General features: G+C 38.7%; 1 protein-coding gene across 3 annotated transcripts; it reads right to left on the bottom strand.

The window, feature by feature from the left end:
* Window positions 1-147,045: 147,045 nt before the first annotated feature.
* LOC128663527 (beta-1,3-galactosyltransferase 2) lies at window positions 147,046-271,418 on the bottom strand. 3 transcript variants are annotated; one of them, XM_053717901.1, is made up of 2 exons: window positions 271,225-271,418; window positions 147,046-147,586 (listed from the first exon to the last, which is right to left on the bottom strand). In XM_053717901.1, the coding sequence occupies exon 2, from the start codon at window positions 147,573-147,575 to the stop codon at window positions 147,177-147,179; it is 399 nt and encodes a 132-aa protein (XP_053573876.1). In that variant the 5' UTR covers window positions 147,576-147,586; window positions 271,225-271,418; the 3' UTR covers window positions 147,046-147,176. The 3 variants fall into 3 exon arrangements, with proteins under 3 accessions (XP_053573876.1, XP_053573874.1, XP_053573875.1); XM_053717899.1 differs by lacking the exon at window positions 147,046-147,586 and adding an exon at window positions 160,974-163,748 and having other exon boundaries at window positions 271,225-271,352; XM_053717900.1 differs by lacking the exons at window positions 147,046-147,586; window positions 271,225-271,418 and adding exons at window positions 160,974-163,748; window positions 183,339-183,442.
* Between the last annotated feature and the right edge of the window lie 16,940 nt (window positions 271,419-288,358).

Genomic DNA, 288,358 nt, shown 5'->3' with positions numbered 1-288,358 from the left:
GAGGTATTGGTTGTTCTTTGCAGTAATCTTTTAGTTCAGTGAGCATAGTAGAAGTGAGTCCAATAAAACATTCCGGGGGAAGAATCTCCTTTCTCAAAGGGGGTTCGTTTGGTTTGTCAGGTAAACGGGATAAGGCATCAGCTTTAGCATTTTTATGTGCTGGTCGATAAATAATATTGAAGTTGAAACGGTCGAAATACAGGCTCCAACGAACCTGTCTGGCAGAGAGGGTTTTGTTGGATTGAAGATATTGAAGGTTTTTGTGATCTGTGTAAATGTTAATTGGTATGGTAGTGCCTTCTAGGAGATGTCTCCAATGTTCTAGAGAGCGGCGAATGGCAAGCAATTCTTTGTCACCAATAGCATAATTCCTTTCTGCAGGAGACATAACTTTAGAGAAATAAGATATAGGATGTAATGGTTGTGACAAACTTTTTTGTTGGGAAAGCACAGCACCAATCGCAAAATTGGAGGAATCCACCTCCAACGTATATTGATATAGAGGATTGGGAAATTGTAGAATAGGTGCTGTAGTGAACCTAGATTTGAGGTATTGGAAGGCTGTTTCGGCTTCAGGATTCCAGGAGAATGATGTTGAGGAACCGGTCAAGACTGTCAAAGGTTTCACGATTTTGGAGAAGTCTTTGATAAACTTCCTATAGTAATTGGAGAAACCTAGGAAGCGCTGTAACTCTTTTCTAGTAGCAGGTCTTGGCCAAAGGACAACAGCTTCAACCTTTTCTTTTTGCATTTGAATTCCAGAAGGAGAAATATCATAGCCCAAAAAGGAAACCTGGTTTGTATGGAAAGTACATTTCTCAAGTTTTGCGTAGAGTTTGTGTGCTCTGAGTCTGGAGAGGACATGACGGACGTGTTTCACATGTTCTTGTGAAGTCTTAGAGTAAATTAGTATATCATCAAGATAAATTACTAAACACACGTCCAGCAGATCACGGAACACATCATTGATGAAGAATTGAAAAGTGGCAGGGGCATTGCAGAGGCCGAACGGCATTACGAGGTATTCAAACAGACCATATCTGGTCCTGAATGCCGTCAGCCACTCATGCCCCTGTTTGATCCTGATAAGATTATATGCCCCTCTTAAATCCAGTTTGGTGAAAATCGTCGCCTCAGAGAGTCTTTCAATCATCTCTGGAATCAGAGGTAGAGGATAGCGATTTTTTATAGTGCACTTATTAAGTTCACGGTAGTCAATAATCGGTCTAAGAGTAGAGTCTTTATTGCGCACAAAGAAAAACCCTGCACCAGCTGGGGATGAGGAGGGCCTAATGAAACCTTTCTTAAGGTTTTCGTCTAAGTATTGTTTGAGGAACTCTAGTTCAGGATTACTTAATGGATACAGGTGTCCATAAGGAATCCGAGCGCCTGGTTGCAGGTCGATAGGGCAATCATAAGCCCTGTGAGGGGGCAGGTTTTCAGCCTCAGTCTTACTGAAAACATCGGTAAAATCTTGGTACTGCACAGGTAAACTGTCAGTATGACAAGTAGAATGTAACACAAAGGAAACAGGGAAACATGTGTCATTGCAATAAACAGAATCAAACTTTATTTGAAAAGGGAACCAAAGAATAGTAGGGTTATGTAGTTGCAACCACTTCAAACCCAAAACCAAAGAAAAATGTGGAGAGGGCAACACATCAAAGGACAATTTCTCTATATGTCCAGAAATGTTAATTAGCAAAGGAACAGTCTCATGTGTTATGGGGCCAGAAAACATAAAGGAGCCATCTATAACTTTGATGGGTATAGGAGTCTTCTTTTGGATCAGAGGGATTTTGTTCTTTTCACAGAAAGCATGATCCATATAATTTGCAGAAGCCCCTGAATCTATAATGGCATCATCAATCTTCAGAAGACTTTGTTCCAGCTGTAGGGAGAGAGATAAAGTGCAGTAAGAAGGTTTTACAACTTGTTGTAAAGAAGATAACAGATAATTGGACTTACTTTTCTTGTTTTTGGACAAAAGTGAACAATCCTGCACGCTATGTGTGCTGCTTGCACAGTACATGCAAAGGTTTTTAAGCCTTCTACGTTGTTTTTCCTCTTGAGAAAGAGGTCCTCTCAGGAAACCTATCTCCATAGGCTCAGCTTGTAGCTTAGAACTTGTAGTAGAGGTGGGGGTTGTGGAAACATAGGTAGACTTAGGTTTGGAATCGGAGGCGTACTTCTCCGCTTTTCTTTCGCGTAAGCGACGGTCGATCTGTGTAGCCATTTTCATGAAAAGGTCAAGTGTTTTTGGCAATTCAATCCGGGCGAATTCATCTTTTAACTGCTCAGAAAGTCCCAGACGGAATTGGTTTCTGAGAGCAACAGGATTCCAAAGGGAATCAGTGGCGAACTGTTTAAAGTCCGTGATATACTCTTCGACTGGTCTCTTTCCCTGTTTGAGATTCCTCAAACAAGTCTCAGCAGTAAGCTGTATATCAGTGTCCTGGTACATTTCATCCATCGCAGCAATGAAATCCTCTAATGAGCCCAATATAGGATCCTGGGTCTCTAGGAATTTATCAGCCCAAGTTCTTGGGTCCCCCCTGAGAAATGAGATTGTTGTCATGACCTTCACTCTCTCAGTGGGGTAGGTTTTCGGTCTCATGGTGAAGAGAAGGTAGCAGGCATTTTTAAACTGCCTGTAAGTCTTTCGATTACCAGAGAACAAATCTGGGAGGAAAATCTGTGGCTCTGGTATTGCTTCAGACTGAGTAGCTTTTAATGCTACAGACTCTTTTATAATGTTCCTTAAGGAAGCATTCTCAATTTGCATGTCATGTAAACCCTGGGCCAATTGATCAACTTTTTGTGTTAAGTTGTAAACAATCTGGCGTAGGTCTGCTGGTTCCATTTTGTACAGGCTTAGTATTATATAACGAATCGACAAGCTTTGGCTTTGGAACACAACTGCAGATCCTAGAGCAAATATATATATGTCACACCTGATTGCTTGAAAGCCTTTATTACTGGAAAGGATTCATGCAACCAAATGATTATAATTAGGGTTTACAGATTACGTGGCAATCTCACACAGTATGCGCTGTAGAGAGTTAAGGTTATTGTGAAGGAAGGAGATAATGCCAGGCGGAAATAGATCAAGGCCAAAGTCTCCTGCAAAGCAAACACACAACACCAAAACACAAAAACGATGCAGCAAAGTAAAAAGTCCAGGGACTATAACACTTCAAAATAATGGGAAGCAGGTTTAAATGTTATTAGGCAGTTCAAACATAGAGGTCAGTAATGTCACAGAAGTGCTTTGTTAAGCGGTGGTACCTGAGACACAGAGGGACTGTTTTAGGCGTCTTGTTCCAGAGCTCCGGTGTGATGTGTGGAGCTGAAGCCGGAGAGACCGGAAGTGACGTCACAGAGCAGCGGAGCTGTGTGAAACTGACAGGCAGCTTGTAATACCTGGTGAGAGAGGAGCTGCAACAAACGGTAAGATTCCCAGGTGCTGAATAAAAACATAGTACTTTACCCCAGTGAGAATGAGTGGAATAAGGTGATGCAAAAGATTCAAGTTGCTGGAGGGAAATTGCTTGCTGAGTAGATTTGGCAACCTTGATTGTAGAAAGTATCTTAAGAGAGTTGAAAGCAGCTTGCGAATGAGCTTGCTATGCTGGCTCAAGAAATGAACAACAATACTAAGCACAGGGTAATTGGTGAACACTTGTCTTAAAGGACTTGCAGCCAATCAGGAAGAAAGGGCTGTAACTAACAGGAGGAAGAAGGCAGGAACCCTGACACTTGTATTCCTTGTTTCTCTTTTTCTTTATTTGTGATCTTCTGGTTTTGGATTATTTATTCTTGTTTCTAAAGGGATCCTTTGGATTTGGATTTTTTTGCCGCTAATTCGTCTTCAGAATCTTCCAAGGAGGATGTTGCCCCGAAACACTTTCAGAACAGGTAGAGGCACAAGAGCTATTATGTACGGTTGTAGGTTCTAAATCAGAGGAATCTTGTTCAGTTGATGAAAAGGCCACCTTTTTGAAGGTTTTTTTCTTTCAGTATTAGTTTCGGAGTTGTATCACTTTTGTCACCCTTGTCATCACCTTTAGAATATTTTTTGGTGTGTAGCCTTGAATATCTGACCCGCCTCTAAAGTTGGGTCCATGTATGAAAAGACCCCTTTTTTTTATAGAATTCCTTGAGGGTAACCCCTGTGAGTGTCAGATACGGAAAATTATAATTTGATAATTAGGCCCATGATTTTTATTCTCCACCTTCCTCTTCTAACCCGCATTTCAGGACACACAGCCTTAATTTGAAGCTGAAGTAAAAACTCATACTGTGCTATGAGTGAATTATAATTAATCAATGGTAAAATTAGGAAGCAAAATGTTTATTATGTGTATTCCCGAAACCTTTCACCCTCATGAGAGTAAAATGCTGGGTAGGTAAAACTAAGATGGTAACAACTTCAGAATTTAAATTCTCTCTCTATGGGAGCACATTGGAGGCCAGGTTACATGGCCTGTGTGAAAAGATTATTGCAAGGAATATTGCAGGGTATCAGAGTTGTAGAGTGGGGGGTAGCAGCAGGTCAATTTTGGTGATCTCTGAACCTCACGCTGGTTCCTGTTATACCCCCCACTTCTGTTTAGTTTTCACAGGTGATGGAGACTTCTGTAGAAGCTTTTGCTCATACCAGCAACACTAATCCACATTCACTTGCGCAGTCTGCAGCTACTAGGTTCTAGAGCAGCTACAGAGTTTTGGTGGAGCAGTCTTTTAGAGTGACACCTTTGGTAACCATCATGTTCAGCAGGTTCTTCAGGAGCTTTTGAGTCTCTCTTTACACAGCACAATAGTGATAATGATTCCTATTCCACAAGTGACTCCAATAGCTGTATGGGTTTAAAAGACAAGGACCAGTGAAGTAAGTGTTAGCTGTCTCTGGTCAGGTTGCTGGCCATGTGACCCCTTCTGTGTATCAGCTGTGCAGAATGTAAGTCATGCAGGGTTCTAAAAGTGGGGCTTTTCTATTATTTTCATTTTCTAGTTAGAAGGTCAGTGGTGTTGGCATCTGTCACACATAATTTACCTTCGGCCTATGAGTTTCCTCAAGTGCTTCAAGAAAAGATACATAAGGCAGTAGCTTTAGGAAGGATGGCAGGACCCTTTCCATCTCCCCTTTTAGTAATCTGGTGATTTCTCAACTAGGTTTCATCTGAAATAAAGAGGCCATGCTCTGTATAGAACATTGTGTGACATGTAGGAAGGATATACTGGTAAAGCAACAATGATTACAGTTTAATGACTGGCTCTATATAATTGCCAGTCTAACTGATCTGTTACACTCTTAGCTCCATGATTACAGCACTCGCCTTACATGAGAAGTCAATCAATATTGGTGCAGATTACAAGGTCACATCCACTATGATGTGGGAACCACGCTAGTCCATACAGAGTTACTCCCAGATTCACTCAAGATAGAAATTACTCCTGCGGCCAATCGGCAATGCTGGAAGCTGAGCCGGTCCCACGGCTCTTATGTAATTCTTTTAAAATCTAGAAACTTACAAACATACGGCTTCAACCTGGGGAATGTCCAAGTAAGAGGTTGGAGCTGTATGTTTGATAGTTTCTTTCAATGACAAGAAGAGAGAGGGAGGAGTTCAAGACATTTAGGCCCTGATGTTGAAAACTGCATTGATTGCCACATCAGCATCGCAGCACAACGGTACATTGGAATGCTAAAAAAAGGAGTCTGTCTGAGCAATGCCAGCAAGCTGCGATGTTGCTCCCATAGAAGTCAATGGGAGTGTGATGTTACCGCCCACATCAAAAAGATTACAGCTTGCCAACAGTTTACTGCGGGTGGGGGGGGGGGGCTATTTGAATTGTGCTTACATGGTGCAAACATGGAGCTCACTGAAACTAAAATTAGTTTCTGTGTAGATGCACTTCAAATATTGCCATGGGGACCTAAATGTATTTACACCTACATTAACTAGCTCAGGGGATGTTGTCTCTGCAGCTGATAGCTGGTGATAATAACTTGGCCACTACCCTCCTTGCATCCTGCACATGCAGGCTACTCCTACTAGCACGCCTCGCTAACTTCCCCTGAATGCCTATAACTACACCACACCTAAACTTCACTCCCCCTGCTCTGCCTTGCTACCTTCCATCAACCGCCTACACCTACGTCACAGCTAACCTACACCCCCCCTGCAACACCCAGCTAACTCCCATAGACCGCCTACACCTAAGTCACGCCTAACCTACAAATCCTAATACAGTCCCTAATACAGCCTACACTTATATCATGTCTAAACAACATTTCCCTGTAGCACCCATCTAACTGCCAAATATCAAAAAATAGCTAAGTATAATAAACTATACTATAAGTAATTAAACCTTATTATAACTATATAGCTATTTCACAAACATTATCATCAATGTTTAAATAATGTGTCACAGAAATGTGCTAAAATGCTGGCGGCACCAGCAAAACCTGCTCAGCCTATCCAGGCTCCTGAAGCTCAGTACTGGACCAGAATTGAGCCCTGGACTGCCTGCTGTGACTGACCACAGGAGGACTGGCAAAACCTGCTCTGCCTATCCAGGTTCATGGAACTCATTTTTAGACCAGAATTGAGCCCCCGACCTCTGGAAGACCGGAAAAACCTTCTTGGTGGTGGTCCGTGGCTCAATTCTAGTCTGGGACTGAGTTCCAAGAGCCTGAATAGGCCAATAACTCTTTTCTGGTCCTTCGGTGATCAGCTGCCGCCGGTGGTCTGTGGTTCAATTCCGGTCTGGCTGTGAGTTCCAGGAGCCTGGATAGGCCAAGCAAGTTTTGCCAGTGCCATCGGCATTTTAGCATATTTCTGTGACAAAATATGCATTGTCATGTAAAATGTAGATTTAAAGTATTGGAAATATCTTAAAAGAAATGTAATAGCTGCTTGCTATTATTTCTAACTATAGAAGCTAAGGCCCAAAACATAAATATTTAATATTTAAATGACGCATAGTTATGTACAATGCATAATGTTTAAATATTTGCATTTAAATTGAAATGTGATTAATGTTGCTTTTGTTTTATTATTTCTAATTTAAAAAAAGTGTAATTAACATTATAGATCTACATAACTGCATGCCTGTTGTTATGTAAATATATAATTTAATGATACTGACTACTATAACATAAATATATATTAACATTTTTATCTATGTTTTTCCTAATAAGCACAACAAGCTTACATTAACACATTTTATTGTATATGCAATATTTTAACCATTATGCAATATACATGCATCACTTTTTAAATATTGAATAATGCAAGGTCTGACTACATTATATCTACAATATTTGAAATAAAATGCATGGTCATGTATAATTCATAATAGTTTAAGTATTGGATAAATAAATTAAAATGTAAATATTTTTGCTTGATTATGTATGTGGGGTTGTTAGTTGATTAAGGCCTAATAAATGGTAACATCATTAATACAAATGCAGGAAATGAGTGTCCCCTATAACGAAGGTAGTGAAAACATTAAGCTTTATTCCAACATCCTTAAAAACAGTAGTGTTGTTATGTATATCGGTGTGGGTCCAGATGGAAAATATCTAACACTTTTTAGCTGTATTAGCCGTACTCATAGACATGATTGTCTGTCTTTGTGCAAGTCTTATATACCTGTGTGATTAAGAACTCCTGACAATCACCTATATCTTAACCCTTAATTGTATTACTTTTTAACTCACTGTTTTTCATAGTGTTATCATCCTATTTTTTTATCTAGATCTCAAACTCTTTTTAAATGTGCAAATGTTTCTTTTTAAATGTGCAAATGATTTTCAAATTTTGTTTCCCTATTTTTTTTTTATTTTAATTTTATTTTCTAAACCAGTGTGTGGCAATCCCCCCCCCCCCATTATTTTAAACATCATATTAGATTTGTATCTTTCTTGTGTAGTTTCTACCCTGAGTTTAAGTCCAATAGTTAATTAGATCAAATCTGTAATTTAAAACCGTGTGGAATTCTTGTGTTTAATTTAAAAATCCAGTAGATTTCTTGCTTATTTTGGTGTTGCTCTAAATCCCCTCCTCTCTGATTCAATGCAACTTTCTCTATTATATTCTAAGAGAAGGTGTCAGTTCTTCTATTGTATTGTTCAATAAAATGTCTTGATAAAGGTAAAATTCTTTCTTCCCTTTTCCTATTGTCTGTGGGGGAAGAAGTATTGTTTGACAAATGTTCTCTAAATCTTACTTTGCATGTAGTTTTCCTTACATACTGTAGGTGGCCCTCTAAGCATATTATAGGATATACAACCTTTGTAGTTCTGCAATTTACACATGTAGCAATTTCAAACTTTTCACCAGTGGAACAGGATACAACATTGTTACCACTTTTTACATATTTACAAGCTTTGCAATTGGTGTATCCACATCTATAGATTACTTTAATTTCCAGCCATGAAGATTAAATTTGATCTCTTTTTGGTACTTTTGGGGAAATCAGATTTCCTATTGTTTTACCTCTACAATATGAGAAGTTGCAGCCTTTTTTAACTATGTGTTGTAATTTGTCTTCTGCTGCTAACATAGCTTACAAACTATATTACATATTTGTCTATATTGAAATGAAAACTGTGTAGTAAATGTTATTTTATCTCTGATATTCCTCTAATTAGATTTATTTTATTTTTTTTATCTTGAATAAGGTTTTCCCTATCCAAAGCAATTACTCTATTTTTGGCATTTGTTATAGTTTGTTTAGAAACACCCCTGTCTATAAAATGTTGTTCTAAAATAGCTGTTTCCTGCAAGAAACAATCATTATTTGTACAATTTCATTTTAATCTCATAAATTGGACTTTTGCAATGACCATAAAAACTTGTTGTGGATGATTGCTCCTTGCATGGAGCAGTGAATTCTGTGAGATGGATTTTCTGTACACTCTTGTCTCCACTTTATTTGTGCTTCTATTTACATACAGCAATAGGTCTAGATAATTGATTTCAAAATCGTGAGTTTAAAAAGGTAAATTTCAAATTCATATAATTTGAATTAAGGTATTCTTGAAACTTTTTTAGAGACTTTTCATCCCCTTTCCATACGAAAATCAGATCATCTATAAAACATCTGTATAAAGCTACATGATCTTTGAAAGGATTCTTTTCTCCAAATATGTAGGACAGTTTCCACCAACCCATTTAAAGGTTAGCATATGATGGGGCAAATTTTGCCCCATCGCTGTCCCACACATTTGGAGATAGAATTTTCCATCATAACTGAAATACTGTAGTTATATGTTAGTAAGTATTCAATAGTCCTCAATACATATTCTTGAAATTTATCTAGCTTGTAATTCTTTTTCATGTGGAATTGTGCTATATAGGGATGTTACATCAACTGTTAGTCATTTATTTTCTTTTGACCAGTTTATGTGAATTAAATGTTTGGAATCTCTGAGGTAGCTTGACAGTTCTAATACTATAGGTTGCAGAATGGAGTCTATCTATTCTGAGATAGTTTTCTATTAAGGATCCTATGCCTGATATGATAAAACGTCCCTTCACATTTTCAATACTTTTGTGAACCTTAGGAAAAATATGAAACACTGGGGTCTTTGGTAATCATTTAACAAAAATGCATATGTTGTTTTATCTATAAAAGCTTCAGCTAGCCCCTCACCCATCATGTGTGTTAACTGATGTTAATAAATGTTCACTGGGTTGGTTACTAAAATGCAATAACTATTTGGGTCATTAAGTTGTTGTTCACTTCTCTCAAAGATCATAAGGAGTCTTTTTTTCTGGAGACATATGCTAACCATCATTAATCACCTAATCAACCCCTATTCAAGTATGAGGGGTGGTTAGTTGATTATGGCCTTATAAATGGTAACCATTAATAATCATCTAATCAACACCCATGCAGGTATGAGTGGTGGTTAGGAGATTAAAGTCTACAAAATCCTAACTAACAATCACGCAATCAACATCATACAGGTATGGGGGGTGGTTAGGAGATAAAAGCCTAAACCTCCACCTCCCAACGCAAACTAAAACTACACTCACAACTAAACCCCCTCTAAACAGACCACCCTCTAAACTAAACCCCCCTCTAAATTAACCCACTAAATTATGAAAAATAAAATACATGTGTTACAGAAAATAAAAAATACATGATCCAAAATAAAAAAAATATACCTAACTCTAAACTACATGCCCCATAAAATAAAAAGCCCCCCAAAAATATACTAATCCCTAACTCTAAAATAAAGTACAGTAGCCCTTAAAAGGGCCTGTTGCCCTAAATTGATCAAAGCTCTCTTGAATAAAAAAATAAGTTACAAACCCCCCACCTACATTAAAGTAAACCCCAAAATAAAAAAAGTCTAAGCCTATTCTTAAAAATAAAAACTCATCCCCAAAAAACCCTAACTAACCCTACATGTGTCACAGTTGATGGGGACTCCAGCACCTCTTGATCCTTTGTGGGCCTATCTTCATCCATGGCTCCAGGTACCAGGGGACAATCTTTACAGAGGCAAACTTAGGTTGCCTCTTCCATTGCCTTCACTCTGCAATCTTCATTATCGGCAGGAACCATCTTCATCCAGGCACCAGGGGCCCATCTTCATGGAGGCAGATTTCAGCAGCCTCTTCCGCTGCCTCCACCCTGCAATCTTCATCACTGGCAGGGCCCATCTTCATCCAGGCTCTGGGGGCCCATCTTCGCAGGGGCGGAGTCAGACTTTGACGGCCTCTTCCTCCGCATTTTATTTTCTTCGGCTCTCTATAGAAGCATGGAACCCCAATCTATAGGGGTACCACTTACTTCCGATTAGCTGATTTCAAAGCAGTCAATCCCTAAGAAGTTTTTTAAACTTAAAGGGACAGTCTACACCAGAATTTTTATTGTTTAAAAGGATAGATAATCCCTTTATTACCCATTCCCTAGTTTTGCATAACCAACACAGTTATATAAATACACTTTTTACCTCTGCGATTACCTTGCATCTAAGCTTCTGTAAACTGCCCCCTTATTTCAGTTCTTTTTACAGACATCCATTTTAGCCAATCAGAGCTGGCTCACTGGAACTCCACAGTGTTATCTATATGACACACATGAACTAACACCCATTAGTGGGGAAAAACTGTTAAAATGCCCTGAGAGAAGAGGCGGCCTTCAAGGACATAGAAATTAGCATATGAACCTCCTAGGTTTAGCTTTCAACTAAGAATACCAAGAGAACAAAGCAAAATTGGTGCTAAATGTAAATTGGAAAATTGTTTAAAATTACATTCTTTATCTGAATCATGAAAGTTTATTTTGGACTAGACTGCCCCTTTAAATTTTAATTTCCTCTTGCTATTGGCTAAATCAAATCAAGGTAAGGGGTTCTGCACTTCTGAGTTTCAGTTTGCAGCCGGGAATTGCATGCAGAATAGGGCTCCCCGAAGAAAGTCAAAGAAAATAAGACGCGGAGTGGAGGTGGCATAGGGGGTTAATAGTTAGAACTTGCGGTGGGTTCATGGTGGTGCAGGGGTAAATAGATAGTATGTATGGTGGGTATGTGGCAGTTTAGAGATTAATAGGTAGAGATTTGCGGTGGGTATGTGTCAGTTTATATATTTATTAGTTTACTTTTAGTGTGCGATAGTGGGGTACTTTAGTTTGGGGATATTAGGAGTAGAGATTAGGCAGACGCAAGTAATATTCCAGGGATCGTTTACTATACATCGCCAATATGGTCTGCAGGATGTTGCTTAAACCAGCATCGCAGACCAATGGGGTGTATAGTAAATTCCTCTCAGTGATGCAGCTATGTCTGCAGTATTCCGACAAGCTTGCTCGACATATCGGCAGATCACTTGGAATATTTTGCCGCCTCATAGCACTTTTGAACATTGGGGGCCTATGTTGACCTAGGGGAAGGGGAAATACCCCCTGATTTCAGGCTGCCCCTGTCATACTGCCAACCCTACCGCCAACACACCTGCACCCATGTCATTTAGGTGCAATCCTTAATGTACAAATTGTACCCAAATGAAAACTTTTAAAAAAGTAAAATCCCTAATTTTTCACAAGTTTTTAACCAATAATTACCCTTAGGTTTTTAGCTAGATTTAAGGAATATATGTTTATTATTAAAATAAATGTATAAAAAAAGTGTTTTAAAGAGGTATGTGTACATCCGTATGTGCACACATGTATACAAATACATACACACTTACACTATATATATATATATATATATATATACACACACATACACACACACATATACACACACACATACATATATACAATCAGAGGAGAGGAATGTTCACTGATCCCATTCATCTCCTCTGATTGAAGGGACACTGTCTACTTGAACTGTATTTGTACCATTATTCAAACCCTTTAAAACAACATAAAAAAATACTTCAAATAGCATTTGGGGATTTCTACCTGTAATATACATGCAATATCTATATCTGTATATCAAAATTCAATATATATATATCCAAATTGAAGATTGCAGCACTCTCACAAACTCCGGCAGACTCAGCTGTACTCAGACCAGGGTGCATCAAGGATGCAATAAATGAAAGAAAAGAATGCACTCTCTGGATTTAAAAGTTTCAAAATAGCTTTACTGTGTGACGTTCGAGGCTTTCACCCCTTCCTCAGACAAAGAAATAATGAACAGTGAAACATTATAAAGATATACATAAGACCCTCCCCCCAGTGCACCACCAATCAAATGTGAGTTTGTGCCCATAGCAACTAACTAGGCTGATTAGTCTTGAGTCAAATGTACATTTCATCGTATAACAAAAGGATATAATGCAATACAAAACCCAAAAGAAATATATGGCCAGATACACATTCAATCCTGATACAAAAATAGAAATAAAACCACATATGTACTGATCAAACGATGTATACTTGTGTGTATTTATTTACTTAATACCTAATCACAAATTGAGGCCCTGTCTGAGCTGCACAGACATGGGCAAGATTATGGGGGGTAGTTATCAAGCCGTCAACCTCAAATACGCTGGAATTCCGCAGTGTATTTGTGGCGAGGCTGATTCGCCTTAGTTATCAAAGGCTAGAGACCGGCAAAAGTAGAATTTTGTGACGTAAGCTTCGATCCGCCGGACTCAGTCCGACACAGATCGATTCTTACGTCACTACAGATGTTCCGCACACAAGTGCGGCACAATCTGACTACTTTTGCTAGTTATCAAAAAACTAGCAGGTACGCTCGGCACTTTTCCGGCCCAGCGTACCTGGTTTTCAATCCGGAATAGGAATCAATGGGAGTCTGACCATAGCGAAAGTACAAGTTCGCTGCTGCCAGACATCCCATTGATTCCTATGAGAGCTGTCTACACCTAACACCCTAACATGTACCCCGAGTCTAAACACCCCTAAGCTGTCCCCCCCCCCTACACCAACGCAACTAAATAAAGTTATTAACCCCTAAACCGCCGCTCCCGGAGCCCACCGCAAGCTACTCTATACATATTAACCCCTAAACCGCCGCTCCCTGACCCCGCCGCAACTATAATAAATGTATTAACCCCTAAAGCGCCGCTCCCGGACACCGCCGCAACCTACATTATACCTAGTAACCCCTATCCTGCCCCCCCCTATACCGCCGCCCTCTATAATAAAGTTATTAACCCCTATCCTGCCGATCCCGGACCTCGCTGCAACTAAATAAATAGTTTAACCCCTAAACCGCCGCTCCCGGACCCCGCCGCAAACTATATTAAACTTATTAACCCCTAATCTGCCCCCCCTACACCTATAATACAATTATTAACCCCTATCCTGCCCCCCTACACCGCCGCCACTGTAATAAAATTATTAACCCCTAAACCTAAGTCTAACCCTAACCCTAACACCCCCCAACTTAATTATTAATTAAATAAATCTAAATAATATTTCTATTATTAACTAAATTAATCCTATTTAAAACTAAATACTTACCTTTAAAATAAACCCTAATATAGCTACAATATAAATAATAATTACATTGTAGCTATCTTAGGATTTATTTTTATTTTACAGGCAACTTTCAATTTATTTTTACCAGGTACAATAGCTATTAAATAGTTATTAACTATTTAATAGCTTACCTAGCTAAAATAAACTGAAATTTACCTGTAAAATAAATCCTAACCTAAGTTACAATTACACCTAACACTACACTATACTTTAATAAATTATTTCTATTTAAAACTAAATACTTACCTGTAAAATAAACCCTAAGATAGCTACAATGTAATTAATAATTACATTGTAGCTATTTTAGGATTTATATTTATTTTACAGGTAACTTTGTATTTATTTTAGCTAGTTAGAATAGTTATTAAATAGTTATTAACTATTTAATAACTACCTAGCTAAAAGAAATACAAAATTACCTGTAAAATAAATCCTAACCTAAGTTACAATTAAACCTAACACTACACTATCATTAAATAAATTAACTACAAATAACTACAATTAAATACAATTACATAAACTAACTAAAGTACAAAAAATAAAAAAAAGCTAAGTTACAAAAAATAAAAAAATAAGTTACAAACATTTAAAAAAATATTACAACAATTTTAAGCTAATTACACCTAATCTAAGCCCCCTAATAAAATAACAAAGCCCCCAAAATAAAAAAATTCCCTACCCTATTCTACATTAAAAAAGTTCAAAGCTCTTTTACCTTACCAGCCCTTAAAAGGGCCTTTTGTGGGGCATGCCCCAAAGAAAACTACTCTTTTGCCTGTAAAAGAAAAATACAAACCCCCGCAACATTAAAACCCACCACCCACATACCCCTAATCTAACCCAAACCCCCCTTAAAAAAACCTAACACTACCCCCCTGAAGATCATCCTACCTTGAGTCATCTTCACTCAGCCGAGCCACCGATGGAACCGAAGAGGAGATCCGGAGCGGCAGAAGTGATCCTCCAAGGGGCGCTGAAGAAGTCTTCCATCCGATGAAGTGATCCTCCAGGCGGCGCTGAAGACGTCTTCCATCCGATGAAGTGATCCTCCAGGCGGCGCTGAAGAAGTCTTCCATCCAGTCGATGTCATCTTCCAAGCGGGGTCTTCAATCTTCTTTCTTCAGGATCCATCTTCATCCCGCCGATGCGGAACATCCTTCTTTCCCGACAGACTACCGACGAATGAAGGCTCCTTTAAGGGACGTCATCCAAGATGGCATCCCTTCAATTCCGATTGGCTGATAGGATTCTATCAGCCAATCGGGATTAAGGTAGGAAAAATCTGATTGGCTGATTGAATCAGCCAATCAGATTCAAGTTCAATCCGATTGGCTGATCCAATCAGCCAATCAGATTGAGCTCGCATTCTATTGGCTGTTATATGCCCCGCAATAGGCCCTTTTAAGGGCTGGTAAGGTAAAAGAGCTTTGAACTTTTTTAATGTAGAATAGGGTAAGGAATTTTTTTATTTTGTGGGGCTTTGTTATTTTATTAGGGGGCTTAGATTAGGTGTAATTAGCTTAAAATTGTTGTAATATTTTTTAAATGTTTGTAACTTATTTTTTTTATTTTTTGTAACGTAGCTTTTTTTATTTTTTGTACTTTAGTTAGTTTATGTAATTGTATTTAATTGTAGTTATTTGTAGTTAATTTATTTAATTAATTTAATGATAGTGTAGTGTTAGGTTTAATTGTAACTTAGGTTAGGATTTATTTTACAGGTAATTTTGTATTTCTTTTAGCTAGGTAGTTATTAAACAGTTAATAACTATTTAATAACTATTCTAACTAGCTAAAATAAATACAAAGTTACCTGTAAAATAAATATCAATCCTAAAATAGCTACAATGTAATTATTAATTACATTGTAGCTATCTTAGGGTTTATTTTACAGGTAAGTATTTAGTTTTAAATAGGAATAATTTATTAAAGTATAGTGTAGTGTTAGGTGTAATTGTAACTTAGCTTAGTTTTTATTTTACAGGTAAATTTCTCTTTATTTTAGCTAGGTAGCTATTAAATAGTTATTAACTATTTAATAGCTATTGTACCTATTTAAAAAAAATTGAAAGTTACCTGTAAAATAAAAATAAATCCTAAGATAGCTACAATATAAATATTATTTATATTGTAGCTATATTAGGGTTTATTTTAAAGGTGAGTATTTAGTTTTAAATAGGATTAATTTAGTTAATAATAGAAATATTATTTAGATTTATTTAATTAATATTTAAGTTAGGGGGGGTGTTAGGGTTAGTGTTAGACTTAGGTTTAGGGGTTAATACATTTATTACAGTGGCGGCGGTGTAGGGGGGCAGGATAGGGGTTAATAAATGTATTATAGGTGGCGACAGTGTGGGGGGGGCAGATTAGGGGTTAATAAGTTTAATATAGGTTGCGGCGGGGTCCGGGAGCGGCGGTTTAGGGGTTAAACTATTTATTTAGTTGCGGCGAGGTGCGGGATCAGCAGGATAGGGGTTAATAACTTTATTATAGAGGGCGGCGGTATGGGGGGGGCAGGATAGGGGTTACTAGGTATAATGTAGGTTGCGGCGGGGACCGGGAGCGGCGGTTTAGGGGTTAATACATTTATAAGAGTTGCGGTGGGGTCTAGGAGCGGCAGTTTAGGGGTTAATAACTTTATTTAGTTGCGGGAGGCTCCGGGGGCGCCGGTATAGGGGGTAGAACAGTGTAGTTTAGTGTGGGTGCTTAGTGACAGGCTAGTAATAAAGCTGTCAAAAAGCCGAAGAGCAGCGAGATCGGATGAGTGATAACTCTCACAGTCCGCTGCTCATCGCCCCGTACTTGGTGCGCGGCTTTTTGACAGATTTATTGATAAATTTTTTCAGGTCCGCGGCTGCGAAGGTAGGCGAGCTTAGGCAGGCGTATTGGGCCGGCGAAGGCAGGAAAGTTGACACGTTGATAACTAGGCCTCTATGTCTGAAACTGTATGGAATTAAATAAATGTGTACCAGAGGGATTAGATCTGCTTGTATTCTAATGTGGAGTCATGTTAATAACCATTATAATACTCCACTCTGAGCCGTGTATCTACCAGCCCATATTAGGATACCTTGATTCCTATTGAGAGTAGCTTGTGTAAACAGCCTAGGACGCCATCCATATTAGCTGTACAACCGCCTTGTGGTTTTAAATCCAGAGAGTGCATTCTTTTCTTTCATTTATATTCATAGCTGTACGCCGGTACAGCTATACCGCTAGCGTTTTAGCCTTTACTCAACTCTCCATTCCGCACTCAAAAAATGGCTTTTGAGTTCAGGATTTTCATTGCGCCTGTATTACAGGTTTTGCGGTCTGGCTATTAAGCTAACGTTATAGCTTATACTGCCCTGATCAATTCCGCTATCTGAGATCAGTAGCTATGGATTTTGCAAAACAAAAATGTTTCACAAAACTCATAACAAAAATGTTACAAAGTACGCTAACACCCATAAACTACACTATTAACCCCTAGACATGGCCGGACTCAGTCACTGTGAAATTAATTATGGCAATTAAGGCAATCCGCACCACTCTATAATTTGGCTTAGGCTATAAGGGCTATATTGGCTAAGTGATTCGTGATCGTGAACTGACAGTCACAGTGAGTGAGGAGTACGTAGTTACCAGTTGTGGACTCTGCAGAGTCAGAGTGAGGCAGCAGTGGTCGGACGGAGAGGGGGTTAAAGGGTTAACAATATAACTTAGAAGTTTAATAAAATAATAACAACTTTTACTACATGGATGCTGCAGCAGTGGGGACTAAATACTAACGGATAGATTTAGAGTTTTGCGGCCAAAGGGGTGCGTTAGCTACGCGTGTTTTCCCCCCCGCACCTTTTAAATAACGCTGGTATTGAGAGTTCTCTGAAGGGATGCGTTAGGCTCCAAAAAGGGAGCGTACAGGAATATTTACCGCCACTTCAACTCTCAATACCAGCGTTGCTTACGGTAGCGGTAAGCTGGCAAAACGTGCTCGTGCACAATTCCCCCATAGGAAACAATGGGGCAGTTTGGGCTGAAAAAAAACCTAACACCTGCAAAAAGCAGCGTTCAGCTCCTAACGCAGCCCCATTGTTTCCTATGAGGAAACACTATCTAAGGCTGCACCTAACACCCTAACATGTACCCCGAGTCTAAACACCCCTAACCTTACACTTATTAACCCCTAATCTGCCCTCCCCACTATCATTGACTCCTGCATTTTATTATTAACCCCTAATCTGCCGCTCCGGACACCGCCGCAACCTACATTATGCCTATGTACCCCTAATCTGCTGCACACAACACCGCCGACCCCTATAGTATATTTATTAACCCCTAATCTGCCCCCCACATCGCCGCTACTTTACATACACTTATTAACCCCTAATCTGCCTACCAGACCTCACCGCCACTATAATAAATGTATTAACCCCTAAACCGCCGCACTCCCGCCTCAAAAACCCTATAATAAATAGTAATAACCCCTAATCTGCCCTCCCTAACATCGCCGGCACCTAACTTCACCTAATTTCAAGTATTAACCCCTAATCTGCCGACCGGACCTCGCCGCTACTCTAATAAATGTATTAACCCCTAAAGCTAAGTCTAACCCTAACCCTAACACCTCCCTAAATTAAATATAATTTTAATCTAACAAAATAAATTAACTCTTATTAACTAAAGTCCTTCCTATTTAAAGCTAAATACTTACCTGTAAAATAAACCCTAATATAGCTACAATATAAATAATAATTACACTATAATGAATAATTATATTGTATCTATTTTAGGATTTATATTTATTTTACAGGCAACTTTGTATTTATTTTAACTAGATACAATAGCTATTAAATAGTTATTAACTATTTAATAGCTACCTAGTTAAAATAATTACAAAATTACCTGTAAAATAAATCCTAACCTAAGTTACAATTAAACCTAACACTACACTATCAATAAATAAATTAAATCAATTAACTACAATTACCTACAATTAAATAAACTAAAGTAAATTACAAAAAAACCCACTAAATTACAAAAAATAAAAAAAGATTACAAGAATTTTAAGATAATTACCCCTACTCTAAGCCCCCTAATAAAATAACAAAGCCCCCCAAAATAAAAAAATTCCCTACCCTAATCTAAATTAAAATAGTTAACAGCTCTATTACCTTACCAGCCCTTAAAAGGGCTTTTTGCGGGGCATGCCCCAAAGAAATCAGCTCTTTTGCCTGTAAAAAAAACACAATACCACCCCCCAACATTACAACCCACCACCCACTTACCCCTACTCTAACCCAAACCCCCCTTAAATAAACCTAACACTACCCCCCTGAAGATCTCCCTACCTTGAGTCGTCTTCACTCAGAAAAGAAGACATCCGGAGCGGCAGAAGTCTTCATCCTATCCGGGCAGAAGAGGACATCCGGACCAGCAAACATCTTCATCCAAGCGGCATCTTCTATCTTCATCCATCCGACGAGGAGCGGCTCCATCTTCAAGACCTCCGGCGCAGAACATCCTCTTCTGCCGACGACTACCGACGAATGAAGGTTCCTTTAAGTGACGTTATCCAAGATGGCGTCCCTCGAATTCCGATTGGCTGATAGGATTCTATCAGCCAATTGGAATTAAGGTAGAAAAAATCTGATTGGCTGATTGAATCAGCCAATCAGATTCAAGTTCAATCGGATTGGCTGATCCAATCAGCCAATCGTATTGAACTCGCATTCTATTGGCTGATCGGAACAGCCAATAGAATGCGAGTTCAATATGATTGGCTGATTGGATCATTGGCTGATTGCATCAGCCAATCAGATTTTTTGTACCTTAATTCCAATTGGCTAATAGAATTCTATCAGCCAATCGGAATTGAAGGGACGCCATCTTGGATGACGTCCCTTAAAGGAACCTTCATTAATCGTTAGTCCGTCGGGGAAGAAGGATGTTCCGTGTCGGTGGGATTAAGATGGATCTGGAAGAAAGAAGATAGAAGATACCGCTTGAAAGAAGACATCGCCCGGATGGAAGACCTCTTCTTTGCCGCTTGGATCAAGACTTCGCCCGGATGGAGGACCTCTTCTTTGCCGCTTGGATCAAGACTTCTACCGGATGGAGGACATCTTCTTGCTCCGCTTGGATGAAGAATTCGGCTCGGCTGGTTGAAGACGACTCAAGGTAGGGAGATCTTCAGTGGGTTAGTGACATTTTTTTTTAAGGGGGGTTTGGGTGGGTTAGAGTAGGGGTATGTGGGTGGTGGGTTGTAATGTTGGGGGGGGGTATTGTATTTTTATTTTCAGGCAAAAGAGCTGATTACTTTGGGGCAAGGCACAGCAAAAAGCCCTTTTAAGGGCTGGTAAAAGAGCTGATTACTTTTGTATTTTAGAATAGGGTAGGGAATTTTTTATTTTGGGGGGCTTTTTTATTTTATTAGGGGGCTTAGATTAGGTCTAATTAGTTTAAACTGCTTGTAATTCTTTTTTATTTTTTGTAATTTAGTGTTTGTTTTTTTTGTATTATAGAATAGTTTATTTAATTGTATTTAATTGTAGGTAATTGTAGGTCATTTATTTAATTAAGTTAATGATAGTGTAGTGTTAGGTTTAATTGTATCTTAGGTTAGGATTTATTTTACATGTAATTTTGTATTTATTTTAACTAGTTAGCTATTAAATATTTATTAACTATTTAATAGCTTTTGTACCTAGTTAAAATAAATACAAAGTTGCCTGTAAAATAAATATAAATACTAAAATAGCTACAATGTAATTATTAATTATATTGTAACTATATTAGGGTTTATTTTATAGGTAAGTATTTAGTTTTAAATAGGAATAATTTAGTTAATTTTAGGAATATTATTTCGTTTAATATAAATTATATTTATGCTAGAGGGGTGTTAGGGTTAGAGTTATGTTTAGGGGTTAATAACTTTATTATAGTAGTGGCGATGGTGTGGGCAGGAGATTAGGGGTTAATAATTGTAGGTAGGTGGTGGCGATGTTATGGAGGGCAGATTAGGGGTTAATACTATTTATTCTTGTGTTTGCGAGGCGGGTGTGCGGCAGTTTAGGGGTTAATACATTTATTATAGTGGTGGCGAGGTCAGGTCGGCAGATTAGGGGTTAATAAGTGTAGGTAAGGTAGCGGCGATGTTGGGGGGGCAGATTAGAGGTTAATAAATATAATATAGGCGTCGGCGGTGTTAGGGGCAGCAGATTAGGGGTTCATAGGGATAATGTAGGTTGCGGCGGTGTCCGGAGCGGAAGATTAGGGGTTAATAGTAATATGCAGGGGTCAGCGATAGCGGGGGCGGCAGATTAGGGGTTAATAAGTGTAAGGTTAGAGGTGTTTAGACTCGGGGTTCATGTTAGGGTGTTAGGTGCAGACTTAGAAAGTGTTTCCCCATAGGAAACAATGGGGCTGCGTTAGGAGCTGAACGCTGCTTTTTTGCAGGTGTTAGGTTTTTTTCAGCCAGCTCAGCCCCATTGTTTCCTATGGGGATATCGTGCACGAGCACGTTTTCCCAGCTTACCGCTACTGTAAGCAACGCTGGTATTGAGAGTTGAAGTGGAGCTAAGTTAGGCTCAACGCACCATTTTTTGAGCCTAACGCAGCCCCTCAGACAACTCTAAATACCAGCGTTGTTGGAAGGGTGCGTTGGGAAAAAAAGCAGCGTTAGCTACGCGGTTCTTTACTGACAAAACAAAAAAATATAGCCGATAGTTAACTCACAAGAAACCATACTTAAAAAGCAAGAGCTGAAAATTAATAATATGCAGATACGCTTGGATGATATGGAAGATCGTTCGAGACGTAATAATCTAAGGATAATAGGGTTTCTCCCCGAGAAACCTGAATTTGAGGATTTGATTAAAGTTACTTCTGTCTTACTCCCAAAAGCATTAGGATTTCCACAACAGTTGTTGCCTCTTGATATTGAAAGAGTTCATAGAGTTGGACCTTTAAAAACCCTCTATGATGGAACACCCAGAATTAGAATGTGCCTCTTTAAATTACTCAAGTTCCAAAATAAAGTTGAATTATTAAAATTGTTTAAAAAAGCTGGAACATGTATGTTGGGGGAAAATAAAATATTATTTTTTCAAGACTTTTCTAGTGAAACTTCTACTAAAAGAAAACAAATGGCCCCTTTTTGTACTCAGCTTATAAATAGGGGATTAAAAGCTCGGATTGTTTACCCGGCTAAAATAATTCTTGATAACAGTGGTAATAAATTAATGTTTAATGATGTTAACGAAGTTAAAAAATACATTGAGTCACAAGGAGCTTCTCAAGTTTAATGTTGATAGTAGGCAAACCTGGGATTTTCTGTAAAGTAACTCTGTTAAATAATAGAATATGTAATAGTTGCTTGCCACAAAGTAGCTTGATAGTAGCTTGATAAATATAGTAATTATGATAGGTGTGATATTTGTATCTATTTTATCTTTTTTCTTTTCTTTTCCTTTTTTTTTTTTTTCTGGCTCTCCACCATCTGGCATAACTTAATATCAATAAAAAATAATAAAGTGATATGAAGAAACTTACTATATTGTCTTGGAACGTCGGAGGAATTTCCTCCCCGGCCAAGCGTAAACTCATTATTAAACATCTGGCTAAAGATAAACCTGATGTAGTATTATTGCAGGAGACACATTTGAATAAGGTAGAATCTGAAAAACTGAAGATTAAATGGGTAGGGAGGGTTATCTCAGCACCCTCTATTAATAGAAAATGTGGGATGGCAATACTATTGGATAAAAATCTAGCATATTCAATCATTAATATTGATGTGGACCCAGATAGCATATTCAATCATTAATATTGATGTGGACCCAGAGGCCCGTTTTATTATTTTACAGGTAATAATTCAAGACATTAAATATATATTTTGTAACATCTATGGCCCAAATGGGATTTTTCCCAAATTCTGGGAAAAGATAGAAAATAAACTGTATCCTCTGATTAATGAAAATATTATAATTGGTGGAGACTTTAATATAATGCCCTGCCCAGCACTTGATAGGCTTTCGGGTAAAAATCTAAAAAATTATAATAGAGCAGCCAAAATTTTTAAAAAGATGTGTTATAAACTTAAATTGATTGATATTTGGAGACTCAGAAATCCTGATTCGCAGGTTTTTACCTGCGAATCTAAATCTTTTAAACTTTTTCCAGAATTGATTTATTTCTAATATCAGAATCTTTATCTATCCAAAAACTGTCTACAGCCATTAGTGATATCTCAATATCGGATCATGCGGTGATTTCTCTTACTTTCTTATCTATATATAGAATCAAGAATAGAATACCTAGATTCTTTTTTCAGTGATTTCTGCTCCATAATGTTACATTTTCACTCTGGTTAAAACAGAGATGGAAAGATTTTTCAAACATTAATATTGAATATTTCAATAAAATAGAGATTTTCTGGGAAACTGTGAAGGCGGTACTTCGGGGCAAAATAAAGGCTTATATGAATATTCTAAACAAAAAAAATATGCGGCAGAAGTCCAATATACTAATCAGGTGAGAAATACCTATAGAAAATTTCTGATTGAACAATCAAGTATTAATTGGAATGCATATAAGGAAGCTAGAAAGGAACAAGATATTTTTTTTAAACAAAAATCTTTGGAACAGGAAATAAAAATTAATATCCACTTTAGGGGATTTCGTGGTTGTTCGGCGAAGCATCTTTCTAGAATTACAAAAAATAGGAAAAAAAGAAATTATATCTCAGCTATTCAAATAGGTGATTGGCCGCGAGTCTGCAGGGGGTGGTTGATTGGCCGCGAGTCTGCAGGGGGCGGCATTACACCAGCAGCTCTTGTGAGCTGCTGGTGCAATGCTGAATACAGAGAGCGTATTGCTATCCGTATTCAGCGAGGTCTGGCGGACCTGATTCGTACGGTCGGATCAGGTCCGCCAGACCTTGTTAAATAGAGGCCATGGTGTGGAAGGCAGGCAGCATGTAGACACAGGAGCATACAGTACCTTGGGTCACGCACACTTGTGGTGGGCAAAGTATATTGTACCACATAACAAACAATTTAAGTAGACACAAGCAAGCAGTATAAAAACTTTGTGACATATTTGGGCCAGATTACGTGTGGAGCAGTATTTATCAATCCAGCTTGCATGCAAACTCCGCTAGAAGTAAGCTTTTTGCGCATGTTGGTAGCTCTAGTATTACAAGTTGAAAGTAAAAAGTTTTTGCTTGAGCGCTAACCCGTGTGCAAAAAAGTTTGATAATCGCAACCACGTTAACGTATTCCCCCATAGAGATTGCTAACCCGACATGAAAATATTAATATTTCACATTCCAATGTTCTTCACATAGCAGAATATGTTTTCTTTATTTATAAATACATATTTCTGTATATATCTGATGGTATTTTGGTACAATATAAATCTATACCTATATATATATACTGTATATATATATATATATATATATATATGACTATAGGTATAGCTATTATAGCTATATAAAGATATATGTAGGAATATCTATTTAAAAATACTTAGAACATATTCTGCTATGTGCAGAACATTGGAATGTGAAATATTTACAGTAAATACAGTGTAACACTTTATTGAATATGATTATTGCATAAATATGAATTTTCATGTTTTCATCTACTTGACTGCAAAGGGTCCAATGTATATATGTATACATATGTATTTATATGTTTATATGTGTATATATGTCTGTAACTACATATATATACACATATAAATGCATATGTATACACATACAAACATATCTATACTATAATTGCGTTTGTAACGCGTCCACCACCGTCGGCAGTTGCGCAGTGGGCAAATGGCAGATTAGGGGTTAATACATTTTATTTAGTTATTGCAGTGGGGGGATGGTGGTTGAGAGGTACATATTGCGTTTGTGCTGGCAGTTAGGTGTTTTTGTTAATACTTTTGTGCGGGCGGTTAGGTGTTTTTGCTAATACTTAGTGCGGGCAGTTTGTTAATACTTTTGCGGGCTGTTAGGTGCATTTGTTAATATTTCGTGCGGATGGGCAGTTTGTTAATACTTTGTGCCCCGCATATGTATTCTTGTCCCAGGTGGATTTGTTTGGCTGCGCATGCAGCCAACATTCTTTTGGCTGCACGCGCAGCCAAATGAATCCAACTGGGGCGAGATTACATATGCGGCGTCGCACGCACAAATTATTAACAAAACGCCCGCCCACACACACGAATATTAACAAAAACACCTAACCGCCCACACAAAGTATTAAAAAACCACCCGCCCACAAGAAGTATTAATAAAAACACATAACCGCCCGCATATAGTATTAACAAAAACACCTAATCGTCCCCCACAAAAACTCAATATGTACCTCTAAACCGTCAACCCCCGACTGCAATAACTAAATAAAATGTATTAACCCTTAATCGGCCATTCACCCACATTGCAATCTAACTAATAATCACCTAGATTACAAGTTTTGCACTATAGAGGGTGCGAAACGAACGCAACAAAAGTTGCGTTATTTCACCCTACATAGCGCTGCCATTACAAGTTTCTAAAAAGCCGCCTTGTGCGCGCGATATGGTGGCGATGAGCTCCATACTGCAAAAAATCCAAGGGCTGCTTTGACTTGCTTGTGCACACTTTCCCCATAGACATCAATGGGGAGAAGGTTTTAGAAAAAAAACTAACACCTGAAGCGCGGAATGCGATCACCGTAACGCAACCCCATTGATGTCTATGGGGAAAAAAAGATACGTTTAAACCTAACACCCTAACATAAACCCCAAGTCTAAACACCCCTAATCTGCCGCACCCGACATCGCTGACACTTAAATAAAGTTATTAACCCCTAATCTGCCGGTCTCAATATTACCGCCACTAATAAAAGTTATTAACCCCTATTCTGCCACCCCCGACATCGCCGCCACTATAATAAAGTTATTAACCCCTATTCCTCCGTACACCAACATCGCTGATACTATAATAAAGCTATTAACCCTTATCCCGCCGCTCCCCGACATCGCCGCTACTAAATAAATGCATTAACCCCTAAAAAAGATACGTTTAAACCTAACACCCTAACCTAAACCCCAAGTCTAAACACCCCTAATCTGCCGCACCCGACATCGCTGACACTTAAATAAAGTTATTAACCCCTAATCTGCCGGTCTCGATATCACCGCCACTAATAAAAGTTATTAACCCCTATTCTGCCACCCCCGACATCGCCGCCACTATAATAAAGTTACTAACCCCTATTCCTCCGTACACCAACATCGCTGATACTATAATAAAGCTATTAACCCTTATCCCGCCGCTCCCCGACATCGACACTACTAAATAAATGCATTAACCCCTAAACCTCTGGCCTCGCACATCATCGCCACTAAAAAAAAACTATTAACTCCTAAACCGCCAGCCCCCCACATCCCAAAAAACAAACTAAATTAAACTATTAACCCCTAAACCTAAAAAACCCTAACTTTAAATTAAAATTACAATATCTCTATCTTAAAATAAATTAAAACTTACCTGTGAAATAAAAAAAAACTAAGTTTAAACTAACATTTAACCAACACTACTAAAAAATGTAAATCTAAAATTACAAAACATAAAAAATCCTAAATTACAAAAAATATCAATTGAAATTATCCAAAATGAAAACAATTATACCTAATCTAATGGCCCTATAAAAATAACAAAGCCCCCCAAAAAAAACACACCCTAGTCTACAATAAACTACCAATAGCCCTTAAAAGGGCCTTTTGTAGGGCATTGCCCTAAAGAAATCAGCTCTTTTACCTGTAAAAAAATACAAAGACCCCCTAACAGTAAAATCCACCACCCAACCAACCCCCAAAAATAAAAAACCTAACTCTAACAAAAACTAAACCTAAACCTGAAAAGGGCATTTGTATGGGCATTGCCCTTAAAAGGGCATTTAGCTCTTTTGCATTGCCCTTAAAAGGGCATTTAGCTCTTTTAAAAAAGCCTAAACCCTGATCTAAAAAAAAACCCACCCAAAAAAAGTTAACACTAACCCCCGACGATCCACTTACAGTTTCTGAAGTCTGGACATCCAGGCGGCGAGAAGTCTTTATCCGGGTGGCAAGGTCTTCATCCATCCAGGTGGCCAGTGGCGTCACTAGGGGGGTGCAGGGGGTGCGGGCCGCACCTGGGTGACACCCTCCAGGGGGTGACACCACAAAAAAAAATTTTTTTATTGAAATTCAAAGAAATACAATGTAGAGATGCATAGATTTTATTATTAGAGGGGCCAGAATTTGTGAACATTAGTGGGACTGAGGAAGTTGTAGACACTTTATTTTTTTGCCACTTGAGCCAGCGCTGCAATTTCAACAAATAGTTTTCCCGGCTGCTTTTGCTTGTTTGTACTTTGCTCCTCCCCTGCCCAATTTCACTATAAATGTTGTGGGTGTGCCGTGGGGCTTGTGAAGTTGCGCTGCTAGCCTAAACCTGCCTGCCTATCTGTGCTCACTGCTCAGTGACGCGTGGAGCAGTGGAGTCACTCACTACTGTGCTATCTCTCTAAACGGGGAACTGGGAAATCATGAGGGGGATGCCTGGCACCTGACCGCATGACTGTCTGACACTGTCTCTAAAGTGAAGGAGCCACGTTAGATGCCCACCAGACCGGTATGGTTATGGTACACTAAGTGCACACTGAAGAGGTAGGAGGGGAGGGCGGACGGGGGTCTGGGGGTGGGAAGAGTGCAGAGTTGATTGGCCATAAGAAGCGGTAGGCATGCAACCAGGGGGTGTGCACTGACAGACTTGGAACAGAGTCAGAGAGCAGAATTTTCATAGTTTGCGCGCCTAAACCTTTTCTTCAGTGATTTATTTTAGAGTGCTCTGTTTATCTTTCATTTGATGCTCTGCTGAGCCAGGGAGCAGCTGTAGGCATGAGCTTTATAATTAATGCAGTGCAGTTTACATATTTTGTATGTGTGTGTGTCTGAGTTTTTGTGTGTGCGTGTCTGAGTGTTTTTGTGTGTGTGTGTGTGTCTCAGTGTTTTTGTGTGTGCGTGTCTCAGTGTTTTTCTGTGTGTGTGTTTTTGTGTGTGTGTCTGAGTGTGTTTCCGAGTGTTTGTGTGTGCATCTGACTGTGATTTTAAGTGTGTCTGAATGTTTGTACGTGCCTGTGTTTTTGTGTGTGTCTGCTCTCTGGGGGGGGGTGACACCATAACTTACCGCACCGGGTTACACCAACCCTAGTGGTGCCACTGCAGGCGGCATCTTCCATCTCCATCCCGGCGGTGTCTTCTATCTTTATCCCGGCGGCGAGAAGCGGGTCCATCCTTCCAGACATTCCTATTGGCTGATTTGATTTTTCAAATTCAAATCAGCCAATAGGATGAGAGCTACTGAAATCCTATTGGCTGTTCAAATCAGCCAATAGGATGAGAGCTACTGAAATCCTTTTCGCTGACTTAAATAGCCAATATAATTTCAGTAGCTCTCATCCTATTGGCTGATTTGAACAGCCAATAGGATTTCAGTAGCTCTCATCCTATTAGCTGATTTGAATTTCAAAAATCAAATCAGTCAATAGGAATGCAAGGGATTTTGAAAAGGCTCCCTTGCATTGAAGATTCAGTGTACGGCGGCGACTGTATGAAGAGGACGCTCCGCATCGGATGACTTGAAGGATGGATCCGCTCCACACCGCCGGGATGAAGATAGAAGATGCTGCCTGAATGAAGATAGAAGATGCCACCTGGATGGATGAAGACCTCGTCGCCAGGGTAAAGACTTCTCACTGCATGGATGTACGGACTTTAGAAACTGTAAATGGATCGTCGGGGGTTAGTGTTAACTTTTTTGGGTGTTTTTTTTTTTTAGATTAGGGTTTAGGCTTTTTTAAAAGAGCTAAATGCCCTTTTAAGGGCAATGCCAATACAAATGCCCTTTTCAGGGCAATAGGTAGCTAAGGTTTTTGTTAGAGTTAGGTTTTTTTATTTTGAGGAGTTGGTTGGGGTGGGTTTTACTATTGGGGGGTCTTTGTATTTTTTTACAGGCAAAAGAGCTGATTTCTTATGGGAAATGCTCTACAAAAGGCCCTTTTAAGCGCTATTGCTAGTTTATTGTAGGCTAGTTTTTTTTTTATTTTGGGGGGCTTTTTTATTTTTATAGGGCTATTAGGTTAGGTGTAATTGTTTTTATTTTGGATAATTTCATTTGTTATTTTTCGTTATTTAGTGTTTGTTATTTTTTTAATTTAGTATTTTTTATTTTTTGTAATTTTAGATTTACATTTTTTTAGTAGTGTTAGTTTTTTTTAATGTGTAATTTAGTTTATTTAATTGGTAGTTATTTTAATTTTATTATAATAGTTGTTAATTGTTAGTTAAAACTTATTTTTTTTTTAATTTTACAGGTAAGTTTTTATTTATTTTAAGATAGGGATATTGTAATTTTAATTTAAAGTTAGGGGGTTGTTAGGTTTAGAGGTTAATAGTTTAATTTATTTTTTTGCGATGTGGAGGGCTGGTGGTTTAGGGGTTAATAGGTTTATTTAGTGATGTGAGAGGCCAGAGGTTTAGCGGTTAATAACATTATTTAGTGGCTATGATGTCGGGAGCGGCGGAATAGGGGTTAATAACTTTATTATAGTGTTGGTGATGTTGGGGTATAGGGGTTAATAAATTTATTATAGTGGTGGCGATGTCGGGGAGCAGTGGAATATGGGTTAATAACTTTTATTAGTGGCGGCGATGTCGGGAGCGGCAGATTAGGGATTAATAACTTTATTATAGTGTTTGCGATGCTGGAGGGTGGCGAAATAGGGATTAATAGGTAGTTTATGGGTGTTAGTGTACTTTGTAACATTTTAGTTATGAGTTTTGTGTAACAGTTTTGCGGCGCAAAACTCATAACTACTGGTCTCACATAGCAGAACGGATTGTGCCGGTATAGGCTTGAACGCAAGCATTTTAGCCTCACTGCACAACCTGTAATAATGGTACTATGGAAATCCCACGCAAAAACTTCATTTTTTTGAGTGCGGGATTGACGTTGCGTTACATGCTAAAATGCCTGCAGTATAGCTATACCGACAAGACTCGTAATGGCTGCGTTATGGTTTTTTAAACTGAAATGGACATTTTTTCAGCATTAAAATCGTAACGCAATACTCGTAATCTAGGTGAATGTGATAAACCCCTAATCCGCCATTCACCCACAACACAAATAACCTAATTACAATATTAACCTCTAAACCGCCAACCCCCCACAATGCCAACTACCTAATTACACTATTAAGTCCTAAACCGCCAACACCCCACAACGCTAAGAATTAATCTAATCTCTAAGCCCCCTAAATTAACCCCAATTACATAAAATAAAATTAATTAAAAAGTACCAAAATAAAAAAATCCTAACTTAAAATTAAAATAAAAAACCTAACATTACATTAAAAAAAACTAAGATTAAATTAAAATAAAAAAATGTAATATTACAAAAAGTAAAAAAATCTAAAATTACAGGAAAAAATAAACAAAATTATCCAAAATCATTTTTTTAAATCTAATCTAATACCCCTAAAAAAATAAAAAAGCCACCCCAAAATAAAATAAAAATACCCCCTAATCTAACACTAAACTACCAATAGCCCTTAAAAAGGCCTTTTGTAGGGCATTGTCCTAAAGCAAATACACTTGTTTACAGACTCCTGCTGGCTGCTGTTTAGGTTATCTGGCTTTCCATATAAATGGAAGGGGGATGGGGGTGTATGCTCTTCCAGGTTTCCCAGACCCTTTTCGGGCTAGATTACAAGTGTTTTGTGCAAGCAGTATCCTCTTTTCACCAGTCTTTTTCATTGCGCTGATATTACAAGTTGAGCAATCGCCATTTCATACCTCCCAACGTTTCAAAATTCAATAGAGGGACACCCCCCCACCCCCGGGACAAATGCGGGACAGAGGTGAATCTTCCCGGGACAGCGGGACAGACCCCAAAAATCGGGACTGTCCCGCTAAAATCGGGACAGTTGGGGGGTATGCCATTTACACTTTCATTCCTAATTGCAAGCTGTGGTTAACTGTTTTCTGAAACAAAAAAGTTGTTTTCTGAAACAAAAAATACATAACAAAGTACAGTTACATTCATATTAACACTATCTAATAAAAAATATTATTAAAAACATTATGCACAAAAAAGGGCTCAAACATATGAGATCTCGGGTGTTAGAGAAAAAAAGGCAGGCAAATGGCTTTAACATTGAGACACATACATGTACATTACTAAAGATGTATTTGTATGTATATACTGTATATGCTTATATATGTGTTCATATATATTAATGTATTTATATGTGTATATATGTATTTACAGTCATATATACACATATAAGCATATAAATACATATGTACACATATAATTATAGACATATATATAAGTGCATTAGAGCCCTTTGTCATTAAGTAGATGAAAATATGAACATATTTATGTAATATTCATATTAAATATAGATTTTAACTATGTATTTACTGTAAATATTTCACATTCACTAATGCGAATATGCTATGTTGTTTGCGCAATGTTTTGTTTTCAGCAATTTTTTTCTCCATTAACTTCTATGGGGAATGCGAAAATGCGATGGTGTTTGCGCGATCTTTATAGGGGAATACATGCACGCTATTCGGTTCGTTTTTTTTTAACTTGTAAAACGAACACAACCCGACTAGCGCAAAAAGCTTAACTCTAGCAGAGCTTTCCGTCTGACAACCTGTTCCCCTAGCCTCAACAAACTAGTCTCAGTTGCAGCTCCAATCCTAAAAGAGTGTGAGCAAAATTCTGAAGCTACAAAACCCACCACAGCCAGAGCCCTCCTCAAAAAAAAAATAACAAAAACTCAAACTGAGAATCACATAACCTCAGCAACACATGACCAGGTTCTTCAAAATTAAAAAAAAACACGTCTTCTTGAATCACCCAAACTCCCCTTCTTTGTCCAGCCCCTAGCCACTAAACGTATTACAAAAGCTTTAGTTACATCCTCCCAACCCAATATTTGAAACAGGAAGACCATAGCTGATAACCTCCACTGCACCATTGCCCTAGAAGCTCCTCAACTTGCCATTCTCGCATTCACTTTAGTAAGGCTTGCCGTCTATCCCTCCTCATACCTCTCTTTTCTTACTCCCTCAAAAATATCCACCACTGTTTTCATATCTGCCAGTATGCCTTCCACATCCTCTGAGCTAATGCTCCCCTCACCAAAACTGCTAAGTCTGAAACGACATGGGCCACAGTACCACCAGGCATTGATCTTCCACCTCTGCCGCAGCCAGGGCCAATACACAAAAATTATCCCACTTTAAATGGGAAAGAGCATTAGCAATCCCATTATTCTTTCCAGCCACAAGCACAGCTCTAAAATACACATTCAGCTAGATTACAAGTTTTGCGTTATGAGTGGCTCGGTAATAACTTGCAAATTATTGCCACCGCTCACCTTTAATAGCGCTGCTATTACAGGTTTGCAAAAACCCGGCGATATGGTTGCGTTGAGCTCCATACCGCACACAAATACCAGCGATGCTTTGAGCTGCTTTGATGTGCTCGTGCATGATTTCCCCATAGACATCATTGGGGAGAGCCGGCTAAAAAAAGCCTAACACCTGCAATCAAGAAGCGTAAAGCTCCATAACGCAGCCCCATTGATGTCTATGGGGAAACAAAAAGTATGTTTACACCTAACACCCTAACATAAACCCTGAGTCTAAACACCCCTAATCTGCCGCCCCCGACATCGCTGACACCTACATTACACTTATTAACCCCTAATCTGCCACCCCCAACGTCGCCGCCACCTACCTACACTTATTAACCCCTAATCTGCCTCCCCCAATGTCGCCGTAACCTACCTACACTTATTAACCCCTAATCTGCTGCCCCCAATGTCGCCTCCACCTACCTACACTTATTCGCCCCTAATCTGCTGCCCCCAATGTCGCCGCCACCTATATAATTTTATTAACCCCTAATCTACCTCCCCCAACATCGCCTCCACCACTATACTAAAGTTATTAACCCCTAAACCCCTGGCCTCCCACATCACTAACACTAAATAAATATATTAACTAATCTACCTCCCCCAACATCGCCGCCACCACTATACTAAAGTTATTAACCCCTAAACCCCTGGCCTCCCACATCACTAACACTAAATAAATATATTAACCCCTAAACCTAACCCTAGGTCTAACCCTAACCCCCCTAACTTTAATATAATTAAAATAAATCTAAATAAAACTTACTATTATTACCTAAAAAATACCTATTTAAGACTAAATACTTACCTGTAAAATTATCCCTAAGATAGCTACAATATAACTAATAGTTATATTGTAGTTGCTTAGGTTTTATTTTTATTTCACAGGTAAGTTTGTATTTATTTTAACTAGGTTGATTAGTTAGTAAATAGTTATTAACTATTTACTAACTACCTAGTTAAAATAAATACAGATTTACCTGTAAAATAAAACCTAACCTGCCTCTCACTAACACCTAACATTACAATAAAATTAAATAAATGAAATTAAAAAATACATTTATCTAAATTACGAAAAATAATAAACACTAAATTACACAAAATAAAAAAAGAAATGATCAAAAATAAAAACGAATTACTCCTAATCTAATAGCCCTATCAAAATAAAAAAGCCCCCCCCCAAAATAAATAAACCCTAGCCTACACTAAACTGACAATAGCCCTTAAAAGGGCCTTTTGTGGGACATTGCCCCAAAGATATCAGCTCTTTTACCTGTAAAAAAAAATACAAACAACCCCCCAACAGTAAAACTCACCACCCACACAACCAACCCCCCAAATAAAAACCTACCTAAAATCAGCCAATCAGCCAATAGAATGCGAGCTCAATCCTATTGGCTGATTAGATCAGCCAATAGGATTAAAGCTCAATTTTTTACCCTTTAATTCCGATTGGCTGATAGAATTCTATCAGCCAATCGGAATTCAAGGGATGCCATTTTGAATGACCGTATGAAGAGGATGCTCTGTGCCGGATGTCTTGAAGATGGAGCTGCTCCGCGTCGGAAGGATGAAGATAGAAGATGCCATATGGAGGACGACTTCTTGCCGCTTGGATGAAGACTTCTCCCGGCTTTGTTGAGCACTTCTTGTCGCTTGGATGAAGACTTCTCCCGGCTGGATGAGGATGGATGTCCGGTCTTTAAAAACTGTAAGTGGATCTTTGGGGGTTTGTGTTTTTTAAGGGTTTATTGGGTGAGGTTTTATTTTTAGATTAGGGACTTTGGGCACCGTAAAATAGCTAAATGCCCTTTTAAGTGCAATGCCCATACAAATGCCCTTTTCAGGGTAATGGGGAGCTTAGGTTTTTTAGGTAGGTTTTTATTTGGGGGGTTGGTTGTGTGGGTGGTAGGTTTTACTGTTGGGGTGTTGTTTGTATTTTTTTTTACAGGTAAAAGAGCTGATATCTTTGGGGCAATGCCCCGCTAAAGGCCATTTTAAGGGCCATTGGCAGTTTAGTATAGGCTAGTGTTTTTTATTTTGGGGGGGCTTTTTATTTTCATTAGGTGTAATTAGTTAAATTAGGTGTAATTAGTTTAAATATTTGATCATTTCTTTTTTATTTTGTGTAATTTAGTGTTTATTATTTTTTGTAATTTAGATAAATGTTTTTTTTTATTTAATTTATTTAATTTTAGTGTAATGTTAGGTTTAACTGTAAGACAGGTTAGGTTTTATTTTATAGGTAAATTTGTATTTATTTTTTACTAGGTAGTTAGTAAACAGTTAATAACTATTTACTAACTAGTCTACCTAGTTAAAATAAATACAAAGTTACCTGTGAAATAAAACCAAAACCTAAGATAGCTACAATGTAACTATTAGTTATATTGTAGCTAGCTTAGGTTTTATTTTACAGTTAAGTATTTATTTAGTTTTAAATAGGAATAATTTAGGTATTAATTGTAATTTTTATTTGGAATTATTTTAATTATGTTAAAGTTAGTGGGTGTTAGGGTTAGGGTTAGGGTTAGACTTAGGGCTAGGTTTAGGGGTTAATTACTGTGGTATAGTGGTGGCGACATTGGGGGCAGCAGATTAGGGGTTAATAAGATTTAACTAGTGTTTGCGATGCGGGAGTGCAGTGGTTTAGGGGTTAATATGTTTATTATAGTGGCCGCGATGTCCGGAGCGGCAGATTAGGGGTTAATAATTTTATTTTAAAGTTTGCAATGTGGGAGGGCCTCGGTTTAGGGGTTAATAGGTAGTTTATGGGTTGTTAGTGTACTTTGTAACACTTTAGTTATGAGTTTTATGCTATAGCTTTGTAGCGTAAAACTCATAACTACTGACTTTCAGGTGGCGGTACAGATCTTGTAGTTATGGGCTGTACCGCTCACTTTTTGCTGGACAGGCAAACTCGTAATACCGGCGCTATGGAAGTCCCATTGAAAAATGACTTTTTGAAAGGTGCGGTAGTTACGTTGCGTCTAACATTCCTGACTGGAGACTGAGAGTTCTTCCATTAAACTTATCCAAGAACGACAACCATACCCTCAAGTTGTCCTTGTGCTACTTTGAAAGGCGCATGTGACAATGTGGCTCTTTCACCACAGCTATCACCAGCGAAAACCATCTCGAAACACTTTCCCAACCGCTATGAGTCGACAAGCAAAAAACAAGTTTGCCAAGCAAAGACTGCAAATCTCTTAAAGTCACCTTTTGCCTACTCATCAAGGCTGATAAAGATGACTTTAGATCTGCTGGTTTGTCGTCCAGCAAACTGCACTACATCCTAGCAGAATCAATACGAATTCTCACAAAGTTGAGGGAGGTGCTAGGCCCTTTGTTTTTTTTCCTCTACCACTGGGATTCCAAAATCTCCCTAAACGTACCCAGCAGCCGCTGGCATTCAAATGCCATACAGCAGACCCACAAAAAAAAAATCATCAAGGTAGTGGACTACGGACTTACAGTGTGCCTGCCAGGTCACTACCCATTCATAGAAATAACTGAATTTTTCAAAATACGAACATCAAAACAAACAAGCCATAGGCAATGCTAAATCAACAAAATATGACCTGTCAAAGAAACAACCTAACAAATGTTATTTGGTCAGGTGCACCGGGAGCAGCCAAAAGTCTGCCTCCACATCCACCTTTATCAAGATGGCACCCACTCCTGCCTTCCACACAAATTCGGCCACCCGATTAAAAGAAGCTTACCTTACCGCCGCCAATGTCAGATCAATCCCATAATTAACCAATGACCCCTTCGGATATGATAAGTGGTCTATAATCTGGAACTGACCCTTCCGCATTATTTGGAACCACTCCCAATGGGGGACACCTGCAAATTAGCCAGAGGCCATTCTGCAAAGAGGCCAGCCATTTGTCCCAACATCACCTCCTTTTTTAGCTTGTCCTGCACTTCATGGTCGACTTCAAATTTCCATAAACCAGCTACTCAGGCTGTTCAGTGAAAGTAATATAAAACCATGAACTAAAACCAGTAAACAACAAATCTGCATCCACTCTCTTGCCCTTCTTACCGTACATTTTTATCCAGGGCACCATCCGATCTACACAGGTTGAACATTTGTTTATACTTACATGCATTCCCAACAGGACCATCATTAAACTGGGAACAGAACCCTTTTCTAATGGACATGGTTGTCCCATTTGCCTGTTCTCCCCGTAGCCACTTCCTGAGCCCTGAAAGGACTGATTCCCATGTCGCGGTCATTGCACCGAATATCTGGCCTGACTGAAATTGGTTGCCAAAATTGTTCATCATACCACCACCAAGCCATCCCTTCATATGTCCTAAACACTGATACAATCTCATCATTGTAGCAAAACAAACCTGGCCCTTGGTCTGGAAACTTCTCCGCAATGATGCTGGCAAGTATACAAAAGGCCCTGGACCAATTTGCATTGATTTTGTCAACTTCCTGTATCTCTTCTTCCTCTCCTCCTCCTCCTTCTTCCCAGGCTTCACTTTTGAGTCTTCCTTTATCTCCACAAACTGAGCCAAAGGCAGCAGTGAGAAAAATTCCAAGAACTCCCTTTCCAAATCTTGTCCTTCACCTCCGCCATCAGATGCAGACCCAAAGGCCCAAAGGAACAAAGGCACAGCCGTCTAAAAGTTTCCTCAGTAACCTTCAACCCTGCATTTCCAGACTTAATAGCTGCTGCTGTGGGCCCACCTGTTTCCCTCAGCCCCGTGGCCTCCCCCTGTCCAGGCCCCGCTGCTGAAGTACCTGCTTCTCCAGTGCCCTGTCCCAGTGCTTGCCATTCCACCTGAGCTACCAACTCCTTGAGACCCCTCAAGGGTACAATGCATCCTGCATGCATCCCCTCATGCACGTTATTAGGAGCAACAGTCTGTGACACCTCACCTGATGATGTGGGTGCCACCGTTGGCCCGGACACTGGCGCCGTCAGACTAGGCATCTTTTCAGTCACATCACTCACAGGTCTTGTCTCCCTCACTCGGCTGGGCCCTTGCCCCATGCTCCTCCTTGATACAGAACACCTCCTTGACCAGAAGCTTGACCTATGTACTCTGGTCCGGTCCAAGCACTGCAAATCCAGCCTTGCTGAGCTTGGAGAAATGCGGTCCCTGTCTCTGCCTCTACTGTATAATGGGAATCATGGTTGACTCCTAGAGTTCTGCTCTGGACTGGTCACCCCACCTTTCCTTAGAGACCTCCCACTCACTCCAGCAGCCCTGCCTGTTCACTGATAGCCTTCTCCCCAGGCCAGAGCCCCCTGCTCCACTGTTAACTCCTGCTGAAAAAGCCTGTAGCAAATCAGACAAGGCTGCAGCGTCACTCACCCTGCCCTTTTCAACCTGTCCGGCCGAGGTCCATCATCTCTGAAATAGGTGTATCAGTCCAATAGGTGTAGGGAGTCCCCCTCCAACTGCAGAAGTTCTACATTCAGGCCCTGTGCTGCTGCCGACCTCCCTGGGTCCACTTTGTAATGAAAAGACACTGTGAAAATTCCCCCCCAGCAGCCCCCCCTCAAAGACCCCCCCCAGCCACCCAGTACAGAACCTACTCGGCCTAGGTTGTCATCAAAGTGAGAGGGCTCCCCCCTGCATCACCTATGCTCATTCATTGATTGAGTCATTCCCTCATCCGCCTCTCCCCATGCCCCTTATGGCCATATTGCACTGCCCCCCCCTGGTCAACCTGTTATAACCCCTTAAGCAGCCCCTTTGCCGCCTCAACTCACCCCCTGATCTTGTCCCAGACACATTAGTGGTCCAGTGCTACTTACCACCGCCTTCAGTAGACGAGCTGCTCCTCTGTGTGGCGGCCAGTTGCTGCAGCCCAGCCTCCACTCCTGCATCAAGCCTCACATGCTCTTCAGGCTCCCTGCCGCTCCTCCTTCCTTCTCTGCTGATGACACTGCCCGGCCCCTCCTACTCCTTGATCCTATTGGGGCTGACCCATCTCTAGGCTTCCTCTGCACCCCAGCCTCAGGGCTCAGGCGCTCCAGTGGTTTGGAGCTCGGTGTTGGCCTTGTCCCCCTTTCCGCCGACACTGATACCGCCGCTCCCTCGCTTCCTCTGCCCCTCTCTCCTGTGACAGGGAGGTCACCATCTTCAACAGCTACTGCAACCCTTTGATCCTGCCGTGAATACTGGTGCTGTGCTCCCAACTTATGGTGTGTCAGCAGGTATGACTAGTTAGAAAAAGCTTCTCACACAGCTTCTTATATTTTATGATCAAAAACGAGGGTTCACTTCCTGTCTAACCCCCTTTATTTAACCTTAACCTTTAATCCACTGAATTCACATGGTTCAGGCTCACTTTCTTTTTCGTTTCATTTTTGTTTTTAGATGGTTTCATTTTCAGTATACAAAGAATATAATGAAAATGTAATTTTCATTATTTTCTTTCATTTTTCTGATAAAAAATGCACATTCCTAGTAGTAAGATATTTGTATTGATCTAAATCTCTCAACAAAGGAAAATAATTACCAAGTACAGGAAGCAATGAAAGTGTTATTCTGTGTTTAGAACAGGTGACTTTTTTCATGTTATAATGTATATGCAATTCATTGTTAATTCAATTTTAAATGATTACGTGTTCGGTAGCTTTTTTATTTTTTAATTACTTGGCAAGCCAAATGTATACACAGCTGTCCATTGAACATGTTGGCAAAGTGACAAAGCGGATTAAGAGATTAAATCACAATTCTGCATTATTTCTTTGGTTTATGGGCTTAAAGTAGGATGAGACACAAGAATAAAAATGTAGTGCAAAAAATCTATTGTTGGAAAGCAGTAAAATATGTGTCTGTTAATATGCCCAATGTAAACAGTTAATACCCGTCTGCCAGAAGCAGGTTTTTTTCGCAGTCCATTAGTTAAAAGGAAACTAAAACATCAAACAAGACCGCTGCTACTTAACTATCATTTCAGACGAGTCTGAAAAACTGGTCTCCGAAGCAGCAATCACTGCTTGGTAAATGGAGCCCTTTATGTTGAAGCTGATTTGGTTTTTAAATCTCCTCTCAGATGGCAGAGTTTAGGTTATTTTCTCAATGAACTAGTTAATATTTACAGAAAGAATGAGAGGTAGGAGACAGAGAATTGTTGAGGTCAAGGTAAACCAATGACAGAGAGATAGAGTTGGGCCATCTAGACATCTTGTTGAATGACCAGTTAGTGATGTAGCGATCATTCTAAAGCCTTTACCTTCTACCCTCTACCCTTTACCCTTTGATGCGGGGGTTTGAGACAGATGCACAGATACTACACTAGCTGAATATTGTTGAATATAACTACAAACTTATTTTTAGTTGGTGGTGTAATCATTTTAGACTGGCCAATAGATGTTAAAATGGCTGACAGGAAGTTAACACTATCCAGCACCTACAAAGCTGTTGAATTTTTGTTTTATGTTATCAAAATTATGGCAGTGGAAGGAAGTTTGTTTTCGGTTCCGATTGTACTCAAAAGGTTCTGATTAATAGCAAGTAGACAGCATTAAAGTAAATTAAAAATAAACAAATACAACTAATAAAAGTAGTGCACAGGTTAGAGGGAGCAGTGGCTGCAAGCCCCCAAAAAGGATGGCATAGTAGCAGTGGCGACCCCTGCAACCCCTGTATTTATGTCCCTGTGTGGGTCCTTTGTCCAGCTCAGCTGTGATCCTTATATCCGGTGTGCTTACTGCCTTGTATGGCAAAGGTTTATGTGTAATCAAGTATACCTTGGTTCCTCTCCAACCTAGGTGTGGGTGTTTTTCCATGTCCAATTGTTGGTCTTTTGTCCATCCTAGCTTTGACACTGCTCTGTGTTGTGTTTCCTGTGTGAATTGTTGCTAATCTGTAAGACTCCTTCTAACAATTTAATATTAATCCTGTCTACTAGCCTTTATCTCAACTTTATGTTACTGCCAAGTTTCTAATTAAAGAAACAGAAATAAATTGGCACTATGACAGTAATATCTGTAGGAATGAAAGGATTGAAGAATCCCTGGTGCTTACCCTTAAACTGACATGTAATATATTAAAAGGAGAGGGGAGATGGGACAAGAAGGGGTTAAATAGCACTCATTCCAATATATATTGTAATACTTGTTGAAAAATTATTTCAACTAAAGAGTTTAGGTAATTTAAAAAATTTAATTTTTATTGTACACTTATTAAAATGTAATTAATACAACCACTAGTAAATAGATCCTAATATATTAGGTATAGTCTCCCAAAATACCAAATAATGCGGCCACTATAGAAAGAAAGGAGAGCACAGTGCAACCACCCCCCTGTATTACTGGCCGGTATCAGGATACCCCGGCTTCAGGTGACAGGGATGGCCAAAAGCACTGAGTTGCTTAGATAGCCGCAAGCTAGAAATTACGGAGACTGCTAATATAATTCAATTTAAAATCAACAACCATTCACACCATCGCACAAATGCATTTCGGCCGAGTAGCGGCCTTTCTCAATGTGCTTTTAAAATTTGACAAGACGAGTCGTATGTGGGACGGCCCTTAAATACCCTATGTTATTCCCCAAGAAACAATCAGATCGCATGCATCGTTAACGCCCATCATTGAGCGAATCATATGCGATGTGATGTCACAGGGAGAAGAGAGGGTGTCGTGCATGAACGTGTATGTTGATAGGCTGCTGGTATAATATACCTTGACCAATCCCAAGCGCAACACTTCTAGTATTGTTTACATGCAACATTATCGCTGCTATACCACGATCATCATGTTTAAGTCCTTGCCAAATACATCAAATTTATTTTCCAAGCTTTGCGTGCACTTTAGGAAGCCAATGCTTACGCCACTCTGTATATCCCAAATGAAAGTGTTTTATTATGTAATATGCTTATTAGGATTACATTAATAATTATTACTTTCGTAAGTTATTTGCGGCGAAGCAAACCTAGCTATCCATAAAATGTGTCAAAAATAGCCGTGAAATTAATGTTACAGCTTCTTACACAGTATATATTGTGATAATCATTATGAGCCACATATTATTTAAATAAATTGTGTAGTACTTGAAATCACAGGATGTAATTAAACTGTTACGATAGAAATTATTTCAGACATATCTCTGTAATTTAAAAGATTATAATATCTTTACAGTAGAGAAACTTCAAAAAGTATATATATCTGCAAAATAAAGGATTTATATTGGTGTATGATAACTGCTATATATATTGGTATCACGGTGTATTCCCCATCTATGTGCACTTTTATTATATACCTGTGCATAATAAAACACTTTCATTTGGGATATACAGAGTGGCGTACGCATCCGCTTCCTAAAGTGCACCCAAAGCTTGGAAAATTTTATGTATTTGGCAAGGACTTAATAATTTAATTATATTAGCAGTCTCCGTAATTTCTAGCTTGCGGCTATCTAAGCAACTCAGTGCTTTTGGCCATGCCTGTCACCTGAAGCCGGAGTATCCTGATACCGGCTAGGAATACAGGGGGGTGGTTGCACTGTGCTCTCCTTTCTTTCTATAGTGGCCGCATTATTTGGTCTTTTGGGAGACTATACCTAATATATTAGGATCTATTTACTAGTGGTTGTATTAATTACATTTTAATAAGTGTACAATAAAAATTAAATTTTTTAAATTACCTAAACTCTTTAGTTGAAATAATTTTTCAACAAGTATTACAATATATATTGGAATGAGTGCTATTTAACCCCTTCTTGTCCCATCTCCCCTCTCCTTTTAATTATATTACTGCCAAGTTTCTATCACAAGGCCCTATGTTCAAATGATTGTCAGATCTGCGAGATATTCTCATTTCAGTATCGCCAGCCTGGCAATCTGTTTGGCAGGTAAATTGTTGTAAAAAGTGTATAATAGAGCATTCCAAGAGGAAAATCTGTTAAAATCTTAAATATTTTCCTTAAAAACAGTGCTATAAGTGTATTGCCACACAGGCTATAAGGATCTGTGTGGTTATGATATGGATTCCTATTGACTGCTGCAGTCATTTTCAACAAACAAATTTGGATTATAAATTCCTTCAATTTCCAGAAACACAATTCTAAAAAAAACAAACACATTAAATGTATAATTATCTTTAACTATTTCAGCTGTAAGAGCACCGTATATGGACACACCATGGGTATAAAGATGGAGCCACAGTAAACAAACTTTATGGCTGACCTAGAAAAAAAAGAGTTCCAAACAGCTCATTCTTACAAATACTAGAATATAAGACCTCCTTTATCTTTATTTTATCATTCAAAACTAGCTGCTTTTGTCTGTTGAAACCACTACCTATACTGAAAATGTGAGTAGTGCTGTATTTTTCATAGAAAAGCAATGTAAACAACAGGCAGCAGCAGAAATCCACCTCCCAGGGTAGAGATAGGTAATGAAGTTTTCGTTTTCAATTGTACTCTCTGAATATTGACTTTTGTGTACATAAAGAGAAATAATGGGCCTTTGTGTATAGAGACAGATAAGATAATATAAAGAGGTCTGCGCATTGGCATGTTCTTGAAAAAAAACACATTTTATATATATATATATATATATATATATATATATATATATATATATATATATATATATATATATATATATATATATATACACTTCAAAAATAGTCAGGCACTCTCTGGTATTAAATCCAAAGTTTCTCTTTTTATTGTTTTATAACAATAAAAAGAGAAACTTTGGATTTAATACCGGAGAATGCCTGACTATTTTTGAAGTGTAGATACGAATGTTCAGGAGCACCCTGGATAATTGCCTTAATGTTTTGGAGAGTGCTGGTCTATATTGGAATGAAGTATATATATATATATATATATATATATATATATATATATATAATTATTCCAGCCTCATGCACCCACTCCTATAACTTCTTGTTTGCCCGGGTGTCTCCTCTTGAATTAATTTGTATGCAAATTTCTCAATGATGAGGGCACTCACAGGACTTAGTCGTAAATAAATGTTTTATTCATCAAAGTATTACATCAACATGTGTCGACATTTCGGCTCAAACATTAAGCCGTTTTCAAGACCATCTAAAATATAAACATTACAATATATTACATTATCTTTTTACTAGTAATACTTAATGACTATTACATTTTAACATTTACAAACCCTGTACCTACATCCCTATTATGTATCCACAATGAGTTTATCCCAGGGACATATTATGGCCTAGGCCAAGATGGCCGGTGCCTAGGGCAGCAGATTTGGGAGGGACAGCACATCTGCCCTATCCTCTCTCTAAAAGCCAGAGTACAGTGAGTGATAAAGTGCAGGCTTTTACAGAGAATACAAAGCACATGCGCTGATTAAGGTCACTCTTCACTGGCAGTGCTCCTTTAAACCGTTGCTTCATTTAGAGCCGCCATTATTTTTTGCAGTGTAAGCGTTCTTGTTGAGAAACTTGCCTGGGCATATACTTACAAGGTGAGGCTGGAGAAGAAGACCTTGTGCTGATATGCTGCCTCCGCTTGTCAGCTGTGGTGGGTCTGCGAGCGCAGTGCTTATTGCAGGTCTTAGTAACTAACAGACTGGATGTGTGTGTGTATGTGCACTGCTTAGATCAGCTTATGATGTCTAATCATAAACTCTCAGCGCTAATGTATGTTAGTTACTAATAGCTGTGCCTATGTCTGTTAGTTACTAATAGCTAGCTTTCTCTGCATTCATGAACCCACAGAGTAAATAGTAAGCGGACACTTAAAAAGTTTTATTACTTGAATGATGGTAAATACTGTATGTTGTTGTATGTGAAGGGCAGTGATTGTTTCAAAGTGTATTCTTCTTTCCCTCCCTTCCTCTTCTCTCTCTTCTTTCCCTTTCTCCCTCCCTCCCTCCTTCCCTCCCTCCCTCCCTTCTTTCTCTCAACTCCCTCCCTATATATATATATATATATATATATATATATATATATATATATATATATATATATATATACAGGTTTTTTTTGTAAACACAAGATTATTATTTTTTGATGTATTTTGCAGCCCGCTCTTGTGAAAACTAGAGTATTTACATGATAATTACAAATATTACCTCTTATTAGTTGGCAGAGGTGGGGGTACTCAGTACCGGTGAGTACGCCCAAAAAAAAGCCCTGTATATATATATATATATATATATATACATACACAGACACGGCCGAAAGTATTTTCTCCAAACTAAGTAAAAATTGACAAAAGTATTTGGTATCATCTATTCTTTATTTCACATGTAATATAACAGAAACTTCACTTTTGATTTATGGCTTCTTATATTACTTTAAACAGTAAAACAAATTAGAACGGCGTGGAAAAAAAATATTCTCTATATCACGCAAACAAAATATGACAGCAAACTAAAAGACAATCCATGCACTCCTAAAAGAAGTAGTGTCCTTCAAATCAGGCAAAATCATATACATCCCAATATTCAATATTCCATTCATACAGCACCCTTCCACACACATTTTCTAAAAATCATTAAAAAACAACTGTCCACTACACAAAACAAAGCACTAACAGAAAACAAGCACATATACTTACACTCACTGAAACACAGCACTGAAACATACTACATTCTAGCAAAACACTACAAATAATTCAACCTTTAGCAACGGTTTTGTAAATTTTACCCTGCACAATACTATGAAATCATGCTAATAATGCAATCACTTTATAAGATCAATAAACTCTAGTTGCACATTTACAAATAAAATCCCTAATCATAAATTGACAAAGAGAACACACAATACTATATTCTGGGAAAGGTCAGAAAATAATGGCATTGCTACTGCTCTATGGTTTCTGTTTGTATGCACAGTGCACACCCACTGTTAAAAAAATTATGTTTGTCACAAATAATTTGGGAAAAGCTTTAGAATCCAGTCTATTGGCGGCAGTAACCAGCTACGTAGCCTTTACATGCTATGCTATACTTTAATATAATCAGGATTCTAATAAATACACAATTATTTGATTTAATTTTTATATATAATTTAATATTCAACATTGTTGCAGCTCTCTGACTAAATATAACAATTGTATACAACAAAATGAAATTTCTGAAAAGAATAATAATAATAATTTTATACTAATAGATTAAAAGGACAGTTTACCCAAAAATGTTCTTCCCTTTAAATTGTTCCCAATTATCCATCTTACCTGATGGAGTGCATTTCATTTTTTACAAATAGCTCCTTCACCCCTATTCTGGAATTTGAAATAACTGATTCAGCCTGTGGTATACCCACTTATAGTAAAAGTTTGTATACTGGAGCATCATCTATTAAATAGCCTAAGTAACCACAGTCCGAAGATGAAATTACACTCTCAGTGGGGTGCTGGATAGTTATGGAATAAAATGACAATTTTCCATTGCTCTGTCTAAACATTTAACTCTAGTTTTCCAGACAAATATCAGATAAGGACAAGGCTGTTACCTGAAACTCAACCCATTGTAATAGGCTGTGATTTAAAAGCACAAAAGCAACTAATTGATATATACAAATAAACCTGAAAATGCAATTTATCCTACATTTTATACTATACAGCTGGTGTAACAAATCATTGAATATACATCAACATAAAAACAATTTTACAGTGTACTGTCCCTTTAAGGGCTGACCATTTATAATATGTATATTACGTATAAAACTTAGCCATGATTCTACTTCTTTACTGTATCATAACCTACATATATTTTGGACATACTTAAATCAACCTATTAATCACTTGCCAGAAAAACTCTTATTTACTAGACCTAAAATCACGCACATCATCACACTTACAAATTCCTTAGTTAATTCACTTGCAAAAACATTATATTTATATGCCTTAGACACATCAAATCTCTCATCAATCCTATTACTGGCACACAAAATTAAGCATTGTACACATTTTTATCACTACATGACTTTAAAATCACGTTACAGGAATAACACTTCAAGCAAATCATTACAGCGTCAGATTTCTTAGCTAAGAAACACTGATACACACACAGTTACATTAATTACCAATCAGGAAACACAGACGGCTAGATTACGAGTTGTGGGTTAGCCTTTAAAAGCAACGTTGAAAGGTCCCAACGCTGCTTTTTTCCTAATGCTGGTATTACGAGTCTTGCAGGTACAGGTATACCGCTCACTTTTTTGGTCAGACTCGAAAATACCGCAAATCCACTTACGTCAATTGCGTATCCTATATTTTCAATCGGACTTGCCTAACTCTGGTATTACGAATCTTCCAAAAAGTTAGCGGTAGACCCTCTCCTGTCAAGACTGATACCGCATTTAAAAGTCAGTAGTTAAGAGTTTTATGGGCTAAAGCCGTAGTATAAAACTCTTAACTAAAGTGCTAAAAAGTACTCTAACACCCATAAACTACCTATCAACCCCTAAACCGAGGCAACCCCCCCACATCGCGAACACTAAAAAATATTTGTAACCTTTAATCTGCCGAACTGGACATCGCCGCCACTATAAAAAATGTATTAACCTCTAAACCACCGCACTCCCGCATAGCAAACACTAGTTAAATTTTATTAACCGCTAATCTGCCGTCCCTAACATCGCCGATACCTACCTAAATTTATTAACCCTTAATCTGCCACCCCCAACGTCGCCACAACTATATTAAATGTATTAACCCCTAAATCTAAGTCTAACCCTAACCCTAACACCCCCTAACTTAAATATAATTTAAATAAATCAAAATAAAATAACTATCATTAACTAAATTATTCCTATTTAAAACTAAATACTTACCTATAAAATAAACCATAAGCTAGCTACAATATAACTAATAGTTAAATTGTAGCTAGCTTAGGGTTTATTTTTGTTTTACAGGCAACTTTGTATTTATTTTAACTAGGTAGAATAGTTATTAGTTATTAACTATTTAATAGCTACCTAGTTAAAATAAATTCAAATTTACCTGTAAAATAAATCCTAACCTAGGTTACAATTACATCTAACACTACACTATAATTAAATAAATTAACTAAACTAAATACAATTAAATACAATTTTAAAAAATTATCTAAAGTGCGAAAACCCCCCCACTAAATTACAGAAAAAAATAAAATAATTAAATTTTTTTTAAACTAATTACACCTAATCTAATCCCCCTAAAAAAAATAAAAAAGCCCCCCAAAATAATAAAAAGCCCTACCCTACACTAAATTACAAATAGCCCTTAAAAGGGCCTTTTGCGGGGGGGTAATCAGCTCTATTACCTGTAAAAAAAAGTACAATACCCCCCCAACATTAAAACCCACCACACACACCCAACCCTACTCTAAAACCCACCCAATACCCCCTTAATAACACTAACCCCTTGAAGATCACCCTACCTTGAGAAGTCTTCACCCAGCCGGGCCAAAGTCCTCAGCAAAGCCAGGCGAATTGGTCCTCCAAATGGGCAGAAGTCTTCATCCAAGCCGGCCAGAAGAGGTCCTCCAGATGGGCAACTGAAGAATTAAGGTTCCTTTAAATGACGTAATCCAAGATGGCGTCCCTTGAATTCTGATTGGCTGATAGAATTCTATCAGCCAATCGGAATTAAGGTAGAAAAAATCCTATAGGCTGATGCAATCAGCCAATAGCATTGAGCTCACATTTTATTGGCTGATCCAATCAGCCAATAGAATGCCAGCTCAATCCTATTGGCTGATTGGATCAGCCAATAGGATTGAACTTCAATCCTATTGGCTGATTGCATCAGCCAATAGGATTTTTTCTACCTTAATTCCGATTGGCTGATAGAATTCAGTATTCAGCCAATCGGAATTCAAGGGACGCCATCTTGGATGACGTCATTTAAAGAAACCTTCATTCTTCAGTTGGACTTCGTTTCAAGAGGATGCTCCGCGTCGGATGTCTTGAAGATGGAGCCGCTCCACGCTGGATGGATGAAGATAGAAGATGCCGCCTGGAGGACCTCTTCTGGCCGACTTGGATGAAGACTTCTGCCCGTCTGGACCACTTTGCCCGGCTTCGTTGAGGACTTCGGCCCAGCTGGGTGAAGACTTCTCAAGGTAGGGTGATCTTCAAGGGGTTAGTGTTAGGTTTTATTAAGGGGGTATTGGGTGGGTTTTAGAGAAGGGTTGGGTGTGTGAGTGGTGGGTCTAATGTTGGAGTATTGAACTTTTATTTACAGGAAATAAAGCTGATTACTTTGGGGCAATGCCCCGCAAAAGGCCCTTTTAAGGGCTATTTGTAATTTAGTGTAGGGTAGGGCTTTTTATTATTTTGGGGGGCTTTTTTATTTTATTAGGGCGATTAGATTAGGTGTAATTAGTTTAAAAAACTTGTAATTATTTTATTATTTTCTGTAATTTAGTGGGTTTTTTTTCGTACTTTAGATAATTTTTTAAATTGTATTTAATTGTATTTAGTTTAGTTAATTTATTTAATTATATTGTAGTGTTAGATGTAATTGTAACTTAGGTTAGGATTTATTTTACAGGTAAATTTGAATTTATTTTAAATAGCTATTCTACCTAGTTAAAATAAATACAAAGGGGGGCGGAGTTAGCCACTGAACTGTTCAGACGTGAACCAGTTGATGATCTACTTGCCCCGTTTGACATAGAGGAAGTAAAGGCGGCTATCCTCGCTTTAAAACCTCATAAAGCGCCTGGCCCTGATGGGTTCACGGGTCTATTCTACCGTAATCTTGTCCACCTCTTATCCCCTGTTCTGCTACGCCTCTACCAGGAAGTCGCAGAAACTGGAACTTTCCTTCCCGAATACTTGGAGGCTAGCATCCTGACCATTCCCAAAGAAGGGAAAGACCCCTCGCTTTGCGAGAGCTACAGACCAATTTCACTAATTAATGTGGACGTTAAGGTCTATGCCAAAGTCTTGGCAACTAGACTTGGAAAACATCTACCCTCACTTATCCACTTGGATCAAGTGGGATTTATCCAGGGCAGGCAGGGTACTGACAACACCCGTAGACTCCTCAATATATTCATGGAAGCGGCTGATATGGAATTGCCCCTCCTCGCCCTGTCTTTAGATGCAGAAAAAGCATTTGACAGGGTGGGGTGGGAATACATGTTCTGTACTATGGAGCGTTTTGGGCTCCCCAGGGTGTTCCGGACGGCTGTCGCAGCCCTTTACGCCTGCCCGACGGCGGTGGTTAAGGGATTAGGTTTTTGCTCGCCTAAATTTCCCATCAGCAACGGGACCAGGCAGGGGTGCCCCCTGTCCCCGCTCCTTTTTGCTCTAGTTATGGAGCCGCTAGCGGAGGCAATCAGGGAAAATATGGGAATCCAGGGCCTTCAGATACATGATACCCTACAGAAGGTAGCGCTTTTCGCTGATGATCTCACCCTCTTCTTAACAAACCCGCTAGATTCATTGCCCCCTCTCTTGGAAATAATCGACGCCTTCGGCAAAATATCAAACTACAAAATTAATGTCGCTAAAACAGAGGCCTACACGATACTTGTTGGGGAGAAGGAACAGAGACACCTTAGGAGGTCCTATTCATTCAAGTGGTCTACGATCGGTATCAAACACTTAGGGGTATTTCTGTCCCATGTAAAGGACACAGTGATTCAGGAGAATTACGCAACTCTACTAAAGAGGTTAGACCCTAAGCTGAAGTCTAAGAAATACGAGGAAATCTCATGGATGGGCAGAATAGCTGCCCTTAAAATGATGATCCTCCCCAAATTAACCTACATTATGAGGTGCGTCCCCATCCCAGTCCCAGAACGGATCTTACGCGGTTTCCAAACCTTATTCAACTCATATGTTTGGGAAGGCAAGCGGCCGAGAGTAGCGGCAGCCACGTTGCAGGCCCCAGTAACCAGAGGTGGACTGGGCCTACCTAACGTTCAGCTATACCATCAGGCGGCCATGCTTACGCATGTCTCAGCGTGGGGGCCTACCTTACCCCCTACTAGGTGGAGGGAACTAGAACAAGCTTCCCTCCCGGCATACATTGATCTCTCAGACCTATTATGGGTCCCCCAACATTTAGCTGCTCGAATACCAGTCTCAAATCAGCTTATCAAAGGTTGCCAAACAACTTGGTTCCAACTGAGACACAACCAATTGATAGCCCCGCATCCGTCCCCCATTCATCCTGTCTTGTCACTCTTACGGGAACTGCCTAATGTCAAGCTAGCTCTCTGGAGGACCCATGAGATTGTCTCCTTGGGAGACTTTTACCAGAATGAGAACCTCCTCTCAAACCAAGACATGATAGCCAGGTATGGCATCCCTCGTCAACTAGACTTTGATCTCACGAGGCTTAGATCCCTTATGAAGGAATGGGGATTCCTGACTGACAAGATCAGGGCCCCCACCACCTGGGAGATCAGGTGGAAAACAAACCAACAACTGTACAAGCCCCTGACGGCTCACTACCAATCTCTTCTAGGGCCACCTACCCTTGTAAAGACAAGACATATGATCTCCTGGGAAACGGAATTGGGATTGACCTTCACTCCGCTGGACTGGTCTAGGGCGATACAACTAACCAAAGCTGCTCTCCATTGTGTCACTCTATACGAACTTTACTTCAAGATCATTACAAGATGGCACCTGGTGCCGACTAAGCTTCGCACTATATACCCTAGCCACTCTCCCCTATGTTGGAGAGAATGTGGCGATATCGGCACACCACTACATGTGTGGTGGTCGTGTGATCGACTGAGACCGCTCTGGTCTAAGACCTCTGCGATTTGCGCAGCGCTGGAGCTCCCGACACCTGATGCCCCGAGCCTAGCCCTTCTGCATATAGGGGTAAAAAAGATTCCGAAGTATAAGAGATATCTGTTGGTCTACCTGCTGACATCTGTAAAGATGTTGATAGCCAGAAACTGGAAGAAACAACAGCCCCCAAGATGGCAAGCAGTGGTTGACCATTTGCACTACATCAAATCAATGGAAGACTATGTCTTTCGAATGCACAACCAATCTACTACCTTTAGTCAGATTTGGGAACCCTGGGAAACACTCCTTAAATTGGCTACGTAACTCTCCCTTCCCTTGACTATTGTTGACCTGTTCTGGCTGTGACCCTGGTCGTCCTGGGAGATGTGCCCCGCTGTTACTAAGCTGAGATACTGAGACATAAACCCCCCCCCCTCCCACCCCTGATACCTTCCCTTTCTTCTTCCCCCCCCTTCATGTGAGGATGTATAGAGTAGATCCTCACACCCCAACTATCATACATGTATATTATGAACACCTATTAGCTACCACACATGACTGTCAGACATCTTAAGTATGGCATACACTGCGATACTTTATTTAAAATGTAAAACTTTAATGGTTCCTTAGAATAACCAAAACATCACAACAGATATGTTCGACACGCATTGGGAAATATCTTTACAATGTTTATGAGTTTTATCCTGAACACACCGTTCCTTATTGTAACTCATCCCTCCTCTGCCTGACTGCGTGTAACCTCACTTCAACTTATGTCAAATGCTATTTCTGTTGTTTTATGGTTTATGTACCCTATTTATTAATAAAAATTTATTCTGAAAAAAAATAAATAAATACAAAGTTGCCTGTAAAATAAAAATAAACCCTAAGCTAGCTACAATGTAACTATTAGTTATATTGTAGCTATCTTAGGGTTTATTTTATAGGTAAGTGTTTAATTTTTAATAGGAATAATTTAGTTAATGATAGTTATTTTATGTAGATTTATTTAAATTATATTTAAATTAGGGGGGGTTAGGGTTAGACTTAGATTTACGGGTTAATAACTTTAATATAGTGGCGGCGACTTTGGGGGCGGCAGATTAATGGTTAATAAATGTAGTTAGGTTGCGGCGACATTGGGGGTGGCAGATTAGGGGTTAATAAATATAATGTAGGTGTCGGCGATGTTGAGGGCAGCAGATTAGGGGTTCATAAGTATAATGTAGGTGGCGGCGGTGCCCAGAGTGGCAGATTAGGGGTTAATAATATAATGCAGGTGTCTGCGATGTCAGGGGTGTCAGATTAGGGGTTAATAAGTGTAAGATTAGGGGTGTTTAGACTCGGGGTTCATGTTAGGGTGTTAGGTGTAGACATAAAATGTATATCCCCATAGGAATCAATGGGGCTGCGTTAGGAGCTTTACGCTGCTTTTTTGCAGGTGTTGATTCCTATGGGGAAATCGTGCATGAGCACGTTTTGCCAGCTTACCGCTACCGTAAGCAGCACAGGTATTGAGGTGAGATGTGGAGCTAAATTTTGCTCTTCACTCACTTTTTTGCGGCTAATGCCGTGTTTGTAAAAACCCGTAATACCAGCGTTGTCTGTAGGTGAGCGGTGAGCTGAAACTGCTCGTTAGCACTGCACAACATTACCGACAAAACTCGTAATCTAGGTGAGAGAAAATAAAGAAGAAGCACCAAGGTCAGCTTTTGCAGCGACTGTATGAAATACACACTCATCTCTCAACGTGCATACCGTAAATATTTCACTCCCAGCATTCATTCTTAAACAATTTTAACATACATCAAACTTTTAAAGACACAGGAAACACATTTTATTAATGTTCTATCTCTTTAAGGAAAACATTTATTTCAAACATATCAGGGACATTAGAAATAGGACAAGATGAACTCTCCACCAAATTTAAAATGTATCTAAAATTGTCCGAACTTGCTAAGAATGGCCATTTCCCAGCAAATTGAGACGTAAACAAATTATTTTTAGAAAGAATAATAAATCCTCAGATATTTAGTGGGGAGTAAACCTTTTACATGTAACACGAGACACAGTGAAACATCGGAGAGACACTTCTTACATATAAAGACACAGAATCTCTGTTACACAGAATCTCTGTTTCGTTACTGCAAATTCAACTGTGAAAAAGGGAACAGCGCAGAGGGACCAGATTCAAGGTAGTAGTTTATTCACATGAATACATGACATGACAGTACAAATCCTACTTACAAGAGGTAGGTTAAAACAAGCCTTTCACAATCAATGATGTTAACATATGCAGTCCGGATTGGAGAAACTCACAGCTGGCTCATACGTCTTACCGGCAATTTAGCAAAACCACACACAGCTGAGATCACAGCAGGGAACTTCCTCTGGTCCGGTCTAGTTGGTCACAATAGCTCGATGCGTTTCCCCCGGAGTACGCCCGGGTTAGAACCTCCTAGTTTAGCTATGTTGAAAAGGTAGCTAGATCACCCACTTTAAGTGGGACATAAGTGGTTACTGCAAAGACCATACAACAAAAAGAAAGGGGTTTCACATACCAAGCTATTTTTCAAGATACATCCTGTCATGTCACATTACAACATTATGTACAGGGAGTCAGGAACTTTTCTCCATGAGCACAGTATGCAACAAACAGCTACAGCACTTATCACTAAGCCCTTTAAACAGACCCCACATTCACAACACAATAAAATTAGCAATGAAATAAGCAATTAAGCAACAAGCATCATGTGACCATTTAGCTCCAGTGATATTTAAACTAAACTATTTGCTTATATAAGGGGCTTTTAACCTTTTAACCCCTTTAACCCCTTAAAGTGAAATACTTAACTTCTGTTATCGCAAGACTCTAACTTGCAAACAAATTAGGTGAGACTTAATAACTCACGCTATAATTTTCGTTATAACTTGTACTAGGACTCAAACCCCATGCTTAACGGCAGAACTCAAACCTGTCCAGGGGAGTTTAACCCTTTATAAAGGGCCTTTAACCCTGTATATATCACTAACTTTGGCCAGACTGTGGGTTCAGATTCACAGAGGGAAAAGCAGAATAAAAACGCTTATCTACTTACCCCTGTGTGAATCCCATGCTCTGACACCAGAATTGTTAGGTGTTATCTTATAACCGGGGTATCACTTGACACTTAGCAGTATTCTTCACCTTCACCTGGAATTGAATGGGTTACTTGGCGAGATCTTGGGAAACAGCATTTTGACTTGCAGCAAGTAAAGTCTAATCACTGTTCTGTTTATTATAAGGCATCACATACTTTTATTGAAAATTGTTACAGTATATGGGGTTAAGCAAATGATGTATCATAATCACACCATTCTACACAGCATAAGTTAGAACTAAGAAGCAGAGTAAAAATAATAGGAATAAGGAGGAATAAGGAGTTTACTGTGAACTAACAGTTTTAGATAACCATGTATCTGGACGCATCTCCAAGGACATAGCAAGGCCATTCTTGAGACACAATTGTTGCATATAAACTAAAATCTAATGTCAGCATATGTTCTCACAGCATAATAACCACATTAAAATGAAATATAATGCTGAAACAAAATGGAGTCAGTATGGTTAAATAAATAATTTTCTTACAGTCACCCAATCAAGTTCTTATGGAAGAAGGCTGAATATCTGGGCTTAAGCAAATGAAAGCTTGCATTCTATTGGCTGATTTGAATTTGAAAATTCAAATCAGCAAATAGGAATGGAAGGGAACCTCCATTTAAAACTGGTACCTCACATTCACAATTCAGTGTGCGGCTGGGGACCTCATGAAGAGGACCTCCCTGTGGAAGATGGAGTCCGTTGCCGCATCATGGCCGCTGACAACACGGTGAAGAAGATAAGATGGCCCACCAGAGAAGAAGAAGGACTACCCCCGGGATGTGAAGATGGAGCATCTCCACCTTTATCTTCTGTGAGTACCTTCTTGGGGGTTAGTGTTAGTTTTTTTTTGTTTTTTTGGGGGGTTGTGGGTTTTTTCTTTAAAGGGACATAAAACAAATTTGGATAGAGACAAAATATAATAATATGTACTTTAATTACTTTACCTTCAAATCTATACTGCAGTGCCTCATCATTAACCCTTTATTTTTAGTTTCTGAAGTGTCAAGCTCTAACTTTCCCCACACATTTCCTTCTATGACTGTATCTATATCTATTGTTGTTTTGGTAAAATGCAAAAATGCATAGGGATTGTCTGCTGAAGCATGCCCAGAAGCTGTGTACTTAGTTGAAATGCAATGCATGTGTCTAAACACTGATAGAGGGGGGGGGGGGGAGTTTGCTTCTCCAGGCAGCTTAGCTACGTAAATCAGTTTGCTTATTTTTGAAAATTATTTTAAAATACTTATTTAACTAACTTACTTATTTAACCCTTTTAGGATATGCATATGTTGTATGTCCCTTTAAGATTATTTTTTTTAAATGTTACTGGACAGCAAAAGAGCTGAATGACCTTTTAAGAAAAATGCCCAGCCAAATGCCCTTTTCAGGGCACTTTGGAAATTAGTTAAGATAATTATTTATTTTTGTGGGTTATTTTGGAGGGGTTAATGTTTTTTAATTTGAAAAAGGGCTTATTCGATTTAGGGCAATGCCCTACAAAATCCCCTTTTAAGTGCTATTTGTATTTTATTTTTAGAAGATTTTTTTTTTTTTTTTTTTTTTTTTATTGTGTGGTATTAGAATAGGAGTAAATATTTTTTTATTTTTGGTAATTTTACCTAGATTACGAGTTTTGTGTTATGGTTGTAATACTGGAAAAATAGCCATTTCAGCGTAAAAAAAAACTTAATGCAGCCATTACAAATCTTGTCGGTATAGCTGTACCGCAAGAATTTTAGCCTGTAACACAACGTCAATCCCGCTTTTCAAAAAATTACGTTTTTGCATGGGATTTCCATAGCCCTGGTATTACAGGTTGTGCGGTGAGGCTAAAATGCTTGCGTTACAGCCAATAACGACATGATCCATTCCGCTATCTGAGACCAGTAGTTATGAGTTTTGCACAACAAAACTGTTACACAAAACTCATAACTAAAATGTTACAAAGTACACTAACACCCATAAACTACCTATTAACCCCTATTCCACTGCCCTCTCGCATCGCAAACACTATTATAAAGTTATTAACCCCTAATCTGGCGCTCCCGGCATCTCCGCCACTAATAAAAGTTATTAACCTGTATTCCGACGGTTCTCTGACATCACCACTATAATAAAGCTATTAACCCCTAATTCTGCTGTTCCCCGACATCACCGCCACTACCCATTTTCAGGGCAATGGGTAGCTTAGGTTTTTGTTAGAGGTAGATTTTTTATTTTGGGGGGGTTGTTGGGTGGTGGGTTTTACTGTTGGGGGGGACTTTGTATTTTTTTTGAGGTAAAAGAGCTAATTTATTTAGGGCAATTCCCTACAAAAGGCCCTTTTAAGGGCTTTTGGTAGTTTATTGTAGGCTAAGGTTTTTTTTATTTTGGGGGGGGGGCTTTTTTATTTTTTATGGGCTATTAGATTAGGTGTAATTGTTTTTATTTGGGATAATTTTGTTTATTTTTCATAACTTAGTGTTTGTTATTTTTTGTAATTTAGTGTTTTTTTATTTTTTGTAATTTAAGATTTAATTTTTTTAGTAGTGTTAGTTTTTTTTAATGTGTAATTTAGTTTAATTGGTAGTTATTTTAATTTTAGTATAATAGTTGTTAGGTTAATTTATAGTTTAAACTTAGTTTTTTATTTATTTCACAGCTAAGTTTTTATTTATTTTAAGATAGGGATATTGTAAAGTTAGGGGGTTGTTAAATTTAGAAGTTAATAGTTTAATTTAGTTTTTTGTGATGTGGGGGGCTGGCGGTTTAGGGGTTGATAGGTTTATTTAGTGGTGGTGATGTGGGAGGCAAGAGGTTTAGGGGTTAATAACTTTATTTAGTGGCGGCGATGTCGGAGATAGGTTTTCCAAGTACTGTCTTTTTAAATTGTACTTAGCATACTATTGGATATGGCCCCTTTAAAAGGAAGGGGCCATACCTTGAACACCTGTCCTATGATTAAGTGCCGTGTTTGGCACGAAACATGTTAGGATGTTCTGTCTGCCTAGCCTGCTTGTACCTTGTTTTTAAACTGAATTAATAAATTTTGGATTTTTTACATTATAACCGCCAGTGCAGCTGATTACCTCTTTTCCTTTGCTATTTTTGCGGCGGAACCGGCCGCATTTTCGGCTTGCACCCCCTGTGGCTTCACACCTATTGCCTTCCCCCTGTGACTTCCGGTGGCGTCTACAGCCAGCAACGGACTGGAGCGGCAGTTTTCTATGGAAGCGGCGGAATATAGTTTGATAGCTTTATTATAGTGTTGGTGATGTTGGGGTGTGGGGGAATAGGGGTTAATAACTTTATTATAGTGGCGGCGATGTCGGGGAGAAGCGGAATAGGGGTTAATAACTTTATTTAGGTGTTGGCGATGTCGTGGGCGACAGATTAGAAGTGTTTAGATTTGGGGTTTATGTTAGGGTGTTAGGTTTAAACATAACTTTTTTTTCCCCATAGACATCAATGGGGTTGCGTTACGGCGATCACAATTCCGCACTTCAGGTGTTAGGTTTTTTTCTAACAGGATCTCCCCATTGATGTCTATGGGGGAAAGCATGCACAAGCACATCAAAGCAGCCCTTGGATTTTGTGCAGTTTGGAGTTCATCGCCACCATATCGCACGCACAAGGAGGCTTTTTAGAAACTTGTAATGGCAGCGCTATAGAGGGTGAAATAACACAACTTTTTTTGTGTTCGTTTCGCACCCTCTATAGCGCAAAACTTGTAATCTAGGTGTTTGCTATTTTTTTAATGAAAAGTTTGTTTTTTGTAATGTTAATTTTTTTTCTTAAACGGGAAGAGTCCACAGCTGCATTCATTACTTTTTGGAAATACAGAACCTGGCCACCAGGAGGAGGCAAAGACACCCCAGCCAAAGGCTTTTAATACCTCCCCCACTTCCGTCATCCCCCAGTCATTCTTTGCCTTTCTTCACAGGAGGTTGGCAGAGAAGTGTCAGAAGTTTGAGATAGTCTCTTATGGAGGGTAGTACTCTTTGCTATGTGACTGGAGTTTTAAGTAATCCTGTCAGCCTCTCAGTGAGTGCATGGATGAAAGTTAGAGTCCGAAGATGCAGGGAGAGTTTTCCTGCGAAACCATCCCGACTCATATTAACAGCTCCTTGGTAATCAGCATTGAGGAGTTTCACTTCCTACCTTTATTCACTCAAGTCTATGTCAGAAGCGAGGCTACTATCTGTTACACTTGAAGGGTCGTGTTCCTGTTCCATGGCATAGATTCCGGTAAGATCGTTTCATTTTACTTCAATATGTGAATGTAATGTTAACGTAAAAAGGTAGGGTCCCAGTGGGACTCCTTTTATCTAAATAAGGAATCATGGGTTAATATCTCCTGAGGGGATTTATTGAACAGGGGGGACTTTAATCATGTTTGTTATATGGTTCTATCTTTTAATGTGTGGCAATGAACAACAGAAATGCAGGCACGGATGTGAAAGATAAATGCAGATTCTATTTATTGGAATCAGAAGACATCCATAAAACAAAACAAAGTGAAGGAACTAGGTCTTATGCGTTGCCTTACTCATAGACCCTAGTCCTCCATTCACATATGAACGTATTTATAGGCTATAATTACAACTTCTCCTCCCTCCACACAGGGCAAAAGAAATCCACCAACTTAAAGGGATATATGTTAAGAATGTGTCAATACAAAGCAATGTAACAATTCTATGCAGAACATATAATAAACAAGGTATATCAGCAATACAAACAAAAAACAATATACATTTGATAATGCTTGTGTGAACTTATTTGAGAACAAAATCCAAAAAAGGACCAGCACTAAAACCAGGTGTACTGACACGTCTGTGGGCCACTGTCAAGCCCACTATCCACATAGAAAAAACAGCAATGAGGTGTCAGCATAAAAATCCCTTTATTATTCAAACATGGGGATCATGTACAAAGCACAACGTTTCAGGGCGGTCCCCTTAGTCATGTGATATCATTCTGAGACTCAAAGCCTTAATTTATACCATTCTCAATTATTCTATTAAATCACTTAATCAATTTACAAAGTTTAACATAGCCTAAGAGTGTGTACATATCAAGTAAACCACATTGTTATATGCAAATAAATTAAAAACATACACTGAGATTACGAGTTTTGCGGTAACAGGGGTGCGTTGCTAACAACATTTTTTTTTTTTTTTAATGCTACCTTAAGACAACGCTGGTAGTACAGGTTTTTTTAAACCTGGCGTTAGCCTCAAAAAGGTGAGCGTAGAGCAAAATTTAGCTCCACATCTCACCTCAATACCAGCGCTGCTTACGGTAGCGGTAAGCTGCTTAAATGTGCTCGTGCACGATTTCCCCATAGGAAACAATGGGGCTGAGCCGGCTGAAAAAAAACCTAACACCTGCAAAAAAGCAGCGTTCAGCTCCTAACGCAGCCCCATTGATTCCTATGGGGAAAGGAATTTTATGTCTACACCTAACATGGTAACATGAACCCCGAGTCTAAACACCCCTAATATTACACTTATTAACCCCTAATCTGCCGCCCCCAACATCGCCGATACCTGAATTATATTATTAACCCCTAATCTGCCACTCCAGACACTGCCGCCACCTACATTATTCTAATGAACCCCTAATCTGCTTCCCCCAACATCACCGAACCCTACATTATATTTATTAACCCCTAATCTGTCGCCGCCACTATAATAAAATTATTAACCCCTAAACCTAAGTCTAACCCTAACACCCCCCTAATTTAAATATAATTTAAATAAATCTAAATAAAATAACTACAATTAAATAAATTATTCCTATTTAAAACTAAATACTTACCTTTAAAATAAACCCTAAGCTAGCTACAATATAACTTATAGTTACATTGTAGCTAGCTTAGGATTTATATTTATTTTACAGGCAACTTTGTATTTATTTTAACTAGGTAGAATAGTTATTAAATAGTTATTAACTATTTAATAGCTACCTAGTTAAAATAAGTACAAATTTACCTGTAAAATAAATCCTAACCTAAATTACAATTACACCTAACACTACACTATCATTAAATTAATTACATAAACTAACTACAATTAACTACAATTAAATTAAATAATCTAAAGTACAAAAAACAACAAACACTAAATTACAGAAAATAAAAACTAATTACACCTACTCTAATCCCCCTAATAAAGTAAAAAAGCCCCCCAAAATAATACAATTCCCTACCCTATACTAAATTACAAATAGCCCTTAAAAGTTTTTTTTGCGGGGCATTGCCCCAAAGTAATCAGCTCTATTACCTGTAAAAAGAATACAATACCCCCAACAATAAAACCCACCACCCACACACCCAACCGTACTCTAAAACCCACCCAATCCCCCCTTAATAAAACCTAACACTACCCCCTTGAAGATCACCCTACCTTGAGACGTCTTCACCCAGCCAGGCACAAGTGGACCTCCAGAGGGGCAGAAGTCTTCATCCGATCCGGGTAGAAGAGGACCTCCAGACGGGCAGAAGGCTTCATCCAGGCGGCATCTTCTATCTTCATCCATCCGGAGCGGGTCCATCTTCAATCCAGCCGATGCGGAGCATCCTCTCCAAACAAAGTCCAAGCGAAGAATGAAGGTTCCTTTAAATAACGTTATCCAAGATGGCGTCCTTTGAATTACGATTGGCTGATAGGATTCTATTAGCCAATCGGAATTAAGGTAGGAAAAATCCTATTGGCTGATCCAATCAGCCAATAGGATTAAAGTTCAATCCTATTGGCTGATCCAATCAGCCAATAGGATTGAGCTTGCATTCTATTGGCTTTTCCAATCAGCCAATATTGGATCAGCCAATATGATTTTTCCTACCTTAATTCCGATTGGCTGATAGAATCCATCTTGGATGACGTCATTTAAAGGAACCTTCATTCTTCGCTTGGACTTCATTTGAAGAGAATGCTCCGCATCGGCTGGATTGAAGATGGACCCGCTCCCCTCCGGATGGATGAAGATAGAAGATGCTGCCTGGATGAAGCCTTCTGCCCGTCTGGAGGTCCTCTTCTGCCCGGATTGGATGAAGACTTCTGCCCCTCTGGAGGTCCACTTGTGCCCGGCTGGGTGAAGACATCACAAGGTAGGGTGATCTTCAAGGGGGTAGTGTTAGTTTTTTTAAGGGGGTTGGGGTGAGTTTTAGAGTAGGGTTGGGTGTGTGGGTGGTGGGTTTTATTGTTGGGGGGTATTGTATTTTTTTTTACAGGTAAAAGAGCTGATTACTTTGGGGGCAATGCCCCGCAAAAGGCCCTTTTAAGGGCTATTTGTAATTTAGTATAGGGTAGGGAATTTTATTATTTTGGGGGGCTTTTTATTTTATTAGGGGGATTAGAGTAGGTGTAATTAGTTTAAACAAATTGTAATTATTTTTTCATTTTCTGTAATTTAGTGGGTGTTTTTTGTACTTTAGTTTATTTAATATGATTGTAGTTAATTGTAGGTAATTTAGTAAATTAATTTAATGATAGTGTAGTGTTAGGTGTAATTGTAACTTAGGTTAGGATTTATTTTACAGGTAAATTTGTACTTATTTTAACTAGGTAGTTATTCAATAGTTAATAACTATTTAATAACTATTCTACCTAGTTAAAATAAATACAAAGTTGCCTGTAAAATAAATATAAACCCTAAGATAGCTACAATGTAACTATTAGTTATATTGTAGCTATCTTAAGGTTTATTTTACAGGTAAGTATTTAGTTTTAAATAGGAATAATTTATTTAACTGTAGTAATTTTATTTCGTTTTATTTAAATTATATTTAAGTTAGGGGGGGGTTAGACTTAGGGTTAGACTTAGGTTTAGGGGTTAATAAATTTAACATAGTAGCGGCAACATTGGGGGAGGCATATTAGGGGTTAATAAATGTAGATAGGTGTCGGCGATGTTAGGGATGGCAGATTAGGGGTTAATAAAATGTAACTAATGTTTGTGAGGTGGGAGTGCAGCAATTTAGGGGTTAATATATTTAGTACAGTGGTGGCGATGTCCGGTTGGCAGATTAGGGGTTAGAAAACCTTGGTTAACTGTTTGTGATGTGGGGGGGGGGGGGCTCGGTTTAGGGGTTAATAGGTAGTTCATGGGTGTTAGTATACTTTTTAGCACTTTAGTTAAGAGTTTTATGTTACGGCGTTAACTACTGACTTTTAAATGCGGTAGGAGTCTTGACAAGAGAGGGTCTACCGCTCACTTCTTCCAAGACTCGTAATACCAGCGTTAGGCAAATCCCATTAAAAAAGATAGGATACGCAATTTACGTAAGGGGATTTGCGTTAAGCTTGAGTCGCGGAAGAAAATTGAGCGGTACACCAGTACCTGCCAGACTCGTAATACCAGCGGGCGTTAAAAAGCAGAATTGGGACCTCTCAATGCTGCTTTTTAAGGCTAATGCAAGACTCGTAATCTAGCCAAATGTATCTATTCCTTTATAATGTTACAGCACTGCAACCAGTCTAATATGTCAGGACATTATGCAACAACCTTAAAAAATATCTACATCTATTATATAGTTTAAACTTAGTTCTACTAAAGTATTAGCTTTGATGTTATATCAGGAATTATTTATGATAAGAGCAGATATTGGTTCTAGGAAAATGTTAAAACAATCATACATCACAGAAAAAAAATCTAGGCTGTTATCCCTGCCTCGGCTGCATTAATTGTAGTTCAATAATTAAAGGGCCCTTTTTTAAACATCCACTGACTGGGCACAAATTTAAACATACTGCACATTACACATGTCTCACATCTTATGTTGTTTATCTTATTAAATGCCTATGTGGGCATGGTTACATCGGAGAAACCACCAGACATTTCAAGGATCGTATAAATGAACATAAGGGCAACATAAGATGTGAGATTGTGACAGCACCGGTGATTGGAACAGCGATTAGAATGCCAGCTCAATCCTATTGGCTGATTGCTTCTACCTTTATTCCGATTGGCTGATAGAATTCTATCAGCCAATCGGAATCTAAGGTACAGCATCTTGGATGACATCACTTAAAGGAACCGTCATTCGGTAAGAAGACTCCGGATGAAGAGGATGCTCCGTGTCGGATGTCTTGAAGATGGAGCCGCTCCGCGTCGGAAGGATGAAGATAGAAGATGCCGTCTGGATGAAGATTTCTGCCTGTCTGGAAGACCGCTTCGCCTGGCTTGGATGAAGACTTCTCCCGGCTTCGTTGAGGACTTCCGCCCGGTTGGATGAAGACCTCTGCTGCTTCCTTGAGGATGGATGTCTGGTCTTCAGAACAGTAAGTCGATGTTCAGGGGGTTAGTGTTAGCTTTTTTTAAGGGTGTATTGGGTGCGTTTTATTTTTTAGATTAGGGTTTGGGCTGCAAAGGAGCTAACTGCCCTTTTAAGGGCAATGCCCATCCAAATGCCCTTTTCAGGGCAATGGGGAGCTTAGTTTTTTTTAGTTAGTATTTTATTTAGGGGGTTGGTTGTGTGGGTGGTGGGTTTTACTGTTGGGGGTTGTTTGTATTTTTTTTTACAGGTAAAAGAGCTGATTACTTTGGGGCACTGCACCACAAAAGGCACTTTTAAGGGATATTGATAGTTTAGTTTAGGCTAGGGTTTTTTTTATTTTAGGGGGACTTTTTTATTTTGATAGGGCTATTAGATTAGGTGTAATTAGTTAAAATATCTTGTAATTTGTTTATTATTTTCTGTAATTTAGTGGGTTTCTTTGTAATTTAGCTAATTTAATTTAATTTATTTAATTGTTGTTAATTTAGTAAATGTATTTAATTATAGTGTAGTGTTAGGTGCTATTGTAACTGTAACTGTAGGTTTTATTTTACAGGTACTTTTGTATTTATTTTAGCTAGGTAGTTGTTAAATAGTTAATAACTATTTAATAACTATTGTACCTAGTTAAAATAAATACAAACTTGCCTGTAAAATAAAAATAAACCCTAAGATAGCTACAATGTAACTATTAGTTATATTGTAGCTAGCTTAGGGTTTATTTTATAGGTAAGTATTTAGTTTTAAATAGGAATTATTTAGGTAATAATATTATTTTTTATTTAGATTTATTGTAATTATATTTAACTGATGTTTGCAAGGCGGGAGTGCGGCGGTTTAGGGGTTAATATGTTTATTATAGTGGCAGCGACTTTGGGGGTGGCAGATTTGGGGTTAATAAATATAATGTAGGTGTCGGCGATGTTGGGGGACAGCAGATTAGGGGTTAATAAGTATAATGTAGGTGGCGGCAATGTCCGGAGCGGTAGATTAGGGGTTAATAAATATAATGTAGGTGTCGGCGATGTCGGGGTGGCAGATTAGGGGTTAATAAGTGTAAGATTAGGGGTGTTTAGACTCGGGGTTCATGTTAGGGTGTAAGGTGTAAACATAACTTTAGTTTCCCCATAGAATTCAATGGGGCTGCGTTACTGAGTTTTACGCTGCTTTTTGGCAGGTGTTAGAATTTTTCTCAGCCGGCTCTCCCCGTTGATTCCTATGGGGAAATCGTGCACGAGCACGTACGACCAGCTCACCGCTGACTTAAGCAGTGCTGGTATTGGAGTGCGGTAAGGAGCAAAATTTTGCTCAACGTTCACTTCTTGCCTTTTAACCCCCGGGTTTGTAAAAACTCGTGATACCAGCGCTGTAGGTAAGTGAGCGGTGAGAGAAAACTTCTCGTTAGCACCGCATAGCCTCTAACGCAAAACTCATAATCTGGCCGTATGTTTTTAATTTATTTGCAGATAACAATGTGGTTTACTTGATATGTATACACTCAGCCTATGTTAAACTTTGTAAATTGATTAAGTGATTTAATAGAATAATTGAGAATGGTATAAATTAAGGCTTGGAGTCTAAGGCCTAGATTTGGAGTTCGGCGGTAGCCGTCAAAACCAGCGTTAGAGGCTCCTAACGCTGGTTTTGGCCGCCCGCTGGTATTTGGAGTCAGTGATTAAAGGGTCTAACGCTCACTTTTCAGCCGCGACTTTTACATACCGCAGATCCCCCTACGCCATTTGCGTAGCCTATCTTTTCAATGGGATCTTTCTAACGCTGGTATTTAGAGTCGTTTCTGAAGTGAGCGTTAGAGCTCTAACGACAAAATTCCAGCCGCCTGAAAATAGCAGGAGTTAAGAGCTTTCTGGGCTAACGCCGGTTCATAAAGCTCTTAACTACTGTACCCTAAAGTACACTAACACCCATAAACTACCTATGTACCCCTAAACCGAGGTCCCCCCACATCGCCGCCACTCTATTTAAATTTTTAACCCCTAATCTGCCGACCGCCACCTACGTTATACTTATGTACCCCTAATCTGCTGCCCCTAACCCCGCCGACCCCTATATTATATTTCTTAACCCCTAACTTGCCCCCCACAACGTCGCCGCAAGCTACTTAAAATAATTAACCCCTAATCTTCCGACCGCAAATCGCAAATCGATCGGAACAGCCAATAGAATGCGAGCTCAATCTGATTGGCTGATTGGATCAGCCAATCGGATTGAACTTGATTCTGATTGGCTGATTCCATCAGCCAATCAGAAAATTCCTACCTTAATTCCGATTGGCTGATAGAATCCTATCAGCCAATCGGAATTCGAGGGACGCCATCTTGGATGACGTCCCTTAAAGGAACCGTCATTAGTCGGGAGACATCGGAAGAAGAGGATGGATCCGCGTCGCCTGCTTCAAGATGGACCCGCTCCGCACCGGATGGAAGAAGATCGAAGATGCCGCTTGGAGAAGATGTTTGCCGGTCTGGATGTCCTCTTCTTGCCGGATAGGAGGAAGACTTTGGAGCACCGGATTATGGATCGCCAACCCCCGCTTGGGTTGGATGAAGATCTTGGAGCCAGGACGGATCGGTGATACCTGGATGGTGAAGACAAGGTAGGAAGATCTTCAGGGGATTAGTGTTAGGTTTATTTAAGGGGGGTTTGGGTTAGATTAGGGGTATGTGGGTGGTGGGTTGTAATGTTGGGGGGGGGGTATTGTATGTTTTTTTTTACAGGCAAAAGAGCTGAAATTCTTGGGGCATGCCCCGCAAAGGGCCCTGTTCAGGGCTGGTAAGGTAAAAGAGCTTGTAACTTTTTTAATTTAGAATAGGGTAGGGAATTTTTTATTTTGGGGGGCTTTGTTATTTTATTAGGGGGCTTAGAGTAGGTGTAATATTTTTCTTATGTTTGTAAATATTTTTTTATTTTCTGTAACTTAGTTCTTTTTTATTTTTTGTACTTTAGCTAGTTTATTTAATTGTATTTATTTGTAGGAATTGTGTTTAATTTATTTATTGATAGTGTAGTGTTAGGTTAATTGTAGGTAATTGTAGGTAGTTTATTTAATTATTTTATTGATAGGGTAGTGTTAGGTTTAATTATAACTTAGGTTAGGATTTATTTTACAGGTAAATTTGTTATTATTTTAACTAGGTAACTATTAAATAGTTCTTAACTATTTAATAGCTATTGTACCTGGTTAAAATAATTACAAAGTTGCCTGTAAAATAAATATTAATCCTAAAATAGCTATAATATAATTATAATTTATATTGTAGCTATATTAGGATTTATCTTACAGGTAAGTATTTAGCTTTAAATAGGAATAATTTATTTAATAAGAGTTAATTTATTTCGTTAGATGTAAATTATATTTAAGTTAGGGGGGTGTTAGTGTTAGGGTTAGACTTAGCTTTAGGGGTTAATCCATTTATTAGAATAGCGGTGAGCTCCGATCGGAAGTTTAGGGGTTAATAATTGAAGGTAGGTGTCGGCGATGTTAGGGAGGGCAGATTAGGGGTTAATACTATTTATGATAGGGTTAGTGAGGCGGGTTAGGGGTTCATAACTTTATTATAGTAGCGCTCAGGTCCGCTCGACAGATTAGGGGTTAATAAATGTAGGTAGGTGTCGGCGACGTTGGGGGGGCAGATTAGGGGTTAATAAATATAACATAGGGGTCGGCGATGTTAGGGCAGCAGATTAGGGGTACATAGGGATAACGTAGGTGGCGGCGTTTTACGGAGCGGCAGATTAGGGGTTAAAAGTGTAATGCAGGGGTCAGCGATAGCGGGGGCGGCAGATTAGGGGTTAATAAGTGTAAGGGTAGGGGTGTTTAGACTCGGGGTACATGTTAGGGTGTTAGGTGCAGACGTAGGAAGTGTTTCCCCATAGGAAACAATGGGGCTGCGTTAGGAGCTGAACGCTGCTTTTTTGCAGGTGTTAGGTTTTTTTTCAGCTCAAACAGTCCCATTGTTTCCTATGGGAGAATCGTGCACGAGCACGTTTTTGAGGCCGGCCGCGTCCGTAAGCAACTCTGGTATCGAGAGTTGCATTTGCGGTAAAAATGCTCTACGCTCCTTTTTTGGAGCCTAACGCAGCATTTGATTAAACTCTCGATACCAGAGTTAAATTTATGGTGCGGCCAGAAAAAAGCCCGCGGAGCGTTAGCAGCCCTTTTACCGCCGAACTCCAAATCTAGGCCTAAGAATGATATCACATGACTAAGGGGACTGCCCCGAAATGTTGTGCTTTGTACATGATCCCCATGTTTGAATAATAAAGGGATTTTTATGCTGACACATCATCACTGTTTTAACTTATTTAAGAACATTATCACAAATAGTGGAGTTAAATATAACCTCATATTATGTATTATTTCCTAGTAGTAGACTATATATCATAAAATTATATTTTTTCAAATGAGGTTGATAAGTAAATAATCTAATTTTAGAAATAGTATTATGTAGAAAAGCCAATAAACAATTGGACCCTATAACGTACTACTTCGATGAGGGGAAATGTATTCCCAAAAGTTAATTATATCCCTGTCTATATTAAAGCCCTGTGGTAACCTTGTACGTAAAGTAAAAATCCAAAAAGCTTCACGCTTTTTAAGTAAAGCTTCCATGTCACCACCTCGAGGAGGGATCTGTTCCAGTATACACCATTCAGGGCCGGCCTTTGGTCCCGCGGTCAGGGGGGGCCCCGCAAATTTAATAAAAAATATTTTTTTTTTTTTAAAAAATAATATTTTTTTTTAATTGTATTTTTTTTAAAATGTATTTTTTAGCGCCTTTTTGGCGCAATCATTTTTTAATTTGGCACCGGTCCAGAGGGCAGAGCTGAGCATAGCTGCCTGCTGCCTGTCATGCTCACAAGGGACTTCAGTGAGCAGCAGGCAACAGAGTGAGCAGCAGTGCGAGTCGTAGACCGCTCGTAGCCAGGTAGGAGCCCTGCTTTGGCCCAGGCCTCCAGACTGTCAGTCAGACACAGTGAGTGTGTGACTAGTGCCACATTTTAATTATTCAAAGGCACTCTGGCAGGAGGCCTGGGCCCTGGGCATAATTTTATTGCATCATAGGCTGGGCTATAATTCTATTGCGGGGGGGGGGGGGGGGCGGGTGTTCATTTTATTGCAGGGGGGACTTTATTTTATTGCTGGGGGAAATTGAAGGGGGGGCTGGGCCATAATTGTATTGCAGGGGGGATTAATTTTATTGTTGGGGGGCTGGGGAGGGAAATCATTTTATTGCTGGGGGCATCATATTTTTGTTGGGGGCATAATTTTATTGCATCGGAGATGGGACATAATTTTATTGCTGGGGCATTATTATTGTGCTGGTGGCATCATTTTTTTGCAGGGGGGCCTGCGGGCATATTTTTATTGCAATGGGGCTGGGGCATCATTTTATTGCAGGGGGGCTGGGGGCTTCATTTTATTGCTTGGTGCATCATTTATTGCAGGGGTGCTGGGGGCATCAAATTTTTTGGGGGGCATCATTTTATTGCAGGGGTTAGGGCATCGTTTTATTGCAGGGGAGCTGGGGCATAATTTTATTGCTGGGGCATCATTTTTTTGCAGGGGGGCTGGGGGCATCATTTTATTCCAGGTGGACTGGGCATTATTTTATTGCTAGGGGCATCATTTATTGCAGTGGGGATGGGGCATCATTTTATTGCAGGGGCTGGGCATTATTTTATTGCTGGGGGCTTCATTTTATTGCTGGGGGCATCATTTTATTGCAGTGGAGATGGGGCATCATTTTATTGCAGGGGGACTGGGCATCATTTTATTGCTGGGGGCATCATTGCAGTGGGGATGGGGTAATCATTTATTGCAGGGGGGCTGGGGGCATCATTTTATTGCAGGGGCTTCATTGTATTGCTGGTGGCATCATTTTATTGCAGCGGGGTTGGGGGCTTCACTTTATTGCTGGGAGCATCATTTATTGCTGGGGGCATTATATTTTTGTTGGGGGCATCAAATTATTGCAGGGGCTGGGGGCATAATTTTATTGCAGGGGAGCTAGGGCATAATTTTATTGCTCGGGCATCATTATTTTTGCTGGGGGCATCATTTTATTGCAGGGGGACTGGGCATTATTATTTTATTGCAGGAGGTTTCATTTTATTGCTGGGGGGCTTCATTTTATTGCTGGGGGCTTCATTTTATTGCAGTGGGGATGGGGCATAATTTTATTGCAGGGGGACTGGGCATCATTTTATTACTGGGGGCATCATTGCAGTGGGGCTGGGGTAATCATTTATTGCAGGGGTGGGGCCTGGGGGAATCATTTTATTGCAGTGGGGCTGGGGGCTTCATTTTATTGCTGGAGCATCAATTTATTGCAGGGGAGCTGGGGCATAATTTTATTGCTGGGGCATCATTATTTTTGCTGGGGGCATCATTTTATTGCAGGGGTACTGGGCATTATTTTATTGCAGGGGGCTTCATTTTATTGCTGGGGGCATCATTTTATTCCAGTGGGGATGGGGCATAATTTTATTGCAGGGGGACTGGGGCATCATTGCAGTGGGGCTTGGGTAATCATTTATTGCAGGGGGGCTGGGGTATAATTTAATTTCAGTGAGGCTGGAGGCATCATTTTATTGCAGTGGGTCTGGGGGCTTCATTTATTGCTGGGGCATCATATTTTTGTTGGGGGCATAATATTTTTGTTGGGGGCATCAATTTATTGCAGGGGCTGGGGGCATCATTATTTTTGCAGGGGGGCTGGGGGCATCATTTTATTGCAGGGGGCTTCATTGTATTGCTGGGGGCATCATTTTATTGCAGTGGGGCTGGGGCATCATTTTATTGCAGGGAGACTGAGGGCTTCATTTTATTTCTGGGTGCATCATTTATTGCAGGGGTGCTGGGGGCATCATATTTTTGTTAAAGGCATCAATTTATTGCAGGGGCTGGGGGCATCATTTTATTGCAGGGGACCTGGGGCATCATTTTATTGCTGGGGCATCATTTTGTTGCAGGGGGGCTGGGGGGTATCATTTTATTGCTGGGTGCATAATTTATTGCACGGGTGCTGGGGGCATCATATTTTTGTTGGGGCATCATTTTATTGCAGGGGGGCTGGGCATCATTTTATTGCAGGGGGTTGGGCATCATCTTATTACAGGGGGCTGGGCATCATTTTATTGCAGGGGGCTTCATTGTATTGCTGGGGGCATCATTTTATTGCAGTGGGGCAGGGCATCATTTTATTGCAGGGGGGCTGGGGGCTTAATTTTATTGCTGGGTGAATCATTTATTGCAGGGGTGCTGGGGGCATCATATTTTTGTTGGGGGCATCATTTTATTGCAGGGAGCAGGGCTGGGGGCATCATTTTATTGCATAGGGATGGGGCATCATTTTATTGCAGTGGGGATGGGACATCATTTTATTGCAGGGGGACTGGGGGCATCATTTTATTGCAGTGGGGCTGGGGGCATCATTTTATTGCTGGGGGCATCATATTTTTGTTAGGGGCATCAATTTATTGCAGGGGAGCTGGGGCATAATTTTATTGCAGGGGGCTTCATTTTATTGCAGGGGGCTGGGGCATCATTTTATTGCAGGGTGATTCATTTTATTGCTGGGGGGCTGAGGACATCATATTTTTGTTGGGGGAATCGTTTTATTTCAGGGGGGCATAATTGTATAGCAGGGGAGATGGGGCATAATTTTATTGCTGAGGGCACCATTTATTTTATTTATTTATTGCGTGTGTGTGGGGGCTGTGTGGCTGTGTGTGTGGGCTGTGTGTGTGTGTGGGGGGGGGGGGGGCTGTGTGTGTGTGTGTGTGTATGGGCTGTGTGTGTGTATGTGTGGGCTGTGTGTGTGGGCTGTCTGTTTGTGTGTGGGCTGTGTGTGGGCTGTGTGTGTGTGGGCTGTGTGGATGTGTGTGTGGGCTGTGTGGCTGTGTGTGTGGACTGTGTGTGTGTGTGTGTGTTGGCTGTGTGTGTGTTGGCTGTGTGTGTGTGGGCTGTGTGTGTGTGCGTGTGGGCTGTGTGTGTGTGTGTGCGTGTGGGCTGTGTGTGTGTTCTTGTGGGCTGTGTGTGTGTGTGTGTGTGGGCTGTGTGGCTGTGTGTGTGGGCTGTGTGTGTGTGTGGGCTGTCTGCTTGTGTGTGTGGGCTGTGTGTGGGCTGAGTGTGTGTGGGCTGTGTGTGTGTGTGTGTGGGCTGTGTGTGTGTGTGTGGGGGCTGTGTGTGTGTTGGCTGTGTGTGTGTGGGCTGTGTGTGTGCATGTGGGCTGTGTGTGTGTGTGCGTGGGCTGTGTGTGTGTGTGTGCTTGTGGGCTGTGTGTGTGTGTGTGTGTGTGTGTGCTGTGTGTGTGTGTGTGTGTTGGCTGTGTGTGTGTGTGGGCTGTGTGTGTGTGGGCTGTGTGTGTGTGTGTGGGGGCTGTGTGTGTGTGTGTGCTTGTGGGCTGTGTGTGTGTGGGCTGTGTGTGTGTGGGCTGTGTGGCTGTGTGTGTGGGCTGTGTGTGTGTGTGTGTGGGCTGTCTGGTTGTGTGTGTGGGCTGTGTGTGGGCTGTGTGTGGGCTGTGTGTGTGTGTGGGCTGTGTGCTTGTGGGCTGTGTGTGTGTGTGTGTGTGTGGGCTGTCTGTGTGTGTGGGCTGTGTGTGTGTGTGTGGGCTGTGTGTGTGTGTGGGCTGTGTGGCTGTGTGTGTGGGCTGTGTGGCTGTGTGTGTGTGTTGGCTGTGTGTGTGTGGGCTGTGTGTGTGTGTGCGTGTGTGTGTGCTTGTGGGCTGTGTGTGCTTGTGGGCTGTGTGTGTGTATGTGTGTGGACTGTGTGTGTGTGTGGGCTGTGTGTGTGGGGGCTGTGTGTGTGTGTGTGTGTGTGTGGGATGTGTGTGTGGGCTGTGTATGTGTGTGGGGGCTGTGTGTGTGTGTGGGCTGTGTGTGTGTGTTTGGGCTGTGGTGTGTGGTGTATGTGTTGTGTGTACACCTGTGTATGTGTCTGACACAGTGTGTGGATGTATGTGTATATAAGTATCTCTGTGTGTATTATATCTGTGTGTTTGTGTGGTACAGTGCATTGCCCCATTTCTTTTAAGTATTTTCTGTTCTGGTTAGAGGCTCCGGGCTGTCAATCTGCCTAGGGACCTGCACTTGCTAGGGCCGGCCCTGGCGTCTCTGTATTGTTCTTGTTATCATAAGAAAACACATAAAAATAAGGCCCAGTTCAACTCAACTGTTCCTAATTGTCAGCATAATTCTTCATTATATACATAAACAGTTATTCCAATATTACAAATGGTATATTGCAATATATACAATGTTATAGTGTTCCACATTAGTGGATTTATGTTTTTTATATATATAAAATGTTGTGCATTACCTGGGGTTGGGACGGGGATTGGGCGGGGTTGGGGTGGGGATTGGGTGGGGTTGGGGGGTGAAAGGGGGGCCCCACTTTGTCATCCTGCCTTGGGCCCCGCAATGGCTAGGGCCGGCCCTGACACCATTTAAAGGAACGTGTATCGCCAAAATGGTATAGTGTGATGCTAGTGCAGAACAATGGATTGATCTATCAATATTATTAAGGTGCTCCCTAATTCTCTCCCATGCTTGGCGTGTAGAACACCCTATATATTGTTGGTGACATTCCTGGCACCATGCCATATATATAATAAATGAGGATCTACAATTTGTACATGAATACATATGATATACCTTTTGTGTCACAGTAGACTGAAAATATTTGCTCACACTGGTATGGTCAAATGCCTTGCATGTACGTCCCCCACATCTATAATGACCCTTACAGGTAATCCAGCTAGACAAATTAGAGTAGGTTTTTGATCATGGATCATGCTGGGAGCAAGGATATTCTCCAAGGTTTTGTTTTTCCTACTGACAAATGTACAGCCACTTTTGGCATCATCATGTAAATTTTGTCCCCCAATAAAATTGAGAAATGCTTTTTTACAGTGTTACAAATTTGTGAAAATTGGGATGAATATGTTGTTATAAATATGAGTTTAGTGATCTGTTGTTTTGGTTTAGTACTATCCTCAAGCAGGCTCATTCTATCCATCTGAACAACCTGGCTAAATGCTTTTTTAATGATATAATCAGGATAGCCACCTTTTCCCAAACTTTGTTTCAAATCCTCAATCTCTTTAAGGAAAACAGATTCCTCAGTACAGTTGTGTCTAATACACATAAATTGGCCTTTAGCTATGCCAAATCTGCAATGCTTAGGGTGCAAACTCTTCGCATGAAGAAGAGAATTGGCAGCAATTGGCTTTCTATAAAGTGTGGTAACAACTTTCTTGCTGTCTTCATCTCCACAAAGCATCAAATCCAGATAGGGCATAGCCTTCTTATCAAAAGAAAAAGTGAATTTAAGGCCAAAATAATTTGCATTAAGATAGTCAACAAAAGTAATACATTCTTGTTCTGTACCAGTCCAAATAAAAATCAAATCATCAATAAAACATTTATACACAACTATATACTGTGTGAAAGGATTTTCCTCTGCAAAGATGTTGGACAGCTCCCACCATGCCATAAAGAGGTTGGCATAGGTGGGGGCGAACTTCGCCAACATAGCTGTCCCACATCTTTGTAGATATAAAGAACCATCAAACTCAAAATAATTATATGTGAGTAAAAACTCTAAAGCATATAAAATAAATTCAGAAAATTCAGTAGAATAGGTGGAAAATTTCTCAAGGAAAAATCTGATAGCCTCAATACCCAATCTATGTGGAATAGATGTATATAGACTTGTTACATCTACAGTAAGCCATGACCAGTGTTCCCTCTAAGGCCAGTTTTGTAAGCAGTGAAACTGTTAATAAGGTAACCACACCTTGCAGTCTGCATTGTGTAGTGTTTGCCAATTGCTGTAACTAACTGTTTTACTGCTGGGCTGCTCACAAAATTGGCCTTAGAGGAAACACTGGCCATGACATATGAGGGGTCCACAAAATTTCATTAGTTAGTAAAAGAAGGTGTTTAGTATCACACAGATAAGACGGTAATAATGTAACGAGAGGTTTGATCAATAAATTATCACCAAGTCATCCTTATTCAACAAAGATGTTATAGCATCTCTTTCAATCTTACTCAGGTTCGAAGGAGTAGTATTGGGTTGTTGTGAAAGTAATATTAGATCCTGTTTCACTCTATTATGGAACAATTCTAAACAAAGAGAAAACACAGAGGCACCCAATGGCTGTATTTTCTCTTAGTCTGTTCAGTTTGCTGGGCAACTGCGAGGTTCCAGTCTGCTCCCTTGCACCTCATGGTGCTATTCGTTTGTGAGTATTATTCTTACAAATATTGCTTGTCCCCTGGTATTGTGGTATTAGGCCATTGGGCGCCTCTGTGTTTTCTATTTTTTTCAGACCATTTGATATCATCAGGATTCTGACCCCTCTATGACAGAGAGCTGACCATTGCATTCATCTGAAGCTAATGTTATTTACTGGACTTTATTAGGTTATGGCCATCTATTATATCTCCTGTTACAAGGTTTTTCCTTTTTTTTCTGGTGTTCTGTTGATCATTTTAGAGTGTTGATGTATATTATATACTGTACACTCTTTATTATATTGTGTTAGATCTGTTTTAGATTGAGAGCGCCCCCCTGGAGGATTGGTGTGTCCATCACACACCACATCTTTTCAATGTTCACAATTCTAAACAAGCCCCTCTAGATTTGGTGGGGTAAAAGATAGACTTATGTAAAAATCCAACAAGAGATTTTACCAGTATTGATACCTATTTTAGACTCTAACTTTAATTCAAAGAATTAGATTCTATGAGGAAGTAAGTAAAAAATATAGATAAAGGGGAATCAGTTGATGTGATATACTTAGATTTTGCAAAGGCATTTGATAAAGTGCCACATGAGAGATTAATGCACAGAATTAAGGGACTGGGAATAGCTGAAAATGTTAGCTCATGGATAAATAACTGGATAAAAGATAGGGAGCAACGAGTAGTAGTAAATGGATCATACTCAGATTGGGCAAAGGTAATCAGTGGAGTCCCCCAGGGATCAGTACTGGGCCCTGTTCTATTTAATATTTTTATAAATGACTTGGAGTAAGGATTAAATAGCAACATCTCCATTTTTGCAGATGATACTAAGTTAAGTAAGATCATTAGGTCAGAGCAGGATGAACTTTCCTTACAAAGGGATCTGCAAAAATTAGAAATATGGGCAAGTAAATGGAAAATGAGATTTAATATGGGAAAATGCAAGGTTCTACATTTTGGAAGTAAAAATAAGCAGGCATCGTATTTTTTAAATGGGACAAGATTTAGCCAAACAGAGGAGGAAAGGGATTTGGGAGTAGCAATAGATAACAAGCTAAAGATAGGTGCACAATGCAGGGCAGCAGCTTCAAAGGCTAATAAGATACTAGCATGTATTAAAAGAGGCATTGATTCAAGGGAGGAAAGCATAATTATGTCACTATATAAAGCCCTGGTAAGACCTCACCTTGAATATTGAGTGCAGTTCTGGGGACCAATCGCAAAAAAATATATTGCATAACTAGAAAAAGCTCAGAGAAGGGCCACAAAAATAATAAGGGGATTGGAGAATTTAACCTATGAGGAGAGGGTAGCAAAACTGGGTCTGTTTTCTTTAGAAAAAAGGCGCTTCAGAGGTGACATAATTACTTTATATAAATATATTCAAGGTCCATATACAGAGATGGATGAAACTCTGTTTATTCGAAGAAAATTGTTTCTGACAAGAGGTCACAATTTAAGGTTGGAGGAAAGGAGATTTAATCTTCTGCAACGGAAACGTTTTTTCACTGTAAGAGTAATAAAATTGTGGAACTCATTACCAAAGGAGGTAGTGAATGCCAATACCCTAGATACATTTAAAAATAGTCTGGATACATTTCTGAATATAAACAAAATACATGGATATGATTGCTAGTATTAAATGGGTCACCTTTTAGTGCGGTTATTTAAGCTTAACTCGAGCTTTTTGTAAGTATTCTAGATGTGTATAGGTTGAACTTGATGGACTTCGGTCTTTTTTCAACCTTATCTACTATGTTACTATGTTATGTTAAAGAGAGAGAATGTATCTTTTGCAGATGAAAAATCAGCTTCATAATGAATATCAATAGAGTTATGCTTAGAGACATCACTTAATCTGGAATTATACTCAGAGGCTTGTAGCAATTTAAAATTACGTTTTATTGTTAGGTTGCGCACAAATCTATTGAGATCCAAAATGGTATTAAATATATTGAAATTAGCCGAAGGAACAAATCCTAAGCTATACCCCAATACTTGTTATTTTGATTCAGTTAATTGGTACAACCACATTTAAGTGTTGTACTTGTTGTGAGTGCGAACTGATCTGAGACTATAATAACCTGTTCTTCCTCTTTTCCTGCCTCTTGTGTGGCCTCCTACTTTTCATATTGCCCCTCTGTGAAAATCCTTTTGTGAATTTTGTTCTAAAAGAGGGGTAATGGGAACATTATCACCAGAGGTAGCTCCCAAATTAGATGAAAATACTGTGGGCGCCAGGCTAGGCATCTGAGGCATAGGAGTACTAGGAGGATGGGCCTGTCTTGGAACCACACTAAAAGTAGAAGAATTTAGGTTGCTAGTTTTAAGAATTGGCTTCTGCAGATTATCTTTAGACACACTCATGTCTATCTCAGACACAGGTGCAGACTGTAAACCATGATCAGAAATAGACTTGTAACAGGAAGGACGGTCCACAGCACTTAACACAATAATTAATTTATTAGTAACAGATTTACACAAAAAAGTGACGTTTCGGAGTTGCCTCCTTAATCCATATGATTAAGGAGGCAACTCCGAAACATCACTTTTTTGTGTAAATCTGTTACTAATGAATTAATTATTTTATTAAGTGCTGTGGACCGTCCTTCCTGTTACATGTTACAGTTTGGGGATTTGGCAAATTGTATATGAGGTGATCTAGATCTGCGTCTACCCACTCTTCCTCTCCTAAAGGGGTTTCTAAGTTCAAACGAAGGCCATCTATATACATTATTCTGTTTGTAATCTTGCTCATCTCTATCAAATGTGTTATATTTTAAATTATCAATCTCAAGTTTAACCTTAGATACAGTATCTTTCAACAATTTATCTAATTTTTCATATTCAGAGTGATCAATAAACTTATTCATATCTTTTTGCATATTAGCAATTTGTTGTTTTTGTATCTCAAGTGTATAAATCTTATGTTCAATCAATAATTGAATAAGTCTCAAAAAAAAAACAGTCTGTAAGCATAGCATTCCACGTGTCTTTAAATTCAGGGTCAGTCACCAAAAATGTAGGGAATTTTTTAATACGAAGTCCTCTAGGAATAATGTTAATGGAGAGGTATTTTTCCAAAAACCTCTTGTCCCACCATGTTTTATATTCAGAGATTAAAATATATCCCCAATAGTGTAAATCCTGAGATTGGTGTTAAATAAATCCTTTAAAGAGGTCGGGAGGAATCAAAGTCACTTGTGGGTTGGAGTGAAAAGAATGAGGATACTTCTGATGTATGCATTTTAGCAATCGTTACTGCACTCCTCAGGTAGATATAGCTATAATATATATATGTATATGTATAAGCACACTCGCACAAAGTCACTGCTATTAGGAAAGCACATAAAACGGGTGCCAACAGGAGTGATGAATCAAACAAAACACAGAAGTGGCACTCTCGTATATATGTATAAGCCAATCCAACATGGAGAGAGGGAGACAAAGTCCGTTTATTCAGAGCTGTCTATTAATCAACATTACGGGGTCTGTCTACCCCTTCAAATAAGCAAATGTGACTCACCCATATAACAGTATGAAGACCAGCTGTATATCCCCTGGGACAACTTGTATAGCTATCGTTTATGACCAGGGTGTCAGTCACAACAGATGCTAACTCCGGTAGATCGATGGATCCTCCACATGCGACCAGGCTGATGCCGATGACTTCAGATGCTTAAAACTCCCACTACGTTCTCCAATACATCTCCTGTGTAGCAATAGCTAGGCTCACGGCTTCACGGAACATAGCGGCCTTATCTTATTGACGTGATCTCTCGAGATTGCGTGCCCTTTTTGTGACTGGCACGGTGCACCTTGTGACTGGTGCGGTTACATTTGTTTCTCACTTCCATATGCTGACTGTGTGCGACAGAGAGAGTCTAGCTCGTGGGTTGTCTGGTTCACAGGAGGTGGTGAGTACCCCAGCCATTGGAGGTGTAAACAGAGTGCCAGTTGGTTTTTGTCATTTTTGTAATCCCAAGATTATGGAGGATTCTGATATTTTAGACACGGATGTCTCCGATATGGAGAATGCGTCTTGTGATGAATATGAAATGGCCCGGGTAATCAATTCCCATCAGTTATGTTCCGATTGCCATTCTAGAGTACTCTCTTCTCCCGAATCAGGGAACTTAGAGTGCGTTTAGCGATCCGCCTCCAAGGTTTCCATGTCCCGTGAGGCACGTGCCCCAGACCCTTTCTCGGCTACGCAAGCAGGTGTCCCTATGGCCTTTACTCCCTCTCCGGAGGGTGGCTTGTTTCCTCCAGAGGTTACGGCATGGTTCCGCATGGCCATTTCTTTGGCGCTGCCTCATTTATATCTCCCAAGTGAAATATTTCTAAAATACTGTTAGTGTTCTGTTAATCAGGGCCCGTCGGGCGTGGGATCACCTGATTCAGTTTGGCCTCCTGGGGAAGCGTTGGCCTCTGAGGCTTTAGGGGCCCCAACCTCAGTGTCGGGGTCTTTCGTTGATCGGACAAGAGATGATTTTGCCTTTTGTTATAGGCTGGCACATATTTGTGTTCTTTTAAGGCACGTTTTGGCAATGTTAGAGGATCCCAGTCCTAGTGGGCCAATGGATCAGAGGCCTTAGATGCTGAATGGATGCAACGTTTGGGGATGAAGCCAATCTCCTTACCGTCTCCATTTAATTTTTTTTCTTATTTTTCGGTTCCAGTTCTGAGCTTGGGTAAATGGGGCCTCTGATCGGCTGGTCCTGTTGGCATTCTTATTCACCTTGGGCATTCACCCAAGGGGTGCTTCCTTCCTTTTTTTATGATCCGGATGGATGTGTTTATTTTGTTCTTCTTAAGCTCATGTCTGTTAGATTTCCGTTTTTGAAAACGTTCTTCTCTGTAACCGATACTTGCGATTTTGTGGTCGCGTTGGCACTTCCATGGATGTTGCGTACTTTTTGAATAATAGAATTATGTTTACTAGTTAATTTTTCGTTCCTTCGGGTTGAATTTTCTTGGACCTTGGACAGTTCTTTAGTGTCCTTATACCAGGCAGGTAAAGGTTGAATGCTTTTCTGCTGTTACCTGGGCCCATGTCACCCTTGTGGTGCTGATTTAATTCTGTCGGATTCTGAATGTCACTTGGCCTATGGATATGGACTCCAGGCTTGGATCCTAATTCATATAGGCCTAGTGTGTAGATACAACACCTCTGAATGTAGGGTTGTATGTGCCAATCTAAGGTTTGCTTTTTTCTGGCTACTCGCCTGGGATACGGATCTGTCTTTCAGGTGTCATCATGGTTCTCTCAGGTCCCTGGGGAATCAGAACCATAGTTTCCATTCCTTTGGAGTTGAGAGATTTGAGTGACCTATGTGGTCTAGAGTTCTTAGTGGTGAACAATTTGCATCTTCTTCCAGATGCTGACTCCTTTGCCTAATAAACATTTTCTTGTGGTGGCGGAGTCTCCTTCCTTTCCGCCTTGGGTGGGTCATCTAGTCTGGAAGCGTGGGCATGTCCTTCTTCATTTGCTCTGAGTTGCATTACTCTAAGAGGTGGAGTGCAGGGGTTTCCCTACCTTCTGTGGGGAGCTGCAAGGCTTCCAGCTTTTACCCTGTCAAGGTTTTTTTTTGGAAGATCGATCCTGCAGGATCTCTGGCTGTTGTCTCTTCCATATAATACCCTTGGTCTGACCATGGTCTTCGATGTTCTGGGGTTATCTGCATCCTCATTGCTAAGCTATCCTTGGGGCTTAACAGTTAAAAGCCGAGGTCGGTTTTTTAATGGTCTCCCATCTGGGGTCAGGTAGTTGGCCATTTATCCTCGATGCTCTGTTAGGGGCTTTTTGGAGGGTGCTTACGTCTATCTCTCTGGGATGGCAAGCAAGGTCCGGGGTTTAAATTCACCTTTGGGTGTTGAGGCTGTTGCTAGATCGCCAAGTCTATGGACTTTAGATGGTGTGCTCCTAATCATAGGAGGCAGCTTAGGGTTCCTCAGGAAGTTAGATCTTTCGATCGATTCCATTTTTTGAGGACTCTGGCCTAGGACCATGCCTTTCCCTGGATTGGGTGTGGATGGTTCGGTCTCACCTTTGGTGTTTGTGGTCCCACATGCCTCTCTGTGGGGGGCAGGGATCTGTTTCTCATGGCATTGTCTATCTGCCTGTGGCTTAGGTTCTTGGTCTCTCTGACAGGTCCTTACTGGTCTTCTGATGCATTTGATGTTCCTTATAGATTCCATGTGTCTTTCAACTAGGTTGGCGATATGGCTGAGGGATTTCACCTCTATGGTAGGGTGGTTTCCATTGCTTTAGTCCTTTCTCCTAGAGTGCGGGATGGTTTCTCCTGGTTTGGAGTTACCTTTGTACCTGTGGCAACCTGTGGGTCCTTCATTTTCTTGCCTTGCAAGTTTTTTTTCCCTTCTTGCATTTTCAGAATCCTGGAAAGGGAGATGTGGAGTAGTAACTGGTTCCACCTTTCCTGCAGCAGGAGGCTGGGGGTTGAACCCTGCTGGGCTCCTGTTATATGTTGGATTCTGATATTTAGATGCTGGAGGTATGAGAACCCTTTTTACCTTGAGAAGTGTTTCTCTTTAAGGAAGACAGCAGTGTAGGGGGTCTCGTACCTGAGTACAAGTCTGCCTTGACTCACGGTAGCATGCCGTTTTGTAGTGGTGGTCAGAGTTCTACTTGGGGGCTTTGGCTCCTTGTAGATCCATCCTTTTCTTCCAGAGGTCTAGGACTATGTCTTTGGTCTTTGACTAGCCTTGGGACTGGGACCATTACCCTGGAGGGAAGGTCAGGGATCGGTTAATCTATGCAGTGTTTACCATTTTCTTCTGGAGTCTGTGCTCCCCTTTGGTGGGAGGACTTTTGCTGTCCTCCTCTTTTGTACTGGCATCTGTTGCTGGGAGGGGATGCTCATTGGAGCCCGGTATTCGGAGGGCTGTTGAGTTTTTGAAAGGTTTGCAGTTTGAAACCAACTACAGCTATTTGCAGGCTTTAAAATGCCTTTCGGTGGTTTAGGTTCCACGATGGCTGAGTCAGCTTCCTACCTGGAAGCTGGTCACTAAGAGTTCCTGTTCAGATGGTTGGTGTTCTCTGGAGAGCTCTTTGCTAACTGCTGGGATAGTTATCCTATTTTCTGCTGTCTATGCTTGCCTAGCCTGCAGGTTTCAATCTGATATGAGGCAATACGGAACTCATGTTTTTTATGGAGTACCTTTTAGTATGGTACTGTGTCAGGGATATGAGGGTGTCCCTCAAGTTCTCTTGGGACGTGTTTCCCTGAGTATGGTTTGTTGATCCGTATGGAATGATCCTTTGTATTTTTTCTGGGAATCTGTTTTCCCTTTTGGGAGCAGGTTGCGGTCCTTGTCTTTTGGCCGGGTACACTTCATGGGAGTCAAAAGCTGCAGGGCTGACTCCTCGGAAGCTGTTTGTGCTCGACGGACTCTGGGACTTTGACCCGTTGTTTGCATTCAGTGTCCTTTAGCTTGGGTATTGTTTTCCCAAAAGTAATGAATGCAGCTGTGGACTTTTCTGTTTAAGAAGAAAAACATAAATTATGCTTACCTGATTATTTTCTTTTCTTCTGACGGGAAGAGTCCCACCCGTGTTTTGTCTATGAGGCGGCAGTAATTTTTTTGTACTTCTATCACCTTTTTTCACCCTGATATTTCTCCTACTGTTTCTTGTTCCCTTGGTAGAATGACTGGGGGGTGAGGGAAGTGGGGGAGGTATTTAAGCCTTTGGCTGGGGTGTCTATGCCTCCTCCGGGTGGCCAGGTTCTGTATTTCCCAAAAGTAATGAATGCAGCTGTGGACTCTTCCCGTCAGAACAAAAGAAAATTATCAGGTAAGCATAATTTGTTTTTTATTTTTAGTAATGTTTTGTTTTTTTTGGTAATGTTAGAGCTTATTTTATTTTTTTTATTTTTTTTAAAAAGCTTTATTTCGTGAACAGTTGTAAATTAACAGCATGAATAAGATACAATAATATGATATTGTTACATCTTACATTGTATTCATATATATAATCCATTTTAACATTACTAATGGTAGTCAGTTGCTTGAAATTATAACATATTGTTCATCAATGAGAATCCATATGTTGCTTATCATTTGTAACATCTTGAGTAGACAACAATTGAACCAGACTTATTTCAACTCAATTCTCCAACTAAAACAGTCAGAATGTTCACACACATTTCTGAACAATGCACTCCATATAAGGAGCAAGGAAGATAAGAAAGAAAAGGAAAGGAAGGTGAAAGGTGACCACAGACAGCGAGGGACAAAGAGAAAAAAAAAAAAAGGGGGGGTGGGGGAGAAGGAAGACATCCAGTTCGACACACTCCCTAGACCACTTCAAGACCAATTAAGCTCCTCTACTACTATCAGAATCCTATATGTCTTTGCCCTCCCAGATTAATATCATATATTCATGTGTTTCCATTTTACCAGACTTCATATAATGGAACCGTTCCAAACTCAGTAGATCCCTGACCCCAGCTCTCCACTCCCCCAGAGTCGGCACCTGTGGGGACTTCCAGTGCTTCGGGATAAGTCCCTTTGCACAATTCAAAAGCAGGAGGAACAATTGACGTTTTGCTTCTTCAGTGATCTTTGGTATTTCATGATAAATAAGGTACTTAGGATTGGGAGGTAAAATCATTTTCAGGAGCCTACTAGCCTCCCCAAACACTCCCTCCCAAAAGAGCTGTACAAGAGGGCACTGCCACCACAAGTGCAACAACGAACCTTCCTCCCCAGAGCCCCTCCAGCACTCCCCATTCAAATGATGGTATATCTTTCTCAGCCTCTGCGGGGTCATATACCACCTGCTCAGGAATTTGAAATGCATTTCCTGAAGCCGTATCGACACCGAAGGTTTTTTTGCTTTACTGAATATTGATCGCCATGCCAATGTATCAAACTCAACACCCAGTTCTCTGTGCCATGCAGCCACATATGAAGGCTTAGCCTCTCCATCCCCCTCTATTAGCATTTTATACAGTAAGGAGACTAGGTGGCACGGAAAGATTGGTGAGGTACAAAGTCTCTCAAATGGAGTTTTCTGTCTGGTCAAGAATTCTCTATTTCATGCATTATTGAAAAAATGCCTCAACTGTGCCACCCGAAACCATGAGGAAAAAATTCAAGGATTCCAGGCCGCCAGTTCTGCTTGTGGCTTAAGACGGTCCTGATCAATTACATTTGATATAGTTACTTCAGAAAGTGAATAGGACGACCTCGGAGAGTACATCCTATCTGCCATTCTGTTATCAGGGTTTTCACACACAGGAGTGACCGGTGCGGTAGCTGAAGAGATATAGCCTTTGGTTTTAATAAGCTTATCCCACTCACGGAAAACATCTTCCATGAGAGGATATAGTGAAATGCATTTAGGACGGTGCCCCGCGCTTATCCAAGCCAAGGAGCCAACATTGCCTCTCTGGAGGATCTCTCTATCCAGTCCTATCCAGGCCTTTTCCATTGATCCGTGACACCATTCAACGATTCACTGGAGAATCATAGCTCTATGATACTCAACCAACAAAGGAACTCCTGCTCCTCCTCCACTTCTGGGCAGATACATAGTTTTTTTGCTTATCCTGGGTTTCAAGTCATTCCAGATATAAGATTCGATTATCATTTGGATTTGATGTATCAAGTGCTCGGCTGCTGCCAGGGGGATCATTTGCATAACATATAGCACTCTGGGCAACACATTCATTTTTGCCACATGAATTCTTTCCATCCATGAGATGTATTTGTTTTGCCATGACGCCAGATCTCCTGCAATAGCATCTCTGATATTTTTATAGTTTATTCTTATATGATAGGGGGCGCCCTAAGTGATATCAATATATCAAACCTAGTGAGTTTGTGTGGTGAACAATAAATTAATAAAATTATTACTTTAAATCAAAATTTATGCTAGATATCACACCTAAATGAAAACAGTAGGTAATGTTGCAATAATACAAAAATACAAATAAAAAGTCTCTGAAGATTAAATGTGGAAGGTGGTCTTTGGGCAGCAATCTGTAAAGAACCCGGCCTGGATCCTATAGGGATGATCTAAAATATAGAAAGAAACAGATGCGCCACATGGCCCAATATTGTTTGTTCAAATACAATAATTAGATTCTAGTCGTGTTAGTATACACTCACAATTTGGATAGCACCTCAATTAGTGCAATAGGAGCAGTCTGGGATCAAACACAGTCACCCAGCAGACCGACCTCTAGGGTAGATGGAGTTAATCTGTAGTGGAAATATAAAGAGACACAAGGGTGCCTACATGGCCTAGTACAGTTTGATCCCAAGATATATTACTCTATCAAGGTAATATACTCACAATTGGTAAAGCATCTCCAGTGATGCAAATCAGGCAGGATGGGGTCAATACAGTCACCCAACAGACTATGACAGGGTTCCCTCAGGAAGCAAACAGCAAACGGTCCCAATGAAGGCCAAGGTATGGTCCAAATAATGCACAAGAGCAAGTGTTTTATAATAAAAGATATTTTTACTATATAAAAACAAGTAAAAACAAGCGACGCGTTTCTCAGCACACAGGCTGTTTCCTCAGGCTTATAGAATGTAACTAAAACACTTGCTATTTATAACAAACAATTGTAACAACCTAATTGGGCACACATGTTTGGGGGAGTGACAGAGAACACATCTCTATGGTAACATGCTATCACAAATTGCTGCAATGAGTGGTAGATATAATACTAACATAGCAAACCCTTTTAATACATTATAAAAGATCATACATGTGTTATCTCTTATTGATATATCTAATATACACAAAATTATAAAGATCCCATTTGGCACCACCTTAACCCGGTGGCGATTTATTGTTACCCTAACCGATTTTGGTGGTATTACTTATATAGGTTCATTTTATTAGACCATATAAGTTAAGGGAATTTGTAGTTATCCTTAAGATATTTTTACCTTAGTCTTGTATGAATGCCGATGTTTGTACCTTAATCTTGTATAAATGCCGATGTTTGTACCTTAGTCTTGTATAAATGCCGATGTTTGTTTATATTGAGTTCCTTATGTTTTTACCTTAGTCTTGTATAAATGCCGATGTTTGTACCTTAGTCTTGTATAACTGCCGATGTTTGTTTATGTTGAGTTCCTTATCGGCGTTCCCTAATGGAGTCTGCGCATGCGTGTGCGCTCGTCAATTGGTCATGGCAGCAGCGCATGCGTGTAGTGGAGCAGGCAAACCGGGACTAGCCATTGGGATAGAATCCAGTCTTAGTCCAATCTAACGGTGATGTCCTATCGTGTGATGTGCCTAATTTAGTCACAAGATAGTGTGTTATGGGTAGGAGCTGTAAATAGCAGGTCCAAACCATAACATTGGGGACGGATCTGTTAAACATAGTCTGTCAAGTTGTAATTTACACTAAAGTCCGTATGTTTATGTGGGGCTAAAACACACAAAAAACCAAAAATACATAATCCATTATATCAAGTCACTGATCATATAACAAAATCCTAATAGCAACCAGTCAACGGAGTTACAACCAATTAAATTAATATATAACTATTGTATGCTGGTAGGAAGCTCAGTCTGTAACGAGATATCAAAAGTGATTCATATAAGTGTTGAGGAGCGACACACGCTCACTATAGGCTATGGGTTATTAAGCATAATGCTGTGGGAAGCGAGGTCTATAAAGGGATGTCAAAGGTGATAAATAATAATGTTAAAGAGCGACACATGCTCCCTATCTATAGGCTATAGATTATTAGGCGTTATAATTTGTCTATCTTAGGTGTATTATGTGTTGTTAAATGTAAACTATATCAACATCAGCCCAGTCATAGTAATGACATCTACCAATAAGGACTTCTATGTTCGCGTGTATCTATGTAAATGGGATATGAATATATAATACTTAAACATCAAACTAAATGAACAAATGCTATATTGAAGTGATAAAGTGGAATACATAAGTTTGACTTATGTCAGATAACCCATTATTGACTAAATCATAGCCTCATACAGTGTATATTGTGACTATTAATGCAACAAATATTAATATGTGATATAATCTATATAGATACACCCTAATTATGTGTAAGATCAAGATGATTTGTGAAAGTATACGTGACTGTCTATATGTATAAAAAGTGATGATACATAGTATAATTGTAATAATAACCGTATATATATATGCCTTAAAAATTGTGTTATTTTGTGTTAGTGTGTTATATAACTAATCTAAATGATAGTATATATATAAAAAACATCATCATAGGTGTCAAAAGCCTATAGTATCCTTTGTATGTATTTTATAAAAAAAATATGTGAAGGTGAGATGGTGTATGTGGTTAATAGGGAAATGAGTGATACATATAAACTTACGTTATTGAGATAAAGATATTGATATATAATTTACATCATTTAAAATAGGTCTTAATTTGTAACCCTATTTTTATGATGACAGACTGTGGTCAGAAAATAAAACTATGTACCTAACCTAAGATCAATCCTTAACCCCATGAAATGAGAGCTGTAAAGAGGAGCAGAAATTAAATGAATATAGCCAATCAGATGTCAAAAGCGGCTAAATCCACATGTTCGTTGAGACCATCTGGTGCCAGGGTATGAAGTTTATGTATCCAGTAGGTCTCTCTACGACGCAAGTTAAGAAAGGCATTATTGCTGTTTCGAGATATTTGCTTAATGGGCAGTATTGACAGCGTTTTTGTGCTTCCTTTATGTGCAAAAGCACAATGTCTTGACAGACTATGTTTGAGGTAATTCCTCTTGATGTTGTAAGTGTGTTCACTCCAACGTTTTTTTATAGCACGACTCGTGCGTCCTACATATTGGGCTCCACATGAACAGTTTACTAAGTAGATCACATAGGTCGACTCACAGGATAACCTCTTACTGATTTTAAATTCTTCTCCTGTTTGATTAGAGGAGAAAGTATTGGTACCTCTTTTAATCACTCTGCACATGTTGCATTTTCTCTTTAGACACTTGTATACTCCAGTTGGGGGAACAAAGTTGCCCAGGAAGGTCTTTTTCTGGCCTGATCTGTGATCAGAACAGATGACTTTATCCCTTACAATTTTGCTAGGGGCCAATCTGTTCTTCAGAGTCGGCGCTCTTCTATATACAATCCTTGGTTTAGATGGAATTAGTTTTTTAAGGTGTGGGTCATCGCCAATAATGGGCCAATGTTTTAATATAATTTTTTGGATATCGCGATAGTTACTATTATATCCAGTAATGAATAACGGTGTTTTATTGTAATTTTCAATTGTTTGTTCTTTCTTAATCTTTTTTTGAGTCTTATCGGATGTTAAATAAGTATTCCTATCATCCTGTAGGGCTCTAATATATCCTTTTTGGATCAAGTCCAAAGGATATCCCTTTTCTAAAAATCTATCCTTCAAGACAAGAGATTGTTTCTTGTAACTTTCAATAGTGCTACAGTTGCGTCTTATTCGCCTAAACTGTCCGTAGGGCACATTTTTCTTCCAGCTGATATAGTGGTTACTATTGAAATTTAGGAAACTATTGCAATCGACCTTTTTGAAAAAAGTTTCAGATATAATAGTCCCACTCGTAGAAAATGATAGAGATAAATCCAAAAATTCAATAGTATTGGATTGAATATTGGAGGTGAATTCCAGATCAAATTCATTGGTATTAAGTGAGGAGGTAAAGAAAGTGGCCTCCTCTGCAGTGCCTTTAAACAGAATTAAGAGGTCATCTATATACCGGCCATAGAACACCAGACTCGCACCCATAGCAGACCCATATATGTGGGTCTCCTCAAATTTGCCCATATATAAATTGGCAAAACTGGGTGCGAATCTGGTGCCCATGGCCGTACCTTTTACTTGAAGGTAATAAGATCCCTGATAAAGAAAATAATTATGGTGTAATATGAAATATATAATTTCACTGATGAAATGCTGTTGCCTCAATGGCATATAAATATCGGTTGCCAGGTACGCTTGAATAACCGACAAACCTTTGTCGTGTGGGATATTAGAATATAGCGAGCTCACATCGCTGGTAATCCACCACAGTTCATCATCAGTTTTTTTGATGTTCAACCTATTTAATTTGTTAAGGAGATCTGTGGAATCCCTAATGAAAGAGGGTAAATTAATTACATGTTTTTGTAAAAAAGAATCTATATAAGCTGAAAGATGGTCAGTCAGGCTGTCAATGCCTGCCACAATTGGACGACCAGGGGGAAGAGATATATTTTTATGAATCTTAGGCAAATGGTAGTAAAATGCCACATTAGGGTTTTTAGGATAGAGATATTCCTTTTCTTTTTTGGATATAATGCCCTCATCAAATCCTTCTTTGAGTAATGAATATAGTTGTTTCTGATATATGGGGGTGGGGTCTTTAGCTAGTAATTTGTAATAGCTCTCATCTTTTAAGATCCTATCAGCCTCTAGAATATAATCTGACCTGTTTTGGAGAACAATGCCTCCTCCTTTGTCCGCCTGGCGTATCACAATGTTTTTATTTGCACTGAGTGATTCAAGGGCTTGACGTTCACCTGGACTTAGATTGTGTCTATATTTTGCTTTTTTTGTAAGTTTTTCAAAATCCTTTAGTACCATTGATTGAAAAATACTGATGTGTGAATTTTTCACACGGGGAGGATTAAAATTTGATTTGGGCTTAAAGTCAGTTTGGATATATTTATCATTAAGTTGTTGCAATAATGTATCTGGTTCAAATGTAATGATACCATCTTTTAGATGTTTATCCATGGAGTTCAAAACAATGGGTATAGAGTCAGTATTTTTCAGACGTTTCTCTGCGAAGTATTTCTGTAGTGAAAGTTTCCTAGTGAAGCTGTTTGTATCCACAAACAATTGAAACATATTAGGGCCATTAGTGGGGCTAAAGGATAGGCCTCTACCTAATACTCTGATTTCATCGTCAGATAGTGTGTGGTCTGATAGATTAAATATTCCCTTTCTGTATTTTAATAGTTTTTCCTTTTTGGCGGTTGAGGATTTTCCTCTGTTTCCTCGTTTGTGTGGATTCTTTTTTGTCGAGGTGGCCGGGGGGACATGGACCAGTGTTCTATACGGTGGTCTGGGCCCATCTCTAAAAAAGGAGTCCTATTTTGTTCGTTAGTATAAGAGGTGGTAGGACCAATGGGAGATTGGATAGTATCAGAATTGAGAGGCTGATATCTATTTGTTGATTCAAAAGATCTATTCATAGGTCTAAAGTGGTTTGAAGTATCAGGGGGCCTGTAATCATTAGTGGAGACTCTTTCTTGTATTGAAGGTGTTTCTTTATGTGTATCAGCAGTAGTGTTACATGGTCTACCAGTGTAGTTATGGTCTCTAGATCTATGAGAAAAGTGTCCCATATTGTCATTAGGTCTATAGTAAAGACCATCATTTTGTTTATGTGTTTTGTTATAATGATTTGGTTTATCCCAAGATTTATCTGGATAGGAGTTATTTTGCTGGTAGTGTTGGTGTTTGTTTTCGCGATAATTATCCTGGTAAGAATGGGTATCACTATGGGACTGATGTTGTCTATAGTTTCCCTGTGGATAAGATTGTTCATAGTTCTTAAATTGGTTATCAGGGTAGTGATGAGGATTCTCCCTTACCATGTTAGGTCTTGAGTCTCTGTGTTTGTGTTGTCTGTTCATGTACGATTCTGGGTGTCTATCACCTAGGTTCTGGGTCAGTCTAGTATTCACATCAAATCTTCTAGGAGTGAAGCTAGATGTATTTCTAATTGGATTATAAGAGTTGTTATTATTTCTCCCATTGTTTCGCTTATAGGTGTAGATTTCCCCTTTGGCATAATCGCCTTCATCTCTTAATAATTTTTTATTTTTCCTCTTAACTATTTCACTCTGGTACTCATCAGCTCGGTCATATGCTGATTTTCTTAAACCCTCAAATTCAGTGTGGTTAACGAATTTTTCTAGATTCTGTTGTATTTTATCTATTTCTATACCAACTTCATTATACATTTGTTTTCTATGTTTAATCAATATGTCTATAAAAGTGTTAGCACAAACACTGAGAGCATCTTCCCATTCCTTAAGAATAACATTGTTATCTTTAAAAGAGCAGTTTTTAAAAACTCTCAAACCTCTGGGTATCAATTTTTTGCTTTTATATTTCTGTAGTGTCTCAAAATCCCACCAATGTCTATGCTCAGACTTGAGTGAGTTCTCTAGTTTAGTAAATAAAGTATACATGGTGGGATCAGATACATTCTCAGTGTGGGGTTCAGTGGTGCCCAAACTATTAGTATTCATCCTTTTATTGGATCTTTCTAGAGCAGATAACATGATTAATAAGGTCGACTACCCCTAGATGACCAAAAAAACTCAAACACACCTAGGTGTGTTTGAAAAAGATTCTTATATGATAGGGGGCGCCCTAAGTGATATCAATATATCAAACCTAGTGAGTTTGTGTGGTGAACAATAAATTAATAAAGTTATTACTTTAAATCAAAATTTATGCTAGATATCACACCTAAATGAAAACAGTAGGTAATGTTGCAATAATACAAAAATACAAATAAAAAGTCTCTGAAGATTAAATGTGGAAGGTGGTCTTTGGGCAGCAATCTGTAAAGAACCCGGCCTGGATCCTATAGGGATGATCTAAAATATAGAAAGAAACAGATGCGCCACATGGCCCAATATTGTTTGTTCAAATACAATAATTAGATTCTAGTCGTGTTAGTATACACTCACAATTTGGATAGCACCTCAATTAGTGCAATAGGAGCAGTCTGGGATCAAACACAGTCACCCAGCAGACCGACCTCTAGGGTAGATGGAGTTAATCTGTAGTGGAAATATAAAGAGACACAAGGGTGCCTACATGGCCTAGTACAGTTTGATCCCAAGATATATTACTCTATCAAGGTAATATACTCACAATTGGTAAAGCATCTCCAGTGATGCAAATCAGGCAGGATGGGGTCAATACAGTCACCCAACAGACTATGACAGGGTTCCCTCAGGAAGCAAACAGCAAACGGTCCCAATGAAGGCCAAGGTATGGTCCAAATAATGCACAAGAGCAAGTGTTTTATAATAAAAGATATTTTTACTATATAAAAACAAGTAAAAACAAGCGACGCGTTTCTCAGCACACAGGCTGTTTCCTCAGGCTTATAGAATGTAACTAAAACACTTGCTATTTATAACAAACAATTGTAACAACCTAATTGGGCACACATGTTTGGGGGAGTGACAGAGAACACATCTCTATGGTAACATGCTATCACAAATTGCTGCAATGAGTGGTAGATATAATACTAACATAGCAAACCCTTTTAATACATTATAAAAGATCATACATGTGTTATCTCTTATTGATATATCTAATATACACAAAATTATAAAGATCCCATTTGGCACCACCTTAACCCGGTGGCGATTTATTGTTACCCTAACCGATTTTGGTGGTATTACTTATATAGGTTCATTTTATTAGACCATATAAGTTAAGGGAATTTGTAGTTATCCTTAAGATATTTTTACCTTAGTCTTGTATGAATGCCGATGTTTGTACCTTAATCTTGTATAAATGCCGATGTTTGTACCTTAGTCTTGTATAAATGCCGATGTTTGTTTATATTGAGTTCCTTATGTTTTTACCTTAGTCTTGTATAAATGCCGATGTTTGTACCTTAGTCTTGTATAACTGCCGATGTTTGTTTATGTTGAGTTCCTTATCGGCGTTCCCTAATGGAGTCTGCGCATGCGTGTGCGCTCGTCAATTGGTCATGGCAGCAGCGCATGCGTGTAGTGGAGCAGGCAAACCGGGACTAGCCATTGGGATAGAATCCAGTCTTAGTCCAATCTAACGGTGATGTCCTATCGTGTGATGTGCCTAATTTAGTCACAAGATAGTGTGTTATGGGTAGGAGCTGTAAATAGCAGGTCCAAACCATAACATTGGGGACGGATCTGTTAAACATAGTCTGTCAAGTTGTAATTTACACTAAAGTCCGTATGTTTATGTGGGGCTAAAACACACAAAAAACCAAAAATACATAATCCATTATATCAAGTCACTGATCATATAACAAAATCCTAATAGCAACCAGTCAACGGAGTTACAACCAATTAAATTAATATATAACTATTGTATGCTGGTAGGAAGCTCAGTCTGTAACGAGATATCAAAAGTGATTCATATAAGTGTTGAGGAGCGACACACGCTCACTATAGGCTATGGGTTATTAAGCATAATGCTGTGGGAAGCGAGGTCTATAAAGGGATGTCAAAGGTGATAAATAATAATGTTAAAGAGCGACACATGCTCCCTATCTATAGGCTATAGATTATTAGGCGTTATAATTTGTCTATCTTAGGTGTATTATGTGTTGTTAAATGTAAACTATATCAACATCAGCCCAGTCATAGTAATGACATCTACCAATAAGGACTTCTATGTTCGCGTGTATCTATGTAAATGGGATATGAATATATAATACTTAAACATCAAACTAAATGAACAAATGCTATATTGAAGTGATAAAGTGGAATACATAAGTTTGACTTATGTCAGATAACCCATTATTGACTAAATCATAGCCTCATACAGTGTATATTGTGACTATTAATGCAACAAATATTAATATGTGATATAATCTATATAGATACACCCTAATTATGTGTAAGATCAAGATGATTTGTGAATGTATACGTGACTGTCTATATGTATAAAAAGTGATGATACATAGTATAATTGTAATAATAACCGTATATATATATGCCTTAAAAATTGTGTTATTTTGTGTTAGTGTGTTATATAACTAATCTAAATGATAGTATATATATAAAAAACATCATCATAGGTGTCAAAAGCCTATAGTATCCTTTGTATGTATTTTATAAAAAAAATATGTGAAGGTGAGATGGTGTATGTGGTTAATAGGGAAATGAGTGATACATATAAACTTACGTTATTGAGATAAAGATATGGATATATAATTTACATCATTTAAAATAGGTCTTAATTTGTAACCCTATTTTTATGATGACAGACTGTGGTCAGAAAATAAAACTATGTACCTAACCTAAGATCAATCCTTAACCCCATGAAATGAGAGCTGTAAAGAGGAGCAGAAATTAAATGAATATAGCCAATCAGATGTCAAAAGCGGCTAAATCCACATGTTCGTTGAGACCATCTGGTGCCAGGGTATGAAGTTTATGTATCCAGTAGGTCTCTCTACGACGCAAGTTAAGAAAGGCATTATTGCTGTTTCGAGATATTTGCTCAATGGGCAGTATTGACAGCGTTTTTGTGCTTCCTTTATGTGCAAAAGCACAATGTCTTGACAGACTATGTTTGAGGTAATTCCTCTTGATGTTGTAAGTGTGTTCACTCCAACGTTTTTTTATAGCACGACTCGTGCGTCCTACATATTGGGCTCCACATGAACAGTTTACTAAGTAGATCACATAGGTCGACTCACAGGATAACCTCTTACTGATTTTAAATTCTTCTCCTGTTTGATTAGAGGAGAAAGTATTGGTACCTCTTTTAATCACTCTGCACATGTTGCATTTTCTCTTTAGACACTTGTATACTCCAGTTGGGGGAACAAAGTTGCCCAGGAAGGTCTTTTTCTGGCCTGATCTGTGATCAGAACAGATGACTTTATCCCTTACAATTTTGCTAGGGGCCAATCTGTTCTTCAGAGTCGGCGCTCTTCTATATACAATCCTTGGTTTAGATGGAATTAGTTTTTTAAGGTGTGGGTCATCGCCAATAATGGGCCAATGTTTTAATATAATTTTTTGGATATCGCGATAGTTACTATTATATCCAGTAATGAATAACGGTGTTTTATTGTAATTTTCAATTGTTTGTTCTTTCTTAATCTTTTTTTGAGTCTTATCGGATGTTAAATAAGTATTCCTATCATCCTGTAGGGCTCTAATATATCCTTTTTGGATCAAGTCCAAAGGATATCCCTTTTCTAAAAATCTATCCTTCAAGACAAGAGATTGTTTCTTGTAACTTTCAATAGTGCTACAGTTGCGTCTTATTCGCCTAAACTGTCCGTAGGGCACATTTTTCTTCCAGCTGATATAGTGGTTACTATTGAAATTTAGGAAACTATTGCAATCGACCTTTTTGAAAAAAGTTTCAGATATAATAGTCCCACTCGTAGAAAATGATAGAGATAAATCCAAAAATTCAATAGTATTGGATTGAATATTGGAGGTGAATTCCAGATCAAATTCATTGGTATTAAGTGAGGAGGTAAAGAAAGTGGCCTCCTCTGCAGTGCCTTTAAACAGAATTAAGAGGTCATCTATATACCGGCCATAGAACACCAGACTCGCACCCATAGCAGACCCATATATGTGGGTCTCCTCAAATTTGCCCATATATAAATTGGCAAAACTGGGTGCGAATCTGGTGCCCATGGCCGTACCTTTAACTTGAAGGTAATAAGATCCCTGATAAAGAAAATAATTATGGTGTAATATGAAATATATAATTTCACTGATGAAATGCTGTTGCCTCAATGGCATATAAATATCGGTTGCCAGGTACGCTTGAATAACCGACAAACCTTTGTCATGTGGGATATTAGAATATAGCGAGCTCACATAGTTTATGTTCACTATCTCCCTAAGTGAGGGAGCAAGCCAATGCCGAGATATCTCAACTGTTTCTCAGCTATTTTCAGAGTACATCCATGGGTCTGTTTCTCAAAAGTTTTACGTGGAATGGCGATATTCAAAATCTATGATTTTGAAAGATTGAGCAAGAAGTCTGAGACTCGGCCATATGCTTCAAACTCTGCCAGAGCCGCCTGCAAAGAGGCACCATTATCTGCCAGAGTCATCAGCACATCGTCTGCATACATTATTAATTTATGTTCTGTCTCTCCAACCCGTAAACCACGAATAGCAGTGTTAGCTCTTATCTTGCTAGCCTAGACCTCCATCACAAGAGCAAATAGCAGAGGAGAAAGTGGACACCCCTGCCTCGTCCTGTTGGAAATCGGAAAGGGCATGGAGAGCATCCCATTCACCCTGACTCGTGTGCTCGGGTCAGAATACAAAGAAAATACCCCATTAACAAAATGGGGACCAACCCCCACCTTCATCAGGGTGTGGTGCATAAAATATCAATTAACCTGGTCAAATGCCTTTTCCGCATCCGTCGATACAAGTATCAGCGGCACGGAATCGGCATGTGCAGTAGAGATCAGCTAGAGGACCGTAAGAGCATTGTCCCAAGCTTCTCTAGCAGGAATGAAGTCTGCCTGGTCCGTAGATATCAACTGGGGTAGATATTTTTTAAGGCGGTTTGCCATGACCTTCGCCAGAATCTTAACATCAACGTTAAGGAGAGAAATTGGTCTATAGCTGCCTGGTTGAGTCACTGGCTTGTTCGGTTTGGGAATAACTGATACAAAAGCCTCCTGCATCGATCGAGGCAGAACCGGGTCACTTGAGAGACGGTTAAACAGATGTAGCAAACAAGGCACAAGAATCTCTGCAAAGATTTTGTAATAACAAGCCCCGATTCCATCAGGGCCAGGGCTTTTACCAACTTGAAGGCTCTTAATGGCCTCCCTAATCTCCTCGGATACAAAGGGAGCCTCTAAATGTTCCGCCTCGTCCTCCGATAATCGCGGCATGTCTATTTCCTCTAAGTAAATGAATTGTAGTTGAGAGTGGCGCTACTAAAAGCTAAAAAGTATTAAAAACTAGGATATGAAATAAATATGTTACCTACTGATTTTATGTATATATTTTACCCAAATTAATAAAAAATCAAATTTCCTTAAAAAAATACGTATACCTCTGATAGATTATGAATTTAGAAAAAACACAAATGTTCTATTCATATAAATTTCAAATACATTTTAGTATAATCAAAAGTTTTTATTAAATTACAATCATATGCTAAGAATAAACTAAAATTTATCAGATAAAATACACAGCTGTATATCTATATATATAAAATATTTCACTAATGACTCACAAAGTAAAAACAGATATTAATGTGATAAAATATGGATGAGAGAGCCCAGATAATTTTGAGTCTTTCCTAGTAAAGTAACGATGTCCACAAATATTACTTAGAGATGTGGTCTGTATATTGAAACAAAAGGATTTGTTGAATTTGTTGAAAAGATCCTTTTAGTACTATAATTGTTTCAAACAGTTCATATAGTGTCCAAGTTCAATTGATAAAGTATCAAAGCACAGATGATTAGGGTGGCAGAATTCCCGAATAAATGTTAAAAATCCAGTGTTTAGCAGGGCAACAGTCTTGCTTGTGTGTTATTTACAGTGGACTTAAATGACACTTTATGAGGTATATAACTTTAAGAGGTGTATCTTAGCCGCTATATAAGTGGTCTTACCTCCTCCTTCACGAGTTAACCCCGCTTCATGGGTGGTCTTACCTCTTTATGAATGGATTTGAAGTCTCTAGGCTTACCGGTCTTTTTAGTTTGGGTAAGCGTAGCGATGCAGCGATTCGGTTTTCTTCAGCTTGCGCAAGCTCTCCTATCAACCGATAGCGTCTTCACCTGCTCTTAGTACACTGGTGTACGCAGGTGTAGATCTGTGTGAGGTCCGTTAATCTTCCTGCACTTAGTACTCTTTGTACGCAGGTTCCAGACAGAGTGGGGCTAAATGGCTGCACATTGAAAAAGCCCGGAACGCGGGTGAAACGAGTAGAAAACTGTGATAAAAAAGTTGTATTACAAGGAATCCCTTTGCCAACCCAGACTGTGGAACCCATTACAAAAAGGTGTATTATCATACTGGTCGGAGCTAAAGAAACCAATCACCTGTCTGGAACCTGCGTACAAAGAGTACTAAGTGCAGGAAGATTAACGGACCTCACACAGATCTACACCTGCGTACACCAGTGTACTAAGAGCAGGTGAAGACGCTATAGGTTGATAGGAGAGCTTGCGCAAGCTGAAGAAAACCGAATCGCTGCATCGCTACGCTTACCCAAACTAAAAAGACCGGTAAGCCTAGAGACTTCAAATCCATTCATAAAGAGGTAAGACCACCCATGAAGCGGGGTTAACTCGTGAAGGAGGAGGTAAGACCACTTATATAGCGGCTAAGATACACCTCTTAAAGTTATATACCTCATAAAGTGTCATTTAAGTCCACTGTAAATAACACACAAGCAAGACTGTTGCCCTGCTAAACACTGGATTTTTAACATTTATTCGGGAATTCTGCCACCCTAATCATCTGTGCTTTGATACTTTATCAATTGAACTTGGACACTATATGAACTGTTTGAAACAATTATAGTACTAAAAGGATCTTTTCAACAAATTCAACAAATCCTTTTGTTTCAATATACAGACCACATCTCTAAGTAATATTTGTGGACATCGTTACTTTACTAGGAAAGACTCAAAATTATCTGGGCTCTCTCATCCATATTTTATCACATTAATATCTGTTTTTACTTTGTGAGTCATTAGTGAAATATTTTATATATATAGATATACAGCTGTGTATTTTATCTGATAAATTTTAGTTTATTCTTAGCATATGATTGTAATTTAATAAAAACTTTTGATTATACTAAAATGTATTTGAAATTTATATGAATAGAACATTTGTGTTTTTTCTAAATTCATAATCTATCAGAGGTATACGTATTTTTTTAAGGAAATTTGATTTTTTATTAATTTGGGTAAAATATATACATAAAATCAGTAGGTAACATATTTATTTCATATCCTAGTTTTTAATACTTTTTAGCTTTTAGTAGCGCCACTCTCAACTACAATTCATTTTAAATTTCGTGACCAGGAAGGGGGTTCATAGAGAGAGGCAAAAGTATTTTAAGTCCAAGCGCTGTTTTATATATATCTTCATCCATCCCTATTTCCTCTAAGTAGTCTATTACCTCCTGCTCTGAGTTTTGTTCAATTTGATGCTCATCCCGCTCCTCATTCGTCGAGTGAATGTTGTAGAGGGAATCATAAAAGCTCCCAAAGGTAATAGCAATTGACTGCCAATCCTTATGCACCATTCCATGGTCATCAATTAACTCAAAAACATATGAGTTAAGTCTTTTTCTTGCAAGCGCACGAGCCAGGAGTTTCCCCGCCTTATTGCCATGTTCAAAAAACCTTTGCCGCAATATAAGTGCCTTTTTGTGTTGATCCTCTTGCAAATGCCTCAGCAAGGCTGATCTAGCCTCTGCAAGTTCCTCCTGCAACCCATTGTCATTAGGGCTATTCTTATGTGCTGCTTCCTTCTGAGCCACCTGTGCTAGCAGGTTTGTATATAACTCTCTTTTAGATCTACGTAGTGCAGCACAGTGCCTCATCAAAATGCCTCTGAGCACACATTTGTGAGCCTCCCAGACAGTGAAACTATCAACCACATTGTCTGTATTTAGGCGAAAGTATTCTTCTAGTTTTTCATGCAACTCTTTTATCAGGAGCTGGTCATTCAAAAGGTATTCATCTAACCTCCAGATATAAGGCATTATTGGAGAGTCTGGCCAGTCAATCGTGCATCGAACCGAAGCATGAGAGCTTATTTTATTTTTAACAAGGCGATAAGCCTGCCCAGAGTCTATTTAGTTAATTGCTGAAAAAAAGTAACTAAATTATCAAAAATAAAAAAAATTAAACCTAATCTAATACCCCTATAAAGATAAATCCCCCAAAATAAAAACACCCCTAATCTAAACTAGCAATAGCCCTTAAAAGGGCATTGTCATAAGTTAAACATCTTTTTACCTAACAAACAGCTAGATTACGAGTTATGCATGCTATAGGGAAATTAACGAACGCAACAAAAGTTGCATTATTTAACAATCTATAGCTCAGCCATTACAAGTTTTCAAACAGCTGGCTTGTGCGTGCGATATCGTGTTTTTAAGCTCCATACCGCACACAATCCAAGAGCTGTTTTGACGAGCTCATGCCCGCTTTTCCCATAGACATCAATGGGGAGAGTAGGTTAGAAAAAACCTAACACCTGAAGAGTGGAATGAAAAGCTCCGTAACGCACGCCCATTGATTTCTATGGGGGAAAAAAAAATCTAACACCCTAACATAAACCCTAGGTCTAAACACCCCTAATCTGCCGCCCCCAACATCACCAAAACCTACAGGTCTAAACACCCCTAATCTGCCACTCCCGATATTGCCTCAATCCTAAATAAGTTGATTAACCCCTAATATGCTGCTCTGGATATCACCACCACTATACTAAAATTATTAACCCCTATTCCCCTGCACCCCAACATCGCCCACACTATAATAAATCTATTAACCCCTATTCCACCGCTCCCCGACATCACTGCCACTATATAAAGTTATTAACCCCTATAACTCTGGCCTCCCACATCACTACCACTAAATAAACCTATTAACCCCTAAACCGCCAGCCCCCCACATCCCAACAACCTAAATTAAACTAGATTAAACTATTAACCCCTAAACCTAACCCTAAGCCTAACCCTAACGTAACCCTATCTGATAACTACCTAAAGCACTCCACATTCTCCCTAGACATCGGTGGGAATGGAGGCCGGTCTGATCACTAGGTTCGGGGCCAGAGCAAGCTGACAATACCAGAGGCCCAGTCTGGAAACTTGTAAGTTGGGAGACCTACGTGGATCGACACTTTACAGCGCAACATACTTTAGCTCTCCGGAGGGTCCGGGATCCACTCCGGAGACTAACTAGCAGCAGCAGAGAGTCATTCAGACCCGAACCCATTTCATTGACACGCAAGGAGACAGCTGTTTAACGGAGCACCACACGGGAACTGTGAGTAAAACAAAAGTTAACTGTGGGGCTCAGACGAGACTTCTTATCACCAAAAAAGACTCCTCACAAGCCATCCCTGCCACTTAGCATAAAGCTGCTCCTGCTGCTGAGTAGGGAAGCACGGAAAGGTTGGCACGAGTCGCCATATTCTATCTCACGCCCCACGTAGAAAATAAGACTAGCTGTGCAGCCATTTAGCCCCACTCTAGAACACTAATTAGAGGCTCACCCCTAGGATTAAGATATAGGCCAGTGGTCTCAATTAAGGCCGTACATAACTGAAGGCTAGGTCACGCTACATAACGCAGCAGCTGCAGGCTGACATAAAGGCAACCACGTGCATCTGTGTGATCACTGCTGCAGAAAGAAAGGGGATCATTGAAACCTTTATGTGTTAAGGTCTTAGAACTGTAAATTCATACCTTTATTTGGGCAGGCTAGTTAAGCTCCATCAAAAAAGCCTCCAACGTCCCTGACCTGATATTTTACAGCATAAAGACTCGGGTAGTTGTAGTGTGCTCTCCTCCTCCTTTTCCTGCTGGCCTTCGGGATGGTGGGACATACCCCATATACCTTTTCCTGTAATCATCCAGTGAGGACAACAGCCCTGAGGAGAAGTACACTGCAGGGCTATAAAGCTCCAACAAAAGTGAAGGGAATAGGCTGGGAGACAGTTGCTACTTTAAAGACTCACAGTTCTGGCGGTATCTGTGTGATATCCCTGGTTGATTGACAAATACCTAACACATATGATGTAGACAACATCCCCGTCTATGATCCTTTCCACCATTCTTCTGTTTGTATGAGAAATTAGTACCTACAAAGGAGGGAGGTTCAGATCATCTTGGATACTGACTGTGTTATTTACCTGGTGGGTACATCACTCCCTCCCTGATCCACAATACAGAGGACTATAGAGTCAGGAAAAGCTTAGGAGGAGTATTCAAGTTACCTTTGTGCATGAAATCTGACCTTTCCCTAACAACAGCAAAATACGGGGTAATCCATAAACCCTGGTAGGTGGAACATGCCAAGCCTCACTTAAATAGATGTACTAATGAAACGCCAGGGTGATGAACGCATATAATGACCTGATCTAAATACCCCTCTATAGTACAACCTCCTCCTATAAGCTGAGTGGGGACCTATCTCTATACAATAGAGAACCACATTTTAGCACACTTGCCTAACATCACATCCCATTTGAGGAGTTGCATCCTTTTAATATTTACAAGCTCCCTAGAGACAAGCTCAGCATGAAAAGCAGGAATCAATCAGTGGAAGACTATCTGTCAAGGGCTCAACTTAAACAAAAAGTTATGGACAAGGCTTTGTCCCCAACTAAGGATAATCCCCTGCAAGAACAAGGGGAGGATGAGAATCTAACCACCTCTGATACAACAAATAGGTATCTTCTGGCACAAATTAAAGCCATTATCCAGGAGGAATTTAAATCAGAATTATCGAAGCTGAAGAAAGATATCAAAGAAATAAGCCATAGAACATCTGATATTGAAGACAAGCTAGAGGATATCACTGAAGAGATCCCAGAAATTCAGACCACTCTTTTGGACCACTCCATCTACATCAGAAAATTAGAAGATCAATTAGAAGACCTAGAAAATAGGCTGTGTTGATATATATATATATATATAAATATAAGAATCCGGAACCTACTAGAAAGCTATAAATCCCTGCAAGGGGATATTACGAAGTTGTTTCATTGATTGGTTACAGACATAGATGGTCCCATGCTACTAATGGACAGAGTCCACAGAGCCCTAACTAAACCCTCCCAGTCTATAACTCAAGATATTGTTGTGAAGATGCACTATTTTCATGTCAAAGAGGAAATAATGAAAGCAGCAAGATCCAAACGTATCCTCAAATATGAAGGAAACAACATCCAGATATACCATACGGAGAAGGTGGGAGTTGAGACCAGTGGTGCAAGCTCTCATTAAGGAAAACATTAATTATCGCTGGAATTTTCCCTTCAAACTAACTTTGAATAGCACCCATTCCTTTGCTTCCATTGAAGAAGGGATGCAGTTGTTAACGCATCTAAAGATCATCCAAGAACCTGTAGAATCCACATCTTCATCGAAGCAACAAAGAAAATCCTTCCAAAAAGAATGGTCTACAGTAGGAAGAGTTGGAAAAATCCAGAAGAGCCTGGGCAGGCCCTAATCAGGAGATTGGAAACAGACACCACCCCCCTGAGGGACTAGGCATAGGGGATACTTTGAGTTGATTACCCCCCTCTTTTTTCTGTGTAGGAGGTTAATGATTGTACCCCTAGTCTTTATGGGTTAATCTTCCCAGCTTTTAATACATATCGTTTGCTTGTTACAACAATGTACTCTTCTGTGAATACATAGGAGATCATTCTATTACCCTTCCCCTTATACCCCACCCTACCCATACCTTACTCCCTCTCCTTTACCCAGTCTCCCAAAACCTAGTCCCTTCCCCATCCACCCTAACCCCTCAGGTCTTATAGAATTGTAATATAAAACTCGTTACCTGGCTTGACTTGGTCAAAAAAAAATATTACTTTTTGCAAAAATGTTTTCGGTTATAATGTTATTGATATGATAGTTGGGTTTTCCAACTATTAATTAAGCTTGGCTTACAACATGGGTTAAATCGACATATAGAGTACTACATTGGTTCTAGTACAGCTGTTGGTGGGAATTGGCGAGTTGCGCTCCTAACTCTTTTTGAGTTGCAGGTTGGTGTCACACACATTTTATTCTATTTGAAAGTAGGGTCCCTAGCCCCTTCTCTAAGTTCACAGGCTCAAACATTTATTAAACCTACACTTACATTCCATCAGACTAAGCTGCCCCACATATTAGGGTTTTATTATGGCGATTAAAGAAATCTTGCACAATGTTAGGGGGTTAAACTCGAACATTAAAAGGAAGAAAGCCATTCTTGAATATAAAGTGGCGAAAGCCCAAATAGTCATGATGCAAGAAACACATTTCACCTCACAAAGTACACCTTAATTTTGGGACAATTTATTTACCATACAATATCACACCATCAATAAAAAGAAAAAATGTGGGGTTTCCCTATTATTACACTCGTCCCTTAATTTTAAAGAAGAGGAAGTTATTAGAGATAAGGAGGAAAAATGTATCATTGTAAGAGGCTCTATCCAAAACACTCCAATCCTTATGGCAAATGTGTATGCATCCAATGAGGGACAGGCCCCTTTTGTGTCTAAACTAAGTAAACAAATTAGACTTTGGAAATGATATAAAACCATTATGGGTGGAGATCTTAACATGACCCTGAACAATCAGTTAGATAGAACTTCCAAAGATACTAACTCACTTGTAGGACATAAAAAATCCCAACAACTTTTGAGGGACTTCCTTTTAGATCAAAATCTAATAGACGGCTGGAGGGACATTAATAAAAAATCAAGGGAGTAAACTTATTTTTCCTCAGTTCATAATACGTTTTCGAGAATTGATTACATTTTAATCAGCCAAATTATGTTACCCCTTATACAGTCTGCAAACATTAAAGACTGCTCCTAGTCAGACCATTCAATGGTAGAATTAACCCTAACAGGGGTACTTAACCCAAATAGAACTAGATATTGGTCCCAACATCCTAGCCTACTTAAAAATCAAGAGGTTCTTCAAAAAAAGTAAGCAAGAGATCACAGAGTTTATTTCTATTAATGAAGGATCCACCTCAAATCCAATTTATGTCTGGGGAGTGCTGAAGCTATTTGTCAGAGGTCTCCTGATTTTGGAATCCAACAAAATAAAAAAACTAAACAGAATTACAATAGATGAGCTAAGAACAGAAATCTCCACACTTAAGACACAAGTCATACAAAAACCAAGTAAAGACATAATTAAAAAACTTAAAGACAAAAATGAAGCTTTAAGCCAAATTCTTGATAAAGAGGCGGTTCAAGTTATCAAACTTATAGATACCCAATACTACATATATGGTAGTAAACCAGACAAAATGCTAGCTAACAAATTAAAAGAGATAACTCGAAACACTTCAGTCCCACAGATACAATTAGAAGATGGAATGACCACTAACGACCATTTAAAAATTGCAAAAGCATTTGCAGACTTCTATGGCGACTTATATAATCTCCCTAGTGGCAATACTAAACCAGATAAAGACCTAGAGAATTTCCTTGGATCATCCCAAATTCCACAAATAGCGGAAGAAGATAGAGATTCCCTGAACACCCCAATAACAATTCAGGAAGTTGCTATAGCTATCAAAGCCTTAAGAGAAATAAGACACCAGGCCCGGACAGGTTTGCGGGATCTTTCTATAAGGAACTTCAGCTTCACATTGCCCCACAGTTAGTCATATTGTTTAATTTAATTATGCAAAGCACAGCAATTCCCCCAGACATGCTCTTAGCTCGCATTTCAGTCATCCTAAAACCTGGTAAAAGTTTAAAAATTTTGTCAAAATTACTGACCTATCTCCCTTATTAATCAAGATATCAAACTACTCACCAAAATATTAGCAAATAGACTGAATACCATTATCACGAGGCTAATACACACAGATCAGGTCGGTTTCTTTAGACAAAGAGAGGCACCAGATAATATACAAAAAATTATTAACCTGATAAATTATGCAAAAATGAAAGAAATGCCTTCCCTGTTCCTTTCTCTGGATGCAGAGAAGGCATTTGATAGGATAAACTGGGATTACTTACATGCTATCCTAACAAAATTCGGAATGACAGGGCCCTTTCATAATGCAGTTTTTGGACTATACACACATCCTTGGGCGTTTGTAAAAGTAGCAGGATACCAATCTAAAGGAATTAAAATTTGGAATGGAACTAGACAGGGTTGTCCTCTATCCCCACTCCTATTTGCGTTGAGTATTGAACCCCTAGCAGTCAAGATTAGAGAAAAGCCATATATAACGGGAATCCCTCTAAACTCACAAAATTACAAGATTTCACTGTTGGCAGATGATATAATTCTCTCATTATCCAAACCTCTAATTTCACTTCCACCACTTTACTCAATAATACATAAATTTGGCCAATTATCAGGCTACAAAATTAATGAAGGGAAATGTTAAACCCTTAGCATACAAATCCCTCAACACACGGAAAAATTGTTGGAAATAAGCTTTTCCTTCCAATGGACCAAAAACGCTCTCAGATATTTGGGGATAAACCTAACTGCTAATGTACACAATCTATTTAACCCTTTGAGTGCTAAGCACTTTCCCACCTGGGTGCTAAGATTTTTTACATTTTTTTTTATTTTTTAATTTTCTGAATAATTTTTTTTTAACTTTTTTTTTCTTTTTTCAGACCCCCAAGACTTACACTGTTGGAATGGTTAGGTGAATACCTTTCCAATTCTGGGTCTTGAGGGTCTGTAGCTGCTTAGATGCCTGAGATACAGGCTTCTAAGCAGCATGCCCCCTGCTCCTATACTTAAAGGGACACTGTACCCAAAATGTTTCTTTCGTGATTCAGATTGAGCATGAAATTTTAAGCAACTTTCTAATTTACTCCTATTATCAAATGTTCTTCATTCTCTTGGTATCTTTATTTGAAATGCAAGAATGTAAGTTTAGATGCCGGCCCATTTTTGGTGAACAACCTGGGTTGTCCCTGCTGATTGGTGGATAAATTCATCCACCAATAAAAAAGTGCTGTCCAGAGTACTGAAACCAAAAAAAGCTTAGATGCCTTCTTTTTCAAATAATGATAGCAAGAGAACAAAGACAAATTGATAATAGGAGTAAATTAGAAAGTTGCTTAAAATTGCATGCTCTTTCTGAATTAAAAAAGAAAAAAATTGGGTTCAGTGTCCCTTTAACATTGTTAAACTGGGATTACTTACACGCTATCCTAACAAAATTCGGAATGCCAGGGCCCTTTCATAATGCAGTTTCTGGACTATACTCACATCCTGGGGCGTTTGTAAAACTAGCAGGATACCAATCTAAAGGAATTAAAATTCGGAATGGAACTAGACAGGGGTGTCCTCTATCCCCACTCCTATTTGCGTTGAGTATTGAACCCCTAGCAGTCAAGATTAGAGACAAGCCATATATAATGGGAATCCCTCTAAACTCACAAAATTACAAGATTTCACGTTAGTGCGCATAACGTCACCACGCAAAATGGGAAGCCTCGGCGATGGAGCGGGTGGGAGCCCCCAGATCTCCCTCAAGGTGGGAGAGTGCTAGTGAAGGCTCTGAGCCATCATTAGCACCAGAGTGGGAAACTCTGTGACGGCTCAGAGCCGTCATTAGCACTCCAAGGGTTAAAGAAAACTACACCCCAATGTTCGCACACATTAGAAAACTAATGGAGCGATGGTCTAAATTCAAAATCTCGCTATATGGTAGAATTGTTGTGACCAAGATGACAATCTTACCTAAACTCTTATACTTGTTTCGATCTCTACCAATTTCGATCCCAATGAGTGAACTTTGTAAGATACAGAAGGAAATACTAAGTTTCATTTGGAAAGGGAAAAAACCTTGCATTAATAAGGGTTTGATGACAAGAAAGAGGGAGGAATTGGAGGGCCTAACTTGGTGTCATATTTCTATGCAGCTAGGATGTACAGACACTACATTGGAGTATACCTTATATACCTAATAGTGCTAAACAATGGGTGGAGATGGAATCCAATATGATTGAGATAGATCAGATATTTAACCTACTATGGGTTTTTAGACAAAGTAGACCCCACAGGGAGAAAATATTTATAGCCATAGAACATACCATAAGACTTTGGGACTTATTAACTCACAAGTTTCCTTTGATTAGCCCTAAATCCCTTTTAACACCGTTGGTCACCTTAGGTTCCTCAATTGACAAAATGGACAAACATAAATGGTCAAATAAAGGATTATATAGAATAGCAGACGCTCTTAGACAAAATAAACATTGCACATTCGAACAATATGCTGGGTTGGAGACCTCTGACAAACACATGTGGTTTAATTATTTACAATTAAAATTGAGACTACAAGAGGTTTTGGGGAAGGAGACAAATCCATCCAAAACCAAATTTGAAACAATATACTTATATAAGCAAGGTTCACAAAACACAATTTCTAAACTATACTCCATTTTCAATGGGGGGGTGAGAGACAATAAGCCCGCATTTATACTAAAATGGGAACGGGAGTTGAACAATACCTGGACAATGGAAGAATGGGAAAAAAACCTATATAAAGGCATATCCTTTTCAGTTAATGCATTCTTGAAAGAAAATTTTATGAAGGTAGCATTTGGGTGGTATTTTTACCCCACAAGATTCTATAATAGGGATAACTCAGATTGTGTTACAGAGGATGTGGGGAGCAAGGGACATACATTCACATGTGGTGGCAATGCCCTAGGATTAGTGGATTATGGGACCAGACCTCTTGTTTCCTTAGCCGCTAAGTCTCAAAAGAAATCACGCTCACACCTGAGCAGGCCCTACTTCATTTCCTGACAGAAAACATACTCACTCACCAGTGCAAACTAACTGCAATGATATGTACAGTCACAAGGCTTAGCATAGCTAGATTCTAGAATATCACTATCATATGAGTAGCATAAAGGGCCCTTATACACTCAAGGCTAGATTTAGATTTTTGTCGGTAACGACCCGCGTAGCTAACGTTGTTTTATTTTCCCCCCGCACCTTTTAAATACCGCTGGTATTTAGAGTTCACAGAATGGCTGCGTTAGACTCCAAAAAAGGAGTGTAGAGCATAATTTACTGCCACTGCAACTCTCAATACCAGCGGTGCTTATGGACGCAGCCAGCTTCAAAAACGTGCTCGTGCACGATTTCCCCATAGGAAACAATGGGGCAGTTTGAGCTGAAAAAAAACCTAACACCTGCAAAAAAGCAGCCCCATTGTTTCCTATGGGGAAACACTTCCTAAGTCTGCACCTAACACTCTAACATGAACCCCGATTCTAAACACCCCTAACCTTACACTTATTAACCCCTAATCTCCCGCCCCCGCTATCGCTGACACCTGCAAAAATTTTTTAACCCCTAATCTGCCACTCCGTACACCGCCGCAACCTACATTTTACCTATGTACCCCTAATCTGCTGCCCCTGACACCGCCGACCCCTATATTATATTTATTAACCCATAATCTGCCCCCCACAACGTCGCCGCCAGCTACCTACAATAATTAACCCCTAATCTGCCGACCGGACCTCACCGCTACTATAATAAATGTATTAACCCCTAATCCGCCTCCCTCCCGCCTCAAAAACCCTATAATAAATAGTATTAACCCCTAATCTGCCCTCCCTAACATCGCCGACACCTAAATTCAATTATTAACCCCTAATCTGCCGACCGGACCTTGCCGCTACTCTAATAAATGTATTAACCCCTAAAGCTAACTCTAACCCTAACCCTAACACCCCCCTAAGTTAAATATAATTTAAATCTAATGAAATAAATTAACTCTTATTAAATAAATTATTCCTATTTAAAGCTAAATACTTACCTGTAAAATAAACCCTAATATAGCTACAATATAAATTATAATTATATTGTAGCTATTTTAGGATTAATATTTATTTTACAGGCAACTTTGTATTTATTTTATCCAAGTACAATAGCTATTAAATAGTTAATAACTATTTAATAGCTACCTAGCTAAAATAATTACAAAATTACCTGTAAAATAAATCCTAACCTAAGTTACAATTAAACCTAACACTACACTATCAATAAATAAATTACATACAAATCCCTACAAATAAATACAATTAAATAAACTAACTAAAGTACAAAAAATAAAAAAAGAACTAAGTTACAAAAAATAAAAAAAAAATTACAAACGGGGCGGAGCCGGCAGCTGACATGAGCGCAGCTTAACTCCGGAGCTCCGCCGCAAACAGCCCTCAATCACACAAATATCCTGGCCATCCACCTCAGAATCGCCTTCATAGGCACTGGCACTTAAGTATCTAAACCCTAGAAAGGGCAGCGGGGCAAACTTGTAACGCTCCGGAGCACTTAGAACTCAGTATCCACACGACCGCCACAGGCCGCACCTCGCACCGCCTGTCCCGGAGCCCCTACAGAGGCGTCAATACAGCGGATCACCTCCCTACAGCCTAACCTACCCTCCGGACTGATCTCCCACCAGGCCACACAGAGAACCGGATAGCGGCCGCAACTTTAGGCCGGGGATTGGGCCTACCGCGGCACTCAAAACGGACCCGGGTAAGCCAGCAACTATACAGCCTCTGCCCACAACACAGCGGTATTGCCGAGCAGGCCCCTGTACCCCCTTCATCAGCCTTCATAAACTCTCACACTAAAGGGCAACCTTATCTGGGGTTTGGGCCTATCATTAAAGACAAAGCAGAAAACAGCAAGCTTTGCTGCCCACACTTAGCTAGTGTCTAAGCCTACCTAAGACTGCACCTTACAAGCCTAAAATACCCTCACGGGAGGCCCCCCCTCATATGGGTTATTAACCTCTGACAGAGTAAAACAAGCATAAATCAAAAGGAGGGGAAAGAAAGGCAGGAATACAAAGACACAAAAGAAAAACTAAAAGAATAAGGGAGAATACAACAAAATAAAGACACTACCCTCTTTTAATTCTCCAGGAACCAGCGCCTCATATACACGCTGCCTTGTTCCACCTGCAGCCTTAACCAAACATCTACCAATCGTCCTCAATAAGGTGACACCATCCAGTGCAAGGTCACCCCACTTCCTTCTTTGTTTATCACCTTGCCACCTATCTGACCCACATACTATCCAAAATGACGTCAAAGCGCAATACAAAACAAGACAAATTGATCAAACCTGCAACAGGCAAATCCCTCACTATGTCCTCTTTCCTACAATGCCCTGACCCAATCTCTCCTACCAGCCGCAGGCCCAGGGAAAAATCCCCCCCTGCACACTCACAAGAACTGCAAGCAAGCAACACCCAGTCAGAAAACTGTCCACTCTCACCCACCTTCCTCAAAAATTTGCCGTCAAAACAAGATATTGAGGAAATAGTACGATCCTGCATAAGAGAGGAACTTGCGGAAATGAAACAGGACATTCACACATTAGGCTTTCAGGTTGAAACCCTGGAGAGTAATCAGGACACTATCAAAGAAGATGTACATCAACTAAACGAGCAGCTCGCTTCCCAACATGAAACTATCCTCTCACTTCAAGAAAAATTAGACGATTTAGAGAACCGCAGCAGGCGCAAAAATATGCGCATCAGGGGGGTACCTGAATCAATTCTACCTAGAGACTTTCCAGTCTATCTCCAAGACCTATTCCGCCATTTAAAAGACTCATCCTTTCCAGATGATATCCAATGGGTCAGGGCACACAGGACATTGCGACCAAAGCCACCTGACTCAGCCCCACCTAGAGACATTGTGATACGCTTCAAAGTATTCCAAGAAAAGGAAATGCTCTTGAATCAATCTCGCAAAAATCAACCTATACGTTTCAGGGGCAACGTATTACAATTCTTTCAAGATTTGTCAACTCGGACCCTGCAACGCAGGAAAGAATTCTCATCCCTTACAACCCTACTCAGAAACAAGAAGATTCCATACAGATGGGGCTTCCCTACGAACGTCTGGACTATCAGCAACAACACCCGCGTAGTCTGCAAATCTCCAGAGGACATTCAATCATTCTGCTCATCACTTGGACTGGATCCCCCTAAAGAAACACCCCCTCCGGGGCAGAAAACACCCCAAAACCCCAAGAGACTGAGCAATCCTGCAGAGTCTTGGCACACTGCCATTCACAAAAAAACCAAGCCTTCGAGTACAGCAGCTAGAAGCCAACTCCCCTCTAGCCCTACCTCCTCCTGCAGCCAGTCGCCTTAAAGACGAACTACCTATATTCCAACCCTCAGAGACGTTGCACATCACTTTGAACTTTGGGTAATGTTTTCTTTTTAATTTGGATGAATATAATTGAATGCTATGCCCTCTGTTCTCTCCCATCTACCACTTACCTTCTCACCCCCCTCCTAGCACCCTTCCCCCACTGCCCCCCACCCCCCCTCCCCCTTCCCTCCCTCCCTTCCCATCACCTACCCCAAGCCAGGATGTCTGTCAAATTAACCCTAAGCAAAAAAAGAACTATTAGGGCTCTTTGCGGTATTACCCCCGCACTGCTCTCAGTTATGCCCTACAATAGGATGAGAGACTTTTTCACCATTTGTTTGTTGTTCTTCATAGTTCAGTTCATGTTTGTTACAATCATCAATGTTATAATGTTAACCACGATTTATTGTTCATATTGTTGTACTTTTTATGCACCTTTTTATACTCCTGCAGGTATTCTATCTGTTATACAGACTGTACTCTACCATAACAGGTCCACATCTACTATACTGCTTCATCTTGTCAAAACATCAACCATCACTACACCATGACGTCCAAAAACACCATTGACCAGACAAGAACACTAACCCTCCTTACGCAAAATGCAAAGGGACTGAACTCTCCACACAAAAGATCAAAAGCCTTACTTTACCTATCCAAAAGACAAGCCGATATCTTGTTTCTACAAGAGACCCACTTCAGACGCAATAGGGAACCCAAGTACTTTGGTAAGACCTACACCACACATTACCACAGTTCTAATACTTCTAAGAGCGGTGGGGTCAGCATTTTAATTCACAAATCGCTCCCCTTCACCCTGTTACATGCAGCGAAAGACTCAGATGGCAGGTTCCTCGCCCTAGTGGGACTGCTTTTTGGCAGGCCAATCACATTAATCAACATTTACGCCCCAAACACTAATCAAACCCCCTTCTTCAAAGATACACTTAATAGAATAGTCCACATCGCAAAGGGCCCCACTTTCTTCGCTGGCCACTTCAATGTACCATTGCAACCCATAAAGGATAGCTCTAACCCCAATGTTGCTATCTCCAAAAAAATCACAAACACACTTTGGGTAGGACTACGAAACCTTAACCTACACGACACTTGGCGCTTCATCCACCCGGACACTAGGGATTATACTTTCTTTTCACATCCCAACAACAACAGTCGCTTAGACTATATCTTTTCCAACCAAGCATCCTTATCCTTGGTTAAAAGATGTGATATCTCCCCCACATCATGGTCCGACCACTCCGCAGTAAAACTCAAAATCTCTTGGCCAGATACACCCGTAACACCATACATATGGAAACTAGATAATAACTTACTAAACGACCCAGCCACCATAACAAAGATTAGCTCCACCATACAGGAATACTTCCACTTAAATACACTCTCGGTAGACAATAAATACACGATCTGGGAAGCACATAAGTGCGTGATCAGAGGGGAGCTAATTAAACTAAAAAATCAATACCAGAAGTCGCAGAGACAATTATATAAAGAGCTCTCAGACACGTTTGCCCGCCTAGATTTAGCCCATAAGTTGTCCCCAACTGATCCGCTAATAACAGCTAGCCTACAAGATGCCAGACAAGCTTTAGATAACTTTCTTCAAATTGAATACCAGTCACTTAGGACGAAAACCAACAGCATGTTCTTTCATGAGAGCAATAGATCAGGCAAGCTTCTAGCCAGGGCCTTAAAAAAAAAAGAGACTAAAAGCATACATAAACGAAATTAAGCGACCCCACCCCCCCCCGCTACTCTCACTACCACTACCGACATCTTACAATCTTTTCACGACTATTATTCAAAACTCTATAACATCAACAAAAATTCCACACCAAATGGGCCCTCCCCGGAACTACTCTCTTATCTTGCGCAAGCACAGTTACCCAAAATAACACTTGAGCAAACTCGACATCTTAACAGCCCTATTTCCCAGTCCGAAATGCTTGTGGCTATTAAATCACTTGACAACGGGAAGAGCCCCGGCCCAGACGGCTTCACAGGGAAATATTATCACACCTTCTCTTCCCTACTCCTACCCCATCTCACTCTGCTTTTTAACGAGGTATCAGAAACTAACCCTTTCCCTCAATCAATGCTAGAAGCACAAGTTGCAGTATTACCGAAACCAGGCAAACCCCCCACCACACCTGCCAATTTCCGCTCAATATCCCTTTTAAACACAGACATCAAGTTATACGCCAAGATACTTGCCACCCGTATCAATAATATACTGCCGCCAATCGTACACATTAACCAAGCTGGATTCACCCCCTTTAGAGAAACCAAAGACAACACCACCAAAATCCTTCTTCTAATGGAATACGCTGCCACTAACGGCATACCCTCCGCATTCATCTCCATGGATGCGGAGAAAGCCTTTGATAGGCTGGATTGGCTTTTTTTACAGACGACACTAAAACAATTTGGCTTTGAACAATCGTTCATAGGAAAAATATTCTCCTTCTACAACCGCCCCCAGGCAAAAATCAAACTAAATGATACACTCTCCCAACCATTCGACATCACAAACAGCACACGACAGGGATGCCCTCTTTCCCCTATTTTGTTTGTCCTCGCCATGGAGGTCCTTGCCTCCTACATCAGGCACAATGAGGCCATACATGGAATCAAAATAGCACACCAAGAATACAAAGTCACTCTATACGCTGACGATCTCTTTCTCACCATCACACAACCCGAATTGTCACTTCCATCACTTATGCGAACCCTCCACACTTATGGCGCCTTCTCCAACTTTAAAATCAACATTACAAAATCAGAATTACTGCCCATAGGGCTACGCGAGGATGACCTGGATGCAATACGATCAGTAGCCCACTTTCGCCTTCAACGCCAATCCATCAAGTATCTAGGTGTCCACATCTCCCCGCACTTACAGGTCATACTCGACTTAAATTTCAAAGCCATTTTTAACACAACAACTGCTTTACTTAGATCTTGGAGCAACAAGCCTATCTCTTGGCTGGGTAGGATCAATTCAGTGAAGATGACCCTCCTTCCCAAGTTATTATACCTCTTTCAAACCCTACCAATTCCCACCCCAAACCCCCTAATTCATAAACTTCAAAAATCTATTATCTCCTACATCTGGCAACATAAGAGACCTCGAATAGCCACTGCCACATTATACCGCCCCAAAGAACTAGGCGGCCTAGGGATCCCAAACTTAATGCAATACAGACTAGCCTCCTTCTACTCCCGAATTATCCACTGGGGTAGACACTCAGAGCATAAAGAATGGGTGCTCCTTGAGCACTTACTATCCTCCACCACCCACCTGAGCAGCAAATGCTGGCTACCATCCAATAAACGAAACCTACCAATACACCTCCCAACTATAACCAAAGAGACATTCAAGATGTGGGACTTGCACATTAAACGCCATAACCACATATCAACAATACCCTCCCCACTAACCCCCCTCTACGACAATCCCGACCTCCCTGTTAAACTTCTCCCACAAGTAACCCAAACCCCCTATATATCCAGGGGCTTCCCTTGCCACGCAATACTTATAAACGGGAAACCCAAGACTCTACCCGAAATCATATCAACACTAGGGACCACACAATTAAACTGGTTCCAACACCAACAGCTTTCAGACTTCATTACTAAACACCCCAAGAAAACCCAACTCACACACCCTTTAACCAGCTTCGAAAGCAGCTGCATTAACGAAACATTGAGCAAAGGCTTCCTTTCATTCACACATCGACTACTCATGCAAATGTATCATCTCTCCCTCCCCTCTTACATACAAAAGTGGGAAAAAGAGATCGGCTCCACTCAAACCCATAAAGATTGGCTGCAGATCGTTCACTATATGACAAAATCTTCATCCTCCATTTATATAATGGAAATGAACGTCAAACTTCTGTACAGATGGTATTACACCCCATACCGACTACACGCCATTCTCCCCGAGCTCTCACCAAACTGTTGGAGGGGCTGCAACGACATAGGCACCCCAACACATATATGGTGGACATGTCCTGTCGCCCAAGAGTACTGGGAATCAATCAAAGTAGAATTTGAAATTTTCTTATCAACAAATCTTGAACTAAATATCTGGTTTTTCCTTTTTAACAAGTTCACTAAAATAAAATGTAAACTAAGACTGGCATTACTAACTATTATGACAAACTCAGCAAAACGATTGATACCAAAGCACTGGAAAAACCATAGCCTCCCGTCAGTCTCAATTTGGAAAGAAACGACCTCTCAGTCCCTCAAAGTAGAAAAACACCACTACAACCGCAATAAACAGACAGACGACTACCACTCCATTTGCTTCCTATGGGAAGAATACCTCAATCACACACAACCCCCACATACAACATAAGGAACCCTACAATACCTTTTCTTTACATACCTACCTTTACACTCCATTGCTTACAAACGACAATGGACCTTTCAGCCCCAACCGACTCTCCACCTATCTTCTCGACCTTACAACCCTTCTCTTTTCTACCTGCAGGAATCATGTAACCAGACTATATTTTACACAGTTAAACACCTAATTAGATACTTTCTTTTATTTAACCAATAATTACTCTCACCGTTGTTGACCCATAAAGGGTATCTTATTTATTATAAAAAACAAAAAAAAAGGGAATTACCTTTCTCTCTGTATGTCAATTAAACTTTCTTTGTTATTCCCTTGTAATTTATAGAATTGCCAAAACAAAACAAAAGACTGATGCATATGTACCATTTTGCAAATTCTCATGTTTGTATTATTTATACGTTTTTCAATAAAGCATTTAAAAAAAAATAAAAAAATAAAAATAATTTACAAACATTATAAAAATATTACAACAATTTTTTTTTAATTTAATACTTTTTATTGAAAATTTCAGTTTTACAACAGAAGGCAAACAAAATTAAGGCATAAAATTTTCTCCATGCGACAAACAATTATACAGAGTATTTACCTAGAGAACATATTACATATAAGAGGTATTTTCTGTTATTCATAAAGGCTATTCATATTGATAGACAATGCTATCTGCATTTCTCTTATTTATATGCGGTAAGCTGTAAAGTCCTAAATCATAGGCTTGACCACATTACAATATCTATATGGGTCCTTCCTTCTAAATCCAGCGGTCCAACATTAAACATTTTCGCATGAGTGGTAAATAATAAATAACATACCTTTTGTTTGACATGTGTAACAAAAGTGGGTTAAACTAGAAGATGAGGATATGTAAATAGATTAAGAAAAAGTGGGGGAAATGGGGGTTAAGAAAGCAGGGGAAATGAGAATGAGGGATGGGGTGAGAAAGGGCGGCGGGGGGAGAAAAAAAAAAGGGGGGAGAGGGAGAGGTAAAAGGGTGGCTTGAGCAATTGTGAGGCAAGTGGAGGTTAGCGCTGTTAGAGGACAGAGCATCAGCAGGGGCTTGGGCCTGCAACATGCTGGTCTTACTTAATGGAATTTGTTTTGAGTGTTACCTCAAGCCCGGTTCCCAGAACCAATCAGATGTTTGGGGAAGAGGCTTCATCCTTACCCCCCCGTTGACTGTCGTGTCTCATGTGAGGTCTGTTGAGTCCTGGTCTGCTGTGTGTTTGGTGCGTGGGTATCTATATTGGTCCCATGCTTCCTTTATGAGGCTAGGTATATCCAATTTATCTATTGTCATGTAATGGTATTTCTCCAAAGAGAGGAGATCCTCTATCTGGTTATGCCAGTCTGATATTGTTGGAGGAGTTGCTGATCTCCATCCCAGCGGGACAAGTTTTTTGGCCCCATTTATCATTAGCATCAGGAGAGATTTTAAAACTTTGTTTTGTATTTTGGGGATGTGCAAAAATAACAGTGTGTTCATCCTCGGAGCCAGGTCCATTCCTATTATCTTTGACATTGCTGCAAAAGCGCTCTCCCAAAAGGGAGCTATGATTGGACATGTCCACCAGATATGGTACATCGTCCCTTCTTGCCCTCATCCCCTCCAGCATGTTGTAGGAATATGTGGGTTAGACCTGTGGAATCGAGTCGGGGTAAGATACCACCTACTAAGTAGTTTGAAATGCATTTCCTGTATTACAGCGGAGGATGATGTCTCTATTCATGTCACATGAGAACCATGTTGAAAAGAGGATCTCGTCCCATTTCTGCAGTGTTGTCAATGGTGCTATGTCACCTGCCTCTAGTGCAAAGCACAGAGCTCCCTCCCTCATGCTGTACGGATGTCTATTGGCCATTCCAGCGTGAGCTAGTGGTATCGCTGGATGTTCCCTAATGGGGGTAAGTGGTGAGTATCTCGTAGAGATGTGTCGGGTTGTGGTGATTACTCTGTCCCATACTCGTAGTGTTTCATTGACTATGGGGTAGTGTTTCAATGTGGCTGGTCTATGGCGTGGCTCCAACCATGCCAATGTTGCTGTGTTTCCTTTGTTGAGTATTTGGTTATCTAAATGCACCCAAGCCTTTTGTGCGGAATTATGGCTCCAATCTATAATGTGTTGCAAAAAGATCGCTCTACAGTATAATTGGAGATTTGGGAGGCCCACTCCACCCCGGTGCTTTGGTAAGTGTAAAGTCTGTTTATTTATTCTACTCCGCTTCCCCTTCCAGATATAGCTGTCTATGGTATTTTGCAATGCGGTCAAGTATGAGGTGGGTAGCGGTATGGGTAGAGGCTGTAAGAGGTATAACACTTGTGGGAGGATATTCATCTTAATTATGCTCATTCTCCCCAACCAGGATATTGGTTTATTGCACCAGGACTGGAGATCTTGTGTTATTTCTGTTTTAAGTGTCTGAAAGTTGAATTGGAAAAGGTCATTATCATTACTTGTAAGATTAATTCCCAAGTATTTCATTTTTTTCCTGGCTATACTAATGTGGAGTGTTTTCTCCAGCTGGGAAACAACCGAAGTAGGGGCTGTTATATTTAGGAGCTCCGACTTGGTGATATTAAGATGAAAGTTTGAGACCTTGCCGTAGTCTGATAGTTTGGTTAATATGTCTGGAAGTGTGGTCTCTACTTTGGTCATGACAAACAGAATGTCATCAGCGTACATTATCATTTTATGTTCCCTATCTCCTATTGTGATACCTGATATGGAATGTGTTGATCTTATTTTCACCACCAGGGCCTCTATGGATAGTACAAATAGTAGAGGGGACAAGGGGCAACCCTGCCGTGTTCCATTTGTTATGGCAAATGAGCCTGAAAGGGTTCCATTAACTCTGACTCTTGCATTTGGCTGTGAATAGAGGGAGAAAATCAGATTTAGAAATGGGGAGCCGAAATTAATTTTTTCCATTACTTTCCTAAGGAAATGCCAATCTACCCTGTCGAACGCCTTTTCGGCGTCCGACGAGAATAAAGCTATAGGTATTGCTCTATGTTTGGCGTGGCTGATGATTTGGTGAACTCTCAGGGTATTATCTCTAGCCTCGCGGCCCGGAACAAAGCCAGCCTGATCTGTGGAAACTAAGTCTAGGAGGAATTTGTTGAGTCTATATGCTAATATCTTTGCTAATATTTTCACATCCGTATTTAAGAGAGATATAGGCCTAAAATTACTTGGTCTGTCCGGCGCTTTGCCCGGTTTTGGCAAAACAGTGACATGTGCTTCCAGCATTGAAGGTGGGAGTGATTTAGTGGTAAATAAATCATTAAAAAGAGCTTGCATGTGGGGAACCAGGATATTCTGAAAGATTTTATAATATCTGGGGGTCAAACCATCTGGACCTGGGCTTTTTCCAGACGGGAGATCTTTTATTGCTTTAGTGATTTCCTCGGACGTGACAGGGGAGTCCAAGGACTCCGAGTCCTCGTCCGATAGTTGTGCCAGTTTGAGGTTCTCTAAGTAGTCTATTGTGAGCGCTTCTTTTATGTGTGCATGTTCCTGTGTATGTGGTGGCAATGCAGGGGTGTCTAAATTATATAAGTTGCGGTAATACTGCTGAAATATTCGCGCTATACCCTTGCTGTCTCTTGTCTCTTCTCCGTTAGAATCGGTGAGGGAGTGTATGAATGATTTAAGTCTTTTACGTTTTGTCGCCTTCGCCAACAATCTACCCAGTTTATTCCCCTGGTCATAGTATTTTGGTCTTAGGTTAAAAGCTTGTCTTTGTGAGTCTGTGTCCAGTATGTTCTTCAGGTCTCCTTTAGCCTGTTGTAAGTCCTGTGAGATTTTGCGGTTAGTGGGGTCTTGTTTATGTAAGTCCTCTAGGTCACTAATTAGCGAGTGGGTTTGTTCATATTTGGTCCTTTTTTCTTTCGTTATTTTGGCTTTGATTTTTATTAGCTCACCTCGGACGATGCACTTATGCGCCTCCCAGGTTATGGGAAGGGAAGTATCCGTGTATCTGTTGAGTGAAAAGTATTCTGATAGTGTAGCATTAATAGATGACACTATTGTTGGGTCATATAATATGTAATCATCTAGCTTCCAGATCAGGTCTGTTAAGGGGGCCTCTGGCCAGACTACTTCGCACACAACTGGGGCATGATCTGTCCATGATATCGTGCCAATCTTGCAAGAATGAACCATTGGGAGACTTATTGAGTCTGTGTACCAGTAATCTATACGGGAATATTTATGATACACGTTAGATAGGTAAGTGTAATCACTACTTGTGGGGTGTAATGTTCTCCACACGTCATGGAAGTTTAGCTCTGCGAGAGTATTTTTTATGGATTTCAATATAGCCTTGGAGATGCTAGACCCTGAATTAGAGGTATCCAAGGAAGGGCACATTGGGACATTAAAGTCGCCTCCCATCAGTATTGGGCCTTTTGCATAATCAAGTAGCAGTCTCGCAATTTTTTTGAAAAATTTGTGTTGCTGGGTGTTGGGGGCGTAGATGTTGAGCAACGTGACTGGTCTCCCGAATAGGAGGCCCGTAAGGAGTATGTATCTGCCGTCTGGGTCTTAATGTTGTGTTGTCAGTTGAAAGGCTATAGTACTATGCATCAAAATGCCCACCCCATTTTTTTATAGGGGCCCGAGGCAAAAAAGGTAGTGGGGTACCTAGCTGTTGACCAACCCGGTTCCTTTCCTCTTTGGAAATGCGTTTCTTGCAGATAAACAATGGTACTGTGCAATTTATTCATTTCCCTTAATGTAATAGATCTTTTGGTCGGGCTATTGAGGCCGTGTACATTAACTGTCGTTAGCGTTATACTATGGTTTGGTCTGTGAGAGTACCTATTGCTCATCTTGTGTTTGTGATAGGGTAGGAGGGGGTGAGAGGAAAAAAAAAAAAGAAGGGGAGAAGAGATATTTAAAAGGGGGGGGGGGAGGAGGAAGAGGAGTGGGGCAAAAGAGGAGGAAAGAGGAGAAAGACAAAGTAAGACTCGAAAGAAGTAAAATTAACGTAAGTATAGGATCAACAAATACCCATACCTAAAATGTTTCTAGACCCAAAGTATAGGTCTAGGTTTAATTATGTGAAATGTAGAGCGATACGAGTGATAGAAAGAGTATCTCTCTACTTGTATGTACTTATTGGGTTTAGTACACTAATGGGGATGTGTCCCGGCGGCACAGAAAGGCCTAGATTGTTATTTCAATGATCGCAGGAGCAGGTGATCTAATGCATTAGTGAAGATGTAAATTTGCTTGGCTTTGTTAACTGCAGCAAGTGATCCTATTGTATTAATGTACAGGGCTAAATAAAATGAGGTACCCTCCTTTGACTGGTGGAGATCATGTTGTGCAGCTAGTGGTAATGCAGTGGGTAGAAGGTGATACGTCACTCCTGAGAGACCGCATTTTTAAACATATTAAGGATACATTTTTGCATTTGTAAGGTTGGCATGTTGAATACATGTTAGTATGTTACTATACACATAATTATCCATCAAAATATACTGCCCCTCACCTAAGGTTTATCTACCTTTGGGCATAACAAATCCTTGCATATTAAAATACTTAACTAAGAAAATTCCTAAACTCTAAACAGTTAGATATGAACGAAACCGTCTGTCACATGCTACAACATTTATGAATTCTGACTAACTACTCACAGTATTGGTTAATACATATGTGGCTTTAGAAAAATACTTACGTGCCCTATGTGTGATGGCTCTTTCCCTTAAATGTAAATTTGCTCATTTATAGTGATTGCAGTAAATGATCATATTATGCCAATGTGCAGAGCTTAAATAGAATGTGGAGATCTTGTTATGTAGCTAGCTGTGATGCAATGGGTAGAAATGACATGTCATTCCAAAGAAACCACATTTTTCAAGGTGACAAGAATACATTTGTGCATTTGAAAGATTGGCCTATTGAATGCATATAAAAATGTTACCATTCAAGTAATTATCTTATTTAATTACACTGTGCCTCTCCTGTATTTATCTACCTTGGGGCATAACAAGTCATCACACACTGAAACAACTAACCAAAGATTCCTGAACTCTGAGCAGTTATATATGAACGAAACCATCTGTCACATGCTGCAGCTTTTATGAATTCTAACTAACTAAACACAGTATTGGTTAATACTTATGTGACATTAGAAAAATACTTGCGTGCCCCATTTATGATAGTACTTCCACTCTATTCAGTCCTTAAAGTCCTTAGGAGGCAATGAGTCCCTTCTTGTTATTAATCACCAGCTTCTCTGGGGCCACTAGTGGCCCGTGGTTGAGAAATAGGATCTTCTCTCCTTGATGTTTGTGTGCGATGTGATGTGTCTTCTACGAATCCAAGAGGGGAAGGAACTTCGATAGAAAGCTGGGAACAAAAGTGCTGGAGATCTTCCTCCGTTCTGTAGATCACATTCTTATTGTCTTTTGTGGAAATGATAGATACGGGAAATCCCAAGCTATAGGGGATCCTGTGGGTCTGTAGTACAGAGGTGAGGAAGGAGAGAGATCTACGTTTTTGCAGCGTAGTGGGGCTAAGGTCACTGAATATTTGTATGTGAATTCCGTCATGCTGAATCGGTTGTTTTGCTCTCGAGGTTCTCAAAATTTCCTATTTATCAGGGAAGTGAAGTAGTTTTACAACTATGTCTCTTGGAGGGGCTTTGGGGGAGGGGGGTTGGCTCTTAATGCCGTATGTGCTCTCTCAATGGGGATTTCAGGTGCAGAGGGTGTTCCTTTAATGGTTCTGAATAAGTCCTGCAGATATCCTGCAATTGCTGGTGGATTCACTGATTCTGGAAATCCCCTGACTCTCAGATTGTTCCGACGACTTCTGTTTTCTAAATCCTCTATTTTTTTGTTTAGATTTTCTATTGTCGCCTCTTGAGATGATACTGTAGCAAAGATTTGTTTTAATTCAGTTGAATGTGACCTGTTTTGGGTTTCCACTGTATCAAGACGTCCTTTTATGGTTGTCACATCTTTGTGCAAATCTTTATATAGGGCCCTCACTTCATGCATAGCCACCTTAATATCTTCTTTCGAGGATAACAAACTGAGATCTGCTTTAGTAACATAGTCAGTAGGCAAGTGATCAGTGCTATGCTGAGGTGTGTCTGTTGTGAGATGTCTCTCCTCTGCTGCATCCTGTTGAGCTGGCGCAGCTTGTTCAACTGGCCTTAAATACTGGCCCATAGTTTTGGTCACTATGCTTTTCTCCATTTTTTGGCTCTTCTTCTGTGGCATAGTTGATGGGGTTATATGCTCCCTGCCCCCACTGAGTAAGTTCTTGGTGTTGTTGGTTATTATCAACTTACTGTTGCCTGGTATCCACATGGGGGGTAGAGGTGGGGAGCTGCGAGTAAAAGCTCACAGCAAAAGTGCTGAGTGTTCTATCCCCTCCACGTGGTCTCTCTGCTATAAGGCTTTCTGCCCGGTTCAGTGTTTTTAAGTATACAGCAGCAGGAGTCTGTAGATTAGGGATGTCTGATGAGATGCACAAGACTTTTATATTTATATTAGGGCTGCGTGCTAGGAAAATCCTTTGAGGGGTTTAAATTATGGCCCTGAGGTATTACTAGGCCCTTATGTTAGTCCGTTTCCCCAGAATGATACCTTGTTCAGTATAAGTTACTCACAGTGATCCGGTGGGTATCTTAGCTTTGTGCGCAGTGTCGGGAGGTTTTGAAGCCTTATGACCGCCAAGAGTCTTGTTCACACCACTGTTCTCCTAGTATCACTGTCTTACGCCACATGGACGGCGCCCGCGGCCCGTAGCGGCAGTTAGTTTAAGCGGCTCCTCTTTCTTGCACTTCCTCTCTGGTGCTCGCACTTTGTCCTCTCAAGTTCCCTCACTATTGCGGTTGCCTATTTTTATAAATATTATCGCCCCTGCTTATTATTATTAGCCCATCTGTGTCGCCGGGCCTAAGAGCTCAAGACTTACACAGCCATTCAGCTCTGTGGCTAGGCTCCGCCCCTCAATATTACAACAATTTTAAGCTAATTACACCTACTCTAAGCTCCTAATAAAATAACAAAGCCTCCCCAAAATAAAAAATGCCCTACCCTATTCTAAAATTAAAATTGAAAAGGCTCTTTTACCTTACCAGCCCTTAAAAGGGCCTTTTGCGGGGCATGCCCCAAATAATTCTGCTCTTTTGCCTGTAAAAAAAAACATACAATACCCCCCCAACATTACAACTCACCACCCACATACCCCTAATCTAACCCAAACCCCCCTTAAATAAACCTAACACTAAGCCCCTGAAGATCTCCCTACCTTGTCTTCACCACGCCGGGTATCACCGATCCGTCCAGGCTCCGAAGTCTTCATCCAAGCCCAAGCGGGGGCTGAAGATGTCCATGATCCGGCTGAAGTCTTGGCCCAAGCGGGGGCTGAAGATGTCCATGATCCGGCTGAAGTCTTGGCCCAAGCAGGGGCTGAAGAGGTCCATGATCCAGCTGAAGTCTTGATCCAAGCGGGAGCTGAATAGGTCCATGTTCCGGCTGAAGTCTTCTATCAAGCGTCATCTTCAATCTTCTTTCTTCCAGATCCATCTTCATCCCGCCGACGCGGAACATCCATCCTGGCCGACGACTTCCCGATGAATGACGGTTCCTTTAAGGGACGTCATCCAAGATGGCGTCCCTCGAATTCCGATTGGCTGATAGGATTCTATCAGCCAATCGGAATTAAGGTAGGAAAATTCTGATCGGCTGATGGAATCAGCCAATCAGATTCAAGTTCAATCCGATTGGCTGATCCAATCAGCCAATCGGATTGAACTTGAATCTGATTGGCTGATTCCATCAGCCAATCAGAATTTTCCTACCTTAATTCCGATTGGCTGATAGAATCCTATCAGCCAATCGGAATTCGAGGGACGCCATCTTGGATGACGTCATTTAAAGGAACCGTCATTCGGCTAGTAGGCGTCGGTAGAAGAGGATGGATCTGCGTCGGCTGGAAGAAGATGGCTCCGGAAGAAAGAAGATTGAAGATGCCGCTTGATAGAAGACTTCATCCCAATGATGGACCTCTTCAGCCGGATGATGGATGTCTTCAGCCCCCGCTTGGATCAAGACTTCAGCCCGATTATGGACTTCTTCAGCCGGCGTGGTGAAGATAATGTAGGATGATCTTCAGGGGCTTAGTGTTAGGTTTATTTAAGGGGGGGTTTGGGTTAGATTAGGGGTATGTGGGTGGTGGGTTGTAATGTTGGGGGGGGTAAAGTATGTTTTTTTTTTTTCAGGCAAAAGAGATGTTTTCTTTGGGGCATGCCCCGCAAAAGGCCCTTTTAAGGGCTGGTAAGGTAAAAGAGCTTTTCTATTTGTATTTTAGAATAGGGAAGGGCATTTTTTTATTTTGGGGGGCTTTGTTATTTTATTAGGGGGCTCAGAGTAGTTGTAATTAGCTTAAAATTGTTGTAATATTTTTCTAATGTTTGTAAATTATTTTATTATTTTTTGTAACTTAGTTAGTTTATTTATTTGTATTTATTTGTAGGTATTTTATGTAATTAATTTATTGATAGTGTAGTGTTAGGTTTAATTGTAGATACTTGTAGGTATTTTATTTAATTAATTTATTGATAGTGTACTGTTAGGTTTAATTGTAACTTAGGTTAGGATTTATTTTAAAGGTAATTTTGTAATTATTTTAACTAGGTAGCTATTAAATAGTTATTAACTATTTAATAGCTATTGTACCTGGTTAAAATAAATACAAAGTTGCCTGTAAAATAAATATTAATCCTAAAATAGCTACAATATAATTATAATTTATATTGTAGCTATATTAGGGTTTATTTTACAGGTAAGTATTTAGCTTTAATTAGGATTAATTTATTTAATAAGAGTTAATTTATTTCGTTAGATAAAAATTATATTTAACTTAGGGGGGTGTTAGTGTTAGGGTTAGACTTAGCTTTAGGGGTTAATAAATTTAATAGAGTAGCGGTGAGGACCGGTCGGCAGATTAGGGGTTAATACTTGAAGTTATGTGTCGGTGATGTTAGGGAGGGCAGATTAGCGGTTAATACTATTTATTATAGGGTTAGTGAGGCGGATTAGGGGTTAATAACTTTATTATAGTAGCGGTGAGGTCCGGTCGGCAGATTAGGGGTTAATAATTGAAGGTAAGGTAGCAGCGACGTTGGGGGCGGCAGATTAGGGGTTAATAAATATAATATAGGGGTCGGCGGTGTTAGGTGCAGCAGATTAGGGGTACATAAGTATAACGTAGGTGGCAGCGGTGTGCGGTCGGCAGATTAGGGGTTAAAAAATTTAATAGAGTGGCGGCGATGTGGGGGGCCTCGGTTTAGGGGTACATAGGTAGTTTATGGGTGTTAGTGTACTTTAGAGCACAGTAGTTAAGAGCTATATGAACCGGCGTTAGCCCAGAAAGCTCTTAACGCCTGGCTTTTCTCTGCGGCTGGAGTTTTGTCATTAGATTTCTAACGCTCACTTCAGCCAAGACTCTAAATACCGGCATTAGAAAGATCCCATTGAAAAGATAGGATACGCAAATGGCGTAGAGGGATCTGCGGTATGGAAAAGTTGCGGCTGGAAAGTGAGCGTTAGACCCTTACCTACACGACTCTAAATACCAGCGCTAGCCCAAAACCAGCGTTAGGAGCCTCTAACGCTGGTTTTTACGGCTAACGCCAAACTCTAAATCTAGCCGTCATTTTTTCATTTTAAATATTTTGTAGATCATCTATTTATTAAGCCCATAAAGTTTTTTTTTTTTTAAAAATGTATAGTTTTGCTTATTTTTAAATAACATTGCTCTGACTCCTAACCAAGCCCCAAAGTTTTATGTGAATACCGTCAGCTACCTTCTCCAGCTTGCTCCTGTTTGTGTAAAGGGTCTTTTCATATGCAAAAGAAGGGGGAGGGGGGAGTGTCTTGTTTCTCACTTGCAGTGGGCTTTCCAACTACCTTTTCAACAGAGCTAAATTGAAAGCTTCTAAGTAAGTTTTTAAACAGTTTTATACTGGATTTTTATATCAGTATCTGGGCATCTTATTCTTTATGCAGTTATATGAAAATGAGTGTATACTGTCCCTTTAACAGCTACTTTATTAGACAGACAAAATCAATTCATCACAAATTGGGAATCGTACATGATGTACTATGAAGAGGTGAGAAGTAATGTTAGAAGGTAATTACACACAAACTAGTGACTTGTGACCATTGTAGAAATGGTTGGATGCTGCCTAATCAGTGAAGCCTGTAGCTTTGTTCTAGTGATTATTCTCATAAGTGACAGCTTATTGATTTGAAATTGGAATGTGCAACTAATGCCTATGTACCCTGTTTAAGATCTATGTAGTACTGATTTATTTGCTTGTACTGTGATTTTCTAAAAAAAAACCTTAATAAAAAAGTTTTCATTCAAAAAAAAAAAGAGAGGGGGAAAGAGAGCAAAAAAAAAGGGGAGAGTGAGAGAGAGCAAAAGAGGAGGGGAGAGAGAGAACAAAAGAGGGGGAGAGAGACAGCAAAACAGAGGGGGGAGAGAGCAAAAGAAAGGGGGGAGAGAGGGCAAAAGAAGGGGAGAGAGACAGCAAAAGAGAGGGGCAGAGAGAGAAAGCAAAAGAGATAGGGGAGAGCATAAAAGAGAGGAAGGAAAAGAAAGGGGGAGAGGGAGAGCAAAAGAGAGGGGGAGAGAGAGAGATCAAAAGAGAGGGGAGAGAGAGCAAAAAAGAGGGGGGAGAGAGAGAGCAAATTAGAGAGAGTGGGGAGAGAGAGCGCAGAATAGAGGGGGCAGAGAGAGAGAGCAAAAGAGAGGGCAGAGAGAGCAAAAGAGAGGAGGGATAGAGAGAGAGCAAGGGGTGGAACCGCTGTACTGCAAAAAATGGCCTGTGTACACGAGCTTTAGAACTAGCCTAGAATAAACTACCAAGGGCCCTTAAAAGGGACTTTTGTAGGGCATTTCCCCAAAGTTAACAGCTCTTTTAATACAAACACCCCCTAACAGTATACAACCCCCCAAACCCACAAAATAAAAATAAAGTCAAGCCTAATCTACCCATTGCCCTGAAAAGGGCATTTGTATGGTCATTGCCCTTAAAAGGGCATTTAGCTTGTTTATGAAATGCCCATGCCCTAATCTAAAATAAAAACCGAGCCCAAAACGAAATAAAAATACATTACACAAAATAACAAACAAATTATCAAATATAATAAAAATTATTCCTATTATAATACCCATTTAAAAAAAAAAAAACACCATAAAATCTAAAACCTAATCTAGAATAGACTACCAATAGCCCTAAAAAGAGCCGTTTGTAGGGCATTGCCCTAAGTTAAACAACTCTTTTACCTGAAAAAAAATACAAAGACCCACTAACATTACAATCCCCCCAAGACCCCAAAATAAAAAAACTATCTAAAAAAACTAAAAATGGCATTTGTATGTGCATTGCCCTTAAAAGGGTATTTAGCTTGTTTAGGAATAGCCCAAAGCCTAAACTAAAAAAAAAAACAAAAACCCAAAAACCCTTAAAAAAACCTATCACTAACCCCCGATGATCCGCTTACAGTTTTTAAAGTCCCGCATGAACGATCTTCATCCAGGCGGCAAAGTTCTCATCCAGGCAGCGAGAAGTCTTCATCCAGGTGGCCTCTTCTATCTTCATCCAGGCAGTGAAGTACTCATTCAGGCGGCAAGAAGTCTTCATCCAGGCAATCTCTTCTATCTTCATCCAGGCGGCATCTTCTATCTTCATCCCGGCAGAGTGGAACGGGTCCATCCTGAAGATATCTGGCGCAGAGCATCCTCTTCATACAGTCGCCGCCGTATACTGAATCTTTAATGCAAGATACGCGATTCAAATAGGATGAGAGTTACTGAAATCATATTGGCTGTTCAAATCAGGATGGACCTGCTCCGTGCCGCCGGAATGAAGATAGAAGAGGCCGCCTGGATGAAGACTTCTCGCCGCCTGGATGAGGACTTCGCCGCTTGGATGAAGATTGAAGAGGTCCTCTGGATGAAGACTTCTCGCCGCCTGGATGAGGACTTTGAAGCCTGGATGAAGATCGTTCAAGCTGGATTTTAAAAATTGTAAGTGGATATTCGGGGGTTAGTAATGGGTTTTTGTGTGGGTTTTTTTTAGTTTAGGTTTTGGGCTATTCCAATCCTAAACAAGCTAAATGTCCTTTTAAAGGCAATGCCTATACAAATGCCCTTTTCAGGGCAATGGGTAACTTAGGTTTTTTTGGATAGTTTTTTTATTTTGTTGGTTTGGGGGGGTGGGGGTTTGTAATGTTAGTGGGTCTTTGTATGTATTTTTTTTCAGGTAAAAGAGCTGTGTAACTTAGGGCAATGCCCTACAAAAGGCCCTTTTAAGGGCTATTGGTAGTTTATTGTAGGCTAGGGCATTTTTTATTTTGGGGGGCTATTAGATTAGGTATAATTCTTTTTTATTTTTGATAATTTTGTTTGTTATTTTTCGTAATTTAGTGTTTGTTATTTTTTTTTAATGTGTATTATAGTTTATTTAATTGGTAGTTAGTTATTTAGTTTAATAGTTATATTAGTTTAATTGTTAGTTTAAACTTAGTTTTTTTTTAATTTGACAGGTAAGTTTTAATTTAATTTAATATAGGGAAATTGTCATTTTAATATAAAGTTAGGGGGGGCGTTAGGTTTAGGGGTTATTAGTTTAATTTAGTATATTGTGATATGGGGGCTTTCAGTTTAGGGGTTAATAGGTTAATTTAGTATATTTTGTTGTGGGGGCTTTCGGTTTAGGGGTTAATAGGTTTATTATAGTGGCGGCGGAATTAGGGGTTAATAATTTTAGTATAGTGGGGGCGATGTGTGAGGACAGCAGATTAGGGGTTAATAATATTTCAATAGTGTTTACTATGTGGGAGGGTGGTGGTTTAGGGGTTAATAACTTTAGTATAGTGGCGGTGATGTCGGGGAGCGGCGTAATAGGGGTTAATAAATTGTTATTAGTGGCGGCGATGTCGGGAGCGGCAGATTAGGGGTTAATAACTTTAATATAGCATTTGTGATGCGGGAGGGCCTCGATTTAGGGGTTAATAGGTAGTTTATGGGTGTTTAGTGCTCTTTGTGACAACAGTTTTGTAGCGTAAAACTCATAACTACTGCTTTTAGATTGCAGAACGTATCTTGTCAGTATAGGCTGGAACAGAAGCTTTTTAGCCACACCGCAAAACTTGTAATGGCTGTAATGTAAAGTCCCATGAAAAAACCTAAGTTTTACGTGTGCGGGACTGACGTTGCGTTACAGGCTAAAAGGTTGCGGTACAGCTATACCGACAATATTTGTAATGGCTGCGGTGCTGTTTTAACCCTGAAATGGCCATTTTTTCAGTATTAAAACACAAACGCAAAACTCGTAATCTAGGTGAAAATGACAAATTACCCCCTAATAGTAAAACCCCCCACCCAACCAACCCCCCAAAAGAAAAAAAACTCTAAAAAAAACCTAAGCTACTCATTGCCCCTAAAGGGACATTTGCATGGGCATTGCCCTTAAGAGGGTAATCAGCTCTTTTACAAACAGCTCTTTAAAGCCCATAAAAAAAAATCCCTAATCTAAAAAAAACTCACCCCAAAAAAACAAAAACAAATCTAAGTCCAACCCTGAAATAGGTACTCACAGTTCCTAAAGTCCGGCGGCAAAAGTTCTTCATCCAGCACAGGAACATCTTCTATCTTCATCCAGAGCGAAGGCAACGTGGAGCGGAGGTGATCGCGGAGCAGAGGTGACCGTGGAGCAGGACTGGCCGTTGCAGAGCTGGACCTGCATGAAGGATCCTCTTCATGTGGTTGCCGCCGCATACTGAATATTGAATGCAAGATACCCCAACAAATCAGCCAATAGGATTTCAGTAGCTCTAATCCTGCTGGCTTATTTCAAAATTTCAGCCAATAGAAATGTAAGGTACGCCAATATAAATGCTCCACGATCACCGGTCCTGCTTCACGGTCACCTCCGCTCTGCGATCACCTCCGCTCCATGCCGCAGATGTCCCTGCACTGGATGAAGACCTTCACTGCCTGGAAGAAGACCTTCGCCGCCATAATTCAGAAACTGCGAGTACCGATTTTGGGGTTAGAATTAAGTTTTTTTTTATTTTTTGGGGTGTTTTTTATTAGATTAGGATTTTTTTTTATATTTTATGGGTGCAAAAAATTGTAAATAGCTGATTGCCCTTTTAAGGGCAATGCCCATACAAATGCCCCTTTAGGGGCAATGGGTTGCTTAGGTTTTCTTAGACTTAGGTTTTTTATTTTGGGGGGTTGGTTGGTTGGGGTTTTTTACTGTTAGGGGGTAATTGGTCATTTTAGGTAAAAGAGCTGTTTAACTTAAGGCATTGCCCTACAAAAGGTCTTTTTAAGGGCTATTGATAGTTTAGTATAGATTAGGGGTTATAAAAAAGAGAAAAAATAGAAGTGGTGTGCGTGCCAGGAGGTATTTCACCTTCCAAATCCCTGTAGATATTGCTGTGTTTTATTTTAATAAAGGAGAACACACTGAGCAAAACACTGAGCCTGTTATAATTTTTCAATTTTCAAAGCAAGCTGTCAGATACGCAAGTGTGTGGTCCGGGACCAAGTAGTATAAGTATGTCTCAATAAGTCCCAATCTCAAATAACAACAGCAAATGTCTTTATGGTTCAAAGGAGCAGTTAAGCTGACACTCACCAATGTTCGTATGTCATGCAGCACTGGTCAATGTACCTGATGCACGCCAATGTGTCAATCGTGGAGCAGTGTCTTACAGCGTCTGACTGAGGCGGTTTCCCCTTCTCCTTCCGTCTGCTGTGAAGTGGCGTACCACGTGATTACAGGCTGACCAATCGTTGAAGAATATCGGCTCACTGTGGAGGACGTCAGAATCTGCTGTGTAGTTCACGCTATCAGCGCGTAACAGGAACCAATCACTGCGAGTCCTCACCTAGCTGGTCTTTCAGCAGGAACAGCTGCGCCCCAAGGACAATCCTGCATCTGTGGTAGGGATACTTCAGTGCCCCAAATCATGGCATAAAGAGTGTCACTGGTGCTCAATCGATTTCAGAGTGGCCAAAATGGAAAAGGCTTAAACATGTAGAAGCCCAACAAACACATATATGCTTTGTTTGTAATGATGTGGATGCCCCAATATCCACTGTAGAATGCAATAAAAAAGAGAAGAGGTACCAAAAACGAAGCCAAGTGATAGAAAAAGAATCACTTTATTCCATTAAAAATGTATGAGGACATACAAAGACATGCGGTTAAGCTTGTCTTTGTATGATTTAGCTTTGCCTACAAGCTTAACCGCATGTCTTTGTATGTCCTCATACATTTTTAATGGAATAAAGTGATTCTTTTTCTATCACTTGGCTTCGTTTTTGGTACCTGTTCTCTTTTTTATTAGATTAGCGGTTGTTTTTATTTTGGGGTGCTCTTTTATTTTCATAGGGGTATTAGATTAGGTTGAATTTTTTTATTTTTGATAATTTTGTTTATTTTTTTCTGTCATTTTAGACTTTTCTATTTCTTGTAAGTTTAGATTTAATTTAATCTAATATGTTTTTTTTTTTTAATTGTAATTTAGTAATTGGGGTTAATTTAGGGGGTGTTAGGTTAGGGGACTTAGTAATTAAATTAGTTATTTGCATTGTGGGGGGGTTGGTGGTTTAGGGGTTAATAGGTTCATTAGATTTGTTGCAATGTGGGGGGTTGGCGGTTTAGGGATTAATAGGTTAATTAGGTTTATTGTGATGTGGGGGTTTAGGGGTTAATATTTGAATTATGTTATTTGCAGTGTGGTTTAATTAGGGGTTAATTACTTTATGATTTTGCAATGTGGGGGTTGGCGGTTTAGGTGTTTGTTAATATTTCTTGCGAGCGCTTAGTTGTTTTTATTGTTAATATTTTGTGCAGGCGGTTAGGTTTTTTTTGTTAATACTTTATGCGGGTGGTTAGGTTTTTTTTGTTAATACTTTATGCGGGTGGTTAGGTTTTTTTTGTTAATACTTTATGCGGGTGGTTAGGTTTTTTTTGTTAATACTTTATGCGGGTGGTTAGGTTTTTTTTAATACTTTGTGTGGACGGTTAGGTTTTTTTATTATTTCTTTCAGGCGGTTACGTGGTTTTTTGTTAATATTTTGTGTGGCTGATTAGGTGTTTTTTTCTTAATGCTTCATTTGGCTACGTTGCATCCAGGTGGATTCTTTTGGCTGAGCGTGCAGCCATCATTCTTTTGGCTGCACGCGCAGCCAACATTCTCTTGGATACGTGTGCAACTGACGACGGTGATAGATGAACAAGAGTATATAGTATAGATAATGTTGTTTTTTATTTTTTTGTAATGTTAGGTTTTTTAATTTTTAAAGGTAAGATTAGGTTTTTTATTTAATTTGACAGGTAAGATGTTTTTTTTTGTTAGGTAGTTAGGATTTTTTTTTGTAAAGTTTGGGGTAGTTTATTTTGGGTTAAGTTAGGGGGTGTTAGGTTAGGGGGCTTAGATGTTAGTGTATTACTTTGCGTTGTGGGGGGGTTAGGGGTTAATAGTATTGTTTAGATATTGCAATGTGGGGCAGTGGCAGTTTAGGGGTTAATAGTGTACATAGGTAGTTTATGATGTGGGGGATGGCAGTTTAGGAGTTTATAGTGTAGTAGTGACTTTGCGGTAGGCTATGTGGTGGTTTAAGGGTTATTAGAGTAGGGCCTTATGGTAATTCGGGTTAGCGTGTAAGTAGGGTGTTAGTTTTTTTAAAAACCTTTTTTACTCCATTGACTTCTATGAAGCAGTAGGTGATTGCGCTAGCGGCCGGTGAACCTTTTTCACGAGTCTGGTTAGCACTAGAGCAATAATTTTTTACTTTCAACTTGTAATACCAGTGCAGCCCGACTCACGCAAAAGGTTTACCTCTTGCGCAATTAGCACTCTAGTGAAAGCACTAGTTAGCGCTCCACTTGTAATCTAGCCCTAAATGTTTAATAAAGACCCAGATGTGAGATACATAAAAGCAGATGTCGATGATCATGTCTACACCTTTTGCAACCTTTATGCTCCTAATCAAAAAGAATGGGACATTTTGCTTGTCTCTTATTTTCCTTTATGGACTCTCCAGTTGCATTAGGAGGAGATTTCAATTTTACACCAAACCCATTTTTTGATAGACTGAAAGAGCTGCAAAAGTAAAAACCCCTAAGACTTCCCAGAATTAGTGGTATATTTGAAGCAAAAAAAAAAAAAAAAAAAAATGATTTATGCTTTTCCCTTAAACTAGTAGATATCTGGCACCATTGTTACCCTGATGGTAAAGATTATACATGCATGTCAACAGTAGCACTACGTACAGATCTTTCTGTCCCTTGAATCCTTGATCCCTAGGGTATTAGATGCTAAAATTGATGAGATAGTCGTCTCGGATCAAGCCCCCATTATGCTACTTGTAAAATCTGTTCAACCTGGCAGCAATAGGTGAACCCTGTGATTTCCACAATACCTGGCTACTTTGCATGATTTTCAATCTCACGTAGTTGTTCAGAATGTTTTTTATACTAATAACATACAACATCTAAATAACCCAGAGCTATTTTGGAACATGACCAAGGTGGTATTATCAGGAGATATTATATCATATATGACACGTCTACCACATTCTATGCCTTAGAGATGACAGACACTCTAAAATAGACTTTCCACAACTTAAAGAATATTGAGCTTTTCCAGACTGTAGACGTCATAAACAATTTGTGGAAGTCAAAAGAGAATATGATGCATTTTTAGTTCAACAGGCCTCACAAAGTATGCTAAAAGCAAGAGGTCAATTTTATTGTTATGTAGATAAAGTGGGCAAACTATTAGCAAATCTAGTAAACCCTTGAATTATGAGTTAAAATGTTGAAATAATCAAAGACAAAGAGAGGTTTCTCCTACTTCCCTTTGTTCCTATTATTCACAATTGTTTACAAATGTATTCAAAATTAATTTTCATTACCCCCAGATCAGGTTATGAAACAATTCTGGCATTCTATAAATCTTTCTTCCTTGGATAGTGACCAATTGGAAAAGTTAAATGCCCCTATTACAGTAGATGAAAAAAACAAAACCATATTGTCTCTCTTTTTAAGAAAAGCCTCGGGACCAGATGGTCTTCTGATCGAATTTTACAGATTGTTCAAATCACAAGTTGCACCTATTCTTAAGGATCTATTCATGGTTAATTATAATAGTGACGCAGTACCCCCTTCTTCTTTTTCGACTGCTCAAATCACCCTTATTCCAAAGCCTGGGAAGGACCATATACTACTCAATTAATATTGTCCAATCTCTTTGTTAAGTTCAGATATGACAAAACTATTAGCAGAACGTCTAAAATTTATATTGCCCTCTTTGACCCATGAGGATCAAACAGGTTTTATGTATGCAAAATCACCTGTAGTAAATGTTAGACGAGTTCTGCATGTGATCTATCAAGAGGGTGTGTGTGGATGAGGAGCTCTTGCTGGAAGCATTCCTGCTGTCTCCTGATGCAGAGAAGGCCAGGGGAAATGGGAGCAGTTGTTTTTAGTGCTGCCGAAATGTCACTTTTCAGGCCTCTTTCTTTCATTTATTGAACTGCTTTACTCCTCTCCAATCACTGCACCCCCACATTGCCAATACTAACTAAACCTATTAATTAACCCCCAAACCGCCGACCCCCACATCGCAACAACCTAAATTAAACTATATTAACCCCTAAACCTAACACCCCCTAACTTTAAACCTAACCCTAAACCTAACCCTTAACCTAACACCCCCTAACTTTAGCATAATTTAAATAGACCTAAATTAAAGTTTAAATTATTAACTAAATAATACCACTTTAAATCTAAAAACAAATTACCAGCTCTGCTTACGTTAGCCGTGAGCTGTTAAAATGTGCTCGTGCACGATTTCCCCATAGGAATCAATGGGGGAGAGCCGGCTGGAAAAAAACCTAACACCTGCAAAAAAGCAGCGTTGCCGTTCAGCTCCTAATGCAGCCCCATTGATTCCTATTGGGAAATAAAAGTTATGTCTACACCTAACACCCTAACATGAACCCCGAGTCTAAACACCCCTAATCTTACACTTATTAACCCCTTATCTGCCGTCCCCGACATCGCAGACACCTACATTATATTAGTAACCCCTAATCTGCCGCTCCGGAAACCGCCACAACCTACATTATACTTATTAACCCCTAATCTGCTGCCCCCAACATCGCCGACACCTACATTTTATTTATTAACCCCTACTCTGTCGCCCCCACCTACCTACACTTATTAACCCCTAATCTGCCTCCCCCAACGTCGCCGCCACTATATTAAAGTTCTTAACCCCTAAACCTAAGTCTAACCCTAACCCCCCCCTAACTTAAATATAATTTAAATAAAATTACTACAATTAACTAAATTATTCCTATTTAAAACGAAATACTTACCTATAAAATAAACCCTAAGTTAGCTACAATATAACTAATAGTTACATTGTAGCTAGCTTAGGATTTATTTTTATTTTACAGGCAACTTTGTATTTATTTTAACTAGGTACAATAGTTAATAAATAGTTATTAACTATTTAATAGCTACCTAGTTAAAATAAAGACAAATTTACCTGTAAAATAAAACCTAACAAGTTACAATTACACCTAACACTACACTATAATTAAATTAATTCCCTAAATTAACTACAATTAAATACAATTAAATACAATTATCTAAAGTACGAAAACAAACAAACACTAAATTACAGAAAATAATAAAATAATTACCAGTTTTTTAAACTAATTACACCTAATCTAATCCCCCTAATAAAATAAAAAGCCCCCCCAAAATAATAAAAAGCCCTACCCTATACTAAATTACAAATAGCCCTTAAAAGGGCCTTTGCGGGGCATTTCCCCAAAGTAATCAGCTCTTTTACCTGTAAAAAAAAGTACAATACCCCCCAACATTAAAACCCACCACCCTCACAACCAACCCTACTGTAAAACCCACCCAATCCCCCCTTAACTATTTAATAACTGTTCTACCTAGTTAAAATAAATACAAAGTTGCCTGTAAAATAAAAATAAACCCTAAGCTAGATACAATGTAACTATTAGTTATATTGTAGCTACCTTAAGGTTTATTTTATAGGTAAGTATTTAGTTTTATATAGGAATAATTTAGTTAATTGTAGTTATTTTATTTAGATTTATTTAAATTATATTTAAGTTAGGGGGTGTTAGGGTTAGACTTAGATTTAGGGGTTAATAACTTTAATATAGTGTCGACGCTGGGGGCGGCAGATTAGGGGTTAATAAATGTAGGTAGGTGTCGGTGATGTTAGGGACGGCAGATTAGGGGTTAATAAAATTTAACTAGTGTTTACGAGGCGGGAGTGCGGTGGTTTAGGGGTTAATATATTTATTATAATGGCGGCGATGTCCGGTTCGGCAGATTAGGGGTTACAAATTGTATTTAAGTGTTTGCGATGTGGGTGGGCCTCGGTTTAGGGGTTAATAGGTAGTTTATGGGTGTTAGTGTACTTTTTAGCACTTTAGTTAAGAGTTTTATGCTATGGCGTTGTAGTGTAAAACTCTTAACTACTGACTTTTAAATGCGGTACCAGGCTTGACAGTAGTGGGACTACCGCTCACTTTTTGGAAGACTCGTAATACCAGCGCTATGCAAGTCCCATTGAAAATATAGGGTACGCAATTGACGTAAGTGGATTTGCGGTATTTTCGAGTCTGACCAAAAAAATGAGCAGTGAGCCTGTCATTTCAAGACTCGTAATACCAGCGGGCATTAAAAAGCAGCATTGGGACCTCTCAACGCTGCTTTTTAAGGCTAACGCAAGACTCGCAATCTATCAGAAAGTAACTTACCTGTGAAATAAAACTTAAGTTAGCTACAATATAACTAATATATTGTAGCTGGCTTAGGTTTTATTTTTATTTCACAGGTAAGTTTGTATTTAGTTTAACTAGGTAGACTAGTTAGTAAATAGTTATTAACTATTTACTAACTACCTAGTTAAAATAAATACAAACTTACCTGTGAAATAAAAATAAAACCTAAGCTGCCTACACTAAAAGCTATTATTACAAAATAAAAAAACCTACCATTACAAAAAATTTAAAAAAAAAAAATGAAAAAAAAAAAAACTACCATTACAAAAAACAACAAATGAAATTATCCAAAACAATAAAAATGATTTCTATTCTAAAACCCTTTTAAAAACAAGAAACCCACCAAAATAAAAAAAATCCCTAATCTATAATAAACTACCAAGGGCCCTTAAAGGGGCCTTTTGTAGGTCCTTAAAAGGGCCTTTTGTAGTAGGGCATTGCCCTAAAGTGTAGGGCATTGCTCCTTTGATAAAAAAGATAAACACAAAAACCCACTAACATTAAAAAACCCCATCCCCCCAAACCCACAAAATAAAAATAAAGTTAAACTTAATCTACCCATTGCCCTGAAAAGGGCATTAGTATGGGCATTGCCCTTTAAAGGGCATTCAGATCTTTTACTGCTCTTAAAAGGGCATTCAGCTCTTTTAAGAGTGCCCACCCTAATCTAAAAAAAACACCCCAAAACAAAAAAAACCCATTACACTAAATAACAAACGATTTATCAAAAATAATAAAAATTCCTGTTCTAATACCCATTTAAAAAAAAACACCCCAAAATAAAAAAAAACTAATCTATAATAAACTACCAATAGCCCTTAAAAGGGCCTTTTGAAGGGCATTGCCCTAAGTGAAACAGCTCTTTCGCTCACAAATAAATACAAAGACCCACTAACATTATAAACCCCACCCCCCAAACCCACAAAATAGAAAAAAAACTATCTAAAAAACCTAATCTACTCATTGCCCTGAAAAGGGCATTTGTATGGGTATTAGATTTAAATAGGTATTATTTAGTTAATAATTGTAACTTTAAAGAGACAGAAACCCATTTTTTTTCCTCATGATTTAGATTAGACATGTGCGATTTGTTTCGTTCCGAATTAGAATTCGTATGAATTTGGTCGAATTCGGAGCTTCGGACCGTTTCGAATATCCTAATGAAATGATTTCCGAAATAATACGAATGTGAATAAATTTGTTCCGAAATATTCGAATCATTCGGACGTATTTGTTTTCATTCGGATGTGTGTGGCGCAGTTCGATTTTTTCAAATAAATATTATTATTATATCCAAAGAACCAAAAAATAGTTAGAAAATTAGATATTTATAATTATTTATCAAATAATTAAAATATGAGTGAGATTGAACAGATAAAATGCATGGTAAGTAACTACTATATATTTATTTTAATAATAGTTACACGTGACATGACTACTAATCCGAATGCATTTGTTCCGAAATATTCAAATCGTTCGGATATATTCATTTCCGTTCGGACGTGTGCGTGACGCAGTTTTAAAATTATTTCTTCAAATCAATCTTATTATTAAATCCAAAGAACCACAAAATAGTTAGAAGAAAATGAGATCTGAATGATTATGTAATTATTTATTGAACAAATGAAGAGATAAAATATTTAGTTAGGTTTTTAGACTAGCATGGTATACGACTAATATAACGAATTCATTTGTTTATTAAAATGAGTGTAGTGTCATATTCTTCTATGGTCTTCTTGTCCAATCAGATCATTCCTTTTGTTTTGTGTGTTGGATTACTGTCACAGTGATAGTTTTCTGGTCCAATATTTATATTATTTTAATTTTGTGGCTTGGATTACTGTCACACGCAGTGCAATGTGCTATAGCTTTTCCTCAAGGGCTGTGCTTATCTGTGCTGTTATGTTAAGCAGAAGGCAGACATTATCAGACTTGCAGGCTGTCAGCATTGCAGCAGAAGACAATCCCTGAACTTCTGAAGTTGAACATTTACAGAACAGAAGAGAAGAAGGCACAGTGTCCTAGAGATTTACTGGTCTGCGTATTTTTGCTTATTATATTATTATTTTTGGCTGAAATTGTGACTCAAGGGAGAGGAGAAAGTTTTACAACAGTCAAATATATATTTCTTTATCTTATAGTTCTTGCATTAATACTTGTTATTTGAACTTCTCACTATAGTACTAGTTAGTTAGTAGTTAGTTTAAAAAAAATATTATAATTGTGTACTATTGTATTGATTGTCTTGTGTGACTTTTTTTGAGTTCTATCTGTATGAGCTGAGCTGAGCTCACTCCAATTTTTTTTTGTTTAAGAGAGTTAGTTACTGCTGTGCTGTCTTAAACTTAGATAACAGGCACACAGGTTGGCGAATGATCATAGGATTGTTTTGATTTTTTAACACATCAACAGAAGACACAGACATCACCCTATATTATTATTATTTACTCTTTGTGGATAAATATAATTAATGTTTTTGTGTGTGTGTGTGTATGTATACTATTCATCATTGTAGATAGATATACACACAAAATTTAATTACATTTTTTTGTTTGTTTAAGAGAGTTACTGCTGTGCGGTCTTAAACGTAGATAACACAGGCATACAGGTTGGTGAATGATCATAGGATTGTTTTGATTTTTGAACACATCAACAGAATACACAGACATCACCCTATATTATTATTATTTACTCTTTGTGGATAAATATAATTAATGTTTTTGTGTGTGTGTATGTATGTATACTATTCATCATTGTAGATAGATATCCACACAAAATGTAATTACATTTTTTTTGTTTGTTTAAGAGAGTTACTGCTGTGCTGTCTTAAACCTATATTACATTACAGGCACATTTGTCCTTTAGCATAGGATTTTTTTTTTTAAAACATCAGCATCATCAGAAGACACATTATCCAATCTATATTATTGGCTAAATATATATTTTTTTATTGATTGTGTGTGTGATAGTATCTATACCCAAAAATTATTATTAATTAAAAAACAATTATTTTTGTTTATAATTGATAATAAATATATAATTCTATAGTAATACTTACCATTATTTAATTTCTCAATTTTTATTTTTTAAATATATATACAATTAGTAGACAACTACCTAATTATTTGTAATGGATAGTCATCCCCCACCTCATGTTCCTCAAAAAACCAGCAGCAGTGACACAGTAACCACCAGTGCCACCACATGTGTACCGCTACTGACTGTGTCAAATCTTTCCACAGAATCCACATCCTCATTGCCAGGCACAGACATTTGTCATCCAGCCTCCTCATGTGAAACATCATTTAGGTATCACAAGAGACCTGATACTACAAAGGAGAGGCAAATGAAGCAGCAGGAACTGCTGCCCTGTCCTGTTTCTGTGCCTCAGGTAAAGTTTATGGGTTCAAGCAGAGCTAGCAGCAGCAGTAGTCAAAGCACTCGTAGATTCACTAGCAGTAGTACTAGTAGTCATCTGAGCCCACATAAATTTCAAAGGTCTGTAAGTAAAAATTTAAGTTCACAATCCTCTAGCAAGGTTGATAGTTCCTCCTCTGATACCAGGAAGCAGTCCGCATTTTGGCGGCGTCTTAATTTTCCGGATCTTACCCCCAAAACAACATGTACAATCAATAGTGCCAGTTGTGTCACCACCTCCGCTATGTCCAGTTCTAGTACCGTGTTGCCAACAAAAATGTTTTACAGTAGAAGCCGAACAGTACCAATGCAGGCTTTTTACAGTGAACATTCATTTAAGCAGCCCAAACGTGAAGTATTTGAGTATGAGGAAGAAAAAAATTATCATGCTGATACTTCCGCCACCACCACCGCTAATGCCAGTGCCAACATTACTGATAGTCCATCTGCTATTGATATAAGTGAAGAGGGCACCAGTAGTCACCAGGGAGAAGAGGGCTCCCCAACATATGTCGCTAGTGATAAATCCATGTTTACTAACATGGACGAATCAGTGTCATCGTATAATTTAGAACCAGATGATCATACTCACTATTCCCCTGCCCATAATTCAGCTTATTCTATAGATTTGTATTCCTCTCCATCTCCAACATCGTCACCACCAGTGTCACCGAGCTCTCCAATAGCTCGTGTTGAGTCTCCCAGCCAGATTGTAGTTAGTGCACCCGCCACTACTGGTAGGCCACTAACCTCCTCCATTCCCACCATCCCTTCAATGTTTAGGCCTCCTCCTGTTACATCACAGAGAGCAGGTCATGATATAACAAAAATAAAAGAAGTTGCTACAGCATGTGCGTCCAAAGAAACTGTCACAAAAGATTCTTCACTGCACAGTGGCAAAGGTATCCGTCGTGCACAAGTGTGGGAGCATTTTGAGGCTATTGGTAATGGTCGCCAAGCCAAATGCAAATTGTGTGGTAGGGAAGTCAGCCGAGGTAGAGTGTTGGGGCATCTGACCAATTCAGGAATGAACCAACACATTCACACCCATCACAAGCCAGTAGTGTTAAGGGAAGAAAGTGGTGTCTCTGCTCCAGCCAGCACTACTAGGGGAACTACTACTAGCAGTGTCACAGTCACCACCAGTAGGAATCACAAGGGGCAGGGTGATCATGCCTCTTCTGGTGCAGCTGCTATCAGTGTTAGCCAACATCACATGAAATCCACGCAGCCCACAATGGAGCAATTTGGTGTATTTCATTCCAGTCGGATTTTAAGACAACAGGTGCGAAAAATTACAAGCCTCATTGCCCAGCTCATAGCGGTTGGAGGGGCTCCTTTTAAAATGGTGGAAGGGCACCCCTTTAAACAACTTATGGAGGCAGTTGCACCCCATTATAAAGTTCCTGCTCGTACCACATTTAGTAGATCTGTAATTCCCTCACTTTACCGGTCATGCGTTGTTGTTTTGAAGGAGTAGCTGGGAAAGGCTGCTGGACAGTCAGTGCACTTCACCACTGACCTATGGAGTGCTCCTAGTGGCCAACATGCCTTCCTGTCTTTGACGGCACATTGGTGGCTGCCAAATGTGTCACCACCAGTTATATCACCCAAAAGTTCAGGCTCAAAAACCTCAGACTCAGTGACTGGTGCAGTAGCCAAGGGGTACCGCTCCTTTCTCCTGCATGCTGAGGTGATGGATCATCAGCACACCTCACAGAACATCCTACATGCACTGAATAATATGGTGGCTCAGTGGCTAGGAGAGCAGGCAGGGACAAAGGCACAAATGGGTTTTGTTGTCACCGATGGGGCAGCCAATATGCTAAAGGCGCTACGGGAGGGCGGGTTTGTGGGTATACATTGTTCGGCGCATGTACTGCATCTGGTTGTTAAGGCTGCCCTCGATCACGACACCGGAAGGTTGGCAAGACTTTTTTTTTAGTGTTGCCGAAAAATAGCTGGCCACTTCCATCATAGTGTAAAAGATAGCCATCTCCTTAGGCAGGAACAGAGAAATTTTGGCCTTGCAGAGCACCGGCTCAAACAAGATGTGAGTACTAGATGGAACACCACATTAGATATGCTGGAGCGTATATTAGAACAGCAAAAGGCAATCTATGCAATGGCATACAAACATTCCATTGGCATTGACAGACCACTGGGCAGGGATGACTGGGCCATGATTGAACAGTTAGTGGCAGTCCTCACACCTTTTTGGGCGGTGACAAAAAATTTAAGCCATGAGAATGCTAGCCTGGCACAAGTCATTCCCCTCTTCACTCACCTCTCGAACCTATTAGATAATTTCCTTACTAATAGGGAAGTATTGCCTGGTGGTAATCTTCATGATGATGTTGCTGCCCTTATAAGGAGGTTGAAGGAGCAACTGACTCGGCGTGTAAAAGAGTGCATCGACATTAGCCCTCACTACATGCTAGCCACACTTTGTGATCCTAGAGTAAAGGGAAAGATAGCACTCCGTACAAATAGCTTGACCTCATGGAGGGACAAATTGATACATAGGGTGCGTGATAGACAAAAAAAAATGTCACCTGTAGAGGCAGATGAAGAGATGACAGAGTCTGATAGTGATACTCTGTCACCTAAAACCAAAAGCCCTAGCACTGCTGCTTGTCCTCGTCCCACCACAGCAGCTACATTTTGGGCTGATACACTGGGCACATTGGTTGGAGACATTAGAGAGCCCCAGATGAAAGAAAGCAATGCTGCCGACATGATTAAGCTTTACCTATCTCAACCTCACCTGCCCCCCAGTACATATCCCTTGAGATTTTGGGATGAAAAGAGGTTTTTGTGGCCTGTCCTGTCTGTGGTAGCCCAAGAGCTAGTTTCCTGTCCCCCAACACACCGTCCACAGTGAACGTGTATTTTCAATCACGGGAAATATACTTTCACCTCATCGTTCACAGTTGTCCCCCCAGCTCCTGGAGCAGATTACATTTTTAAAAATAAATCGACCAAAGCTGGGTTACCCAGCTCTCAGCTTTGATTCTGATTAAAAATTTGATATAATCTCCAGCTGACCCACTTGTGCAGTGTGCCAGTCAGTACTGGACTGGGAATTAAAATCATCCCTGGAAAATTTGGAGACCAGCCCTATTTTCCATTCACCCAGTATAATGCACACATTCAATTTTTCTCCAAGGTGATATTACTGGGATACTCCTTCCCCCCAATATTTAGTTTCAGAATTATAGTATATTATTTTTTAATTATTTTTTTTCCCCATATTCTTGTTATATGCACTGTAAAGCCCAATTACATCCATTAATCACCACTTTAAATTGTAGCTTTTCTAGCCATAGCTGCTGCCGCCCACCATGAAATTTCCTGGTATCCCGATAGGCTAATCCGGCATTGCTGGTTGTCATTACATGACAAATCATCATGGCTCCTAAACCAAAAGATCTCTTATTTTGATGATATTTTGTAGTTAGCTAGAGGTCATCAATCAAGTAACTTCCAAAATTCAATATTTTCTACCCCTCTTTGAGACATAATATATTATTCCCACTACAGCAGGGTATCCAAAAATGTAAAACAAATTCCAAATAATTAAAACTTAAAAGCTAAGGCCAAAAAATACCAATATTTTGATTTATATTAGTAATTTGAAGGTAACATCATGTGACCTTCAACCTTAAATATTTCATAATAAACATTGAAATTTTATGTGATGATTTGTCATTGAATGGCCACCAAAAAGTCCTTTCTATTTCACAGCTATTTTACTTCCCAAGGGTGTGATGGTTGATTTTATTACAATTTCCACTTTGTAATGACTTTCTTTATCATTTTTGTTATTATTTTTTTTTATATCTTGATTTAGCCTAAACAAGCTTGCTCAAGCATTTGTATTAGTGTATACAATTTTTTTTCAATCGTTTAGAATTAAAAAGTGCACCTTAATCATAATTTTACAATTGTAAACACATATTTACACGTTACACAAAAAGTTTCTGTTGTAAGCATTGTCACACATTAGGTACAGTTCGAGGTAAGCCACAATATTTTTTATTAGTTAGTGGGAGTTTTGGAGACTGTTATCCAAAATTATTGTCTTAATTTTTAATAAAAAATCTTTGAATTACAACTATAAATAATATTTTTGGGCACTAAGATCAAATTTTAGCGCTACAAACAAATATAGATTTAACAATCAGCCTGCTGCTACCATACGCAAAAAAATACAGTTAATCTCTAGGACACAGTGTTGTCATTCTGGAAGTCCGCTCCTCATAAGAAGAAAACAATACAATAATGTTAATGCTTTGCACAGAGGCACAAACAAGTGAGTGACTTTTAAATTTACCTCAATCCACATTCCATCATTTATTTCCATTTATTAATAAAATATTCTCTGTTTCTTTCTAATATTTTTAAGAGAATACTAAAGAAAAACTGTAGACTTTACTTTGAGGGAAAAGGAGACAGACCTTAAAAAAGAGGATGCTACAAAGAGTTCACGGGTAAGTATTATCAATACATGTGTATTTCAAAATAATTTTTATAAAACCGGCATGGAGTGCTGCTCATATGTCTAAAGAAGGTTTTAATTTAACTTTCAATTGAAACCTCTGTAAAATAATAAGTATTAGAGCTAGTAATTGTGAGACATAAAAATAAGTATTATATTAAACTTAAATCTATGTGTCATGTGATGGAACATTGTGTTGATGTTGTAGATAAATTGCATCCTGAAGTGAGAAAACAATAATATGGATTCTAGATGAAACCATAAAATTCGAATAACACAGGCGCTATAAAGCTTAAAATAGTGTGGTGAAAAAAAAGTAAAAATGAGTATTACAAATTGTGTACAAACACGTGTAAATATAAATGAAATTTTGTGCAAACACAAAATAGCCAATAAATGTGAATAAACAAAATATTGATGTGCAAGATTCTGCATATATTTAATAACAAAATAAAATGTGAACAAGTTTAAAAACGAAATACAAAGTGGCAAATGCACTGATCAGATGCAGTTACATGTGCAGTATACAAATGGCAACAGTTACTGAATAAAACAATTATTAGAAACAACAGGGGATGAAATAAGAGATCTCTTGATTCCAAATGGTCATCCGAAGAAGATGAGAGACCGATGAAATGGCAAAAGAGGCACCAATATAAGGTTAACACTTATACTTACACCGGAATCGGTGATGCGAACAAGGGTTGAAACGCGTTGCTCTGTGTTTGCTTGTTTTTTGTCCCTCTTAGGCTTCCGTCGGTACGGATATCAGTTACCTGCGTGCAAAGGTGTTTGTTAAACAATACCTGGCTTTATTTCATCGCCACTCTTGTACGGTGTGTTCAAGCTGCTGTTCCTGCTGTCTGGAGATTAAGCCACTGAGAGGAGTTCACATGTTCGCATCACCGATTCCGGTGTAAGAATAAGTGTTAACCTTATATTGGTGCCTCTTTTGCCATTTCATCGGTCTCTCGTCTCGTTCCAGCCTGACTGAAATATCCTCAACCTAGGCTCAACAAAGACTGCTTCTTCGGATGACCATTTGGAATCAAGAGATCTCTTATTTCATCCCCTGTTGTTTCTAATAATTGTTTTATTCAGTAACTGTTGCCATTTGTATACTGCACATGTAGTATACAGCGCATTTGCCACTTTGTATTTCGTTTTTAAACTTGTTCACATTTTATTTTGTTATTAAATATATGCAGATTCTTGCACATCAATTTTTTGTTTATTCACATTTATGGGCTATTTTGTGTTTGCACAAAATTTAATTTATATTTACACGTGTTTGTACACAATTTATAATATTCATTTTTACAATTTTTCACCACACTATTTTAAGCTTTATAGCGCCTGTGTTATTCGAATTTTATGGTTTCATCTAGAATTCATATTATTCTTTTTTCACTTCAGTATTTGTTTAGAGGTTGAGAGATTCCTCTTGTTTTCACAGGCTTAATAGGGTTCCACAGCGCAGTTAACCCAATTTTTTTACTTTTTCACAGATAAATTGCATCCAAAATGTGTTGATCTATTGCCTGGCGCTGTTCTTTGTTGACACGGGCTAATGCCCTGTCTATGTGTCGATGTAAATCTTTTCTCATATTTCCAACCGCTTTTGTCAAATTTTTTGTTGCTAGTAAATTTTCAAGAAGTAACTCCTCCGTCCGGCTATACTGATTTTGTGTTTCTGTTGGCTTGTCTTGTTCCGGTTGAGGTGGTTGATTCTGCGCTGTCTGCTCATCCACAATGGGGGCATGTTGTTTTCTTGATGGTTGGACAACGCTCACAGATGATGATGGTGAGAAGCATGTTTGATCAATATTTACTCCATCACTTTCCTCTACAGTCCAATACTGTAAATGCAGTTGACTGGTATGGCTTCCACCTGCAGACATGCCTCGTAGTTCTGAAATAGATGAAACAGTAATCAAATGTTATTATTTTGTTGTATGCAAACCAATGTATTTGTGGACATGTTGTACAGACATAGAAAGACTCTCGCTAAACGTTTTCTTTCATAATATCTAAAAAAAAGACAGCAATAGACTATCCACAAACTTTTATTATACATTATTCGCTCAAATATATTTTAATATCCAGGATGGACATATTTTATTTCTCTGTCAAATCTAATTAAAAGTTATATTCAATTAACTAATTTTTTTTAGAAATATTGCGTAATAAATCATTTGTAGCTGATGTTTTTTGCTATAGTAAAGGCTTTATAAAATAAAATGTACAGATAATTATTGCCTGTCCTGTTTGTTTATATTTTCAGTTTGTTATAACTTATGTGGAAGAGTAGTGGACATCTCTCTACTTCCTGAGGCTGCTACTGGTGGGATCAGAGTTACTGTTAAAGATAGAATAATATCAGCACAAGCCAAGGTATACTAAATTATAGATAATAAGTTTGTGTGAAGACATATTTATTTCGAATGCTAATTTTTTTATTTTTTTTTAAATGGTAAAGCATAGCAAAAAAAAAAATAATTTAATGAAAAGGTGAATAGTGTGCCATACATTTGGCTGAGAATGGTCAGCTGATAGTCGCAACAAGTGGATGGGCGGCAGAATCATTATCAGGCTGATGAAAGTCAGTAGATGAAAATCGTGATACAATGGATAATAAACCAAATATTTGACTTTCAATATTTTGAAAGAACAGGAAATTTAAAGCAGCTTTATAAATTTATAGTCCTATCATAACATTTGTTTGGTTGTCTTCTTATTGTTATTTTATAAATCAAGAATGTAAGCAAGCACTATGCCGCTATGCATGGTTTTGAAAGAAAAAAAATACCCGGGGACCAGGCTTATATTATTGGTTTGTAAAATAAAGATAATAATAGAACAAAGAAAAATTGAGTATCAAATAATTAGTAGATTAATTTGCTGTTCTAGCAGATTCTAGTATGAAATCATTAAAGAGAAATGTTTGGTTCATTATATCTTTAAGCACAACACTTGATCATGGAAACTTGCCAAGAAAAAGGTAACAGGGCTAGGGAACTGGGACAGGGTACTATTTGAATGTAATACTCTAAGAGTAAAAATGTAATCTTCAATCCATTTTTTTTCTAAAACCTATCGGCTAGATGCGTTAAGGGGTGCGTTAACTACGCGTGCTTTTTTTCCCCCGCACCTTTTAAATACCACTGGTATTTAGCGTTCACAGAAGGGCTGCGTTAGGCTCCAAAAAAGGAGCGTAGAGCATAATTTAACGCCACTGCAACTCTCGATACCAGCGGTGCTTACGGACGCGGCCAGCTTCAAAAACGTGCTCGTGCACGATTCCCCCATAGAAAACAATGGGGCTGTTTGAGCTGAAAAAAACCTAACACCTGCAAAAAAGCAGCGTTCAGCTCCTAACGCAGCCCCATTGTTTTCTATGGGGAAACACTTCCTACGTCTGCACCTAACACTCTAACATGAACCCCGAGTCTAAACACCCCTAACCTTACACTTATGAACCCCTAATCTGCCGCCCCCGCTATCGCTGACCCATGCATATTATTATTAACCCCTAATCTGCCGCTCCGTACACCACGGAAAGCTAGATTATAGCTATGTACCCCTAATCTGCTGCCCCTAACACCGCCGACCCCTATATTATAATTATTAACCCCTAATCTGCCCCCCTCAACGTCGCCTCCACCTGCCTACACTTATTAACCCCTAATCTGCCGAGCGGACCGCACCGCTACTATAATAAAGTTATTAACCCCTAATCCGCCTCACTCCCGCCTCAATAACCCTATAATAAATAGTATTAACCCCTAATCTGCCCTCCCTAACATCGCCGACACCTAACTTCAAGTATTAACCCCTAATCTGCCGATCGGAGCTCACCGCTACTCTAATAAATTTTTTAACCCCTAAAGCTAATTCTAACCCTAACCCTAACACCCCCCTAAGTTAAATATAATTTTATTCTAACAAAATATTCTATTTTAGGATGAATATTTATTTTACAGGCAACTTTGTATTTATTTTAACCAGGTACAATAGCTATTTAATAGTTACCTAGTTAAAATAATTACAAAATTACCTGTAAAATAAATCCTAACCTAAGTTACAATTAAACCTAACACTACACTATCAATAAATAAATTAAATAAACTACCTACAATTATCTACAATTAAACCTAACACTACACTATCAATAAATTAATTAAATACAATACCTACAAATAAATACAATTAAATAAACTAACTAAAGTACAAAAAATAAAAAAGAACTAAGTTACAAAAAATAAAAAAATATTTACAAACATTAGAAAAATATTACAACAATTTTAAACTAATTACACCTACTCTAAGCCCCCTAATAAAATAACAAAGACCTCCAAAATAAAAAAATGCCCTACCCTATTCTAAATTAAAAAAGTTCAAAGCTCTTTTACCTTATGAGCCCTGAAAAGGGCCCTTTGCAGGGCATGCCCCAAAGAATTTAGCTCTTTTGCCTGTAAAAAAAACACTTACAATACTCCCCCCCAACATTACAACCCACCACCCACATACCCCTAATCTAACCCAAACCCCCCTTAAATAAACCTAACACTAAGCCCCTGAAGATCTTCCTACCTTATCTTCACCATGCCAGGTTCACCGATCGATCCAGAAGAGCTCCTCCGATGTCTTGATCCAAGCGGCGGCTGAAGAACTCCATCATCGGGCTGAAGTCGGAAGTCCATCATCGGGATGAAGTCTTCTATCAAGCCGCATCTTCAATCTTCTTTCTTCCGGAGCGGAGCCATCTTCTTCCCAGCCAACGCGGATCCAACCTCTTCAAGCGACGCCTACTCGCCGAATGACGGTTCCTTTAAATGACGTCATCCAAGATGGCGTCCCTCGAATTCCGATTGGCTGATAGGATTCTATCAGCCAATCAGAATTAAGGTAGGAATATTCTGATTGGCTGATGGAATCAGCCGATCAGATTCCAGTTCAATCCGATTGGCTGATCCAATCAGCCAATCAGATTGAGCTCACATTCTATTGGCTGATCGGAACAGCCAATAGAATGCAAGCTCAATCTGATTGGCTGATTGGATCAGCCAATCGGATTGAACTTGAATCTGATTGGCTGATTCCATCAGCCAATCCAAATTTTCCTACCTTAATTCCGATTGGCTAATAGAATCCTATCAGCCAATCGGAATTCGAGGGACGCCATCTTGGATGACTTCCCTTAAAGGAACCGTCATTCGTCGGGAAGTCGTCGGTGAAGATGGATGGATCCACGCTGGAGGTCTTGAAGATCAGCCGGTGGTCATCGGATTGAAGAACATAGAAGATGTGGCTTGGAAGAAGATGTTTGCCAGTCCGGATGTCCTCTTCTGCCCGCTTGGATCAAGACTTCAGCCAGAGGATGGACGTCACTCTTCAGCCCCCCCACTTGGGCTTGGATCAACACTTCGGAGGCTTGGATCAAGACTTCCGAGGACGGATCGGTGAACCTGGCATGGTGAAGATAAGGTAGGAAGATCTTCAGGGGCTTAGTGTTAGGTTTATTTAAGGGGGGTTTGGGTTAGATTAGGGGTATGTGGGTGGTGGGTTGTAATGTTGGGGGCGGGGTATTGTATGTTTTTTTTTACAGGCAAAAGAGCTGAATTCTTTGGGGCATGCCCCGCAAATGGCCCTTTTCAGGGCTGGTAAGGTAAAAGAGCTTTGAACTTTTTTAATTTAGAATAGGGTAGGGCAATTTTTTATTTTGGGGGTCTTTGTTATTTTATTAGGGGGCTTCGAGTAGGTGTAATTAGTTTAAAATTGTTGTAATATTTTTCTAATGTTTGTAAATATTTTTTTATTTTTTGTAACTTAGTTCTTTTTTATTTTTTGTACTTTAGTTAGTTTATTTAATTGTATTTATTTGTAGGTATTTCATGTAATTAATTTATTGATAGTGTAGGGTTAGGTTTAATTGTAGATAATTGTAGGTAGTTTATTTAATTAATTTATTGATAGTGTAGTGTTAGGTTTAATTGTAACTTAGGTTAGGATTTATTTTACAGGTAATTTTGTAATTATTTTAACTAGGTAACTATGAAATAGTTATTAACTATTTAATAGCTATTTTACCTGGTTAAAATAAATACAAAGTTACCTGTAAAATAAATATTAATCCTAAAATAGCTACAATATAATTATAATTTATATCGCAGCTATATAAGGGTTTATTTTACAGGTAAGTATTTAGCTTTAAATAGGAATAATTTATATAATAAGAGTTAATTTATTTCGTTAGATTTAAATTATATTTAACTTAGGGGGGTGTTAGGGTTAGGGTTAGACTTAGCTTTAGGGGTTAAAAAATTTATTAGAATAGCGGTGAGCTCCGGTCGGCAGATTAGGGGTTAATGTTTGAAGTTAGGTGTCGGCGATGTTAGGGAGGGCAGATTAGGGGTTAATACTATTTTTTATAGGGTTATTGAGGCGGGAGTGAGGCGGATTAGGGGTTAATACATTTATTATAGTAGCGGTGCGGTTCGGTCGGCAGATTAGGGGTTAATAAGTGTAGGTAAGGTAGCGGCGACGTTGGGGGGGCAGATTAGGGGTTAATAAATATTATGTAGGTGTCGGCGATGTTAGGGGCAGCAGATTAGGGGTACATAGGGATAATGTAGCTGGCGGCGGTGTACGGAGCGGCAGATTAGGGGTTAAAAAAATTTAATAGAGTGGCGGCGGTGTGGGGGGGGGCCTCGGTTTAGGGGTACATAGGTAGTTTATGGGTGTTAGTGTACTTTAGAGCACAGTAGTTAAGAGCTTTATGAACCGGCGTTAGCCCAGAAAGCTCTTAACTCCTGTTTTTTTCTGCGGCTGGAGTTTTGTCGTTAGATTTCTAACGCTCACTTCAACCACGACTCTAAATACCAGCGTTAGAAAGATCCCATTGAAAACATAGGATACGCAAATGGCATAGGGGGATCTGCGGTATGGAAAAGTTGCGGCTGGAAAGTGAGCGTTAGACCCTTTCCTGACTGACTCCAAATACCCGAGGGCGGTAAAAAACATCGTTAGGTGCCTCTAACGCTGGTTTTGACGGCTACCGCCCAACTCTAAATCTAGCCGTATGTTTGTATTCCTTATTTAGGTACTTATCAGAACTAGGCTGAGACGTGCTTGGGGCTGATCGCCCTGCAGAGTATTTTTGGTGATCTGGAAAACATCAAGGATAAGAGACAGGTAAGTCTAACACGTGTATTAGTGAACAATAGTTATTACTGATGAATGAATCATAATTTCAAACAAACCTATACAGGCCAGGTAGTGAAATATATATATAAAATGTTGTCAACATAATATGCATTTAAATGTGATGGTCAATTTTTGATATTTTAAATCATTGAAGTCACATTACAGAAAAAAGGATGCAAAGGCCACAGCGTCTAAAATTCAGGTATTGGTGAGGCAGGGAAAGGCAAAATAAAGGTCCTTGGGAGGGAAAGAGAAGAAAGGTGACATGAGGAAAAAGGATATAGGGGAACAACAAATTAAGGGGCATAGGGGAGTAAGGGAAACACAAAAGAAGGGCCATGGTGAGGGAGAAGGATGATATATATATAATAACTAGTATTTATATAGCGCCTTTCTCACAGTGGGACTCAAACTCGTGAAGCACATATTCAGCGCCCGCTCTCGAAATTAACCAAATCGGCAGGTGAATAGTTATAGTTCACAAACCATTTGGGATATAGAATCCCTGAAAGAAAAATGCTTGGGTAGCACTCTGTGCCCAGACTGTATTGGTAGAGACAGGGCAATTTTATGGACTCCATCTCTAATAAACCAACACAGAATTCATGTACAACAGTACTAATCAGCACACACCATAAATTCAATCGGTAGCTGTATTACCCATTGGGTGATTTAACTGGGAGAACCAGAACTGAATCACCAGGACTATAGTGTGACAGACAACAAATCAATAATAGTGCATTATAATCACACTACAACCTCGATACGATCTAACCCAAACTAATGGTATTAATGACACAGTGAGAACTGATAATACATTAATTATAACAGATCTCACATATTTGACTAGCTTTTCACGATAGAGTAAAATTTTAAATGTTTTGTGTTCACCCATTTTTTTAATCAAGAAAATAAAAGTTATATTTTAAATTGCCCTGTCTCTACCAATACAGTCTGGGCACAGAGTGCTACCCAAGCATTTTTCTTTCAGGGATTCTATATCCCAAATGGTTTGTGAATGTTCAAATAACTAATGCTAGCACCACTTTTCACAATATAAATGTATAATGATACTAACTTAATAAGTATCTATAAAAACTAAGATAAGTGAGAAGTTTACCTTAATAGTGCCCTTGTTGTTTTGTGTGGAGAATAGTTATAGTTGTTATTATTAATAAATTTAATGGTACTCATTTGAGCGACATCAGAAGGATTAAGGGCTGAATTGGCCCTGCTGGGATTTGAACTTTTTGTATCTTTGAACAGGCTTTTGTAGTCAGGGCATTTTGCCAATCGAGCTACCTCACCGGCCTTATATAAAAGTGTGATTTTGATTCTGTCATATACAACTATGCCAGATGAATGCATCTTCCATCTTTCACATACACAATTCACATACACAAGAAATGTATGTGGATGATGGAAGTTGAGTTATGACATATGTTTATGTAACTATGTATGCTAGAATGCAACTCCCGTCATACATGATTTTTGCCTTACAGATATGGGTCTTTCTTTATTTGTTTTTAAAAAAAAATATAGAATAGTAAATTGTAATACCTAAAGGATAAATTGATTGTCTTGTCTTCCACTTTATTCCCTTGTATTTATTTTTTTATTTCCCCACCAATGCAAAGTAATCAAAGTAATCATATATTTAATTTTACTCAGCAGCTCTCTTTTGCCTGACAGATTTGTCTCTCCTACTTGCGCTACGGACACCAGTGACAACAGCCTCTGGAAGAAGTTTGTCCCGCACCTCCTTCTCCCAACTGTGGAAACGTACACTCTTTGATGTGGAGTGCATCATTGACATTTTCCTTTTGACCAATCTTTGACTGCAATCATAATACCTATAAATCAAATAAAAACATATTTTTGGTTAGAAAATAATAAAAAAAAACATTGAAAAACTATGACTTTATTTGATTATTAACATCAAAAGAATACCAGCGGAGCTATTGGAAATGACTGACAGTGCCTTACCTGTACCCCGGATTTTTAGAATTTTCAAAAGTTATATTATAGAGATGGATAGATTAATATATATATATATATATATATATATATATATATATATATATATATATAAATTCACAGGTTATAATTGTTGTTTTATATGCATGTAAAATTTAGGTATGTAACAAATAAATATATATTTTTTTAAAGTTAGTACAGTGTTTGCTTATCTGGTATACATTGAAATGGACTATAAAGTCAAAATAAAGTTTTATGATTCTGAATCAGATAGATCAAATAATTGGAAATGTAAAGGGACATGAAAAGAAAACCAAATATTTTTCATGATTCAGTTAGAGGAGGATATCATTTTCAAAAAAATTTCTATTTACTTCTATTTTCTAATTTATTTCATTATCTTTGTATCATTTATTGAAGGAGCAGCAATGCACGAATGGTTTCTAACAAAACACCTGGGTGAGCCAATCAAAATTGAAATATATGTATATGCAGCCACCAATCATCAACAGCGAGAAAATAGCTTCTCTGCTGCTCCAAAGCTTGCCTAGAAAAACATTTCAATAAATGATAACAAGAGAAGGAAGATAATTAAATAATATAAGTTATTTTGAGAGTTATTTAATTAAAATTGAATTATCTATATGAATCGTGGAAGAAGCATATTGGTTCATGTCCTTTTAAGTATATAAATTTTATAATTTACTTCATTTATATAAATTTACAGTCTTTTTATGTAATAACTTCCTGAGCATGTGCAGAAGCTCACAGGGTATACATATAATCTGTGATTGGATAATATCTGTCACATATACAGGGGACCATAAACAAAAAATTGGTATAAAAATAATTCTATACATTTTAATGAAGTGTTAGAATTGCATTGTATTTTTATTAGCCACTTCTTAATTATGTTATTTATTAAACTGCATGAGCAGTCCTTTAACAATAAGATATTTATATTATAAGGACAGGTATGTTTGGCTGATGCAGTCATGCGCATAGCATACTAGAGAGTGAGACTGACTGCAGCATGAGAAAAACATACCTGGACTTAAAAAATATTACAACCAACACTGAATGTGTAGTGGAGAGTAGAGGAAACTGTGTGAGAAAAGCTTGAGGACGGCACTGCTCAAAGTGAATTTGATAATATACTTAAATTGAAAAGTATAAAAAAAAATTATTAATGAATATTTAAAGGCACACTGAAACCAATTTTTTTCTTTCACGATTCAGATAGAGCATGCAATTTTAAGAACATTTCAAATTTACTCCTATTATCTTTTTTTCTTCAGTCTCCTTGGATCTTGATTTGAAAAAGCAGGAATGTAAAGCTTACGAAATGGAACAATGTTTGGTTCAGCATCTTGGATAGCGATTGCTGATTGGTGGCAACATTTAGCCAACAATCATCAAGCACTACCCAGGTACTGACCCAAGGATGGGCTGGCTCATAGGCTTACATTCATTATTTTTCAAATAAAGATAGTTACCAAGGGGTTAATTTACCAAGCTCCGTACAGAGCTTCATGCCCCTGAGGCTCGCCGGAAAAGTTATGAAGCAAAATTGTTTTTGAAACTTACCGGTGCTTGATACAGGCGGCTGTCCGGTCCACTGCTCCAACTGCAAAGACAGCATCACAAACTGTGTTCCATGCCGCTTGCTTTGCAGAGGACAAAACACTGGAGGAAAACAAGATGTGCCGGACTTTCAACACTGCAGACACAAGGGACACATTTTCTTCTGGCGTAAAGGTTGGCCCTCTATGCCTTGGTGAAGTGGCACGCTGCTGTTCAGCAGCACTAGAGTCCGACTCCTCAGAGGTTGTAAGTGGCCTCCTCCTCTTAAATTGTTTTTTGGCACTGGTGTGCCTTTTTACTCCACCAAGCCTCTCCTTGTCCCTACCTACCCTCTCCCTTGTACCAAGGTCCCTCTCCCTATGTACAGGGTGCCTATGACGAATCCTATGCCTATCCCTAACTCTATCACTATCCCTATTATTATTACTACTCTCCCTAGCTCCACGGTCCCTATCCCTACTTCCACTCTCTCTAATATCACTACCTCTCCCGAGTACTAACTCTACTGTCCCTATCACCTCCATGAACATTCCCAATTTCTCTAACAGACATTCTCAAATCTCATTCTCCACTGCTCTTTGACTTCAACTCACAAAAATTAACAAAGATATATTAGTTACATGGGTGTGGCTATAGTGTGCAGGAGTGATGCAAGCATAATTGTAAACCAGGCTGCCTGATTGGCTGGACAGTGCACACTGCACAGTCTAAATAATTATAAATATAATGATAAGTGTTTAAATGACATATTAAATGTATTTATTATTAATATATTACAGTCATTTAAAAGTGGAATACAATACATTTCATTTATGAATAATATTGATATGATTAAATAATATCTAATCGATTTGAAAAAAGAAATCAAAATGTATCCAAAATAATCGAACCGAATCACTTACGAAATAATGATTGAACGGAAAAAAAACGGTCATAAATTACGATTCAGTCCGAAATTAAATTCAGTCCGAAATTACGAATCAGTCCGATATTACGAATCGGTCCGCAATTAGTAATCGGTCCGAAATTTGAATCACGGTTTCGAATGAATCCGAATGAACGAATTAACTAAATTACGAACGGAACCGAAACAAATAAATTACGCATACCAAATTAATTGGACTGTATCGAACCGAAAAAAAAAAAAAATCAAAACGAAACGAACCGAAATTTTTTTTTCGAGCGCGCACATGTCTAATTCAGATAGAGAATACAATTTTAAACAACTTTCCAATCTACTTCTATTATTTAATATGCTTCCTTCTCTTGTTATCCTTTGCTGAAAGGTTTATCTAGGTAAGCTCAGAAGCAGCAAAGAACCTACCTGATTGGTAGCGGCATATATATATATATATATATATATATATATACTGATTGTCATTGGCTCACCAATGTGTTCAGTTAGAAACCAGTAGTGCATTGCTGCTCCTTCAACAAATGATACCAAGAGAATGAAACAAATTAGATAATAGAAGTAAATTTGAAATTTATTTAAAATTGTATGCTCTATCTGAATCATTAAAGAAAATATTTGGGTTTAATATCCCTTTAATTTAGTTATATTTGAATTATGTTAAAGTTAGGGGGTGTTAGCATTAGGGTTAGGTTTAAAGTTAGGGGTGTTAGGTTTAGGGGTTAATATAGTTTAATTTAGGTTGTTGATATGTGGGGGCCGGAGGTTTAGGGGTTAATATGTTTAGTTAGTATTAGCAATGTTTGGAAACGGCGGTTTAGGGGTTAATAGCTTTAGTTAGTGTCGGCGATGTTTTGGAATGGCGGTTTAGAGGTTAATAGGTTTAGTTAGTGTTGGTGAGTTGGGGGTGCGGTTTAGGGGTTAATTGCTTTATTTAGTGGCAGCGATGTAGGGGGGTTTGCGGTTTTGGGGTAAAGGTTTAGTTTGTGTCGGCGATGTTTCGGAATGGCGGTTTAGGGGTTAATAGGTTTAGTTAGTGTTGGCGAAGTGGGGGGTGCGGTTTAGGGGTTAATAGGTTTAGTTGGTGTCGGCGATGTGGGGGGGTGCGGTTTAGGGGTTAATAGGTTTAGTTCGTGTCGGCGATGTTTTGGAATGGTGGTTTAGAGGTTAATAGGTTTAGTTAGTGTTGGCAAGTTGGGGGGTGCGGTTTAGGGGTTAATAGCTTTATTTAGTTGAGGCGATGTGGAGGGGTTTGCGGTTTAGGGGTAAAGGTTTAGTTTGTGTCTGCGATGTTTTGGAACGGCGGTTTAGGGGTTAATAGGTTTAGTTAGTATTGGCGATGTTTGGGAACGGCGGTTTAGGGTTTAATAGCTTTAATTAGTGTTGCCAATGTTTTGGAACGGCGGTTTAGAGGTTAATAGGTTTAGTTAGTGTTGGTGAGTTGGGGGGGTGCGGTTTAGGGATTAATAGCTTTATTTAGTGGCGGCAATGTGGGGGGTTTGGGGTTTAGGCGTAAATGTTTCGTTTGTGGCGGCGATGTTTCGGAACGGCAGTTTAGTGGTTAATAGGTTTAGTTTGTGTCGGCGATGTGGGGGGGGTTTAGGGGTTAAAAGATTAAGTTTGTGTCGGCTGTGTCGGGGGGATTTTAGGGGTTAATAGGTTTAGTTTGTGTCGTCGATGTTTCAGAACGGCGGTTTAGGGGTTAATAAGTTTAGTTAGTGTTGGCGATGTGGGGGGTGCGGTTTAGGGGTTAATAGATTTAGTTTGTGTTGGAGATGTTTTGGGTCTGCGGTTTAGGGGTTAATAGGTTTAGTTTGTGTTGGCGATGTTTCGGGACGGCGGTTTAGGGGTAAATAGGTTCAGTTAGTGTTGGTGATGTCAGGGAACGGTGGTTTAGGGGTTAATACCTTTATTATAGACTTAGAGTTAGTGTCGGGGAACTGTGGTTTAGGAACAATGAAAAATTCCGAATATGAATAATGGATCAGAAAATTCGGGGGAAAAATTATTCATTTTCGGATTTTTTTGGAATTTTTCAGGATGCGCCAATTCGGAAATTCAGATGCATTCGAATTTCCGAATCAGCCAAAATTCTTCCGAATTCCGAATTTGCCCGAAACAAAGCGCACATTTCTAATAAACATCAGTGTTTTAGGCTACGTCACTGTTTTATGAAAAGTTTTGTACTTTTTAACAGCTGTTCTGTTGCAATTATTCTGTATTGGATTTCTATTTGTCATTAGCACAAACTCCTTTTGTGAAGTTTTTGTTGTTTTTCACTTATGCTTTGATTGATAAAAGATGATATACTAAATGCCTTGCACATCAGTGGGAAAAACGCATTTTAATGGCATTGGCAATTGCTATTACATTTAATGAGATTAATCATGCCATTTAGAACCACTTGGAATTGTCCTAGATCGTTAGGCCAGAAACATGCCTAGCTGGGTATACTTTCATAATTATCTTCTGCTATGTAGAAAAAATAAATTGTATTTGGTGTTTAAACCAATAAAAAATAGGACAGGGAATTAAAGAATGCTTAAAGAAATAGTCTAGTCAAGATAAAACTTTCATGATTCAGATAGAGCATGCAACTTTAAAGGGACAGTCTAGGCCAAAATAAACTTTCATGATTCAGATAGAGCATGTCATTTTAAACAATTTTCCAATTTACTTTTATCACCAATTTTGCTTTGTTCTCTTGGTATTCTTAGTTGAAAGTTTAACCTAGGAGGTTCATATGCTAATTTCTTAGACCTTGAAGCCCACCTCTTTCAGATTGCATTTTAACAGTTTTTCACCACTAGAGGGTGTTAGTTCACGTATTTCATATAGATAACACTGTGCTCGTGCACGAGAAGTTATCTGGGAGCAGGCACTGATTGGATAGACTGCAAGTCTGTCAAAAAGAACTGAAAAAAGGGGCAGTTTGCAGAGGCTTAGATACAAGATAATCACAGAGGTTAAAAGTATATTAATATAACTGTGTTGGTTATGCAAAACTGGGGAATGGGTAATAAAGGGATTATCTATCTTTTAAAACAACCATTTTTGGTTCAGCACCTGGGTAGCATTGCTGATTTGTGGCTACATTTAGACACCAATCAGCAAGCGCTACCCAGGTGCTAAAAAAAAAATGGGACAGCTCCTAAGCTTAGATTCAAATAAAGATACTAAGAGAACAAATACAAATTGATAATAGGAGTAAATTAGAAAGGTGCATACAATTGCATGCTCTATCTGAATTATGACATTTTTATTTTGACTAGACTATCCCTTTAAGTACCATATTTATTCACAGAAAAAAAATAGACAAATAAATTACTAAAAGTCAAATCCTGATATAGGTACCTATAAATGTTAGTGCCGGCACTACGGATCCTATAAAATTCACAGTTTACCCAAGAAAAAAATATAAACGAAGATCCCAATGGGTCAATGTTCAGAATCGATCCAGTGCGAAAGACAAAGACATATGGCATCATATTCCACACTTGAACTTTAACTCCACGGAGCAGATTTCTCTGGTGTTTAACTCCATTCAAATGATTTCCATAAAAGGTGTATAATCTCTTAAATGTTACTACATTTGTTTTAGTAACTGAAATACAGTAAGTTGCTTTATTGGCAAGTATTTATTGATGGTTCTTCTGGAACTGAAAACATTCTTTACATTATATAAATATTGTAATTATCCTTTATTTTCAATTGTCAGTTCCACATGTGATCATATAAGAGATAATTTATTATGCTTTCTATAATTCTTCATAAGCACTTTATATCATTTTCTCTTGTAGTTTTCTATAACGCATTTTCATCTACTCATTTTGTTCTCTACTCTTATATCTCCATATGACATTTACAGTATATATACAATATAGATCTATATGACATCTCCATATATAACTTCTTTGACTGCTCAATATAAGCCATAAGTCATCCTGTTGACCAATTCAGCCATTCCCTATAATATACCCTGTTGATCAGTACAGCTTCTGCCTCTTACTACAGCTTCTGCCTCTTACTACAGCTTCTGCCTCTTACTACAGCTTCTGCCTCTTCTCTTACTACTCCATATAACCTTAAAGGGACAGATAGAACATACAATTTTAAACAACTTTCCAATTTACTTTTATTATCAAATCTGCTTAATTTCCTTAATATCAGCAATGCCCTACTGAGGGCTAACCGAACACATCTAATCAGTTAATCACAAGAGACAAATGTGTGGCACCAATCGCCAGCTAGCTCCCACTAGTGTATGATATGTACCTATTCTTTTTCAACAACGTATAAAAGAGAACAAGGTACATTTGAAAATACAAGTGAATTTAAAAGTTTCTTAAAATAATTTGCTCTATCTGAATCATTTTAATTTGGGCTTTCCTATCCCTTTAACCTATAAACTTACTATTTCTCCATATACCTCATCTATATAAACTCTACCTACAATTCAACCTCTTTTTGTTCAATATATTCCCTTCTTATTTACCTGTTTATTTCACATGACATCTACCCTGACATAGATATTGCCACCACTTGCCCTAAGAATAAGAAAGATAAAGGGACACTGAACCCCAAAAAAATATTTTGTGATTCAGATAGAGCATGCAATTTTAAGCAACTTTCTAATTTACTCCTATTATCAATGTTTCTTCGTTCTCTTGCTATCTTTATATAAAAAGAAGGCATCTAAGCTTTTTTCTTGGTTCAGAACTCTGGACAGCAGTTTTTGATTGGTGGATGAATGTATCCACCAATCAGCAAGGACAACCTAGGTTGTTCACCAAAAATGGGCCGGCATCTTAACTTACATTCTTGCATTTCAAATAAAGATTCAAAGAGAATTAAGGGAATTTGATAATAGGAATAAATTAGAAAGTTGCTTAAAATGTCATGCTCTAGCTGAATCACAAAAGAAAAAATTTGGGTTCAGTGTCCCTTTAACGTGACAATTTGCATGACAATTAAATGAATAAATAACTTAAAATAGAGAAAGCAATTTTTTCCCTGATTCACTAAGTTTGAATGCTGGATTTAAAAATAAAAATAATGACAGATAGATAGATGATAAATAAACATATAGATAGACAATAAATAGAAAGATAGATAAATAGATAGATAAATAGATAAAAGATAGACAGATGATACATATATAGAAAGATTGATGATAAATAGATAGAAAGATACATAGATAAATAGATAATAGACTAGACAAACAGACTTATCACTTAGTACATTTGCCCCTGTAGCCCTTTAACCCATTGTCTTGCATCAGAATATTACGTTTTGTCCATAGCAGCATGTATTTGTTTATTATATAGTTTTGAATCAGTGGTACATTGGTTACTTCAGCTTGAACAGTTTAACCTCTTGCCCCAGAAGTGAGGCCATATTTTTCTTAATTCATTCTTTTCATAATGGTGAACTGTTATGAGTTTATTAAAGGCACAGCAATTGTAATTAATCCTGTGCCCATTAAAAACTCCATTTGGAGGTTTAGTTGGTGGTATATTTAATTCATATAAGCAAACACCCATAAAGGAGTCTTCCATGGGAAGTATTCTTATCATTTGTGCAACATCATAGATCTTTTTTGCCATATCCACAGAGAAAACATATCCAGGCCCTGAACAGTATGGTGGGTAGGTATCATTAGGGTAGACTTCCTTGGGTACATACCATTTGTAAACCTTATCTCGTAAAGGCCCTGTGTTAGCCACAATATAACCTGAAAAATAGTTTTCACGAGTGGGCAACTCAGGGCGAAGAAGTTGGTAAATGAGAAATTCAACATTGAGAAACATGTCATTGTCTATTTTTATTGCATATTTGGCATTGGGACAGAATTTGGTCAACCACTCCATTCCCATTAATGTTTTTAGTGACAAATTATAGTAGGTATCTAAAAAGTCTTGTTGTATGATGTCGCCATTAATAATATTTTCCTCTTCTAGTAGATTTTGCGTAGCATCTGGTGCAACAGGATTGACTCCAACAAGGAAAAGTGTTGTGACTTCAATTTTTCCATAGATACTTTCATTTCCCCATGTTTCTCGAATGGCGATCCTAGTTGCCACATCATGGCTTTCTCCGATCACCAGAAGAACAAGGAAGGGTTGTCTGTTCAGGCACTTCTCTGGATGATTAATAAGGAATTTGTATGGATATGGGTAAGGAGGCACTAAAGGATGGCGGAAGGTTGCATTAGGTTTCATCACCTGTCGTTCCTCAATGGGGATATTCAAATTATTCTTCAAAACGTCATAATTTTCAAACAGAATGAAAAGTCCAACAATAAAAATGAGAAGTAAAGTGTAGAATTTAAAGCGGCAACAAGAATTATAAACAGTCATGTTTATAACAATGTCAGGGAAGGTCACAACGGCTCCTGTGCAAAAGATAATAAGGATGCTGTTAAAGATGAAGACAATTACTGGTATCCAAAATGTAATATGTGTGTGGGCTGTGTGTATGTATAAATATATATATATATATATATATATATATATATATATATATATATATATATATATCCCCTTAAGGACAATGACATTTTTCAATTTCTTACCCATAAAGGGACATTAAACCCAAACATTTTCTTTCATTATTCTGATAGAGAATACCATTTTTAATAAAAGTTTCCAATTTACTTCTATTATCAAAAATGTTTCATTCTCATGTTATTCTTTATTAAAGAGATACCTAGGTAGGTAGCGTGCACATGCCTGAAGCACTACAGGACAGGAAATAGTGCTGCCATCTAGTGCTCTTGCTAATGTATAACATTGTTGCAAAACTGCTGCTATATAGTGCTGCAGACACGTGCACACTGCTGAGCTTACATTTATGCTTTTCAAATAGGGATAGAAAAAGCAGAAAACGAAGAAAATATGATAATAGAAGTAAATTAGAAAGTTGTTTAAAATGGGAAGAAAAGGGAAATGTACAATTCCTGAGTGTAACAAAAGCTAAAGAGGTTCTGGTATAGATTAATATAGATTCCTCTGCTTTATATAACTGTTAAAATACAGGATTACACGCATGTTTTTTGTATTATGCTTTAACATTTTGCGTTTAAAACGAGTCAATGATGTAAAATTATCAGAGTCTTGATCTCAACAACATAAGAACTACAAAAACAAGTTAAAGGGCCATGATACCCACATTTTTTCTTTCAAGATTTAGAAAGACAATGCATTTTTAAACATCTTTCTAATTTACTTCTATTATCTAATTTGTTTTATTCTCTTGATATTCTTTGCTGAAAAGCATATCTAGATATGCTCAGTAGCTGCTGCTTGGTTGCTGCACATATAAGCCTCACGTGATTGGCTCACCCATGTGCATTGGTTTTTCTTCAAATAAGGATATCTAAAAAATGAAGCAAAATAAATAATAGAAGTAAATTGTAATGTTGTTTAAATTTGTATGTTCTATCTGAATCATGAAAGAAAGATTTTGGGTTTAGTGGCCCTTTAACTAGGGAAGGGAAACTTCTTTTAGTTGTAGAATTCCTTGAATAATAGGCTCTTATTATATCTAGAAAGTTAGAAGATTTCCTAAAGATATACTTTTGCTAGTTTAAGTGTTTGCGACGTTGCTCTCATAGTATTAATATATATACATGTTGCTGTGATGATTTAAATATTTTTCTTTTTGATAACTAGATGTACGTTACCGGTACAAAATATAAACACTTTCAATAATTATCTCCCTTTTCTTATTGCCACAGCTGGACTTTTCACATAATTAATTAAATCACCCCTAAACAAGCACTTTTTTTTTCTCTCCCTTTCCCTCCTTGCACCTGCACTGCCCACTTCCCCCTCACTCCCCTGCTCTGAGGTTTAAATACCTCTCCAAACCTCACTCCCCCACGGATGGTTCTGTAATTACAGAGCAATTCGTTATAATTTTCTGCACGGCAACAATTTTCACTTCCTTGATTTTTTTTGGCACATGGATAAATTTTTACACACCACACGTAAGACCCCTTCTCCAGCCATGGCAGCCAGACAGAGGGACAAGAAATTGAGGAATACCCAAGAAACGGTTACTGATATACAACCAATCTTGGCGAATGTATCAATGTTACAAGAAGCAACAAGTATTCAAAATTTAGTTACTAGCATCTCAGACGCTCTTTCCCCTAAATTCGATGCCCTTAAAATTGAACTTAGACAAGATATTCATTTGCTAATCAAATGCTTCCACGCAGGTGGAAAAAGTCCAGCAGTGAATGGACCGAGAAAGTAAAGTTTAAAAAGTGCCTTTATTAGATATTCATTAAAAATACTGTGAGTAGTCACAGAGAGTCAAAAGCAATATCACAGCCTAAAGCAAGTCAGCCTAATGACTCAATATCATACGCTACAGGAGCCACTAGGCTGACTTTCTTTAGGCTGTGATATTGCTTTTGATTCTCTGTGACTACTCACAGTATTTTTAATGAATATCTAATAAAGGCACTTTTTAAACTTTACTTTCTCGGTCCATTCACTGCTGGACTTTTTCCACCTGCATGGAAGCATTTGATCTGCATTACAGTTTGGCGGTTTGTCCTGGCACTATACCGCTCCCAGCAGCTCTACAAACACTCCCTCTTACCAGACGCTCACCAAAGTGTTTACACGACCGGAGGAACAACCTCCCAACAACTATATGTCTGTGATTTACAAGCATTTCAAGCGCTGGTTCTGCTGAAAAAGGGAAACTCAGCCCCTGCATTATAAGAAGAAGGGTGAGTGAGTGCTTTGTTAAAATTTTCCCTGTATATTTGAACTTCCTATACTATACTACAGATTATTTTTCCACATATACATTTTGTGGGACTATTCTACACGAATATAATTGCTCTTGGTGTGATATACAAGGTTTACAGCTGTTATTGGAAGATTTATTCATATATTTTTTTCATATACACATTACTATACCTGTATAACCGCTGAAGAGACATCACACCTTGATTGGATGGGAGTTTTTCAATATACTATTATATCCCTTCAGGTTTGCATATGACACAGATGCAAATTTAGGGATATTGTTCAGTTCTTTTTTCTTTATTCATTTGCTAACACAGGAGGTTCAGCAGTTTTCCACTAGGTTGCAAGAAGTGGAACAAAGGGTGTCAGACCTGGAAGACCTAACAATTCTACATTGTTCTAAGCTCGAAACGACAAATATTAATATACAAAAAATCCAAAACAAATTTGAAGATTTAGAGAACAGTTCCAGACGGGACAATATAAGAATTATAGGTCTTCCAGAGGAACAACAAGATGAGAATCTTATACCCTTTATTTCAGAGTTACTGCAGAGAATTTTGAAAATACCACTCACACATCAACCTATATTGGTTGAAAGAGCGCATAGATTAGAACCCCTCCGGACAGACAATAAAGGCAGAAATAGACCCAGACCAGTTATAGCTAAGCTATTAAATTATCAGGACAAAATTAGGTTATTTCAATAATATCGTAAACAGCAGCCGATTACATTTGAAGGGGCCACAATTTTAATGTTTCAGGATTTCTCAGCTGACACGGCAGCAAAAAGACGGGAGCTTACTCCCATCTGCTCCAAATTTATACAAAAAGGTTTTCGAGCAATGATAATATACCCCCATAAACTTAAAGTTATAACGCATGAAGAAACGCACTGGTTCGAAGAAACTAGCTCGGCTAAAATTTTTTATAAAACACTTGACCCCATAACAATAATAAAAAGTAGAAGTGTAATATAACGTGGAAACTAATAAAGAAAGGTTCTGAAAGGCAGGTTTTCATTAGGGAAGACCCCTGTTTTTTTTTTCTCTTTTCTTTTCGTTTCTCTCCTCTTGTCCCCCCATCCTTCTCTATTAAATTAATCAAATAGATAAATGCAAAATAGTGTCATGGAATGTAGGAGAGATCTCTACACCTATTAAATGAAAGTTAATTCTTTCACAATTACGCAAATCCCAAACCGATATTGGTTTCATCCAAGAAACCCATCTAACTGCAGAAGAAACTTTAAAATAAAAAATTTCCTGGGTTAAAGAGGTATACTATGCTGCTGGTGTTAAGAGAAAGAGAGGGGTAGCAATATTAATAGGTAAAAAATTAAATCCAGAAGTTGTCCACTCTGTGGCCGATCCGGGGGGGAGATATGTTTTTCTAAAATTAAAGATTGCCCAGAGGATGTATACACTTTGTAATACATATGGTCCAAATGTGTTTGATTTAGACTATTGGAATGCTCTTCAGTCAAAGCTTCTTTCTTATGCTTAAGGTTTCTTGATTGTTGGTGGTGATTTCAACATGGCACCTCAATGTCCACTTGATAGGCTAAGACAGGATACTAAATGTCTGAAACAAAAAAGAGACAACCTAGAATCCAAGATGTATAAAAAAAGTATGTCCATTTTAGCTATATGTGATATATGGAGAAAACAGAATCCAACTACTCAGTTGTTTACGTGCCTTTCAAAGGCTCATAAAACCCTGTCGAGAATCGATATATTTTTGATTGATGAACGGATTTCAACAACAAGGGTCAAATCTGCAATAATGCCGATTCTAATTTCAGATCATGCACCTATCTCTCTCGTGCTGCAATTAGCCCATAACTACTCCACTCCAGCGTGCTTTTTCTTCCCATATTATTTAGTATCTGACTCAAAATTTAAAAATTGGCTTGTAAATAAATATAAAGAATATGCATATTTTAATAGGGAATATTTGAAAAACCCTGACATATTTTGGGAGACTGCAAAAGCAGTGATGAGGGGGGAAATTATTGCATATAACGCTTCTCTGCTTAAAAAAATTAGACTAAGGGAAAAAGAATCGTGCCAATTTTTGCTTAATTCTTACAATCAATATCTATTCGATAAAACCCCTCTTAATTGGGCAAAATATGTAAGAGCAAAAAATGAGAGGGACACCTTTGCTCTATCTCAAGAAACACAAAAAGAGCTGAAAACTCAGGCCAGAATGTACAGGTATGGCAACAAGTCAGGTAGATTGCTGGCCAAATTAATTAAAAATGAAAAAAAAAAAACCAGTTAAATATAGATAAACTTCAGTATAAAGGGGAATATCTTACTAAACCTGATGATATTTTGAATGTATTTCAGGATTATTTTAAAGAGCTTTATACACTCAAAGTTAAGAACGTAAAGAATTCAGCTGATTTCTAGAGTAAATTAAATTAAATATCCCACTCTGGCTCCAGAAGTTTCTAATAGTCTTAATGCCCCTGTTACGGTAGAAGAGATTGGAAAAATAATATCTAAACTCTCTTTAAACAAAGCAGCTGGCCAGATGGTCTTCCCAGTGAATTCTATAAAATTCTGCTTGACGAAGCTATTCCACATCTATGTACTCTTTTTAACAGTTTCTATATTGATGGCAAATCTATTCCACCTTCTTTTTCCCAGTCTTATACAACACTGATACTTAAGGGAGGTAAGGATCCCTCATGCAAAGAATCATATAGACCTATAGCTCTTCTGAATGCCGATTGTAAAATCTTGGCTGCAGTCCTGGCATCTAGATTACAAGGGGCACTTGCAAAAATTATTCACACAGATCAATCAGGGTTCCTAAATAATAGGAACTCTGCTGCAAAAATCAGGGAGGTCTTGGTTGTGACAAAATACTATGAGGCATTGTCCGGTGTCAATAGTGGGGGAGAGGGCACACATGATCTCGCTATCATATCCATCGATGCCGAAAAGGCGTTCGATTTGATTATTCATGAACATATCTATTCTTCACTAAATCACTTTGGTATCAGTGGCAAGTTTACTGATTTTATAGCGAATTTATATACTCAACCTGCTACAAAACTGATAATAAATAATCATTTTTTTTCCACTATTTTGTTAGGTAGGGGGACGCGTCAGGGTTGCCCTCTCTCCCCGCTTCTTTTTAACATTGCTATTGAGCCCCTGGCAATTAAAATAAGACAATCCCTCGATGGTATTAAAATCTATAATTATGAAATTAAAATTGGGCTTATTGGGATTTGCTTATTTATATGACAAATACTAAATTAAATATGCCAAAGCTTTTTCACATAATGGACCACTTTGGTTCCTTTTCGGGATATAAAGTGAACTTCACGAAATCTGAAATACTCTGGCTTAAAAACAATAAAAATTCTTTAATAAATATTCCACTCCGGCAGGTTACAGACTCTTTTAAATATTTAGGGATTAACATTCCAGTTAAAACTGCGGATTTCTACAACCTTAACATTCCCCCAGTGCTGAGAGTGATCAAAGAAAAACTTAAAAATTGGAAGAACTTGCCAATATCATTATCTGGTCATATTGCCTTATTTAAAATGGCTCTCCTTCCAAAATTACTGTATATTCTTCAAAATACATCAATAATATTATTAGAAAAAGATATACGATTAATTAATAGTGCACTTATAGAATTTCTCTGGCAAGGGAGGAGATCCAGAAAGTCTTTAGGGAAACTCTCAGTACCAAGGGAAAGCAGAGATCTAGATTTGCCTGATATACGGTCTTACAATCTCTGCTTTCTTGCGCGTATAGTCACAGATTGGATTTCATGTAACAATTATGTTCTAAATAATGAATTGGAATCCAATATTTGTTATCCGTATCAGTTATCTGCACTGATCCATTTAGGCCTAAAAGAAATTCCGACAGAAATTAAAAAGCTAAAAACAATTTATAATCAGCTGAAAGCATGGCAAAGAATAGCAAAACTTCTTTCAATTAATAGCAAAGCCTCCCCATATCTTCCGATATTAGGGAATCCCACATTTCAAGCAGGTATTCACTCTGGGGTCTTTATCAGGTGGCACTCTGCTGGTTTAAAGAAGGTCCATCAAATAATAGACGAAGAGAGACAATGTATTAAATCATTCCAGGAACTAAATATAGAATTTAGCTTGCCAAACAGAGACTTTTTCGCCTATTTGCAACTCAGGCACTTTGCGCTGGAATTAGTCAAAGAAAAAGGCTGGAATTGGAGGATGGGTAAACTTGAAGATTGACTGTTGTTAACTAGAAATGGTCGTATGTCCATTGCACTATGCTATGTTTTCTTAGGTCTAAATAAAGGAACCCCCGTTTTAATACAACTGGCTACACACTGGAGTGTATTAATGGATCAGAGTAATATAGAACTAAAAACTCTCCAACTTTCAATTAAAAAGATGGCTCAGAATACACTTTCGGCTACGTGGCGAGAGGCCCATGTTAAATTTCTCCATAGGGCATATTTTACCCCCGAGAAAGGTTACAGGTGTGCCAACCCAGGGTTTAATAAATGTCCTAAATGTTCATATCTTGCAGCTGATTTTCTACACATGGTATGGTATTGTCCAAAAATTAGGATCCTCTGGTCTAAAGTGGAATATTGGTTAAAAAATGTATTAAAAATAGCCCCTCTTTCTCTAACACTATATCAGATAGCATTTTGTTTAAGGGAAGAATCTGGCATACAAAATAGTGAAAAAGTTGTAATTTCTACTATTTTAGCCACTAGATATCTAATCTGCAAAAAATGGAAGAGTCGCTCGATTCCAAGTCTCTCTGAAGTGAAAAACTGCATTAAAAAACAATGCATATTAGAACAAAGGAACACAAATTTAGATAATTAACAGAATATTAAAAGGTTCTTCGATACTTGGGCAATATTTCTAAAAATATTTTCCCCCACAGAAATAAATCATATAATTTTCCCTTTTCAAAATACAGAAACTGTTCTATTAGGGAACTGGTAGGGGGAGTGGGGGTGCGAGTAGGTCAAGAAGGAAAGGTATACTCTTGATGTTCTGTGGAGGTGTCTGTTTTTTTTTGTTGTTTTTTTTTTCCCCGCAGGTGGGGGGGATGAAATGGAATAGGGTTGAAAAAATTAAGAAAAAAGAAAAAACCCCAAGACATCGTTATAAGAGAATTTCATAGGATGTAACAATTTTATAAAGGGTGTTAAGCAGAATTAACATAATATTGTTTAAATTATGTAAGGCCAGTAGGCCACATTGTGCTTTAACAGTTTTGCAGTCTTTAAATGTTTTTTTATTTTTATTTTCTTTTTTCTGTACAAGATAATAATTGTATCATCTCTGATTCTTGAATGGTGTTTTGGTTTATAAATAAAAATGAAAAATAAAATAAAAAAATGTTATGTTCTATCTAAATCATGAAAGAAAAAAAATGGGTTTTACGTCCCTTTAAGGACCAGGGCTATTTTTACATTTCTGCAGTGTTTGTGTTTAGCTGTAATTTTCCTCTTACTCATTTACTGTACCCACACATATTATATACCATTTTTCTCGCCATTGAATGGAATTTCTAAAGATACCATTATGTTCATCATATCTTATAATTTACTATAAAAAAAATATATAAAATATGATGAACAAATTGAAACAAAACACACTTTTTTAACTTTGACCCCCAAAATCTTATACATCTACAACCACCAAAAAACACCCATGCTAAATAGTTTCTAAATTTTGTCCCCTGAGTTTAGAAATACCCAATGTTTACATGGTCTTTGCTTTTTTGCAAGTTATAGGGCAATAAGTACAAGTAGCACTTTGCTGTTTCCAAACCTTTTTTAATTTTTTTTTGCATAAGTTACATTGTAACACTGATATCTGTCAGGAATCCCTGCATGTATGTATGTATATATATATATATATATATATATATATATATATATATATATATATATATAATTTAGTAGACACCCCAAAGTATTGATCTAGGCCCATTTTGGTATATTTCATGCCATCATTTCACCTCCAAAAAGCGATCAAATAAAAAATTGTTCACTTTTTTACTAACTTTTTCACAAACTTTAGGTTTCTCACTGAACTTATTTACAAACAGCTTGTGCAATGGAAGCACAAATCGTTGTAAATGCTTCTCGTTCTCTGGGATCCCTTTTGTTCAGAAATAGCAGACATTTATGGCTTTGGCATTACTTTTTGATAATTAGAAGGCCGCTAAATGATGCTGCGCACCACACTTTTATTATGCCCAGCAGTGAAGGGGTTAAATAAGTAGCTTGTAGGGAGCTTGTAAGGTTATTTTAGCTTTAGTGTAGTGTAGTAGACAACCCAAAATTTTGATCTAGGCCCATTTTGGTATATTTCATGCCACCATTTCACCGCCAAATGCGATCAAATAAAAAAAAAATCGTTAACTTTTTCACTAACTTTAGGTTTCTCACTGAAATGATTTACAAACAGCTTGTGCAATTATGGCACAAATAGTTGTAAATGCTTCTCTGGGATCCCCTTTGTTCCCCTTTTACCTACAAAAAATTACAACCCCCCCAACAGTAAAACCCCTCACCTAACCAACCCCCAAAAATAAAAAACCTAAGTCTTAAAACAACCTAAGCTACCCATTGCCCCTAAAGAGGCATTTGTATGGGCATTGCCCTTAAAAGGGCATTCAGCTCTTTTACTGCCCATCCCTAATCTTAAACCCCCCCCCCAAAAAAAAAAAAAAAACACTAACATAAGAAAATCTACTCACGGGTTCAGGAAGTCCGGACATCCATCTTCATCCAGGCATCGACAAGTCTTCATCCAGGCGGCGACATCTTGATCCATTGCGGGGGCATCTCCTATCTTCAGGTAGTGCAGAGCTGTGGAGGTGCGAAGCATCATTGCCGGCTGCGCTGGCATCCAGCGTGGAGGATCCTCTTCATACGATCACCGTTGTACACTGAAGCTTGAATGCAAATTTAAAAATGGGGCACCTTGCATTGCTATTAGCTGATATTCTCAAATAAGCCAATAGGATGAGAGCTACTGAAATCCTACTGGTTGATTTGAACAGCCAATATGATTTCAGTAGCTCTCATATCCGTGCCGACCAGCAAAGATGCTCTTCACCTCCACAACTCTGTGCCACCGGGATGAAGATAGAAGATGCCTCGCGATGGATCAAGAATGTCACCACCTGGATGAAGACTTCTCACCACCTGGATGAAGATGGATGTCCGGACATCAGGAACAGTGAGTAGATTTCCTGGGGTTAGTGTTAGTTTTTTTTTTTGGGGTGTTTTTTTTTTTTTTTAAGATTAGGAATGGGCAGTAAACGAGCTAAATGACCTTTTAAGGGAAATTCCATACAAATGCCCCTTTAGGGGCAATGGATAGCTTAGTTTTTTTTAGACTTAGGTTTTTTATTTTGGGGGGTTGGTTGGGTGGGGGGGTTTACTTTTACGGGGGACTTTTTAATTTTTTGCAGGTAAAAGAGCTGTTTAACTTAGGGCAATGCCCTACAAAAGGCGCTTTAAGGGCTATTGGTAGTTTATTGTTAGGTAAGGGGGTGTTTTTATTTGGGGGGGCATTTTAATTTTTATAGGGCTATTAGATTAGGTTAATTTTTATTATTTTGGATAATTTTGTTTATTATTTTTTGTAATCTTAGATTTTATTTATTTTTCGTAATGTTTTTTTTTATTCGTAGTGTTAGGATTTTATAATATTGTAATGTTAGGATTCTTTATTTTTAATCACAGTGCTAGGATTTTAAAATTTTGTAATGTTAGGATTTTTTTATTTTTCATTTCTTTCATTTATTTTATATAGTAATGTTAGTTTAATTTATAGTTTAAACTTAGGTTTTTTAATTTCACAGGTGAGTTTTTATTTATTTAAAGATAGTTATATTGTAAGTTTAATTTAAAGTTAGGGGGTATTAGGTTTAGGGGTTAATAGTTTAATTTAGTGTGTTGCAATGTGGGTGGTTTAGGGGTTGATAGGTTTAGTTTATTAAAAGTGTTGTGGGGGACCGGCTGTTTAAGGAGTTAATAGGTTTAGATCATTAGTAGCAATGTGGGGGACTGGTGGTTTAGGCGTTAATAGGTTTAGTTTATTAGTAGCGATGTGGGGGACCGACAGTTTAGGGGTTAATAGTTTTATTATAGTGTTGGTGATGTGGGGGGCCGGCAGTTTAGGGGTTACTAGATTTATTTAGTGTTGGCGATGTGGGTTGGCAGCGGTTTAGGGGATAATAAGTTTAATATAGTATTTGTGATGCGGGAGGGTGGAGGTTTAAGGGTTAATAGGTAGTTTATGGGTGTTAGTGTACTTTGTAACATTTTAGTTATGAGTTTGCAAAATCCATAACTATTGGTTTTAGATCACGCAATGGATCGAGGCGGTATAAGCTATAACGCTAGCGTTATAGCCTGCCCGAACAACTTGTAATAAGGCACTTTTTAAGTGCGGAATGGATCATTGCGTTACAGGCTAAAACGCTTGCGGGAGACCTGCCATTCCACGGCCAATGGCCAGTTTTTCAGTGGTATAGCCGTATCGCACCATAACATAAAACTTGTAATTTAGCCATTAATTTTTCCATTTACTACAATCAATACCTTTTGTTACATTAAAAGCACAAATAAAAAATACAACACTAGTTTTTTGTCTCACCGCTCAGGCATAAACATTATTTGCTCTTTGGTAATGTATAGTAAAAATATTCTGTAGTGTGTCACATTATTCAATATTTGCATATTTGCTTCAGTGTACAATACATTGTGATGGCTATTGTTATATACATTTTTGTTAAGAGGACTTTCTAATGAATTAATTACTAATTTTAATTTGATAGAGCCTGTAACTTTTGTAGAACTGACCCTAGCTACAATGACTAAGACTACAAGTCAAGCACAACTGATAATGCACAGTGAGCTATTTTGCACCCTGCAGTGTGCAAACAGTAATGCTCTATCAGGTATTACAAGTTGTTGGTTAAAATGTTTAACCAAAGTATTTTTAATATACCCATTACTTATATAGCCCCCCTATACTTTCAAAGCAAAGCTGTAGCAGCACACTTATTGACGGTTACATTTTGTGCTTGTGCATAATCCCAAATACTGTGTGGGAGTGGGAAGAGGTTGAGGGTGTCAGTTAGTTTGTGTGGGTACATACTAGGCGGGCAGCAGTGTTGTGTGTGGGTATAGCTCAGACAGTCCTTTAAATTTGGGGCACTGATGAACAGCGTGAGGGAAGCAAGCAAGATCCCCCAATCTACGACAATCACGCAAGATGAGGGAGAGTAGGGAGATATGTACGTGTGTGTGTATATGTGTGTGTCTGTGTATGTACGTATATATTTGTGAGTGTATGTATGTGTATATACGTGTTTAGATGGATGTTTGTCTATGTGTATGCATGTATGTGTGTTTTTTATGTGTGTATGTGTAAGTATGTATGTATGTGCCCTTGTATGTATTTGTACAGTATGCGTGGGTATTTATGTATGTGTGTATATGTATGAGTGTGTAAATGTATGTGTGTGTATTTATATTTGTGTGTATATGTATGTGTGCATTTGTATGTGTGGGCAGTTGTGTATATGTGTATACGTATGTGTGTATGTATGCATGCATGTTTTTATGTATGTATAAGTATGTATGTATGTGCCTTTGTATGTGTATCTATGTGTGGGTGTTTGTGTATGTGTGTATATGTATGAGTGTGTAAATGTATGTGTGAGTATTTATATATATATATATGTGTGTATATGTATGTGTGTGTATATGTATGTGTGGGTATTTACTGTATGTATGTGTGGATACGTATGTGTATATGTATGCATGTGTTTATGTATGTGTGTATATGTATGCATGTATATATATATAAATATATATATATATATATATATATATATATATATATATAGGTATTTGTTTATGTGTGTGTAGTGTGTATGTACTGTATGTATATATAACAATTATATATAACAATACATTCAACTTTGACCTGAACTTTAAACCGACCATGGCCTAGGATACAAGTAAAGCGCTATTGATACAGCAGGGTGCGCTATCAACGTCATGGGTCTGAGCTCTGAATAGCGCACAATCTTGAGCAAGATTACAGAACATATTAAAGTAACTGAAATTGTAGAAAAAAAATGACAATATAGAAAGTGTTTGGGTAACTATAGAAACTGAAGGGAAACAGGTATTTAGAATAGGAGTAGTATTTAGAACACCATTACAGTATGAAGCATCAGACAATTTATTAATTGATGAAATAGCCAAAATTACAATGAAGGTCAATGTTATAGTAGTGGAGGACTTTAATATGCCTGATGTAGACTGGGAAGTACCTGTTGCCAAATCAACTAGGAGTAAATATATTATGTAATCTTTACAAGGGGAATCTCTTGAGCAACTAGTAAAAGAACCAACACAAAAAGGAACTATATTAGATTTAGTACTTACAAACAGTGATATAGGGGCCTATTTATCAAGCCGTCAACCTCAAATACGCTGGAATTCTGCAGCGTATTTGTGGCAAGGCTGATTCGCCTTAGTTATCAAGCGCTTTACACCGGCAAAAGTAGAATATAGTGACGTAAGCTTCGATCCGCCGGACTCAGTCCGACACAGATCGATTCTTACGTCACTACAGATGTTCCGAACACAAGTGCGGCACAATCTGACTACTTTTGCTAGTTATCAAAAAACTAGCAGGTACGCTCGGCACTTTTCCGGCCCAGCGTACCTGGAGGCGGCGGATCCCATAGGAATCAATGGGAGTCTGACCATAGCGAAAGTTCATGTTTGCTGCTGCCAGACATCCCATTGATTTCTATGGGAGATGTCTACACCTAACACCCTAACATGTACCCCGAGTCTAAACGCCCCTAATCTGTCCCCCTACACCGCCGCAACTAAATAAAGTGTTTACCCCCTAAACCGCCGCTCCCGGAGCCCACCGCCACTATAATAAATATGTTAACCCCTAAACCGCCGCTCCCGGAGCCCACCGCCACTATAATAAATATGCTAACCACTAAACCGCCACTCCCGGTCCCCGCCGCAACTATAATATATGTATTAACCCCTAAACCGCCGCTCCTGGACCCCGCTGCCACCTACATTATAGCTAGTAACCCCTATCCTGCCCCCCCTATACCGTCGCCCTCTATAATAAAGTTATTAACCCCTATCCTGCCGATCCCGGACCTCGCCGCAACTAAATAAATAGTTTAACCCCTAAACCGCCACTCTCGGACCCCGCCGCAACCTATATTTAACTTATTAATCCCTAATCTGCCCCCCTACACCGTCGCCACCTATGATAAATGTATTAACCCCTATCCTGCCCCCCTAAACCGCCGCCACTGTAATAAAATTATTAACCCCTAAACCTAAGTCTAACCCTAACACCCCTCTAACTTAAATATTAATTAAATAAATGTAAATAATATTTCTCTTATTAAATAAATGAATCCTATTTAAAACTAAATACCTTTAAAATAAACCCTAATATAGCTACAATATAAATAATAATTATATTGTAGCTATCTTAGGATTTATTTTTATTTTACAGGCAAATTTAAATTTATTTTAACTAGGTACAATAGCTATTGAATAGTTATTAACTATTTAATAGCTACCTAGTTAAAATAAAGAGAAATTAATCTGTAAAATAAAAACTAACCTAAGTTACAATTACACCTAACACTACACTATCATTAAATAAATTATTCCTATTTAAATCTAAATACCTACCTGTAAAATAAACCCTAAGATAGCTACAATGTAATTAATAATTACATTGTAGCTATTTTAGGATTTATATTTATTTTACAGGTAAGTTTGTATTTATTTTAGCTAGTTAGAATAGTTATTAAATAGTTATTAACTATTTAATAACTACCTAGCTAAAAGAAATACAAAATTACCTGTAAAATAAATCCTAACCTAAGTTACAATCAAACCTAACACTACACTATCATTAAATTAATTAAATAAATAAACTACAAATAACTACAATTAAATACAATTACATAAACTAACTAAAGTACAAAAAATAAAAAAATCTAAGTAACAAAAAAAAAAAAAAATAAGTTACAAACATTTAAAACATATTACAACAATTTTAAGCTACTTACACCTAATCTAAGCCCCCTAATAAAATAACAAAGCCCCCCAAAATAAAAAAAATGCCCTACCCTATTCTAAATTTAAAAAGTTCAAAGCTCTTTTACCTTACCAGCCCTTAAAAGGGCCTTTTGTGGGGCATGCCCCAAAGAATTCAGCTCTTTTGCCTGTAAAAGAAAAATACAACCCCCCCAACATTACAACCCACCACCCACATACCCCTAATCTAACCCAAACCCCCCTTAAAAAAACCTAACACTACCCCCCTGAAGATCATCCTACCTTTAGTCGTCTTCAGCCAGCCGACCCACCAATGGAACCAAAGAGGAGATCCAGAGCAGAAGAAGTCATCATCCAGGCAGCGCTGAAGAAGTCTTCTATCTGATGAAGTCGCCGAAACCTACCTACATTTATTAACCCCTAATCTGCCGCCCCCAACATCGCTGCAACTATACTAAAGTTATTAACCCCTAAATCTAAGTCTAACCCTAACACCCCCTAACTTAAATATAATTTAAATAAATCTAAATAAAATTACTATAATTAACTAAATTATTCCTATTTAAAACTAAATACTTACCTGTAAAATTAACCCTAAACTAGCTACAATATAACTAATAGTTACATTGTACTGTATCTAGCTTAGGGTTTATTTTTATTTTACAGGCAAGTTTGTATTTATTTTAACTAGGTAGAATAGTTATTAAATAGTTATTAACCCTTCTCTCTATGTATTCCGTTCATACCGGGCAACAGTGATAGGGATTACTTTGAACGTTCCTTGTCGGTCTCCAGAATTGCCGGTCCCGTGACGCTGCTGAAAAGCGCAGTCTGATGTTGATGACGTCACTATCGTGGGACAATGCAGGCATAGAGGCACACTGAAGCAACGACGCCGCAACGAATCTGATCCCCAGTATTCACAGCCCAGTCGGAACCCATCTTCCTCCCCCAACGTTGTTCAGTTAAAAAGGAATCGTTTTCTACTGACTAATATTTACTGCACATAGCGGACTGTGTTTCCAGGATTTGGACAATGGAGCTGCTGGACATTTATACAGTAAGAGAAAAAAACATCTTTTCTTTTATCTAATACAGCAATGGATTATGTGATAGCTCTATTCAAGGTTATGGAACTGATATTAGCCTGTTAAATGTGAAGTTTAGCTAACACTGTCTGGAAAAAGCTTTTTCATATATATACATTTTTTTCAGTTGCTTAGCTGTTCACACAAAAACTCCTGTTGTTTCTTCTTGGAGTCTTTTAGCTATCATAAATACACTCTTGCTATATCTCCAAACAATCCAAAAATGTCACATTTAGTGAAACTGAATATGACTATGACACTTCTGACCAGGAAACCTCACAACAAAATACATTTAATGGTAATTCAATAGGGGACACCATTTCTGTATTAGATACCCCAATCCCTAGTACATCCTCCCGGTCAAAAAACGGGGTGGGCCCCAGCAAACCGAACATAAAGATAAAAACAAAAACCAAAAGAAAATACGTAGAGGGAGCAGGGGATGAGGGAGAAGGTGTAAATTACAACAGGTATCCCCAAAGGAAAAAAGTGTCCTACTGGACAACTCCTCCTTAAATAATGTTATTAATTTATCATCTAGAAATTTGAACAATCAGGAAATTTCACTTTTACAAAAAGGTTTGAGCTTTGCCCCCAGTTGTAGCTTTGACTTATTTTCCACCATTCTAGATGTAAACAGATTTGTAAGAGACCTCACCTTGAAAAAAAATATTTTTAATGATGAGTTAGAGGAACATAGTGTAACACAAGAAGATGGTGATAATAGCACTACCATTGAGCCCACGCATCATTTCAACTTTAACTTTCATGACCAAGCAGCCATGACAGACATGCAAGAACTTATGAGGGACAGTAATGTTGAACAAAGATTTGGCCCCTCAGAAAAAAGACATCGATCTTGGTAGATTTAAAGATAAAACCCATTTCTACCCTATACATAGTAGGGGCTTAAATCTACAGGTTTTTCAACAGACACTTGAGACTCAGCTCATTCAATTGGATAGTAAGAATAAAAGCACTACAAGTAAAGGTTTTAGAAACAACAATCTGACTGTACTTGAAAGAAAAGCTATTAATGATCTTAAAAATAATCCGAATTTAGTCATTATGGAATCAGATAAGGGTGGTAATACTGTTATCTTAAACAAATGTGATTATGTGGCAGAAGCCAATAGGCAACTTGCCAATGAGGATGTATACCAGCCCTTAATCTGTGACCCTACTGATACTTTTCGTAGATCATTAGCTAAGATAGTTCATAAGGCAAAATTGGATGGAGTGATTTCTGAAAAAGTGGTGGAGTATCTATTAACTAAATATCCAACTATGCCGATATTCCACCACTTGCCTAAACTTCACAAAGACCCCAAAAACCCTCCGGGCCACCCGATCGTGGATGGTATTGGTTTACTCAATGAGAAACTTTCGGATCTAGTTGACATGTTTCTACAGCCTATAGTTAATAATCTATATGGCTATTTACGAGACACTACAGCACTTATTGCACAGGTCGAACACATAACTTGGTGTGATAATTACAGATTGGTCACAATGGATGTGACATCATTATACACATCCATCCCTCACGATATGGGATTACAAGCATTGATGTTTTTTCTTACGAATTTCACCACGTATGATTTTCTGACAATTCAATTTTTGCACACTGCTGTCGAATACTTACTTACACACAATTTTTTTTATGTTCGAGGGCAAGTACTATCTCCAGAGATGTGGCACAGCCATGGGTGCGAAATTCACACCATCATATGCAAATTTATTATATGGGGTTTTGGGAGCTGTGCCACGTCTTTGGAGATACTAATCCCTTTCATGAGAACATTGTTTATTTTGGCAGGTATATAGATTATTTGCTTTTGGTGTGGGATGGGGACAGTTATTTGGTCCACCAGTTCCTTGAACATGCCAATAGCAATAATCTAAATCTTAAATTCACTATGTTTGAAAGTAGTGATCGCCTTAATTTTTTGGATGTCACACTTACTTCACATATTGACACACATTCTTTGGAGGTAGAATTATACAGAAAGAGTTCAGCGGTAACACTATTATTCACTCTTCTTCTTGTCACCCCAGGCACACCATTAATTCTATACCCTATGGCCAAATGATTAGGACCAAAAGAAATTGCACCACTGAGGATAAATTTCAATTACATGAAGCCAATACCGGCCACAGATTGGAAGTACGAGGTTATGATACAAAACTATTAAAGGAAACCAAGAATAGAGTGGATAAATTGAACAGAGATGATCTTCTCACTACTAAATGTGTGAGTAAAACACAGAACAAGAGATATAACAAAAAAACATATCTTACAACAAATTACAGTAAAGACTAGAACAAAATTTGTGGCATTATCTGTAATTGTTTGCCAATTTTAAAGAGTGATGCCAAGTTATGTAAAATAGTCCAACATGGTTGCAATTTTTCAGCACGTAAAGCAAAGACCTTAGGAAGCCTATTAGCTCCATCAATGTTACCGTCACAAACTAACCAATCCTGGTTAAAGAGAAGAATAGGTTCTATAAAATGCCAAGGAAACATTTGTAAAACCTGTACACACATACAACAGGGACCCAAATTTGTATCAAGTACAACAAATAGGGAGTTTGATATACGCTTTAGTATTTCATGTAGTACCAAATTTGTTATCTATTTACTCACATGCCAAGGATGTAAGAAACAGTACATGGGGCGCACTAAGCGTGCCCTACGTGACAGGTTTTTACAACATCTTAGAGACATTGGCAACCCGGATTGTACTACACTAATAGCTAAGCACTTTAGAGAGGAACATAATTCTAATGACGCCCTTTTGACAGTACAAGGTATTGACCATGTCCCCAGACATAGGAGGGAGGCGATAGAGAGAGACTTTTGGACCAATGGGAAGTGTCTTGGATTTTCCATCTCAAAACAAAGCACCCCTTTGGTCTAAATTCCATAATGGATGTTGATTTATTTTACTAATAAATGAATTATTGTTTTTTTTCATTTCTCAAAAAAATAAACTGAATAAAAGTAAAAAAATCTTTAAGTAGAGGTTTAATCCAACATCCATTTAGATTAAATCAGGGTAATATTTCCTACATATATCTAGCCATCTGATAGTTTTAAAAAAATATACTTCACATTTATGTTTGCTTAAAAATAAGAAAATTTAACATAAGAAAACAAAGGATAATCAGTGATTATTCATTTTCTAACCATGACCATTAAGTCAGTCATGGGTTAATTTAACAGATACATGTAATTGATAATTAACTTTACCTTTAAATTAAGGCTCTACCCAGCATTAGTTGTGCCAGTGAACAAGGGCTGACACCAGGCCCGAAACATGTTTGGCTGCTGCTGCTCAATGTCAGTTACAGGACTGTAGCTGATTTCTTGCTTTTTTCTTTCATGTTTTTACATGCAACTGATTTTAATATTTTTTGTACCCAATAAAGCTGTGTTTTTCAATTTTTTAAAAAATTGCCATTTTTTTTTCTCTTTTCATATGGTCTGGAGATGCGGATCAGCAGAGTGTTTGTATTGAATAAACTACCTAGCTAAAATAAAGACAAATTTACCTGTAAAATAAAACCTAACCTAAGTTACACTAACACCTAATACTACACTATAATTAAATTAATTCCCTAAATTATATACAATTAAATACAATTAAATAAAATTAGCTAAAGTACAAAAAAAACAAACACTAAATTACAGAAAATAATAAACAAATTACAAGATTTTTAAACTAATTACACCTAATCTAATCCCCCTAACAAAATAAAAAAGCCCCCCCAAAATAAAAAAGCCCTACCCTACACGAAATTACAAATAGCCCTTAAAAGGGCCTTTTGCGGGGCATTGCCCCAAAGTAATCAGCTCTTTTACCTGTAAAACAAATTACAAAACCCCCCCAACATTAAAACCCACCACCCACACAACCAACCCTACTCTAAAATCCACCCAATACCCCCTTAAAAAAACCTAACACTAACCCCTTGAAGATCACCTTACCGGGAGAAGTCTTCAACAAAGCCGGGAGAAGTCTTCATCCAAGCCGGGCGAAGTTGTCCTCCAGATGGGCAGAATTCTTCATCCAGACGGCATCTTCTATCTTCATCCATACACTATAATTAAATTAAATCCCTACATTAAATACAATTAAATACAATTAAATAAAATTATCTAAAGTACAAAAAAAACAAACACTAAATTACAGAAAATAATAAACAAATTACAAGATTTTTAAACTAATTACACCTAATCTAATCCCCCTAACAAAATAAAAAAGCCCCCCCCCCAAATAAAAAAGCCCTACCCTACACTAAATTACAAATAGCCCTTAAAAGGGCCTTTTGCGGGGCATTGCCCCAAAGTAATCAGCTCTCTTACCTGTAAAAAAAATTACAAATCCCCCCCCAACATTAAAACCCACCACCCACACAACCAACCCTACTCTAAAACCCATTCAATACCTCCTTAAAAAAAACTAACACTTACCCCTTGAAGATCACCTTACCGGGAGAAGTCTTCACCCAACCGGGCCGAAAGTCCTCAACGAAGCCGGGAGAAATCTTCATCCAAGCCGGGCGAAGTGGTCCTCCAGACGGGCAGAAGTCTTCATCCAGACGGCATCTTCTATCTTCATCCATCCGGCCCGGAGCGGGTCCATCTTCAAGACATCCGAGCGGAGCATCCTCTTTAATCGACGGCTAAAACAGAATGAAGGTACCTTTAAGTGACATCATCCAAGATGGTGTCCCTTGAATTCCGATTGGCTGACAGAATTCTATCAGCCTATCGGAATTAAGGTAGAAAAAATCCTATTGGCTGATGCAATCAGCCAATAGGATTGAAGTTCAATCCTATTGGCTGATCCAATCAGCCAATAGAATGCTAGCTCAATCCTATTGGCTTAATTCCGATTGACTGATAGAATTCTTGGATAATGTCACTTAAAGGTACCTTCATTCTGTGTTAGCCGTCGATTGAAGAGGATGCTCCGCGTCGGATGTCTTGAAGATGGACCCGCTCCGGGCCGGATGGATGAAGATAGAAGATGCCGTCTGGATGAAGACTTCTGCCCGTCTGGAGGACCACTTCGCCCGGCTTGGATGAAGATTTCTCCCGGCTTCGTTGAGGACTTTCGGCCCGGTTGGGTGAAGACTTCTCCCGGTAAGGTGATCTTCAAGGGGTAAGTGTTAGTTTTTTTTAAGGGGGTATTGAATGGGTTTTAGAGTAGGGTTGGTTGTGTGGGTGGTGGGTTTTAATGTTGGGGGGGATTTGTAATTTTTTTTACAGGTAAGAGAGCTGATTACTTTGGGGCAATGCCCAGCAAAAGGCCCTTTTAAGGGCTATTTGTAATTTAGTGTAGGGTAGGGCTTTTTTATTTTGGGGGGGCTTTTTTATTTTGTTAGGGGGATTAGATTAGGTGTAATTAGTTTAAAAATCTTGTAATTTGTTTATTATTTTCTGTAATTTAGTGTTTGTTTTTTTTGTACTTTAGATAATTTTATTTAATTGTATTTAATTGTATTTAATGTAGGGATTTAATTTAATTATAGTTTAGTGTTAGGTGTAATTGTAACTTAGGTTAGGTTTTATTTTACAGGTAAATTTGTATTTATTTTAGCTAGGTAGTTAGTAAATAGTTATTAAATATTTAATAAGTATTCTACCTAGTTAAAATAAATACAAAGTTGCCTGTAAAATTAAAACAAACCCTAAGCTAGATACAATGTAACTATTATTTATATTGTAGCTATCATACACCTATATTTAGAGTTTTGCGTTAGCCGTCCAAATCAGCGTTAAGGGGTCCTAACGCTGGTTTTGGCCGCCCGCTGGTATTTAGAGTCAGTCAGGAAAGGGTCTAACGCTCACTTTCCAGCCGCGACTTTTCCATACCGCAGATCCCCCTACATCAATTGTGCATCCTATCTTTTCAATGGGATCTTTCTAACGCTGGTATTTAGAGTCTTGGCTGAAGTGAGTGTTAGAACTCTAACGACAAAACTCCAGCCGCAGAAAAAAGTCAGGAGTTAAGAGCTTTCTGGGCTAACGCCAGTTCATAAAGCTCTTAACTACTGTGCTCTAAAGTACACTAACACCCATAAACTACCTATGCACCCCTAAACCGATATCCCCCCACATCGCTGCCGCTATAATCACATTTTTTAACCCCTAATCTGCCGACCGCACACCGCCGCAACCAACATTATCCCTATGTACCCCTAATCTGCTGCCCCTAACATCGCCGACACCTACATATTTATTAACCCCTAATCTGCCCCCCCACGTCGCCGCTACCTACCTACACTTATTAACCCCTAATCTGCCGACCGGACCTCGCCTCCACTATAATAAATGTATTAACCCATAAACCGCCTCACTCCCGCCTCAAAAACCCTATAATAAATAGTATTAACCCCTAATCTGCCCTCCCTAACATCGCCGACACCTAACTTTAAGTATTAACCCCTAATCTGCCGACCGGACCTCGCCGCTACTCTAATAAAGTTATTAACCCCTAAAGCTAAGTCTAACCCTAACCCTAACACCCCCCTAAGTTAAATATAATTTAAATCTAACAAAATAAAATAAATCTTATTAAATAAATTAATCCTATTTAAAGCTAAATACTTACCTGTATACTTACCTGGCTGTTCCGATCAGCCAATAGAATGCGAGCTCAATCTGATTGGATCAGCCAATCGGATTGAACTTGAATCTGATTGGCTGATTCAATCAGCCAATCAGATTTTTTCCTACCTTAATTCCGATTGGCTGATAGAATCCTATCAGCCAATCGGAATTCGAGGGACGCCATCTTGGATGACGTCACTTAAAGGAACCTTCATTCGTTGGGAGTCGCCGGAAGAAGAGGATGGATCCGCGTCGGCTGCTTCAAGATGGTCTTGCTCCGCGCCGGATGGATGAAGATAGAAGACGCCGCCTGGATCAACATGTCTACCGGTCTGGATGTCCTTTTCTTGCCGGATAGGATGAAGACTTCGGAGCCTCTTCTGGACCTCTTCTTGCCGGATAGGATGAAGACTTCGGAGCCTCTTCTGGACGGATCAGTTATACCCGGCGTGGTGAAGATAAGGTAGGGAGATCTTCAGGGGCTTAGTGTTAGGTTTTTTAAGGGGGGTTTGGGTTAGATTAGGGGTATGTGGGTGGTGGGTTGTAATGTTGGGGGGGGGTATTGTATGTTTTTTTTAAATGCAAAAGAGCTGTTTACTTTGGGGCATGCCCCGCAAAAGGCCCTTTTAAGGGCTGGTAAGGTAAAAGAGCTGTTAACTTTTTATTATAGACTAGGGTAGGGCATTTTTTTATTTTGGTGGGCTTTGTTATTTTTTTAGGGGGCTTAGAGTAGGTGTAATTAGTTTAAAATTCGTGTAATCTTTTTTTATTTTTTGTAATTTAGTTTAGTTGATTTAATTGTAGATAATTGTAGGTAGTTTAGTTAATTAATTTATTGATAGTGTAGTGTTAGGTTTAATTGTAACTTAGGTTAGGATTTATTTTACAGGTAATTTTATAATTATTTTAACTAGGTAGCTATTAAATAGTAAATAACTATTTAATAGCTATTGTACCTAGTTAAAATAAATACAAAGTTTCCTGTAAAATAAATATAAATCCTAAAATAACTACAATATAATTATTTGTTATATTGTAGCTATATTAGGATTTATTTTACAGGTAAGTATTTAGCTTTAAATAGGATTAATTTATTTAATAAGATTTATTTTATTTCGTTAGATTTAAATTATATTTAATTTAGGGGTGTGTTAGGGTTAGGGTTAGACCTAGCTTTAGGGGTTAATACATTTATTAGAGTAGCGGCGAGGTCCGGTCAGCAGATTAGGGGTTAATACTTGAAGTTAGGTGTCAGCGATGTTAGGGAGGGCATATTAGGGGTTAATACTATTTATTATTGGTTTTTGAGGCTGGAGTGCGGCGGTTTAGGGGTCAATACATTTATTATAGTGGCGGCGAGGTCCAGTCGGCAGATTAGGGGTTAATAAGTGTAGGTAGGTAGTGGCGACATTGGGGAGGCAGATTAGGGGTTAATAAATATAATATAGGAGTCGGCGATGTTAGGGGCATCAGATTAGGGGTACATAGCTATAATGTAGGCTGTGGAGGTGTACGGAGCGGCAGATTAGGGGTTAATAATAAAATACAGGGGTCAGCGATAGCGGGGACGGCAGATTAGGGGTTAATAAGTGTAAGGTTAGGGGTGTTTAGACTCGGGATACATGTTAGGGTGTTAGGTGCAGACTTAGGAAGTGTTTCCCCATAGGAAACAATGGGGCTGCGTTAGGAGCTGAACGCTGCTTTTTTGCAGGTGTTAGGTTTTATTTCAGCTCAAACTGACCCATTGTTTCCTATGGGGATATTGTGCACGAGCACGTTTTTGAAGCTGGCCGCGTCCGTAAGCAACGCTGGTATTTAGAGTTGAATTTGCGGTAAATTATGCTCTACGCTCCCTTTTTGGAGCCTAACACAGCCCTTCAGAGAACTCTAAATACCAGCGTTGTTTAAAAGGTGCGGGGAAAAAAAAACACGCATAGATAACGCACCCCTTTGGCCGCAAAACTCTAAATCTAGCGGTTAGGGTTTATTTTACAGGTAAGTATTTAGCATTAAATAGGAATAATTTAGGTAATTATAGTAATTTTATTTAGATTTCTTTTAATTATATTTAAGTTAGGGGGTGTTAGGTTCAGAGTTAGACTTAGGTTTAGGGGATAATAACTTTAATATAGTGGCGGCAACGTTGGGGGCGGCAGATTAGAGGTTAATAAATGTAGGTAGGTGGTGTCGATGTTAGGGCCGGCAGATTAGGGGTTAATAATATTTAACTAACGTTTGCGAGGCGGGAGTACGTCGGTTTAGGGGTTAATATGTTTATTATAGTGGCGGAGACGTTGGGGGCAGCAGATTAGGGGTTAATGAATGTAGATAGGTGGCGGCAATATAGGGGGCGGTAGATTAGGGGTTAATAAATATAATGTAGGTGTCGGCAATGTTGGGGGCAGATTTTGGGTTCATAAGTATAATGTAGGTGGCGGTGGTGTCCAGGGGGCAGCAGATTAGGGGTTAATAAGTGTAAGATTAGGGGTGTTTAGACTCGGGGTTCATGTTAGGTGTAGACATAAAATGTATTTCCCCATAGGAATCAATGGGGCTGCGTTAAGGAGTTTTACGCTGCTTTTTGGCAGGAGTTAAACTTTTTTCAGCCGGCTCTCCCCGTTGATTCCTATGGGGAAATCGTGCATGAGCACGTTACACCAGCTCGCCGCTAACGTAAGCAGCGCTGGTATTGGAGTGCGGTATGGAACGAAATTTTGATCAACGGTCACTTCTTGTCTGGGTTGTAAAAACCCGTAATACCAGCGCTGTCTGTAAGTGAGCGGTGAGCATAAACTGCTCATTAGCACCGCACAGCCTCTAACGCAAAACTTGTAATCTAGGTGTTAGACTTTAGAACAAATGTTTTTTCTTACATGGGCAGATACCTAGTTTAATCTCTAAAAGGGATGGCACAGATTACAGGAGTGCAAGAACAGTGGGAATATTTTAAAAATGCTATTCTAGATGCAACTAAACACTGTATTAGGCTTGTTTGTAAAAGTAAAAGAAAAAGAAAAACAATATGGTTTTCAAGAGAAGTAGCACATGCAGTTAAGACAAAAAGACAGTCATAAAAAATTCAAACTCACTGGCTCAGAAGAGGATTAGGAAAAATTGAGAACCCATCAAAAGATATATCAGTGAAAAGAGAAAAACTAACAGAGGGATAGTTAGACTCAAGAATGATGATAGAGTAGTGGAAGATTAGAAACAAATAGCAAACTGTGTAAATGATTACTTTTGTTCAGTCTCTACAACAGATGGGAAAGACAGTGAGATTCTATTAAGGGATGTTACTGTAAATAATAATGTGAGTAGTACTTTTCTTTTTACAGAGGAAGTGGTTTTAAGGGCTTTATCAAAAATAAAAGTAAGTCTGTGGGTCCAGATAATATTCATTCAAGGGTTCTAAGAGAACTTTGATCCGAAATAGCTACTCCATTAGCTGATTTATTTAATCAGTCAATTCTAACAGGAGTTGTTCTAACAGACTGGAAAATTGCCAATGTAGCCCCTCTCTTTATAAAAAAGGGCAGTAGGGAAGATTCTGCTAACTATAGGCCAGTCAGTTTGACCTCAATTGCAGGGAAATTAATGGAAACTCTTTTAAAGGAAAGACTTGTATCTTTCCTTCAGACAAACAACTTAGAAGACAAAGGACAATATGTTTTCACTGCTGGAGGATCACATCAGGCTAATCTAATTGATTTCTTTGACCATGTAACTAAAATAATAGACCAGGGAGGAGCTGTAGATGTTGCATATCTAGACTTTAGCAAAGCATTTGCCACTATCTCACACAACAAACTTATTCACAAAATGTATTGCCTTGGAATAGATGCTAAGATTGTTAAGTGGGTAGAATGCTGGCTTAAAGATAGACGACAGAGGGTTTCAATTAATGGAGTACATCCAAATGAGGCATCAGTTACTAGTGGTGTTCCCCAAGGGTCAGTTCTTGGGCCTGTTTTGTTTAACATGTTCATAAGTGATATTGGAAGTGGGCTTAAGGGGAAGGTTTGCTTGTTTGCTGATGATACACATATTTGTAACAGGGTAGATGTTCCAGGAGGGGTTGATCAAATGAACTGTGATATTAAAAAACTAGAGGACTGGTCAAATAAATGGGAACTGAAATTTAATATTACCAAGAGCAAAATTATGCATATAGGATCCAAAAACTCAAAGACCAATTATAGTCTCAATGGTACATTACTGACTGTATCTAAAGAAGAAATGATTTTAAATGTAGTACACAATGCAGCAGTGCAGCCAGTGAGGCCAGTTGAATACTTGGTTGCATTGGAAGAGGTATTAGTAGCAGAAATTACAAGGTTCTTATGCCACTTTACAGCTCATTAGTTAGACCAAATCTGGAATACTGTGTACATTTCTGGAGACAATATCTTCAGAAAGATATAAATAAACTAGAAGCTGTTCAAAGGAGGACTACTAAAATGGTACATGGTCTAAAATATAAAACATACAAAGAAAGACTCTATGATATAAATACTGTATGTATAGTTTAGAGGATAGAAGGGAAATAGGTGACATGATAGAAACCTTCAAATATATGAAGGGGCTTAATAAAATAGAAGCTCAAACCTTTTTTCACAAAAAATAAATAAATGCCAAAACAAGGGGTTAGAATCTAAAGTTGGAGGGTAGCAGATTCAGGAGAAATTTGAGGAAGCGTTTTTTTACAGAAAGGATGGTGGATTAATGGAATAAACTTCCATTTGAGGTGGTAAACACAAACGGCTAGATTACGAGTTTTGAGCTATGCGGTGCTAACGAGCAGTTTTCACTCACCTCTCACTTATGTGCAGCACTGGTATTACGGGTTTTTACAAACCCGGCGTTAAAAGGCAAGAAGTGAGCGTTGAGCAAAATTGTGCTCCTTACCGAACTCCAATACCAGCGCTGCTTAAGTCAGCGGTGAGCTGGTTGTACGTGCTTGTGCATGATTTCCCCATAGGAATCAACGGGGAGAGCCGGCTGAGAAAAAGTCTAACACCTGCCAAAAAGCAGCGTAAAACTAAGTAACGCAGCCCCATTGATTCCTATGGGGAAATACAATTGATGTCTACACCTAGCACCCTAACATGAACCCCGAGTCTAAACACCCCTAATCTTACACTTATTAACCCCTAATCTGCCGCCCCCGACATCGCCGACACCTACATTATATTTAACCCCTAATCTGCCGCTCCGGACATCGCCGCCACCTACATTATACTTATTAACCCCTAATCTGTTGCCCCCAACATCGCCAACACCTACATTATATTTATTAACCCCTAATCTGCCGCCCACAATGTTGCTGCAACCTACCTACACTTATTAACCCCTAATCTGCCACCCCAACATCGCCACCACTATAATAAACATATTAACCCCTAAACCGCCGCACTTCCGCCTCACAAACATTATTTAAATATTATTAACCCCTAATCTGCCGTCCCTAACGTCGCCACCTACATTTATTAACCCCTAATCTGCCACCCCCAACGTCGCCACCACTATACTAAATGTATTAACCCCTAAACCTAAGTCTAACCCTAACACCCCCTAACTTATAAATGTATTTATTTATTTAAATAAATATAAATAAAATTACTATAATTAGCTAAATTATTCCTATTTAAAACTAAATACTTACCAATAATATAAACCCTAACCTAGCTACAAGCTGTCTACTTTCTAGCATTCGACGGCCCCAATACGCTCGCCTAACATCACCGCCGCGGACCTTAGTACGTTCACCAAATTTATCAAGAAAGCTGTAAAAAAGCCGCGCAACAAGTACGGTGCGATGAGCAGCGGACTTTTGTTAACTAACAGTCATCGATCTCGCTGCTCATCGGCTTCTTCGCAGCTTTCTTGCTAGCCTTTCACTAAGCACCCACACTAAACTATACTGTTATACCCCCTAAATCGCTGCTCCCGGAGCCCCTCGCAACTGTATAAACTAATTAACCCCTAAACCGCTGCTCCCGGACCCCGCCGCAACTCTAATAAATATATTAACCCTAAACCGCCACTCCTGGACCCCGCCGCCACCTACATTATACCTATTAACCCCTAATCTGCTGCCCCCTATACCGCTGCCACCTACATAAAGTTATTAACCCCTATCCTGCCGATCCCGGACCCCACCGCAAATAAATTAATTGTTTAACCCCTAAACCGCCGCACCCGGAGCCCACCACCACCAACATTACATTTATTAACCCCTATCCTGCCTTTCCTACACCGCCGCCACCTACATTACATTGATTAACCCCTAATCTACCCCCCCTACACCGCCGCAACTATATTATTGACCTTGCATTCTATTGGCTGATCGGAACAGCCAATAGAATGCAAAGTCAATCCTATTGGCTGATTGGATCAGCCAATCGGATTGAACTTCAATCCGATTGTCTGATTGCATCAGCCAATCGGATTTTTCCTACCTTAATTCTGATTGGCTGATAGAATCCTATCAGCCAATTAGAATTCAAGGGACGCCATCTTGGATGACGTCATTTAAAGGAACCTTCATTCAGTGTTAGGACGTCATATGAAGAGGATGGCTCCGCGTCGGCTGGATTGAAGATGGACCCGCTCCGCTCCGGTTGATTGAAGATAGAAGATGCAGCTTAGAGGACCTCTTCTGCCCCGATTCGATGAAGACTTCTGGCCGGATCAGATGAAGACTTGTGCCCAGCTGGGTGAAGACGTCTCAAGGTAGGGTGATCTTCAAGGGGGTAGTGTTAGGTTTTTTTAAGGGGTGTTTGGGTGGGTTTTAGAGTAGGGTTGGGTGTGTGAGTGGTGGGTTTTAATGTGGGGGGGGTTGTATTTCTTTTTTTTACAGGTAAAAGAGCTGATTACTTTGGGGCAAGGCCCCGCAAAAGGCCCTTTTAAAGGCTATTTGTAATTTAGTTTAGGGTAGGGAATTTTATTATTTTGGGGGGCTTTTTTATTTTATTAGGGGGCTTAGATTAGGTGTAATTAGTTTAAACTTCTTGTAATTCTTTCTTATTTTCTGTAATTTAGAGGGTTTTTTGTATTTTAGTTAATTTTAGTTATTTTTATTTAATTGTAGGTAATTGTATTTAATTAATTTAATTTATTTAATTGTAATATAGTGTTAGGTGTAATTGTAACTTAGGTTAGGATTTATTTTACAGGTAAATTTTAGTTATTTTAACTAGGTAGCTATTAATTTTAATAGCTATTGTACCTAGCTATTTAATAGCTATTGTACCTAGTTAAAATAAATAAAAATTTACCTGTAAAATAAAAATAAACCCTAAAATAGCTACAATGTAATTATTAGTTATATTGTAGCTATCTTAGGGTTTATTTTATAGGTAAGTATTTAGTTTTAAATAGGATTCATTTATTTAATTATAGGAATATTTATTTAGATTAATTTAAATAATATTTAAGTTAGGGGGGTGTTAGGGTTAGGGTTAGACTTAGGTTTAAGGGTTAATAGATATAATGTAGGTGGCGGCGGTGTAGGGGGGCAGGTTAGGGGTTAATAAATGTAATGTAGGTGGCGGTGGGCTCCAGGAGCGGTGGTTTAGAGGTTAAACAATTAATTTATTTGCGGCGGGGTCGGGATCGGCAGGATAGGGGTTAATAACTTTATGTAGGTGGCGGCGGTATAGGGGGCGGCAGATTAGGGGTTAATAGGTATAATGTAGGTGGCGGCGGGGTCCGGGCGCGGCGGTTTATGGGTTAATACATTTATTATAGTTGCGCGGGGTCTGGGAGCGGCAGTTTAGGGGTTAAACATTTTATTTAGTTGCGGCGGGGTCCGGGAGCGGTGGTTTAGGGGTTAATACGTATAATGGCGGTGGCGAGGCGGCGGTTTAGGGGTTAATAAGTATAAAGTAGGTGGCAGCGGTGTAGGGGGGGCAGATTAGGGGTGTTTAGACTCAGGGTACATGTTAGGGTGTTAGGTGCAGACACTTCCCATAGAAATCAATGGGATATCGGGCAGCAGCGAACATGAGCTTTCGCTGCTGTCAGACTCCCATTGATTCCTATGGGATCCACCACCTCCAGGGCAGCAGATTGAAAACCAGGTACGCTGGGCCGGAATAGTGGCGAGCGTACCTGGTTGTTCTTTGATAACTTCCAAAAGTAGTCAGATTGTATCGAACTTGCGTTCGGAACATCTAGAGTGGCGTAACCATTGATCTGTGTCGGACTGAGTCTGGCGGATCGTATGTTACGTAATTAGATTCTACTTTTGCCGGTCTGTAGGGCTTGATAACTATGGCGAATCAGCCTCGCCACAAATACGCTGCAGAATTGAGGCCAGAGTATCTAGCTTAGGGTTTATTTTTATTTTACTGGCAAGTTTGTATTTATTTTAACTAGGTAGAATAGTTATTAAATAGTTATTAACTATTTAATAACTACCTAGCTAAAATAAATACAAAAGTACCTGTAAAATAAAACCTAACCTAAGTTACAATAACACCTAACACTACACTATAATTAAATAAATTAACTAAATTAATACAATTACCTAAATTAAATTAAATTAGCTAAAGTACAAAAAAACAAACACTAAGTTACAGAAAATAATAAACAAATTACAAGCTATTTAAACTAATTACACCTAATCTAATAGCCCTATCAAAATAAAAAAGCCCCCCCAAAATAAAAAAAACCCCTAGCCTAAATTTAACTACCAATAGCCCTTAAAAGGGCCTTTTGCGGGGCTTTGCCCCAAAGTAATCAGCTCTTTTACCTGTAAAAAAAAATACAAACAACCCCCCCAACAGTAAAACCCACCACCCACACAACCAACCCCCCAAATAAAATACTATCTAAAAAAAACTAAGCTCCCCATTGCCCTGAAACTGGCATTTGGATGGGCATTGCCCTTAAAAGGGCAGTTAGCTCTTTTGCGGCCCAAAGTCCCTAACCTAAAAATAAAACCCACCCAATACACCCTTAAAAAAACCTAACACTAACCCCCCTGAAGATCGACTTACTGTTGTGAAGATCTGACGTCCATCCTCAAGGAAGCGGCTGAAGTCTTCAACCAACCGGACCGAAGTCCTCAACAAAGCCAGGAAAAGTCTTCATCCAAGCCGGGCGAAGTAATCCTCCAGACGGGCAGAAGACTTCATCCAGACGGCATCTTCTATCTTCATCCATCCAACGCGGAGCGGCTCCATCTTCAAGACATCCGACGCGGAGCATCCTCTTCATCCGACGGACTAACTTTTAAGTGATGTCATCCAAGATCGCGTCCCTTAGATTCCGATTGCCTGATAGAATTCTATCAGCCAATTGGAATTAAGGTAGAAAAAATCCTATTGGCTGATGCAATCAGCCAATAGGATTGAGCTGGCATTCTATTGGCTGTTCCAATCAGCCAATAGAATACAAGCTTAATCCTATTGGCTGAATGGATAAGCCAATAGGATTGAAGTTCAATCCTATTGGCTGATTGCATCAGCCAATAGGATTTTTTCAACCTTAATTCCGATTGGCTGAGGCGGGAGTGCGGCGGTTTAGGGGTTAATATGTTTATTATAGTGGCGGCAATGTCGGGAGCCGCAGATTAGGGATTAATAATTTAATTTTAGTGTTTGCAATGAGGGAGGGCCTCGGTTTAGGGGTTAATAGGTAGTTTATGGGTGTTAGTGTACTTTTTAGCACTTTAGTTATAAGTTTTATGCTACAGCGTTGTAGTGTAAAACTCATAACTACTGACTTTAAAATGCGTTACGAATCTTGACGGGGTAGGGTGTACCGCTCACTTTTTTGGCCTCCCAGGACAAGTTTGTAATACCGGCGCTATGGAAGTCCCATAGAAAAAAGACTATATGCAATTTGCGTAAGTTGATTTGAGGTAAGGCCAAAAAAGTGTGCGGTGCCCCTAAATCTGCAAGACTCGTAATACCAGCCGTAGTGAAAAAGCAGCGTTATGAGGCTTAACGCTGCTTTTTTACTCATAACGCAAGACTCATAATCTAGCTGATTGTTTATTAAATGTATAAAAGAAGGGATAACCCTCTCACATTTAGCATTTTAAAATCATAGCAGGTACCCTTGCTTCTCACATCCCCAGTGAATGTGGGTATGTTTTTGTAGCATGTTTACAGAAAACAGATGATGCATTCAGTAAATATAAAAATGTATATACACATATATATATAAATAAAATAAAAAATACATATATATATAGCTTCTATAGTATGGCCTAGCACTCACGGAATCCTAGCAGTACTGGGGTGCACATCAGAAACAATTTCAATAAGTCCAAAAAGAGGAAGGCACTTACCGGACTTAACACAGGGATCCTTTATTCCTTTAGCATAGCTATGCTAAAGGAATAAAGAATCCCTTTGTTAAATCCGGTGAGTGCCTTCCTCTTTTTGGACATATATATATATATATATATATATATATATATATATATACACACACACACACACAAAATCATCAATAAGCACTCACTAGACTTCAGCCATCCTTGATTTTATAATATATATAAGATATAATCAAGGATGGATAAAGTATGTTAAGATAGCACCAAATATAGAGGAATCAGTTCAGGTGGCATAAATATAGCCAGGTGGGACAAACTGACCAAAGTGAAAGTCTTGATGGTGTATACAGATAACTGCAATTAACCCTTTAGCACATAAAAATCACCAATGATATCCCCCTGGACCTTAAGCACAAGCCAAATTGCAAGACGGAGTTCCTCTCTCCTCTTGTTTATTTGCTTGTAGAAACCTGACCTTCCGGTTTAATAAACACATCCAAGTGTGCGATCATAGTAAAAATCACATTAGCACAAGTTGAAAACCAGTTGCCTCCCAGTGAAAATGCACATACCTTTAATCTTGCAAAACTCCAGTTTCTTTCCTGTGTTCAATACCTGGGATGCAGTTTGGTATATCGTGCAAACAAGTCGCTTCCTGTCTGAGGCAAACCACGGTCCCCCGTCCTACTGGCACTTCCGGTTCGTTGCGCCAAACTCTGCAGCCCCCAGCCCAAAGCTCCGTGCTAACTCAGGCCAAAAAGGTGCATAAAACAGAAAGAAAAGATGAGAAGCACAGAGCGGTTGCTGGATTGTGTATTTATTGGAAAGGAAATCCAAACAGTTTACAAATGAAGTGTTGGAGGGTAAATACCCTTGGGTAAAATACAGAGACAAAAAAAGTCTGCCTACACATCTGAGCCTGCCTACACATCTGAGCCATGAAGAGGTAGCAGGATTTTCGGTCCTAATCCTGGTTGGGGCTACAATATTTCCAATTGTTCTGTTCCTCCTATAGGCAAACCTAACTCCTTGGTCAACCGTATCAATCAAACCATCATCTGCTGCCAGGAGTTTAAAGTGTTTGTCTATAATTTGGCAAATTTCACCATACTGTCTTGAGTATTCGGTGATAAAGGTGACCATAGTGTTAGAAGGGTCAATTTTATTTAATCCTTTACGGTTGATCCTATTTTGGCTTAGTAGCTTATCTCTGGGGATTCTTTCAACTGCTTTTCTAGCTAAATCTATAGTCTGGGGACTATAGCCTCTCTATTTAAGTCTCAGAGCCAAGTCATCCGCCTGTTTTTCATACACAGACGAAACAGTACAGTTTCTTTTTAAGCGGATGAATTGGCTCTTGGCCACACCCCCAAGTACTCTTCGTGGGTGGCAGCTAGATGCGTGGAGGAGTGAATTTCCTGCAATTGGCAACTGGACATCACACTTGAAGGTGTATCAGGTCAGGGGGTAAGGACGGAGGTTTACCGCAAGCAAATTGCGGGAAATTCACTCCTCCACACATCTAGCTGCCACCCACAAAGAGTATTTGGGGGTGTGGCCAAGAGTGAGTACTGATAATTAATTTATGCTATGAAGGCCAGACACAGAATTAACAGGTCTCACAGTTTACTCATAGCAACATGTGATAGAGTGATTTTAAATGTTTGTGTTCACCCATCTTTTAAAGAGTTTAATAAAAGCTATATTTTAATAAAATTTCACTTGCCTCTACTATCAGTCTGGGCAAAGAGTGCTATACAAGCATTTTTCTCTAGGGAACCTAATTCCAATTGTCCATAAAGTTACGCCGAAACGCATCAGCCATAGTGTCTGCTAGCTCTTTAGCTCTGCTAGCTCTTTTGTCTCTGTATTTTACCCGAGGGTATTTACCCTCCAACACTTCGCTTGTAAACTGTTTGGATTTTCTTTCCAATAACTACACAATCCAGCATCCGCTCTGTGCTTCTCATCTTTTCTTTCTGTTTAAAAGTCTTTTAAGCCTGTGGAATAGCACCCTGGCAGTTGAGAAACAATGGTGAGAGTGCATCTGCATTGGGAATCTCTCTATGTATATACTGTATATATATATATATATATATATATATATATATATATATATATATATCTCAAAATAACAAAAGTGATATGATTTTTTATTAGACTAACATAACATAGTACAAGACGAGCTTTCAAGAGTGTCCTCTCTTGCTCAGGTCTGAAGCAATACTGATCAACATGATGATGTTGTTCCTAGATGCATTGGGAATAAGGGGGGCTATAATTAGAAAGTACAGGTAAAGGAGTTATGAAACAAACAGCTCTGCACAGGTTTACATTAAGCCCAACACAACTCTTTCCACAAGCGGTGAGGTCATCTCACCTCGGAAAGTGCACAATGCAGAGATCAACACAGGGAATGAGCAGGAGAATTTGAGAGCGAGCAGGGAGCTGTGAATTGTAACAAATGTATGCTTCTAATAAACTGGGGATTGGCTAGGGGGGGAATTAAACATGGATTCTAAATAATTTAAATATTAAGGGCCAGATTACAATTTGAGAGCAAAATATTGCTTCTGCAAAAGCGATATTTGCACTCAACTGAGTAATAACAGCACACGCAAATGTGCTCTGGTCAGGGCCGGATTGGGCCACCGGGATACCGGGAAAAATCCCGGTGGGCTGGCACTGCACTGGCAGCTGCACAGAGAGTAAGAGAGAGCAGAGGCTCAAGCAGCTCAGCTGCAGATGCAGCCGGTACAGTCAGATGGCAGCTCCGGTTGTGGCTACTGTTCCCTGGTGGGGTTTACAGATTGAGATAGCTGTAGGCAGGCTGAGATATTTCTCAGGCGATCTTTCTGGATACCTCATTGGGAGTTCAGAGGTAAGGACGCCGGGTTCTTTGGCTTTTCAAACATGGTGGTGCCCAGTGAAAGTGTGAGCTGCCTGCGAGGATTTTGCTGAGTTAAAGTTTAGATTAAGATATAGAGGGGAATCAGGGGCCGAGGGTTTGGGCAGGATAAGTGGTCAGGGGATGTGCAGGGTGCCCGTGTGGCTCTCTCTCGTTACTATATGGAAGCTTTTTTCTAGGGAGAGGCGGGAGGGGTTGCACAGACGAATTGCGCTCACAAGAGCATGCTTCCATAGGCTACAATGGGAGCCTTGTTCTCATGCCATGAGACAGACCATGAGGACTAGCGCAGCGAAGGCGGTAAGTCACACAGTGATGGGCAGCAAATATGAATATATACATATATGTTTATGTGTTTAAATGTGTATATACACATATTAACACATACATATATATGTATATATGTATATTCATATATATTAATAAAAAAAAAATGTCACAATATACCGCAATGTAAAGACATTTCTAACCCCTTCTAACCCATTAAAACAAAACACACCACAGTATTTTCGAGGGAATTTGGGGACATCTAGAACATTAACCAGAGATCTGATCTCTAGTTAATTTTCTGAGCACTAATTGCTACCACAAGCTTGCAGTTACAATAACTAGCCACTTGAAATGGCTTGTTATTTAATGTGTACCCGTAAACAGGCAAATTTGCCCATTTGCGTGTGTGCAATAAATTAGCGCTCCACTTGTAATCTAGCTCATAACAAGATTACTAAAATTGCAAAAATTATCTGGATGTAACATATTAATTAGGGATGTTAAATTGATTTGAAAAAAATAATAATTTTATTGTACACTGCAGCATATGTATATTGAGGATTTAAAAGGACATTGTTTCTGTACAAAAATGTTGCTGTGTTCCACACTCAGTCAAAAAGCTTATTCTATTACCTGCAAATGCTACAAATAAAATGGCTGATTTAGGCAGTTTGTAGTATTTTGTAAACCCAGGTTACAGATTTAAGGGCATATTTACCAAGCTCCGTATTGTTTACCAAGCTCCCCTTGTTTCCGGTGAGCCTTCAGAAGTTATCAAGAAGTTATGAAGCAGTGGTCTAAAGACCGCTGCTCCATAACTTGTCCGCCTGCTCTGAGGCGGTGGACAGAAATCAACCCAATCGAGCTCGATCAGGTTGATTGACACCCCCTAGCGCAAATCTGCAGGGGGCAGCATTGCACCAACAGTTCACAAGAACTGCTGGTGCAATGATAAATGCCGACAGTGTATGCTATCAGCATTAATCGATGGGCAGCAATGTGCAGCAGACATGATCGCTGGGGTGGGAGTCATTAGGAGCCCCCAGATTGCCCTCAAGGTGGGTGAGTGCTAGCGACAGCTCTGAGTCGTCATCAGCACCTGACTGTGACGATTTGCGATGGCTCAGAGCCGTCGTTAGCACTCAAGGGGTTAAGAAACAAGCACAGTTGTTTTCTTTCCTAAGATATGGTGAGTCTACAGGATGATTAATTACTGTTGGGAATATCACTCCTGGCCAGCAGGAGGAGGCAAAGAGCACCCCAGCAAAGCTGTTAAGTATCACTCCCCTTCCCACAATCCCGAGTCATTCTCTTTGCTTTCAATGCAAGGAGGAGGTGATGTGAGGTGGGCCTCACTGTGTTTTCCGAACAGGTTGCTGCCCTTGTATAGAAAACTAGAGTAGGTTTACTCTGTCCTCTCTTGTGTTCATAGGTATCTGTGAGGAGCGGCTTTCTCTCCTGCCGGACAGCATGAGGTGCAGGTAAGTGCCATTTTCTGTTTATATGGGACTAATTGCACTTTATTGGGACCTAATTCCTGCATTAAGAGTCAGGATAATGGCAGGGAGCGGGCACTGTGTGTTTTCAGAGGAGGTAATTCAGTGCGAACAGGATTTGTGGTGATTCACTGGTGGCTTAGAAGGCGTACGTTTTTCAGGGGACCCACTTAGAAAAACAGTTTGAGGGACTACGAATGTGTATTTATTCTACTTGTGTACTCTATAATAATTTTGTCTAATGTCCGCCTCTGACGTAATTTAGGGGGGCGGTTTGGCTGGCTAAGTGCACAATTTTAACTGATTTCAGCATCGCCATCTTCTCTGCTGTGTTCCAGAGCGGCTGTATGGGACAAGAGTCGGTTATAGATCCTCTTGTTAGTCCAGATTGCAGAGGGGGCAGGTAAGCACCTCAGTATTATGCTGAGGTGTGGAGGTACCAAAGAGGTTGAATTTTAAAATAAATTTAAGCATTTGGTTTTATTTCATAAGATCTCCTGACAGTCGTTATCGTCAGAGTGCTTTTCTGATCGCTATTTTCATACAGGTAGATACAGGTAGATTACAAGTTATAGGCGCAACAGGGTGCGAAACGAAAACAACAAAAGTTGCGTTATTTCACACTCCATTGCACTGCCATTACAAGTTTTGAAACAGCCGCCTTGTGCGATATGGTTGCGTTGAGCTCCATACCGCACAAAATACAAGCGCTGCCTTGACGTGCTCACGCACGCTTTCCCCATAGACATCAATGGGGAGAGCGGGTTAGAAAAAAACTTAACACCTGCGATCATGAAATGAAAAGCTCCGTAACGTTGCCTCATTGATGTCTATGGGGGGGAAAAAGTTACGTTTAAACCTAACACCCTAATCATAGACATCAATGGGGAGAGCGGGTTAGAAAAAAACTTAACACCTGCGATCATGAAATGAAAAGCTCCGTAACGTTGCCTCATTGATGTCTATGGGGGGGAAAAAGTTACGTTTAAACCTAACACCCTAATCATAATCCCCACGTCTAAACACCCCTAATCTGACGCCCCCGACATCGCCGACACCTAAATAAAGTTATTAACCCCTAATCTGCCGCTCCAGATATCGTTGCCACTATACTAAAGTTATTAACCCCTATTCCCCTTCACCCCAACATTGCCCACAATATAATAAATATATTAACCCCTATTCTGCCACTCACCGACGTCGCAGCCACTAAATAAAGTTATTAACCCCTAAACCTCTGGCCTACCACATCTCAACCACTAAATAAACCTATTAACCCCTAAACTGCCAGCCCCCCAAATTGCAAAAACCTAAATTAAACTATTAACCCCTAAACCTAACTGTAATCCTAAACGTAACCCTAGCCCTAACACCCCCTAACTTTAACATAATTAAAATAGAGCGAAATTAAAGTTATAATTATTAACTACATAATACATATTCAAAATTAAATACAGTAAGGACCTGTGAAATAAAACCTAACGCCTAAATTTAGAGTTTTGTCGCTAAAGACCCGCGTAGCTAACGCTGCTTTTTTTCCCAGCGCACCCTTAAGACAATGCTGGTATTTAGAGTTGTCTGAGTGGCTGCGTTAGGCTCAGAAAAGGGAGCGTTGAGCATAATTTACCTTCCCTTCAACTCTCAATACCAGCGTTGCCTACGGTAGCGGTAAGCTGGAAAAACGTGCTCGTGTACGATATCCCCATAGGATACAATGGGGCTGAGCTGGCTGGAAAAAAACCTAACACCTGCAAAAAAGCAGCGTTCAGCTCCTAGCGCAGACCCATTGTTTCCTATGGGGAAACACTTTCTAAGTCTGCACCTAACACCCTAACATGAACCCTGAGTCTAAACACCCCTAACCTTACACTTACTAACCCCTTAATCTGCCGCCCCCCGCTATTGCTGACACCTGCATTTTAATATTAACCCCTAATCTGCCGCTCCGGACACCGCCGCAACCTACATTATCCTTATGAACCCCTAATCTGCTGCCCCTAACATCGCCGACACCTATATTATATTTATTACCCACTAATCTGCCCCCCCAATGTCGCCGCTACCTAACTACACTTATTAACCCCTAATCTGCCGACCGGACCTCGTCGCCACTATAATAAATGTATTAACCCCAAAACCGCCGCACTCCCGCCTCGCAAACACTATAATACATTTTATTAACCCCTAATCTGCCCTCCCTAACATCGCTGCCACCTACCTACAATTATTAACCCCTAATCTCCCGCCCACAACGTTGCCGCTACTATAATAAAGTTATTAACCCCTAAACCTAAGTCTAACCCTAACCCTAACACCCCCTAACTTAAATATAATTTAAATTAAACTAAATAATATTCCTATTATTAAATAAATTATTCCTATTTAAAACTAAATACTTACCTATAAAATAAACCCTAATATAGCAACAATATAACTAATAATTGTTAAAGTTATTATTGTTAAAGTTATTAACCCCTAAACCTCTGGCCTACCACATCTCAACCACTAAATAAACCTATTAACCCCTAAACTGCCAGCCCCCCAAATTGCAAAAACCTAAATTAAACTATTAACCCCTAAACCTAACTGTAATCCTAAACGTAACCCTAGCCCTAACACCCCCTAACTTTAACATAATTAAAATAGAGCGAAATTAAAGTTATAATTATTAACTACATAATACATATTCAAAATTAAATACAGTAAGGACCTGTGAAATAAAACCTAACGCCTAAATTTAGAGTTTTGTCGCTAAAGACCCGCGTAGCTAACGCTGCTTTTTTTCCCAGCGCACCCTTAAGACAATGCTGGTATTTAGAGTTGTCTGAGTGGCTGCGTTAGGCTCAGAAAAGGGAGCGTTGAGCATAATTTACCTTCCCTTCAACTCTCAATACCAGCGTTGCCTACGGTAGCGGTAAGCTGGAAAAACGTGCTCGTGTACGATATCCCCATAGGATACAATGGGGCTGAGCTGGCTGGAAAAAAAACCTAACACCTGCAAAAAAGCAGCGTTCAGCTCCTAGCGCAGACCCATTGTTTCCTATGGGGAAACACTTTCTAAGTCTGCACCTAACACCCTAACATGAACCCTGAGTCTAAACACCCCTAACCTTACACTTACTAACCCCTTAATCTGCCGCCCCCGCTATTGCTGACACCTGCATTTTAATATTAACCCCTAATCTGCCGCTCCGGACACCGCCGCAACCTACATTATCCTTATGAACCCCTAATCTGCTGCCCCTAACATCGCCGACACCTATATTATATTTATTACCCACTAATCTGCCCCCCCAATGTCGCCGCTACCTAACTACACTTATTAACCCCTAATCTGCCGACCGGACCTCGTCGCCACTATAATAAATGTATTAACCCCAAAACCGCCGCACTCCCGCCTCGCAAACACTATAATACATTTTATTAACCCCTAATCTGCCCTCCCTAACATCGCTGCCACCTACCTACAATTATTAACCCCTAATCTCCCGCCCACAACGTTGCCGCTACTATAATAAAGTTATTAACCCCTAAACCTAAGTCTAACCCTAACCCTAACACCCCCTAACTTAAATATAATTTAAATTAAACTAAATAATATTCCTATTATTAAATAAATTATTCCTATTTAAAACTAAATACTTACCTATAAAATAAACCCTAATATAGCAACAATATAACTAATAATTACATTGTAGCTATTTTAGGATTTATATTTATTTTACAGGCAACTTTGTATTTATTTTAACTAGGTACAATAGCTATTAAATATTTAAAAACTATTTAATAGCTGCCTAGTTAAAATAAGTACAAAATTACCTGTAAAATAAATCCTAACCTAAGTTACAAATACACCTAACACTACACTATCATTAAATTAATTAAATAAATTGCCTACAATTAGCTAAACTAAAATACAATTAAATAAACTAATCTATAATACCAAAAAAAAAACTAAATTAGTAAAATTTTTAAAAAATTACAAGAAGTTTAAAATAATTACACCTAATCTAAGCCCTCTAATAAAATAAAAAAATCACCCCAAAATAAAAAAAATGCCCTACCCTATTCTGAATTACAAAAGTAATCAGCTCTTTTACCAGCCCTTAAAAGGGCTTTTTGAAGGGGCATTGCCCCAAAGTAATCAGCTCTTTTACCTATAAAAAAAATACAACCCCCCCAACATTAAAACCCACCACCCACATACCCCTACTCTAACCCACCCAAACCCCCCTTAAAAAAACCTAACGCTAACCCCCTGAAGATCTCCCTACCTTGAGTCGTCTTCACCCAACCGGGCCAAAATCTTCATCCAAGGTGCACAGAGAAGTTCCTTCATCCAGTAGAAGTCTTCATCTAAGGCGGCGTCTTCAATCTTCATCCTTCCTGAGCGGAGCGGAGCCATCTTCAAAGGAGCCGACGCGAAGCCATCCTCTTCAACCGACGAATGAAGGTTCCTTTAAGGGACGTCATCCAAGATGGCGTCCCTTCAATTCCGATTGGCTGATAGGATTCTATCAGCCAATCGGAATTAAGGTAGGAAAAATCTGATTGACTGATTCAATCAGCCAATCAGATTGAAGCTCAATCCGATTGGCTGATGCAATCAGCCAATCGTATTGAGCTCGTACTATATTGGCTGATTGGAACAGCCAATAGAATGCAAGCTCAATACGATTGGCTGATTGGATCAGCCAATCGGATTGAACTTAAATCTGATTGGCTGATTGGATCAGCCAATCAGATTTTTCCTACCTTAATTCCGATTGGCTGATAGAATCCTATCAGCCAATCGGAATTGAAGGGACGCCAATTTATTATAGTGTTTGCGAGGCGGGAGTGCGGCGGTTTAGGGGTTAATACATTTATTATAGTGGCGGCTAGGTCCGGTCAGCAGATTAGGGGTTAATAAGTGTAGTTAGGTAGCGGCGACATTGGGGGGGGGGGGCAGATTAGGGGGTAATAAATATAATATAGGTGTCGGGGATGTTAGGGGCAGCAGATTAGGGGTTCATAGCTATAATGTAGGTGGCAGCGGTGACCGGTCGGCAGATTAGGGGTTAAAAATTTTTATTAGAGGGTTGGCGATGTGGGGGGGGCTCAGTTTAGGGGTACATAGGTAGTTTATGGGTGTTAGTGTACTTTATAGCACAGTAGTTAGGAGCTTAATATTCCGGCGTTAGCCCATAAAGCTCTTAACTACTGACTTTTTTTGGCGGTAGGAGTCTTGTCGGTAGAGGCTCTACCGCTCACTTGTTCCAAGACTCCAAATACCAGCGTTAGGCAAATCATATTGAAAAGATAGGATACGCAATTGACGTAAGGGGATCTGCGGTAGCCTGGAGTCGCGGAAAGGAAGTGAGCGGTAGACCCTTTCCTGGCTGACTCTAAATACCAGTGGGCAGTAAAAAGCAGCGTTAGGACCCCTTAACGCTGCTTTTGACGGCTAACGCCAAACTCTAAATCTAGCCGTAAAATAGCTACAATATAACTAATAGTTGTATTGTAGCTAGATTAGGTTTTATTTCTAATTCACAGGTAAGTTTGTATTTATTTTAACTAGGCAGACTAGTTAGTAAATAGTTATTAACTATTTACTAACTACCTAGTTAAAATAAATACAAACTTACCTGTGAAATAAAACCTAAGCTGCCCTTTACTAAAATCTTCCATTACAAAAATAAAAAACCTTCCATTACAAAAAATTACAAACGAAATTATCCAAAACAAAAAAAAATATTCCCATTCTAATCCCATTAAAAAAAACCATAAAAACTTAATCTGCCCATTTGTATGGGCATTGCCCTTAAAAGGGCATTCAGCTCTTTTGCTGCCCATTAAAAATAAAAAATGGCTATTCTAAAAAGAAAAACCCACCCCAAAACAAAAAAAAATTACACAAAATAACAAACAAATTATCAAAAATAATAATTATTCTTATTCTAATACGAGAGCTTCTAAAATTCTATTGGCTGTTCAAATCAGCCAATAGAATTACAGTAGCTCTCATCCTATTGGCTGATTTGAACAGCCAATAGGATTTCAGTAGCTCTCATCCTATTGGCTGATTTGAATTTCCAAAATCAAATCAGCCAATAGAAATGCAAGGGACGCCATTTTGAAAAGGCTCCCTTGCATTGAAGATTCAGTATATGGCGGCGACCGTATGAAGAGGATCCTCCGCGCCGAATGTCTTCGGGATGGATTCGCTCGGCGCTGACAGGATGAAGATAGAAGACGCCGCCAGGATGAAGATAGAAGATGCCGTCTGGATGAAGATAGAAGGAGCCGTCTGGATGGATGAAAACCTCGCCGCCTGGATGAAGACCTCTCGCTGCCTGGATGTCCGGAATTCAGGAACTGTAAGTGGATCTTTGGGGGTTAGTGTGAAGTATTTTTAAACTTTTTTGGGTGCTTTTTTTTTTTTTTAGTTTAGGGTTTGTTTTTTTCTTAAAAGAGATGAATGCCCATTTCAGGGCAAGCGAAATAGCTGAATGCCCTTTTAAGGGCAATGCCCATACCAATGCTTTCAGGGCAACTGGCAGCTTAGGTTTTTGTTAGAGTTAGGTTTATTATTTTGGGGGGTTGGTTGGGTGGTGGGTTTGACTGTTGGGGGGTCTTTGTATTTTTTTACAGGTAAAAGAGCTGATTTTATTAGGGCAATGCCCTACAAAAGGCCCTTTTAAGGGCTATTGGTAGTTTATTGTAGGCTAGGGGTTATTTTTTTGGTGGGCTTTTTTATTTTTATAGGGCTATTAGATTAGGTGTAATTGTTTTTATTTTTGATAATTTCGTTATTTTTCATAATTCAGTATTTTTTATTTTTTGTAGTTAGATACTTTGTAATTTTTATAGTAGTGTTAGGATTTTTTTAATGTGTGTTTTAGTTTTCTTTAATTGGTAGTTAGTTTAATAGTTATATTAGTTTAATTGTTAGCTTAAACTTAGGTTTTTAATTTGAGAGGTAAGTTTTAATTTAATTTAAGATAGGGAAATTGTAATTTTAATATAAAGTTAGGGGGGCATTAGGTTTAGGGGTTACTAGTTTAAATTAGTTTATTGCGATGTGGGGGGCTTTTGGTTTAGGGGTTAATAGGTTTATTATAGTGGCGGCGGTGTCAGGGAGTGGTGGAATAGGGGTTAATAACTTTAGTATAGTGTGGGCAATGAGGGCGGTTGTCAGATTAGGGGTTAATAATATTTAAATAGTGTTTGCGATGCGGGAGGGTGGCGGAATAAGGGTTAATAAATTTTATTTGTGATGGCGATGTCGGGAGCGGCAGATTAGTGGTTTATAATTTTAATATAGTATTTGCGATATGGGAGGGCCTCGGTTTAGGGGTAATAGGTAGTTTATGGTTGTTTAGTGTACTTTGTAACAGTTTAGTTATGAGTTTTAAGTAACAGTTTTGTTGCGTAAAACTCATAACTAATGCTCTCAGATGGTGGTACAGATCTTGTCGTTATAGGGTGTTACGAAAGCTTTTTAGCCTCACCGCAAAACTTGTAATGGCAGCGCTATGGAAGTCCCATGAAAAAACATAATTTTTACGAGTGCGGGACTTACGTTGCGTTGCAGGCTAAAAGGCTTGCAGTACAGCTATACCGACAAGACTTGTAATCGCTGCGTTGCTGTTTTCACGCAGAAATGTCCATTTTTTCAGCATTAAAAGATGAACGCACAGCTCGTAATCTACCTGATACAGAGCTCCTTAAAGAGACAGTGGTAGAAATATATATATATATATATTTTTATTTGTTCCTGTCAATTTTATGCAAATATGGATCAAGAGTTGATGCCTTTTGCGGAATGCAGACTTTGTAGAAGTAGAACTTCCTTTGCCTTTTTGTTCTTCATGTGTTGAAAGAACGTTATTGTATAAAGATAAACTTTTTGTTACTAAGCCACCACCCTCTCAGTTTGATGCTGGTCAGGCGATGTTGCAGCTTTCTCCCCAGACGTCCCAAGCTCTACTTATGTAACATACAGTGCCCTGCAGTTCCTTGCATTCTCCTGGAGGAGTACATTTGCAGGCAGAAATAGCTGCCTAGGTATCCTCGGCAGTATCTGAGGCGCTAGCTGCCATCCCCATGCTTCAGGGGAGATACAAGAAGAAAATTAGAGAATCATATAGTAATGTTTCTGATCCAGTACAGGCTAACCAAGTTGCTCTTTCTCATAAGTTGGAAGAGGATGATACTTCGGTAGCCTCTGAGGGGGAAATCTCAGATTCGGATAGTGTAATCTGATGCTGAAGTGGTTTCCTTCAGATTTAATCTTGAACACCTTCGTGTTTTGTTAAAGGAAGTTTTGGCTACTTTGGATGACTCCAATACTCCTGTCATTGTCAACCCCAAAAAGTCTAGCAAATTGAATAGATACTTTAATGTACTATCCCCTGGGGAGGTGTTTCCAGTGCCTGACCGAGCTACAGAGATTATTGCCCGTTATTGGGAGAGACCTGGTATTCCTTTTTCTCCCTCTACAGTTTTCAGGAAAATGTTTCCCGTGGCCGACTACTTTATCTCTACACTGGCTAAGAGGACCACTATTCCTATTGAGGATAGTTGCTCTTTCAAGGACCCTATGGACAAGAAGCTAGAGGCCTTCTCAAAGAAGATGTATAATCATCAGTATTTACAGTGGCAAACTGCAGTGTGTATCGCTACAGTGACAAGTGCGGAAGCATATTGGTTTGATGCTTCGTCTGAGTCCCTCCAAGCAGAGACTCCTATGGATGAGATACAGAATAGGATAAAGGCTCTTAAGTTAGCCAATTCCTTTATCACTGATGCTTCTTTGCTGGTCATTAAGTTGGGGACCAAAATATCTTGTTTCTCAATTTTGGCGCATAGATTGCTATGGCTGAAATCATGGTAAGCGGATGTTTCTTCAAAAACTAAGCTTTTGGCAATCCCATACAAGGGTAAGACCTTGTTTGGGCCGGGTTTGGCAGAAATTATTTCCGATATCATGGGTAGTAAAGGATCTTTTCTGCCTCAAGCTAGGGAGAACAAATCGAAAGGACGTCAGAGTAATTTTCGTTCCCTTTGTTACTTCAGAGGTAAGTCTTCCCCCTCTTCTGCCAAGCAGGACCAGTCCAAGCCCGCTTGAAAGCCCAGTCAGTCTTGGAACAAGGGGAAGCAATTTAAGAAGCCCGTGGCTGAATCTAAGTCAGCATGAAGGGTTTGCCCCCGATCCAGGATCGGATCAAGTGGGGGGCAGACTCTCTCAGTTTTCTCTAGCATGGATATGAGATGTCCCAGAGCCATGGGTGGTGGACATAGTATTCCAGGGTTACAAGTTAGAATTCAAGACCTTTCCTTCCAGGGGCAGTTTCCATCTCTCAAGATTATCTGTAGACCAGACAAAAAGAGAGGAGCTCTTACAATGTGTACAGGACCTTTCCCTCCTGGGAGTGAGAGTTCCAGTCCCAGTGCAGGAACAAGGTCTAGGGTTCTATTCCAACCTGTTTGTGGTTACCTAAAAAGAGGGAACTTTCAGGCCTATTCTGTATCTAAAATTTCTCAACAAGTTTCTCAGAGTAATGCCCTTCAAAATGGAGACTATCCGTTCCATTCTTCCTCTAGTGCAAGAGGGTCAGTTCATGACGAACATAGATCTGAAGGATGCATACCTCCAAGTTCCCATTCACAGGGACATCACAAATTTCTGAGGTTCGCCTATCAGGACAAACACTTTCAGTTTGTGGCTCTTCTATTTGGCCTTGCCAAAGCTCCCAGGATTTTCTCAAAGTCCTGGGAGCTCTGCTGGCAGTAATTTGATCTTGGGGAATTGCAGTGGCACCTTATCTGGAAGATATCCTGGTTCAGGCGCCATCTTTTCAACTAGCAAAATCTCACACAGAGATCTTGTTGTCTTTTCTTCGTTCCCACGGATAGAAGGTGTATTTAAAAAAAAGTTCCCTTGTTCCGGCTACAAGGGTGGTCTTCTTAGGAACCATTATAGATTCCATATCGATGAAAATATTTTTAATGAAAGTCAGAAGAGCTAAGATTCTGTCCTCTTGGCTATCTCTTCAGTCGTCTATATGACCGTCAGTGGCCCAATGTATGGAGGTAATTGGTCTGATGGTGGCTTCCATGGACATAGTTCCCTTTGCTCGATTCCATTTGAGAACTCTACAGTTATGCATGCTCCGCCATTGGAACGGGAAATATGCAGACCTATCTCAGAGGATAGTTCTAGATCAAGCGGCGAATGACTCTCTTCCGTGGTGGCTGTCTCAAGAACATCTGTCTCAGGGAACATACTTTCAGAGACCCTCATGGGTGATTGTGACCACGGATGCCAGCCTGATGGACTGGGGAGCGGTTTGGGACTCTTTGAAGGTGCAGGAACTATGGTCTCAAGAAGAATCTGCTATCCCCATATACATTCTGGAGTTGAGAGCGATCTTCAATGCCTTGATGGCTTGGCCTCAGCTGGCCTTAGCCTGGTTTATCAGTATCCAGTCAGACAACATAACCTCAGTGGCTTACATCAACCACCAGGGGGAACTCAGAGTGCCTTAGCCATGAAGGAGGTGGCTAAAATCATTCAGTGGGTGGAAGCTTACAATTGTTGTCTGCCATCCACATTCCAGGAGTGGACAATTGGTAAGGAGATTTCCTAAGCAGACAGTCTTTCCATCCCAGGGACTGGGAACTCCATCCGGAGGTGTTCTCCAGGTTAACCACCAAATGGGGGCTAATGGAATTGGATCTGATGGCGTCTTGCCAGAACTCCAAGCTTCCAAACTATGGTTCGAGGTCGAGGGATCCTCAGGCCTTCCCGATAGATGCTCTGGCAGTTCCTTGGAACTTCAGGTTGGCATACCATTTTCCTCCTTTTGCTCTCCTTCCATGAGTCATTGCTCGGCTCAAGCAGGAGAGAGCTTCAGTGATTCTAATAGCTCCTGCGTGGCCTCTCAGGATCTGGTATGCAGACCTAGTAAAAATGTCATCTCTACCCACATGGACACTCCCTCTGAGGAAGGACCTTCTACTTCAGGGTCCTTTTCTTCATCCAAACCTTATTTCTCTGAAACTGACTGTTTGGAGATTAAATGCTTAATTTTATCTAAGTTTGGATTTTCTGAGTCGGTCATTAAGACCATGATTCAGGCTCATAAGCCTGTTACTAGAAATATTTACCATAAGATATTGCATTAATATCTTCATTGGGGTGAATCCAAAGGATACTCGTGGAGTAGGGTTAAAATTCCAAGAATTTTGTCCTTGCTCCAGGAAGGTCTGGAAAAGGGTTTGTCTGTCAGTTCTCTGAAAGGTCAGATCTCTGCCCTATTTATTTTGCTGCACAAGCGTCTGGTGGATGTGCCAGATGTGCAATCTTTTTGTCAGGCCTTGGTCAAAATCAGGCCTGTATTTAAATCTTTTGCTCCACCTCGGAGCCTGAACCTGGTTCTTAAAGTTTTGCAGCAGGTTCCATTTGAGCCAGTGCATTTCATAGATATTAAGTTGTTATCTTGGAAGGTTTTTTTTCTTACTGCTATCTCTTCTGCTCGGTGAGTTTCGGAACTCTCAGCTTTGCAGTACAATTTGCCTTATCTCATATTTCATGCAGATAAGGCAGTTTTTCATACCAAGTATGGTTTACTTCCTAAGGTTGTTTCGGATAGAAATATTAATCAGGAAATTGTTGTTCCTTCTCTCTGTCCTAATCCTTCTTCTCATAAGGAACGTTTGTTGCACCACCTAGATGTTGTGCAGGCTCTTAAATTCTATTTGCAGGTGACTAAGGACTTTCATCAGTCTTCTGCATTGTTTGTTTGCTTTTCTGGGAAACACAAAGGTCAGAAAGCTACTGCCACTTCTCTTTCTCTCTGGTTGAGAAGTATTATTCGTTTGGCGTATGAGACTGCTTGACAGCAGCCTCCTGAGAGAATTACGGCTCATTCTACCAGGGCTGTTTCTTCTTCTTGGGTTTTCAAAAATGAGGCTACTGTGGAACAGATTTACAAAGCTGCAACTTGGTCCTCTTTGCTTACTTTTTCCAAATTTTATGCATTTGATACTTTTGCCTCGGCTGAGGCTTCTTTTGGGAGAAAGGTTCTTCAGGCGGTGGTGACTTCTGTTTAGGCGACCTGTCTTGTCACTCCCTAATCATCTGTGTCCTCTGACTTGGGTATTGATTCCCAACAGTAATTGATGATGATCCGTGGACTCGCCAAATCATAGGAAAGAAAACTAAATTTATACTTACCTGATAAATTTCTTTCCGGATAAGTCCAAGGCCCCGCCCTTTGTTTTAAGACAGTTTTTCTTTACTAAACCTCAGGCACCTCTACACCTTGTGATACTCCTTTTCTCCTTTTCCTTCAGTAGAATAACTGGGAATTGTGTGAGGGGCAGTGATACTTAAAAGCTTGGCTGTGGTGCTCTTTGCCTCCTCCTGCTGGCCAGGAGTGATATTCCCAACAGTAATTGATGTTTCCGTGGACTCACCATATCTGTAAGGAAAGAAATGTATCAGGTAAACATACATTTTGTTTTTCATCTAGATGTTCTTAAAGGCTCTGTGACTGCTGCTTCTGATCATGTCCCCAACCTCAGAGGTTGCAAACATTAAACAACCTGAACTTTTTTCTACTGGAAGACTGAAAATCACTGCTTGTCAGTCAGTAATGCTTCTCCAGAGAACCCCAGAGAACAAATGTGTGCAGACAGGTTCATTTTATGAAAACATTGTCCGCAGACTTCATAGATAATTGTGCCAGATTTATGTTTAATTAAAGGGACAGTAAACAGCTGGAGATTTTTTTAACATAAAGGGCCAGATTACGAGTCGAGTGCCAAATATCACTTATGCAAGAACAATATTTGTGCTTCACTCAGTAATACCAGTGCACGCAACTGTGCGCTGGTATTACAAGTTGAGCACAATGCAAATGCGACCTCGTTTTCGCATTGCCTGGAAGCTTTTCACTCATGAGAGCATGCTTCCATAGGCTTCAATGGGAGCCTCGTTCTCATGCTGTCAGACAAGGCAGAGAACCTAGCGCAGCGAAGGGGGTAAGCCGTGCAGTGATATATATATATATAAGCATATACATATATATTTACAGTGAACATACAGTCCCCATAGACCGCTATGTAAAGGCACTTTTCAGTGTTGTCTTTTTACTAACACTTTTACCACTAAAAACTGCTTCTTGCAGTTTTTTTAAACAAACATAAAGGTGCTACCCTTTTTTTAATGTAAAAAGGGACCTCACACTTTATTTTGGGGGCAATTGGGAGATATTTTTAAACTTAACCACAGGTCTGACCTTTTTGGAGCACTAAATACTACAGCAAGCTCAGGGTAGCATTAACCAGCCACTTGTAATGGCTGGTTATTTATAGTGCGCCTGTAAACGGGAGAATTTGCTTCTTTACCGCCATGCAATAAATTAGTGCTCCTCTTTATTTTTGTGGTCAATAGTCTTTTATTGAGGTTATACATAAAAGAACAACATACAAAACATGTCCTGTGATACAACTGACAACAGAATCAACAGATGAAACATATGACAAGAGCATCTGAAACCTCCCTTTTGTGTTTATATAGAGTCACTGGAGAGACTAATTAGCCGGTCTCTTATAGACCCATTGATGTAGGCTAAACTGGAGAGTCATGTTAGCTCTAACGAAGACCCCATCGGGTCTAATGACACTTATTAAGTATGGGAGCACAATCCTAAAATATATAAAGAAAAAGGAAATTATGAAGAGTGACATTTTCTTAATCATAGGATTGTGTTTCGGGGGTAAGCACCGCTTAAAGTAAGAAACTATAGTTTCACATATATAGTTTGAGTTAACTAGCATAACTGGAGGACCTGCCTTAGGGTCCTGTTATAGAACAAAACAGCCTTAGACATACAGCTCGTAAAATGTAAGTTATATTGAGTATGAGAAGGAGTTATTATTGAGAGGACCGTGTAGGATATCAATACAGGCAGTGCAGGATCAAATATTACTATATTATGGGTGACACTTGACATTTGAAACAGCCAAAAAGTTCCTAAACTAGGTGTAATAATGGAGGGTAGTTATATCACATTATCTAGCTTAGTGAAGAGCTAGAGGGGCGCCTGGTCTCATATTTGAATAAAAGGTTTGGCCTTAGAATGTTATCTGGCTGTCACATTTATAAATAAATATAAAGAAAATATCCAAATAAATCCAGTGTTCGCTCATGTCCAATATGCGATGAACCAAATTACCTGCATATCAGTATAGGGTTCCTATGCCATAAAGAGTGTCTAACCACTAAGTAAATAAGTTTTCATAAGATCAGCAGCTGCATTATAGTTACATAAATGTGCAAAATATGTCACAATACATTATTATATGATGGGTGTCCTATAGCCTTACAGTCAGATATACTTTTCCTTAGCTAGGTGCAGTACTGAACAAAGTTTAGCTTGTGTATAAATATGCAAGTTAAAGGATAGTTAGAACAGGCCCTTGAGACCAGTGAGTAGCAAAAAAAGGCTCCTGGTCTCAAATTATACTATAAGGTTCTTGTCTTTAGAGGTTATCTGGCTATTACTCATTTATATGGAGATAATATCCATGTAAAACTGGACTGCATGCTTGCTAAAAATGTTGGAAGCCCATATTCTAGTATGTCTAGTATGTGTAGTATGTGTAGTATGTGTAGAAATCACAAGTCATAAAGAGAGTTTGACTGCTTTAGTTAATATGCCCTCAAAAAAACCAGCAGCTGAAATATGATTACAAAAATATGCATTTGGTAATAAAGTTCTTTGTGAGTATGGAATTGGGATCCGGATCTCACTATGTATTATATGGGCAGTCTCCTTTATTGACGTAGTGTGCCTCCTATTAATAACAGTAACTACCTTGTCACACAATAAAAGAATAAAAAAGAAACCTCTTACTAAGCTCACAGGCAAATTGTTAAAGGCTGTCTTGATAGCATACAGGCAGTAACAAAAAAAAAAGAGCACAATACTAAGTGAGTCTGCTGATCTCTGCCTAGTACATATCTCCAACTCAATAAGAAACAAACATTAACATAAGGAAGCCATGGGAAAAACAGCCCCATAGTGAAGAGCAATAAATAAATTTCACTGCAATAAATTTAGTGGTACTTCTAATAGTAATTACTTTTGATAATATAAAACCTGCTTTATAAACTTCACCTGTAAATGTAATTCAATTACTTATTATACACTGTTATCTCAGTGTGACAGTAAAAGTGCCACACTCACTGCTGCCGTTGGCTTGGCCCCACACACTCACCATGTGAAAACACCCTTGGCACCGGCCTTATCGGCCTATGCATTAATGCGCCCCTGGGTGTGGGCATTGATGTCGTAGTTGTCCTTGTCAGGAAACCTTATACAGGTGATAAGCTGGTTGTGTCTGATAGTGATCAGCTCCTCAAGCCCCTCTAGCAGAGTTTTAATTGCGGCAAAGTCTGCCCGCATGGTTCCCCACTCACAGTCCGTAGAGAGGAGTTTAGATACCAATAACACAATAGATATAACCGATTCCTCCCCCTAAGGTCATTTGGAGCTGTATATCTAGGTGTCTTCTTTCCTTCTGTTTAACCCGGGAACCCTGGGGGGGGGGGGGGATGGTGATACTTGCGTGGTAGTGCGACACCCAGGTCCTATTAGCACAGAACAAATAACTAAGATTGAAATGTAATCCACCAAAGGTATATTCTGGATGGGAATAGCTTCAATAAGATGAATATATTATTCTTCTGGGTGGATTGCAAAGAAAATTTATGATAACTGGCAGATTAGTTTAGGATTTCACGGAGCCTCAGTTTTTCAGTCTATCATGGCTGCCGTCCAGACACGCCCCGTAGTGCTCCTCTTTTAATCTAGCTCTGACAACTGAGCAAATTCTCAGAACTTGAAATGCACCCTGCTAATTTATCAAGGCTAACCTGGCCACATATATGTCCCTAATTGGATTTATCTGGTAACAACTGAAAAAAATGCACTGTATACTAACTTTATGACTGTGGCTAGCCTTGTGGTGTATGAGTGTGGACTAATGCCCAGATTGGCTCCTCCAAATAAGGCAAATGTTGAGTGGAGTTTGTCTTCTGATAAATAATTGCAGTAAAAAGGATGTTAACTTGTTTTCAAATTTTAAGACTTGGCTGATATTATTATATAGCAACACAACAGAAATGTGCTGTAATTACAAGGTGTATACTGTCCCTTTAAGATGCTATTTAAAATCCCATACCCTTTAACATGTATGCAAAAACTAAAAAAAAAAACTAACACAGCAAATAGAGAAAAGCTGAAAATACATTTATTCTATAAATTTGAAGAAACATAAATGTAAAGCATTAAAAATAAAAACTATAAATAAAATGTAATAAATGTAAAACAAAATATATTTTTGTTTCCTATAACTATGGGCATTGAACAAGGAAATGAAGATGTCTTGCAAGACATAGATAACAAATAACATAAAACATACACTAGTCATCTGAATAGGGATTACCGGGTGCAGCACTGGAGGATCATCTTGACAGATTAAGCTTATTACATTGTAGTATACGCTGCTGTGCATAGTAAATTAAAGGGTTTTGTAATATCTTTTGCATCATTTTTTTTGTAATAATTTCATTGCATAGCTGTAAAAATATTTGTGAAAACGATCCTAAGCCTAAGCCCTAGAGCCTTTGTAACTTATTACTTCACGCAACAAAACCACAGCATAACAAATAAGATTTAAACCATACAAATGTTGAGCAGTTAAAGGAACAGTAAATATTTTTTACTATAAAACAAGAAATAATATTTGTGGATACTCAATTAAAGAGACACTGTACTTTAAATCATGTTTTCCCTTAAAGGGATATAAAACCCCAAAAATGTATTTTGTGAATCAGACAAAGCACACCGATTTTTTAAAAAAGTTTCCAATTGACTTCTTTGATCAATTTTGCTTCATTCCCATGTTATTCTTTGTTGAAGTGATACCTAGGTAGGTGGCTGGAGTACTACAGGGCAGGAAATAGTGCTGCCCTCTAGAGCTCTTGCAAATGGATTGCCAAACTGCTGCCATATAGTGCTACAGATACGTGCACGCTCCTGAGCTTATGTCCCTGCTATTCAACAAAAAAAGAGAACGAAAAAAAATATGATAATAGATTATTTGTTATACTCACTGGAGAATATTTAATGTATAGAAAATTGTTCCTTCATGTTTATATTTGTTTTTGCCCATTAAAACCATCACCTTTTGGTTTCATGGATATGCTCATTTAAACGGGCTGGCCCTGCAGAAAGAACAGTCCTGGTCATGTTATCTCTTATTTACACAGAGTCTTATGGGTATGTAAATGCTAATTAAGTTTGGAGAGTTCAACAAGCAAAACCGGCTATTTCAGATAAATATATATATATGTTACCACTTCCACTGATAGGTTAATTTAAACAATTTACATAGCTTTTCTACAGAGCATACAAGCATATCCTTATTTTGAGTATAGGTGGTGGTTTCAGCAGGCAAACACATCTATATCAAATGACAAAATAAAGGTAAAGGAGCAGTTTGCAAACAATTTACTACACTCCAGCAGCTAAAATTGATCATTGGGAATACAATAAAGAGGAAAACATTTGAAAGTATAATGTCCCTTTACGCATGCTAGTGCCTTTTAAAAAGCTTATTTTTACTAGTTAAGATATCAAATGACGGATCCTCAAAGCAGCTCCTTTACTGAGTGTCTTTTTTAAATATTTCTTTAGCTAGTAGTACATCCAATAAGAAATGTTTTGCTAATGACAACAGATTGTATAGTGCTCACATACACCTAGATTACGAGTTTCACGCTAAACAGGATGTGAAACGAACGCAACAAAAGTTGCGTTATTTCAACCCCCATAGCGCTGCCATTACGAGTTTCTAAAAAGCCTCCTTGTGCTTGCGATATGGTGGGGTTAAGCTCCATACCGCACAAAAGCCAAGGGCTGAGAATACGTGCTTGTGCACGTGATGAGAGAGTGTTAGAAAAAAAAACTAACAGCTGAAGTGCGGAATGGCGATCCCCGTAACGCAACCCCATTGATGTCTCTAAGGAAAAGAAAATTACGTTTAAACCTAACACCCTAACATAAACCCCAAGTCTAAACACCCCTAATCTACCGCCCCCAACATCGCCAACAATGATAAAAGTTATTAACCCCTCATCTGCCGCTTCCGACATCGCCGCCACTAATAAAAGTTATTAACCCCTATTCCGCCACTCCCCGACATCACCGCCACTATAATAAAAAGTTATTAGCCCCTATTCCACCGCTCCCCGACATCGCCGCCACTATAATAAAGTTATTAACTCATATTCCCACGCACCCCGACATCGCCGCCACTATAATAAAGCTATTAACCCCTATTCTGCCACTCCCCAACATCTCTGCCACTAAATAAAGTTATTAACCGCTAAACCTCCGGCCTCCCACATCTCAGCCACTAAATAAACCTATTAATCCCTAAACCACCAGCCCCCACATCGCAAAACATTAAATTAAACTATTAACCCCTAAACCTAGCACCCCCCCTAACTTTAAATTAAAATTACAATATAACTATCTTTAAATAAATAAAAACTTACTTGTGTGTCAGGGTATCTGTGAAGTAAATCTAAATAAACTACAGATGTATCATGGAATCTAATATTTCATTTTTTTTTTCTTTTTATAATCTAATTTGACATGAATTATGTGGGCTGTAGCCATGGCAGACCAACCCCCACTTCTTCTTGGTTACATAGGATGCATTGCAGGCCTTTGTTCCAAATTCATCAAAATAATTGTTTTCATAGTTATCTTAGAAAGAACAAAAGGTTTAGACCTTTGTATAAGATAAGGCCAGTGGGCCACTTCAAGGTAAATATTAGCAGTTTGGCGACAAGAGTCTGTGAATAAATCAGATAAACATCACTAAAGCCAGGTATATAGTAATTAGCACAAACCTGTTAATTGCCCCTAAACCAACTAAATACACATAGGACATCTGAACTCAAGTTACCTACAGACATGGGAAACTAGATCTCAGATAAAGAAATTATGCCTAATTTTCATGTAGTTTAAGATACTCAAATGAATATATATATGAACACATGAATCTGGGAGTTTGTCTATGCCTAAAAAGAACCTATGTATTTTTGAAAACATAGAAGTCTTAAGGATCCGAAGTTTGAACAAATCATATATATAGTTTTCAAACATTAACTATGTGCCTCAGACTATTAAATAATAGGTACGAATAAATGGATATGAAATTGTCTGTTAATATAAAATTAAATGTGAATGTCTGCTAAATGAAAAATATAAATAACATCATATCTTTTTATACACTCAACAAAAGATATACAGATATGAAATATTTATATGGCATACTAATAAATATGAATCAACATCTGATTTCTGATCTCAAGGTATGTATGTGATATTAAGATGATAACTGAGATATTAATTAGATCCATGCTAAAAGTATTAAAATCCTTTTAAATACCCATATATTTTAAATGTATAAGAATAGGTTTGTATCATGAGAAATATATCATATCTAGTCTTGAAATGCTCAGGATGATTGGTATGACGTGGTCCAATACACATGGAACGTGTGACTTATTAATACTAAAAAATATAATGCATTGTAAAAATATATATAAATCTATATTAAACTGTAGCAGCAATATTTGATGGTAAAACTGCATTTCTGGGTGTCTGCTGCCACCTGTAGATCAGAGATGGTATTAAAGCCAAAAGATAAATTGCTACTCAGGGCGGCATCTCCCAAATAATCAAGAGATTTTCAGCTCCGTTAGAACCAATCCAAAGACAAGCTTCCGTGGGGTGTTTCCAATTTCACCTATGATTAGAATAAAAAGGGGTGGGGTATATCAGGGGGTATATCAGGTGATATAACCCCAGGCAAGAGAGAAAAAAGGAGGTCTTGGTTTTTGCTGCTTGCTGCTTGGACTCTGCTGCTGATATTTGACTGACAAACTGTTGCCTTGGGATCCAGTCTATATAAAGCAATCTGGGCCTATTTTTTTATCCATCTTGCAAAAATTACCTCTTTTAATTTATGAGGTGAAATTGTATAGAATAATGTAACAGTTTATGATTGTATAGTGTGATTCATAACCTGGTTCCTATAAATATATTTCAATGTGTTTATAACTTTAACTAATATAAAGAATTTAGGAATAAAATATTGATTTTAAAGTGTTTCATATATGCATTTTATTGGGGGTTTGTTTTAAAGAATAACAATAAATAAATTGTGTTATAACCTGGCCACATACTGACATGTGAAATTAAAATAAACCTAACATTAAACTATAAATTAACCTAACATAACTATTCTAATAAAATAAAAAAAACTACCAATTAGAACATCTAAATTACAAATTTAAAAAACCTTAAACTACAAAAAAAATCTATATAACAACTAAAAAAAAAATCCTACAAAAAATTAAAACAATCTAAATTTACTAAATATAATAATATAATATAATATAATAAACACTAAAATCATAAAAAATATAAAACACTAACAGCTAGATTACAAGTCTTGGGTTAAAAAGCAGCGTTGAGAGGTCCCAACGCTGCTTTTTTTAATGGCCGCTGGTATTACGAGTCTTGCAGGTACAGGCTCACCGCTCACTTTTTTGGCGCGACTCTAAAATACCGCAAATCCACTTACGTCAATTGCGTATCCTATATTTTCAATGGGATTTTCCTAACGCCAGTATTACGAGTCTTCCTAAAAGTGAGCGGTACAGCCTCTCCTGTCAAGACAGGTACCGCATTAAAAAGTCAGTATTTAAGAGTTTTATGGGCTAACGCCGTAACATAGAACTCTTAACTAAAGTTCTAAAAAGTACACTAACACCCATAAACTACCTATTAACCCCTAAACCGAGGCCCCCACAACTTGCAAACACTATAATAAAATTTTTAACCCCTAATCTGCCGTACCGGAGATCGCCGCCATTATAATAAATGTAATAACCCCTAAACCGCCGTTCTCCCGCATCGCAAAAACTAGTTAATTTTTTTAACCCCTAATCTGCCGTCCCTAACATCGCTGCCACCTACCTACATTTATTAACGCCTAATCTGCGGCCTCCAACGTCGCCGCCTCTATATTAAATGTATTAACCCCTAAATCTAACTCTAACCCTAACCCCCCTAACTTAAATATAATTTTAATAAATCTAAATAAAATTACTATCATTAACTAAATTAATCCTATTTAAAACTAAATACTTACCTATAAAATAAACCCTAAGCTAGCTACAATATAACTTATAGTTACATTGTAGCTAGTTTAGAGTTTATATTTTACAGGCAAGTTTGTGTTTATTTTAACTAGGTAGAATAGTTATTAAATAGTTATTAACTATTTAATAACTACCTAGCTAAAATAAAGTCAAATTTACCTGTAAAATAAATCCTAACATAAGTTACAATTACACCTAACACTACAATACAATTAAATTAATTCACTAAACTAAATACAATTTATTACAATTAAATACAATTATCTAAAGTACGAAACCTCCCCCCACTAAATTACAGAAAATAATAAAATAATTACAATTTTTTATAAACTAATTACACCTAATCTAATCCCCCTAATAAAATAAAAAAGCTGCCCAACATAATAAAAATCCCTACCCTATACTAAATTACAAATAGCCCTTAAAAGGGCCTTCTGCGGGGCATTACCCCAAAGTAATCAGCTCTTTTCCTGTAAAAAAAAATGCAATACCCCCCCAACATTAAAACCCACCACCCACACAACCAACCCTACTCTAAAACCCACCCAATCCCCCCTTAATAAAACCTAACAATAACCCCTTGAAGATCACCCTACCTTGAGGCATCTTCACCCAACTGGGCAGAAGTGGTCCTCCAGACGGGCAGAAGTCTTCATCCAAGCCGTGAAGAAGAGGTTCTCCAGATGGGCAGAAGTCTTCATCCAGACGGCATCTTCTATCTTAGTCCATCCGGAGCGGAGCGGGTCCATCTTCAAGACATCCGACGCGGAGCATCCTCTTCTGTCTTCATCCGACGACTAAATGACAGTACCTTTAAGTGACGGCATCCAAGATGGCGTCCCTTCAATTCCGATTGGCTGATAGAATTCTATCAGCCAACCGGAATTAAGGTAGAAAAAATCCTATTGGTTGATCCAATCAGCCAATCGGATTGAGCTCACATTCTATTGGCTGTTCCAATCAGCCAATAGAATGTGAGCTCAATCCTATTGGCTGATTGGATCAGCCAATAGGATTGAACTTTAATCCTATTGGCTGATTGGATCAACCAATAGGATTTTTTCTACCTTAATTCCGATTGGCTGATAGAATTCTATCAGCCAATCGGAATTGAAGGGACGCCATCTTGGTTGATTCCATTAAAGCCAATAGGATTGAGCTCGCATTCTATTGGCTGTTCCAATTAGCCAATAGAATGCAAGCTCAAACCTATTGGCTGATTGGATCAGCCAATAGGATTGAACTTCAATCCTATTGGCTGATTGGATCAACCAATAGGATTTTTTCTACCTTAATTCCGATTGACTGATAGAATTCTATCAGCAATCGGAATTGAAGGGACGCCATCTTGGATGACGTCACTTAAAGGTACCGCCATTTAGTCATCGGATGAAGACAGAAGATGATGCTCCGTGTCGGATGTCTTAAAGATGGACCCGCTCCGCTCCGAATGGATGAAGATAGAAGATGCTATCTGGATGACCTCTTCTTCCCGGCTTGGATGAAGACTTCTGCCTATCTGGAGGACCACTTCTGCCCGGTTGGGTGAAGACGTCTCAAGGTAGGGTGATGTTCAAGGGGTTAGTGTTAGGTTTTATTAAGGGGGGATTGGGTCAGTTTTAGAGTAGGCTTGGGTGTGTGGGTGGTGGGTTTTAATGTTGGGGGCGTATTACATTTTTTTTTTACAGGTAAAAGAGCTGATTACTTTAGGGCAATGCCCCGCAAAAGGCCCTTTTAAGGGCTATTTGTAATTTAGTATAGGGTACGGATTTTTATTGTTTTGGGGGGCTTTTTTATTTTATTAGGGGGATTAGATTAGGTGTAGTTAGTTTAAAAACTTTTAATTATTTTATTATTTTCTGTAATTTAGTGTTTGTTTTTTTCGTACTTTATATAATTGTATTTAATTGTAGTTAGTTTAGTGAATTAATTTAATTGTAGTGTAATTGTAACTTAGGTTAGGATTTATTTTACAGGTAAATTTGACTTTATTTTAGCTAGGTAGTTATTAAATAGTTAATAACTATTTAATAACTATCCTACCTAGTTAAAATAAACACAAACTTGCCTGTAAAATATAAATAAACTCTAAACTAGCTACAATGTAACTATAGGGTTTATTTTATAGGTAAGTATTTAGTTTTAAATAGGAATAATTTAGTTAATGATAGTAATTTTATTTAGATTTATTTTAATTATATTTAAGTTAGGGGGTGTTAGGGTTAGGGTTAGACTTAGTTTAGGGGTTAATAACTTTATTATAGTGGTGCCGACGTTTGGGGCGGAAGATTAGGGGTTAATAAGTGTAGTTAGGTTGTGGCGACAGATTAGGGGTTAATAAATATAATGTAGGTTGCGGCGATGTTGGGGGCAGCAGATTAGGGGTTTATAAGTATAATGTAAGTGGCAGCGGTGTCCGGAGCAGCAGATTAGGGGTTAATAATATAATGTAGGTGTCAGCGATAGTGGGGGCGGCAGATTAAGGGTTAATAAGTGTAAGATTAGGGGTGTTTAGACTTGGGGTTCATGTTAGGGTGTTAGGTGTAAACATAAATTTTCTTTCCCCATAGGAATAAATGGGGCTGCGTTAGGAACTAAACGCTGCTATTTTGCAGGTGTTAGGTTTTTTTTCAGCCGGCTCTCCCCCATTGATTCCTATGGGGAAATCGTGCACGAGCACTGTTTAGCCAGCTCACCGCTACCGTAAGCAGCGCTGGTATTGAGGTGAGATGTGGAGCTAAATTTTGCTCTTCGCCCACTTTTCTGCGGCTAACGCCGGGTTTAAAAAAGCCCTGTAATATCAGCGTTGTCTGTAGGTGAGCGGTGAGCATAAACTGCTCGTTAGCACCACATACCATTACCAACAAAACTCGTAACCAACCGTAAAATTAAAAAAAAAAAATGAAATTATCAAAAATAAAAACAATTACACCTAATCTAATAGCCCTATAAAAATAAAAAGCCCCCCAAAATAAAAACACCCCCTAGCCTACAATAAACTATCAATAGCCCTTAAAAAGGGCCTTTTGTAGGGCATTGCCCTAAAGAAATCAGCTCTTTTACCTGTAATAAAATACAAAGTCCCCCCAACAAAAAAACCCTCCACCCAACCAACACCCAAAATAAAAAAACTAACTCTAAAACACCCTAAGCTACCCATTGCCCCTAAAGGGGCATTTGTATGGGCATTGCCCTTAAAAGGGCATTTAGTTCTTTTGCTTGCCCTTAAAAGGACATTTAGCTCTTTTTAAAGTGCCCATCCCTAATCTAAATAAAAAAAACACCCCAAAAAAAACCTAACAGTAACCCCAGTAGATCTACTCACGGTTTCTGAAGATCGGACATCAAGGCAGCGAGAAGTCTTCACCCAGGTGGCTAGGTCTTCATCCAGCCGGCGAGGTCTTCATCCATCCCGGGGTCATCTTCTATCTTCATCCTGGTGGTGCGGAGTGGAGTCATCCTGGAAGCTGATCCCATCCTGCGTGGAGCATCCTCTTCATACGGTCGCCGCCGTACACCGAAGTTGAATGCAAGGTAGCCGTTTCAAAATGGTGTTCCTTGCATTCCTATTGGCTAATTTGATTTTTCAACTTCAAATTAGCCAATAGGATGAGAGTTTCTGAAATCCTATTGGCTGTTCAAAACAGCTAATATGAATTCAGTAGCTCTCATCATATTGGCTGATTTGAATTTGAAGAATCAAATCAGCCAATAGGAATGCAAGGGACACCATTTTAAAACAGCTACCTTGCATTTAATTTCAGTGTATAGCGGCGACTGTATGAAGAGGATGCTCCACGCAGGATGAGATCAGCTTCCAGGATGGCTCCACGCTGCCGGGATGAAGATAAAAGATGCTCCCAGGATTGATGAAGACCTTGCCACCAGAATGAAGACCTCGCCATCTGGATGAAGACTTCTCGCTTCCTAGATATCCGGACTTTAGAAACCGTGAGTAGATCTTCTGGGGTTAGTGTTAGTTTTTTTTGTTTTTTTTTGGGTGGGTTTTTTTTTTAGATTAGGGATGAGCTAAATGCCCTTTTAAGGGCAATGCAAAAGAGCTAGCTTAGGGTTTGTTTTTTATTTTTGGGTGTTGGTTGGGTGGTGGGTTTTACTGTTGAGGGGACTGTTTTGTTTTTTACAGGTAAAATAGCTTATTTCTTTAGGGCAATGCCCTACAAAGAGTCCTTTAATTGCTATTGGTAGTTTATTGTAGACTAGGGGGTGTTTTTATTTTGGGGAGGCTTTTAATTTTTATAGGGCTATTAGATAAGGTGTAATTGTTTTTATTTTTGTTAATTTCATTTATTTTATTTTTTAATCTTAGTCAGCTAGATTTAGAGTTCTGCGGCCAAAGGGGTGCGTTAGCTACGCTGGCTTTTTTTCTCCCGCACCTTTTAAATACCGCTGGTATTTAGAGTTCACAGAAGGGCTGCGTTAGGCTCCAAAAAGGGAGCGTAGAGCATATTTACCGCCACTGCAACTCTAAATACCAGCTTTGCTTACGGACGCGGCCAGCTTCAAAAACGTGCTCGTACACGATTCCTCCATAGAAAACAATGGGGCTGTTTGAGCTGAAAAAAAACCTAACACCTGCAAAAAAGCAGCGTTCAGCTCCTAACGCAGCTACATTGTTTCCTATGGGGAAACACTTCCTATGTCTGCACCTAACACCCTAACATGTACCCCGAGTCTAAACACCCCTAACCTTACACTTATTAACCCCTAATCTGCCGCACCCACTATCGCTGACCCCTGCATATTATTATTAACCCCTAATCTGCCGCTCCGTACACCGCCGCCAGCTACGTTATCCCTATGTACCCCTTATCTGCTGCCCCTAACATCGCCGACCCCTATATTATATTTATTAACCCCTAATCTGCCACCCACAACGTCGCCTTCACCTACCTACAATAATTAACCCCTAATCTGCCGACCGGATCTCACCGCTACTATAATAAATGTATTAACCCCTAAAGATAAGTCTAACTCTAAACCTAACACCCCCCTAACTTAAATATAATTTAAATCTAACAAAATAAATTAACTATTATTAAATAAATTATTCCTATTTAAAGCTAAATACTTACCTGTAAAATAAACCCTAATATAGCTACAATATAAATTATAATTATATTGTAGCTATTTTAGGATTTATATTTATTTTACAGGCAACTTTGTAATTATATTAACCAGGTACAATAGCTATTAAATAGTTAATAACTATTTAATAGTTACCTAGTTAAAATAATTACAAAATTACCTGTAAAATAAATCCTAACCTAAGTTACAATTAAACCTAACACTAGACTATCAATAAATTAATTAAATACAATACCTACAATTATCTACAATTAAACCTAACACTACACTATCAATAAATTTATTAAATCAGCCAATCAGAATCAAGTTCAATCCGATTGGCTGATCCGATCAGCCAATCAGATTGAGCTCGCATTCTATTGGCTGATCGGAACAGCCAATAGAATGCAAGCTCAATCTGATTGGCTGATCGGATCAGCCAATCGGATTGAACTTGATTCTGATTGGCTGATTCCATCAGCCAATCAGAATTTTCTTACCTTAATTCCGATTGGCTGATAGAATCCTATCAGCCAATCGGAATTCGAGGGACGCCATCTTGGATGACGTCCCTTAAAGGAACCGTCATTCGTCAGGAAGTCGTTGGTGAAGATGGATGTTCCGCGTCGGCGGGATGAACATGGATCCGGAAGAAAGAAGATTGAAGATGCCGCTTGGATCATGACTTCAGCCGGATCATGGACCTCTTCAGCTCCCGCTTGGATGAAGACTTCAGTCGGATCATGGACATCTTCAGCCCCCCGCTTGGGCTTGGATCAAGACATCGGAGGAGCTCTTCTGGATCGATCGGTGAACCCGGCGTGGTGAAGATAAGGTAGGAAGATCTTCAGGGGCTTAGTGTTAGGTTTATTTAAGGGGGGTTTGGGTTAGATTAGGGGTATGTGGGTTGTAATGTTGGGGGGGGTATTGTATTTTTTTTTTTTACAAGCAAAAGAGCTGAATTCTTTGGGGTATGCCCCGCAAAGGGCCCTTTTCAGGGCTGGTAAGGTAAAAGAGCTTTGAACTTTTTTAATTTAGAATAGGGTAGGGCATTTTTTTATTTTGGGGGGCTTTGTTATTTTATTAGGGGGCTTAGAGTAGGTGTAATTAGTTTAAAATTGTTGTAATATTTTTCTAATGTTTGTAAATATTTTTTTATTTTTTGTAACTTAGTTCTTTTATATTTTTTGTACTTTAGTTAGTTTATTTCATTGTATTTATTTGTAGGTATTGTATTTAATTAATTTATTGATAGTGTAGTGTTAGGTTTAATTGTAGATAATTGTAGGTAGTTTATTTAATTAATTTATTGATAGTGTAGTGTTAGGTTTAATTGTAACTTAGGTTAGGATTTATTTTACAGGTAATTTTGTAATTATTTTAACTAGGTAACTATTAAATAGTTATTAACTATTTAATAACTATTGTACCTGGTTAATATAATTACAAAGTTGCCTGTAAAATAAACATTAATCCTAAAATAGCTACAATATAATTATAATTTATATTGTAGCTATATTAGGGTTTATTTTACAGGTAAGTATTTAGCTTTAAATAGGAATAATTTATTTAATAATAGTTAATTTATTTTGTTAGATTTAAATTATATTTAAGTTAGGGGGGTGTTAGGGTTAGAGTTAGACTTAGCTTTAGGGGTTAATACATTTATTATAGTAGCGGTGAGATCCGGTCGGCAGATTAGGGGTTAATTATTGTAGGTAGGTGGAGGCGACGTTGTGGGGGGCAGATTAGGGATTAATAAATATAATATAGGGGTCGGCAATGTTAGGGGCAGCAGATTAGGGGTACATAGGTATAATGTAGCTGGCGGCGGTGTACGGAGCGGCAGATTAGGGGTTAATAATAATATGCAGGTGTCAGCGATAGCGGGGGCGGCAGATTAGGGGTTAATAAATATAGCATAGTGGTCGGCGATGTTAGGGGCAGCAGATTAGGGGTAAATAGGGATAACGTAGCTGGCGGCGGTGTACGGAGCGGCAGATTAGGGGTTAAAAAAATTTAATAGAGTGGCGGCGATGTGGGGGGACCTCGGTTTAGGGGTACATAGGTAGTTTATGGGTGTTAGTGTACTTTAGAGCACAGTAGTTAAGAGATTTATAAACCGGCGTTAGCCCAGAAAGCTCTTAACTACTGACTTTTTTCTGCGGCTGGAGTTTTGTCGTTAGATTTCTAACGCTCACTTCAGCCACGACTCTAAATACCGGCGTTAGAAAGATCCCATTGAAAAGATAGGATACGCAAATGGCGTAGGGGGATCTGCGGTATGGAAAAGTCGCGGCTGCAAAGTGAGCGTTAGACCCTTTCCTGACTGACTCCAAATACCTGCGGGCGGTAAAAACCAGCGTTAGGAGCCTCTAACGCTGGTTTTGATGGCTACCGCCCAACTCTAAATCTAGGCCAGTGTTTCTTATTTTTCATGATTTTAGTGTTTATTATTTTTGGTAAACTTAGATTTTTTTAATTTTTCGAAGGATTTGTTTTTTTTTTAATTTGTAATTTAGATATTTTAATTGGTAGTATTTTGTTAGAATAGTTATGTTAGGTTAATTTATAGTTTAATGTTAGATTTATTTTTATTTCACAGGTAAGTTTTTATTTATTTAAAGATAGTTATATTGTAATTTAAAGTTAGGGGGGCTCGCAGATTAGGGGTTAATAATTTTTTTTAGTGGCGGTGATGTCTGGGAGCAGTGGAATAGGGGTTAATAACTTTATTATAGTGGTGACGATGTCGGGAAGCGGCGGACTAGTGGTTAATATATTTAAATAGTGTTGGTGATGTGGGTGGGCTGCAGATGAGGGGTTAATACAGGCCCGGACTGGATGTCGGGCATACCGGGCATATGCCCGGTAGGCCGTGAGGTATTTTAGCCACGCCCACTGTGACCTCACGACATTTAAAAAAAATGAAATTTTTTTTTGTCAAATATTTATTACATTTTAGAACTGAATGTTATTAATAAATTATAACTTTAATGTTTAATCTTCGACACTGTGTATATATTTATGCTTGCATGCAGCACATATTGCACAAATTAAATGCAGTTAAAGCTGCTCGGCGCCGCCATATTTAACACATTCCCCTCCCCATTCTGATTGCTCCGCTCGGCCGCACAGGCGCACTGCTTCCGGCGGTTGTATGCAAATGCTAATGACTAGAGCGGCTGGGCTGACAAGAGGAGCCGAGAAGACACACTGCACACAGAAGGCACGTGGCTGCACTACATTGATGCCCCTTGCTGATGACAGCAGACTAGTGCTGCGGCTGCGTGTGTGTCATGTGTGCGACTGTCACACTCAATGGTTGCGGTTGGAGGGAGCCAGGGAGGCCTCAGGCAGGCTAAAGTCAAGATGCTGCCACCAGGGCCGGGCCATTCTTAACTGCCAGAGACAGAGTCAGTCCACTAGTCCAGACTGTGAGGTGAGCTAAGCTGCGAATGCTCAGTGCACTCTGTGGCTGGCCTGGCTGTGTGATGATGCGAAGGCTGAGGGAGGCTGTGACAGTGCGACTAGGGTTGCCAGGTGTCCTTTCCAAAAATACCGAACACCCAAGAAAAAAAACTGGGGGGGGGGGGATTAGTTTGCGGTGAAATTTACTGAAAAAGATAAATATATACATATATATATATATATATATATATATATATACACACAATACAATATATACACTGTATACATCACATACAAAAAATGACTCATGTTACAATACATAGATAGTTGTGTGTGTGTATATATATATATATATATATATATATATATATAAAATATACATATAAATACATTATAAATGTGTGTATATATAGAGTGTAATTGGTTACAGTTATCTGTATTTTATTTGATTGGCTCATTGTACAGCGTGTGATTGATTACAGTGACACACCTACATCTGTATTTGATTGGCTCATTATATATATATATATATATATATATATATATATATATATATGTGTGTGTGTGTGTGTTTATGTGTCTATATATATATATGTACACAATATTATATTATACATATAAAATTAAATATACTTATATAAATTGTATATGTATTTGTTTGTGTATATATATATATATATATATATATATATATATATGTATAATTTTCTGTTGGGTGATGGTGGTGATATAATAACAATTATTAAAAAAGACTTGGACCTAGATTTGGAGTTTGGCGGTAGCCGTGAAAACCAGCGTTAGAGGCTCCTAACGCAGGTTTTAGGCTACCGCCGGTATTTGGAGTCACTCAAAATAGGGTCTAACGCTCACTTTTCATCCGCGACTTTTCCATACCGCAGATCCCCTTACGTAAATTGCGTATCCTATCTTTTCAATGGGATTTTTCTAACTCCGGTATTTAGAGTCGTGTCTGAAGTGAGCGTTAGAAATCTAACGACAAAACTCCAGCCGCAGGAAAAAAGTCAGTAGTTAAGAGCTTTCTGGGCTAACGCCGGTTTATAAAGCTCTTAACTACTGTGCTCTAAAGTACACTAACACCCATAAACTACCTATGCACCCCTAAACCGAGGTCCCCCCACATCGCCGACACTCGAATAATTTTTTTTAACCCCTAATCTGCCGACCGCCACCTACGTTATCCTTATGTAACCCTAATCTGCTGCCCCTAACACCACCGACCCCTGTATTATATTTATTAACCCCTAACCTGCCCCCCACAACGTCGCCTCCACCTTCCTACACTTATTAACCCCTAATCTGCCGACCGCAAAGCGCCGCCACCTACGTTATCCTTATGTACCCCTAATCTGCTGCCCCTAACACCGCCGACCCCTGTATTATATTTATTAACCCCTAACCTGCCCCCCACAACGTCGCCTCCACCTACCTCCACTTATTAACCCCTAATCTGCCGACCGCAAAGCGCCGCCACCTACGTTATCCTTATGTACCCCTAATCTGCTGCCCCTAACACCGCCGACCCCTATATTATATTTATTAACCCCTAATCTGCCCCCCACAACGTCGCCTCCACCTGTCTACACTTATTAACCCCTAATCTGCCGACCGGAGCTCACCGCTATTCTAATAAATGTATTAACCCCTAAAGCTAAGTCTAACCCTAACACTAACACCCCCCTAAGTTAAATATAATTTACATCTAACGAAATTAATTAACTCTTATTAAATCAATTATTCCTATTTAAAGCTAAATACTTACCTGTAAAATAAATCCTAATATAGCTACAATATAAATTATAATTATATTATAGCTATTTTAGGATTTACACCCCATGTATACTAATACCATTGTTAATCAGTCAACCTGTATTGCCTGGTATTTGAGATCCCAAATACCCTTAGCTATTAAATAGTTAAGAACTATTTAATAGCTAAAATAGTTAAAATAATTACAAATTTACCTGTAAAATAAATCCTAACCTAAGTTACAATTAAACCTAACACTACACTATCAATAAATTAATTAAATAAACTACCTACAATTACCTACAATTAACCTAACACTACACTATCAATAAATTAATTAAATACAATTCCTACAAATAAATACAATTAAATAAACTAGCTAAAGTACAAAAAATAAAAAAGAACTAAGTTACAAAAAATAAAAAAATATTTACAAACATAAGAAAAATATTACAACAATTTTAAACTAATTACACCTACTCTAAGCCCCCTAATAAAACAACAAAGCCCCCCAAAATAAAAAATGCCCTACCCTATTCTAAATTACTAAAGTTAAAAGCTCTTTTACCTTACCAGCCCTGAACAGGGCCCTTTGCGGGGCATGCCCCAAGAAGTTCAGCTCTTTTGCCTGTAAAAAAAAACATACAATACCCCCCCCCAACATTACAACCCACCACCCACATACCCCTAATCTAACCCAAAACCCCCTTAAATAAACCTAACACTAAGCCCCTGAAGATCATCCTACCTTGTCTTCACCTCACCAGGTATCACCAATCCGTCCTGGCTCCAAAATCTTCATCCAACCCAAGCGGGGGTTGGCGATCCATCATCCGGTGGCTGAAGAGGTCCAGAAGAGGCTCCAAAGTCTTCATCCTATCCGGGAAGAAGAGGCGATCCGGACCGGCAACCATCTTGATCCAAGCGGCATCTTCTATCTTCATCCGATGACGACCGGCTCCATCCTGAAGACCTCCACCGCGGACCCATCTTCTTCCGGCGACGTCCAACTGAAGAATGACGGTTCCTTTAAGGGACGTCATCCAAGATGGCGTCCCTCGAATTCCGATTGGCTGATAGGATTCTATCAGCCAATCGGAATTAAGGTAGGAATATTCTGATTGGCTGATGGAATCAGCCAATCAGAATCAAGTTCAATCCGATTGGCTGATCCAATCAGCCAATCAGATTGAGCTCGCATTCTATTGGCTGTTCCGATCAGCCAATAGAATGAGAGCTCAATCAAGATGGTTGCCGGTCCGGATCGCCTCTTCTTCCCGGATAGGATGAAGACTTTGGAGCCTCTTCTGGACCTCTTCAGCCACCGGATGATGGATCGCCAACCCCCCGCTTGGGTTGGATGAAGATTTTGGAGCCAGGTGAGGTGAAGACAAGGTAGGATGATCTTCAGGGGCTTAGTGTTAGGTTTATTTAAGGGGGGTTTGGGTTAGATTAGGGGTATGTGGGTGGTGGGTTGTAATGTTGGGGGGGGGTATTGTATGTTTTTTTTTACAGGCAAAAGAGCTGAACTTCTTGGGGCATGCCCCGCAAAGGGCCCTGTTCAGGGCTGGTAAGGTAAAAGAGCTTTTAACTTTAGTAATTTAGAATAGGGTAGGGCATTTCTTATTTTGGGGGGCTTTGTTGTTTTATTAGGGGGCTTAGAGTAGGTGTAATTAGTTTAAAATTGTTGTAATATTTTTCTTATGTTTGTAGATATTTTTTTATTTTTTGTAACTTAGTTCTTTTTTATTTTTTGTTCTTTAGTTAGTTTATTTCATTGTAGTTATTTGTAGGAATTGTATTTAATTTATTTATTGATAGTGTAGTGTTAGGTTTAATTGTAGGTAATTGTAGATATTGTATTTAATTAATTTAATGATAGTATAGTGTTAGGTTTAATTGTAACTTAGGTTAGGATTTATTTTACAGGTAATTTTGTAATTATTTTAACTAGGTAACTATTAAATAGTTCTTTACTATTTAATAGCAATTGTACCTGGTTAAAATAATTACAAAGTTGCCTGTAAAATAAATATTAATCCTAAAATAGCTACAATGTAATTATAATTTATATTGTAGCTATATTAGGATTTATTTTACAGGTAAGTATTTATCTTTAAATAGGAATAATTTATTTAATAAGAGTTAATTAATTTCGTTAGATTAAATTATATTTAATTTAGGGGGGTGTTAGTGTTAGGGTTAGACTTAGCTTTAGGGGTTAATACATTTATTAGAATAGTGGTGAGCTCCGGTCGGCAGATTAGGGGTTAATAATTGAAGTTAGGTGTCGGCGATGTTAGGGAGGGCAGATTAGGGGTTAATACTATTTATTATAGGGTTAGTGAGGCGGATTAGGGGTTAATAACTTTATTATAGTAGCGCTCAGATCCGGTCGGCAGATTAGGGGTTAATAAGTGTAGGCAGGTGGAGGCGACGTTGTGGGGGGCAGATTAGGGGTTAATAAATATAATATAGGGGTCGGCGATGTTAGGGCAGCAGATTAGGGGTACATAGGGATAATGTAAGTAGCGGCGGTTTACGGAGCGGCAGATTAGGGGTTAATAATAATATGCAGGGGTCAGCGATAGCGGGGGCGGCAGATTAGGGGTTAATAAGTGTAAGGTTAGGGGTGTTTAGACTCGGGGTACATGTTAGAGTGTTAGGTGCAGACGTAGGAAGGGTTACCGCATAGCAAACAATGGGGCTGCGTTAGGAGCTGAACGCGGCTTTTTTGCAGGTGTTAGGTTTTTTTTCAGCTCAAACAGCCCCATTGTTTCCTATGGGAGAATCGTGCACGAGCACGTTTTTGAGGCTGGCCGCTTGCGTAAACAACTCTGGTATTGAGAGTTGAAGCTGCATTAAAAATGCTCTACGCTCCTTTTTTGAAGCCTAACGCAGCCTTTATGTGGACTCTTAATACCAGAGTTATTTTTATGGTGCGGCCAGAAAAAAGCCGGCGTTAGTTTTTCGGGTCGTTACCGACAAAACTCCAAATCTAGCCGAGAGTGACATACCTTATTGTTTTATTAATGTAACAGGCTCAGCTAACTGTCTCACTGTCTGAGTTACTCTCAGTCCCTCCCTGGCTGCTGCTTCATCAATGGATTTAGATTTATGAACTTGAATGAGACTGGCATACACTGTTAAATAACAGTCAGTCACTCACTGTCACACACAAAGTGACAAAGTCTATTCCCAATTTCTCTTGGCTAGGCAGTGGGCACGAACTATTTAATTTCTTGCTGAGTCAGAGAAAACCTCACTATCCTAGTCAGTCACTCTGCGCAGTATACACTGAGCGGGTCTTCTCTTCTTGCTAGTTGCTATTTGCTAACTTGCTATCAGACTGACGTGACGTCACGCTCACGTGACCCGCATGATCACGTGACGATGTCGGTCCGACACTGGCCACGCCCACAGCAAGACTGCCGTTATTACACTTACAGGTTGGCACTGGCAGGTGGGTGCGTGTGCAGCCTGGCAGGCAGCGCAGAGGGTCTGACTGCAACTCCGGCTCTGCATACTGTCAGCCTGGATCAGAAAGATGATGATCCGGGCGATCAGCTGAGCAGAGCCTGAGTTGACAGTGAGTTACAGTGTTGGGTAAAGCAGGTCACAGTAGAAAAAAATTAAAGAAAACTACCAAAGGCTATGTCCGGTTTTTTAAAAATAAAATTACCGGGCAGTAGCCTGAAATACCGGACAGTCCGGTGTAATAACGGACACCTGGCAACCCTAAGTGCGACTCAGCAGGTGGCCAGGTAGGTGAGGTCTGGAGACTCTGGTCTCAGAGAGAGAGGACCTTTTCTATTTCTTTTGGAGTGTTGTGGCATAAAATAAATAAATATAATACTGGTGTTACACACATTACACTAGCCTAGTAGTACTAGGCCTGGGCTGGCTGCCTATGTACTACAGTCTCCTCCTCAAACTAATCAGTGTGGCTGTTATGCACAGAGAGGGGGGGGGGGATATTTTTCCTTTATTTCTTTCAACCCCATGGCTGCCTGAATGTGCTGCTGTGATTTAAGTTGCAGCACTTGTTGGCAGCCATGGGGTTAACTCCTGTAGTGTAGTGCAACAAGTTGTTTATTGCTTTAAAAGATCATAGATGGTCCTTGTATCAGAGCTTGTTGCAACACAAGGGTCACGTGGGAGTGACTGCTTCCAGTGAGCTGCAGAGGAATGATTTATAGATCTACAAACAGCAGCAGATGATTCAAGCAAAAGTATCTTCAAGTGTAAGGTATTTCTACCCTTAAACAGACCTGTTGTTTTAAGACTGCAATAAATGTCCTAAGAAAGTATGTGTTATAATTAATTTAGTCCACTCTGGTGAATTATTTTGTATAAATACTGTGTATAATTTGTGTGTGTCTGTATATATATATATATTTATGTATGTTTTTCATAGCTGGTAAAAAGTAAAAAAATTGAGAAGCCAAAAAAGGGGATCCCCCACTGCATTGCTAATTTAGTAAAATTTGTGTATTACCCTAAAATTGGTATCCAGCTAGAGAACTGTTATAAAATGAATGGGGGTACATGGAACCATGCTGGTTAGTCTAAATTATATGTATATTGTGTAGTGAATGTATGAAGAGAGAGTTTATTAGCTCCCATTTACAGGGTTGTAGTAAACAAGTAAAAAATGTAATCTTTATATAAATATATATATATGGGTGAGTGTGTGTCTGTGTCTGATATCATACATATTTCCATGTTAATGGAGCATTATAGCATAAGCATTTTACTACAGTGATTCATAAATTAATATACATTTTCTTTGCATCAGATAAAACAAAAAAATATGGAACGGTGTAAAAGCCGGAACGGAACGGAACAGGCCGGAACAGGCCTTTTATGAAGGAAATTGATTTAAAATATAATGGGATGTATTAGAGACTCTTGAGAACAATTTTTCATGAAAAAGCATTTTGCAGGCCGGAACGGGTATTGGAACGTGGTTTCTGTGGATGGTTTGTGGTTGATTACACTTATCACATCTAGTTATGTGTGGCTGGTGAATTTGGTCTGTATATTTTGCTGGGAAGGTGCAGTTCCATCACTTTTTATAAAAAAGTGGATTAAAGGCCGGAACAGATATCATAATGTGGTTTCTGTGGATGATTTGTGGCTGATTACACTTATAACATTTAGTTATGTGTGACTGGTGAATTTGGTGTCTCTGGTTTGCTGGTAAAGTGCTGTTCCGTCACTTTTCATGAAAAGGCGTTTTACAGGCCGGAACGGGTATTGGAACATGGTTTCTGTGGATGTTTTGTGGTTGATTACACTTATAACATTTAGTTATGTGTGACTGGTGAATTTGGTGTATCTGGTTTGCTGGTAAAGTGCCGTTCCGTCACTTTTCATGAAAAAGTGTTTTACAGGCCAGAACGGGTATTGGAACATGGTTTCTGTGGATGGTTTGTGGTTGATTACACTTATCACATCTAGTTATGTGTGGCTGGTGAATTTGGTCTGTATATTTTGCTGGGAAGGTGCCGTTCCATCACTTTTTATAAAAAAAAGTGTATTAAAGGTCAGAACAGATATTATAATGTGGTTTCTGTGGATGGTTTGTGGCTGATTACACTTATAACATTTAGTTATGTGTGACTGGTGAATTTGGTGTATCTGGTTTGCTGGTAAGGTGCTGTTCTGTCACTTTTCATGAAAAAGCGTTTTACAAGCCAGAACGGGTATTGGAACGTGGTTTCTGTGTATGGTTTGTGGTTGATTACACTTATCACATCTAGTTATGTGTGGCTGGTGAATTTGGTCTGTATATTGTGCTGGGAAGGTGCCGTTCCGTCACTTTTTATAAAAAAAGTGTATTAAAGCCGGAACAGATATCATAATGTGGTTTCTGTGGATGGTTTGTGGCTGATTACACTTATAACATTTAGTTATGTGTGACTGGTGAATTTGGTGTATCTGGTTTGCTGGTAAAGTGCCGTTCCATCACTTTTCATGAAAAAGCGTTTTACAGGCCGGAACGGGTATTGGAACGTGGTTTCTGTGGATGGTTTGTGGTTGATTACACTTATCACATCTAGTTATGTGTGGCTGGTGAATTTGGTCTGTATATTTTGCTGGGAAGGTGCTGTTCCGTCACTTTTTATAAAAAAGTGTATTAAAGGCTGGAACAGATATCATAATCTGGTTTCTGTGGATGGTTTGTGGCTGATTACACTTATAACATGTAGTCATGTGTGACTGGTGAATTTGGTGTATCTTGTTTGCTGGTAAGGTGCCGTTCCGTCACTTTTCATGAAAAAGCATTTTGCAGGCCGGAACGGGTATTGGAACGTGGTTTCTGTGGATGGTTTGTGGTTGATTACACTTATCACATCTAGTTATGTGTGGCTAGTGAATTTGGTCTGTATATTTTGCTGGGAAGGTGCCGTTCCGTCACTTTTTATAAAAAAGAGTATTAAAGGCCGGAACAGATAGTATAATGTGGTTTCTGTGGATGGTTTGTGGCTGATTACACTTATTACATTTAGTCACATGTGACTTGTGAATTTGGTGTATCTGGTTTTCTGGGAAGGTGCTGTTCCGGGCTGTTATGTTTGGTTCCGGACACTATTTTGGTAGTTAAAGGGTTAATTAATTATTATATCACAAATATTCTTGTTCCTAAAATTGTTCTGAAGAGTCTCTAACACATCCCATTATATTTTAAATCAATTTCCTACATAAAAGGCCTGTTCCGGCCTGTTCCGTTCCGTTCCGGCTTTTACACCGTTCCAAAAAATATTGTTGTCATGTTCCTTTCATCAGATGCAAATAAAATATACATGATTTTAATGAATCACTGTAGTCATGCTTATAATGTAATAGCGTTCCTTTAACTCATTCAAGCTAACCCTTTTCAATGTGCCGAAGCTGGTTTTATTACTTTTTCAATCATTGTGTGTAACAATCAGTTTGTTTTGTTCCTGTGAGAACCATTTGAAATCAGTTTGATTATTTTTTTTAGCAGACCATACACATTTAAAAATTAAGTTTAGTATGCAGAAATACTAAAATATAGAAGGGAATGACAAGCCTGTTCAAAACTTAGAAGATAACAATTTGTTTGTATGGTGTGGGTGAGAGGGAGTGTGTGTATTTGCAACTATTATGGCAATCATATAAATCAAGTGTTTGTGAGTGTGTACACACACAGAGAAATGTAATGGCGCTAACTCTCTTAGGAACAATGAATAAAGTTTAAGAATACAAATACAAATGACACACTGGTATCTACCAATATAAAATAAAAGTAAGAATGACCCAAATATATGGAGCAAAGTATATGAACACTATATAAGAGATGTATATGTATATATATGTATTACCACCTCCAGATGAGACAGTGTATGACCCACTTGAGACCTCTGCTGCTTGTTTGCCAAATGTATCCTTCGTACCGCTTGTAGTAGAGCAGGAACTTTCCAACTAAAAGAAAAAAGCGCAAACAGGACTCAAGTGCAATAATACACACAGTGGCACCAGCGCTCTAAGATTTCACACTTACAATGTTTATTAATAAAAACAGCATTTAAAAACAGTCATCAGTAAACGGCTTTCATCCTCAATACTCAGCTACTCGAAACCGCTCTCCCTTCTGTGATTATATAGTCCGTTTTCTGCGTCCACCGGAACTTAGAAAATTTTAAGGAAAGATTTGCTATGCAAGCTACGGAAGCCCTGTGAGTCTAAGAAAAGTGAGCGTATTCCTCTTAGGACTTGGGACTACGGATCCTCCAAAAGGTCAGAAATCCTCGGCAAATACCCCAATGCGTTTCATCTGCTACCGTGCAGACTTCCTCAGGGAGAATGATAGGTATCGTAATACCGGTTTGCCTAGAAACCTTTCAATATAAACCCTCCATTATCATCCTATTGGTAAACTGTCTTTCTGATTAAAACGTTAAAGGATACCTCAGGGTCCTAAAACCCCAAACCCTAAAACACATATAGGAGAAATCTAAAAGATTAAAATACATACTGTTATATTTATAAACATCAAATCCAACATATTTCATACGATGATCAAATAAACAATACATATACAATTAAACATACATTAGATTCAGTATTGAAACCTAGGAATAAGAAGTTAGCCTCTGCTAATAATGATACTTTAAGGTTTATTACCTCTTATAATGAGGGACATAAAATTATTAAAAATGTTATTAAAAAACATTGGGGAGTCTTAAAGACTGACCCTGTCCTTGCACCAACTTTAACAGAGACACCAGTGTTTACTTTCAAAAAAGGAAAAAATCCTAAAAACCTTCTAGCTCCCAGTAAGTTGAGGAAAATAGAAAACAGTAAATCAATAAGAAGCAATTGGTTAAGTCTGAAACCAGGTACATATAAATGTGGTAAGAAGGTTTGCAGTATGTGCAAACATATTAACAAGGAAACCAAATTCAAAGATAGTGAGGGTCTGAGGGTTTTTGACATTAAATGCAGATGTACTTGTGACACCACGTATGTGGTATATCTACTGTCTTGTGGTTGTGACAAAATTTACATAGGACGTACAAAAAGGAAAATCAGACGTAGGTTTTCAGAACATTTATATAATATAAAATAAAAAAGTGACAAACACAGTGTACCCCTACATTTTGCAGAGTTTCATGGGGGTGACTCAAGGTCTCTCAAAATACAGGTCATTGATTGGAAACCAAGTAGCTGTAGTAATAGGTTAATAAGCCTAAGGAAACAGGAAACCTTCTGGATCCAAAAATTAAAAAGTTTGCAGCCAAAAGGATTAAACATAGATATTGATATTGCTGCTTTTATGTAGATTTTCAAACCTTCAAACTTTTAAACTTTTAAAGTTTTAATAGTCCCTTGGGGTTTTTTACCAATTTTTAATTTATAAAAAATATATATATATATATATATATATATATATATATATATATATATATATATATATATATATATATATATATATATATATATATATATATATATATATATTAATTTATAACTTATATTCTGTATTTATTTGAATAGTATAAAATTCTTCCTCTATTTTTTCTCATTTTTAATCAATGTTCAATCTTCTCTTGATCTTATTGTGGGATATAAATTCTCTGATATTTTTCCCTGGTGATGAATATATAGGAATGTATAATGTTCATAATTATGTCTGTTTTTTGAAAAAAATATATGAACTATGTTAAATACATTTGAATGAAAATTTATACATGTGGATCATTTCTCAAAAAGTAATAATTTAGTCTAAGTGTATAGGGCATAGTGTATTAATTATTTTAATCAACACTGGTATATGTGGATTGTAGACATATGTATTTATAGTTATAATGTTGTTAAAATATGGATCAATTGTTTAATCGCCATATGAAATATGTATGTTTAATTGTATATGTATTGTTTATTTGATCATCGTATGAAATATGTTGGATTTGATGTTTATAAATATAACAGTATGTATTTTAATCTTTTAGATTTCTCCTATAAGTGTTTTAGGGTTTGGGGTTTTAGGACCCTGAGGTATCCTTTAACGTTTTAATCAGAAAGACAGTTTACCAATAGGATGATAATGGAGGGTTTATATTGAAAGGTTTCTAGGCAAACCGGTATTACGATACCTATCATTCTCCCTGAGGAAGTCTGCACGGTAGCAGATGAAACGCGTTGGGGTATTTGCCGAGGATTTCTGACCTTTTGGAGGATCCGTAGTCCCAAGTCCTAAGAGGAATACGCTCACTTTTCTTGGACTCACAGGGCTTCCGTAGCTTGCATAGCAAATCTTTCCTTAAAATTTTCTAAGTTCCGGTGGACGCAGAAAACGGACTATATAATCACAGAAGGGAGAGCGGTTTTGAGTAGCTGAGTATTGAGGATGAAAGCCGTTTACTGATGACTGTTTTTAAATGCTGTTTTTATTAATAAACATTGTAAGTGTGAAATCTTAGAGCACTGGTGCCACTGTGTGTATTATTGCACTTGAGTCCTGTTTGCGCTTTTTTTCTTTTAGTTGGAAAGTTTGTGAGTGTGTGTTTGCAAGAGGTGTGGGTATGAGGAGGGAGTGTGGGTATGAGGGAGATTGCATGTGTTTGTAAAGAGGAGGCTGTGTGTGAGTGAGAGGTGGACTGAGAGTGTCAGTAGGGAGGGAGAGAATGGGATTGTGGGAGGTAAGCTTACATCAGCTGCCTGGTTTGAGGAAGGTTGAGAAGGTGGCTTTGCAAGTCAGAGGGAGCTGACAGGGTAAGGAGAGGGCTGTGTGTGTGTTTGTGTGTGTGAAGTAGCTGAGAGGGTGAGGAGAGGGATGTGTGTGATAAACCCAAATTTCTTCTTTCATAAATCTGATAGAGCATACAATTTTATACAACTTTCTATTTTACTCCTATTATCAATATGTCTTCATTCTCTTGCTATCTTTATTAAAAAAGCAGGAATATAAAGCTTAGGAGTCAGCCAATTTTAGGTTCAGCACCATGGATAGCACTTGCTTATTGGTGGCTACATTTAGCAAACGAATAAGCAAGCATAACCTAAGTTGTGAACCAAAAATGGGCCAGCTCCTAAACATTACATTCCTGCTTTTTAAATAAAGATAGCAAGAGATTGAATAAAAATTGATAATAGGAGTAAATGAGAAAATTGCTTAAAATTGCATGCTCTATCTGAATGATGCAAGAAAAATGTGGGTTTAGTATCCCTTTAAGGTCGGACACTCTACCTAAAGTACAGTTAAATAACAAGTGGTGAGCGGAGGGGGGGGAGTGGGCCTCTATGCCCCAAAATGCCCGGGCCTTTTTTTGGTCCCAGTCTGGCCCTGGGTAAATAGGTTTAATATAGTGTTTGCGATGCAGGAGGGAGGCAGTTTAGGGGTTAATAGGTAGTTTATGGGTGTTAGTGTACTTTGTAACACTTTATTTATGAGTTTTGTGAAACATTTTTGTTACTCAAAATCCATAATTACTGCTTTCAGATGGCGGTATGGATCGTGTCGGTATAGACTGTAACGCAAGCTTTTTAGCCAGACCGCACAACCTGTAATACCGGCGCTATGAAAATCCCACACAAAAACGCAATTTTTTTTGAGTGTGCGATTGATGTTGCGTTACAGGCTGCAATGCTTGCGGTACAGCTATACCGACACTTCTCCCAATAATGCGTTCCTGCAAAACTCGTAATCTAGGTGATATTTAGCTAGTAGGGCAGCACAGAAATAATTAACTGATATATCTATAAGTAAAATTAAACCTTTTATAAGTCACTATGAATATCTAAAAAGATAGATAATCCCTTTGTTACCCATTCCCCAGTATTCCCCAATATACTTTTTACCTCTATTGTTATCTTGTTTCTAAGTCTCTGCAGACTGCCCCCTTATCTCAGTTCTTTTGACAGACTTGCAGTTTAGCCAATCAGTGCCGACACCTAGGTAACTCCACGGGAGTGAGCACAATGTTATGCATATGGCACACAGGCACTAGAGCTGTCACAAAAATGCCTTGAGATAAGAGGCGGCCTTGAAGGGCTTAGAAATTAACATATCAGCCTAACTAGGTTTAGCTTTCAACAAAGAATATCAAGAGAACAAAGCGAATTTGATGAAAAAAGTAAATTGGAAAGTTGTTTAAAATTGCATGCCCTATCTGAATCATAAAAGTTTAGATTTGACTAGACTGTCCCTTTAAGAACAAAAAACACTTTCTTTCATGATTCAGAGAATACCAATTTTAAACAACTTTCCAATTTACTTCTATTATCTAATTATACTATTTATTTTGTTTTATGTTATGTATATCATGCATGCACAACAAATTCACTTTTATTTCTACTTCATTTAAATTTTAATATAAGATTACCCCTAAATTGCTGGATTTATTATTGCTGCTGAACTCTGCCTGTCTGACTACTCTGCCTCTTAACCCCTAAATTGCTGGATTGATATACTGCTGCTGAACCCTGCCTGTCTGACTGCTCTGCTTATTAACCCCTGTTGTTCTGGATTGCCTCTTTGCTGCCGAACCCTGCCTGCCTAACCATTCTAGCGGTGTGCCCTTGGACTGCTTTACTGTTGCCAAATCCTGCCTGACCATTCTAGTGGTGTGCCCTTGGACTGTTTTGCTGTTGCCAAACCCTGCCTGCCTGATCATTCTAGTGATTTGTCCTTGGACCGCTCTGCCGTTGCCGCTGGGGACTGCCCTGCCTGAGGTGAGTGCCGCCTTCCTCATGTTACTAACTTTCTCTGCTCTGGGATATTCGACCCCGGGATAACAAGACTACTGGCCCAGTTCGGTCTGATAGAGGAATATCCCACGAGCATTACAATAACAAATTAATGTCTATGGAATGCAATGGCTCAAAGAGAGCAAGCTGTAAAACTTTAAGAACAAGGTTAAGGCTCCAAGGAGAAACAACCGACTTAAAGACAGGCCTGATTTTGACAAGGCTTGACAAAAAGATTGCACATCTGGCACATCCGCCAAACGTGTATGTAGTAAAACTGATCAAGCAGAAATCTGACCCTTCAGGGTACTGACTAACAATCCCTTTTCCAGGCCTTCCTGAAGAAAAGATAAAATTCTAGGAATTCTAATCCTACTCCAAGAATAGTCCTTGGATTCACACAAATAAAGATATTTACGCCATCTTATTTACTTACTTACTTATATACTTTCTAGTAACAGGCTTGTGAGAGAGATGCCAGAGCATCTATCAGAATGGCCTGCGTATCTCTTGACCTTGATCCGTACCTTGGAAGCTTGGCGTTCTGATGGGATGCCATCAGATCTAACTCCGGCACCCCCCATTTGAGGACTAAGCTGGAAAACACCATTGGATGGAGTTCCTACTCCCCAGGATGAAAAGTGTGTCTTCTCAGAAAATCCGCTTCCCAGTCCTGGAATGCGGATGGCAGATAGACAGCAATTGTGGGTTTCTGTCCACTGAAGAATCTGAGTAACCTCCTTCATGGGTAAGGAACTCCGAGTTCCTCCCTGGTGATTGATGTAAGCCACAGAGGTTATGTTGTCTGACTGGAACCTGATAAAATGGGCTGAGGAACACTGAGGCCAAGCCAATAGAGCATTGTAAATCACACTCAACTCCAAGATGTTGATGGGAAGAGCAAACTCCTATTGGGTCCAAAGGCCCTGAGCTTTTAACGAGTTCCAGACTGCTCCCCAGCCCAGCAGACTGGCGTCTGTGGTCACGATCACCCAGGAAGGCCTCCAAAAGCATGTGCCCTGAGACAGATGTTCCCGAGCAATCCACCACGGGAGAGAGTCCCTTGACAACTGATCTAACTCTATTCTCTGAGATAGATCTGCATGGTCGCCATTCCATTGTCTGAGCATTCACAACTGGAGAGCTCTCAAATGGAATTGAGAAAAAGGAATGATGTCCATGGAAGCCACCGTCAGACCGATTACCTCCATACATTGGGCCACTGAAGGATAAGCAGTAGCCTATAGAGAGAGGCAAAAGGAAATTATTTTGTTTTTCCTGACCTCTGTCAGAAAAATCTTCATCAATAAAGAATCTATTATGGTCCCTAAGAACACTACTCTTGTAGCAGGGCAAAAGGAGCTTTTTTACAGATTCCATCCATGGGAACAAAGAAAAGACAACAATATCTCTCTGTGTGAGATTTTGCTTGTTGAAAAGATGGCGTCTGAACCAATATGTCATCCAGGTAGGGTGCCACAGCAATTCCATGAGAATGGATCACTGCCAAAAGAGCCCCCAGAACCTTTGAAAAAATTCTGGGAGCCGTGTCTAGACCAAATGGAAGGGCTAGGAACTGGAAATGTTTGTCCAGAAAGGCAAATCCCAGGAATCTGTGATGGTCCCTGTGAATAGGAACATGAAGATATGCATCCTTTAGGTCTATGGTTGTCATGAACTGACCCTCTTGTACAAAAGGATGAATGGAGTGTATAGTCTCCATCTTAAAGGATAAAACTTTGAGAAACTTGTTTAGACACTTCAAGTCTAGAATGGGACGGAAAGTTCCCTCTTTTTTGGGGACTACATATAGGTTGGAGTAGAACCCGAGACCCTGTTCCTGCACTGGAACTGGAACTATCACTCCCAGGGAGGAAAGATGCTGTATACATTTCAAGAACACATCCCTCTTTATCTGGTCTGCAGATAATCTTAAGAGATGGAATCTGCCTCTGGGAGGAAAAGTCTTGAATTCCAATTTGTAACCCTGTGATACTATGTCCACAGTCCAGGGATCTGGGACATCTCATATCCAGGCTTGAGAAAAATGAGAAAGTCTGCCCCCCACCTGATCCGATCCCGGATCGAGGACAAACCCATCTTGCTGATTTGGAATCAGCTGCGGGTTTCTTTGATTGTTTCCCCTTGTTCCAAGACTGATTGGGTTTCCAAGAAGACTTCGATTGTTCCTGCTTGGAAGAAGAAGGGGAAGGCTTTCTTCTGAAGTTACGAAAGGAAAGAAAATTAGTCTGACATCCTTTAGGCCTATTCTTCTTATCTTGAGGTAGAAAAGACCCTTTTCCACCCGCAATATCAAAGATAATTTCTACCAAACTGGGCCTAAACAAGGGTTTGCCCTTGTAAGAAATCACCAGAAGCTTGACTTTAGAGGAAAAGTCTGCTGACCAGGATTTCAACCATAATGCCCTGCAGGCTAAGACAGCGAAACTAGAAGTAAAATGGCATCTCAAATAAAGGAATTGACCAATTTAAGAGTTTTAATCCTATGTTGAATTTCATCAAAGGAAGTCTCTACTTGAAGAAAATCAGACAAGGCGTCAAACCAATAAGATGCAGCACTAGTCACGGTGGCAATACACACTGCAGGTTGCCATTGGAGACCTTGATGAACATAAATCTTTTTCAAATAAGCCTCCAGCTTCTTTTCCTTTGAATCCTTAAAAGAGCAGCTATCCTCAATAGGATTAGTGGTTCTCTTAGCCAGAGTGGCAATGGCCCCTTCATCTTTGGGTACAGTAATAATGGATAATTAATGGACAGGAAACATTTTCTTAAAAATGGTAAATGGGAAAAAAGACACCCCTGGTTTCTCTCATTCCTGTCAGCTAATATCCCTAGCACGGTCCGGCACAGGAAAAACCTCCGAAGTGAAAGGTTCATCAAATAAACTATTAAGTTTACTGTATCTTTCTCATCAGACTTATGAGAAAGGACAACTTGGGAAGAAAAACTGAGGATAGGCACCTTACTTTCTGAATTTCTAGATGACCTCTTGCATTTTCCCTGTAATAAGGAAATGGCAGCTAATGCCGCAGATACCGCTGAAGATATCTGGGCAGCAATTTCTGCTTTTAAATAAACTCCACTAGGAGTTATAGAGGAACTGCAGGGCACTGCATGTGATGCCATTGAGGCTTGGGACGTAGCAGGAAAAAGCTAAGGTATTATTTTAACAGCATCATCATGAGCGACATTAGGCTCAAAAATGTTACCTTTATTTTGCAAGGTTTGATTGACACATAAAGAACAAAATTGCATAGGAGCTGTAATTTGTTCATCAAACATAATAAGCATGGATTCATGAGAGCAGGCTCTTGCTCCATATCAGACATGTTGTGAAACAGTAAATAAACTTGAACAGATAAGTTTCAAAGATTTTAATATTCAATTATAATAAGCCAAGGAAAAAATACACTTTCAATTTTATCCCAAATTAGGATTGATCCCCAGCTAAACTTCTGTGAGAAAAGTTAAGAAAAAACATGTAACAAACATCAAATAAACTTCTAAAATACCCCTCAGGCAACCCCACACCTCAATTACTGAGGTGCCTTACCGCTACCAATTAAGACGACAGGATCACCCAGAAATGGAGAAAAACAACTTTTTTCTCAGAAACTTTATGAAGTAAAGCCGATCATGTGACCGCAACTGCCAAGCTCAAATTACTGCTGCGACACAGAGAGGCACTACTTCTGGGTACATAGAGTACCAGAAATAACTGTTTTTTCAAACCTGACAGTTTAAAATGTTGCATTGTTTTATTTAAAGCAAAGGGGAAATTAATAAGTTGCTGAAATTGAAAATGCAGCCTTATTTTCAGTTTAAACTTGAATTGTTTTATCAAGTAAATATGTGTCAGAAAATAAAGCCTAATAAAAACATTTTACCCTTTCTTTTTAAAAGAGTTTAAATGTTAGTCTCACACATGCTACAGTGCCTGCTTAATGCCCCAGTGTAACCCATACAACAGGATTGTCTATGTCCCAATAAAAAAGCAGGGTCTTTTATTTTTTTAAGTGCATGGTCTCTTCAACTGGAAGAAAAAGCACTTACCTGCTCCACTGTCTGGCATGTAGACAGCTACAAGGTATGAGAGGACACAATTCCTCACAGAGGCCTTTTAAAAAGAAAGAACAGGGAGGCGGAGCCTGACTGAGCTCAGAGATGGCTGCTTAATCTCTGAGCTCCGGGAGCTAAGCATATAAAGCAGTGAAGAAAGCCTATTTAGAAAGTGACCCTGAGGCTAAGAGGCTAGCATACAGAATAGGGGTATAACCCCTAGAGTTTGGGAGCTGACAAGACGCTAGGAGCACTTGTTAATTGCGATCATACGATCCGCCATGTGAGCCCTACATGCCCGCTCCCACGACAAGCACACCCGGGATGCGCAGACCCAAAACCACAAAGACACCTAGGAGTGAAGATCGCTAGAAACATTAAGCGACCAGAATACACAGCAGGAGGTGAGCTCACTTTAAGAGTATCTGACGTGACCTGGAATGTCTCCTAGACAAGGCGCAACGCACTTAGCCCACAGACATAGAAAGCAAATGGCGGTGTGACGCAGCTTCTTTTACTTTTTTTTCTACACATGTCGGCACGATAAAAATAACGTTATGGGACACTTGAAATACAGCAATGAAGGTGGCAGCAGTTATCTGGTGAATGTCTAACAATGATAAGGGTCTGGGAGATTTATGTCTTTGATGCTGAGAAAGACCACATCATTTAAACATACTATATAAAAACCTATATTTAATATTGACTCAAATGCACAACTTCTAAGCATTGAAATACAGGAGGGATGCAACAGTGACTTTCCCCAGTGGGGACCTAAGGCCTGCATTGTGTGAACCGTTAGCAATCCAGTATACCATTGTAGCACTCTCAAACGTTTAACACACAATTGCAGCAATAAGCAAAACATTTCAAAACTTCCAGCGACCTGTAAGGCCATACATGATGGCGTCTAAAAAGCTAACTAAAACAGATAAAGCTTCCAAGTCGCAGACCATCAACCCATACTTTAAAACGTCTAAGATTAATAAATCTATCAATGACAATGGTAGAGCAGCAGAAGGTGACTCTGAGCAAGAAACAGACATTATCAATACTGATGGAGATCAAACACCAGTAACAAGGGCAGATTTAAGCCTGCTAGTATCTAAACAAGACATCTCTGCAAATTTCAACCGCCTTTGGGAAAAGATAGACTCTATGCACACAGCTGTGACTGATAGCCTGTCTGATCTGAAGTCAGATATTGCTGAACTTGGAGGCAGAATTGAATCCCTGGAGGAACATAGAGATGCGGTTTCAGAAGACCTCACCTCTATGTCTGAGGCTGTTAATTCCCAGCAACAATCCATCATTGAACTCTAAGATAAAATCGAAGACCTCGAAAATAGAGGCAGGCGCAATAATATTAGGATGAAAGGCATACCAGAGTCGGTCTTGAACAAGGACCTTCAAACATATTTGCAACAACTGTTCAGAGCCATTACTGGTGACAAGGATGAATCCACTTACAACATTGAAAGGGCCCACAGAGCTCTTCGAGCTAGACCTAAAGAAGATGCCCCGTCAAGAGATGTCATAGTGAAGCTACTGTTTTTTCAAGAGAAGGAAAAGATCCTGTCTGCATCCCGACAAAATCCAACTTTTAAATTTCAGGGGATGATTGTCCAATTCTTTCAAGATCTGAGTCTTAGGACACTACAGAGAAGATTCCAACTGCGACCCCTCACAGTTATGCTACGAAAACACCAAATCCAGTACCGCTGGGGATTCCCCTTTGCGCTGCACATTATCAGAGATGGTAAGACATCAACTTTGAAAGAGGAAGAAGAAATACCCGATACATGCAAGCTGCTGGGTCTGGATCCTCCAACATTCCCCGCTGATACCTCTGCCAAACCACACAGAGACCTACAGATATCTCAGAGAGATAACAAACAGCCTAAATGGCAATCTATCAGTAAAAGAAAATTGAAAATCAGATGACCCCGCACACTAGCCTTTAAGGTGAAGACCAAGAATTGAGGATACTTGTTGGACTTATAAGTTTGATACAGGACTTAATGTTTCAAACTACATGGTGCAAATACACAAGTATGGGTAAAGTATAGAATGCAATGTTTTGTTATTTCTTTTAGAAGTTGCTGACTATAACCTTTAATTACTAAATTCACTGTTTACATACAAAATTTTAACTTTAGACACTGCTCCGTTCAGATCGATTGTTATGAGACTCGTTCTCTCTCTTGTAAAGAGAGGTATAGTTAATGTATTTTTTTCCCTGTGTTTAGGCTGTTTACTGTTCTTATGTTTCATTGTCTTTTTTTCCTATTAATGGTACATTATGGTATTGAGTCACACTGTACACTGAGTTCCATGCTGAGGAGGGTGGGGTGGGACTGGGGCACTGTTGGAGATCCGCAGTGGGAAATAGGATTTTACCATGTTCTAAGAGCTATGAGTAAGATGGCAACGCATATATCTGATGACTAAGATACACTTGGTCTCTCACAATGTGAGAGGTTTGAATTCTGACATTAAACGAAAGGTGGCCATGTCCCATTATCTCAGACTCCAAGCTAACATTCTCTTTCTACAAGAGACTCATTTAACACACACAAGCATCTCTAAATACTGGTCTCGGGCGTTCCCGGTGCATTATCATGCAACGACGGACACAAAAAAAAGGGGGGTATCCATTCCTCTTTAAATTTTATACATGAGCACACACTGGCAGACCCAGAGGGCAGATATTTAATGGTGAAGGGACAACTAGACAACTCAGATATTATTCTCTGTAATGTGTATGCCCCAAATGATAACCAGCACACATTCTTTAAAGATCTCTCCCACCTACTAACTAATTGGTCCCAACATAGAATAATATTGGCGGGACAAGGGACTTCCGGTGAGAGGCGGAGTATGTGGAGTGTCTGCATCTTGGCGCCTCAGCATTAACACACAGCGTGGGCGCAGCGATCCTTGGCCACAGCGTTCTCTAGGCCTGGATCAAGATTCGCTTCTAGCGCCCTGAAGTCCCTATTATGATGGCTCCTGTGGTGGAGCAGTACCATCTCTGAAGCTGACCGTGTGGCATGCCGCAGTGGATGCGGTCTAACAGATTACGGTCTGAACCTGTGTCGAGGTGTGTGGATCAAGATACGCTACGGGTGTGCCTGCCTATGTTAATTTGACAAGAGGAGTGCTAGTGAAGAAACGGTTGCTGGCTATAGTACTGAGCGGTGAGAATAAGGACTTATCGATCACGGAGGAGCAGATGGTGAGATACTGTCAGAGTCCGGTATCCCAGGAAGGTACTATTTAAAGGTCTAAAACCATACAATTGCTGGAAACCATTATACTTTCCTTCTCTGTGTGGGGGAAACATTTGAATACAATTGGTGTTGTCAGCATCATTCATTTGGACACTGTTCCAGCTATTTTATATTGCAGTGTGTGCAGGATTAATTTCAAGGTATTGCTGAGGTGTAATTACACTGCGCTGAATTGTGATGCAAATTGGTTGATACACATTTAACCACACACGGAGCCTTCTATATATATATACATATGGGCTGAGATATTTATTTGGACTATCTGCTTCCATGATAATCTCCATAACCTTCTTGGTAGGAGACAGTGGGTCGGAGTTACTGTTAGGTTATCTTCACTATCACAGTGCAAATTTTGGAAAAAAAAGGACAAACAAAGAAATAATATCCTGTTCTTACTTCTTAGCCAAATTGAAATTCTGTGACATTTGGATGTTTATCTTACTCCCATAACCCTTGTGGTAGGAGGTGATATTTGTTTTTGCAACATTGGTTATTCCCACAACCCTATGGGTAGGAATGAACGTGAACTGATCTTCACTACTTGAGTGCAAACACTGGAAAAAGAAAAGAAAAAATCAGAAAACTCTGTTTCCACAGCTAAATTGAAATCTATCTGTAACATTGGGACATTTGTTGTCTTTATCCTATGACCTTTGTCATAGGAGGTGATATTTGATTTTTCAATATTGTCTACTCCTATAATCTTTAAGATAATCTTCACTAATGTTGTGCAAATATTGAAAAAAGGACAAACAAAGAAATAATACTCTGTTCTTGCTTCTCAGCCAAATTGGAATATTGGGACATTTGCATGTTTGTCTTTCTCCCATAACCCGTGTGGTAGGAGGTGATATCTGTTTTGTCAACACTGTCTACTGCCATAATTCTTTTTTTAGAAATGAGTGTTAATTGATTTTCACTATTTGAGTGTAAACTCTGAAAAAAGAAAAGAAAAAATCAGAAAATCCTGTTTTTACAGCCACATTGAAATCTATCTGTGATATTGTGGTATTGGTTGTCTTTCTCCCAGGACCCTTGTGGTAGGAGGTGTTATTTGATCTCTAAATAATGCTCCCAGTTTAGGGCTAAATATCTACAAATAACCTACTACAGTGCTTCAATATCAGGGCCCATATTCCTCATAATTTTGACTGGGTTAATATGAATAAGTGTCTGGATATATATAAATTGTATGTTATTTGTAGTCTATGCTCAACTATGGTTGAAATATAAAATTGCAAGTGATATCAGGAGGTTTTAAGATCTCTTGATACCTTTAGATTCTGTAAAAGTTGACTAGACTGCTGGTACTGTATAATATCTTGAATATAGGAACAACCAGATATACAATCACATTACGTCTTAGATTTTCTGTGTTATTATATCCACTCAGGGAATTTAGTTAGAACATGTTTAAAACAAGCTTGCTAATAACTTTTTTTTCCTTAAACTGACCAAATATCCAACTCTCTTAAAGATTCAAACCCACTTTAGATTTTGACATTCACACATTTTCTATTCACCCTTTTATTCTCTTTATCACCAACTTGATAGGTGATTCCTCTTCACATTTTTTATATATTCAGCTAATCACAGGCTACTTGCTACACACAAGTCACTTCACATAGTTTATTAGTACACATTCTTTTTTTTTTTTCTTCGCTTCACGTTCTACACGTCTCACTTTTGAGTTGGATTTTATGGATAGGTTCGTGCTTAGCAAAACAGTTTCCCCCATTATGCCACCTAAACAGAGGGGAAAAAAGGTAGTTCCAGTAAAAATGTTGATATTAGCTTGGATACATCCCAAGATAAAAGCATATGTAACACTGTCTATAATGACATCTCAGGATTTGCTTCAGAAGTCGCTAAAATTTTAACACCCCAATTTGAATCTATAAAATTTAAAATTAAGAAAGAGATAGCAAATTTGACCACAGAAGTTAGGCAGTTCTCCATAAGAATGGATGAACTGGAAAACAGAGTGTCAGATCTGGAAGATCGTTGCTACCAACAAGAACCAGTCTCAATGGCACAGGGTAAGATAATTGCAGCATTACAATTAAAAATTGAAGATCTCGAAGATCGCTCGAGACGCAATAATTTGAAATTAATAGGGTTACCTGAAACCGTAGAGTACTCAGATCTAATGACATTTGTTACGATTACTTTACCACAGGCCCTACTTATACCACCCCCGGTCTCCCCATTTTTAGTGGAACGAGTCCATAGAATAGGGGTTGTGATTGAGAATACGGTAAATCCTAAACCTAGACCGGTGATTTTTAAATTTGTTAACTTCCAGGATAAACTTCTGTTTCTCAAACATTATAGGAAGTTTAACCCGTTTCTTATTGGGCCCCACAAGGTTTTAATGTTTCAGGACTTTTCAGCAGAAACGATGACCAAAAGAAAAGATATGTCCCCCTTTTTATCCCAGACTACTGAAAGCTAATTTTAATGTAAAATTGATCTATCCTGCTAAACTAATAGACCTGAAAAATGGGACCTCCCACACTTTAAATAACACACAAGAAGCCGAATTGTTTTGTAGAGAACATAATATTGAGTGACTGGGTAATATCTGTCTGTGGATTGTATCTTCTAATATTGTAGAACCAGTATTTTGGAGATGGAACATGTAGTGAATTGTGGTATAGAATGTTGATATGTTTGGGGTTTTTCCTTTTTTTTTTCTCTTCTTTTCTCTCGTCTCGCGCTCTTCTCACCCTTCCCTGTGGCTGCCCCCAATTTCTCCTGTTAAAGACAGTTTAAATGTCCATACCGGCTATTAATTTAGTCTCCTGGAATGTGGGGGGAATAACCTCCCCAATCAAAAGAAAAGCAATAATTAAGCATTTAAGTACATTTAAGCCAGACATTGAAATCTGAAATCGATTGAGATTCCAAAACTTAAAACCAAATGGGTTGGGGAGGTTATTGCCACCTCCTATGAGGCAAGAAGGAGAGGAGTTGCTGTTCTTTTTAATAAAAGATTGGATTATTGTATTGATAAAACAATATTAGACCCGGAAGGGCGATTTTTAATTTTAGAAATAACTATTAACAGAATTCAATATATCTTATGTAATATATATGGACCTAATGAGGTGGATCAGGAATTTTGGCGTAAACTAACGGTAAAATTGCATGGTTATATAGGCAAAAATCTAATTGTAGCTGGTGACTTGAATCTAATTGTAGACTCTACATTAGATAGATCTAATAAAACATCAATATGTGTAAGAGATAGGAAAGTACGGATACTACAAAAGTTTCTCTCCCAATTAGGTTTAGTGGACATCTGGAGAGTACATAACCCAGATATACGATTATATACCTGTATGTCAAAATCACACCGGTCATTGGCCAGAATAGATTATTTCCTTATCTGAATCATTACTTAATTTATCCTGGGAAACAGGGATAGATGATATAGTCATATCAGATCACGCCGCCATATCCTTAAAATGTAACTCTAATCTGACGAGAACACGGAACAATCATATCTATTTCCCTTAGCACCTAATTAATAACGTTAATTTTCAAAAATGGTTAAATAACACATTTACAGAATTTTGCAATAATAATAGAGACTACCATGATAAAATAAAAGTATATTGGGAGTCGGCTAAAGCCGTTTTGTGCGGAAAGATCAAGTCGCACATGTGTTATCTAAAGAAAAAAAATAATCGTATTAAAATTCAATTAGCCAATCAGGTTAAAAATGCCTTTAGAGGGTATATAGCGAATCCAAATAACTTTCGCTGGAGTCTATATATTATAGCCAAAACAGCACGAGACACACAATTAAAACAGGATACTATTCAAGAAGATTTTAGAATTAAGGCTATATATGGTGGATATAAGGGTAGATCCGCGAAATTTCTATCTAGAATTACCAAAGTTATCTCTAAAAACGCTATACCGGCAATCAGACATGGTGCAGACAGATATACTAATCAAAGTGACATTGAGAAAATATTTTTTGATAATTTCACTAATTTATATAAATACGAGAAGCCGAATTCCATCAATAAGGAGGATTTCTGGAACAAGATTCAGACTCCTCGATTTTCGCAGACTATAATGGAAGAAATTAATGCCCCGATTACAGAGAATGAGATTGTGATGGCTATTAAAAATGTCAAATTGAATAAAGCAGCAGGACCAGACACTTTACCTGTGGAATTTTATAAAATTCTGCAGTCTCAGATTGTACCCCTATTAAATAAGCTATTTAATTACTATTATTCTGATTGTACCACATGTTCCCCATATTTTGCTGCTGCTAACATATCACTAATATTAAAGAAGGGCAAGGATCCCGAGCTGCCCGGTTCGTACAGGCCTATCTCCGTATTAAATACCGATTATAAGCTGTTGTCAGCCATATTAGCGAACCGTCTTAAACCGCATATCGGTGATGTAATTCACGAAAACCAATCAGGATTCATGCCTGGTCGAAATCCTGGGAAAAATACTAGGAAAGTTTTGCTTCTCTTGGATACACTTTGTAATAAATATAGGTTTACGAGACATTTTTCAGCAATAGATAAAGCTATTCTTACGGTTGATACGGAGAAGGCCTTCGACCGGGTGGCTTGGGATCATTTGTTTTTCTCTCTGGGAAAATTCGGGATGACAGGTCACTTTAATAAGTTTATCCGGTTAATTTATAACTCGCCCTCATCTTCAATTATTATTAATAATATGGTCTCTAAACGATTTGTGTTACGGAGAGGGACCTGTCAGGAATGTCCACTCTCACCTTTGTTATTTAATATCTCATTGGAACCCTTGGCAATATTGTTGCGGCAAGAATTGGAGGGTATTACAATAGCTGATCAGAAAATAATTCTTCTATTATATGCAGATGATCTTATATTATTTCTATCTGATCTACAAAAATCCTTACCGATATTACAGGAAATCTTCTCTAAATTCGGTTCGTTTTCAGGCTATAGGGTTAATATGTTGAAATCAGAACTTCTCTGGATAGATAACAAGCCACGGAATAGAATTTCCCATCCATTTACCGTTGTTTCCCAAATTACTTATTTGGGTCTTAAATTGACGACCAATCCTGATGATTGGTATAATTTAAACTTTATACCTATATTAGAGAAGATTAAAAAAAAACTGGAAGATTGGGCTTTTTTGCCTATTTCTCTATTAGCTCGGGTAGCTCTGATTAAGACGCTATTGTTCCCTAAATTTTTGTATATTATCCAAAATATTCCATTATTAATACATAAGGCCGACATTAGGAGGTTCAATACAGCTTGCTTGAAATTTCTATGGCAAAAATCTAAACCGCGTATAGCGATCCAACGTCTTATGAATTTAAAATCAGCAGCTGGTCTAGTGTTTCCTAACATACAAGCTTATAATATAGTGATACTGGCAAGATTTGCTATAGATTGGATTACTAAGCAAGAACAAATTTCATCTTATAATTGGGAATCTGCTTTGATTTCCCCATTCAATCTTATAGCTCTTATACATTGTCCTTTAACTGCCCTTCCTTCCAGTATCTTTTTTTTAAGTATCTTTAGGAACATTATTGCTGCGTGGCAGAAATTATGTAACGAGTTAGATCTTCCGGCGCACGTTTCTCAATTCTTACCTATTATAGGTAATCCAAACTTTATTCCCGGACTTTCGAATAAAGTCTTTCAGAATTGGGCAATTAAAGATTTAAAGTTCTTGAGTCAAATAGTAGATACAGATGGATCACTTATTCTCTATGCAAATATAGCCTCAGAATTTGACCTACCTGCACGTGAGTTTTTTGCTTACCTGCAAGTGAGACATTTTATTAATGAATTGATTCAAAAATACGGTTTGAATTGGTCCTTGGGTGAACTTAATAATAGAATTAATAGTTACCGGGCAGGGCTATATAAAATTTCCCCTTTGTACATATTATACATCCAAAAGACTTCAGATATGCAGATTAATGATATGGCGACAAAATGGTCTAATAAATTTCCAGATATTCAAGAACAGACTATAACAGATAGCTTTAAAATTACAGAACAGTCTTGGGTATCAACTTACTGGCGTGAGTCTCAAATTAAGATCAGTCTTCAGAGCTATCTTACGCCTGAAATTATATCTAGGTGGTATAAAACTTCAGTACATTGCACTAGATGTAGTTTACCTTATGCTGATCTATTTCATTGTCTTTGGGGATGTCCTAAAGTTACTCAGTTTTGGTATAAAGTTACATTTTGGATGAACGTGAAGCTGCATCTTGACCATTCAATTAAACCTATTGAGGTATTTTTTCTGACGAAGTATCAGGGGGTGCAGAAGAACTTTAGACTTATCAATACAATAATACTAATAGGCCGTACTTTGATCCTTAAAACTTGGAAGGATAGAGCAGCCCCTAATTTTTCCCATCTTAAAAATAGTTTACTCACACAATGTATGATAGAGCAAATCATGTTAGACTTGCCTATGGATGCACAAGCAGTAGCTTTCTTTAAGAAATGGGAAGTATTTATACGTTCTCTACAAATCTCTGTTCAGAAAATACTAGTGAAGCCACTATTGAAATTGGCTTATGTACAAACTAATATCTACACTGGTCATTTCCCCAGACACTGGTTGGATGAGAGTACTGAGGGACAGCTGGGGGTGAGATAGAGCGCCCGAAGTCAGATTATTTTTTATTTTTTTTTGCAACATAACTATGCAAGTAACACATTGAGTAGAAATATATAATTTAAAGTTGAAATGGAAAACTGGAATATTTTCATATAGTATTATAGGGTTTTCCTACTCTATGTTTGATTCATCAATAAAGGGTTTATAAGTATGTATGTTGGTATGCAAAGGAAAATAGTAAGGAGTTAGGAATGCAAGTCGTAAGATAAAAATTCCAACAGGGTGAATATAGTCTAGTTTTCTGAGATACTATCAAATGTATTTATATGCAGGTCAACTATTTTTGAATTTATTGTATGATTTGATGCCCTGCGTGGCATAAAAACAAAGAATATGTCTGTGCTCTTGCTTATTTGCATTTATGTTGTAAAATTCTACCCTGCTTGTATACAAATAAAATAAATATTTTAAAAAAAAAGAATAATATTGGCGGGGGATTTCAATATTAATCTAAAATCCTTCATACCTACATCCAACTCACAGTTGAACAATAAGCAAATACGCCACAATAAGATTGTTAAGCCTAACCTGAACACAATCTCAGACGAAGACGGAGACTTATTGAATTCCAAGATAACATCGCTAGAGGTATCATTAGCTATTAAAGATTTCATGAAAGGCAAGGCCCCTTGCCCAGATGGGTTCTCAGGGGAGTATTATAAACTATTCAAATCCATATTGATTCCACAGTTAACTAATTTATGTAATCACATCCTAGAGGGTCACCCAATTCCGTTTGAACTCTTAATGGCTAAAATCGTAGTAATTCCTAAACCTGGCAAAAATCCAAAATATTGTTCGAACTACCGCCCCATTTCACTTATCAATCAGGATCTCAAGATCTTCACCAAAATCTTGCAAACCGTCTTAAATCCATATTGCCCCGTTTGATCCACCCTGACCAGGTTGGATTAATAAAGGATAGGGAGGCCCCAGACAATATTAGGTGCATTATAGACTCAATATATTACTTCCTTGAGTCTAAAACGCCTTCTCTGCTCCTCTCATTGGACGCAGAGAAGGCGTTTGATAGAATAGATTGGAAATACCTACTACAAGTGCTGCACAATATGGGATTTAGAGGTCCTTTTACAACCGCAATTGAGATGATATATTCAAACCCTTCAGCACAAGTTACAGCAACAGGGTATAAGTCCAAAATTTTCCCTATTCTAAATGGCACTAGGCAGGGATGCCCTCTGTCACCCCTCCTATTCGCCCTCTGTATTGAACCCCTGGCAGCATGGATAAGAGATTCCCCAGATATTTCAGGGTTCAAACTCAGATCCACAGAGTATAAGTTGAAGTTGTTTGCGGTCGATATCCTATTAACAGTCACGAAGCCATTGATATCTCTCCTAAATTTATACCAATTATTAGACAAATTCTCCGCTGTCTCAGGCTACAAAATTAACCTAGAAAAATGTGAAGCCCTTCCTATTATACTGCCATCTCACACACGAAAGCTAATAGATTTAAATTTCACCATGAAATGGGCCACACATACTATTAAATATTTAGGCATAAATTTACCAACCCAATTTAACCAATTATATAAATTTAATTACTTACCGTTGTTTAAAGAGATTCGCCAAGACCTTCAAAAATGGTCAAAATTTTCCTTTTCATGGTATGGACGAAAAGCTGCGGTTAAGATGAATGTCTTACCACGCCTATTATACCTTTTCAGAGCTCTTCCAATTAAAATTCCACTCACAGAGCTAGCTCAGGTTCAATCAGACCTGATCAGATTTATCAGAGGGAAAAAATCCCCTAGAATCCCAGCAAACACTTTGACAAGGCATAGAACACTAGGGGGGATAGGGGTCCCCAATCTTATTGATTATTAAAAGGCGGCGAGGTTAGCTCAAACAACACTCTTAGATAACCCTAATATTGATACTGTCTGGCCGACCCTCGAAGCTGAAATGGGAGGTTGGAATCATCCAGCAGATATCTTATGGGAAGATAGGCCACAAATACCCACCACACGACAAGTCAGACCCCCTACTCTGGACTCCACTCTTTTATCCTGGAATAAAGTGGCTAAAGCAACCAGGCAACGACCAATACACTCTAGAAATAAACCAATTAGATATCTGCTACCTCAGGAATACTGATTACTAATCGATAAATGGAGTAATAAAGGGCTCTACAGAGTCGCTGACCTACTAAATAATAATACAATCTTAACATTCAATCAAATACAGGATAAAATTGCACCAATAGCATTAAACTGGTTCTTATACCTCCAGATAATATCTGCTCTCAGAGAAATTCAAAAGACTCACACCACTCAGAACACCACCACACTGGAGATGATCTGCAAGGCCCCACACAGAACGAAACACACCATCTCGAGGCTATACTCCGCTATACAATCAAACCACCTACAGGTAAAATCTCAATTAATGTTAAACTGGGAAAGTGACCTAGGCACGGAAATAGACACACAGAAATGGGTAGATATCTTTAGCGAGACAGATAAAGGACTACTAAGCGCGGATCTTAGGGAAAACACTCTCAAAACCGCCTACAGGTGGTATTTAACACAGCTGCAGACAGCACATATGTCCCCTACAGGGAATAGACTATGCTATAGAGGATGCAACACTCTAGGCACCTACTCACACCTATGGTGGGAATGCGATAAAGTCAAACAAGTTTGGGACAATCTCTCTCTTTTAATAAGCAACACTTTAGATGATAGTATTCAACTTACGCAGGCACAGGCATTGCTGCATGTTCGACTCCCTAAGTTTAATAAACCCATCAATACATCCATTAGGATTTTGTGCACAGTTACAAGATCCTGTATAGCCAAATAATGAAAAACAGGATCCCTGACATGGCAGGAAATCTTAAATAAAATTAAGGCGACTTACTCTATGTATGAGTCAGCATCTTGGATCCTGGATAACAAGGAGGCAGTGGACAAGGTTTGGTTTTACTGGGTGCTAAAGGGGGGATCCAGCACCACCCATAACACTACATAGGTAACTGGCCTCTATCTTTAAACTAATGCTCAACACCCTTAACAGTTATGGAACTATAACATGAATATTCTCAATTGTAATGTTATTAAGACTTTAATATCTATTGACTCATACGTTTTGTATATTTGTAATACCCTTTCTTTCTTTGTTTTGTCTCCTTGTTATATTATTTTTTTTTGGCTAAATATTGATGTATACAATTTCAATGTACAAATGTTAATGTACAGAAAATAATGTTTAATAAAAACAAATTTCAACATAAAAATAAAGAACAGAGTAGCCAACTCTGGCTTTCAAAACTTGGGCAGCAATTGTTAGGAAAATGCAGTAAGTACCTCTTTACAAGTTCCTAACTGCTATAAAGCCACCACTACCCGTCTGCAAGGAATGACGTGGAATACGGCTATACCCCAAAACTTGCTTGTAGATTAAATCAATTTTTCTTCAGACACATAAACTTCACCTCTTCCATGCACCGAAGGCAAAGAGAATGACTGGGGGTTGTGGGTAAGGGCGTGATACTTAGCAGTTTAACTGTGGTGCTCTTTGCCTCCTCCTGCTTGCCAGGAGTGATATTCCCAACAGTAATTACTCAAGCCGTGGACTCACCATATCTTAGGAAAGAAAAGGTCAGGCGTCAGGTAGTCTTAAAGTAAAGGTCAATTTCGATAAATTAGTGCCCAGTTTTTATTAATCCTATTAAAAACAAGGGCACTTCAAAAATTTGCCTTTTAATCCTGACAGCTGCTTCAGCGATTCCCCTGGCCGTCGGAAGCCTCTTCATACGTCAGAAATGATGAATACGGCTTCCTCCAATCACGACTTTCCCCCCGAGGTAATCATGGCCTGAGGCAACGCTGTGATTGGAGGAAGCCGGATTAATCATTTTTGACCCGCAAAGAGGGCTTGGGGTGGGCAGAAGAAGCGCTGCAGCGGCTGTCAGGATTAAAAGAAAATGGGTGAAATGTCAATTTTGATGAATTAAAGTGCCCTTGTTTTTTATAAGATTATTAAAAACCAGGCACTATTTCATCAAAATAGACCTTCACTTTAAAGTGACAAAGTAGAAGGTATATAGGTTAAGAAATAATCATAAATAAAAAGGAACAGGAAGTTGTGAAGTTCATATATGAAATGGGTAGGGGGTATAAAGTCTTAAAGTGGCACGAGTTAGTGGTTAGATAGTCTAAACCCCTGTAGAGGGAGATTGTTTTAAAGGTGTACGGAAAGATAGTCTTGAAATAATTTAAAAGAGCAAGTGGGTTTAAAGAGGCAGAAGGTTTAGGGGTCAGATAGACTAAATGTGCCAGAGGATCTGGTAAGCATAAAGGGCGGGAGCAGGGGTATATAATCTTAAAAAGGCAGAGGATCAGGTAGTCTTCAAGGGGCAGTAGGTTTAAGAACACAGGTTGTCATTAAGGGACACTGGATTGGCAGTCTTAAAGGGCAAGGGTGGCAGGAAGCTCCAGCAGTCTCGGCTGCAAAGTTAGAGCCAAGAGCTGGAGTTCCTGAGCTTCAAGCATCTGCCTGCATATGGAACCAGAATCGGTGCTCCGGTTCCATATGATGGCAGATGCCAGATTGTTACAGACGGTGTTAGGAGGAAGGTGGTGGGTGATCCAGCAGAGAAGGGGGAAGGGGGGAGGGAGTGGGTTGGCCCTACACTGCAGAAAAAAAATAAAGGTAGAGGAAGGTATGGGGAGCTTCACAACAGAAAAAAGTTGGGGTGGGGGGCTGATGCCCTGGGCTCTTACAGTGGTGGTTTTGCTGACAGAGGCGAGGCTTTACTATTTCTGCATGCCTAATGAGTGAGGCAGTGCAAAAATAACAGTATGGAGGCCGTCACAGGCTAGTAATCACAGGGACAGGGTGCTTTTGCTGGACGCCTATATGTAAGGCATCCAGCAACAGTGCATTAACAGTCAACTTTGACTGTTACTGTGCATGCAATCAATGTGACAGCCATTCACAGCAATTGTATACTTTAAAAGCAGCCTGGATACCAACATGCTGCAATGCATGCTGGCATCAGTTTCAGTAGCTAATCACTGGATGCCTCAGTAGTGAGGCAGACCAGCGATGTTCAAAAAGTGTCCCATGATCACGTGATCACATTGACAGCCAAGCACAGTGATCACATGTCAAAAATGACAAGCCATTGTTTGTTAACAAGGCTTGTCTTGGCCCCTTCTCTTCTGTCCCAGTGAAAGCATAAGTTAAAGGGACAGTCAACACCAAAAATGTTATTGTTTAAAAAGATACATAATCCCTTTATTACCCATTCTCCAGTTTTGCATAACCAACACAGTTATATTAATATAATTTTTACCTCTGTGATAACCTTGTATCTAAGCTTCTGCAGGCGGCCTCCTTATCTCAGATCTTTTGACAGACTTACTTTTCAGGCAATTAGTGCTGATTCTTAAATAACTCCAATGGGAGGAGAACAATATTATCTATATGGCACAGATGAACAAACAGTACATGTTATTATCTGTTCACAGACTGTGAGATAAGAGCTGGACTGCAAAGTCTTAGAAAGCAGCCTATAAGCCTACCTAGGTTTAGCCTTTAACAAAAATACCAAGAGAAAAAAGCAAATTTGATGATAAAAGTAAACTGGAAAGTTTGTTTTGAATTACATGTCTTATCTTAATCATGAAAGTTTAATTTAGACTTTACTATCCCTTTAAAAAGCTTACATTTATTTTAATAAAGTATATTTATATATTTTTTAATTTAATATTTTTTTATTTTTTTTTGAGTTTCAAAAATACTTTATTGTATCAAGTTGCAACATATATCACACAGTAGTCAAACAGTTTGACCATAGTACAGAAGAGCAAATACAAACTCAATCATTATACAGATTATTTCAGAGAATAAGATTTCTTCTCATAGTGTTGAAATGGTGAAAATGCTCATCAAAAGATTTAATCTAACTCTTCCATTTGGGAGAGTATTCTAAATCGCCTATACAACTTGACATATCTTCAATGTAACTTTCAACAATTCAAACAAAAAACAAGTTCAGAATATATTTATATGGCTATGAATGGCATTAATCTGTAAACCTATGTGCAGGTTATAAAAGAGGATATCGTGTAATTTGGTAAAAGTGAGTTCCAGAAATCTTAAAATCCTAAAGAGGTCTAAAGTGTTATATATGAATTGGGACTTAATGGTGAGTATTTAAAACAGCGGTGGGTTTTAAGGAATAGAGATACTCTTCCCAAAGCAAGCGAATGGATAAGAAGTCTTCTGTTTTGTGCCGTTTTGTATATTGATATTGCTCTAGTTCTATAGCAGTGGACACTCTATCCCGCCAAAATTGTATAGATGGTAGGGTGGACTGTTTCCAATAGTATGGGATATACCTTTTGGCTGTGTTAATCATTACAGTGGTAAGTTTAAGTCGTAGCGAGCAAGTTATCTGTGGGATAAAGTTGAAGGGGAAGGTCCAAGGGGTAAGTGGCAGAGAAGTTCCTGTCACTATTTGTATTTCTTTTCTGATATCTGACCAGTACGCTTGTGCAATCGGGCATGACCACCATAGGTGAATAAAGGTACCTTGTCGTGTGCAACCTCTCCAGCAGTTGGTATTAGTGTGTGGAAATAACCTTCCTAATCTGTCAGGGGTGTAATGCCATCTGCAGAGGAGTTTTGTGTTCATTTCCGCAATGTTCATGGAAGAAGCAGAAGAACTCATTTGTTTATATATTATTTTCCACGTTTTAGGTGGTTGCTGTTCATTAAGCTCTTTCTCCCAGCTAACAGTATAGGATGGGGGATGAATTGAGCGGTCTGTGTGTAGTAATTTATATGATATGGAGAGGATGCCCGTTGTCGGAAAGGATAGGTAGCATAAGGATTCAAATGGAGTTAAAGGTCGGGTCAAGTTGTGTCTCTCTGTATGTGAGGCAAAGTAGTGTGCAAGTTGGTGGTATGTAAGCCAGTTCTTAAGGGTAGATCCCATTATCTCAGCCACTTCCTCTCTGGGTTTTAACTTACTGTTCTGTAAAAGTGAATGATGAGGTATCACCTGAGTTAGACTAGGGTTATCAGTGTAGTGGGAGGTGAATTGAAACGGGGCTGCGGGGTTACCTATGAGGGGTGTTAGAGGAGAGTAGGATGTAGAAATAGACTTATGTCTTCTCAAGATTTTCCCCCATACGTTAAGCGTTTCTCTTGCCAAGAGGGGGAGTTCTAGGTTTCCCTTGTCACGTTTTGCTGTGAGCCAGCATCTTCCTCCCAATTGACCCTCTCTTGCAAGTGCGTGTTCTAAGCCTACCCATTCCTTATGGCGGGCGTGTTTGCACCAGTCAACTATTCTGGTCATGAAGGTAGCGTAACGGTATAGTAGTATGTTAGGGACTCCGAGTCCTCCCTCTAATTTAGGGCGGTACAGGGTTTGTGTGGCTATCCTTGTGCGTTTATGACTCCAAATATATGAGTTAATAAGTTTCTGTAAGGAATAAATAGTGGAATCATGGATGGGGATGGGTATTGCCTGTAGAACATACAGAATTTTAGGAAGTATTACCATTTTAATGGCATTCACCCTTCCCAGCCAAGAGATTGGTTTGGTGGACCATGAAGAAATTTAATATTTTTTTTAAATATTTTTTTGTTACCATTTTATTTTAATAAAGTGTTTTTTGTTTTTTTTTGCCCCTAATTTTATTTTCTATTTCTACTCTTGGCGATAAAGAGTAAATACCCTGGAGTGTCTAAATTCTATAAATATATACTTTGTGTAGCAGTTTTAAATTAGGTGACGGCTATTTAGCTTACATTCTAGCAAATTTTGGAGTTGCACAAATAATTCTATCTTTTTAGTATTTGGCCTATATTTGCTATAAATAAATTGGAGATCTAGGCATATGGGGTATTCCTAAAATCAGGAACACATAATGAATTTATTTAGAGGTATTTTATCTTTTGCTGTTCTAGTTATGTTTTTTCATTTTTGCTCCATTTTTTAGTATTAAATTCCTTTTTTTGCTATTTTTATATGCCCATATATCATAAGAGAGGCCTGTTTGTCTTTTAAAAAATAGTATATAATATGTATGCGTGCACTTAGAGCGGATAATTAAGGATAAAATAACTAGTGAGCCGCTAATTTTTGAGATGATCACCACAGTATTGGTGATCACCTGCCCCAAGTAAACACTTTTTTCCCCCTTCATAAAAAAGAGGTGTATAAGACCTCCATTTACAAAGCAGGGAGTCACCCCTTTCCAATGATAGGTCTCACACCCCTGTTATTATTTGGTGTAGCCATCAAATCTCCTACCTGCTGCATTTACTCTGTGGGGGGCAGAACTCTTCCCTAAAGACAACATAGAACACACAATATCCCTCACAAGAAAGAGGGAAATATGGATTTTCAAAGAAGAGGGGCTCATATCCCTTTAGGTGTAAGTGACCTGCTTGCTATAGGACTTTTATGGTGCTCTTGGTTTTAAAATGGGTCCTAACACCCCAAAATAAAAATTACTTTGGACAGGAGACTGCTCCTTTAAAAGAGGAGAGGTCCCTCTTTCAAAGCTATCGGCTGTCGGCTGATTCTCATGACAACAGCTATCACCTGACAGAACAGTAAGCATTTGGAACTTCAAAGGCTGGGTATCCCCTTTGTAGTTCATTACAATACATAGATAAACTATAAATGCCTTATTTTAAACTCATAATCCTGCTCTTTCAGATGAATGGTCCTTTGTCTGTCCAGTTGCCAGGTGATTGTCATAACAAGGGAAAGTACCTCACAGTATTAGTTCTATTTTGGGGGTTCTGGGGATTGCTACCTGCTCACTATAGAAATATATTCTAAGAACCCTCTTTTGAAAAAGTGAGGTCCCAAAAACAGCGGGGATATGTCTTTATCAAGCATTTGTCATAAGAATAATGATCATCTGCTATCAATCTCAAGCCTCATTCTGTTGTGTTGCTGATGTCAGGGCTCATAGATCCATGTTTTTCTCAGCTAATAAAAAAATACAAGAATAAAAATAAATGAGAGAGCTATGTGAATATAAATACACTCCGCCCAGCATCAAGGCCAATGGGCTACAATACGATGTCCACATTTAACATTACACAAGCGGCTGTCAATCACCCCAGTCTGGGGTGATTTTAATCCACCAGCTCAGAGCTGGCATATCGGTTAGGAAGCAGCTTCTTAAAGGGACCATAAAACCCAAATATTTTCTTTCATGATCTAGGTAGAACCTACAATTTTAAACAACTTTCCAATTTATTTCTATTATCAAATTAGCTTCATTCTCTTGGTATCATTTGCTGAAGGAACAGCAATGCACTGCTGTTTTTTATCTGAACACATGGATGAGCCAATGACAATCGCTATATATATGCAGCCACCACTGAGCAGCTAGAACCTAGGTTATTTGCTACTCCTGAGCTTACCAAGATAAACCTTTCAGCAAAGGATAACAAGAGAAGAAAGCAAATTAAATAATAGAAGTAAATTGGAAAGTTGTTTCAAATCACATGCTCTTTCTGAATCATCAAATAAAATTCTTTGGGTTTCATGTCCCTTTAACTATCGGCTACATGCTTACTCATGTGAGTCTACACCAAAGGCGCTCTAAAATATGTAGAATATTTTGTGAAATTCTACATAGGAGGAATTTCCGTTTATCTTGAGTGAGTTTGGACAGATGTAGGTAGCATGCGTACATTTTAAAATTTTTTATATTACATTTTTATACCTACCCATTTTTTATATACATAAAAAGATGGTGCAAAGTGATGAAAATAATACATTTAATCTTCTGATTTTTAACTATTCATTTTTATTGAACAATATAGGTAAAAATCCTATAGATTCGGGGTGAGATTATATATGCGGCGTCGGGCGCAAAACCTGGCGATGCCTATTTTTAGTTGGATTGAACGATCACATATACAGAGCTGCATACATGTTCTGTGCATATATTTCAACTGTTGCCCGCTGTTTTTACTTCCATAAACTAACATAGAACCGGCGTTGCAAGTCGGTATCACATCTTCAGCGCAAGGATTTATGCACGAGAAAGGAGAAATTTTACTTGATATTAACCTCGCCACACATAGAAAGGCACACAACCCTTGCGCTGACTATAAAAGTACCGTAACTCCCAAGAAGTCTTAACAAACCACCCCCCCATCGCAATAAATAGAAAAATGTAATAACCTCTAAACCGCTAACCCCCCACAATTCTATCGACCTATTAAATCTATAAACCCCTAATCCGCTAACCCCAACATCACAAAGTACCTAATAAAAGTATTAACACCTACATCACCAACCCCCACAATGCAAAGTACCTATTTATACTATTAACGCCTAATCCGCCAACCTCCCACAATTTTTTTGAGGCGGGTTAAATTTTTTAGGTGTATTTTGAACTTTTGTTGACATAATGTCGTAAATCACTTGCAATGCCAGATAAGTGTATTTCCGCACATATCTGAATGTCGCCGTTTTTTTAGACTTACGACAGTATATTAAAAAAAAAATTAATGTTGAAAGTTTTAGGTATCTATAGTGAGGCAAAAAATACTAGTGCAAATCATATTTAGATTTATATAAACATAAGGTGGATACATTTTCCTCCTATCATTGTACAAAAAACATAAAGAGATAGATTACAAGTGGCGCAGTATTTTTTGCGTAAGCGAAAACTCTACTTGGATTTTAATTTTTGCTCTTGTTGGGTTGCATTCGTATTACAAGTTAAAAAAAAAACAACATATTTTGCACTAGCATTAACCTGATTAGCGTGAAAAATCTAACTTAAGTTTTAGCGTGCGCTTGCATGTATTCCCCCATAGAGATTAAAGGTAAAAAAAAAAGTGGAAAAAAAACCTAACACCCGAGATCGCACAAACTCTATCGCATTTTCTTAACAAACACCCATCGCGCAAACAACATAGTTTATTCACATTAGCAAATGTGAAATATTTACAGTAATCACATAGCTAAAATCTTTATTAAATATGAATATTGCATACATATGTTTTATCATGTTTTTATTTGCATAATGGCAAATGGATTTAATGCACATATATATATATATATATATATATATATATATATATATATATATATGTGTGTGTGTGTATATATGACTGTAAATACATATATACACATATAAATATATTAATAAACATATGGTACACATATTTAAACTTATATATATATATAAAAGGGTAACAGGTAAAGCACTCACTGGACTTCAGACTTCAAACGTGATAACAAGATTTATTTACAGTAAATAAATCTTGTTATCACGTTTGAAGTCTGAAGTCCAGACCTTTCAGCCTTTATAACTTTTTTGGGCAATATGTTTCTAAAATAATTTATTATTAGACGGTGTTATTATGAGTGTAACTGTACTTTGTAATGTATTTTTGAAGTGTTTTGTGCAACTTTTTAGTTTTGAAAAACAGTTAACCACAGCTTTGAGATTCAAAAAAAGGAATGATGCATAAAGGTCGATTACGCTAGCGCAATCGGGATTTCGCTCCACTTGCAATATCAGCAAAATGAAAATAGCTCATAAAAACACGATTGCACTAGCGCAAAACCGTGTGCGCCTCACTTGTAATCTAGCCCAAAATAATTTTATTGTCAGTCACCGATTTTATGTATTAAGTGATGCTGGTCAATTTAGTTATATTCCTTATTTGAATCACAGTAATACATTTCTCATCACACAAATTCAGCCTGAAAATCTTAAGACTTTCACCAAACTTGTGGAATTCACATAACCTATACTAAGCATTATCTTTTTGTCTATCTACTGTATCTTTCTATCTATCTATCTATCTATCTATCTCTCTATCGGTCTATCTATCTATCTATCTATCTATCTATCTATCTGTCTATCATCTATCTATCATCCGTCTATCTACTGTATCTATCTATCTATCTATCTATCTATCTATCTATCTATCTATCTATCATCTATCTAATTCTGCCAAAACTATGCTTTAAACACCTCATAGATATTCTTGAATTACTTTTACTGTATATGCACCTATTTTTGCTGACAGATATGTAATATAATGCCAAAAAATTCACAAAATGTGATACATTAAACAAAGTAAAGCTCACATGTAATGAATATCGTGATATAAGTAATATCGTAATAAATTAAACATTTGAAAGGAAGTGTTTATAACTAACATTTTGATTGTAAAATGTGTTAAGAAAAACAGTAAAAAAAAATATATATATTTTGGAGGAGATGAATAAAATATTAGAGGAGAAGAAAAAGAATCATTGGGATTGAAAATATGAAACAAAAAAAAAAGGAATGAGGGAAAGATAAATTAAAGATATGAGAAAAATAAAGTTGAACATTACAGTGAAATAATAAACTGGTCAAGGACTGTAAAAAAGCAATAAGCATATTGTTTTTTTTCTCCTTGAGAAATAGTTTCCTACCTTTTCAAGAGCTGCTGTTCGCTGAGCTGTAAAAAGAAAAAAGTTATAGATTAGTCCACAAGTAAAGATACAGGTATATGGGCGTGTTAGAACAGGGAGGGAGAGTGAGGGATATTTAGATTCATTATTGAAGCAGCAGTCATATAACATTGTATACAAATTGAATGGGAATCTGAATGGCTGTTCTAAATTAATTGAGAAGAAAACCTGTTACAATTAGTTAAGGGTATTCTCTAAAATAAAAAGGGCTGTCCCTGCAAGATGTTTCCCAACACTGGTTTTCAAACCTTTCCTCAGGCTTCCCTAACAGGGCAGGTTTTCAGGATTACATTAGGTGAGAGCAGGTAAAATAACCATGTTTACAAATCAGCTGATTATTTCACCTGTGCTCCAGTTCAGATATCCTCAAAATCTGGCTTGTTGGGGAGGACGGAGGACAGGTTTGAAAACCAGTGCCATAGACTGACTGAGGAGAGCTAAAAATATGAAATACTTTAGCCAATACAAATCAGATTATCCTGATAATAGTGTAAAGTATCTTATAATTGCATCTTTTTTTGTATGCATATGTTTTTCTATTAGGGTAATACATTTTTTGTATATTTTGCCTCAATTCCTTTCAGTTTGTGAGGTAAAACAGTGAGGCCTACAGGAGGGTAATGTTTATAGAATATGCTGACACCTGGCAGAGAAATTTCAGCTATGCCAAAAAAATACTTCAATTTAGCAAAAGACATTTTACAATAAGGAAAATAATACATTATGAATTTTCTATTTTAAGCACTAAATTTCACAGGGTTTGTGCATTTGCAGTTTAGTTTTATTACAATTTCTACTGTGTGTAATTTGCATTATGAGTAAAAAAGCAGCGTTATCAGGTTATAACACTGCTTTTTCACTACCGCTGGTATTACAAGTCTTGCAGATTTAGGGGCACCGCACACTTTTTTGGCCTTACCGCAAATCAACTTAAGCAAATTGCGTATAGTCTTTTTTCAATGGGACTTCCATAGCGCCGGTATTACAAGTTTGTCCTGGGAGGCCAAAAAGTGAGCGGTACACCCTATCCCGTCAAGATTCATACCACATTCTAAAGTCATAACTAATCTGCAAAAAAGTACACTAACACCCATAAACTACCTATTAACCCCTAAACTGAGGCCCTCCCGCATCACAAACACTAAAATAAAATGATTAACCTCTAATCTGTCGCTCCCGACATTGCTACCACTAGAATAAACATAATAACCCCTAAACCGCCACATTCCCGCCTCTCAAACACTAGTTAAATATTATTAACCCCTAATCTGCGGTCGCTAACATCACCGCCACCTACCTACATTTATTAACCCCTAATCTTCCTCCCCCAACGTTGCCGCCACTATACTTAATTTTTAACCCCTAAGTCTAACCCTAACACCCACTCACTTAAATATAATTCAAATAAATCTAAATAAAAATTCCTATCATTAACTAAATAATTCCTATTTAAAACTAAGTACTTACCGGTAAAATAAACCCTAAGCTAGCTACAGTATAACTAATAGTTGCATTGTATCTATCTTAGGTTTTATTTTACAGGCAAGTTTGTATTAATTTTAACTAGGTAGAATAGTTACTAAATAGTTATTAACTATTTACTAACTACCTAGCTAAAATAAATACAAATTGACCTGTAAAATAAAACCTAACCTTAGTTACACTAACACCAACCTAACCCTACAATTAAATAAATTCCCTAAATTAAATACAATTTACTAAATTCAATACAATTAGCTAACCCACTAAATTACACAAAATAAAAAACAAATTACAAGATCTTTAAACTAATTACACCTAATCTAATAGCCCTATCAAAATAAAAAAGCCCACCCAAAATAAAAAAAAAATCTAGCCTAAACTAAACTACCAATAGCCCTTAAAAGGGCCTTTTGCGGGGCATTGCCCTACAGAAATCAACTCTTTTACCTGTCAAAAAAAATACAAACACCCACCCCAACAGTAAAACCCACCACTCACACAACCAACCCCCCAAATAAAACCCTAACTAACAAAAACCTAAGCTCCCCATTGCTCTGAAAAGTTCATTTGGATGGGCATTGCCCTTAAAAGGGCATTTAGCTCTATTGCAGCCAAACCCATAATCTAAAAATAAAACCCACCCAATACTCCCTTAAAAAATCCTAACACTAACCCCCGAAGATCCACTTACAGTTTTAAAGAGCCGACATCCATCCTCAACGAAGTGGCAGAAGTCTTTATCCAAGCGGGCCTTAGTCTTCATCCAAGCCAGCAGAAGTCTTCATCCAGATGGCATCTTCTATCTTCATCCATCCGGCGTGGAGCGGCTCCATCTTCAAGACATCCGGCGCGTAGCATCCTCTTCTTCCGACGTTTTCTGAAGAATGAAGTTTCCCTTTAAATGACGTCATCCAAGATGGTGTCCCTTACATTCCAATTGACTGATAGAATTCTATCAGCCATTCGGAATTAAGGTAGAAAAAATCCTATTGGCTTTTGCAATCAGCCAATAGAGCTTTCATCCTATTGGCTGATCCAATCAGACAATAGGATTGAGCTTGCATTCTATTGGCTGATTGGAATAGTCTTCATCCAAGTGGCAAGATGTCCTCAATGAAGCCGGCAGAAGTGGTCCTCCAGACGGGCAGAAGTCTTCACCCAGACGGCATCTTCTATCTTCATCCTTCCGACGCGGAGAGGCTCCATCTTCAAGACATCCGGTGTGGATCATCCTCTTCAATCAACGGTTTCTTCTACAATGATGGTTCCTTTACATGACGTCATTCAAGATGGGGTCCCTTAGATTACGATTGGCTGATAGAATCAGCCAATCGGAATTAAGGTAGAAAAAATCCTATTGGCTGATGCAATCAGCCAATAGGATTGAGCTCACATTCTATTGGCTGATTGGAACAGCCAATAGAATGCAAGCTTAATCCTATTGGCTGATTGGATCAGCCAATAGGATTGAAGTTCAATCCTATTGGCTAATTGCATCAGCCAATAGGATTTTTTCAACCTTAATTCCAATTGGCTGATAGAATTCTATCAGCCAATCAGAATCTAAGGGATGCCATCTTGGATTACGTCATTTAAAGGAACCTTCATTGTAGAAGAAGCCGTCGATTGAAGAGGATGCTCCCCGCCGGATGTCTTGAAGATGAAGCAGCTCCGCATCAGAAGGATGAAGATAGAAGATGCCATCTGGGTGAAGACGTCTGCCCGTCTGGTGGACCACTACTGCCAGCTGCATTGAGGAAATCTTGCAGCTTGGATGAAGACTTCTCCCGGCTTCGTTGAGGATGGATATCGGCTCTTCAAAACTGTAAGTGGATCTTCAGGGTTAGTTTTAGGATTTTTTAAGGGTGTATTGGGTGGGTTTTATTTTTAGATTAGGGGTTTGGGCTTCAATAGAGCTAAATGCTCCTTTAAGGGCAATGCCCATCCAAATGCCCTTTTCAGGGCAATGGGGAGCTTAGGTTTTTTTAGTTAGGGTTTTATTTGGGGGGTTGGTTGTGTGAGTGGTGGGTTTTACTGTTGGGGTGGTTGTTTGTATTTTTTTTGACAGGTAAAAGAGCTGATTTCTTTGAGGCAATGCCACGCAAAAGGCCCTTTTAAGGGCTATTGGTAGTTTAGTTTAGGCTAGGTTTTTTTTTACTTTGGGTGAGCTTTTTTTTATTTTGATAGGGCTATTAGATTAGGTGTAATTAGTTTAAATATCTTGTAATTTGTTTTTATTTTCTGTAATTTAGTTTTTTTTTGTAATTTAGCTAATTGTATTGAATTTAGTTAATTGTATTTAATTTAGGGAATTGATTTAATTGTAGGGTTAGGTTAGGTGTTAGTGTAACTAAGGTTAGGTTTTATTTTACGGATCAATTTGTATTTATTTTAGCTAGGTAGTTAGTAACTAATTAATAACTATTTACTTACTATTCTACCTAGTTAAAATAAATACAAACTTGCCTGTAAAATAAAAATAAAACCTAAGATAGCTACAATGTAACTATTAGTTATATTGTAGCTAGCTTAGTGTTTATTTTACAGGTAAGTATTTAGTTTTAAATAGGAATTATTTAGTTATTAATAGTAAGTTTTATTTAGATTTATTTTAATTATATTTAAGTTAGGGGGGTTACGGTTAGGGTTAGACTTAGGGTTAGAGGTTAATAACTTTAGTATAGTGGCGGCGACGTTGGGGGGTGCAGATTAGGGGTTAATAAATGTAGGTAGGTGGCGGCGATGTTAGGGGCGGCAGATAAGGGGTTAATAATATTTAACTAGGGTTTGCGATGCAGGAGTGTGGTGGTTTAGGGGTTAATATGTTTATTATAGTGGTGGCGATGTCCAGAGCGACAAATTAGCAGTTAATAAGTATAATGCAGGTGTCAGCGATGTCGGGGCGGCAGATTAAGGGTTAATAAGTGTAAGATTAGTGGTGTTTAGACTCGGGGTTCATGTTAGGGTGTTAGGTGTAGACATAAAATGTGTTTCCCCATAGGAATCAATGGGGCTGCGTTACTGAGCTTTACGCTGCTTTATTGCAGGTGTTAGACTTTTTCTCAGCCGGCTCTCCCCATTGATGTCGATAGGAAATCGCTGTACGAGCACGTACAACCAGCTCACCGCTGACTTAAGCAGCGCTGGTATTGGAGTGTGATATGGAGCTCTATTTTGCTCTATGCTCACTTCTTGCCTAATAATGCTGGGTTTAGGAAAACCTGTAATACCAGCGCTGAAGGAAAGTGAGCGTTGACAATAACGTGCAAGTTACTACCACACCCCTCATAACGCAAAACTCGTAATCTAGCCGAAAATTTTTCCTTAACATTCAATTTTTGCAGAACAATTTCATTACAAATTTAAATGGGATTTAGGGGCAAGGAACTTTCACAGCGCAAAAGGGCATAAAAGACCTGACCTGCTCCTACAGGTTTCTTCTGAGATCTGTTCCTGTCTGGCGTATGTGGAGGACATAGGCTTGGCCCTGCAAATTGACTCAAATACGGAGCAATGCTGCAATCCTGGCTATTGGTGAGATCTACCCTATGTGACACATATACAAAGCTCCAGGGGGCCACTTGAAGTCCTCAGGCCATATATGCTTTTGCTACCACCAACTTAGATCAGCACAGAAGGGGTACACACCTTATCTAAGCCCTAGTACTTTACTTACTACATTGTACCAGGCTACCATTCATATTAAAGAATAAAAAAATGAAATAAATAAAAGAAAAAAACAGCAACAACTGCTCACTAGACAGTTACTTGGCTTCCCTACATACGTCATAAAATATAAAGAGGGTAATCTGGATTTTACTCAGACTCTTTATCATAAGGGCAAACGGCCCCTTTGCTGCTGCACCATATTCAAGGCACACACAACGAGAAACCCCTACTGAACAGGGAAATCAAAAATTTATACAACAAGGATCTGGACTCTAATAATATATAAGTAGTCATTTCTTGTCACTCACAGAGGACTTTTCAAATATATATTGCCTTACAACTTTGTCTGTGTAGTGATCTGTACTATTGTTATTTGCAGGTGGCCTGTTTTTATGTGTACCGCTTTTGTTTGTGTTTTGACTTGTTTCCAAGCTATATACTGGCTGTAAAGTACTAGGTGGCTCCTTGCATAGAGCTTGTCTACAAGTGTATTGCTTCTGTTTACTACTTAATCTTTTGTATACCAAAGGTAGAGTGGCACTTAAAAATAACATGTAAAAGCTGGGGATATGGAATAAAAAATTATATATAATGCGGTAATACAAAAGCATAGAATTTGAAATTGAATTCATTTTAGAAAGTATGACAATGAGTGTTTCATATGAAACAATATGTTGCAATTTCTTAAAAACAATAAGATAGGGGGATGGAGCCAGCGCTCAATCGAGATGGCTGCACTAGAGTGAGCTCCGTGCTTAAAAGAAGGCCAGGCTGCTTATAACTAGACGAATCTAGTCCGATTATGTTAGTAGGACGGCTATAACAGATCTACACTACTTCTGGTCACTCAATAAGGCACCCGGACTGATTGCGGAGGTTGCAGGGCAATTGAAGGAGCTTCTATCACACGCCAGCTGATAAGCCTCAGAGGTCTCGCCTGCATCGTATGATATTTCTTTGCGTGCTAATAAAGGAGTTTGCTCCGGACAGGTTGACTGACCCGCAATTAGCAGGTATACCTTGGGGCAAGGAACCATAGCGATCCGGCAGTTGTGAGTGGTAAGAGCTATATAACGAAGTTGTCATGCTGCAGGGGCCCATGCTAAATACCATTGTCCTAGCCATAGATAAAGACACCTTTAACTGAGCCGTGTTAAAACTCATGGACACTTGAGTGTAAGCGATTGCGACCAAGATTTAAACGGCGATCAATATCCTTATGGGAGGTGTGTAGAAATTGCGGACCATTTTGAGAAAATAAAAAGTACGCCACAACTTGTAATCAACACTTGTTAATGTACAGGCCTAATCTTTTGTCTTTTTATGACTTTGCCCCTCTCACCACTATACGAAAGGTGTGGCAGAGTTTCTTTGACAGCATAACACAAAAGTGTAAATTTGTTAAATAAGGATGCTATCACAGGGCATTATAAAACTTTGGCCTTATAACAGTTTTCTCAGGACGCTTGCACTTGGGCCTGCAATTCTTATACTCTAGCTTGCCACAGAATACAGTGTTATTTGCTCATTTCTTTTGCTAAAGTCAATTTGACTGCCTTTGAATGTGTAATCTGGGACACAGACCCTAAATATAATATATTACCTAATAGTGTGAAAAGATCTATTTATTTCTTATATAGACTCTATATTGGATATAGTCCTCTCCAGAAACTGGTGGGGATCTGTGAATTAAAGAGTCTAAAGAAAAAGAGACATTTTCCTACATTAGGGGTTTCAGCTGACATGTCTCCTAAAAAAGGTACCAAAGGAGATAAACTTGGCAAGAAAAATGCAAGTGGGCTACCTTCAGTGAATACGTTTTTTAAAAGCCTTGATCCTCCGCAAACCACAAGCAATTTAGACATGGAGTCCAGAGTGAGGAGTGATTCTTCATCTTCAGAGTCTGACCCTGAGAATAATGGACAACCTGTTACTATACCAAAAGCTTTACTGGATTCATTTCTTTCCAAAAAAGATTTTACATCTCTAGTACAACAAGTAAAACAATGTATACGCGAAGAAATAGCAGATATAAAAAAAGACCTAGCAGAGATAGGTCAAAGGGTAAATAAGTTGGAAGCAACTCGAGCCAGCACGATAAGAGGATGCACACCTTCTCAGACAGAATGTCACAGCAAGATTCAACAATTCTATAATTGGAAAACAAAGTAGATGACCTGGAGAACAGGAGTCGGCAACGAAATATAAGGATCAGGGGTGTCCCAGAAGAAGTTTCTACACAAGACCTGGAAGCCTATGTTCAAGGGTTATTTGCCTTTTTGACAGAAGAAGGAGATGATTCTACCTTTGCCCTTCATAGAATACATAGAGCCTTACGATCTGTGGCCGCTTACCTCTAAGCTTCGCCAACAAAATATACCATACAGGTGGGGTTACCCATTTAACCTACAGATTCAGTGGAAGTGAAGAAGAATTTTTTGCCAGTCACCAGAGGATATTTCTTCAGTGTGTAGAGAACTGAAACTAGACCTCTCTGGAATGAATGAGGCCTCAGGAGTGTCCTCGGATAAACACACCAGCAAGGAGACCCCTCTTCCGCAGAGAACGGAGTGGCAGAGAGCTCCTTTTCGAAGGAATGATAAATTTGCTTCCAGACAAAATAACACTGTTACCACAAGACAGGAGACTAGGTGAAACTATGCTTAAATGTAGTGTGGTTTTGCTGCTGTTGCTCTGGAGAGTCCATGTCTCATCCTGTTGCAGTGGAAATAATACCATGTTATGGTAAGTTACTTAGCAGACATTATATGGTTTAGTATGACAATAGGTGCCTTAATTTAATTTAATTTAGTTACAGGCTCACAGGTTTGGAGAATGTTTATTTAACATCTGTTTGTGACAAGTTGAAAAATAATTTTGTCTAAATTGTAGAATAGTAGGGAGTTAAATATTCTAGGCTCTCTCTGTCATGACCTGTGGGTGTTTACATGAATATGTTCAACTGATTATTAAGGAATAGAAGTCGACTAACTCAAATTTTGAATGTAAAACTTTGTTTTATTTTGTAGTGTTATTTTTGACATGACTATTATGTTTATCCGAGCTTGGCCCAATTTGGCTAAATCCCCCCCCCCCCCCTTTTCCTTGAACTTTACTGTTATTAAGCTTCTGACTCAGGAGTTTTATGGTTCAATTTCATTGGTGTTTTGATGTTTTTTTTCTTTGTTGTTATTATTAAGCCCAGGGTTTGTACATGATGCTTTTACAATCAGAATGTGGTGAAGAATAAAGTGTTGCGCAATATATTCTGATGATCACACAAGGTAAAGCTCAATATATACACATACTTACTCAAAATGTTAAAGGATTTAATATCCCACATAAAAGAACGTTGGCTTTGCAAGACTTGTATAAGAGAGGAGGTAAGATCCTTTTATTACAAGAAACCCACTTCAAATCAAATAGTATTCCACAATATTTTTCTACTCAATATACCCAGCATTCCATAGTGTCATTCAGCATAAAAAGGTTAATGGGGTAAGTATCCTTATTCACAGAACTATCCCTTTTAAGATACTACAAACTGATAAAGATAAGGAGGGTAGGTTTTTATGTATAGTTGGTCTACTATATGGAAAACTAGTTACACTGGTTAATCTATATGCCCCGAACCAACACCAAGATAAATTTCTCAAACAAGTAACCCAGAAAATTTTGGACATTTCTAGGGGACCTCTGATAGTTGGAGGAGATTTAAATATTCCACTTGACCCGATACTAGATAGCTCAAACCCTACCACCTGTATACCACACAAAGACTCCAGATCAATATGGCAATCTATTAGGACACTCACTCTACATGATACTTGGCGCTATATACATCCTTGTAAAAGGGATTTCACCTTTTTCTCATTTCCACACAAGAGTTACTCCCGTTTAGATTATATTTTAACAGATCACTTGGCACTTTCATACATTAAACATTGTGATATAAAGCATACCACATAGTCAGACCACTCTTTAGTAGAATGTTTTTTACAATGGCCTTCTGCACCAATCCACCCCTTCTGCTGGTGGCTGGATGATTCTCTACTTCTAGACCCACAAACCGTTGAAAACCTTACTAAGCAGATGGACACTTATTTCTCCATCAACTCCACCCCAGAAACTAAGCTAGATATAATATGAGAAGTGCATAAGGCGTACATAAGAGGGGAACTTATTAAAATTAAAGCAACCAAACAAAGGGTTAATAGGAAGATATATTTGAATTTAGCAGGAGAAATTACTGAATTGGATTACTTAGCAAAACTTAATCCCAAAGATAACGCAATCGCACAAGCTCTTAATGAGAAAAGGAGTAAATTAAATGAGCATTTACAATTCGAATCCCAGAGGAAAGCCTTTTTCTTACAACAGAAATTCTATGGGAAAAGCAATTAAGCGGGTAAATATTTAGCCAAAGCCCTTAAGAAACAGCAACATAAATCCTATATACAAGGTGGAGGATACGGTAGAGATTGCTAGGATTTTTCAGGAATATTATCATAGACTATACAATATAAATACTAATAGGCCCTTAGACGTCCATAGAGAGAAATGCACTCAATATTTGAGAGATATTGTTATACCAAAATGATCTGCAGAGGAGATACAGGCATTAGAATTACCTATAAGTACAGAAGAGATTCTTACTGCAGTCTCAGATTTCAAACCAAACAAAGCCCCAGGGCCTGATGGCTTTTCTGATTTGTACTATAAAACTTTTAAAGCCCAACTATGTCCACATTTAGCAAGGTTATTTAATTCTATATCTGACGGAGGAGAGTTCCCAGATACTTTGCTGCAAGCCCACATAATGGTTATTCCTAAACCGGGGAAACCACCCACGACACCGGCTAACTTTCAACCTATCTCTCTGCTAAATGCAGATATTAAATTGTATGCAAAAATACTAGCTAATAGGATGAATGCCCTACTCCCTACATTGATTGATGCTGATCAAGTAGGATTTGTAAAGGGGAGGGAGGCTAGAGATAATGTGGGTAAGGTTGTCACTCTACTTGATCAGATTAAAATATCTAAAAGTCCGGCTGTCTCTCAACGGATACGGAAAAGGCATTCGACGGACTAGATTGGACCTTCTTACATTCCACGTTAATTAAATTCGGATTTCCCTCTAAATTCATTTCCCAAATTTTGGCTTTATATGCCAGCCCATCTGCACAAGTTAAAGTCAATGGTCTGCTGTCGGATGCCTTTGAGATACGCAACGGGACTAGACAGGGCTGCCCTTTGTCCCCATTATTGTTTGTTCTTTCCTTAGAACCTCTGTCAGCCAAGATTCATAATAATCCCAATATAAGAGGCATAGAGATTCATAAAACTTCTTATAAATTAGCTATGTTTGCCGACGACGTCTTGATGACCTTGTCTAACCCGGTAGAATCCTTGAAAGGGGCTCAGGAGGAGCTGGTAAATTATAACTCAGTATCTTACTTTTTGGTCAATCCATCCAAATCAGAACTGTACCCTATTAACCTCTCAGCAGAACTGTTAAATGATATTAAAATAAATAACCCATATAGGATCAATCTGACATCATTAAAATATTTAGGCATTCACCTAACCTCAAACGAGACCAATCTACGAAAACTTAATTACAGGAGACTTATAACCGAATTTCAATCTTTAACTTCTAGATGGTTACCAAAACAAAATATATCATGGTTAGGTAGAATTTCAGCTGCAAAGATGATGCTGTTGCCAAAAGCTTTGTATCTTTTTCAGGCCCTACCCTTAGGAAATATCGCACCTATGTGAAGTTGGCACCCCATGTTTGTAAAAACTGAATTAAAATATACCATTCGTTTGTGCTGCATTTGTGCTGATTTGTGCCGCAAAAAACAACGTTTCTGCCGGTTTGGTTTAGGAGATAGTGCAATTTTTTTTTATGAAACCCCGCCCACTTTGCACCCCATGTTATGCAATTTTAAAAACAAATATACTATTTGTTTGTTCTGCTGGTTTGTGCCGCAAAAATGAACGTTTGTGCTGGTTTGGTTTAGGAGATATTGCGCATTATTTTTTATGAAACCCTGCCCACTTTGCACCCCATGTTATGCAATTTTAAAAACAAATATACCATTTGTTTGTTCTGCTGGTTTGTGCCGCAAAAATGAACGTTTGTGCTGGTTTGGTTTAGGAGATATTGCGCATTATTTTTTATGAAACCCTGCCCACTTTGCACCCCATGTTATGCAATTTTAAAAACAAATATACCATTTGTTTGTGCTGCATTTGTGCTGGTTTGTGCCACAAAAACGAACATTTGTGCCGGTTTGTTTTCGGAGATATAGCGCATTATATTTGCTGAAACTCCGCCCACTTTGCACCCCATGTTATGCAATTTTAAAAACAAATATACCATTTGTTTGTGCTGGGTTTGTGCTGGTTTGTGCCGCAAAAACGAACGTTTGTGCCGGTTTGGTTTCGGAGATATAGCGCATTATATTTGCTGAAACTCCGCCCACTTTGCACCCCATGTTATGCAATTTTAAAAACAAATATACCATTTGTTTGTGCTGTGTTTGTGCTGATTTGTGCTGCAAAAACGAACGTTTGTGCTGTTTTGGTTTCGGAGATATAGCGGATTATTTTTTATGAAACCCCGCCCACTTTGCACCCCATTTTATTCCATTTTAAAAACAAATATACCATTCATTTGTGCTGCGTTTGTGCTGGTTGTTGCCGCAAAAACAAACATTTGTGCCGGTTTGTTTTCGGAGATATAGCGCATTATATTTGCTGAAACTCCGCCCACTTTGCACCCCATGTTATGCAATTTTAAAAACAAATATACCATTTGTTTGTGCTGGTTTGTGCCGCAAAAACGAACGTTTGTGCCGGTTTGGTTTCGGAGATATAGCGCATTATGTTTGCTGAAACTCCGCCCACTTTGCACCCCATGTTATGCAATTTTAAAAACAAATATACCATTTGTTTGTGCTGTGTGTTGTGCTGATTTGTGCTGCAAAAACGAACGTTTGTGCTGTTTTGGTTTCGGAGATATAGCGGATTATTTTTTATGAAACCCCGCCCACTTTGCACCCCATTTTATTCAATTTTAAAAACAAATATACCATTCATTTGTGCTGTGTTTGTGCTGATTTGTGCTGCAAAACTAACGTTTGTGCCGGTTTGGTTTAGGAGATATTGTGCATTATATTTGCTGAAACTCCGCCCACTTTGAACCCCATGTTATGCAATTTTAAAAACAAATATACCATTGGTTTGTGCTGATTTGTGCCGCAAAAACGAACATTTGTGCTATTTTGGTTTCGGAGATATAGCGCATTTTTTTTTATGAACCACGCGCACTTTACACCCCATTTTGGTTTCGGGGGTATATAGCACATTATTTATTATGAAACCCTGCCCACTTTGCACCCCATGTTATTCAATTTTAAAAACAAATATACTGATTGTTTGTGCTGATTTGTGCCGCAAAAAAGAACGTTTGTGTTGTGTTAAGGGAAATATAGAACACCAGTGATTAAAGGGACATTATACACATTTTTTCTTTGCATAAATGTTTTGTAGATGATCTATTTATATAGCCCATAAAGTTTTTTTTTTTTTTTTTAAAAACTGATAGTTTTTGCTTATTCTTAAATAACATTGCTCTGATTTTGAGACTCCTAACCAAGCCCCAAAGTTTTAGGAGAATACCGAAGTATACCTACTCCACCTTGCTTCTGTTTGTGTAAAGGGTATTTTCATATGCAAAGGAAGGGGGAGGGGGAGAGTCTGATAATTCCCACTTGCAATGGGTGCTCCAGTAACCTTTTAAACAGAGCTAAACTGGAAGCTTCTAAGTACGTTTTTAAATGGTTTTATACCGGATTTTTATATCAGTATCTGTGCTTATTATTCTTTATAATAGTGTCTATTACATGCAGTTATATGAAAATTGGTGTATACTTTCCCTTTAACACTGCACCAGAAAGTAAAATGTAAGAGGGTTAATATTGCACCAGAGAGGTTAATGTGGCATTTACAAGGCCAGATTTTTAATGAGGCAGAGTAGGCATGTGCCTACAGGCACCCTCCATAGAGGGGAGCCGTGCCTAATTGCTGGTGTTCTTTCAATTCAGTCAACAGAACACCGGCAACAAGAAGGAAGGTGCGCTCGAGCGCACCTCCTTCTTTTCCATGACCGGCAGCTCTGAGGCAGAGAGGGACCTCAGTGTAGGCTGCCCATTAAAAAGTCTGTCCAACACAGGCAGGCGTTTCATTTGCACCACGGAAGACGCCGGTAACAGAAAACAAGGGGGATGCACTCTGTATAGTGCACTCTGTGCCTATGGGCGCCTGAAATGTAAATCCGGCCCTGGGCATTAAAGGATTAACATGGTAACATACCGGTTTATACGGCATACATGGGGTTATTGAAGAGTAATAGATTGGAAGAAGCCCAAACCATACCTTAAAGGGACACTGAAACCAATTTTTGTCTTTCGTGATTTAGATAGCGCATGCAATTTTAAGCAACTTTCTAATTTACTCCTATTATCAATTTTTCTTCATTCTCTTGCTATTTTTATTTGAAAAAGAAGGCATCTAAGCTTTTTTTGGGTTCAGAACTCTGGATAGCACTTTTTTTATTGGTGGATGAATTTATCCACCAATCAGCAAGGACAACCCAGGTTGTTTACCAAAAATGGGCCGGCATCTAAACTTACATTCTTGCATTTCAAATAAAGATTACAAGAGAATGAAGAAAATTTGATAATAGGAGTAAAGTTGCTTACAATTTCATGCTCTATCTGAATCGCAAAAGAAAAATTTGGGTTTAGTGTCCCTTTAAGTAATTTAACTGCAAAGTGAATAAGTAGAAACCCACTACTTAATTGAAAAAGGAAATTTTCAATTAAATTGCAGTAAAGGCCTCTTCAACCCCATTAGGTCTAATAAATCTCCTTTAGCCAATTTAACCTCTTTGTTGCCATATTAATCGCCTGTAATGTCATGTTAACCACAGACAGCCCAATATTAACTTGCTTAGATTTAACAAGCGCTTAAAAGCACTCAAGCAAGTTTTCTTACTTAAGTCAATTCTTTTTTAGTCGCTTTTTAAAAAAAAAAAAAAAACATTTATGGGGCATTACATCCCTGGCGATGGGGAAAAAATTGTCTCACTAGTTTTCTATGCAGCGTAACTAGACGGTTGCGCTGAGCAGCTACACTGCTGCGCTCCATAGAAAACTGAAACAGGTTTTTTTTCCAGTTGCCAGGTATGTAATCTCCCCCCATATGATTGTTCTTAAATATATTTTTCTGGTGTGGAAGTCACATCTGTTCTTTTGTATACCCCAAAGTTTTATAATTCTATTTGTACTTACAAACATTTTTGTTGTTATAATACTTTTGAATCAAATAGTACATGTACACATAATGCACAATATCTCTGAAATCAAACCGGAACAAACGTTCATTTTTGCAGCACAAATTAATGGTATATTTGTTTTTAAAATTGCATAACATGGGGTGCAAAGTGGGCGGAGTTTCAGCAAATATAATGCGCAATATCTTCGAAACCAAACCGGCACAAACATTAATTTTTGCGGCACAAATCAGCACAAACGAAGCACAAACAAATGGTATATTTGTTTTTAAAATTGCATAACATGGGGTGCAAAGTGGGCGGGGTTTCATAAAAAAATAATGTGCAATATCTCCTAAACCAAACCGGCACAAACGTTAGTTTTTGCGGCACAAATCAGCACAAACGCAGCACAAACGAATGGTATATTTGTTTTTTAAATTGCATAACATGGGGTGCAAAGTGGGCGGGGTTCATAAAAAATAATGCGCTATATCTCCGAAACCAAAATGGCACAAACGTTCGTTTTTGCAGCACAAATCAGCACAAACGAATGGTATATTTGTTTTTTAAATTGCATAACATGGGGTGCAAAGTGGGCGGGGTTCATAAAAAATAATGCGCTATATCTCCGAAACCAAAATGGCACAAACGTTCGTTCTTGCAGCACAAATCAGCACAAACGCAGCACAAACAAATGGTATATTTGTTTTAAAAATTGCATAACATGGGGTGCAAAGTGGACGGGGTTTCATAAAAAAATAATGTGCAATATCTCCTAAACCAAACCGGCACAAACGTTAGTTTTTGCGGCACAAATCAGCACAAACGCAGCACAAACGAATGGTATATTTGTTTTTTAAATTGCATAACATGGGGTGCAAAGTGGGCGGGGTTCATAAAAAATAATGCGCTATATCTCCGAAACCAAAATGGCACAAACGTTCGTTTTTGCAGCACAAATCAGCACAAACGAATGGTATATTTGTTTTTTAAATTGCATAACATGGGGTGCAAAGTGGGCGGGGTTCATAAAAAATAATGCGCTATATCTCCGAAACCAAAATGACACAAACGTTCGTTCTTGCAGCCCAAATCAGCACAAACGCAGCACAAACAAATGGTATATTTGTTTTTAAAATTGCATAACATGGGGTGCAAAGTGGGCAGGGTTTCATAAAAAAATAATGCGCAATATCTCCTAAACCAAACCGGCACAAACGTTAGTTTTTGCGGCACAAATCAGCACAAACTAATGGTATATTTGTTTTTAAAATTGAATAACATGGGGTGCAAAGTGGGCAGGGTTTCATAAAAAATAATGCGCTATATCTCCGAAACCAAAACAGAACAAACGTTTGTTTTTGCAGCACAAATCAGCACAAACGCAGCACAAACAAATGGTATATTTGTTTTTAAAATTGCATAACATGGGGTGCAAAGTGGGCGGAGTTTCAACAAATATAATGCGCTATATCTCTGAAACCAAACCGGCACAAACGTTCGTTTTTGTGGCACAAACCAGCACAAACGTAGCACAAACAAATGGTATATTTGTTTTTAAAATTGCATAACATGGGGTGCAAAGTGGGTGGGGTTTCATAAAAAAATAATGTGCAATATCAAACCGGCACAAACGTTGGTTTTTGCGGCACAAATCAGCTCAAACGCAGCACAAACAAATGGTATATTTTAATTCAGTATTTACAAACATGGGGTGCCAACTTCACATAGGTAAATATCGCTAGAGAGATCCATAAATTACAAACCATATTGAATTCATACATATGGCAGAGAAGACCACCTAGAGTATCCCAAAGTGTTTTATATGCTCCTAGAGAGGGAGGTGGATTAGGAGTACCCAGTTTACAATGGTATAAGACACCCATATCACTAGGCAGAGTTGTAGATTGGTGTTGGCAAAATAAGTAATCTCATAAAAAATTGGTCCAGTTAGAGGGACAGTTACTGAATATGCCACATATGGGCGGTTTATGCTGGGCGCCACCGATTCCCAGTATGCTGTTAAATGCTGGTAGGTCATCTACTATTTTCCATGAGACATGGTCTGTTTGGTCAACCTATAGGAATAAATTTACTAAAATATCTACACCGTGCTCTCCATTAACAACATTGTTATATAACAGGGAGCTAGAAAAAAATAGATCTGTTATTGGGTGGATGGCTAGAGAGATCAATACTTTTAATGATTTACTTCCAATTAGTAATACAAGGAGGTACAATGCTAGATGGACAGGCCTTGCAAGAACAAGGATATAATTGTTTCTCCTCTTGGCTTATGTTCCACCAGATTAGACATTATATATATATATATACATACACACAAATATAGGACAGAATTTCTACGCCCACCAACTGCTTTCGAATCGCTATGCTTAGACAGTGAGCTGACAGGGACGGGTACAATATCTGCAATATATAAGTACATTAGAGATGCACATCTTTCAACTAGACCCGTTTATCTGTGGAAGTGGGAGACAGAACTGAATATACAGATAACTTCGAAGCAGTGGACATAATGGTCCGCCTATACAGCAAAATCCTCACATTCATCTTCTTGTATGGAAACTAATTTAA

Source organism: Bombina bombina, chromosome 6 (genome assembly GCF_027579735.1).
Source record: "Bombina bombina isolate aBomBom1 chromosome 6, aBomBom1.pri, whole genome shotgun sequence".
Taxonomy (NCBI): domain Eukaryota; kingdom Metazoa; phylum Chordata; class Amphibia; order Anura; family Bombinatoridae; genus Bombina; species Bombina bombina.
This window is presented reverse-complemented; position numbering and strand designations above follow the sequence as displayed.

What these genes read in the sequence shown, in the direction of transcription:
- LOC128663527 (XM_053717899.1), bottom strand. Translation starts at nt 163,713, where the DNA reads ATGACTGTTTATAATTCTTGTTGCCGCTTTAAATTCTACACTTTACTT.